This window comes from Nymphalis io, chromosome 30 (genome assembly GCF_905147045.1).
Source record: "Nymphalis io chromosome 30, ilAglIoxx1.1, whole genome shotgun sequence".
NCBI lineage: Eukaryota > Metazoa > Arthropoda > Insecta > Lepidoptera > Nymphalidae > Nymphalis > Nymphalis io.
This window is the reverse complement of record NC_065917.1, coordinates 7030976-7319333: the sequence shown is the minus strand read 5'-3', so window position 1 is coordinate 7319333 and position 288358 is coordinate 7030976. Positions and strand designations below refer to the sequence as shown.

General features: G+C 38.4%; 8 protein-coding genes, 2 long non-coding RNA genes and 2 pseudogenes across 14 annotated transcripts; 5 read left to right on the top strand and 7 right to left on the bottom strand.

Moving 5' to 3' along the window:
- The first annotated feature begins 40203 nt into the window (after nucleotides 1–40203).
- Nucleotides 40204–53942, top strand: LOC126779968 (GTP-binding protein 2-like; annotated as a pseudogene).
- A 28523-nt stretch (nucleotides 53943–82465) lies between these two features.
- On the top strand, nucleotides 82466–96390 carry LOC126779974 (GTP-binding protein 2-like; annotated as a pseudogene).
- Nucleotides 96391–125761: 29371 nt separating this feature from the next.
- On the bottom strand, nucleotides 125762–126703 carry LOC126780150 (uncharacterized). Its single transcript, XM_050504422.1, has 2 exons — nucleotides 126336–126703; nucleotides 125762–125930 (listed from the first exon to the last, which is right to left on the bottom strand). Exons 1-2 carry the CDS (start codon nucleotides 126562–126564, stop codon nucleotides 125806–125808), a joined length of 354 nt encoding a protein of 117 aa, XP_050360379.1. The 5' UTR covers nucleotides 126565–126703; the 3' UTR covers nucleotides 125762–125805.
- Nucleotides 126704–144936: 18233 nt separating this feature from the next.
- Nucleotides 144937–148306, bottom strand: LOC126779869 (uncharacterized). The gene is made up of 3 exons (XM_050503988.1): nucleotides 147778–148306; nucleotides 145492–146892; nucleotides 144937–145357 (listed from the first exon to the last, which is right to left on the bottom strand). The coding sequence occupies exons 1-3, from the start codon at nucleotides 148304–148306 to the stop codon at nucleotides 145323–145325; spliced, it is 1965 nt and encodes a 654-aa protein (XP_050359945.1). The 3' UTR covers nucleotides 144937–145322.
- Nucleotides 148307–157283: 8977 nt separating this feature from the next.
- LOC126780169 (uncharacterized) lies at nucleotides 157284–160306 on the bottom strand. The gene is made up of 3 exons (XR_007670451.1): nucleotides 160224–160306; nucleotides 159655–159868; nucleotides 157284–157584 (listed from the first exon to the last, which is right to left on the bottom strand). It is a non-coding gene; the product is annotated as an uncharacterized LOC126780169 (long non-coding RNA).
- A 4387-nt stretch (nucleotides 160307–164693) lies between these two features.
- LOC126780162 (uncharacterized) lies at nucleotides 164694–166238 on the top strand. The gene is made up of 4 exons (XR_007670445.1): nucleotides 164694–164799; nucleotides 164879–164961; nucleotides 165045–165116; nucleotides 165975–166238. It is a non-coding gene; the product is annotated as an uncharacterized LOC126780162 (long non-coding RNA).
- Nucleotides 166239–176626: 10388 nt separating this feature from the next.
- On the bottom strand, nucleotides 176627–203675 carry LOC126779890 (protein toll-like). Of its 4 annotated transcripts, XM_050504045.1 has the most exons (10): nucleotides 203527–203675; nucleotides 190830–190914; nucleotides 190225–190387; nucleotides 189503–189767; nucleotides 187765–188019; nucleotides 186432–186595; nucleotides 185401–185798; nucleotides 184286–184388; nucleotides 183697–183930; nucleotides 176627–179966 (listed from the first exon to the last, which is right to left on the bottom strand). In XM_050504045.1, the coding sequence occupies exons 2-10, from the start codon at nucleotides 190883–190885 to the stop codon at nucleotides 178527–178529; spliced, it is 3078 nt and encodes a 1025-aa protein (XP_050360002.1). In that variant the 5' UTR covers nucleotides 190886–190914; nucleotides 203527–203675; the 3' UTR covers nucleotides 176627–178526. The 4 variants fall into 4 exon arrangements, with proteins under 4 accessions (XP_050360002.1, XP_050360003.1, XP_050360005.1 ...); XM_050504046.1 differs by lacking the exons at nucleotides 189503–189767; nucleotides 190225–190387; nucleotides 190830–190914; nucleotides 203527–203675 and adding an exon at nucleotides 188291–188346; XM_050504048.1 differs by lacking the exons at nucleotides 189503–189767; nucleotides 190225–190387; nucleotides 190830–190914; nucleotides 203527–203675 and adding an exon at nucleotides 188100–188282.
- A 24701-nt stretch (nucleotides 203676–228376) lies between these two features.
- LOC126779867 (ETV5-related protein Ets96B-like) lies at nucleotides 228377–231966 on the top strand. Its single transcript, XM_050503987.1, has 8 exons — nucleotides 228377–228420; nucleotides 229011–229139; nucleotides 229304–229351; nucleotides 230208–230305; nucleotides 230451–230531; nucleotides 230748–230875; nucleotides 231230–231338; nucleotides 231770–231966. Exons 1-8 carry the CDS (start codon nucleotides 228377–228379, stop codon nucleotides 231964–231966), a joined length of 834 nt encoding a protein of 277 aa, XP_050359944.1.
- A 1947-nt stretch (nucleotides 231967–233913) lies between these two features.
- On the bottom strand, nucleotides 233914–248532 carry LOC126780064 (mitochondrial coenzyme A transporter SLC25A42). 2 transcript variants are annotated; one of them, XM_050504323.1, is made up of 8 exons: nucleotides 248299–248532; nucleotides 244623–244715; nucleotides 241166–241301; nucleotides 239150–239338; nucleotides 238890–239060; nucleotides 238008–238093; nucleotides 237093–237276; nucleotides 233914–236477 (listed from the first exon to the last, which is right to left on the bottom strand). In XM_050504323.1, the coding sequence occupies exons 2-8, from the start codon at nucleotides 244684–244686 to the stop codon at nucleotides 236342–236344; spliced, it is 966 nt and encodes a 321-aa protein (XP_050360280.1). In that variant the 5' UTR covers nucleotides 244687–244715; nucleotides 248299–248532; the 3' UTR covers nucleotides 233914–236341. The 2 variants fall into 2 exon arrangements, with proteins under 2 accessions (XP_050360280.1, XP_050360281.1); XM_050504324.1 differs by having other exon boundaries at nucleotides 248321–248532.
- A 2494-nt stretch (nucleotides 248533–251026) lies between these two features.
- On the bottom strand, nucleotides 251027–255034 carry LOC126780112 (thioredoxin domain-containing protein 9). The gene is made up of 6 exons (XM_050504377.1): nucleotides 254861–255034; nucleotides 253641–253721; nucleotides 253008–253107; nucleotides 252404–252605; nucleotides 252035–252170; nucleotides 251027–251335 (listed from the first exon to the last, which is right to left on the bottom strand). Exons 2-6 carry the CDS (start codon nucleotides 253703–253705, stop codon nucleotides 251197–251199), a joined length of 642 nt encoding a protein of 213 aa, XP_050360334.1. The 5' UTR covers nucleotides 253706–253721; nucleotides 254861–255034; the 3' UTR covers nucleotides 251027–251196.
- Nucleotides 255035–258910: 3876 nt separating this feature from the next.
- Nucleotides 258911–263525, bottom strand: LOC126779934 (E3 ubiquitin-protein ligase RFWD3-like). The gene is made up of 2 exons (XM_050504140.1): nucleotides 263375–263525; nucleotides 258911–261503 (listed from the first exon to the last, which is right to left on the bottom strand). Exon 2 carries the CDS (start codon nucleotides 261484–261486, stop codon nucleotides 259552–259554), a length of 1935 nt encoding a protein of 644 aa, XP_050360097.1. The 5' UTR covers nucleotides 261487–261503; nucleotides 263375–263525; the 3' UTR covers nucleotides 258911–259551.
- A 384-nt stretch (nucleotides 263526–263909) lies between these two features.
- Nucleotides 263910–287489, top strand: LOC126779888 (BTB/POZ domain-containing protein 7). The gene is made up of 32 exons (XM_050504038.1): nucleotides 263910–264195; nucleotides 267176–267289; nucleotides 268620–268681; nucleotides 269305–269402; nucleotides 271311–271491; nucleotides 272224–272334; nucleotides 272497–272618; nucleotides 273004–273066; nucleotides 273673–273795; nucleotides 273953–274085; nucleotides 274573–274690; nucleotides 275096–275167; nucleotides 275883–275956; nucleotides 276226–276351; nucleotides 276556–276752; nucleotides 277009–277160; nucleotides 277543–277665; nucleotides 277737–277860; nucleotides 277966–278117; nucleotides 278682–278767; nucleotides 279482–279556; nucleotides 280160–280218; nucleotides 280805–280868; nucleotides 281553–281722; nucleotides 282049–282108; nucleotides 282208–282254; nucleotides 282635–282698; nucleotides 283609–283674; nucleotides 284001–284084; nucleotides 284346–284559; nucleotides 285233–285309; nucleotides 286059–287489. The coding sequence occupies exons 2-31, from the start codon at nucleotides 267221–267223 to the stop codon at nucleotides 285291–285293; spliced, it is 3150 nt and encodes a 1049-aa protein (XP_050359995.1). The 5' UTR covers nucleotides 263910–264195; nucleotides 267176–267220; the 3' UTR covers nucleotides 285294–285309; nucleotides 286059–287489.
- Nucleotides 287490–288358: the final 869 nt, after the last annotated feature.

Sequence of the window (288358 nt, the reverse complement as noted above, 5' to 3'; positions counted from 1 at the left end):
TGTTCCACCTTGGCTTGGGTTGTATCTCTCTTGGTCTGTCTTCTCATCTTAGGCCAATCCAACATGAGTAGATCTATTGGCATAGCCCTAAGAATCATTGAAGCGCACAAGCCCCACCACGTCGGCAATGTAAAGATACGTCTTTTTTTTTTTTTTTTATAGAATAGGAAGGTGGACGAGCATATGGGCCACCTGATGGTAAGTGGTCACCAAACGCCCTTAGACATTGGCATTGTAAGAAATGTCAACCATCGCTTATAGCCAATGCGCCACCAACCTTGGGAACTAAGATTTTATGTCCCTTGTGCCTGTAATTACACTGGCTCACTCACCCTTCAAACCGGAACACAACAATAACAAGTACTGCTGTTTGGCGGTAGAATATCTGATGAGTGGGTGGTACCTACCCAGACGAGCTCGCACAAAGCCCTACCACCAGTAAGTCGGTGGGGTTATCATTTTTATTATTATATTATTATTGCTTTCTCAAGATATGTAATGTAGTAGGCCCAGTAACAACACTATTATTAATGAAGTTTTATTAAATCGTTACTATCGAATGAATACCTATGGATTGCTGTTATCAATAGTATTAATAATAATAATGTCCTCCAGACCGATTTCGGCCACGGCGGCCAATCTCAAGAGAGATTAGCCAACTACGCAGGAGATATTATAGTGCACAAGTGTGTGCGCAAACACAGGTGCACTCTCTACTCCCTAACTCTCATAATCCGATGGGACGGCGACCAGACACGACCGGAAAGAGTTCAGGCGCAGGACCAACGGCTTTACGTGCTTTCCGAGGCACGGGAGTGTACACACTTCCAACTTCCAGACTCCGGGCTGCTACTGAAAATTTTCTGACAGAAAAACCCAATAACTTTTTATTGGCCCGACCTGGGAATTGAAACCAGGACCTCCGGGGTCTGCGGTCTTATATTAAGCCACTAGACCAACGAGGCAGGCAAACGAGTTATCAATAGTATTGTGAACAGAGAGCTATAGTAACTATCGATAATATCGACAATATTGACACAAGACGATACTTTCGGAAGTACTGTCGATAATAGTTTTCGAGGTCAAACTATCGATAGTTCTGCAACACTGATACCTGGGATTAGGTAAATGAAACTACAATTTATTAGATTACAAAAACAATCACTTCTACACTATATATACTCCGTAGCGAATATCTAGACAGCGCGATTCAGGAATGTGACAATTCGAATGAGCGCCATCTATCGTTAACGGGGTGTAACATACGCCACCATACAACTGGATAATAGAATAACGGAAGCTTTTACAAAGATTAATATAATTGAAAAATGAGTATGAAAACTAGATAAAGATGTTTAAACAACTTGTAGCCGAAATGGCCCAGTGGTAAGAACGCCTGAATCTTAACCAATGATCGTGAGTTCAAACCCGGGCAAGCACCACTGAATTTTCATGTGCTTAATTTGTGATTATAATTCATCTCTGCTTGACGGTGAAGGAAAACATCGTGAGGAAACCTGCATGTGTCTAATTTCACTGAAATTCTGCCACATGTGTATTCCACCAACCCGCCTTTAGCCCAGCAGTGGGACATTCACAGGCTGTTACGGATACGAACGGTTTAGACAACTGCACGGGACTAATAATGGTACTTGTGTGTGCGTGCAAGCACAGACAGTCTCTATTCCCACACACTCTTAATCCTATTGAGAACCGAGATGGTAGTGAATAGAATGTGTAAATCGTTACCAATGATAGCGTGTTAAAACCCAGATTAGCACCACTAAATTGGAACAGCGTATTGGAATAAGCTCCTCATCAAAGGGAGAAGAGGGATTAGCCAAGCAGTGGGACATAGACATTTACATAATCCCAGGGTGAAAATTAGAGAGTTCAGGCGCAAACAATGTCTTTACACGCTTCCAAATCTCACTTTTAGTGTACAACTTACTTTTACTTTTTTTTTTTCTATTTACTTATTATAAAAAAATAACACCTCTGCTGGGCTAAGACCTCCCCTCCACTTGTGATTTGGAGCTCTAACTTGCAGCTTCAATGCGGGTTGATGGATATACATAGCAATACTTCATCCCATAAAAGCAGATCTCCTGACAATGTGCCCATTAATTAAGCACATCAAAGTGCAGTGGTGTTTGCCCGGGCCTTGCAAGTGGGTGGGGGATTGTTCTTAATTTAAATAAACGTCAAAATAATCATTAGCGCACCTGAGCATCGAAGCCGAGTATCTCGTGGCTGAGCGAGGACGTCCTACCACTTTTCACTTCGTGCAAATGCCTGAACATGTTCAGGCGAGCGCTCCCTCTACCGTTATCGAGTTCACCTGTAGAAAAGAAAAACTATTGTATTGCGCACTACAAACAGCTCACATACCATCAACCAATGACGTCATTACAATTTCAAGATCAAATTTTATACTGCCATTGTAATTACAACTAAGTTTCTTGACCATAAAATATTTATCTGAGGATAAAATAAATGATATTACAATATAATATTAACAAAGTCGGTTTTTGTCCCGACTGAGTAGGTATCATTTAATTTGTTTAAAAATGTAACAGCATTTTTACCCACAGCTGGGATAAGGCGTCATCTCCTTATTACGAGTACACACGTATAGGATCTCTACATGATAATGGAATCAAAAACTTCTGGATACGAAGCCTTATAAATATTTTTTTTTATAGAATAGGAAGGCGGACGAGCATATGGGCCACCTGATGGTAAGTGGTCACCAACGCCCATAGACATTGGCATTGCAAGAAATGTTAACCATCGCTTACATCGCCAATGCGCCACCAACCTTGGGAACTAAGATGTTATGTCCCTTGTGCCTGTAATTAAATACTCAATATTTAATTTAGTTACTAGAACTCACGACTTCAACAAGATATTAACGAACGTACCTTGAGTGAGAACGCCTATGAGCGTCGACTTGCCCGCCTCGTTCGCCCCCATCACCGCGACCCGCAGCTCGACGCTCTGCTGCGTGTCCGCCAGCTGCGAACCGAGTACGTACTGTAGCGTAGACAGGTTTAGACAGAGATAGAATTATCAAATCTTTTGACCCTTATCGTGTAACCAGTTTTGGTGTTTGTTGAAACTTGACAGTTGGTGCGTTCATTGTGTTTGTTCGGTTAAGTTAGTTATGCTATTTGTCGGTAGATGGCGTTAACCAAAAGAGTCTCAATTCTGAATCGCGCTGGCCAGAACCCAAAATAAAACCATAAAGTGTTTAAAAATGTTATATTTTTTTGTCTTTCAATACATTATATATTTCCAGGTGTGTTTTAATTTATCGTGTTAAGTAGTAAATTATATTTCAATTGTGTTAAGTGAACAGTTTGGTCCTTCGAGCCGGTTTTAAAAAGCGTACGTAAGTTTTAATTAACAGATGTGAACTTAGAAAATATTTGAAGTGTCAGGACTTAGAATAAAATTTTGTAAAGTGGACTTCAATATAGACTTAGAAAATTCCGTTTAATAAAACTAAACACTTAGAAAAAACAAGTAAATGGGACAGCAAAATTCGATCAATAAAACACTTAGAAAAATTTAGTGAATTTCGGACTTGTAAAATTTGTGTATCTGTTTTGTACTTACTACTTTGGAACTTTAATTTAATATTAACAATGGAAGACATAAATCAAATAATTAGTGTTCAGGAAGAGAAATTTGATCAAATATTGAAAGGAAAACGAAATTACAATAAATCACCAAAACAAAGGATTACTTTAAGTTATCTAGAGACACGTTTGGAGACGTTAGAAAACACATGGCAAACATTTAAATCTGGTCATGATCAAGTTATAGCACATATCAAGAAGGAAAATAGAAAAGATTTTAAGTATTTTTCTAATGATATATGTAATCAATGTGAGGAGTCATATATAGAATACAAAAGTGAATTGAAAAATCAACTTCAAGAAACGAGGCTCCGGGGGTAGACTCCCGTAGCAGTCGTCGGAATCGTCGGCGTCGGATGATCTGAGGGCCAAATCGAATATATTTAACATTGATCTTATTTCGATTAATGCCATCCGCGTTCGGTGAGACCGACTCACTGTTTATGATCTCCTGGTACATTAACACTGTAATCCTAACTGGAACTAATTGACTCTTTTAATCTAATCGTTCGGTGAGACCGACTCACTGTTTATGATCTCCTGCTACATTAACACTGTAATCCTAACTGAAACTAATTGACTCTTTTAATCTAATCGTTCGGTGAGACCGACTCACTGTTTATGATCTCCTGCTACATTAACACTGTAATCCTAACTGAAACTAATTGACTCTTTTAATCTAATCGTTCGGTGAGACCGTCTCACTGTTTATGTTCTCCTGGTACATTAACATCGTAATCCTAATTCTAAATCTTTGAAACTAATAATAATAATATCCTGGGACATTTTCACACACGGCCATCTGATCCCAAATTAAGCTCTTACAAAACTCGTGCTTTGGAAACCTGACAACTGATATACTACATATACTACTTTTCTTTTGTAAATACATACTTATACAGAAAATGTAACCAGAAAATATAACCTAACCTGTCCTAACCTAACCTAACAGTGTGTCGGTCTCACCGAACGATTAGATTAAAAGAGTTAATTTTGACGAGACGTTTGGCGCGGTTGGTAGATACTTGCCTTTTCACGCCGAAGGTTGTGGGTTCGATTCCCACCCAGGACAGACATTTGTGTGCATGAAAATGTCTGTTTGTCCTGAGTCTGAGTGTAATTTTCTGTATAAGTATATATTTACAAAAGAAAAGTAGTATATGTAGTATATCAGTTGTCATGTTTCCATAGCAGGAGTTTTGTACGAGCTTAATTTGGGATCAGATGGCCGTGTGTGAAAAATGTCCCAGGATATTATTATTATTAGTTTCAAACATTTAGAATTATGATTACGTTGTTAATGTACCAGGAGAATATAAACAGTGAGACAGTTTCACCAAACAATTAGATTAAAAGAGTCAATTAGTTTCAATTATAATCAATGCTGTTTCTCACGGAGACGCAAATACTCCACCCTGCCGACACCAGCTACCTTAACTATCCCGGCTACATGCTAAAAGAATCTTTTAAAGCGAAAGCCGGAGTATGCTTGTTCGTCAGGGCGGGTGTTTGTTATCACCGATTGCGCTGTTTGGAGGACCCCTCCTTCTCCATGTTGGTGGTACGTGTGGACCTGGTTCGTCAGAGTCGAGTCTACGTGTGCCTCTACAGATCCCACAATGGTGACTTGGAGACAAGCCGATTATTTGACCATCTTAGTCGGGTGGCAGATGCTGCGCAAGAACAGTTTCCTAACGCGGAATTGGTGTTTTTTGGGGGATTTTAATGCTCACCATGAATCATGGTTGAAATCCCTCAAAACTGACCATGCTGGAGAACTGCTCATGCTTTTGCTCTCAAACACGACTTTACCCAACTGGTTGATCAGCCCACCAGGATCCCAGACATTGATGGGCAAGCGCCTTCTCTACTGGATCTTCTGCTGACTTCTCACCCGGTGGAATATCAGGTTGTGGTTCAAGCTCCACTTGGTTCTTCGGATCACAGCCTTATATCTACCAAAGTGCCACAGGCCAAGCTGCCGCCATCAGCGGTATGCAAACGTCGCGTTTGGCACTATAAGTCGGCAGATTGGGACGGTATGCGCGATTACTATGCGTCAGTCCCTTGGAAGGAACGTTGCTTCAGTGGGAATGACCCGACAGCTAGTGCCGCTGCTGTTGCTGATGAGATCATGTTAGGAATGGAATACTACATTCCTAGCTCAGATCTCATCAATAGGGGTACGCGTAACCGTTGGTTCACTCGTGAATGTGCCGACGCTGTATCATCTAAGCAGGCGGCATATCGCACGTGGATCAACGGCTGCATTAGCGGGGCATCTAACATTGACTCACTGAAAGCAAACTACAATAAAAATTCCAAGTCCTGTAGGAAGGCATACACGAGAGCGGATGCACAGCGCATTGTACAGATTGGTCATGACCTTATTTCGCATCCTAGGGGCTCCCGTAGCTTCTGGCGTCTGACCAAGTCTGTGCAAAACAATTTCTGCCAACCTTCGCTGCCACCGCTCAGAAATCCGGACGGATCGCTAGCTCACAGTGCGCAGGAGAAAGCCGACCTCCTGGCTATACTCTTTGCCGACAACTCTGTGATCGATGATTGTAGTGCGCAGCCACCAACAATACCTTCATGTGGCCACACGATGCCTGACATCAAAATCAGGCAACGTGATGTGCGTGCGGAGCTGCAATCACTTGATGTACGGAAAGCTAGCGGTCCCGATGGAATACCAGCCATAGTGCTGAAGAAGTGCGCAGCGGAGCTGTCTCCTGTGTTAACGCGCCTGTTCCAACTTTCTCTCTCTTCGGGAAGTGTGCCGGGGGCTTGGAGAAGAGCTAATGTGCAAGCGGTTCCCAAAAAAGGGGATCGGTCTGACCCGGCAAATTATCGACCAATAGCTATCACCTCAGTACTTTGTAAGGTGATGGAACGGATTTTAAACAACCAACTGATCCAATACCTAGAAGATCACTGTCTCATTAATGATCGTCAGTACGGGTTTCGACCAAAACGGTCCACAGGTGATCTTCTAGCGTACGTAACACACCTCTGGGGTGAAGCTATCGACAAGCATGGAGAATCGTTGGCTGTCAGCCTCGATATCTCCAAGGCTTTCGACAGGGTCTGGCACAGAAGTCTTCTCTCCAAGCTGCCGGCATATGGTCTGCCTGCTCAGCTATGCACCTGGATTGCCAGCTTCTTACACAAGCGTAGCCTTCGTGTTTTAGTTGATGGTTGCGCTTCACAATTCTATGTAGTGAATGCTGGGGTCCCCCAGGGATCTGTGCTATCTCCCACACTCTTTCTTCTGCATGATCAATGATATGCTCTCTCTTGGGAACATACATTGCTATGCAGACGATAGTACAGTGCATGGTGGATACCACGGACGCGCAGTGGCTGGGCGGGCGGAAACTGAGGAGAGGCGGGAGAATCTTGTCATTGAACTCGATAGGACGTTAGAGCTCATTGCCAAATGGGGTTCTGATAATCTTGTTGAGTTTAATGCCAAGAAAACACAGGTATGCGCTCTCACAGCGAAAAAGTCACCATTTTATCCTCATCCCTCCCTCTGTGGCATACCGCTGATGATACAAAGCAAAATCGCCATGCTGGGGATAGACGTTCGCTGCGACCTTAGTCCAAGGGCATATAATTACATCGAGGCTATTATAAAAACAGCTTCACGTAAACTCGAAGTTCTGAACAAGGTGCGGCGTTTTTTCACGCCACAACAACTGTGCCTGTTATACAAAACACAGGTACGATCTTGCTTTGAATATTGCTCACACCTTTGGGATGGCTCCGCTAAGTACCTACTGGAGACCTTGGACCGGTTGCAGCGACGTGCAGTACGCATTATTGGCGACGTAAAGGTCACAAACACCCTTGAACCTTTACAATTGCGTCGCGAGATAGCAGCACTGAGCGCTTTCTATCGACTGTATCACGGCGAGTGCTCTGAGGAATTATTCTCTCTAATTCCTGCTTCCCCCTTCCTTCTTAAGTCCACGCGAGCTGGTTCTCGATGTCACCGCCTAACTGTGACATCAATTCCATCGCGCACAAAGAAATTTGGCAACTCCTTTCTTTGTCGCACTACCAAAAAATGGAATTCCTTACCAGCTCACGTGTTCCCCTCCTCTTACAACCCGGGTTCCTTCAAACGAGGCGTGAAGAGGCATCTTGCGGGCCGGCAAGGCGAAGGCGGCTAGTGCAGAACGTTTTTCCCGACTGTACTGGCCGTCGTCGCGTTTGGACTCTACTACCACTTACCATCAGGTGGACTAGAGTCATTTGCCATCCCGGACATATATATATAAAAAAAAAGTTAGGATTACAGTGTTAATGTACCAGGAGATCATAAACAGTGTGTCGGTCTCATCGAACGATTAGATTAAAAGAGTCAATTAGTTCCAGTTAGGATTACAGTGTTAATGTACCAGAAGATCATAAACAGTGAGTCGGTCTCACCGAACGATTAGATTAAAAGATCATAAACAGTAAGTCGGTCTCACCGAACGATTTGATTAAAAGAGTCAATTAGTTTCAGTTAGGATTACAGTGTTAATGTACCAGGAGATCATAAGCAGTGAGTCGGTCTCACCGAACGATTAGTTTAAAAGAGTCAATTAGTTTCAGTTAGGATTACAGTGTTAATGTACCAGGAGATCATAAACAGTGAGACGGTGTCACCGAACGATTTGATTAAAAGAGTTAATTTTGACGAGACGTTTGGCGCGGTTGGTAGATACTTGCCTTTTCACGCCGAAGGCTGAGGGTTCGATTCCCACCCAGGCCAGACATTTGTGTGCATGAACATGTCTGTTTGTCCTGATCAATCAATCAATCAACAGCCAATCGTTGTCCACTGCTGAACATAGGCCTCTCCCAAGGTGCGCCAAAGCTCCCTGTCCTCCGCCTTCCGCATCCAGTTGGTGCCCGCCACCTTCTTAAGGTCGTCGGTCCACCTGGCTGGAGGGCGCCCTACGCTGCGCTTGCCGATTCGCGGTCTCCACTCTAGGACTCGTCTGCTCCAACGGCCATCGGTCCTACGACATACGTGACCAGCCCACTGCCACTTCAGCCTGCTAATTTTGCAAGCTATGTCGGTGACTCCGGTTCTTTTCCGGATAATCTCATTTCTGATCTTATCCTTCAAAGATACTCCGAGCATAGCTCGCTCCATAGCACGCTGAGCGACTTTGAATTTGTGGACAAGTCCCGCAGTTAGTGTCCACGTTTCGGCACCGTATGTCATGGCAGGTAAGACGCATTGGTTGAAGACTTTCGTCTTCAAACATTGCGGTATAGACGACTTGAGGACTTGACGAAGGTTGCCAAATGCTGCCCATCCCAAGCGAATTCTTCGATCGGCTTCCTTCTCGAAGTTGTTCCTACCGACTTGTATTATCTGTCCTAGGTAGGTATATTCACTAACAACTTCGAGAGGTTTCCCCTCGACGTATATCGGTCCCGGCACGACATGCCTATTGAACATGACCTTGGTCTTGTCCAAGTTTATACCGAGACCGACACACCGGGAAGACTCGCCTAGGCTACGCAGCATTTCGGTGAGTTGTTCCAGCGACTCTGCTATGATGACGATATCGTCGGCAAATCGAAGGTGTGAGATGTACTCGCCGTTTACATTGACTCCATACCTAGTCCAATCCAGCGTTTTGAAAACGTCTTCCAACGCGTTGGTGAACAGTTTCGGGGATATTACATCCCCCTGTCTCACCCCTCTGCGCAATTGGATCGCCTTCGTCTTACAGTCCTGGATGTGGACAGTCATTGTAGCGGCGTTGTACAGACATCTCAGTACCTCGATATATCTCCAATCGATATGACATCTCTGCAATGAGTCGAGCACTGCCCAGGTTTCGATGGAGTCGAAGGCTTTCTCGTAGTCCACAAATGCCATACACAGCGGCTGATTGTACTCTTCGGTCTTCTGCACAATCTGCCGAACAGTATGGATGTGGTCCACGGTGCTGTAGCCTGATCAAAAGCCGGCTTGCTCTGGGGGCTGGAACTCGTCAAGTCGTCTGGCGAGACGGTTCGTGACGACTCTTGAGAACAGCTTATACACGTGACTCAGGAGGGAGATTGGTCTGTAGTTTTTCAAGAGGGTTTTATCACCTTTCTTGAAAAACAGTACCACCTCACTCCCGCTCCACGTTTCCGGGGTCTTGCCATGTTGGATGACGGAATTAAAGAGGCTTGCTAGCTCTTTCAGGACCGGAGTCCCGCCTGCCTTAAGCAACTCTGTTGTGATTCCGTCATCTCCCGGAGCTTTGTTGTTTTTAAGCTGTTCTAGAGCCGCCCTAATCTCTCCTTGGTCAACGACCGGGAGCTCCTCGGAGTAATGGCGCATAAGAGGGGCGCGCTGGTCATCAATACTGATTCCCATGGGTTTATCCGATCTTGAAGAGAACAACTGCCCATAAAACCTCTCTACTTCTCCGATAATCTCAGGCCTAGAGGTAACGACCCCACCATTTTCAGTTTTAAGTTTTGTCAGACGCGGCCTCCCAAACTTGCGAGCGAACACTTTCGATCCCCGATTTTGCTCAATCGCAGCCTTGATGGCACGGGTATTGGAGCGTCGGAGATCGCGTCGCGTCAGCGTTTTTATTATTACGAATTAGTATTACGTGGTTAATGTACCAGGAGAACATAAACAGTAAGACGGTTTCACCGAACGATTAGATTAAAAGAGTCAATTAGTTTCAGTTAAGATTACAGTGTTAATGTATCAGGAGATCATAAACAGTGTGTCGGTCTCACCGAACGAATAGATTAAAAGAGTCAATTAGTTCCAGTTAGGATTACGTTGTTAATGTACCTGGAGAACATAAACAGTGAGACGGTCTCACCGAACGCGGATGGCATTAATCGAAATAAGATCAATGTTAAATATATTCGATTTGGCCCTCAGAACATCCGACACCGACGATTCCGGCGACGAGTGCTACGGGAGTCTACCCCCGGAGCCTCGTTTCGGGAACGTCGAGTACAAACTGCAGCTGGTCTCGCCGTGCGAGCGACGCTTCCAGCACCTGGTGACGCAAGTGAATAATAAATAATATTACATATATAATATTATATATCACTTAGGTAGCTAACTGTGTAGGTATCATCCACTCATCAGATATTCTACCGCAAAATAGCAGTACTTGGTATTGTTGTGTTCCGGTTTGAAGGATGAGTGAGACAGTATAATTACAGGCACAAGGGACATAACGTCTCAGTTCCCAAGGTTGGTGGCGCATTTGCGATGTAAGCGATGGTTAACATTTCTTACAATGCCTATGTCTATGGGCGTTAGTGACCACTTACCATCAGGTGGCCCATATGCTCGTCCGCTTTCCTATTCTATAAGAAAAAAATTATCTTGCTGAATGTCAATCCAGCCAAAATATTATTACAGAAACCGCTGTTAATAACTGACGAGAATATGGCAAGGAACTGCGTTGCGCCGCAAAAGTCGATACTGGACACCATAGACAATGTAGACGAGGAAATCAAAAAGGATGAGGAGTGAATAGCTTCACAAGCCTTTATTTAACCCGAAGTGTTTCTGAGTTAACTCTTATATATGACTTTAAAACGAGTTCCATACTATTGGTAATGGTAATAATATTGTCTATAGCTACGTCAACCACCCTTGCTAGATACTTGCCTTTCACGCCAAAGGTTGTGGGTTCGATTCCCACTCAGGACAGACAATTGTGTGCATTAACACATTTTCCACGTAGGGGACTCGACGGGGCCCGTCGTGGGGGGACTGCTCGCGCGAGGGCGACTCTACCCAGGACCTCTGGAGTCCGGCGAGTTCGCGGAGATATCCGTGCGCACGATATACCGCAACCGCGTCCCGTGCGGCAGCGTGCGCGCGGGACAATCGGCGTCGCTGGGCCTGGGGCGCTTCCCGCCGGGACTGCGGCAGGGCATGGTGCTGCTGGCGCGGCCAGGGGGCTACGCCGCGGGACACGAGCGGCCCACCTTCGGAGGCTGTCCGCCCGGGACTTGCAGAGGACGACGGGTGGGTCGCTAATTCAAACCTTATTACTAAATAAAAACTTACAAGTATTTAAGACAGAATATATATACGCGGCCAGTATTCTAGAATTTTAGATTCATCACTCTCCGGTGAAATGTTGACATGATGATGATGATGATGAGTGAGAGAATGTTCTTACAGAGTAGCCATATTGGTTGTAGCTTTATATTTAAAATTATATTATACAAACGATTTAAAAATGCTTTTTTGAATAACGTTTCTACCGCCAAATAGCAATACTTAGTATTATTGTGTGCTAGTTTGAAAGATGAGTTAGACAGTGTAACTATAGGCACAAGAGACTTAATATCTTAGTTCCCAAGGTTGACGGCGCATTTCGATGTTAGGGGTGGTTAATAGACTGTGACAAAGTCTATGGGAAGTGACGACCACTTACCATAAGGTGGTCATTTGCCAGCGTACCTATACGAAATTAAAAAAGTGATATATTTTTTTATTTTCAAAATTCATTGTTACAGATATCAGAACTAGTCCACTCGTCGCAAGCTTCCGAGAAGAATCGAAAGAACGCAAGGAGACAGAACAAGAATATCCTCCAGGACATCGCCAACGTGAAGACCAGCCTCACGAAGACATCGGACACGAAGTGCACGAACGTGTACGTGTCGGACGACGGGAGCAAGTACAGCGACGCGCACGTGTCGAGCGACACGCAGGACAAGTGCGTGTGTGACGACCTGGTGTTCCTCGAAGACCCAAACGACCCTAGACGCTGTATATACTTTCAGGTGAGCAGAAAACTCTACTCGTTTTTAAAAGATTAGCAAACCTTAGATATGCGATTCCACGCGATTCGCTACCAGCTCTGCTGTATTGTACACCACAAACACTTCTCGATCAATATATCTCTATATATAACACGACACTGTTACACTTAACTACTTATATACACTTTAGTTTTACTTACAAAGTTCCGATAACAACTTCACAGATAACCAAAACGGTAAATTTTTCGCGAATCCATAGTCAATACCACAGAATATTAAGATTTCGACCAAATTTCAAGGTCAAAGTTGCTTATATACTCTACTTGCTATTGGAATCGACTATAGACTTGTATATGTTTGCACAGCACATTGTGTGTGTGTTTTTTTTTATCCGTAACAGCACGTGAATGTCCTACTGCTGGGCTAAAGGCCTCCTCTCCCTTTTTTGAGGAGAAGGTTTGGAGTTTATTCCACCACGCTGCTCCAGTGCGGTTTGGTAAATACACATGTGGCAGAATTTCAGTGAAATTAGACACATGCAGGTTTCCTCACGATGTTTTCCTTCATCGTAAAGTACGAGATGAATTATAATCACAAATTAAGTACATGAAAATTCAGTGGTGCCTGAACCATCTTGGCTGTTTTTTTTATATGCTAGCAATATTAGCACAGACTGTGCAATATAATATGTAATGCGGTCATGAATTAAATTTGATTGAATGTAACAGGCATCCGTGCATGTCCTGAGACATTCCACGGCCATCTACCCAGGGTTCCAGTACTCTGTGCATGTCGGGAACGTGCGTTAGACGGCCATTATCGAGGTAACGAATACATACATCAAACTCACTTTGCGGAATGGAATTAAATAGTTTAATTTTGGTATAATTTGTGGTGTTGCGTAAAATACTTAAGTATGATAATGATATTTAATTTTTATGTTATATTCCTGTTTAGCGGTAGAATATCTGATGAGTGGGTGGTACCTACCCAGGCGGGTTTGCACAATGCCCTTACCACCAGTTACCACACACTCATAATATATTCTGCCGCCAAACAGCAATAGCATTGTTGTTGGTGAGTAAAACAGTGTTACTACAGGCACGAGGGACATAACATCTTAGTTCCCAAGGTTGGTGACGCATTGTTGATGTAAGCGATGATTAATATTTATTGTGGTGTCAATGTCTATGGGCGGTGGTGACCACTTACCATCGGGTTGCTCATCTCATCGCTGACCACGGATATATTTTTCGCTTTAGGGTATAATGTCTCCGAACAACGTGCTGAGGGCGGGTGAGGGGGCCTCCGTGCTTTTCAGGTTCGCACGCTGTCCGGAGTACCTCGTGCGGGGCCGCCGGCTGCTGTTCACGGCGGGGCTGGGGACCAGGTACCGCTCAACGAACCCAACGATAACTTCTAATTACAGTTGAATTGTTGAGCCAATAAAGTATATCGTCAACTCAGTGTTGGTATCCGAGATCGCTAGCTCCACTGACTTTCACATATTTAATTTATAAGTGTTCGGTGAAGGAAATCCATACATCGAAGCAGGTTGTGGAATAAGCTCAAACCTTCTCCTGAGAAGGAGAGGTTTTAGCCCAGCTGTGGGACATTTATAGACTGTTACTGTTTTGAATCATATTGGAATAAGTTTTGTACTTAAGAAGAAATGTCTTGGACCAGCTGACACTTTTATACTATAATAGCAAAACCTGGTAGGCGGCCGGTGATGTGGTACAGCGCCATCTAGCGGCGTTACAACGAACTGGATATTATAAAATCATCCATGAGACATACATCTAAATTTCAACTATAATGGTGATTCAAACGGTCCGAACTCTATTAATCACAAACAGATACACAAACAGCCATTTTTATATATTAACGAAATTGTTTTGTTACAGAGCCATTGGCCGGGTCACGCAAACCTTCCCGTACATACCATGAATTCTATAGAACACGGCTCCATTGTAAAATTCGAGATCTCTCTAGAATATTCTTGATAAATTAAATATATTAATTGTATCTGTAACCAGTTTTCTTGTCGTGTTCACTTCATGATTGCGTGGGGGACGTTTCGCCTTGCGGATTTAATTACAAAAAACGACAAACGATGATGGTATTTTTATGTTACATAAAAACAGTGTTGCCAACCTCTTAGAAGCATCCTCCCCTAGCACCATCTCGTAAGTCCCCCGTTTCCTCCTGACGGATGAATTAAAACAAATACAAAATACATTTATAATATGATGTTAAAAAAAAGCAAATCAAGTACTGCAAGTAGCATTAGTAAACTTGAAATATACTCAACTAAATGAAGCTGAAGAGTTAATGCCCGGAGAGAATTTCTTTAAAAAAATGTTCCTCCTAAAAATGTCTGACCTGAAAATATCCTATTTGATTTCATCTGACATAGCCCTATTTAGGGGGAAAACCCCCAAGTCGGCAACACTGTATAAAAAAAATGCGGACCATCCATATAAACTTTCATATATTTAACACTAGCGGACAAATTTTTAATAAACCATCATATGTGATCGAGCAAATTTTCACTCATAACTCATTTTTATTCAGTCAGTTAATTAATCAGTGTCAGAGTTTTTAGTACGTATATAACATACATGCAAAACGTCTATGCTTATGTATAAATAATATTGCAATATATAAAGGCTTATATATATATATATATATATATATATATATATATATATATATATATATATATATATATATATATATGAAAATATAATATGGAACTAATGGCTTCTTATGTATGTACACACATACATCCAATTTCTAGTTAATATTAAATAATTATATGACTAGATTTATGGAATAACGTACATACACAATGGATATTACATCTTGGTTCCCAATGTTGGTGGCACATTGACAATATAAATGATGGTTAATATTTCTTAAAACGCCAATGACGCGGTGGAGAATTACCACCAAAATTACATTAGCCTTCCTATTCGAAATTAAAAAAGAAAAACAGAAATCGCAACAGTAAAAGGTTATAAGTCTTTATATTTGAAAATATGTACGTTCAATAACATTAAATTCTTAGTTATACCATGTTTGCCTATCTACCCTTCCGTGACGCCACGGTGACAGGACTATGATAATCTTATCGTATGTTAAATTGTTACAATAATAACTTATTTAGAAGTTAGTTGACTTAAAATTTCAAATAAACTGAGATTTAAATTAAATATTCTTATTTAAAATCAAAATAGCACTATGTACGTGTTAATATTGTATTTAATACACCTTTTACAATTAGTTGAAATGTATATTTAGTATATTCCAATCGTAGGAGTAAATATAAACTAACTTTATATTTCCATATCCCGTGATATTCGCTAACAGTTCAGCTTAACTACTTTCCCGAATAAAACGCAATTTTTTCGCAAAAATCACAGATAATTCAAAATCTCGACCAATGATATCGCGCCAATTCAATGTCGGTTGTTAATTTGCCTTTGTCTACTCTTGTGGCTTTAATACACTAGTTATTTTCTATTTAAATGAAATAACATATTTATATGCATACATATATAACGTAACATTTTTAAAATGATAATCACGCCCCAAGGAACAAATCTTTAGGTTTGTATTTTTTTTTTTTTTTGTTAATGGTAGCTCTTACAATGCCGATGTTACTTTTGCATTAAGCCGCGCTGATATGTAAGACTCCAATAACAATTGATTATAAATTTAAAACAATAATGTTGTACGGTAAAATAATTTTTGTATTTATTTAAAAAAAAAAAACATGCTTGGCATTTTAAAAACACAAACGTCATGACGCCATTTTGAATTACAATTTTGGCGCCATTAATATAATAACTACCTCAAGAGGTAAACCAAAATTAGCTTTCATATTGTTAGTATTTAAACTTTGTACATTAAATGATATATCCAGTTCCTGTTTATAAATTGCAATTTTAAGTTAATGATACATATTTATATAACATTACGATATCTAACTATCAATGATCGGATTATTTAATGCCGATTTTACTTTAGACGATATGACATTGACTTTTTATGATTTGTATTAATTAATATTTTTATAGCTATCTGTGGCATCGATATTAATTAAACTACAATAATATTAAACATAATTTAATAAAAGCAATTAATGGTTGAATAAGATTTTTTTAAACAAAGATAATTAGTATCATTAACGTTTTTGGTCTAAGAAAACGTGTCGCGTTAAAAGTTATTTTTTTAAATAAAAAAACATATTCAAACCTTTACTAACCTGATTATTATATTACACATAACAAATTTAAAAAAATTGCAGCATAAAATAATGTTAATTATATATAAATTAAAAAATAAACATCCAGGTATTTAGGTATAAGTTGTAATAACTCGGTCATATTTTTTTGAGAACTTCAGGCATTATAAGCACGAACTATTCCCGTCAATCATATTCTGATCAGTTATAAATATAAATGAAATTTCGTCTATTACCTAACTTATGCAATACTAAATTTGAATATGTACCAAACCAAAATTATATATTACTATTTTGGTAATTTTTTACAAAATTCAAGCGATTCATCACTGCTTGAAAATTATATTATATTCTTATTAGGCGCCATTTTGAATATATAAGGAATGGCCTGTGCTTAAGACTCTGCGGCAACATGAATGGAAAAAAATACCGCTAAGCTAAATAACAATAATTATTAAAAGAATAGCAGACCTAACATCAGAAATAGCATTTGTGTGATAACCATCCTCAAGAATATTAAAAAATGCTCTGTTATGTCATATTCTGTTATTTTGAAAAGACCCCATTTTCAAATTCGTATTGTGTTATTTAAATTTATTAAAATATTAAATATTTTTAAACATAATCATGACACCATTTTAAATTTCAATTTTGGCGCGATTCATATTATTGTATTGTTGTATACATATCTTTTGTCGAAGTATTTAAATTTTGTACGTTAAATCTAAATGATTTTTCTAGTTCCTGTAAGCTGATATAACTTGCTATTTTAAGTTAAATGTACGTATTTATGTAACGGCAAAACGTAAGACATTTTTAAGTGACGCCATTTTGAAATTCAGAAATATTTATGGGAACAAAATTAATTAAATAATTTGCTGTTTCGTTTTTCATCTGTAAAAACAATTGTAAGTAAATATTTTAATTTATAATTTGTATGAACTAAAAATACCTAAAAAGTAATCCTACTAAAAAAATGTATATTTATAAGTGTATTTTTTACATTTACTCTATATTTATCATCAAATTTGTATTTTATATATATTCCACTAAGATTCATTTTAACTTTTATCTTCTTCTTAACGACTTTAAAATTTTCTTACATATCTTATTGTTTATACAATAATAGTCCTTATTGCATAAATTTTAAGTGCGTATTTTATTAGATCTCTTTGCCTCAAAGTATCAATTAATCCGAATTAATTTAATTTGATAAAGTAATGGTAAGCGATGAAATGATGGTGTTAAATAATTAATTGTGTATTATCTGTGGCAGTTCGCTTAGATTATTAATTTTAAACGTGTGTTTCTTTAATTTTTTAATTTTGTTAGAGTAAACGGCCAGTTTTAATAAAAGTTAGCTTCGTGTCATCGATTTATGAAAATTTTAGGGTGTTATTAGACTAAATTAATCTTTTTATTTAATTATGCTTTAAATAAAACGTGTGATTGTGACTTAAAAAATAAAACAATGTTTTTTACTGACTTAGAAAATGTTATATATTAGCAAAGATTAAAAAAAAATTTAAATCAGTCATTCAATATTAAAAAAAAATTAAAACATTTTTTAGCACATCATTAGACTATAATAAAAATAATTAAAGTATGTTGGATTTTTTATTTAAAATCTTTATAATTTAAGCTACACTTTGTAAAAAATAAATTGGCAATTATTGTGTCACCCCGCGTTCATAAGAAAGTTTCACGACAATGCGCGCTTGCTGAGTTGGTAATAATTAATCAAGTAGACTTATAAGTACATTCGAATTATTTCACAAAGGTTTAAAGCTACTAGTTGTGGATATATGCAGATTCTACCAAGAAGAACTGAACCGAAGAAAGAAACTCAATAGTAAATCTTGTAGCGTTAATCGAATTCCATCATTAGTGGTTTTCCATGACTCATTTAGTCATTTTTTTGTTTATTTCCATAATTTATGTTTGTTTATCCTTATCCAGATCCTAGGTCATCTTTTATTTAAATTTTATTATGAATTAACAAACACACTAGGTTCACATAAACAATATTAATATCAAAATACTTTATTCAACATTGAAGCATTACACTTGCTTATTGATAGTCAAACTAGAAACTTCCACCGGTTAAAAGTAACACCCAGCCCTGTGTCGAACCAGTGAAAGAAACTCAGACTATTAGTCTATAAAGTAAATAGTATTCTTTTTGTAATAAGCAACAAATATATTTTTATCAAGGCAGAATGTTTTGTACACAACTAGCATAGATACTGGTAAAAAAATCAAATTAAGAAATAAATTCGAATGAAGTCTCTGGATCATTTCTTCTTCTTCTTCGAGTGCCACTCCGACTAGCGAAGGTTGGCAGTCAGCTTTAAATACTCCTTCTTGTTCTTCGCGAGGCGAAAGATGTTGCACAGCCAAGACTTTTTTCTGCGCCCAACAGCTCTCCTTCCGGCAACTTTTCCCATCATAATCTGTTGCATAAGTTCATATCTTTCATGCTTAAGCACGTGTCCGATATATGCAACTTTTCTCTTCTTGACAGTCTCCAAAAGTCGCCGTTTTTGGTTGACGCGTCGCAGAACTTCCACGTTCGAGACCTTTTGAGTCCAACTAATGGCCAACATACTCTATAAGCCCACACCTCGAAAGCTTCTATACGTTTTTTGAGATCTTCTTTAATTGTTCACGCCTCGCATCCGTAAAGAAGTATAGGCCAGATGTAACAATGTAGGAGTCGTATGCGCACAGGGATCTTAAGTCTGCGATTGCAGAGTACTTTTTTCAACGTGCAGAAGGCACTTCGAGCCATTTCGATGCGAGTCTTTATCTCCTGTTCACAGCTCCAGGTGTCATTAAGCCATGTCCCCAGATATTTGTACTTGCGCACCCTCTCAATTTTTTGGCCTGCTACAATGATAGCAATGTCATCGAAGCTATGTTTAGATAACACCATGATCTTCGTTTTTGATAGGTTCATCCTCAGACCAGCGTTTTCACTGCACTCATTAACACGGCTCATAATTATTTGCAGCTCTTCAGGAGATGATGCTATTAGGACTGTATCGTCAGCGTATCTGATGTTGTTAATATACCGGCCATTTATTTTGACTCCACATTCTTGGCCTTCAATTGCTTCTGCTATTATTTGTTCCGAGTACAAATTAAATAGCGTGGGTGATAATATACAGCCCTGTCGGACTCCTCTCTTTATTTCTACCTCATCAGTCTCCTCATTGTCAACTCGTACAGTAGCCTTCTGGTTCCAATACAGATTCTGGATAATACGTACATCTTTGTCATCTAAGCCGATATCATGTAATATTGCAATTAGACGGTCATGCAGTACTCTGTCAAAGGCTTTTTCGTAATCGATGAAACAAAGGAAAACGTCTTGTTGCATGTCTCTGCATTTTTGTACTCTCTCGTGCCCACTCCTATTCGAAAACCAAACTGACTATCTGCGAGATGTTCGTCGCATTTAGCTCTTATTCGCTCGTGGATGATATTCAGAAATAGTTTCAATACTTGGCTCATAAGGCTAATCGTTCGAAACTCTTCGCACCTTCTTGCGTTGGTCTTCTTAGGAAGCGTAATAAAAGTTGAGGTTAGCCAGTCTTTGGGTAAGTGGCCAGAGTCGTATACCAAGTTAAAGAATTTAACCAGGAAGTTAATATTTTCGTCTTCAATAAGTTTGAGTATCTCTATGGGAACATTATCCGGTCCAGTTGATTTTCCCGTTTTAGCTTTTTTAAGAGCGTTTGTGACTTCATTTTTCAGGATAGGATATCCCTCATTTGGATCACAATTTACCGCTATGCTTCGGAAATCGTCGGTATATTGATGAAATATATTGTTCCCATAGGTGTTTTTTTCCTGATATATCTAATATGGGAATATTATTTTCATCCGTAAGTTGGTGAGTCGTTATTTTGTGTCCTACCAAAGATTTTATTTCCTTATGCAGGTTAAATGCATCATGTTTAGCATAAAGGTCCTCCACAAAATCACACTTGCACTGATACCAAGCATCTCTAGCATAACGAACTTCACGCCGAATTTTCTTATCAATCTCAGTATACTTGCTATTGTCGGAATTCTTGTAGATTCTCCTTTCTTCGATAAGATCATATATTTTTTCTGTCATCCCACTCTGCTTAGGAATCCAATCTCTTTTCAAGTGTGTCTTATTGATGTTTAATATTTTGTTCTTCATTGAACACCACTCTTCCTCCACCGTACGCATTATCCCAGGTTTCTCATCTGCTGCCCACTCGTTTATTTCTTTCGCCACTTTATCTTGGATGTTAAGTTCTTTAAGTTTCCTCACGTCTATTGCGTGGTACTGTGTTCTCTTCTTTAGTTGTTTGAGTCTACATGATATTAACATGGTTCGGTTTGATTTTGGTACTAAGTTAACAGGTGCATTAATGTATTTTGTGTTTATGATTACTCCCACTCCCTACTTGTTGGAGCTATCCTCGGAACCAGAGTAATACATGGTGTAATTATTATCTATTTGGTGTTTACTGTATCAGATTATATAGACTTTAGATAAAACAGTTCAGTGCCTTCTTCTCCTTTGTTAAAGGATTCTTTTTTTTGAGCTTTAGTGTTATTCATAAAAAAAAATTAAAGAGTAGAAAAAATTACGGTCGAAATATGCAAATTCATATATGTCTACAGAACTTGTACCTGTGTAAGTATGTTTATAGATGTAGTAAGGGCTAGCTAATGTCGATAATATTAGTATATATGTTATTTTAAAGTTGCCGTCATGATTTTTCTTTAATACAATGATTATAAGAAAAAACTATGACAGATTTTTTTTTTGACGTCAAAGAAAATGACACCCTGAATTCGAGCATTTTACAAGATACAAAAAAAGACAAGTATCTACTGCTGCTTTAAGCTTTAAGGTCTTATATCCCTCTATGAAGGTTAGGAGCTGTCTCAGGTTACTGCATTACCCTCGTGGTTAGAAGCGCGTTATTATATAGATTACTAACTCCGTAATATTTTAAGGGCTTAAATAAAATGTTTTTACGGAAGGGCAGACAAAAAAGAATTACTTATTTTTGAGTCAGAAATCTTCGCAGTTTTACACAGAACACCACACCAAAACTCATACACATTCGAATGATTAGTTCAAGAACGTTTACATAACGACAAACATACTTACAAACATTCCTTTTCATTTATTAATATGCTTAATGTTATTATGTATATTAGTAGTTTTATTCAAAACATAGAGCCGACATGGCCCAGTGGTAACAACGCGTGAATCTTAACCGATGATAGTGGGTTCAAAGCCGGCCAAGCACCACTGAATTTTCATGTGCTTAATTTGTGATTATAATTCATCTCTTGCTTTACGGTGAAGGAAAACATCGTGAGGAAATCTGCATGTGTCTGATTACACTGAAATTCTGCCACATGTGTATTCCACCAACCGGCATCGGAGCAGCGTTGTGGAATAAGCTGCAAACCTTCTCCTCAAAAAGAGGAGAGGAGGACTTTAGCCCAGCAGTGGGACATTCACAGGCTGTTACGGATTCAAAGCATGCTAATTTTATTTTTATCGTGTCAGTGAACTCTATTTAAATTTATTTATAATAAGAAAATTCACGATTGTCACGTTAAGAGTCTAAATTTAAAGAGGGTGACACTGCGAAGTACATCTATTTATATAATAATAGTTTTCGCCCGCAGCTTGACCCATGTTTGAGGGACTGAGACAGATGTATGTCCTTTGTCCTTTTCTGTTACAATGTCAACATTTTTTCGGTCCTGATAATCGGTCGAGAAGTTAAAACGTAAAAGCGTAACAAAGAAACAAACACACTTTCACATTCGTAATATTAGTAAGGATTCTTTTGACCCTGTTGGTCTAGAAGCGATATATAAGGCCGCTGATCTCGAGGTCCTCAGTTCAATCCCCGGGTGGGGCTGATAGAAATTTATTGGGTTATTCTTTTGAAAATTCTCAATAGCAGCTCGGAGTTTGGATGTTAGATGTGTGTTCATACCCGTGCCTCGGAAAGCACGAAAAGCCGTTGGTCAAGCGCTTGGACTCCCTTCGGTTGTTGTTGTATTGTTGAAACGTAAGCAATGAAGTTCTGAACAAAAATATCATCTATACTTAATATTATAAATGCGAAAGTAACTGTATGTCTGTTACGCTTTCACGGCTTAACCACCCCCCTATAACACGCGTGCGAAACTGCGAGTGTTAACTAGTATTCTAAAAGCAAAACAAAAATAAGCTTAATAAACATAACTAAATCTAAAAGTATAAGTAAGACATTCTAAAATAATTGTCTAACCATAAATCAATAAAATAACAAATAAAAAGCAAAAATCCACGCGAGTCTTGGTTCCAAAATGTCTTATACCATTCTAATCGCGCGCGGATTATACATATTTCTTCCATTTGTTTAATATTTAAATTTCATTATTGACGGGCCGGTTGGCGTGGTTGGTAGACACTTACCTTTCACGCCGAAGGTTGTTGGTTCGATTCCCACCAGGACAGATATTCGTGTGCATGAACATGTCTGTTTGTCCCTAGTCTGGGTAAAAGAAAAGTAGTATATGTAGTATATCAGTTGTCTGATTTCCGTAGTACGAGCTCTGCTTAGTTTGGGATCAGATGGCCGTGTGGGAATAATGTCCCAGGATATTATTATTATTCGAACAATAATGGGTAATCTAATTTTTCAGACAAAAATGGACTCGTTCTTCAGCCTCTTCGATCCGTCAGATGGCAATACGAACAGACAGAATAATAAGAAAAAACATAAAAACGATCAAGAGAACGGCAGGAAGAACCCAGACGCACCCAAGGGTATGTACAAACCTTTGTATATATGTAATAAGTTTATTTATTGAAATAAAAACTAAAGTCGTTGCTCTGTTAAGCGAAATTAATTCTTTTTTATATCATATCACAAATTACTTCTGCAAACAAAGTATGAGTACAAATTATAATTATTTACTAACCCGTAAAAAGAAACAACATTAAAAGCTATTGCTTCAAATATTTTTTTACAATCTGAATTGTTTCTTTTTTTAAAAAACGTCGTTAACTTTTTATTATATTAAGCCAGTGTGAATTTCTCTAATTATAGAATGACACATGACATAATGCAAAGTGTTGCCACAATAGATAATACTTGGACGTATTAAGTCGAAGTTAATGCACGTGCAATTTAAATTTAATGAAGCGCCCAAAGAGCTTCATTTACATATATATAACATACTGGAATATAAACGCACAGCCCAAACTACTGCGACATGAAAATTTGCATACGGGTTCCTTTTACGCAATAGGTTAGCACTTAGGAAGGATTTTTGAAAATTTAACGCTGCAGAAGGAACTCGGGCAGGAAGAACAGAAGGAAGAAGAACAAAGTATCGCCAGCGAAGGACGTCCTAACAACAGCATGGCAGAGTTCATCACAAGAAGTACCGGAACCGTTGAATAATCAATCGTCGATACCAAAGGTCTGTGACGAGAAAATCGGAAAGAACGTCAACGATTTGAAATCGGAAGACGATTTTAAGAAGACGAAGAGGAAACCGACCAATGATGATGAGGATGCAACGAGAAGTGGGACAAAGTTTGCCGATAGAGTGTACAATGTCATCGATAAGTTGGAGAAGGTCAGGATAAAGGACGATATGTATTTAGCTGGTGATTTCAATTCCGAGGACTTGGAGAGTGACGTCTTCTACAGCTCTGATGATATGGAAGACTTCTGCGATGATACGTAAGTGATGTTTTTTGTTAATTAAAAAAAAGTATTATAATTTATGTGTTGTAAAGTAGTAAAGTAAAGTAACAGCCTGTGTATGTCCCACTGCTGGGCTAAGATCTCCTCTCCCTTTTTGAAGAGAAGGTATGGAGCTTGTTCCACCACGCTGCTCCAATGCGGGTTGGTGGAATACACATGTGGCAAAATTTCAGTGAAATTAGACACATGCAGGTTTCCTCACGATGTTTTCCTTCACCGTAAAGCACGAGATGAATTATAATGACAAATTAAGTACATGAAAATTCAGTGGTGCTTGCCCGGGCTTGAACTCACGATCATCGTTCAAGATTCATGCGTTCTTACCACTAGACCATCTCATCTCTTATGTGTTGTAATTTTGGGTAATTATACGTTTTTTCTTAAGGCTTTGCTTGCTTTCCACGGTATGGAAGAGCAAGAAACAATAACATATCTATTCGCTTCACCCGGTATTTCAATCAAGGCTTTATATTAAAGCTCATTAACTAAGATCTAGATTAAAAGAGTCAATTAGTTTCAGAGATGTAGAATTAGGATTACAGTGTTAATGTACCAGGAGATCATAAACAGTGAGTCGGTCTCACCGAACGATTACATTAAAAGAGTCAATTCGTTTCAGTTAGGTTTACAGTGTTAATGTACCAGGAGATCATAAACAGTGAGTCGGTCTCACCGAACGATTAGATTAAAAGAGTCAATTAGTTTCAGTTAGGATTACAGTGTTAATGTACCAGGAGATCATAAACAGTGAGTCGGTCTCACCGAACGATTAGATTAAAAGAGTCAATAAGTTTCAGTTAGGATTACAGTGTTAATGTACCAGGAGATCATAAACAGTGAGTCGGTCTCACCGAACGATTAGATTAAAAGAGTCAATTAGTTTCAGTTAGGATTACAGTGTTAATGTACCAGGAGATCATAAACAGTGAGACGGTCTCACCGAACGATTAGATTAAAAGAGTCAATTAGTTTCAGTTAGGATTACAGTGTTAATGTAGCAGGAGATCATAAACAGTGAGTCGGTCTCACCGAACGATTAGATTAAAAGAGTCAATTAGTTTCAGTTAGGATTACAGTGTTAATGTAGCAGGAGATCATAAACAGTGAGACGGTTTCACCGAACGATTAGATTAAAAGAGTCAATTAGTTTCAGTTAGGATTACGGTGTTAATGTACCAGGAGATCATAAACAGTGAGACGGTCTCACCGAACGATTAGATTAAAAAAGCCTGACAACTTATATACTACTGTAGGGGCTATTGCTGCCCTAACTATTTCGGAGGTTTCTTGAGTATCGTAATAAACTTGTTGATGCTTCAGGTGGAATGATTTATTTGAAATTTACACAGATATATATACAAAAATGACAATTATTAATAACCAATAAACAATATTTACAGAAATTCGTCTCCAATAAAAAGTTTCACATTATAACCAATGAAATTGGTTATAATGTGGCGTTGTGTAGCACTCATTGCTTTTGAGAAGTATGCGAGCGGTTTCCATTCGTTGTTTACTTTCTGTTGTAGTATGGTGCCGAGACTGTGATCTGAAGCGTCAGTCATGATGCTGAGTTGTGTACCGGGTAGCGGATGAGTCAAAGTTGTAGCTTTTAAAATGCTTTGACGGCAATTTTCAAAGGCTATGTCGGCTTCCGGTGTCCACTCGATCGGGGTTTTGTCGTTTTTCTTACGGTTGTGCAAATATTTGTTGAGTTCGTGTTGAAGTTCGGCTTGATGTGGTAGGCAGTCTCGATAGAAATTCAACATGCCTAGGAAGCGACGTAACTCGACGATGGTTTTCGGTTTCGGATATTTTGAAATGGCTTCGATGCGATCTTCAGTCGGTTTGATTCCGTCCGCTGAGACTTCGTAACCGAGAAAATTAATTTTGCTTTTTCCGAATTCGCATTTTTCTATTTTCAGTGTGACGCCAAATTTTTCTAATCGCTGTAATACTTGATGTAATAATTCAATGTGTTTTTCTTCGTTTTCGGAATATAATAAGATGTCATCGACGAAACAGAAGCAGTTTTCGACGCCTCGGAGTACTTCGTGCATAAATCGCTGGAATGTCTGGCTCGCGTTACGTAGTCCAAAGGTCATGCAGTTGAATTCAAACAAACCGAATGGAGTTATAATCGCGGTTTTCTGTGCGTCTTCCTCAGCAATTGGTATCCAGTAGTAAGCCATTTTTAAGTCGATCTTAGAGAATATTGTCTTGTTATGAAGTTGATATGTGAAGTCTTGTATGCAAGGTATCGGATAGCGGTCGGGTAGTGTGATCGCATTTAGACGTCTGTAGTCACCGCAAACTCGTAAGCCGCCGTCCTTCTTCTTCACAACGTGTAGCGGGCTCGCCCAGGGACTGTTTGACGGTTTGCAGATGCCCATTTCCAGCATATTCTCGAACTCAGTCTTTGCAGCTTTATACTTATCCGGTGGAAGCGGACGCGGACGGGCGTAGAGTGGCGGGCCAGTTGTCTCGATATGGTGGACGACGTTATGCTTCGAAGGTTGTTTGAGTGACATGGGTCGAAGTACATCTGGATATTGCTTCAGTACGTGGTAATAGGCTTGGTTTGTGCCGATTACGTGTACCTTTTCTGTTTCTGTTTCAGCGCCTGTAGAAATTTCAATAGCATCGACGGAAAGTTCGGTGACTTTATCTATTAGTTTCTTCTTATGCAGGTCTACTAATAGTTTGAAGTGTCGTAGAAAGTCAGCTCCCAAGATCGATGTTTTGACGTCAGCGATGATGAATGTCCAAAGAAAGTTTCGTCGTAAACCAAAATCCAATCTTAACGTTTTTTCGCCATACGTCTTGATAGGTGTGTTGTTTGCGGCAAATAATCTGCAGGCGTTTTCGATTTTTGTATTGCTTCTATAATTTGATGCTGATAATACGGATATATCGGCGCCGGTATCCACGAGGAAACGTTCTCGAGTGTTGCGATCGTAGATACATAGGCGGTTGCTGGCAGTAGGGACATCGAGGTCCGCCGTAGTCGATGTCGGAGCTAGTTTAAAGCTTTGTTTCTTCAGCAACACGGCGACTCGCAACGCTTCGCTTTATCGCCGAATCGGTAATGGTATTTACATTCCCACGTGGCATCGCCGGGCTTCACAGATGATTTGTTTCTTGTTGAGTTTGAATTGGATCGTGGCCTTGACTGGGAGCCGCCGGCCGCCGGCCGCGTATTTCGTTGATTTCTAGCGACAATTTTTCTAGCTGCTTCGATAACATTGCTATTTGTGTTGATACGGCGTCGTTCGTAGTTGTTGTTGCGGTCGATACAGCGGCGATCATCGCGAGCTCGGAGTATTCCGCCATCTTGTCGGCCATGGCGGCGAGTGTGTCGAGTGATGACTCGGTATTTACGGATAGAACAACGCGTATCTGAGTAGGTAAATGGTTAAGCCACTCGATACGGAGCCCTGCGTTCGTAATCATACCGGCGCTTAGTTCTCGCATCTTGCGAAGTAATTGAGAGAGTTTCTGGTCACCCAGCTGTAGACCGCTGACGAGCTTCTGGAAGTTCTTTACGTCTGATTTTTCATATACGGCGAGTAGTCGGTTCTTCAATGTGATGTATTTATCAGTAGCCGGCGTGTCGTATAGAATGTCGGTGACGTGTTGCAGGTCCGTGGCTTGCAGCTGTTGCAGGACGTAACGGAACTTCTGATCATCGGACGTCTTCAAGGGGTCGACGACAGCTTCAAATTGTATGAACCAGGCTCGTGGAAGGTCCCTCCAGAATGGTAGTATCCGTGACTGTACGGAGATGGCTGCCAGGTCTACCTCGGCCAGAGGTTTGGGGTCTTGAGCAGCAGTATCTTGATCCATTTTCTCAACGTCGGTAGGTCACCACTGTAGGGGCTCTTGCTTCCCTAACTATTTCGGAGGTTTCTTGAGTATCGTAATAAACTTGTTTATGCTTCAGGTGGAATGATTTATTTGAAATTTACACAGATATATATACAAAAATGACAATTATTAATAACCAATAAACAATATTTACAGAAATTCGTCTCCAATAAAAAGTTTCACATTATAACCAACGAAATTGGATTATAATGTGAGTTACAATTTAATTACCGGTTTACCAATCGGAAGGGCTATAACAAGAATAAAATTCTTTAAGAAAATTATGTACAAATAAAAACATTGGCTTTTCTACCAATAGCGAGTGAGTATGTAAGAACAATAATTATTTCTTACGAATTGTATGAGAGGTGAGGGGCGCACCGTCGCCGCGGGGGGCACCATATAAATACGCGCCTATCTGTGTCCATACAAAACTCGGCGTATGTGCTCCTACGTTTTAGTAACCGCGCGCCTTCGGCTCGCGGCGGTCATATGCTTGATGTTTTGTATGGACGCTGCGTGTGGTAGGTAATGTAGGCCCCACACTACATATACTACTTTTCTTTTGTAAATACATACTTATACAGAAAATTACACTCAGACTCAGGACAAACAGACATGTTCATGCACACAAATGTCTGTCCTGGGTGGGAATCGAAACCACAACCTTCGGCGTGAAAAGGCAAGTATCTACCAACCGCGCCAAACGTCTAGTCAAAATTAAATCTTTTAATATAATCGTTCGGTAAGACCGACTCACTGTATATGATCTCCTAGTACATTAACACTGTAATCCTATCTGAAACTAATTGACTCTTTTAATCTAATCGTTCGGTGAGACCGACTCACTGTTTATGATCTCCTGGTACATTAACACTGTAATCATAACTGGAACTAATTGACTTTTTTAATCTAATCGTTCGGTGAGACCGTCTCACTGTTTATGATCTCCTGGTACATTAACACTGTAATCCTAACTGAAACTAATTGACTCTTTTAATCTAATCGTTCGGTGAGACCGACTCACTGTTTATGATCTCCTGGTACATTAACACTGTAATCCTAACTGAAACTAATTGATTCTTTTAATCTAATCGTTCGGTGAGACCGACTCACTGTTTATGATCTCCTGGTACATTAACAATGTAATCCTAACTGGAACTAATTGACTCTTGTAATTTAATCGTTGGGTGAGACCGACTCACTGTTTATGATCTCCTGGTACATTAACACTGTAATCATAACTGGAACTAATTGACTCTTTTAATCTAATCGTTCGGTGAGACCGACACACTGTTTATGATCTCCTGGTACATTAACACTGTAATCCTAACTGAAACTAATTGACTCTTTTAATCTAATCGTTCGGTGAGACCGACTCACTGTTTATGATCTCCTGGTACATTAACACTGTAATCCTAACTGGAACTAATTGACTCTTTTAATTTAATCGTTCGGTGAGACCGACTCACTGTTTATGATCTCCTGGTACATTAACACTGTAATTATAACTGGAACTAATTGACTCTTTTAATCATTGGCATTGTAAGAAATGTTAATCATCGCTCACATCATCAATGCGCCACCAACCTCGGGAACTAAGATGCTATGTCCCCCGTGCCTGTATTTACACTGGCTCACTCACCCTTCAAACCGGAACACAACAATACCGAGTACCGCTGGTCTGCGGTAGAATATCTGACGAGGGGGTGGGACCTACCCGGACGGGCTCGCACAAAGCTCTCCCACCAGTAAAAATATATCGTATTGTCACCCCGACACCTCAACACGTGCCCCCCCCCCACCGCAGCTGAAGTGGTGGCTGCGCTCGGGCGGTGGCGCGGCGGTGTACGTGGTGGGTGTGCGCGACTGAGGCGCGCTGCGCGGGCTGCGGGCGGGCGCGCTGCGGGACATGGCGCACGCGCTCGCCGCCGCGCTCGTGGGCGCGCGGGCCCGCCGCGTGGCGCCCGCGCGCGCCGTCGCCGAGGTGTACATCCGCAAGGTGGGCACGCCTGGAACTGGTACACCGAGGGGCCGCGAGGCCGCGATCGAGACGGAGATGGTTTGTCGATGTGTGCTTATAACGTTGCCATAGTACCCGCGTTCCCTGTTTTGGGAGATTTTCGGGACTTAATTAAAACTAAATAGGGTTATTAAATTTTACTTTTTAATGTTTATTATACATTTTTTTAATTATAATATTTTTTTGTTATCCTCCTACACCCGAAAACCGTTGCATTGTTTGTTTTTGTTTCCGTTATCAATAGTACTTCGGCATCTTTATATGGTACTGGATTAGCGTTCTCCTCATAAAGAATGGTTGCCACATATATTTCTATGTTACCCTCTTGACTCGGAATCTAATAATATTATAAATTCATAAAGAATGTTAAATCATGTTGTCGTTAGAAAACTATAAATAGGATAACGAATAAATTAAAATAACATATATACATATAACGAAGCACTTTAGTTTATTAATGGACTCCGTATTTATTTGTTTCATTGTCGACGAGTCGATATTTTTTATCGAATATCGGGACTTTTTTTAGCCGATGCTTTCAGCACTTACATGATAAATAATTATAGGTTATGAATAATAAAAACTGGAAAATCATATTATCTTTAGGATTTTAATGCGATATAAGGTTCCGTCATGCTATGGCATAAATAAACATCACTGAGAAACTATATTTTGAGACAAAATAGTCGTACTTACGCGTGAAAACACACGCCGGCAATTTTCTTCTTGCTGTCGCTTTAACATGAAATAATACGACACTGCACCACTGTATAACCATCGATATGATATAAAGATTGTTTCTCGGCCTTTACACTAGACTAGAATCGTTTTCTAACATAAATATAAGCGAAAAATGAACATAAAACACAATGAACGCACCAACTGTCAAGTTTGTTTCGCTACTTAAGTAACGAAACAAACACCAACACTGGTTACACGATAAGGGTCAAAAGATTTGATAATTCTATCTCTGTCTAAACCTGTCTACGCTACAGTACGTACTCGGTTCGCAGCTGGCGGACACGCAGCAGAGCGTCGTGCTGCGGGTTGCAGTGATGGGGGCGAACGAGGCGGGCAAGTCGACGCTCATAGGCGTTCTCACTCAAGGTACGTTCGTTATTATCTTGTTGAAGTCGTGAGTTCTAGTAACTAAATTAAATATTGTAATGGGCTGGTGTCTGGTGGAGGATACTCTTTGGAAAAACAAGACTAATTGCTCTTACAAATGCGGTTTATTTTCCATCATGCGGGTGGTTACACTTAACAAATAGGCGAATGCACCTCTAAGTACGGAGCCAGCAGACTATCCCACCAGGTGGAAGTAGCCGGTAGCACTCGTATCTAGAAGCGAGTATTTTCTTAGAAAGCCTTCAAATAATGTCCCAGCAGGTGTGGAAGCACTATCTTGCAGCTATCAAGATCCCTAAGACTCGATACAAATATTTAAACACACCGAGCAGGTCATTATTCGTGAGCGAATCTTGCCAGCGCGTTTCAGCTTTGGTCGCGTATCGTAAAGCACCATCTAGTGATGAAAGGTTTAACTAAGTTCTATGGTTGGGTTTGAGATGGCGCTAGTTTCTTTGTTATAATATTGAGTATTTAATTACAGGCACAAGGGACATAACATCTTAGTTCCCAAGGTTGGTGGCGCATTGGCGATGTAAGCGATGGTTAACATTTCTTGCAATGCCAATGTCTATGGGCGTTGGCTATGGCCATACACTACGGGAGCCCCTAGGATGCGAAATAAGGTCATGACCAATCTGTACAATGCGCTGTGCATCCGCTCTCGTGTATGCCTTCCTACATGACTTGGAATTTTTATTGTAGTTTGCATTCAGTGAGTCAATGTTAGATGCCCCGCTAATGCAGCTGTTGATCCACGTGCGATATGCCGCCTGCTTAGATGATACAGCGTCGGCACATTCACGAGTGAACCAACGGTTACGCGTACCCCTATTGATGAGATCTGAGGTAGGAATGTAGTATTCCATTCCTAACATGATCTCATCTCAGCAGCGGCACTAGCTGTCGGGTCATTCCCACTGAAGCGACGTTCCTTCCAAGGGACTGACGCATAGTAATCGCGCATACCGTCCCAATCTGCCGACTTATAGTGCTTTGGCACTATAAGTCGGCAGCAGCTACAAGTCGCGGCAGCAAACGCGACGTTTGCATACCGCTGTTGGCGGCAGCTTGGCCTGTGGCACTTTGGTAGATATAAGGCTGTGATCCGAAGAACTAAGTGGAGCTTGAACCACAACCTGATATTCCACCGGGTGAGAAGTCAGCAGAAGATCCAGTAGAGAAGGCGCTTGCCCATCAATGTCTGGGATCCTGGTGGGCTGATCAACCAGTTGGGTCAAGTCGTGTGTGAGAGCAAAAGCATGAGCAGTTCTTCCAGCATGGTCAGTTTTGAGGGATTTCAACTATGATTCATGGTGAGCATTAAAATCCCCCAAAAACACCAATTCCGCGTTAGGAAACTGCTCTTGCGCAGCATCTGTCACCCGACTAAGATGGTCAAATAATCGGCTTGTCTCCAAGTCACCATTGTGAGATCTGTAGAGGCACACGTAGACTCGACTCTGACGAACCAGGTCCACACGTACCACCAACATGGAGAAGGAGGGGTCCTCCAAGCAGCGCAATCGGTGATAACAAACACCCGCCCTGACGAACAAGCATACTCCGGCTTTCCCTTTAAAAGATTCTTCTAGCATGTAGCCGGGATTGTTAAGGTAGCTGGTGTCGGCAGGGCGGAGTATTTGCGTCTCCGTGAGAAACAGCATTGATTATAATTGAAACTAATTGACTCTTTTAATCTAACTGTTCGGTGAAACCGTCTCACTGTTTATGTTCTCCTGGTACATTAACAACGTAATCCTAATTCTAAATGTTTGAAACTAATAATAATAATATCCTGGGACATTTTTCACACACGGCCATCTGATCCCAAATTAAGCTTGTACAAAACTCGTGCTATGGAAACCTGACAACTGATATACTACATATACAACTTTTCTTTTGTAAATACATACTTATAGGTTACATTTTCTGTATAAAGGAATCGGAATTGATCTCTATCTGATAAGGAAAAGGAATTGATCTCCAGATCGTCGTCGTCCTCTTCACCGATGCCCGCATCGGCGCTGATGGTCGGCGACAGTAGGGACTCACGAGGTAACGGACGCCCCTCAGGTGGTCTGGCATGCAGCGGTGCTATACCGTGGACGTGTACGCTCGCACTGCTATATCTGCCTTAGCAAATAGCGAGCGAGCGAGCTTGTGGACGAACTCCTCCACGGTGGGTGTCCTGGTGTCTCTATGAATGACATCATTTCTGACGTACTTTGGAGCTCCTACAATCAAGCGTAGGCATCGGTTCTGTTGGATCTGAATCCTCCGCTTCTGGTACGCTGAGCAGAGTGCGTACCAGGCGGGGGCCGCATACGTCAGGCGCGAGCGGACGTAGGCACCGTAGACCCTCAGTCTGGTCTTCAACGGAAGCCGCGACGTGAAGAGGGTGTGCAGCTTAGACCGGGCAGCCGCGGCATGACTCACCACCTTGTTAACGGTGGGTATCATGCGCAGCCTGCGGTCCAAGTGACACCCCAAGTAGCAGACTGAGGTCTGCCATCCCACTTCCTGGCCTCGGAAGGTGAGCCGACGCATCGGCTTATCAGCACCGACAAGCAGAGCGGCCGTCTTACCAACGTTGACAGCCATCCTCCACTTGTCTAGCCAATCCGGTATCAGATCCAACACGCGTTGCATCCTGTTTATGGCGACGATCTGGTGGTAGGACGTTCCCCTCTGGCGCATGCTTACACAAACTCCATCGAGTGCCGCTACGTGGCGCTGGCGTTCCGGAAACGATTCCATAACGTAGTCTCGAACGTATACCACTAGATGGCGTTGACCGAAATAATTCACCCGGTTGCGACACGGCCATCCTGCTTGCACACGCCCACGTGTGATTGTTAACCTGCCGACAAAACATACCACAGGAAAACCTTGTTCTGCTCGGCCACTTCTGACATTACATACACATCGGATAAATAAAGAAACTCTTAGATCACTACAGTTTAATTTCTATTAACAACTCAACTTCAACTCTACTTTAAAACAATATCGAACAATAGGAATTCAAAATAATCAAAATTACAATTACAGTCAAGATCACCACGCCAGGCCAGATACCACATTCATTTTATTCCAGATTAACACTATACTGCAACATTATCTTTAAAGTTTACAAAACTCTACGAGTAAAAACCTCTAGCGCCACGGCTCTAGCCGACTGGCAATCACATTGCCCTGCCGCATCCACCGCGTGGATCGAAAACTTGCATGTGTCCATGTGTATCACCCCGTGACTACACACCATTGTGGTCTCTCTTAGACCCCGACCTCCGCCTGAGTTAAACGCGCACCGCGCACCCACGGTCTACTTGAGTTGCCTCAAGAGTTACCGACTTCTACCGGGCTACGACTACGTAATAACTACAGGTACGGTCGAACGCAATACGGCCGCTAGCACCCCTTACTCGTCTACACACATTAAGCTTACTCGTCAATACCGTTACAGCTGTCATCAACATCAACATCAACTGGTAAATGACCTGCTGGCATTTTTCTTAATCGTCTAAATCGAAATCGTCGGTATATTGATGAAATGTATTGTTCCCATAGATGTTTTTTTCCTGATATATCTAATATGGGAATATTATTTTCATCCGTAAGTTGGTGAGTCGTCTTTTTGTGTCCTACCAAAGATTTTATTTCCTTATGCAGGTTAAATGCATCATGTTTAGCATAAAGGTCCTCCACAAAATCACACTTGCACTGATACCAAGCATCTCTAGCATAACGAACTTCACACCGAATTATCTTATCAATCTCAGTATACTTGCTATTGTCGGAATTCTTGTAGATTCTCCTTTCTTCGATAAGATCATATATTTTTTCTGTCATCCCACTCTGCTTAGGAATCCAATCTCTTTTCAAGTGTGTCTTATTGATGTTTAATATTTTGTTCTTCATTGAACACCACTCTTCCTCCACCGTACGCATTATCCCAGGTTTCTCATCTGCTGCCCACTCGTTTATTTCTTTCGCCACTTTATCTTGGATGTTAAGTTCTTTAAGTTTCCTCACGTCTATTGCGTGGTACTGTGTTCTCTTCTTTAGTTGTTTGAGTCTACATGATATTAACATGGTTCGGTTTGATTTTGGTACTAAGTTAACAGGTGCATTAATGTATTTTGTGTTTATGATTACTCCCACTCCATACTTGTTGGAGCTATCCTCGGAACCAGAGTAATACATGGTGTAATTATTATCTATTTGGTGTTTACCTTTGCCTATCCATCTAATCTCACTTAGTCCCATGATGTTAATCTTCATTCGTTGCATTTCTTTGCAGACATTATAGACTTTTTCAGGACTCTTCAAGCTTCTGACGTTCCACGTTCCTATCTTCATTTGTTGTTTTTTCCACCTGGAGATTCTTATCACCCCTGTCCCATCTAAGGGACGCCAGGAACTCGGGGCCATTTCTTTCTTAGACGTTTCCATAAAGCTGACGATAACTAGGGAATAATAGTGCAGTGGTTTCCCCTTGCCTTCTGCACCAGACATTTTAGAGGTTACTCAACCTCAAAGTTACCTCAAGGTCGCTGTTTCCCTTTTTCCAATCATGGTGCGTATGGTTATACCGCCATTGATCGGTCGCCAGAGCCTCGTCTGTAATCTAGCAGGGAGCACCACGTGCAGGTGAGGTTGGCAATTGGGTCGGTTTAGATGGTAGTTCCGTTCCCCCCTTACCCCCCTTTCTTATAAAATAATATAACATTTATAAACATATTTTATAGTAAACATACAAAAAGATTTTTTTTAATTTAACTTTTTCTAATCTGTTATGACTAATAAAAACATTAAAATGCCTTATCGGTTATCTGTTGTGATTATTTTGATAATGAAATTTGTCATTCATGTTATGTTATTGTATTCAAAAGGAATGTTACTTATCTGTTCCCAAGTCACTTTCTGTGTGTTTTTTTTTAAATATATATATCGAGCAGGCATAGTGAAATACATATAACACTACCTTAAACAATAATGACTGTTTCAAACCTAAACAAGCACCAGTGAATTTTCATGTGATTAGTTTGCGTTTAAAAATATCGTGAGACAGCCTGCATTTATAATTATCAAATTTCACTGAAATTCTGCTAAACAATCCACGGTGTATTATCCAAAATGGTAGAACAGACCTTAACCAGCCAGCTTACTCGTACTTCCTAAAAATAACATAAAATAATTTTGAATTACATTGCTTGTTCGACTCTGTTACATATAATGACATTTTCGGAACATCCAGAATAAATACAGAAATTGGCAATATACCACTTCAATAAAAAAAAATAACCAATGTCAGAAATGAAAATATGGTGTGTTGCCAAAACAATTTATAAAGCTTTTATTTTACAATAATACTATAATTATGAAATCGATTTTCAATATTTATTTGTTAAAATAAAACTTCAAAATATACAAGCGCTGTCCCGCAGTTTTATTCGCATTCTATCCAATTGAAGTTAAACAAAATGACGCCCTGAATTCGAGCCTTTTACGAGACCAATTTGTTTATAAAAAAAGGAATGTGAATAAAACCTCGGGCGGAACTAATTTGAAGCCTAGCAGTAGTATTTATATTATATGACGAGCCGTTTGGCGTGGTTGGTAGGTACCTGCCTTACACGCCGAAGGTTGTGGGTTCGATTCCCACCCAGGACAGACATTTGTGTGCATGAACATGTCTGTTTGTCCTGAGTCTGGGTGTAATTATCTATATAAGTATGTATTTACAAAAGAAAAGTAGTATACATATGTAGTATATCAGTTGTCTGGTTTCCTTGGCCCAAGCTCTGCTTAATTTGGGATCAGATGGCCGTGTGTGAATAAAGTCCCAGGATATTATTATTATTATTATACATAGAGCTATACAATAATTATTAGTTGGCGGTTCTGTGGTCGCGTTATCGTATGTCTATTGTATGAGCAAATAAATATTCGCTTTCAAATTGAGTTCCAATTTTAAATTAAGGCTTAGTTTGTTTTAATTTTTGTTATTTTCAACGTTAGGTAGTAATTATTAATATAAAACAATATACTTATATTTAATTTCGTGTCGTATCGTCTAGGTAGAATCCACACGTGAGTCCGATGAAATTATGCCACTTCACTGTATCAGATTATATAGACTTTAGATAAAACAGTTCAGTGCCTTCTTCTCCTCTGTTAAAGGATTCTTTTTTTTGAGCTTTAGTGTTATTCATAAAAAAAAAATTAAAGAGTAGAAAAAATTACGGTCGAAATATGCAAATTCATATATGTCTACAGAACTTGTACCTATGTAAGTATGTTTATAGATGTAGTAAGGGCTAGCTAATGTCGATAATATTAGTATACATATATGTTATTTTAAAGTTGCCGTCATGATTTTTCTTTAATACAATGATTATAAGAAAAAACTATGACAGGTTTTTTTTTTGACGTCAAAGAAAATGACGCCCTGAATTCGAGCATTTTACAAGATACAAAAAAAAGACAAGTATCTACTGCTGCTTTAAGCTTTAAGGTCTTATATCCCTCTATGAAGGTTAGGAGCTGTCTCAGGTTACTGCATTACCCTCGTGGTTAGAAGCGCGTTATTATATAGATTACTAACTCCGTAATATTTTAAGGGCTTAAATAAAATGTTTTTACGGAAGGACAGACAAAAAAAAATTACTTATTTTTGAGTCAGAAATCTTCGCAGTTTTACACAGAACACCTCACCAAAACTCATACACAATCGAATGATTAGTTCAAGAAGGTTTACATAACGACAAACATACTTACAAACATTCCTTTTCATTTATTAATAAATTACGTAGGGCTGCCGTTGAGGATGCAGAATGAAACCGAACGAATTTAACTTATACGTTTATTTAAGTAATTAAATTTAACAATTAATTATTTCTAATTTCTAATACGTGACAGTCCGTTCGATATTAGAACAAAAAGTGAAGATCTGTAGTCTGAATTACATATTTATAACGAAATCGGTGAATCACTGAATGGTCCCCACGGTATGGTAATTCTTGGTAGCACTCGATGTTCGGGAGGTCTTGCGAAACAAAGCAGCGACGCTGGCAACAGGTGCTAGCTTCAAGGAATGCATGGTGTGATTATTTCTCACGGTATGGTATTTCTTGGTAGCGCTCGATGTTCGGGGAGGTCTTGCGATTATTTCTTAACAAATATGCTTAATGTTATTATGTATATTAGTAGTTTTATTCAAAACATAGAGCCGAGATGGCCCAGTGGTAACAACGCGTGAATCTTAACCGATGATCGTGGGTTCAAAACCGGCCAAGCACCACTGAATTTTCATGTGCTTAATTTGTGATTATAATTCATCTCTTGCTTTACGGTGAAGGAAAACATCGTGAGGAAATCTGCATGTGTCTGATTACACTGAAATTCTGCCACATGTGTATTCCACCAACCGGCATCGGAGCAGCGTTGTGGAATAAGCTGCAAACCTTCTCCTCAAAAAGAGGAGAGGAGGACTTTAGCCCAGCAGTGGGACATTCACAGGCTGTTACGGATTCAAAGCATGCTAATTTTATTTTTATCGTGTCAGTGAACTCTATTTAAATTTATTTATAATAAGAAAATTCACGATTGTCACGTTAAGAGTCTAAATTTAAAGAGGGTGACACTGCGAAGTACATCTATTTATATAATAATAGTTTTCGCCCGCAGCTTGACCCATGTTTGAGGGACTGAGACAGATGTATGTCCTTTGTCCTTTTCTGTTACAATGTCAACATTTTTTCGGTCATGATAATCGGTCGAGAAGTTAAAACGTAAAAGCGTAACAAAGAAACAAACACACTTTCACATTCGTAATATTAGTAAGGATTCTTTTGACCCTGTTGGTCTAGAAGCGATATATAAGGCCGCTGATCTCGAGGTCCTCAGTTCAATCCCCGGGTGGGGCTGATAGAAAGTTATTGGGTTATTCTTTTGAAAATTCTCAATAGCAGCTCGGAGTTTGGATGTTAGATGTGTGTTCATACCCGTGCCTCGGAAAGCACGAAAAGCCGTTGGTCAAGCGCTTGGACTCCCTTCGGTTGTTGTTGTATTGTTGAAACGTAAGCAATGAAGTTCTGAACAAAAATATCATCTATACTTAATATTATAAATGCGAAAGTAACTGTATGTCTGTTACGCTTTCTCGGCTTAACCACCCCCCTATAACACGCGTGCGAAACTGCGAGTGTTAACTAGTATTCTAAAAGCAAAACAAAAATAAGCCTAATAAACATAACTAAATCTAAAAGTATAAGTAAGACATTCTAAAATAATTGTCTAACCATAAATCAATAAAATAACAAATAAAAAGCAAAAATCCACGCGAGTCTTGGTTCCAAAATGTCTTATACCATTCTAATCGCGCGCGGATTATACATATTTCTTCCATTTGTTTAATATTTAAATTTCATTATTGACGGGCCGGTTGGCGTGGTTGGTAGACACTTACCTTTCACGCCGAAGGTTGTTGGTTCGATTCCCACCAGGACAGATATTCGTGTGCATGAACATGTCTGTTTGTCCCTAGTCTGGGTAAAAGAAAAGTAGTATATGTAGTATATCAGTTGTCTGATTTCCGTAGTACGAGCTCTGCTTAGTTTGGGATCAGATGGCCGTGTGGGAATAATGTCCCAGGATATTATTATTATTCGAACAATAATGGGTAATCTAATTTTTCAGACAAAAATGTACTCGTTCTTCAGCCTCTTCGATCCGTCAGATGGCAATACGAACAGACAGAATAATAAGAAAAAACATAAAAACGATCAAGAGAACGGCAGGAAGAACCCAGACGCACCCAAGGGTATGTACAAACCTTTGTATATATGTAATAAGTTTATTTATTGAAATAAAAACTAAAGTCGTTGCTCTGTTAAGCGAAATTAATTCTTTTTTATATCATATCACAAATTACTTCTGCAAACAAAGTATGAGTACAAATTATAATTATTTACTAACCCGTAAAAAGAAACAACATTAAAAGCTATTGCTTCAAATATTTTTTTACAATCTGAATTGTTTCTTTTTTTAAAAAACGTCGTTAACTTTTTATTATATTAAGCCAGTGTGAATTTCTCTAATTATAGAATGACACATGACATAATGCAAAGTGTTGCCACAATAGATAATACTTGGACGTATTAAGTCGAAGTTAATGCACGTGCAATTTAAATTTAATGAAGCGCCCAAAGAGCTTCATTTACATATATATAACATACTGGCATATAAACGCACAGCCCAAACTACTGCGACATGAAAATTTGCATACGGGTTCCTTTTACGCAATAGGTTAGCACTTAGGAAGGATTTTTGAAAATTTAACGCTGCAGAAGGAACTCGGGCAGGAAGAACAGAAGGAAGAAGAACAAAGTATCGCCAGCGAAGGACGTCCTAACAACAGCATGGCAGAGTTCATCACAAGAAGTACCGGAACCGTTGAATAATCAATCGTCGATACCAAAGGTCTGTGACGAGAAAATCGGAAAGAACGTCAACGATTTGAAATCGGAAGACGATTTTAAGAAGACGAAGAGGAAACCGACCAATGATGATGAGGATGCAACGAGAAGTGGGACAAAGTTTGCCGATAGAGTGTACAATGTCATCGATAAGTTGGAGAAGGTCAGGATAAAGGACGATATGTATTTAGCTGGTGATTTCAATTCCGAGGACTTGGAGAGTGACGTCTTCTACAGCTCTGATGATATGGAAGACTTCTGCGATGATACGTAAGTGATGTTTTTTGTTAATTAAAAAAAAGTATTATAATTTATGTGTTGTAAAGTAGTAAAGTAAAGTAACAGCCTGTGTATGTCCCACTGCTGGGCTAAGATCTCCTCTCCCTTTTTGAAGAGAAGGTATGGAGCTTGTTCCACCACGCTGCTCCAATGCGGGTTGGTGGAATACACATGTGGCAAAATTTCAGTGAAATTAGACACATGCAGGTTTCCTCACGATGTTTTCCTTCACCGTAAAGCACGAGATGAATTATAATGACAAATTAAGTACATGAAAATTCAGTGGTGCTTGCCCGGGCTTGAACTCACGATCATCGTTCAAGATTCATGCGTTCTTACCACTAGACCATCTCATCTCTTATGTGTTGTAATTTTGGGTAATTATACGTTTTTTCTTAAGGATTTGCTTGCTTTCCACGGTATGGAAGAGCAAGAAACAATAACATATCTATTCGCTTCACCCGGTATTTCAATCAAGGCTTTATATTTAAGCTCATTAACTAACATCTAGATTAAAAGAGTCAATTAGTTTCAGAGATGTAGAATTAGGATTACAGTGTTAATGTACCAGGAGATCATAAACAGTGAGTCGGACTCACCGAACGATTAGATTAAAAGAGTCAATTAGTTTCAGTTAGGATTACAGTGTTAATGTACCAGGAGATCATAAACAGTGAGTCGGTCTCACCGAAGGATTAGATTAAAAGAGTCAATTAGTTTCAGTTAGGATTACAGTGTTAATGTACCAGGAGATCATAAACAGTGAGTCGGTCTCACCGAACGATTAGATTAAAAGAGTCAATTAGTTTCAGTTAGGATTACAGTGTTAATGTACCAGGAGATCATAAACAGTAAGTCGGTCTCACCAAACGATTAGATTAAAAGAGTCAATTAGTTTCAGTAAGGATTACAGTGTTTGCATTTGTGTGCATGAACATGTCTGTTTGTCCTGAGTCTGGGTGTAATTTTCTGTATAAATATGTATTTACATAAGAAAAGTAGTATATGTAGTATATCAGTTGTCTGGTTTCCATAGCACGAGTTTTGTACAAGCTTAATTTGGGATCAGATGGCCGTGTGTGAAAAATGTCCCAGGATATTATTATTATTAGTTTCAAAGATTTAGAATTAGGATTACGATGTTAATGTACCAGGAGATCATAAACAGTGAGTCGGTCTCACCGAACAATTAGATTAAAAGAGTCAATTAGTTTCAGTTAGGATTACAGTGTTAATGTACCAGGAGATCATAAACAGTGAGTCGGTCTCACCAAACGATTAGATTAAAAGAGTTAATTTTGACGAGACGTTTGGCGCGGTTGGTAGATACTTGCCTTTTCACGCCGAAGGTTGTGGGTTCGATTCCCACCCAGGACAGACATTTGTGTGCATGAACATGTCTGTTTGTCCTGAGTCTGGGTGTAATTTTCTGTATAAGTATGTATTTACAAAAGAAAAGTAGTATATGTAGTATATCAGTTGTCTGGTTTTCATAGCACGAGTTTTGTACGAGCTTAATTTGGGATCAGATGGCCGTGTGTGAAAAATGTCCCAGGATATTATTATTATTAGTTTCAAAGATTTAGAATTAGGATCACGATGTTAATGTACCAGGAGATCATAAACAGTGAGTCGGTCTCACCGAACGCGGATGGCATTAATCGAAATAAGATCAATGTTAAATAAATTCGATTTGGCCCTCAGAACATCCGACGCCGACGATTCCGGTGACGAGTGCTACGGGAGTCTACCCCCGGAGCCTCGTTTCGGGAACGTCGAGTACAAACTGCAGCTGGTCTCGCCATGCGAGCGACGCTCCCAGCACCTGGTGACGCAAGTGAATAATAAATAATATTAAATATATAACATTATATATAACTTAGGTAGCTAACTGGGTAGGTATCACCCACTCATCAGATATTCTACCGCAAAACAGCAGTACTTGGTATTGTTGTGTTCCGGTTTGAAGGGTGAGTGAGACAGTATAATTACAGGCACAAGGGACATAACGTCTCAGTTCCCAAGGTTGGTGGCGCATTTGCGATGTAAGCGATGGTTAACATTTCTTACAATGCCTATGTCTATGGGCGTTAGTGACCACTTACCATCAGGTGTCCCATATGCTCGTCCGCTTTCCTATTTTATAAAAAAAAAATACCTTTGATATCACACAACGGTTATTAATTGATATAAAACAAACAATTTATTAGGAAAACATTTTACTTGCTCGAAATATTTTATTAAATCACGAAGGTTTTAAAAATATGCTAATTTTGACTGTTAACGCTGATAAAACGCAACCACGAGCTACAGTGTGTGCTTTCATACAGACCCTGTGGTCTTGACAGCTCAACGCCACGAGGTTATTCATTTTATAACACGGATTAAGAAAAAACAATAGCGTTTTTATGTGTCGTTTAAGCAATATATATGTATATTCAATTTGAGCGTATAATACAAACAATTTTATTGAGGTTGTGCTCGTGAAATATATCGATGCGATGCTCGTAGTTCCACTCGGGGCCGATAGGTGGCGCCGTTTCGAGTGACGTACAACGTTAAGCGGCATGTCAAAAGCATAATAATGCCCCGGATACACACGTGTGGAGCTGTTAGTTAGCGAATCGTTTAATTAAAATGAATTTTGATAGGCGGTTGACATTCAGCGAGATATTTTTTTTTTATAGAATAGGAAGGCGGACGAGCATATGGGCTACCCGATGGGAAGTGGTCATCGACGTCCATAGACATTGGCATTGTAAGAAATGTTAATCATCGCTCACATCATCAATGCGCCACCAACCTCGAGAACTAAGATGCTATGTCCCCCGTGCCTGTATTTACACTGGCTCACTCACCCTTCAAACAGGAACACAACAATACCGAGTACCGCTGGTCTGCGGTAGAATATCTGACGAGGGGGTGGGACCTACCCGGACGGGCTCGCACAAAGCTCTCCCACCAGTAAAAATATATCGTATTGTCACCCCGACACCTCAACACTTGCCCCCCCCCCCCCCGCAGCTGAAGTGGCAGCTGCGCTCGGGCGGCGGCGCGGCGGTGTACGTGGTGGGCGTGCACGACTGCGGCGCGCTGCGCGGGCTGCGGGCGTCGCTGCGCGCGCTGCGGGACTTGGCGCGCGCGCTCGGCGCCGCGCTCGTGGGCGCGCGGGCCCGCCGCGTGGCGCCCGCGCGCGCCGTCACCGAGGTGTACATCCGCAAGGTGGGCCCCCGTTCCCTGTTTTGGGAGATTTTCGGGACTTAATTAAAACTAAATAGAGTTATTAAATTTTACTTTTTAATGTTTATTATACATTTTTTTTAATTATAATATTTTTTGTTTTCCTCCTACACCCGAAAACCGTTGCATTGTTTGTTTTTGTTTCCGTTATCAATAGTACTTCGGCATCTTTATATGGTACTGGATTAGCGTTCTCCTCATAAAGAATGGTTGCCACATATATTTCTATGTTACCCTCTTGACTCGGAATCTAATAATATTATAAATTCATGAAGAATGTTAAATAATGTTGTCGTTAGAAATTTATAAATAGGATAACGAATAAATTAAAATAACATATATACATATAACGAAGCACTTAGTTTATTAATGGACTCCGTATTTATTTGTTTCATTGTCGACGAGTCGATATTTTTTATCGAATATCGGGACTTTTTTTAGCCGATGCTGGCAGCACTCACATGATAAATAATTATAGGTTATGAATAATAAAAACTGGAAAATCATATTATCTTTAGGATTTTAATGCGATATAAGGTTCCCTCATGCTATGGCATAAATAAACATCACTGAGAAACTATATTATCTGTCGCTTTAACATGAAATAATACGACACTGCACCACTGTATAACCATCGATATGATGTAAGGATTGTTTCTCGGCCTTTACACTGGATTAGAATCGTTTTCTAACATAAATATAAGCGAAAATTGAACATAAAACACAATGAACGCACCAACTGTCAAGTTTCAACAAACACCAACACTGGTTACAAGATAAGGGTCAAAAGATTTGATAATTCTATCTCTGTCTAAACCTGTCTACGCTACAGTACGTACTCGGTTCGCAGCTGGCGGACACGCAGCAGAGCGTCGAGCTGCGGGGCGCGGTGATGGGGGCGAACGAGGCGGGCAAGTCGACGCTCATAGGCGTTCTCACTCAAGGTACGTTCGTTATTATCTTGTTGAAGTCGTGAGTTCTAGTAACTAAATTAAATATTGAGTATTTAATTACAGGCACAAGGGACATAACATCTTAGTTCCCAAGGTTGGTGGCGCATTGGCGATGTAAGCGATGGTTAACATTTCTTGCAATGCCAATGTCTATGGGCGTTGGTGACCACTTACCATCAGGTGGCCCATATGCTCGTCCGCCTTCCTATTCTATAAAAAAAAAATATTTATAAGGCTTCGTATCCAGAAGTTTTTGATTCGATTATCATGTAGAGATCCTATACGTGTGTACTCGTAATAAGGAGATGACGCCTTGTCCCAGCTGTGGGTAAAAATGCTGTTACATTTTTAAACAAATTAAATGATACCTACTCAGTCGGGACAAAAATCGACTTTGTTAATATTATATTGTAATATCATTTATTTTATCCTCAGATAAATATTTTATGGTCAAGAAACTGAGTTGTAATTACAATGGCAGTATAAAATTTGATCTTGAAATTGTAATGACGTCATTGGTTGATGGTATGTGAGCTGTTTGTAGTGCGCAATACAATAGTTTTTCTTTTCTACAGGTGAACTCGATAACGGTAGAGGGAGCGCTCGCCTGAACATGTTCAGGCATTTGCACGAAGTGAAAAGTGGTAGGACGTCCTCGCTCAGCCACGAGATACTCGGCTTCGATGCTCAGGTGCGCTAATGATTATTTTGACGTTTATTTAAATTAAGAATAATCCCCCACCCACTTGGAAAGCCCGGGCAAACACCACTGCACTTTGATGTGCTTAATTAATGGGCACATTGTCAGGAGATCTGCTTTTATGGGATGAAGTATTGCTATGTATATCCATCAACCCGCATTGAAGCTGCAAGTTAGAGCTCCAAATCACAAGTGGAGGGGAGGCCTTAGCCCAGCAGAGGTGTTATTTTTTTTATAATAAATAAATAGAAAAAAAAAGTAAAAGTAAGTTGTACACTAGAAGTGAGATTTGGAAGCGTGTAGACATTGTTTGCGCCTGAACTAATTTTCACCCTGGGATTATGTAAATGTCTATGTCCCACTGCTGAGCTAATCCCTCCCTCTTCTCCCTTTGATGAGGAGCTTATTCCAATACGCTGTTCCAATTTAGTGGTGCTAATCTGGGTTTTAACACGCTATCATTGGTAACGATTTACACATTCTATTCACTACAATCTCGGTTCTCAATAGGATTAAGAGTGTGTGGGAATAGAGACTATCTGTGCTTCCACGCACACACAAGTACCATTATTAGTCCCGTGCAGTTGTCTAAACCGTTCGTATTCGTAACAGCCTGTGAATGTCCCACTGCTGGGCTAAAGGCGGGTTGGTGGAATACACATGTGGCAGAATTTCAGTGAAATTAGACACATGCAGGTTTCCTCACGGTGTTTTCCTTCACCGTCAAGCAGAGATGAATTATAATCACAAATTAAGCACATGAAAATTCAGTGGTGCTTGCCCGGGTTTGAACTCACGATCATCGGTTAAGATTCACGCGTTCTTACCACTGGGCCATCTCGGCTACTTGTCTAAACATTATCTAGTTTTCATACTCATTTTTCAATTATATTAATCTTTGTAAAAGCTTCCGTTATTCTATTATCCAGTTGTATGATGGCGTATGTTACACCCAGTTAACGATAGATGGCGCTCAATCGAAATGTCACATTCCTGAATCGCGCTGTCAAGATATTCGCTACGGAGTGTATATAGTGTAGAAGTGATTGTTTTTGTAATCTAATAAATTGTAGTTTCATTTACCTAATCCCAGGTATCAGTCTTGCAGAACTATCGATAGTTTGACCTCGAAAACTATTATCGACAGTACTTCCGAAAGTATCGTCTTGTGTCAATATTGTCGATATTATCGATAGTTACTATAGCTCTCTGTTCACAATACTATTGATAACTCGTTTGCCTGCCTCGTTGGTCTAGTGGCTTGATATAAGACCGCAGACCCCGGAGGTCCTGGGTTCAATTCCCAGGTCGGGCCAATAAAACACACACTAACAGGAAAACGTATGAAATGGACAAATGAATGCAATGAAGCAATTATTAGGATTTATTTCAAAATAACACAATTAGAGACTAATAAGACCGCTTATAGAAAACGTTTGTATGAAGAGTTTATAAACTTATACCCAGAGTTTACACACATTACAGAGCAAAGATTAGCGGATCAACGAAGGGCAATAATAAATAATAAATATATTAAACAAGATAGATTAACACTGATTAAACAACAAGTAGCAGATGAATTACATTATACACACACACTAACGGAAGACACATATAATGAACATTTACAAACAACAGAACAAAGTAATATTACACAACGATGCATTCAAATCTAATTCAGAAACAAACTCACAAGCTAGGAAAATGCAAAACACTACAGTTACATGCACTGATTCCGTTACATCAACCCCTATCGATGAACAAAACATAGAAAGTATCACCCACGATCATAATGTGACCTTAGAAGTAAACACTGAAATAGAGAACACATTCGTTCATGCTCTAGAACATTTTTGTGATACTGAACCAACTAGCAGACCATACATTCCTAAACAAAGGACTTCTAAAAAGTTTTCATTAATAATGAAATACATAGATACGATGATACTGACAAAATTTGTAAACATTGATACTGATTTTATCACTCTACAGAAAATAATTTACTGTGCAGCATGGACAGCAGCTAAATGTAATAGGGCAAGAATGACATTCTTAACCCAAAACAACCACCAAAACAAATCATACAGAAAACCTAGTTGGCAAAGAAGATTAGAAAATAAAATAAGGAAGTTGCGAGCCAATATAGGCAGGTTAACACAATTTATTAGAGGAAATAGAAACCCAAAAGTAGTAGCTGCAGTAGATCTCATAAAGACACAATATCAATCACACGCACAATATGAAAATACCAACACGCATATAGAACACTTCTTAGATACCTTAAAACAGAAACTCAATGCAGCAGCTAGTAGACTTAAGAGATATTTGACGTGTACTGCCCGTAAAATAGAAAACAAAACATTTGCTAACAATGAAAAAATCTTCTATAGAAATTTATCATCTAACTGCAAAGATAATGAGCAAAATCTAGAAATACCTCCCCCTGAAATATTTCGACAATTCTGGGCTAAGACATGGGAAAACCCCATAGAACATAATGAACATGCAGACTGGGTTAACGATATAACTACACATATTCCAGAGATGGAGTTCAACTTCCTACCAATAGAAACATTTATAGATGTCATCAAACGAATGCACAATTGGAAATCCCCAGGCTCAGACAATATTCACAACTATTGGTAAAAGAAATTTAGTAGCACACACTCATACATACATAAGTACTTAAATACATTCATTCAATCACCACATTTACTACCGAAATATATAACACATGGAATCACATACTTAGTATCTAAAGATAAACATGATACCACAAATCCAGATAAATACCGACCAATAACTTGCTTACAAACCATATATAAAATTTTATCAGCTTGCATAAGTGAAGAAATATACAAACATTTAACTAAACATAATATATTAGCCGAACAGCAAAAGGGGTGTAGAAAAAATAGCCAAGGTTGTAAGGAGCAGCTTACTTTTGATGCAATCATTTTAAATAGTGCGGTAAAATCAAAAACAGATATCCATACTATGTTTATTGATTATCAAAAAGCCTTTGATTCAGTCCCGCATAGCTGGTTATTGCATGTCTTAAAATTGTATAAAATAAACCCTACCCTCATATCGTTTCTTAAAAATTCGATGCAAAACTGGCAAACTGTATTAAAAATAAAACAATCATCTATGAAATCTCTAACTACTGAACCAATCCGTATCCAACGAGGAATTTTTCAAGGAGACGCTCTGAGCCCCCTCTGGTTTTGCTTGGCCTTAAATCCTCTTTCACTCTTGTTAAATAAAACCAATACAGGATTCACACTTTAGGGTAATAACACCCAATATAACTTATCACACCTCATGTACATGGACGATATAAAACTCTACTCTACTGACAAAAACACGCTGCTTGAGTTAGCAAGCATTACGGGACAGTTCTCAAAAGATATTCACATGAAATTCGGAGTTGACAAGTGCAAAATTCTGTCAATCTTGAAAGGAAAAATCCTTAATAATAGCTACACACTTGAAACTGGTGAACAAATTGAACCAATGGATGAACAAAGCACATATAAATACCTTGGTTTTAAACAATCTAGGCAAATACTACAAACTACGACAAAACAAGAACTGCTTACAAAATTCTCGCACCGATTAAATCTCGTATTAAAGACACACCTTAACTCTAAAAACACAATAAAAGCTATTAACACATTTGCCATACCCTTACTTACGTACTCTTTCGGAATAATACAAATTCAAAAAGTGACATAAAAAAATTGCAGCGAACTATAAGCACTCACTTCACTAAATATAGGAAACATCATTCAAAATCTTGTATTCAAAGGCTCACACTACCACGCAAAGAAGGAGGAAGGGGAATAATAGACATACACAATTTACACAATAAGCAGATACTCTCACTCAGACCATACTTCTATGATAAATCCGAACACTCACCTCTACATAGACACGCAACAGAAATAGACAAAAAGCTTACACCATTAAACCTACATGACAAAACACTCAAGTAAACGAACATATCATAAGTAAACAACAACAAATGTTGGCATGGGCTGAAAAAATACTGCATGGGAGGCCTATTTGAACCAACCCCACGTCGACAAAGAGAAGTCGAACGAATGGCTCAATCGAGGTGAACTGTTCCCTGAGACCGAAGGTTTTATGCTCGCCATTCAAGACCAAATAATAGAAACTCGTAACTATAGGAAGTACATAATGAAGGATAATAATCAACCTACTGACTTATGTAGACAATGTAACGCAGCCTCTGAAACTATTCAGCACATAACGGGGGCTTGCAAATCTCTCGCACAGACCGATTATAAGCATCGACATGATCAAGTTGCTGCAATCATACACCAACATTTAGCATACAAATATAAACTTATAACAGAAATGAATCCATATTACAAATGTAAACCGGAAAGTGTATTAGACACTAGAAACCACAAAATCTACTGGGATAGAACAATAATAACTGACAAAACTATCTGTTATAATAGACCAAATATTACCGTTCATGATAAAATCAATAGAATCGTTTATCTTATCGATATAGCCATTCCTAATTCACATAACATACAAACCACAATATCTGAAAAGTTAAGTAAATATCAAGATCTCGCCATAGAAATTAAAACGCAATGGAAAGCACAAACAGTACACATAGTCCCAATAGTCCTATCATCCACAGGTATCGTGCTAAAATCCTTGACACAAAGTCTGAACACCTTACAAATGCCAGCGTATATCCTCCATATACTTCAAAAAGCCATAATCCTTAACACCTGCCGTATCACCCGAAAGTTTATATCATCATCCACTTTATCATCAACGATTTTAATATAAGGAACACTCCTTAACGCTTGGCTGCAGCCCGCGTTTTAACTCTTCGAAAGAAGAGAAACATTAAAAGTTAAATAGAAATAATAATAATAATATTGGACATTATTCACACACGGTCATCTGATCCCAAATTAAGCAGAGCTTGTGTTATGGAAACCAGACAACTGATATACTACATAAACTACTTTTCTTTTGTAAATACATACTTATATAGATAATTACACCCAGACTCAGGACAAACAGACATGTTCATGCACACAAATGTCTGTCCTGGGTGGGAATCGAACCCACGACCTTTGGCATGAAAGGCAAGTAACTACCAACCACGCCAACCGGCTCGTCAAAAAATCAATACGTCAATACTATCGAAAAATCATTGATTATCGATAGTCCAAAACTATCGATTTTATCGATAATGGACTATAGACATGCAACACTACCCGGTATTACTTATACCTAAAATGAAAGTCATATAATGTATTACATTCATATAATCAGGGTAATGTCGTCAACTACGGTTGTTCCGAGCTGATGACAGCGGAGCGCATCGGAGAGAGGAGCGCCAAGCTGGTGTCTTTCCTGGACCTGGCGGGCCACAGCAAGTACCAACGCACCACGCTCCACGGGCTCATGGGCTAGTCCCCGCACTACGCCATGCTCGTTGTAAGTATGTTTATTTATTACTAGTTCCCATAAGTGTGGGGGGGGGCTCAGATTTTAGGTATCCTAAGTCTTTTTCTATAGCCCTGATAACGTGTTTTCAAATTATTATTAGGTAAGGATTTTTTTGGAGTCCTGACATATCAAACCAAAAGTTAATTTTCATTTTATTGAATAAATATCTTATCTTAATAATACATTTTTACAAACAGCTCAAAATCAAAATAATTTATTCAGGTAATAATATATAAACCTAACACCGGCTCAAACTGTAGATCCTACTAAAAATAATCGGCAAAAAACTAAACTCTTTTGCTACAATTAAACTATGTAAGAGTTTAAACACAATTTTTTATCATATTTATAAACCCTTATCGAGCAATACGTCTTATTAATGAAAGTTTTTTAAGAGAGAGAGTTGGTTCCTCCTAACTGGCCTTGGCCAGTCTGGGTACGGGCCGCAGGGTTGCCCCCTAACCTGTCGTGTCTTTAATTTTTTGCCCGAGGGGCCAGGGTAACAGCGACCCAGTGGCTGTAAGTTTTTTAAATCAGCTACAAGATAATATTATAGATGGCACTGTAGTCATATTATCAACTTGTACTATAAAGTTTTTTTTTATTTCTAGATTTCGGCAACAGCCGGTATAACTCGCATCACAGAAGAACACATCGGTCTTCTGCTGGCTTTGGACATGCCATTCTTCGCAGTCATCAACAAGTGTGAACTGGTTAGCAACATCAATGCTGTTGTAGCGAGGCTGGCTCAATTGTTGGAACCCGCTAATAAGGTCAGTAATTTTATTTTAAATAGCATCTATAAAGACTAGCTTATAAACTAGGTTATTATTTCTTACATCAATGCTTTTGGGTGATGGTGACCACTTACCATCAGGTGGCCCAATTGCCCGTCCACACACATATAACATAAAGAGAAGCCGGGGGGGGGGGGGGAAAGTTTAACAGATAAATAGATATATTTACTTTCCCATTTATAATATTAGTTTATATTGTAATTCGAAACATGCAGGTTTCCTCGCGATGTTCTTCAAGGAGCACGAGATGATAAATCAGGGATGCTGTATAATATATAGATTTATTTAAATTTAAAGTAATGGTATATATTGGTATTATTACAGAAACCGCTGTTAATAACTGACGAGAATATGGCAAGGAACTGCGTTGCGCCGCAAAAGTCGATACTGGACACCATAGACAATGTAGACGAGGAAATCAAAAAGGATCAGGAGTGAGTAGCTTCACAAGCCTTTATTTAACCCGAAGTGTTTCTGGGTGAACTCTTATATATGACTTTAAAACGAGTTCCATACTATTGGTAATGGTAATAATATTGTCTATAGCTACGCCAACCACCCTTGCTAGATACTTGCCTTGCTAGATACTGAGTCTGTGTGTAATTGTCTATACAATAGTATATCAGTTGTCTGGTTGCCATAGTACAAGCTCTGCTTAGTTTCGGATCAGATATATATATATATATATAGTTGAACGCAAATCACAGTAGTGTCGGCCGGCAGGGTGGCCGTGTTCCCGGTGAGCTGCGTGTGCGGCGCCGGCCTCAACGCGCTGCACGCGTGCCTGCTGGCGCTGGCGCCGCGCCGCGTCCTGCAGCGCCCCGAGGACGTGAGTGAACCATATGTTGCGCAGTTGACTAGTATCCTTTTTATTAAATTATAAATGTTATAATTTATGTCACTTTACAGGAGGCGTGCGAGTTTCAAATAGACGAAATTTTCCACGTAGGGGACTCGACGGGGCCCGTTGTGGGGGACTGCTCGCGCGAGGGCGACTCTACGAGGGCGACGAACTTATCATAGGTGCGTTGCGTTCTGTTAGTTGTGAGATGAATAGAGCGACGTATATTTTACACCCCCTCCCCCAGGACCTCTGGAGTCCGGCGAGTTCGCGGAGATATCCGTGCGCACGATATACCGCAACCGCGTCACTTGCGGCAGCGTGCGCGCGGGACAGTCGGCGTCGCTGGGCCTGGGTCGCTTCCCGCCGGGACTGCGGCAGGGCATGGTGCTGCTAGCGCGGCCGGGGGGCTACGACGCGGGACTATCAGAACTAGTCCACTCGTCGCAAGCTTCGGAGAAGAATCGAAAGAACGCGAGGAGACAGAACAAGAATATCCTCCAGGACATCGCCAACGTGAAGAACAGCCTCACGAAGACATCGGACACGAAGTGCACGAACGTGTACGTGTCGGACGACGGGAGCAAGTACAGCGACGCGCACGTGTCGTCGAGCGACACGCAGGACAAGTGCGTGTGTGACGACCTGGTGTTCCTCGAAGACCCAAACGACCCTAGACGCTGTATATACTTTCAGGTGAGCAGACAACTCTACTCGTTTTTAAAAGATTAGCAAACCTTAGATATGCGATTCCACGCGATTCGCTACCAACTCTGCTGTATTGTACACCACAAACACTTCTCGATCAATATATCTCTATATATAACACGACACTGTTACACTTAACTACTTATATACACTTTAGTTTTACTTACAAAGTTCCGATAACAACTTCACAGATAACCAAAACGGTAAATTTTTCGCGAATCCATAGTCAATACCACAGAATATTAAGATTTCGACCAAATTTCAAGGTCAAAGTTGCTTATATACTCTACTTGCTATTGGAATCGACTATAGACTTGTATATGTTTGCACAGCACATTGTGTGTGTGTGTTTTTTTATCCGTAACAGCACGTGAATGTCCTACTGCTGGGCTAAAGGCCTCCTCTCCCTTTTTTGAGGAGAAGGTTTGGAGCTTATTCCACCACGCTGCTCCAGTGCGGTTTGGTAAATACACATGTGGCAGAATTTCAGTGAAATTAGACACATGCAGGTTTCCTCACGATGTTTTCCTTCATCGTAAAGTACGAGATGAATTATAATCACAAATTAAGTACATGAAAATTCAGTGGTGCCTGAACCATCTTGGCTGTTTTTTTTATATGCTAGCAATATTTATTTATTTTAAGGACCACTAGTAGCTACTACATGTTTTAATGACAAATGTAAAACAATTTAGTGAAAATAGCTAACATGTGAAGCTTTTTAAAGTAGCCACAACAATTACAATATTTGTTTTAAAAATACATTAACACATAATTATAGCAACATGAGTAGAAAGATTAAAAAAAAAAAAAAAGCAGTCCAAATTGGTACAAATTAAAGATCATAAAAAAATAAACATGCACTTAATAAAATTAAAATTAATAACACAAATAGTTTGAAATTGATATAGGTACAAATTAAAATTAAATAATTCATTAAATTCATGCAAAGTTTCCGTTACAAAAAAATTACTAAAAATATACTAATTAATACAAAATAAAATTAAGATAACATTATTTATTATTTATTTATTTATTTATTATTTATTTGCATCTCTCAACAATTCTAGCGCCCGTTTACGATAAATCATGGCAGAGTCATTAAAAATATTTAGATCTTGACAAAAACCATTGTACAACCGTGATGATCTAGGCATTGGTGCATTACATCCTAATTTCGTTTTTGATATTCTGACATCAAAAGTGCCCAGAAAACTACGAACATTGCGCCTTGGAATACGATAGTATATCTTTTCAAGTAAGTAAGTACAGTCGATCTCGTTACGAATTATCTTAAATAGGAAAGAGAGATCTAATAATTGTCTGCGTACAGAGAGACTATCCATATTAAAGTCTTTCAAGAGATTGCTGTAATTTTTATTAGATTTATTGTATGAGGTTTTTTTGTTTCTGGATAGATGATATACAAATCGCTTCTGTATTCTCTCTATACGCGGACGATGTACATTGTAACAAGGATTCCACACAACACTACCGTACTCCAGTACACTACGCACGTAAGCGTTATAGATTATTTTTTTCGTGTTATTCGTGAAGTGTTTACCATTTCTAATTAAAAATCCTAACGTTTTGGAACTTTTCGTAATTATTTTATTGAAGTGCGGGACAAAAGTAAGCTTGTCATCAAAAATGACACCCAAATCACTTATTTCAAAAACTTCCTCCAACTTGATGTTATCAATGCTATATATTGTTTTGATTATATTGAGCTTTCGCGTAAATTTTATATGCTTGCACTTACTGACGTTTAATTCCATTTTATTATTTTTACACCAATTATATATAGCATTAATATCCGCCTGTAAGAGCTCTGAGTCAGCTAAGTTGTTTATTACTTTTGTTAATTTTAAATCGTCCGCAAATAAAAATACTCTACTATAATGTACCGTATCACAAATATCATTAATGAAGATATTAAAGAGCCAAGGTCCTAAGTGTGACCCTTGAGGAACCCCGGAGCAGGCTTTATATAGACTCGAGCTAAAACCTTTTAAGACAACAAATTGTTGTCTATTGTATAAATATGATTTGAACCACTCAAGCATATTACCATTGAATCCGTACTTGCTTAGTTTTAAGAGTAAAATATCGTGCGAAACTTTGTCGAAAGCCTTGGTTAAATCGGTATAAATTGCGTCAAATTGCTTGTGGTAATCAATAGCTGGCACAATGAATTCACTGTACGAAACAAGATTTGATGTTGTAGATCGACCCTTTATAAAGCCGTGCTGGTTATTATTAATCATTTGCTTAACATGACATTCTAGATATGGGTAAACTATTGCTTCAAATACTTTGGCAAAAGTGGAAAGTATGGAAATCGGTCTATAATTCTCAATGCACTCACTACCCTTGGACTTATATACCGGTACGATCCTAGCTATTTTCCACTTATCGGGAAAAACACCTGAGCGAAGTGATTCGTTGTATAATAAATATAAAGGGAAACTTAGTACCCATGCACATTTAGAAATAAATATAGGAGGGATATTATCATAACCTGTCCCTTTAGTTGTATCAAGTCTTTTTGAGTATTGATAAATCTGTCTTCGCGATATTACAAAATTAGTGAACGCTCCAAAGTCATGTTTACATTGATTATTATAAGATGGTAATGTATATGAACTTTGAGATTATGTGTAAACAGAAGCGAAATACGAGGCAAATTCGTTACAAATTTCTGATCCCGATTTCATTACTTTTTGTTTGTAAGTCATTATGCCTGGGAGTGCGGTACTATTATCTTGTTTGCCCTTAAGGTATGACCAAAAATATTTAGGATTTCTACTAATATTTTCTTCAACAATCTTAATGTAATTATTGTAGCAAATTTTCGATAAATCTGCACAACGTTTGCTCAAAAGACGTAATGAAATTTCATCAAGTGGGTTTTTATATATTTTGTATTTATTTAAAAAAACTTGTTTCTCGTTATATAAATTTATCATTTCCTTAGTGAACCATGGAGGATATTGTTTACCTTTTTGTTTCTTCTTTGGTACATATTTTTCGATCAATTTGTTCCAAATTTTATAAAATTTATCGATCATTAAGTTTATTGACTTACAATTACAAAATTCGCTTAACCAATTGATATTATCTAATTCTGAAATTATACTTACATAGTCAGCTTTAAAATAGTTCTTCTTTTCACCAATAACATTACTTTTTAAAGAAGTTCTTGATGAATAAGAAAATAATATATCTAAGGGAGGATGGTGGTGATCTGGAGGCACTATTGGCAAAATAGACTTACTAATTTTTATGTTATTATGATTACTGAATATTAAGTCTTATATTTTATTATTGTTATTACAAATGTTATTATGTTGAACTAAATTATTGAGAGATGCAAAATCAACTAGCAAATTTCCTAAGGAACTATTAGAAATAACATTATCATCAGTAGCGAACCAATTGATATTACTTAAATTAAAATCACCCACGAGCATAACATTTTGTCTATTCTCTGCAATTCTACTATTAAAATTATTGATAAAATTAGATAGCATATTACGGCTAACGGGAGGAGGCAAATAAACTGCACATAATGCAATTGAGTTACACTCATCGTGACAATTTTCTCGTTCAATATTTATCCAAAGATCTTCACACTGACTTTCACAAAAACTGAGTCGCATTGATTTCAGTTTATTTGAGACCGCCACTAAAACTCCACCACCATCTTTTTTACAATGTAAAAGTGAACTATCACGATCTCTTCTGTATACTGTATAACGGTTGTCGAATACTTCATGGTTCTCTATTTTATTATTATTATTAATAATAATAATAATAATACTTTATTTCAGATTAAACAATCCATATTAAATTAAAATTAACATTAAATTCAAATAAAATTAAAAAAATAATAACAAATAAATTAAAATAAATAATTAAAATTAAAATTAAATAGATTAGTAACGAATGCTTAAACTATGTTAGTACTTAATCCTAGAATTAGACCCGCTTCACATGTACACCATTCCAGTGTTCGCAGAAGTGACTGTCCAATTTACAAGCCAATGTGCTGAGGAGGGTGTTGGTACTTTTCGAAGTTCTGCTCATAATGGAGGCGACACGCTTGCGTATTATAGAGAAAAAATCGTCCACGCGAGCATCAGCGAACATTGCCGACGCACTACAGTGTCGAGGTTTCCTCAACACCGCCCTCAACACATTGTTGTATTGGACGCGTAGGGCACTGTAGGCCCTCAGCGTATAGTTCGTCCACAGACTGCACGTGTAAAATGATTGGCAATATGCTCGAAACAGGGCCAGCTTTACAGGTGTCGTACACCGTGCAAATCTGCGAGCCAACATATTACCTCGGACCGACAGAGCCCTACGCTCACGTTCAATGTCACTGTTATCACTGAGGTTTTCATTAACTATGTGACCAAGGTATCTGAAATCAGTTACCTATTTCAGGGGTGTGCCATATAGTCTTATGTCAGGATTACAATTTATCGGCTTGTTCCTACCCCTGAAAATTATAAATTCACTTTTCTTCGCATTGTAACTGAGTCCATTCACCCTGGCATAGTCCTCACAGATCTTTAGCAATTTTTTGAGACCACTGACTGAAGGGCTCAGCAGAACCAACTCCGGCTCCACTCAGCCTCCGAATCAGTTGGTTCACATACAAATTGAAAAGCCTGGGCGATGTGAGGCCACCCTGTCTTACTCCGCACTTCAATTTGTATGAATCGCTTAGTGACTGTCCCCATCTCACCACGTTCGTTTGGTTTTCATACCAGTACTTAGGCAATGAGATTTGATTGGATCTTAAGCTAGTTTCGGTTTTGAGCTTTTGCCAAAGAATTTTATATGACACTCGATCAAAAGCTTTAGACTGGTCCAAAAAACAAGCGTATACCGGCGATTTCCTGTCAGTGTAGTACCTCACAGTCTGCTTGAGGCACAGTATTGCGGTCTCAGTTGATAATTCAGGCTTAAAGCCAAACTGCGCGTCGTGAATTTTGACTGAATTATTTAACTGTGCATCAAGAAGACTGTCCAGGACCTTTGCTGTGATTGTCGCCAGTGATATCGGCCTGTAATTTGACCCGTCTGCCATATCCCCTGTTCTGTTTTTAACTATGGGCACCACAACAGTCATCATCATTGCATCTGGTAGATAAACATGGCTACAACAAAGATTATAGAGTAACCTGAGAACTCTGGAAAGGTGAATACCGGCATACTTTAAATGATCGATGCTCGTCGAGGCCGTCGTGACCCGGCGATTTCCCACGTTTCATGCTGTTTAACGCTTTCATTATGTCATTTCTTGTGAAACAGACCGGACCCTCACCAGCGACACTAACACCCCCAGCATCGCTCTCATCCCCACAGTCACAAATTTCACATGGGTCCACGCTAAACTGGGCTTTAAACATATTAGCAATATTTTTAGAGCCACTGGTACCTCCTACCTCAGCCGGAAGGCTCGCCTTTGCATTCAGCCTGTTAGTTTGTTCCCAAAATTTACTGAAATGTTTAGCCTCATACGACGAGGCGAGGATATCCATTTTTATTGTTTCGGCATTGTCTTGGCACCACTTTAATTTGCTCTTAAAAACCTTACGTGATTCTCGCATCTCGTCGTATGTCCTCCACATGTCGGCCTTCCAGCTAATATCCACGACTGAAAGCAATTACGAGTTTTCAAATGAGCCATCCTAACGTGCTTATTCCATCCCATAACATATTCTTTCTTACTACGCTTTACAGTTTTGTGGCTGGATAATATTGCAGCCTCCTGCAATATACCTATAATATCACTATACAGTTTATCTATAATTACTTTATGCTCGGACTTATTACATACGTTATTGCAACAATCGATCATTTCTATTGGAAAATTAACTAAACTTAACCTATTGTTACATAATTCAGTATATAGTTTAATCTGGTCACTATCCCTATGACCCCATATTATTTTGTTAGTAGAGAGCGGGGTCGATTCTAGTTTTTTATGATTGGCTTGTGCATTATAGTTAAAACTACAATGGACTTCCAGAGGATAGTGATCAGACCATGACACATTATTTATAACATTGATACTTTGTATATGCCTTCTAGCTAGTTCCGTTACAATGCAGTGATCTAACCACCGCGAGGACCCATGACTGTCACTAACATATGTGTAAACATTGTTCTTATTAGCAAGCATTTCATAGTCAGCACATACATAAGACTGATCAGTACAAAATTGCATCATTTCATTAAAAAATAACTCTTTAGGATGCGCATTAAAGTCTCCTAATACAAAAACTATACTAATTCCACAATCCTCAACAATTGCATTAATTTCACTCAGGCACTCTGTGTATTCTATTAAATTATCTGCACAGTCTGTAGGCATGTAAACAGAAAAATATAGTATATTATACTCACGAAGTTTACATTTGATCGCGCACAGCCTCACGTTATTACATTTAACCACTGACACAGAAGAAAAAACACCCTTTCGCCATAAGAGCGCGACGCCACCATAGGGTCTGCCTAGCAGAATGCTGGCACTGGTGTCCACAGCCGACGTACCAGTAGATTCAAACTCGTCGTGAACAGTGCCGAGGTAGGTAAGGTCATGAGGTAGTAACCAAGTCTCCTGTAGTGCCACTACGTCGGCACTCAAGCAAAGTCTTCTCACACTGTCTATTGAACGCTTAAGAAATTTACAATTAAAGCTCACCACCTTTATTTTATGACTTTTTAAGTTATTCTTATCCATTTTGTTTGTTTAAATTTACTGAAGCCTTTTTTCCATGTCTAAAATATATATACTTTCTGAAATAAATATCTTCCGGCCATAAATTAGCGTTAGTAAATACGGCCAATTTACTTCGTGGTATATAAAATTTGAAAGATAGATAATTTCTTGAACCTTTCGTATGTACTTTCTCTGGCAATATTTTTATCTGTGTCTTTTCATATATATAATCCGCTATATCTTGCTCCGTGTTTTCTTTTGAAATATTGTAAATATATAACGGAATTTGAATGTCTGCCGCTTTTAATTTTGTAGTTGAACTCGAGACGGCAGTACCTCGCATCCCTTTAAAACGCAACGATTTACGCTTTGTAACTCGAATCCATTCGCCTTCACCGCCACTGTGAGTGTCCGCCACTCCGTCTTGCTCGCACATTATTACATCGTGTGACGTCACTAAACCATCTGCCGCTATCGGCACCGGTAACGGTGCCTCACGCACGTCGTTCCGTCGATGCGAATTATTGCCGCGGTGAGCCTCCACGTGTTGCATCGGCGGGGTGACACAGATAGCTGTATCATTTACTATTGCCGGAGTGCATGCGTGCGTCGGCGATGGACGATCCGGAACCTGTTTTTGCACAGTCATTCTCTTTGTTGCAATATTCTCTAGTTCGTTCGTTGACCCCATCGATTCGCTAGCGTAATCGGGGACTATCCCGCATGCAGAAACCACCTCTCTTTGTATTTACATACTGACCATTGTCCCTTGATACAACTTCTGATGCTTGTTTCTTTTCTTTTTCACTAAAATATTTTTCAAATACACTTTTTGTGATATATTCTTCCTTTTGATTTTCTATGGCCTGGACTTGACTTTGAAGCTTAACAATATCCTTTAGTAGTCGCGTTACATCTATATGATCAAACGTAACTGGCGGTAACTTTTGCAAGTCTTTTGCCACAAATATGGGGATATTTTCGGGATCTATACTCCTTAACACCCCAATTATATCATCAATATTTTTCTGTCTTCGGTCTTCACCTTTCCTTTTAACTAGCCGTTGCGGAATCGATTGAAACAATAAACACTTGGCTTTAAGAATTTCCTGTTCATCAAAGGATTGGCGGCATATAAGGGCCAAGCTTACATTGTTCATAACATCTAATTTGTTTTGAATGAAACTAAGCACCTCGTTTATCACAATGTTACAATTATTACACTTTAACGTATCCATACCGACGGAGGTCACTGACCCGTGACCGACCGCACGCGACCGCACTATACAATTCTTAAGCCACGTTTCTGTTAATATAATAACATCATAATTTGTACACGATAAATTGCAGATGAAGTCATGTGTTTTAGTACGGAGACCTCGGACGTTCTGGTAGTATATATTAAGACCGTTGAATTTTATAACATGAAACACTAAAATGATCTATGAGTTTAGAGAGCAAAGCAATTTACTGGATATTATTCAAAACAGTATGATTTTTTACATAAATACATTCTGAATGTTCTGTCTTTCTCATAAATACCTTGCCCTGTCTAACCCACACAAATCTGTATTTTTTTTCTTTAGATTTTATTCGAGCTGCTGCATGTAAAGACTTAATAGCCGGTGACAAGTGTTCCATAACATATATTGGCTGCTTATCTGCTGCAATACCTATGTGACTTGTGTTCAGTTTATCGTCAGGATGCGATTTATTGTAATTGATGACACATGCTAGCATCGTGTCTCTCATTCGTGGTGTGGATAGCTTTACAATCACAGATCTGGGTCTTTTGTCGCTGTTGTTCAATTTTGCAACTCTAGTACAGTGATGTATATCAGACTCCTTTAGATCACATGATATTGCTTTACTCAGTTGCATTACTGCACTAATTAAATTTTCATTTTTATGCTCAGGAATCATTTGTATTTCAATGTTATTTGATCGATTATACTGCTCCATAGTATGTATTCGTTTTTGCAAATCAGATGTTACATTTTTTAGTGCATTTTTCTCTCTTTCCATTTCCGCAAATTTATCGTCGTAACTTGCAATTATTTTTTTAGTAGATTCGTATTCTTCGCTCAAAAAAGTCATCGAGTTTTCAATAGTAGATATTTGCTCTTTTATAGGTTTAAGATTTTCTTGAATCATTTTGTTTAACATGTTAGTGATATCTTCCAATAGTAAATTTTTTTAAAGGCCTGAAACTAATTACGAATGATTTGTTCAACGTCTTGTTTAGTAAGTTGTTCTGATGCAGGCGACCACTTTTCAGACTGTTTGCTTTTTTGCCGATTTGTCACATTGTAAGATTCTGGAGAAGTATTATTTCTTGTTGTTATTATTTTTTTCTGTGGAATCATTCTTACTTAGTAACGACTATAACAGCAACTTCTTAACAGAAAAATAAATAAATTGAAATAGGTCACTGTATATTTTTTAAAGTATTTCTTTGTTTTAAAATAAATTACTAGAACTTTAAGTGTTTCTTAAAATCGTTTTATAAAGCATTTATTTTTATTAATATACTACTTTCTTAACTTATTTTGCTCGTAAAATAAGTCACTGCCCTTAGTAAAAGTACCTATATTATATTAATTACTTATTCAAACAATAATGTTTTTATATAGATCACACACTGTCTTTGTTATTTACACATATCTACGTTTTATGATTTCAAAACACAGTCCTTATATTTTTAAAACAATTTTTTTTTTACGGAGCTATATAGTTCCGTGCGCTTACGCCGCCTTTTTGGGTCTGGCACAGAAGTCTTCTCTCCAAGCTACTGGCATATGGTACACAAGCGTAGCCTTCGTGTTTTAGTAGATGGTTGCGCTTCACAATTCTATGTAGTGAATGCTGGGGTCCCCCAGGGATCTGTGCTATCTCCCACACTCTTTCTTTTGCATATCAATGATATGCTCTCCCTTGGGAACATACATTGCTATGCAGATGATAGTACAGTGCATGGTGGATACCACGGACGCGCAGTGGCTGGGCGGGCGGAAACTGAGGAGAGGCGGGAGAATCTTGTCATTGAACTCGATAGGACGTTAGAGCTCATTGCCAAATGGGGTTCTGATAATCTTGTTGAATTTAATGCCAAGAAAACACAGGTATGCGCTCTCACAGCGAAAAAGTCACCATTTTACCCTCATCCCTCACTCTGTGGCATACCGCTGATGATACAAAGCAAAATCGCCATGCTGGGGATGGACGTTCGCTGCGACCTTAGTCCAAGGGCATATAATTACATCGAGGCTATGATAAAAAAAGCTTCACGAAAACTCGGAGTTCTGAACAAGGTGCGGCGTTTTTTCACGCCGAAACAACTGTGCCTGTTATACAAAACACAGGTACGATCTTCCGTTGAATATTGCTCGCACCTTTGGGATGGCTCCGCTAAGTACCTACTGGAGGCCTTGGACCGGTTGCAGTGACATGCAGTACGCATTATTGGCGACGTAAAGGTAACAAACACCCTTGAACCTTTACAATTGCGTCGCGAGATAGCAGCACTGAGCGCTTTCTATCGACTGTATCACGGCGAGTGCTCTGAGGAATTATTCTCTCTAATTCCTGCTTCCTCCTTCCTTCTTAAGTCCACGCGAGCTGGTTCTCGATGTCACCGCCTAACTGTGACATCAATTCCTAAGTGTGACAATCAATGTATTTACATAAGAAAAGTAGTATATGTAGTATATCAGTTGTCTTGTTTCCATAGCACGAGTTTTGTACAAGCTTAATTTGGGATCAGATGGCCGTGTGTGAAAAATGTCCCAGGATGTTTTTATTATTAGTTTCAAGGATTTAGAATTAGGATTACGTTGTTAATGTACCAGGAGAACATAAACAGTGAGTCGGTCTCACCGAACGATTAGATTAAAAGACTCAATTAGTTTCAGTTAGGATGACAGTGTTAATGTACCAGGAGATCATAAACAGTGAGTCGGTCTCACCGAACGAATAGATTAAAAGAGTCAATTAGTTCCAGTTAGGATTACAGTGTTAATGTACCAGGAGATCATAAACAGTGAGTCGGTCTCACCGAATGATTAGATTAAAAGAGTCAATTAGTTTCAGTTAGGCTTAGAGTGTTAATGTACCAGGAGATCATAAACAGTGTGTCGGTCTCACCGAACGATTAGATTAAAAGAGTCAATTAGTTCCAGTTAGGATTACAGTGTTAATGTACCAGGAGATCATAAACAGTGAGTCGGTCTCACCGAACGATTAGATTAAAAGAGTCAATTAGTTTCAGTTAGGATTACAGTGTTAATGTACCACGAGATCATAAACAGTGAGTCGGTCTCACCGAACGATTAGATTAAAAGAGTCAATTAGTTTCAGTTAGGATTACAGTGTTAATGTACCAGGAGATCATAAACAGTGAGTCGGTCTCACCGAACGCGGATGGCATTAATCGAAATAAGATCAATGTTAAATATATTTGATTTGGCCCTCAGAACATCCGACGCCGACTATTCCGGCGACAAGTGCTACGGGAGTCTACCCCCGCAGCCTCGTTTCGGGAACGTCGAGTACAAACTGCAGCTGGTCTCGCCGTGCGAGCAACGCTTCCAGCACCTGGTGACGCAAGTGAATAATAAATAATATTAAATATATAACATTATATATAACTTAGGTAGCTAACTGGGTAGGTATCACCCACTCATCAGATATTCTACCGCAAAACAGCAGTACTTGGTATTGTTGTGTTCCGGTTTGAAGGGTGAGTGAGACAGTATAATTACAGGCACAAGGGACATAACGTCTCAGTTCCCAAGGTTGGTGGCGCATTTGCGATGTAAGCGATGGTTAACATTTCTTACAATGCCTATGTCTATGGGCGTTAGTGACCACTCACCATCAGGTGGCCCATATGCTCGTCCGCCTTCCTATTCTATAAAAAAATATATTTATAAGGCTTCGTATCCAGAAGTTTTTGATTCGATTATCATGTAGAGATCCTATACGTGTGTACTCGTAATAAGGAGATGACGCCTTATCCCAGCTGTGGGTAAAAATGCTGTTTCATTTTTAAACAAATTAAATGATACCTACTCAGTCGCGACAAAAACCGACTTTGTTAATATTATATTGTAATATCATTTATTTTATCCTCAGATAAATATTTTATGGTCAAGAAACTTAGTTGTAATTACAATGGCAGTATAAAATTTGATCTTGAAATTGTAATGACTTCATTGGTTGATGGTATGTTAGCTGTTTGTAGTGCGCAATACAATAATTTTTCTTTTCTACAGTTGAACTCGATAACGGTAGAGGGTTCGCTCGCCTGAACATGTTCAGGCATTTGCACGAAGTGAAAAGTGGTAGGACGTCCTTGCTCAGCCACGAGATACTCGGCTTCGATGCTCAGGTGCGCTAATGATTATTTTGACATTTATTTAAATTAAGAACAATCCCCCACCCACTTGCAAAGCCCGGGCAAACACCACTGCTTAATTAATGGGCACATTGTCAGGAGATCTGCTTTTATGGGATGAAGTATTGCTATGTATATCCATCAACCCGCATTGAAGCAGCAAGCTAGAGCTCCAAATCACAAGTGGAGGGGAGGCCTTAGCCCAGCAGAGGCGTTATTTTTTTTATAATAAGTAAATAGAAAAGAAAAGTTAAAGTAAGTTGTACACTAGAAGTGAGATTTGGAAGCATGTAAAGACATTGTTTGCGCCTGAACTCTCTCTAATTTTCACCCTGGGATTATGTAAATGTCTAAGTCCCACTGCTGGGCTAATCCCTCTTCTCCCTTTGATGAGGAGCTTATTCCAATACGCTGTTCCAATTTAGAGGTTCTAATCTGGGTTTTAACACGCTATCATTAGTAACGATTTACACATTCTATTCACTACCATCTCGGTTCTCAATTGGATTAAGAGTGTGTGGGAATAGAGACTGTCTGTGCTTGCACGCACACACAAGTACCATTATTAGTCCCGTGCAGTTGTCTAAACCGTTCGTATCCGTAACAGCCTGTGAATGTCCCACTGCTGGGCTAAGGCCTCCTCTCCCTTTTTTTAAGAAGGTTTGGAGCTTATTCCAGCACGCTGCACCAATGCGGGTTGGTGGAATACACCTACTACTTGTGTATTCCTAAAACCTGTATGTGTCTAATTTCAGTGAAATTAGAAAACTCAGGACCTCCGGGGTCTGCGGTCTTATATGAAGCCACTAGACTAACGAGGCAGGCAAATGAGTTGCATTCATGATGCTGAGTTGTGTACCGGGTAGCGGATGAGTCAAAGTTGTAGCTTTTAAAATGCTTTGACGGCAATTTTCAAAGGCTATGTCGGCTTCCGGTGTCCACTCGATCGGGGTTTTGTCGTTTTTCTTACGGTTGTGCAAATATTTGTTGAGTTCGTGTTGAAGTTCGGCTTGATGTGGTAGGCAGTCTCGATAGAAATTCAACATGCCTAGGAAGCGACGTAACTCGACGATGGTTTTCGGTTTCGGATATTTTGAAATGGCTTCGATGCGATCTTCAGTCGGTTTGATTCCGTCCGCTGAGACTTCGTAACCGAGAAAATTAATTTTGCTTTTTCCGAATTCGCATTTTTCTATTTTCAGTGTGACGCCAAATTTTTCTAATCGCTGTAATACTTGATGTAATAATTCAATGTGTTTTTCTTCGTTTTCGGAATATAATAAGATGTCATCGACGAAACAGAAGCAGTTTTCGACGCCTCGGAGTACTTCGTGCATAAATCGCTGGAATGTCTGGCTCGCGTTACGTAGTCCAAAGGTCATGCAGTTGAATTCAAACAAACCGAATGGAGTTATAATCGCGGTTTTCTGTGCGTCTTCCTCAGCAATTGGTATCCAGTAGTAAGCCATTTTTAAGTCGATCTTCGAGAATATTGTCTTGTTATGAAGTTGATATGTGAAGTCTTGTATGCAAGGTATCGGATAGCGGTCGGGTAGTGTGATCGCATTTAGACGTCTGTAGTCACCGCAAACTCGTAAGCCGCCGTCCTTCTTCTTCACAACGTGTAGCGGGCTCGCCCAGGGACTGTTTGACGGTTTGCAGATGCCCATTTCCAGCATATTCTCGAACTCAGTCTTTGCAGCTTTATACTTATCCGGTGGAAGCGGACGCGGACGGGCGTAGAGTGGCGGGCCAGTTGTCTCGATATGGTGGACGACGTTATGCTTCGAAGGTTGTTTGAGTGACATGGGTCGAAGTACATCTGGATATTGCTTCAGTACGTGGTAATAGGCTTGGTTTGTGCCGATTACGTGTACCTTTTCTGTTTCTGTTTCAGCGCCTGTAGAAATTTCAATAGCATCGACGGAAAGTTCGGTGACTTTATCTATTAGTTTCTTCTTATGCAGGTCTACTAATAGTTTGAAGTGTCGTAGAAAGTCAGCTCCCAAGATCGATGTTTTGACGTCAGCGATGATGAATGTCCATAGAAAGTTTCGTCGTAAACCAAAATCCAATCTTAACGTTTTTTCGCCATACGTCTTGATAGGTGTGTTGTTTGCGGCAAATAATCTGCAGGCGTTTTCGATTTTTGTATTGCTTCTATAATTTGATGCTGATAATACGGATATATCGGCGCCGGTATCCACGAGGAAACGTTCTCGAGTGTTGCGATCGTAGATACATAGGCGGTTGCTGGCAGTAGGGACATCGAGGTCCGCCGTAGTCGATGTCGGAGCTAGTTTAAAGCTTTGTTTCTTCGGCAACACGGCGACTCGCAACGCTTCGCTTTATCGCCGAATCGGTAATGGTATTTACATTCCCACGTGGCATCGCCGGGCTTCACAGATGATTTGTTTCTTGTTGAGTTTGAATTGGATCGTGGCCTTGACTGGGAGCGATAGTGACGGTATTGACGATGTGTGGAGCGGCCGCGTATTTCGTTGATTTCTAGCGACAATTTTTCTAGCTGCTTCGATAACATTGCTATTTGTGTTGATACGGCGTCGTTCGTAGTTGTTGTTGCGGTCGATACAGCGGCGATCATCGCGAGCTCGGAGTATTCCGCCATCTTGTCGGCCATGGCGGCGAGTGTGTCGAGTGATGACTCGGTATTTACGGATAGAACAACGCGTATCTGAGTAGGTAAATGGTTAAGCCACTCGATACGGAGCCCTTCGTTCGTAATCATACCGGCGCTTAGTTCTCGCATCTTGCGAAGTAATTGAGAGAGTTTCTGGTCACCCAGCTGTAGACCGCTGACGAGCTTCTGGAAGTTCTTTACGTCTGATTTTTCATATACGGCGAGTAGTCGGTTCTTCAATGTGATGTATTTATCAGTAGCCGGCGTGTCGTATAGAATGTCGGTGACGTGTTGCAGGTCCGTGGCTTGCAGCTGTTGCAGGACGTAACGGAACTTCTGATCATCGGACGTCTTCAAGGGGTCGACGACAGCTTCAAATTGTATGAACCAGGCTCGTGGAAGGTCCCTCCAGAATGGTAGTATCCGTGACTGTACGGAGATGGCTGCCAGGTCTACCTCGGCCAGAGGTTTGGGGTCTTGAGCAGCAGTATCTTGATCCATTTTCTCAACGTCGGTAGGTCACCACTGTAGGGGCTATTGCTTCCCTAACTATTTCGGAGGTTTCTTGAGTATCGTAATAAACTTGTTTATGCTTCAGGTGGAATGATTTATTTGAAATTTACACAGATATATATACAAAAATGACAATTATTAATAACCAATAAACAATATTTACAGAAATTCGTCTCCAATAAAAAGTTTCACATTATAACCAACGAAATTGGATTATAATGTGAGTTACAATTTAATTACCGGTTTACCAATCGGAAGGGCTATAACAAGAATAAAATTCTTTAAGAAAATTATGTACAAATAAAAACATTGGCTTTTCTACCAATAGCGAGTGAGTATGTAAGAACAATAATTATTTCTTACGAATTGTATGAGAGGTGAGGGGCGCACCGTCGCCGCGGGGGGCACCATATAAATACGCGCCTATCTGTGTCCATACAAAACTCGGCGTATGTGCTCCTACGTTTTAGTAACCGCGCGCCTTCGGCTCGCGGCGGTCATATGCTTGATGTTTTGTATGGACGCTGCGTGTGGTAGGTAATGTAGGCCCCACACTACATATACTACTTTTCTTTTGTAAATACATACTTATACAGAAAATTACACTCAGACTCAGGACAAACAGACATGTTCATGCACACAAATGTCTGTCCTGGGTGGGAATCGAAACCACAACCTTCGGCGTGAAAAGGCAAGTATCTACCAACCGCGCCAAACGTCTAGTCAAAATTAAATCTTTTAATATAATCGTTCGGTAAGACCGACTCACTGTTTATGATCTCCTAGTACATTAACACTGTAATCCTATCTGAAACTAATTGACTCTTTTAATCTAATCGTTCGGTGAGACCGACTCACTGTTTATGATCTCCTGGTACATTAACACTGTAATCATAACTGGAACTAATTGACTTTTTTAATCTAATCGTTCGGTGAGACCGTCTCACTGTTTATGATCTCCTGGTACATTAACACTGTAATCCTAACTGAAACTAATTGACTCTTTTAATCTAATCGTTCGGTGAGACCGACTCACTGTTTATGATCTCCTGGTACATTAACACTGTAATCCTAACTGAAACTAATTGATTCTTTTAATCTAATCGTTCGGTGAGACCGACTCACTGTTTATGATCTCCTGGTACATTAACAATGTAATCCTAACTGGAACTAATTGACTCTTGTAATTTAATCGTTGGGTGAGACCGACTCACTGTTTATGATCTCCTGGTACATTAACACTGTAATCATAACTGGAACTAATTGACTCTTTTAATCTAATCGTTCGGTGAGACCGACACACTGTTTATGATCTCCTGGTACATTAACACTGTAATCCTAACTGAAACTAATTGACTCTTTTAATCTAATCGTTCGGTGAGACCGACTCACTGTTTATGATCTCCTGGTACATTAACACTGTAATCCTAACTGGAACTAATTGACTCTTTTAATTTAATCGTTCGGTGAGACCGACTCACTGTTTATGATCTCCTGGTACATTAACACTGTAATTATAACTGGAACTAATTGACTCTTTTAATCATTGGCATTGTAAGAAATGTTAATCATCGCTCACATCATCAATGCGCCACCAACCTCGGGAACTAAGATGCTATGTCCCCCGTGCCTGTATTTACACTGGCTCACTCACCCTTCAAACCGGAACACAACAATACCGAGTACCGCTGGTCTGCGGTAGAATATCTGACGAGGGGGTGGGACCTACCCGGACGGGCTCGCACAAAGCTCTCCCACCAGTAAAAATATATCGTATTGTCACCCCGACACCTCAACACGTGCCCCCCCCCCACCGCAGCTGAAGTGGTGGCTGCGCTCGGGCGGTGGCGCGGCGGTGTACGTGGTGGGTGTGCGCGACTGAGGCGCGCTGCGCGGGCTGCGGGCGGGCGCGCTGCGGGACATGGCGCACGCGCTCGCCGCCGCGCTCGTGGGCGCGCGGGCCCGCCGCGTGGCGCCCGCGCGCGCCGTCGCCGAGGTGTACATCCGCAAGGTGGGCACGCCTGGAACTGGTACACCGAGGGGCCGCGAGGCCGCGATCGAGACGGAGATGGTTTGTCGATGTGTGCTTATAACGTTGCCATAGTACCCGCGTTCCCTGTTTTGGGAGATTTTCGGGACTTAATTAAAACTAAATAGGGTTATTAAATTTTACTTTTTAATGTTTATTATACATTTTTTTAATTATAATATTTTTTTGTTATCCTCCTACACCCGAAAACCGTTGCATTGTTTGTTTTTGTTTCCGTTATCAATAGTACTTCGGCATCTTTATATGGTACTGGATTAGCGTTCTCCTCATAAAGAATGGTTGCCACATATATTTCTATGTTACCCTCTTGACTCGGAATCTAATAATATTATAAATTCATAAAGAATGTTAAATCATGTTGTCGTTAGAAAACTATAAATAGGATAACGAATAAATTAAAATAACATATATACATATAACGAAGCACTTTAGTTTATTAATGGACTCCGTATTTATTTGTTTCATTGTCGACGAGTCGATATTTTTTATCGAATATCGGGACTTTTTTTAGCCGATGCTTTCAGCACTTACATGATAAATAATTATAGGTTATGAATAATAAAAACTGGAAAATCATATTATCTTTAGGATTTTAATGCGATATAAGGTTCCGTCATGCTATGGCATAAATAAACATCACTGAGAAACTATATTTTGAGACAAAATAGTCGTACTTACGCGTGAAAACACACGCCGGCAATTTTCTTCTTGCTGTCGCTTTAACATGAAATAATACGACACTGCACCACTGTATAACCATCGATATGATATAAAGATTGTTTCTCGGCCTTTACACTAGACTAGAATCGTTTTCTAACATAAATATAAGCGAAAAATGAACATAAAACACAATGAACGCACCAACTGTCAAGTTTGTTTCGCTACTTAAGTAACGAAACAAACACCAACACTGGTTACACGATAAGGGTCAAAAGATTTGATAATTCTATCTCTGTCTAAACCTGTCTACGCTACAGTACGTACTCGGTTCGCAGCTGGCGGACACGCAGCAGAGCGTCGTGCTGCGGGTTGCAGTGATGGGGGCGAACGAGGCGGGCAAGTCGACGCTCATAGGCGTTCTCACTCAAGGTACGTTCGTTATTATCTTGTTGAAGTCGTGAGTTCTAGTAACTAAATTAAATATTGTAATGGGCTGGTGTCTGGTGGAGGATACTCTTTGGAAAAACAAGACTAATTGCTCTTACAAATGCGGTTTATTTTCCATCATGCGGGTGGTTACACTTAACAAATAGGCGAATGCACCTCTAAGTACGGAGCCAGCAGACTATCCCACCAGGTGGAAGTAGCCGGTAGCACTCGTATCTAGAAGCGAGTATTTTCTTAGAAAGCCTTCAAATAATGTCCCAGCAGGTGTGGAAGCACTATCTTGCAGCTATCAAGATCCCTAAGACTCGATACAAATATTTAAACACACCGAGCAGGTCATTATTCGTGAGCGAATCTTGCCAGCGCGTTTCAGCTTTGGTCGCGTATCGTAAAGCACCATCTAGTGATGAAAGGTTTAACTAAGTTCTATGGTTGGGTTTGAGATGGCGCTAGTTTCTTTGTTATAATATTGAGTATTTAATTACAGGCACAAGGGACATAACATCTTAGTTCCCAAGGTTGGTGGCGCATTGGCGATGTAAGCGATGGTTAACATTTCTTGCAATGCCAATGTCTATGGGCGTTGGCTATGGCCATACACTACGGGAGCCCCTAGGATGCGAAATAAGGTCATGACCAATCTGTACAATGCGCTGTGCATCCGCTCTCGTGTATGCCTTCCTACATGACTTGGAATTTTTATTGTAGTTTGCATTCAGTGAGTCAATGTTAGATGCCCCGCTAATGCAGCTGTTGATCCACGTGCGATATGCCGCCTGCTTAGATGATACAGCGTCGGCACATTCACGAGTGAACCAACGGTTACGCGTACCCCTATTGATGAGATCTGAGGTAGGAATGTAGTATTCCATTCCTAACATGATCTCATCTCAGCAGCGGCACTAGCTGTCGGGTCATTCCCACTGAAGCGACGTTCCTTCCAAGGGACTGACGCATAGTAATCGCGCATACCGTCCCAATCTGCCGACTTATAGTGCTTTGGCACTATAAGTCGGCAGCAGCTACAAGTCGCGGCAGCAAACGCGACGTTTGCATACCGCTGATGGCGGCAGCTTGGCCTGTGGCACTTTGGTAGATATAAGGCTGTGATCCGAAGAACCAAGTGGAGCTTGAACCACAACCTGATATTCCACCGGGTGAGAAGTCAGCAGAAGATCCAGTAGAGAAGGCGCTTGCCCATCAATGTCTGGGATCCTGGTGGGCTGATCAACCAGTTGGGTCAAGTCGTGTGTGAGAGCAAAAGCATGAGCAGTTCTTCCAGCATGGTCAGTTTTGAGGGATTTCAACCATGATTCATGGTGAGCATTAAAATCCCCCAAAAACACCAATTCCGCGTTAGGAAACTGCTCTTGCGCAGCATCTGTCACCCGACTAAGATGGTCAAATAATCGGCTTGTCTCCAAGTCACCATTGTGAGATCTGTAGAGGCACACGTAGACTCGACTCTGACGAACCAGGTCCACACGTACCACCAACATGGAGAAGGAGGGGTCCTCCAAGCAGCGCAATCGGTGATAACAAACACCCGCCCTGACGAACAAGCATACTCCGGCTTTCCCTTTAAAAGATTCTTCTAGCATGTAGCCGGGATTGTTAAGGTAGCTGGTGTCGGCAGGGCGGAGTATTTGCGTCTCCGTGAGAAACAGCATTGATTATAATTGAAACTAATTGACTCTTTTAATCTAACTGTTCGGTGAAACCGTCTCACTGTTTATGTTCTCCTGGTACATTAACAACGTAATCCTAATTCTAAATGTTTGAAACTAATAATAATAATATCCTGGGACATTTTTCACACACGGCCATCTGATCCCAAATTAAGCTTGTACAAAACTCGTGCTATGGAAACCTGACAACTGATATACTACATATACAACTTTTCTTTTGTAAATACATACTTATAGGTTACATTTTCTGTATAAAGGAATCGGAATTGATCTCTATCTGATAAGGAAAAGGAATTGATCTCCAGATCGTCGTCGTCCTCTTCACCGATGCCCGCATCGGCGCTGATGGTCGGCGACAGTAGGGACTCACGAGGTAACGGACGCCCCTCAGGTGGTCTGGCATGCAGCGGTGCTATACCGTGGAGGTGTACGCTCGCACTGCTATATCTGCCTTAGCAAATAGCGAGCGAGCGAGCTTGTGGACGAACTCCTCCACGGTGGGTGTCCTGGTGTCTCTATGGATGACATCATTTCTGACGTACTTTGGAGCTCCTACAATCAAGCGTAGGCATCGGTTCTGTTGGATCTGAATCCTCCGCTTCTGGTACGCTGAGCAGAGTGCGTACCTGGCGGGGGCCGCATACGTCAGGCGCGAGCGTACGTAGGCACCGTAGACCCTCAGTCTGGTCTTCAACGGAAGCCGCGACGTGAAGAGGGTGTGCAGCTTAGACCGGGCAGCCGCGGCATGACTCACCACCTTGTTAACGGTGGGTATCATGCGCAGCCTGCGGTCCAAGTGACACCCCAAGTAGCAGACTGAGGTCTGCCATCCCACTTCCTGGCCTCGGAAGGTGAGCCGACGCATCGGCTTATCAGCACCGACAAGCAGAGCGGCCGTCTTACCAACGTTGACAGCCATCCTCCACTTGTCTAGCCAATCCGGTATCAGATCCAACACGCGTTGCATCCTGTTTATGGCGACGATCTGGTGGTAGGACGTTCCCCTCTGGCGCATGCTTACACAAACTCCATCGAGTGCCGCTACGTGGCGCTGGCGTCCCGGAAACGATTCCATAACGTAGTCTCGAACGTATACCACTAGATGGCGTTGACCGAAATAATTCACCCGGTTGCGACACGGCCATCCTGCTTGCACACGCCCACGTGTGATTGTTAACCTGCCGACAAAACATACCACAGGAAAACCTTGTTCTGCTCGGCCACTTCTGACATTACATACACATCGGATAAATAAAGAAACTCTTAGATCACTACAGTTTAATTTCTATTAACAACTCAACTTCAACTCTACTTTAAAACAATATCGAACAATAGGAATTCAAAATAATCAAAATTACAATTACAGTCAAGATCACCACGCCAGGCCAGATACCACATTCATTTTATTCCACATTAACACTATACTGCAACATTATCTTTAAAGTTTACAAAACTCTACGAGTAAAAACCTCTAGCGCCACGGCTCTAGCCGACTGGCAATCACATTGCCCTGCCGCATCCACCGCGTGGATCGAAAACTTGCATGTGTCCATGTGTATCACCCCGTGACTACACACCATTGTGGTCTCTCTTAGACCCCGACCTCCGCCTGAGTTAAACGCGCACCGCGCACCCACGGTCTACTTGAGTTGCCTCAAGAGTTACCGACTTCTACCGGGCTACGACTACGTAATAACTACAGGTACGATCGAACGCAATACGGCCGCTAGCACCCCTTACTCGTCTACACACATTAAGCTTACTCGTCAATACCGTTACAGCTGTCATCAACATCAACATCAACTGGTAAATGACCTGCTGTCATTTTTCTTAATCGTCTAAATCGAAATCGTCGGTATATTGATGAAATGTATTGTTCCCATAGATGTTTTTTTCCTGATATATCTAATATGGGAATATTATTTTCATCCGTAAGTTGGTGAGTCGTCTTTTTGTGTCCTACCAAAGATTTTATTTCCTTATGCAGGTTAAATGCATCATGTTTAGCATAAAGGTCCTCCACAAAATCACACTTGCACTGATACCAAGCATCTCTAGCATAACGAACTTCACGCCGAATTATCTTATCAATCTCAGTATACTTGCTATTGTCGGAATTCTTGTAGATTCTCCTTTCTTCGATAAGATCATATATTTTTTCTGTCATCCCACTCTGCTTAGGAATCCAATCTCTTTTCAAGTGTGTCTTATTGATGTTTAATATTTTGTTCTTCATTGAACACCACTCTTCCTCCACCGTACGCATTATCCCAGGTTTCTCATCTGCTGCCCACTCGTTTATTTCTTTCGCCACTTTATCTTGGATGTTAAGTTCTTTAAGTTTCCTCACGTCTATTGCGTGGTACTGTGTTCTCTTCTTTAGTTGTTTGAGTCTACATGATATTAACATGGTTCGGTTTGATTTTGGTACTAAGTTAACAGGTGCATTAATGTATTTTGTGTTTATGATTACTCCCACTCCATACTTGTTGGAGCTATCCTCGGAACCAGAGTAATACATGGTGTAATTATTATCTACTAGCTGGTGCCCGCGACTTCGTCTACGCAGGATTAGTATTTGGAGTAGCTTATATTAGCGTGGCGTAGAAAAGAACTAACATTATGACATAAATATTTTTTGAGTCGCATTTGAAAAATATAACTGCTTGACAATATTTTAACATAAGAAAATTGGCAATATAATAAATATACGGTAATTAGGCACTGCAGAACCCTGATCATAGGCCTATAGTTATCTAGCTACTGCAGTATGCTCTTATAAACTATATTTAACGATTTTTTTCCTTCAGCATAAACATGCAGATTTTTTTGCTTTGGAAACACGTGAGCAAGCCACATAGAGCTGACCGTGAGAAAAACATGGCGTGCCTAAATGTATGCCTGCTACCTTTAAGGTTTGCTCCTGCGATTTGTTGATCGTCATTGAAAATTCGACTTTTAACGGGAACTGCAGGCGTTTAAAATTGAATGGCAAGTTATTGGGTATGATTGGGATGCGCGGTATAAGAACACTGTCTCCCTTGGCTTCTCCAGTTAAAATTGTGGCCTTCACAATGTGCCTTCCTAGTTCAGTAACTCGCATTGATATACATCACGTTATTTACAATATTATAAATCAACCAAAAAAGGACCAATTACTAACCTACCTACAACCTCTGTAATTTACAAAAAAAAGAAGGAATTCGGTATAATGAACAGGTAAGTAACCTATATCTATTAATTTAAATAAAAATAAAGTATCTTATTTAAGTGTAACTCCTAACCAAAAAAAAAACTGCCAATACCTAATCTTGGGCCTATATTACTTGAAGCACAATCCGTTTTTAAAAAATCGCTATAACCATGAAAATTCGCAAAACGGAGACAACAGTCAACGATGTCTGCCCTCGCGCTTCTGCCCGCGTTCGGGTCGCGCACTCAGCGATGAGCGCCTTCTTCCCCCACACAAGTGCGTCGCACCGCCCGCCACCGCCGCCGGAGGCGAACCGCGCCGTACCGCTCGCTACACCGCACCCGTAGTATCGCGCATTTAAACTAAATGATGTCTATCATACATTACATAATTATGTGTAACTAACGTTTATGGCAGCGCACGCCAGAATAGCTCGCAGGAAGGTAGGTTTTTTCCTAGTTACTTGACATTTAATGTCATATTTTGGACAGCTCACACAATATCTTTATAAATTGTAGCCTATGTGTTATTCTGATGTATAAGCTATATTATTGGAAAGTTTAATTGAAATCCATTCAGTAGTTTTTGCGTGAAAGAGTAACAAACATCCATCCACACATACAAACTTTCACGTTTATAATAGTAGTAGGATTTGGTGTTTACCTTTGCCTATCCATCTAATCTCACTTAGTCCCATGATGTTAATCGTCATTCGTTGCATTTCTTTGCAGACATTGTAGACTTTTTCAGGACTCTTCAAGCTTCTGACGTTCCACGTTCCTATCTTCATTTGTTGTTTTTTCCACCTGGAGATTCTTAGCACCCCTGTCCCATCTAAGGGACGCCAGGAACTCGGGGCCATTTCTTTCTTAGACGTTTCCATAAAGCTGACGATAACTAGGGAATAATAGTGCAGTGGTTTTCCCTTGCCTTCTGCACCAGACATTTTAGAGGTTACTCAACCTCAAAGTTACCTCAAGGTCGCTGTTTCCCTTTTTCCAATCATGGTGCGTATGGTTATACCGCCATTGATCGGTCGCCAGAGCCTCGTCTGTTATCTAGCAGGGAGCACCACGTGCAGGTGAGGTTGGCAATTGGGTCGGTTTAGATGGTAGCTCCGTTCCCCCCTTACCCCCCTTTCTAATAAAATAATATAACATTTATAAACATATTTTATAGTAAACATACAAAAAGATTTTTTTTAATTTAACTTTTTCTAATCTGTTATGACTAATAAAAACATTAAAATGCCTTATCGGTTATCTGTTGTGATTATTTTGATAATGAAATTTGTCATTCATGTTATGTTATTGTATTCAAAAGGAATGTTACTTATCTGTTCCCAAGTCACTTTCTGTGTGTTTTTTTTTAAATATATATATCGAGCAGGCATAGTGAAATACATATAACACTACCTTAAACAATAATGACTGTTTCAAACCTAAACAAGCACCAGTGAATTTTCATGTGATTAGTTTGCGTTTAAAAATATCGTGAGACAGCCTGCATTTATAATTATCAAATTTCACTGAAATTCTGCTAAACAATCCACGGTGTATTATCCAAAATGGTAGAACAGACCTTAACCAGCCAGCTTACTCGTACTTCCTAAAAATAACATAAAATAATTTTGAATTACATTGCTTGTTCGACTCTGTTACATATAATGACATTTTCGGAACATCCAGAATAAATACAGAAATTGGCAATATACCACTTCAATAAAAAAAAATAACCAATGTCAGAAATGAAAATATGGTGTGTTGCCAAAACAATTTATAAAGCTTTTATTTTACAATAATACTATAATTATGAAATCGATTTTCAATATTTATTTGTTAAAATAAAACTTCAAAATATACAAGCGCTGTCCCGCAGTTTTATTCGCATTCTATCCAATTGAAGTTAAACAAAATGACGCCCTGAATTCGAGCCTTTTATGAGACCAATTTGTTTATAAAAAAAGGAATGTGAATAAAACCTCGGGCGGAACTAATTTGAAGCCTAGCAGTAGTATTTATATTATATGACGAGCCGTTTGGCGTGGTTGGTAGGTACCTGCCTTACACGCCGAAGGTTGTGGGTTCGATTCCCACCCAGGACAGACATTTGTGTGCATGAACATGTCTGTTTGTCCTGAGTCTGGGTGTAATTATCTATATAAGTATGTATTTACAAAAGAAAAGTAGTATACATATGTAGTATATCAGTTGTCTGGTTTCCATGGCCCAAGCTCTGCTTAATTTGGGATCAGATGGCCGTGTGTGAATAAAGTCCCAGGATATTATTATTATTATTATACATAGAGCTATACAATAAATATTAGTTGGCGGTTCTGTGGTCGCGTTATCGTATGTCTATTGTATGAGCAAATAAATATTCGCTTTCAAATTGAGTTCCAATTTTAAATTAAGGCTTAGTTTGTTTTAATTTTTGTTATTTTCAACGTTAGGTAGTAATTATTAATATAAAACAATATACTTATATTTAATTTCGTGTCGTATCGTCTCGGTAGAATCCACACGTGAGTCCGATGAAATTATGCCACTTCACTGTATCAGATTATATAGACTTTAGATAAAACAGTTCAGTGCCTTCTTCTCCTTTGTTAAAGGATTCTTTTTTTTGAGCTTTAGTGTTATTCATAAAAAAAAATTAAAGAGTAGAAAAAATTACGGTCGAAATATGCAAATTCATATATGTCTACAGAACTTGTACCTATGTAAGTATGTTTATAGATGTAGTAAGGGCTAGCTAATGTCGATAATATTAGTATACATATATGTTATTTTAAAGTTGCCGTCATGATTTTTCTTTAATACAATGATTATAAGAAAAAACTATGACAGGTTTTTTTTTTGACGTCAAAGAAAATGACGCCCTGAATTCGAGCATTTTACAAGATACAAAAAAAAGACAAGTATCTACTGCTGCTTTAAGCTTTAAGGTCTTATATCCCTCTATGAAGGTTAGGAGCTGTCTCAGGTTACTGCATTACCCTCGTGGTTAGAAGCGCGTTATTATATAGATTACTAACTCCGTAATATTTTAAGGGCTTAAATAAAATGTTTTTACGGAAGGACAGACAAAAAAAAATTACTTATTTTTGAGTCAGAAATCTTCGCAGTTTTACACAGAACACCTCACCAAAACTCATACACAATCGAATGATTAGTTCAAGAAGGTTTACATAACGACAAACATACTTACAAACATTCCTTTTCATTTATTAATAAATTACGTAGGGCTGCCGTTGAGGATGCAGAATGAAACCGAACGAATTTAACTTATACGTTTATTTAAGTAATTAAATTTAACAATTAATTATTTCTAATTTCTAATACGTGACAGTCTGTTCGATATTAGAACAAAAAGTGAAGATCTGTAGTCTGAATTACATATTTATAACGAAATGATTCACCGATCACTGAATGGTCCCCACGGTATGGTAATTCTTGGTAGCACTCGATGTTCGGGAGGTCTTGCGAAACAAAGCAGCGACGCTGGCAACAGGTGCTAGCTTCAAGGAATGCATGGTGTGATTATTTCTCACGGTATGGTATTTCTTGGTAGCGCTCGATGTTCGGGGAGGTCTTGCGATTATTTCTTAACAAATATGCTTAATGTTATTATGTATATTAGTAGTTTTATTCAAAACATAGAGCCGAGATGGCCCAGTGGTAACAACGCGTGAATCTTAACCGATGATCGTGGGTTCAAACCCGGCCAAGCACCACTGAATTTTCATGTGCTTAATTTGTGATTATAATTCATCTCTTGCTTTACGGTGAAGGAAAACATCGTGAGGAAATCTGCATGTGTCTGATTACACTGAAATTCTGCCACATGTGTATTCCACCAACCGGCATCGGAGCAGCGTTGTGGAATAAGCTGCAAACCTTCTCCTCAAAAAGAGGAGAGGAGGACTTTAGCCCAGCAGTGGGACATTCACAGGCTGTTACGGATTCAAAGCATGCTAATTTTATTTTTATCGTGTCAGTGAACTCTATTTAAATTTATTTATAATAAGAAAATTCACGATTGTCACGTTAAGAGTCTAAATTTAAAGAGGGTGACACTGCGAAGTACATCTATTTATATAATAATAGTTTTCGCCCGCAGCTTGACCCATGTTTGAGGGACTGAGACAGATGTATGTCCTTTGTCCTTTTCTGTTACAATGTCAACATTTTTTCGGTCCTGATAATCGGTCGAGAAGTTAAAACGTAAAAGCGTAACAAAGAAACAAACACACTCACATTCGTAATATTAGTAAGGATTCTTTTGACCCTGTTGGTCTAGAAGCGATATATAAGGCCGCTGATCTCAAGGTCCTCAGTTCAATCCCCGGGTGGGGCTGATAGAAAGTTATTGGGTTATTCTTTTGAAAATTCTCAATAGCAGCTCGGAGTTTGGATGTTAGATGTGTGTTCATACCCGTGCCTCGGAAAGCACGAAAAGCCGTTGGTCAAGCGCTTGGACTCCCTTCGGTTGTTGTTGTATTGTTGAAACGTAAGCAATGAAGTTCTGAACAAAAATATCATCTATACTTAATATTATAAATGCGAAAGTAACTGTATGTCTGTTACGCTTTCACGGCTTAACCACCCCCCTATAACACGCGTGCGAAACTGCGAGTGTTAACTAGTATTCTAAAAGCAAAACAAAAATAAGCTTAATAAACATAACTAAATCTAAAAGTATAAGTAAGACATTCTAAAATAATTGTCTAACCATAAATCAATAAAATAACAAATAAAAAGCAAAAATCCACGCGAGTCTTGGTTCCAAAATGTCTTATACCATTCTAATCGCGCGCGGATTATACATATTTCTTCCATTTGTTTAATATTTAAATTTCATTATTGACGGGCCGGTTGGCGTGGTTGGTAGACACTTACCTTTCACGCCGAAGGTTGTTGGTTCGATTCCCACCAGGACAGATATTCGTGTGCATGAACATGTCTGTTTGTCCCTAGTCTGGGTAAAAGAAAAGTAGTATATGTAGTATATCAGTTGTCTGATTTCCGTAGTACGAGCTCTGCTTAGTTTGGGATCAGATGGCCGTGTGGGAATAATGTCCCAGGATATTATTATTATTCGAACAATAATGGGTAATCTAATTTTTCAGACAAAAATGGACTCGTTCTTCAGCCTCTTCGATCCGTCAGATGGCAATACGAACAGACAGAATAATAAGAAAAAACATAAAAACGATCAAGAGAACGGCAGGAAGAACCCAGACGCACCCAAGGGTATGTACAAACCTTTGTATATATGTAATAAGTTTATTTATTGAAATAAAAACTAAAGTCGTTGCTCTGTTAAGCGAAATTAATTCTTTTTTATATCATATCACAAATTACTTCTGCAAACAAAGTATGAGTACAAATTATAATTATTTACTAACCCGTAAAAAGAAACAACATTAAAAGCTATTGCTTCAAATATTTTTTTACAATCTGAATTGTTTCTTTTTTAAAAAAACGTCGTTAACTTTTTATTATATTAAGCCAGTGTGAATTTCTCTAATTATAGAATGACACATGACATAATGCAAAGTGTTGCCACAATAGATAATACTTGGACGTATTAAGTCGAAGTTAATGCACGTGCAATTTAAATTTAATGAAGCGCCCAAAGAGCTTCATTTACATATATATAACATACTGGCATATAAACGCACAGCCCAAACTACTGCGACATGAAAATTTGCATACGGGTTCCTTTTACGCAATAGGTTAGCACTTAGGAAGGATTTTTGAAAATTTAACGCTGCAGAAGGAACTCGGGCAGGAAGAACAGAAGGAAGAAGAACAAAGTATCGCCAGCGAAGGACGTCCTAACAACAGCATGGCAGAGTTCATCACAAGAAGTACCGGAACCGTTGAATAATCAATCGTCGATACCAAAGGTCTGTGACGAGAAAATCGGAAAGAACGTCAACGATTTGAAATCGGAAGACGATTTTAAGAAGACGAAGAGGAAACCGACCAATGATGATGAGGATGCAACGAGAAGTGGGACAAAGTTTGCCGATAGAGTGTACAATGTCATCGATAAGTTGGAGAAGGTCAGGATAAAGGACGATATGTATTTAGCTGGTGATTTCAATTCCGAGGACTTGGAGAGTGACGTCTTCTACAGCTCTGATGATATGGAAGACTTCTGCGATGATACGTAAGTGATGTTTTTTGTTAATTAAAAAAAAGTATTATAATTTATGTGTTGTAAAGTAGTAAAGTAAAGTAACAGCCTGTGTATGTCCCACTGCTGGGCTAAGATCTCCTCTCCCTTTTTGAAGAGAAGGTATGGAGCTTGTTCCACCACGCTGCTCCAATGCGGGTTGGTGGAATACACATGTGGCAAAATTTCAGTGAAATTAGACACATGCAGGTTTCCTCACGATGTTTTCCTTCACCGTAAAGCACGAGATGAATTATAATGACAAATTAAGTACATGAAAATTCAGTGGTGCTTGCCCGGGCTTGAACTCACGATCATCGTTCAAGATTCATGCGTTCTTACCACTAGACCATCTCATCTCTTATGTGTTGTAATTTTGGGTAATTATACGTTTTTTCTTAAGGCTTTGCTTGCTTTCCACGGTATGGAAGAGCAAGAAACAATAACATATCTATTCGCTTCACCCGGTATTTCAATCAAGGCTTTATATTTAAGCTCATTAACTAACATCTAGATTAAAAGAGTCAATTAGTTTCAGAGATGTAGAATTAGGATTACAGTGTTAATGTACCAGGAGATCATAAACAGTGAGTCGGTCTCACCGAACGATTACATTAAAAGAGTCAATTCGTTTCAGTTAGGTTTACAGTGTTAATGTACCAGGAGATCATAAACAGTGAGTCGGTCTCACCGAACGATTAGATTAAAAGAGTCAATTAGTTTCAGTTAGGATTACAGTGTTAATGTACCAGGAGATCATAAACAGTGAGTCGGTCTCACCGAACGATTAGATTAAAAGAGTCAATAAGTTTCAGTTAGGATTACAGTGTTAATGTACCAGGAGATCATAAACAGTGAGTCGGTCTCACCGAACGATTAGATTAAAAGAGTCAATTAGTTTCAGTTAGGATTACAGTGTTAATGTACCAGGAGATCATAAACAGTGAGTCGGTCTCACCAAACGATTAGATTAAAAGAGTCAATTAGTTTCAGTAAGGATTACAGTGTTTGCATTTGTGTGCATGAACATGTCTGTTTGTCCTGAGTCTGGGTGTAATTTTCTGTATAAATATGTATTTACATAAGAAAAGTAGTATATGTAGTATATCAGTTGTCTGGTTTCCATAGCACGAGTTTTGTACAAGCTTAATTTGGGATCAGATGGCCGTGTGTGAAAAATGTCCCAGGATATTATTATTATTAGTTTCAAAGATTTAGAATTAGGATTACGATGTTAATGTACCAGGAGAACATAAACAGTGAGACGGTTTCACCGAACGATTAGATTAAAAGAGTCAATTAGTTTCAGTTAGGATTACAGTGTTAATGTACCAGGAGATCATAAACAGTGAGTCGGTCTCACCGAACAATTAGATTAAAAGAGTCAATTAGTTTCAGTTAGGATTACAGTGTTAATGTACCAGGAGATCATAAACAGTGAGTCGGTCTCACCAAACGATTAGATTAAAAGAGTTAATTTTGACGAGACGTTTGGCGCGGTTGGTAGATACTTGCCTTTTCACGCCGAAGGTTGTGGGTTCGATTCCCACCCAGGACAGACATTTGTGTGCATGAACATGTCTGTTTGTCCTGAGTCTGGGTGTAATTTTCTGTATAAGTATGTATTTACAAAAGAAAAGTAGTATATGTAGTATATCAGTTGTCTGGTTTTCATAGCACGAGTTTTGTACGAGCTTAATTTGGGATCAGATGGCCGTGTGTGAAAAATGTCCCAGGATATTATTATTATTAGTTTCAAAGATTTAGAATTAGGATCACGATGTTAATGTACCAGGAGATCATAAACAGTGAGTCGGTCTCACCGAACGCGGATGGCATTAATCGAAATAAGATCAATGTTAAATAAATTCGATTTGGCCCTCAGAACATCCGACGCCGACGATTCCGGTGACGAGTGCTACGGGAGTCTACCCCCGGAGCCTCGTTTCGGGAACGTCGAGTACAAACTGCAGCTGGTCTCGCCATGCGAGCGACGCTCCCAGCACCTGGTGACGCAAGTGAATAATAAATAATATTAAATATATAACATTATATATAACTTAGGTAGCTAACTGGGTAGGTATCACCCACTCATCAGATATTCTACCGCAAAACAGCAGTACTTGGTATTGTTGTGTTCCGGTTTGAAGGGTGAGTGAGACAGTATAATTACAGGCACAAGGGACATAACGTCTCAGTTCCCAAGGTTGGTGGCGCATTTGCGATGTAAGCGATGGTTAACATTTCTTACAATGCCTATGTCTATGGGCGTTAGTGACCACTTACCATCAGGTGTCCCATATGCTCGTCCGCTTTCCTATTTTATAAAAAAAAAATACCTTTGATATCACACAACGGTTATTAATTGATATAAAACAAACAATTTATTAGGAAAACATTTTACTTGCTCGAAATATTTTATTAAATCACGAAGGTTTTAAAAATATGCTAATTTTGACTGTTAACGCTGATAAAACGCAACCACGAGCTACAGTGTGTGCTTTCATACAGACCCTGTGGTCTTGACAGCTCAACGCCACGAGGTTATTCATTTTATAACACGGATTAAGAAAAAACAATAGCGTTTTTATGTGTCGTTTAAGCAATATATATGTATATTCAATTTGAGCGTATAATACAAACAATTTTATTGAGGTTGTGCTCGTGAAATATATCGATGCGATGCTCGTAGTTCCACTCGGGGCCGATAGGTGGCGCCGTTTCGAGTGACGTACAACGTTAAGCGGCATGTCAAAAGCATAATAATGCCCCGGATACACACGTGTGGAGCTGTTAGTTAGCGAATCGTTTAATTAAAATGAATTTTGATAGGCGGTTGACATTCAGCGAGATATTTTTTTTTTATAGAATAGGAAGGCGGATGAGCATATGGGCTACCCGATGGGAAGTGGTCATCGACGTCCATAGACATTGGCATTGTAAGAAATGTTAATCATCGCTCACATCATCAATGCGCCACCAACCTCGGGAACTAAGATGCTATGTCCCCCGTGCCTGTATTTACACTGGCTCACTCACCCTTCAAACAGGAACACAACAATACCGAGTACCGCTGGTCTGCGGTAGAATATCTGACGAGGGGGTGGGACCTACCCGGACGGGCTCGCACAAAGCTCTCCCACCAGTAAAAATATATCGTATTGTCACCCCGACACCTCAACACTTGCCCCCCCCCCCCCCCCCCAGCTGAAGTGGCAGCTGCGCTCGGGCGGCGGCGCGGCGGTGTACGTGGTGGGCGTGCACGACTGCGGCGCGCTGCGCGGGCTGCGGGCGTCGCTGCGCGCGCTGCGGGACTTGGCGCGCGCGCTCGGCGCCGCGCTCGTGGGCGCGCGGGCCCGCCGCGTGGCGCCCGCGCGCGCCGTCACCGAGGTGTACATCCGCAAGGTGGGCCCCCGTTCCCTGTTTTGGGAGATTTTCGGGACTTAATTAAAACTAAATAGAGTTATTAAATTTTACTTTTTAATGTTTATTATACATTTTTTTTAATTATAATATTTTTTGTTTTCCTCCTACACCCGAAAACCGTTGCATTGTTTGTTTTTGTTTCCGTTATCAATAGTACTTCGGCATCTTTATATGGTACTGGATTAGCGTTCTCCTCATAAAGAATGGTTGCCACATATATTTCTATGTTACCCTCTTGACTCGGAATCTAATAATATTATAAATTCATGAAGAATGTTAAATAATGTTGTCGTTAGAAATTTATAAATAGGATAACGAATAAATTAAAATAACATATATACATATAACGAAGCACTTAGTTTATTAATGGACTCCGTATTTATTTGTTTCATTGTCGACGAGTCGATATTTTTTATCGAATATCGGGACTTTTTTTAGCCGATGCTGGCAGCACTCACATGATAAATAATTATAGGTTATGAATAATAAAAACTGGAAAATCATATTATCTTTAGGATTTTAATGCGATATAAGGTTCCCTCATGCTATGGCATAAATAAACATCACTGAGAAACTATATTATCTGTCGCTTTAACATGAAATAATACGACACTGCACCACTGTATAACCATCGATATGATGTAAGGATTGTTTCTCGGCCTTTACACTGGATTAGAATCGTTTTCTAACATAAATATAAGCGAAAATTGAACATAAAACACAATGAACGCACCAACTGTCAAGTTTCAACAAACACCAACACTGGTTACAAGATAAGGGTCAAAAGATTTGATAATTCTATCTCTGTCTAAACCTGTCTACGCTACAGTACGTACTCGGTTCGCAGCTGGCGGACACGCAGCAGAGCGTCGAGCTGCGGGGCGCGGTGATGGGGGCGAACGAGGCGGGCAAGTCGACGCTCATAGGCGTTCTCACTCAAGGTACGTTCGTTATTATCTTGTTGAAGTCGTGAGTTCTAGTAACTAAATTAAATATTGAGTATTTAATTACAGGCACAAGGGACATAACATCTTAGTTCCCAAGGTTGGTGGCGCATTGGCGATGTAAGCGATGGTTAACATTTCTTGCAATGCCAATGTCTATGGGCGTTGGTGACCACTTACCATCAGGTGGCCCATATGCTCGTCCGCCTTCCTATTCTATAAAAAAAAAATATTTATAAGGCTTCGTATCCAGAAGTTTTTGATTCGATTATCATGTAGAGATCCTATACGTGTGTACTCGTAATAAGGAGATGACGCCTTGTCCCAGCTGTGGGTAAAAATGCTGTTACATTTTTAAACAAATTAAATGATACCTACTCAGTCGGGACAAAAATCGACTTTGTTAATATTATATTGTAATATCATTTATTTTATCCTCAGATAAATATTTTATGGTCAAGAAACTGAGTTGTAATTACAATGGCAGTATAAAATTTGATCTTGAAATTGTAATGACGTCATTGGTTGATGGTATGTGAGCTGTTTGTAGTGCGCAATACAATAGTTTTTCTTTTCTACAGGTGAACTCGATAACGGTAGAGGGAGCGCTCGCCTGAACATGTTCAGGCATTTGCACGAAGTGAAAAGTGGTAGGACGTCCTCGCTCAGCCACGAGATACTCGGCTTCGATGCTCAGGTGCGCTAATGATTATTTTGACGTTTATTTAAATTAAGAATAATCCCCCACCCACTTGGAAAGCCCGGGCAAACACCACTGCACTTTGATGTGCTTAATTAATGGGCACATTGTCAGGAGATCTGCTTTTATGGGATGAAGTATTGCTATGTATATCCATCAACCCGCATTGAAGCTGCAAGTTAGAGCTCCAAATCACAAGTGGAGGGGAGGCCTTAGCCCAGCAGAGGTGTTATTTTTTTTATAATAAATAAATAGAAAAAAAAAGTAAAAGTAAGTTGTACACTAGAAGTGAGATTTGGAAGCGTGTAGACATTGTTTGCGCCTGAACTAATTTTCACCCTGGGATTATGTAAATGTCTATGTCCCACTGCTGAGCTAATCCCTCCCTCTTCTCCCTTTGATGAGGAGCTTATTCCAATACGCTGTTCCAATTTAGTGGTGCTAATCTGGGTTTTAACACGCTATCATTGGTAACGATTTACACATTCTATTCACTACAATCTCGGTTCTCAATAGGATTAAGAGTGTGTGGGAATAGAGACTATCTGTGCTTCCACGCACACACAAGTACCATTATTAGTCCCGTGCAGTTGTCTAAACCGTTCGTATTCGTAACAGCCTGTGAATGTCCCACTGCTGGGCTAAAGGCGGGTTGGTGGAATACACATGTGGCAGAATTTCAGTGAAATTAGACACATGCAGGTTTCCTCACGGTGTTTTCCTTCACCGTCAAGCAGAGATGAATTATAATCACAAATTAAGCACATGAAAATTCAGTGGTGCTTGCCCGGGTTTGAACTCACGATCATCGGTTAAGATTCACGCGTTCTTACCACTGGGCCATCTCGGCTACTTGTCTAAACATTATCTAGTTTTCATACTCATTTTTCAATTATATTAATCTTTGTAAAAGCTTCCGTTATTCTATTATCCAGTTGTATGATGGCGTATGTTACACCCAGTTAACGATAGATGGCGCTCAATCGAAATGTCACATTCCTGAATCGCGCTGTCAAGATATTCGCTACGGAGTGTATATAGTGTAGAAGTGATTGTTTTTGTAATCTAATAAATTGTAGTTTCATTTACCTAATCCCAGGTATCAGTGTTGCAGAACTATCGATAGTTTGACCTCGAAAACTATTATCGACAGTACTTCCGAAAGTATCGTCTTGTGTCAATATTGTCGATATTATCGATAGTTACTATAGCTCTCTGTTCACAATACTATTGATAACTCGTTTGCCTGCCTCGTTGGTCTAGTGGCTTGATATAAGACCGCAGACCCCGGAGGTCCTGGGTTCAATTCCCAGGTCGGGCCAATAAAACACACACTAACAGGAAAACGTATGAAATGGACAAATGAATGCAATGAAGCAATTATTAGGATTTATTTCAAAATAACACAATTAGAGACTAATAAGACCGCTTATAGAAAACGTTTGTATGAAGAGTTTATAAACTTATACCCAGAGTTTACACACATTACAGAGCAAAGATTAGCGGATCAACGAAGGGCAATAATAAATAATAAATATATTAAACAAGATAGATTAACACTGATTAAACAACAAGTAGCAGATGAATTACATTATACACACACACTAACGGAAGACACATATAATGAACATTTACAAACAACAGAACAAAGTAATATTACACAACGATGCATTCAAATCTAATTCAGAAACAAACTCACAAGCTAGGAAAATGCAAAACACTACAGTTACATGCACTGATTCCGTTACATCAACCCCTATCGATGAACAAAACATAGAAAGTATCACCCACGATCATAATGTGACCTTAGAAGTAAACACTGAAATAGAGAACACATTCGTTCATGCTCTAGAACATTTTTGTGATACTGAACCAACTAGCAGACCATACATTCCTAAACAAAGGACTTCTAAAAAGTTTTCATTAATAATGAAATACATAGATACGATGATACTGACAAAATTTGTAAACATTGATACTGATTTTATCACTCTACAGAAAATAATTTACTGTGCAGCATGGACAGCAGCTAAATGTAATAGGGCAAGAATGACATTCTTAACCCAAAACAACCACCAAAACAAATCATACAGAAAACCTAGTTGGCAAAGAAGATTAGAAAATAAAATAAGGAAGTTGCGAGCCAATATAGGCAGGTTAACACAATTTATTAGAGGAAATAGAAACCCAAAAGTAGTAGCTGCAGTAGATCTCATAAAGACACAATATCAATCACACGCACAATATGAAAATACCAACACGCATATAGAACACTTCTTAGATACCTTAAAACAGAAACTCAATGCAGCAGCTAGTAGACTTAAGAGATATTTGACGTGTACTGCCCGTAAAATAGAAAACAAAACATTTGCTAACAATGAAAAAATCTTCTATAGAAATTTATCATCTAACTGCAAAGATAATGAGCAAAATCTAGAAATACCTCCCCCTGAAATATTTCGACAATTCTGGGCTAAGACATGGGAAAACCCCATAGAACATAATGAACATGCAGACTGGGTTAACGATATAACTACACATATTCCAGAGATGGAGTTGAACTTCCTACCAATAGAAACATTTATAGATGTCATCAAACGAATGCACAATTGGAAATCCCCAGGCTCAGACAATATTCACAACTATTGGTAAAAGAAATTTAGTAGCACACACTCATACATACATAAGTACTTAAATACATTCATTCAATCACCACATTTACTACCGAAATATATAACACATGGAATCACATACTTAGTATCTAAAGATAAACATGATACCACAAATCCAGATAAATACCGACCAATAACTTGCTTACAAACCATATATAAAATTTTATCAGCTTGCATAAGTGAAGAAATATACAAACATTTAACTAAACATAATATATTAGCCGAACAGCAAAAGGGGTGTAGAAAAAATAGCCAAGGTTGTAAGGAGCAGCTTACTTTTGATGCAATCATTTTAAATAGTGCGGTAAAATCAAAAACAGATATCCATACTATGTTTATTGATTATCAAAAAGCCTTTGATTCAGTCCCGCATAGCTGGTTATTGCATGTCTTAAAATTGTATAAAATAAACCCTACCCTCATATCGTTTCTTAAAAATTCGATGCAAAACTGGCAAACTGTATTAAAAATAAAACAATCATCTATGAAATCTCTAACTACTGAACCAATCCGTATCCAACGAGGAATTTTTCAAGGAGACGCTCTGAGCCCCCTCTGGTTTTGCTTGGCCTTAAATCCTCTTTCACTCTTGTTAAATAAAACCAATACAGGATTCACACTTTACGGTAATAACACCCAATATAACTTATCACACCTCATGTACATGGACGATATAAAACTTTACTCCACTGACAAAAACACGCTGCTTGAGTTAGCAAGCATTACGGAACAGTTCTCCAAAGATATTCATATGAAATTCGGTGTCGACAAGTGCAAAATTCTGTCAATCTCGAAAGGAAAAATCCTTTATAATAGCTACACACTCGAAACTGGTGAACAAATTGAACCAATGGATGAACTAAGCACATATAAATACCTTGGTTTTAAACAATCTAGGCAAATACTACAAACTACGACAAAACAAGAACTGCTTACAAAATTCTCGCACCGATTAAATCTCGTATTAAAGACACACCTTAACTCTAAAAACACAATAAAAGCTATTAACACATATGCCATACCCTTACTTACGTACTCTTTCGGAATAATACAAATTTAAAAAGTGACATAAAAAAATTGCAGCGAACTATAAGCACTCACTTCACTAAATATAGGAAACATCATTCAAAATCTTGTATTCAAAGGCTCACACTACCACGCAAAGAAGGAGGAAGGGGAATAATAGACATACACAATTTACACAATAAGCAGATACTCTCACTCAGACCATACTTCCATGATAAATCCGAACACTCACCTCTACATAGACACGCAACAGAAATAGACAAAAAGCTTACACCATTAAACCTACATGACAAAACACTCAAGTAAACGAACATATCATAAGTAAACAACAACAAATGTTGGCATGGGCTGAAAAAATACTGCATGGGAGGCCTATTTGAACCAACCCCACGTCGACAAAGAGAAGTCGAACGAATGGCTCAATCGAGGTGAACTGTTCCCTGAGACCGAAGGTTTTATGCTCGCCATTCAAGACCAAATAATAGAAACTCGTAACTATAGGAAGTACATAATGAAGGATAATAATCAACCTACTGACTTATGACAATGTAACGCAGCCTCTGAAACTATTCAGCACATAACGGGGGCTTGCAAATCTCTCGCACAGACCGATTATAAGCATCGACATGATCAAGTTGCTGCAATCATACACCAACATTTAGCATACAAATATAAACTTATAACAGAAATGAATCCATATTACAAATATAAACCGGAAAGTGTATTAGACACTAGAAACCACAAAATCTACTGGGATAGAACAATAATAACTGACAAAACTATCTGTTATAATAGACCAGATATTACCGTTCATGATAAAATCAATAGAATCGTTTATCTTATCGATATAGCCGTTCCTAATTCACATAACATACAAACCACAATATCTGAAAAGTTAAGTAAATATCAAGATCTCGCCATAGAAATTAAAACGCAATGGAAAGCACAAACAGTACACATAGTCCTAATAGTCCTATCATCCACAGGTATCGTACTAAAATCCTTGACACAAAGTCTGAACACCTTACAAATGCCAGCGTATATCCTCCATATACTTCAAAAAGCCATAATCCTTAACACCTGCCGTATCACCCGAAAGTTTATATCATCATCCACTTTATCATCAACGTTTTTAATATAAGCAACACTCCTTAACGCTTGGCTGCAGCCCGCGTTTTCGGTTTAAACTCTTCGAAAGAAGAGAAACTTTAAAAGTTAAATAGAAATAATAATAATAATAATATTGGACATTATTCACACACGGTCATCTGATCCCAAATTAAGCAGAGCTTGTGTTATGGAAACCAGACAACTGATATACTACATAAACTACTTTTCTTTTGTAAATACATACTTATATAGATAATTACACCCAGACTCAGGACAAACAGACATGTTCATGCACACAAATGTCTGTCCTGGGTGGGAATCGAACCCACGACCTTTGGCATGAAAGGCAAGTAACTACCAACCACGCCAACCGGCTCGTCAAAAAATCAATACGTCAATACTATCGAAAAATCATTGATTATCGATAGTCCAAAACTATCGATTTTATCGATAATGGACTATAGACATGCAACACTACCCGGTATTACTTATACCTAAAATGAAAGTCATATAATGTATTACATTCATATAATCAGGGTAATGTCGTCAACTACGGTTGTTCCGAGCTGATGACAGCGGAGCGCATCGGAGAGAGGAGCGCCAAGCTGGTGTCTTTCCTGGACCTGGCGGGCCACAGCAAGTACCAACGCACCACGCTCCACGGGCTCATGGGCTAGTCCCCGCACTACGCCATGCTCGTTGTAAGTATGTTTATTTATTACTAGTTCCCATAAGTGTGGGGGGGGGCTCAGATTTTAGGTATCCTAAGTCTTTTTCTATAGCCCTGATAACGTGTTTTCAAATTATTATTAGGTAAGGATTTTTTTGGAGTCCTGACATATCAAACCAAAAGTTAATTTTCATTTTATTGAATAAATATCTTATCTTAATAATACATTTTTACAAACAGCTCAAAATCAAAATAATTTATTCAGGTAATAATATATAAACCTAACACCGGCTCAAACTGTAGATCCTACTAAAAATAATCGGCAAAAAACTAAACTCTTTTGCTACAATTAAACTATGTAAGAGTTTAAACACAATTTTTTATCATATTTATAAACCCTTATCGAGCAATACGTCTTATTAATGAAAGTTTTTTAAGAGAGAGAGTTGGTTCCTCCTAACTGGCCTTGGCCAGTCTGGGTACGGGCCGCAGGGTTGCCCCCTAACCTGTCGTGTCTTTAATTTTTTGCCCGAGGGGCCAGGGTAACAGCGACCCAGTGGCTGTAAGTTTTTTAAATCAGCTACAAGATAATATTATAGATGGCCCTGTAGTCATATTATCAACTTGTACTATAAAGTTTTTTTTTATTTCTAGATTTCGGCAACAGCCGGTATAACTCGCATCACAGAAGAACACATCGGTCTTCTGCTGGCTTTGGACATGCCATTCTTCGCAGTCATCAACAAGTGTGAACTGGTTAGCAACATCAATGCTGTTGTAGCGAGGCTGGCTCAATTGTTGGAACCCGCTAATAAGGTCAGTAATTTTATTTTAAATAGCATCTATAAAGACTAGCTTATAAACTAGGTTATTATTTCTTACATCAATGCTTTTGGGTGATGGTGACCACTTACCATCAGGTGGCCCAATTGCCCGTCCACACACATATAACATAAAGAGAAGCCGGGGGGGGGGGGAAAGTTTAACAGATAAATAGATATATTTACTTTCCCATTTATAATATTAGTTTATATTGTAATTCGAAACATGCAGGTTTCCTCGCGATGTTCTTCAAGGAGCACGAGATGATAAATCAGGGATGCTGTATAATATATAGATTTATTTAAATTTAAAGTAATGGTATATATTGGTATTATTACAGAAACCGCTGTTAATAACTGACGAGAATATGGCAAGGAACTGCGTTGCGCCGCAAAAGTCGATACTGGACACCATAGACAATGTAGACGAGGAAATCAAAAAGGATCAGGAGTGAGTAGCTTCACAAGCCTTTATTTAACCCGAAGTGTTTCTGGGTGAACTCTTATATATGACTTTAAAACGAGTTCCATACTATTGGTAATGGTAATAATATTGTCTATAGCTACGCCAACCACCCTTGCTAGATACTTGCCTTGCTAGATACTGAGTCTGTGTGTAATTGTCTATACAATAGTATATCAGTTGTCTGGTTGCCATAGTACAAGCTCTGCTTAGTTTCGGATCAGATATATATATATATATATATATAGTTGAACGCAAATCACAGTAGTGTCGGCCGGCAGGGTGGCCGTGTTCCCGGTGAGCTGCGTGTGCGGCGCCGGCCTCAACGCGCTGCACGCGTGCCTGCTGGCGCTGGCGCCGCGCCGCGTCCTGCAGCGCCCCGAGGACGTGAGTGAACCATATGTTGCGCAGTTGACTAGTATCCTTTTTATTAAATTATAAATGTTATAATTTATGTCACTTTACAGGAGGCGTGCGAGTTTCAAATAGACGAAATTTTCCACGTAGGGGACTCGACGGGGCCCGTTGTGGGGGACTGCTCGCGCGAGGGCGACTCTACGAGGGCGACGAACTTATCATAGGTGCGTTGCGTTCTGTTAGTTGTGAGATGAATAGAGCGACGTATATTTTACACCCCCTCCCCCAGGACCTCTGGAGTCCGGCGAGTTCGCGGAGATATCCGTGCGCACGATATACCGCAACCGCGTCACTTGCGGCAGCGTGCGCGCGGGACAGTCGGCGTCGCTGGGCCTGGGTCGCTTCCCGCCGCGACTGCGGCAGGGCATGGTGCTGCTAGCGCGGCCGGGGGGCTACGACGCGGGACTATCAGAACTAGTCCACTCGTCGCAAGCTTCGGAGAAGAATCGAAAGAACGCGAGGAGACAGAACAAGAATATCCTCCAGGACATCGCCAACGTGAAGAACAGCCTCACGAAGACATCGGACACGAAGTGCACGAACGTGTACGTGTCGGACGACGGGAGCAAGTACAGCGACGCGCACGTGACGAGCGACACGCAGGGCAAGTGCGTGTGTGACGACCTGGTGTTCCTCGAAGACCCAAACGACCCTAGACGCTGTATATACTTTGAGGTGAGCAGAAAACTCTACTCGTTTTTAAAAGATTAGCAAACCTTAGATATGCGATTCCACGCGATTCGCTACCAGCTCTGCTGTATTGTACACCACAAACACTTCTCGATCAATATATCTCTATATATAACACGACACTGTTACACTTAACTACTTATATACACTTTAGTTTTACTTACAAAGTTCCGATAACAACTTCACAGATAACCAAAACGGTAAATTTTTCGCGAATCCATAGTCAATACCACAGAATATTAAGATTTCGACCAAATTTCAAGGTCAAAGTTGCTTATATACTCTACTTGCTATTGGAATCGACTATAGACTTGTATATGTTTGCACAGCACATTGTGTGTGTGTGTGTTTTTTTATCCGTAACAGCACGTGAATGTCCTACTGCTGGGCTAAAGGCCTCCTCTCCCTTTTTTGAGGAGAAGGTTTGGAGCTTATTCCACCACGCTGCTCCAGTGCGGTTTGGTAAATACACATGTGGCAGAATTTCAGTGAAATTAGACACATGCAGGTTTCCTCACGATGTTTTCCTTCATCGTAAAGTACGAGATGAATTAATCACAAATTAAGTACATGAAAATTCAGTGGTGCCTGAACCATCTTGGCTGTTTTTTTTATATGCTAGCAATATTTATTTATTTTAAGGACCACTAGTAGCTACTACATGTTTTAATGACAAATGTAAAACAATTTAGTGAAAATAGCTAACATGTGAAGCTTTTTAAAGTAGCCACAACAATTACAATATTTGTTTTAAAAATACATTAACACATAATTATAGCAACATGAGTAGAAAGATTAAAAAAAAAAAAAAAAAAGTCCAAATTGGTACAAATTAAAGATCATAAAAAAATAAACATGCACTTAATAAAATTAAAATTAATAACACAAATAGTTTGAAATTGATATAGGTACAAATTAAAATTAAATAATTCATTAAATTCATGCAAAGTTTACGTTACAAAAAAATTACTAAAAATATACTAATTAATACAAAATAAAATTAAGATAACATTATTTATTATTTATTTATTTATTTATTATTTATTTGCATCTCTCAACAATTCTAGCGCCCGTTTACGATAAATCATGGCAGAGTCATTAAAAATATCTAGATCTTGACAAAAACCATTGTACAACCGTGATGATCTAGGCATTGGTGCATTACATCCTAATTTCGTTTTTGATATTCTGACATCAAAAGTGCCCAGAAAACTACGAACATTGCGCCTTGGAATACGATAGTATATCTTTTCAAGTAAGTAAGTACAGTCGATCTCGTTACGAATTATCTTAAATAGGAAAGAGAGATCTAATAATTGTCTGCGTACAGAGAGACTATCCATATTAAAGTCTTTCAAGAGATTGCTGTAATTTTTATTAGATTTATTGTATGAGGTTTTTTTGTTTCTGGATAGATGATATACAAATCGCTTCTGTATTCTCTCTATACGCGGACGATTTACATTGTAACAAGGATTCCACACAACACTACCGTACTCCAGTACACTACGCACGTAAGCGTTATAGATTATTTTTTTCGTGTTATTCGTGAAGTGTTTACCATTTCTAATTAAAAATCCTAACGTTTTGGAACTTTTCGTAATTATTTTATTGAAGTGCGGGACAAAAGTAAGCTTGTCATCAAAAATAACACCCAAATCACTTATTTCAAAAACTTCCTCCAACTTGATGTTATCAATGCTATATATTGTTTTGATTATATTGAGCTTTCGCGTAAATTTTATATGCTTGCACTTACTGACGTTTAATTCCATTTTATTATTTTTACACCAATTATATATAGCATTAATATCCGCCTGTAAGAGCTCTGAGTCAGCTAAGTTGTTTATTACTTTTGTTAATTTTAAATCGTCCGCAAATAAAAATACTCTACTATAATGTACCGTATCACAAATATCATTAATGAAGATATTAAAGAGCCAAGGTCCTAAGTGTGACCCTTGAGGAACCCCGGAGCAGGCTTTATATAGACTCGAGCTAAAACCTTTTAAGACAACAAATTGTTGTCTATTGTATAAATATGATTTGAACCACTCAAGCATATTACCATTGAATCCGTACTTGCTTAGTTTTAAGAGTAAAATATCGTGCGAAACTTTGTCGAAAGCCTTGGTTAAATCGGTATAAATTGCGTCAAATTGCTTGTGGTAATCAATAGCTGGCACAATGAATTCACTGTACGAAACAAGATTTGATGTTGTAGATCGACCCTTTATAAAGCCGTGCTGGTTATTATTAATCATTTGCTTAACATGACATTCTAGATATGGGTAAACTATTGCTTCAAATACTTTGGCAAAAGTGGAAAGTATGGAAATCGGTCTATAATTCTCAATGCACTCACTACCCTTGGACTTATATACCGGTACGATCCTAGCTATTTTCCACTTATCGGGAAAAACACCTGAGCGAAGTGATTCGTTGTATAATAAATATAAAGGGAAACTTAGTACCCATGCACATTTAGAAATAAATATAGGAGGGACATTATCATAACCTGTCCCTTTAGTTGTATCAAGTCTTTTTGAGTATTGATAAATCTGTCTTCGCGATATTACAAAATCAGTGAACGCTCCAAAGTCATGTTTACATTGATTATTATAAGATGGTAATGTATATGAACTTTAAGATTGTGTGTAAACAGAAGCGAAATACAAGGCAAATTCGTTACAAATTTCTGATCCCGATTTCATTACTTTTTGTTTGTAAGTCATTATGCCTGGGAGTGCGGTACTATTATCTTGTTTGCCCTTAAGGTATGACCAAAAATATTTAGGATTTCTACTAATATTTTCTTCAACAATCTTAATGTAATTATTGTAGCAAATTTTCGATAAATCTGCACAACGTTTGCTCAAAAGACGTAATGAAATTTCATCAAGTGGGTTTTTATATATTTTGTATTTATTTTAAAAAACTTGTTTCTCGTTATATAAATTTATCATTTACTTAGTGAACCATGGAGGATATTGTTTACCTTTTTGTTTCTTCTTTGGTACATATTTTTCGATCAATTTGTTCCAAATTTTATAAAATTTATCGATCATTAAGTTTATTGACTTACAATTACAAAATTCGCTTAACCAATTGATATTATCTAATTCTGAAATTATACTTACATAGTCAGCTTTAAAATAGTTCTTCTTTTCACCAATAACATTACTTTTTAAAGAAGTTCTTGATGAATAAGAAACTAATATATCTAAGGGAGGATGGTGGTGATCTGGAGGCACTATTGGCAAAATAGACTTACTAATTTTTATGTTATTATGATTACTGAATATTAAGTCTTATATTTTATTATTGTTATTACAAATGTTATTATGTTGAACTAAATTATTGAGAGATGCAAAATCAACTAGCAAATTTCCTAAGGAACTATTAGAAATAACATTATCATCAGTAGCGAACCAATTGATATTACTTAAATTAAAATCACCCACGAGCATAACATTTTGTCTATTCTCTGCAATTCTACTATTAAAATTATTGATAAAATTAGATAGCATATTACGGCTAACGGGAGGAGGCAAATAAACTGCACATAATGCAATTGAGTTACACTCATCGTGACAATTTTCTCGTTCAATATTTATCCAAAGATCTTCACACTGACTTTCACAAAAACTGAGTCGCATTGATTTCAGTTTATTTGAGACCGCCACTAAAACTCCACCACCATCTTTTTTACAATGTAAAAGTGAACTATCACGATCTCTTCTGTATACTGTATAACGGTTGTCGAATACTTCATGGTTCTCTATTTTATTATTATTAATAATAATAATAATAATAATACTTTATTTCAGATTAAACAATCCATATTAAATTAAAATTAACATTAAATTCAAATAAAATTAAAAAAATAATAACAAATAAATTAAAATAAATAATTAAAATTAAAATTAAATAGATTAGTAACGAATGCTTAAACTATGTTAGTACTTAATCCTAGAATTAGACCCGCTTCACATGTACACCATTCCAGTGTTCCCAGAAGTGACTGTCCAATTTACAAGCCAATGTGCTGAGGAGGGTGTTGGTACTTTTCGAAGTTCTGCTCATAATGGAGGCGACACGCTTGCGTATTATAGAGAAAAAATCGTCCACGCGAGCATCAGCGAACATTGCCGACGCACTACAGTGTCGAGGTTTCCTCAACACCGCCCTCAACACATTGTTGTATTGGACGCGTAGGGCACTGTAGGCCCTCAGCGTATAGTTCGTCCACAGACTGCACGTGTAAAATGATTGGCAATATGCTCGAAACAGGGCCAGCTTTACAGGTGTCGTACACCGTGCAAATCTGCGAGCCAACATATTACCTCGGACCGACAGAGCCCTACGCTCACGTTCAATGTCACTGTTATCACTGAGGTTTTCATTAACTATGTGACCAAGGTATCTGAAATCATTTACCTATTTCAGGGGTGTGCCATATAGTCTTATGTCAGGATTACAATTTATCGGCTTGTTCCTACCCCCGAAAATTATAAATTCACTTTTCTTCACATTGTAACTGAGTCCATTCACCCTGGCATAGTCCTCACAGATCTTTAGCAATTTTTTGAGACCACTGACTGAAGGGCTCAGCAGAACCATGTCGTCCGCGTAGCTGAAATTGTTCATAGCCACGCCATCGATGGAACATCCAACTCCGGCTCCACTCAGCCTCCGAATCAGTTGGTTCACATACAAATTGAAAAGCCTGGGCGATGTGAGGCCACCCTGTCTTACTCCGCACTTCAATTTGTATGAATCGCTTAGTGACTGTCCCCATCTCACCACGTTCGTTTGGTTTTCATACCAGTACTTAGGCAATGAGATTTGATTGGATCTTAAGCTAGTTTCGGTTTTGAGCTTTTGCCAAAGAATTTTATATGACACTCGATCAAAAGCTTTAGACAGGTCCAAAAAACAAGCGTATACCGGCGATTTCCTGTCAGTGTAGTACCTCACAGTCTGCTTGAGGCACAGTATTGCGGTCTCAGTTGATAATTCAGGCTTAAAGCCAAACTGCGCGTTGTGAATTTTGACTGAATTATTTAACTGTGCATCAAGAAGACTGTCCAGGACCTTTGCTGTGATTGTCGCCAGTGATATCGGCCTGTAATTTGACCCGTCTGCCATATCCCCTGTTCTGTTTTTAACTATGGGCACCACAACAGTCATCATCATTGCATCTGGTAGATAAACATGGCTACAACAAAGATTATAGAGTAACCTGAGAACTCTGGAAAGGTGAATACCGGCATACTTTAAATGATCGATGCTGAGGCCGTCGTGACCCGGCGATTTCCCACGTTTCATGCTGTTTAACGCTTTCATTATGTCATTTCTTGTGAAACAGACCGGACCCTCACCAGCGACACTAACACCCCCAGCATCGCTCTCATCCCCACAGTCACAAATTTCACATGGGTCCACGCTAAACTGGGCTTTAAACATATTAGCAATATTTTTAGAGCCACTCCTACCTCAGCCGGAAGGCTCGCCTTTGCATTCAGCCTGTTAGTTTGTTCCCAAAATTTACTGAAATGTTTAGCCTCATACGACGAGGCGAGGATATCCATTTTTATTGTTTCGGCATTGTCTTGGCACCACTTTAATTTGCTCTTAAAAACCTTACGTGATTCTCGCATCTCGTCGTATGTCCTCCACATGTCGGCCTTCCAGCTAATATCCACGACTGAAAGCAATTACGAGTTTTCAAATGAGCCATCCTAACGTGCTTATTCCATCCCATAACATATTCTTTCTTACTACGCTTTACAGTTTTGTGGCTGGATAATATTGCAGCCTCCTGCAATATACCTATAATATCACTATACAGTTTATCTATAATTACTTTATGCTCGGACTTATTACATACGTTATTGCAACAATCGATCATTTCTATTGGAAAATTAACTAAACTTAACCTATTGTTACATAATTCAGTATATAGTTTAATCTGGTCACTATCCCTATGACCCCATATTATTTTGTTAGTAGAGAGCGGGGTCGATTCTAGTTTTTTATGATTGGCTTGTGCATTATAGTTAAAACTACAATGGACTTCCAGAGGATAGTGATCAGACCATGACACATTATTTATAACATTGATACTTTGTATATGCCTTCTAGCTAGTTCCGTTACAATGCAGTGATCTAACCACCGCGAGGACCCATGACTGTCACTAACATATGTGTAAACATTGTTCTTATTAGCAAGCATTTCATAGTCAGCACATACATAAGACTGATCAGTACAAAATTGCATCATTTCATTAAAAAATAACTCTTTAGGATGCGCATTAAAGTCTCCTAATACAAAAACTATACTAATTCCACAATCCTCAACAATTGCATTAATTTCACTCAGGCACTCTGTGTATTCTATTAAATTATCTGCACAGTCTGTAGGCATGTAAACAGAAAAATATAGTATATTATACTCACGAAGTTTACATTTGATCGCGCACAGCCTCACGTTATTACATTTAACCACTGACACAGAAGAAAAAACACCCTTTCGCCATAAGAGCGCGACGCCACCATAGGGTCTGCCTAGCAGAATGCTGGCACTGGTGTCCACAGCCGACGTACCAGTAGATTCAAACTCGTCGTGAACAGTGCCGAGGTAGGTAAGGTCATGAGGTAGTAACCAAGTCTCCTGTAGTGCCACTACGTCGGCACTCAAGCAAAGTCTTCTCACACTGTCTATTGAACGCTTAAGAAATTTACAATTAAAGCTCACCACCTTTATTTTATGACTTTTTAAGTTATTCTTATCCATTTTGTTTGTTTAAATTTACTGAAGCCTTTTTTCCATGTCTAAAATATATATACTTTCTGAAATAAATATCTTCCGGCCATAAATTAGCGTTAGTAAATACGGCCAATTTACTTCGTGGTATATAAAATTTGAAAGATAGATAATTTCTTGAACCTTTCGTATGTACTTTCTCTGGCAATATTTTTATCTGTGTCTTTTCATATATATAATCCGCTATATCTTGCTCCGTGTTTTCTTTTGAAATATTGTAAATATATAACGGAATTTGAATGTCTGCCGCTTTTAATTTTGTAGTTGAACTCGAGACGGCAGTACCTCGCATCCCTTTAAAACGCAACGATTTACGCTTTGTAACTCGAATCCATTCGCCTTCACCGCCACTGTGAGTGTCCGCCACTCCGTCTTGCTCGCACATTATTACATCGTGTGACGTCACTAAACCATCTGCCGCTATCGGCACCGGTAACGGTGCCTCACGCACGTCGTTCCGTCGATGCGAATTATTGCCGCGGTGAGCCTCCACGTGTTGCATCAGCGGGGTGACAGAGATAGCTGTATCATTTACTATTGCCGGAGTGCATGCGTGCGTCGGCGATGGATGATCCGGAACCTGTTTTTGCACAGTCATTCTCTTTGTTGCAATATTCTCTAGTTCGTTCGTTGACCCCATCGATTCGCTAGCGTAATCGGGACTATCCCGCATGCAGAAACCACCTCTCTTTGTATTTACATACTGACCATTGTCCCTTGATACAACTTCTGATGCTTGTTTCTTTTCTTTTTCACTAAAATATTTTTCAAATACACTTTTTGTGATATATTCTTCCTTTTGATTTTCTATGGCCTGGACTTGACTTTGAAGCTTAACAATATCCTTTAGTAGTCGCGTTACATCTATATGATCAAACGTAACAGGCGGTAACTTTTGCAAGTCTTTTGCCACAAATATGGGGATATTTTCGGGATCTATACTCCTTAACACCCCAATTATATCATCAATATTTTTCTGTCTTCGGTCTTCACCTTTCCTTTTAACTAGCCGTTGCGGAATCGATTGAAACAATAAACACTTGGCTTTAAGAATTTCCTGTTCATCAAAGGATTGGCGGCATATAAGGGCCAAGCTTACATTGTTCATAACATCTAATTTGTTTTGAATGAAACTAAGCACCTCGTTTATCACAATGTTACAATTATTACACTTTAACGTATCCATACCGACGGAGGTCACTGACCCGTGACCGACCGCACGCGACCGCACTATACAATTCTTAAGCCACGTTTCTGTTAATATAATAACATCATAATTTGTACACGATAAATTGCAGATGAAGTCATGTGTTTTAGTACGGAGACCTCGGACGTTTTGGTAGTATATATTAAGACCGTTGAATTTTATAACATGAAACACTAAAATGATCTATGAGTTTAGAGAGCAAAGCAATTTACTGGATATTATTCAAAACAGTATGATTTTTTACATAAATACATTCTGAATGTTCTGTCTTTCTCATAAATACCTTGCCCTGTCTAACCCACACAAATCTGTATTTTTTTTCTTTAGATTTTATTCGAGCTGCTGCATGTAAAGACTTAATAGCCGGTGACAAGTGTTCCATAACATATATTGGCTGCTTATCTGCTGCAATACCTATGTGACTTGTGTTCAGTTTATCGTCAGAATGCGATTTATTGTAATTGATGACACATGCTAGCATCGTGTCTCTCATTCGTGGTGTGGATAGCTTTACAATCACAGATCTGGGTCTTTTGTCGCTGTTGTTCAATTTTGCAACTCTAGTACAGTGATGTATATCAGACTCCTTTAGATCACATGATATTGCTTTACTCAGTTGCATTACTGCACTAATTAAATTTTCATTTTTATGCTCAGGAATCATTTGTATTTCAATGTTATTTGATCGATTATACTGCTCCATAGTATGTATTCGTTTTTGCAAATCAGATGTTACATTTTTTAGTGCATTTTTCTCTCTTTCCATTTCCGCAAATTTATCGTCGTAACTTGCAATTATTTTTTTAGTAGATTCGTATTCTTCGCTCAAAAAAGTCATCGAGTTTTCAATAGTAGATATTTGCTCTTTTATAGGTTTAAGATTTTCTTGAATCATTTTGTTTAACATGTTAGTGATATCTTCCAATAGTAAATTTTTTTAAAGGCCTGAAACTAATTACGAATGATTTGTTCAACGTCTTGTTTAGTAAGTTGTTCTGATGCAGGCGACCACTTTTCATACTGTTTGCTTTTTTGCCGATTTGTCACATTGTAAGATTCTGGAGAAGTATTATTTCTTGTTGTTATTATTTTTTTCTGTGGAATCATTCTTACTTAGTAACGACTATAACAGCAACTTCTTAACAGAAAAATAAATAAATTGAAATAGGTCACTGTATATTTTTTAAAGTATTTCTTTGTTTTAAAATAAATTACTAGAACTTTAAGTGTTTCTTAAAATCGTTTTATAAAGCATTTATTTTTATTAATACACTACTTTCTTAACTTATTTTAATGTTTTAATAGTTTTATTATAATGTTTTTATATAGATCACACACTGTCTTTGTTATTTACACATATCTACGTTTTATGATTTCAAAACACAGTCCTTATATTTTTAAAACAATTTTTTTTTACGGAGCTATATAGTTCCGTGCGCTTACGCCGCCTTTTTGGGTCTGGCACAGAAGTCTTCTCTCCAAGCTACTGGCATATGGTCTGCCTGCTCAGCTATGCACCTGGATTGCCAGCTTCCTACACAAGCGTAGCCTTCGTGTTTTAGTAGATGGTTGCGCTTCACAATTCTATGTAGTGAATGCTGGGGTCCCCCAGGGATCTGTGCTATCTCCCACACTCTTTCTTTTGCATATCAATGATATGCTCTCCCTTGGGAACATACATTGCTATGCAGATGATAGTACAGTGCATGGTGAATACCACGGACGCGCAGTGGCTGGGCGGGCGGAAACTGAGGAGAGGCGGGAGAATCTTGTCATTGAACTCGATAGGACGTTAGAGCTCATTGCCAAATGGGGTTCTGATAATCTTGTTGAATTTAATGCCAAGAAAACACAGGTATGCGCTCTCACAGCGAAAAAGTCACCATTTTACCCTCATCCCTCACTCTGTGGCATACCGCTGATGATACAAAGCAAAATCGCCATGCTGGGGATGGACGTTCGCTGCGACCTTAGTCCAAGGGCATATAATTACATCGAGGCTATGATAAAAAAAGCTTCACGAAAACTCGGAGTTCTGAACAAGGTGCGGCGTTTTTTCACGCCAAAACAACTGTGCCTGTTATACAAAACACAGGTACGATCTTCCGTTGAATATTGCTCGCACCTTTGGTATGGCTCCGCTAAGTACCTACTGGAGGCCTTGGACCGGTTGCAGTGACATGCAGTACGCATTATTGGCGACGTAAAGGTAACAAACACCCTTGAACCTTTACAATTGCGTCGCGAGATAGCAGCACTGAGCGCTTTCTATCGACTGTATCACGGCGAGTGCTCTGAGGAATTATTCTCTCTAATTCCTGCTTCCCCCTTCCTTCTTAAGTCCACGCGAGCTGGTTCTCGATGTCACCGCCTAACTGTGACATCAATTCCTAACTGTGACAATCAATGTATTTACATAAGAAAAGTAGTATATGTAGTATATCAGTTGTCTTGTTTCCATAGCACGAGTTTTGTACAAGCTTAATTTGGGATCAGATGGCCGTGTGTGAAAAATGTCCCAGGATGTTTTTATTATTAGTTTCAAAGATTTAGAATTAGGATTACGTTGTTAATGTACCAGGAGAACATAAACAGTGAGTCGGTCTCACCGAACGATTAGATTAAAAGAGTCAATTAGTTTCAGTTAGGATTACAGTATTAATGTACCAGGAGATCATAAACAGTGAGTCGGTCTCACCGAGCGATTAGATTAAAAGAGTCAATTAGTTTCAGTTAGGATTACAGTGTTAATGTACCAGGAGATCATAAACAGTGAGTCGGTCTCACCGAACGATTAGATTAAAAGAGTCAATTAGTTCCAGTTAGGATTACAGTGTTAATGTACAAGGAGATCATAAACAGTGAGTCGGTCTCACCGAACGATTAGATTAAAAGAGTCAATTAGTTTCAGTTAGGATTAGAGTGTTAATGTACCAGGAGATCATAAACAGTGAGTCGGTCTCACCGAACGATTAGATTAAAAGAGTCAATTAGTTCCAGTTAGGATTACAGTGTTAATGTACAAGGAGATCATAAGCAGTGAGTCGGTCTCACCGAACGATTAGATTAAAAGAGTCAATTAGTTTCAGTTAGGATTACAGTGTTAATGTACCAGGAGATCATAAACAGTGCGTCGGTCTTACCGAACGATTAGATTAAAAGAGTCAATTAGTTTCAGTTAGGATTACAGTGTTTGCATTTGTTTGCATGAACATGTCTGTTTGTCCTGAGTCTGGGTGTAATTTTCTGTATAAATATGTATTTACATAAGAAAAGTAGTATATGTAGTATATCAGTTGTCTGGTTTCCATAGCACGAGTTTTGTACAAGCTAATTTGGGATCAGATGGCCGTGTGTGAAAAATGTCCCAGGATGTTTTTATTATTAGTTTCAAGGATTTATTTATTTATTTATTTATTTAGTGTACAGGAAACAAACAGTGAAATAATTACAATAAAATAAAAAATATAAAACAATTCATAAACCAAAACAGTTTCCATTTATAAATTAATCATAAGTAATTACAAAACAAGACATTTTTTATATTTAATAGGTACATGAAATTATATAATTCATTTATATAATTTAATTTAATATAAATTTAATTTTTAAATCAAGAAAACATAATTTAATAATAAATAATCAATTTATAATTAATTAATTAAAAATGCATGAGTAAATTAAGGTTCTTGAGAGTATAATATTTCTTTTACTTGCAGTTTGAATTTTTTAAGGGAGAGATGAAATATATCACATTCAATAAATGTTTTATTGTACTGTTTAGATGATCTATTAATAAATGCATTTGCTGCATATTTAGTCTTTGTCAATGGAAAATCAAAAATAGATTTATTGCGACTACCAGGGCGAGGACACTTGATATTTATTTTAGAAAGGAGATAAGGGGAATCAAATATGTTGTGGATCAATTTATATAAAAACACCATATCACGTTCAAGTCGTCTCTGTTCAGTTGTCGGTATCTTTTCTATTTGATTCAAATTATTTATAGACGAAAATTTTAAATATTTTAAAAACTTTTCCTGAATATTTTCGATGAATTCTATATATTTACTATACCGTGGATTCCAGACAGTGCAAGCGTATTCTAGAATAGGTCTCACAAATGATTTATATAAAAGAGCAAAAGTTGAAACACGCTTAAACTCTCTGGAAATCCTCAGCACAAATCCTAGCATACGAAACGCTTTAGAAGTTATGGAATTTATGTGTTCATCGAAAAGAAGTTTAGAATCGAGTGTTATTCCAAGATCTTTGACCACTGATACACGTTTTATATCATCTTCCTTAAATCGGTAGTTGTAAATGATCACTTTTCTTTTTCTGGTATATGTTATACAATTACATTTCTTTATATTCAAAAACAGCGAATTGGTAGTACAATAATCGCTAAGTAAGTTCAAATCTTTTTGCAGACTAATACAATCATCAACACTCTTAATAATTTTATAAGTTTTTGTATCATCAGCATATAATAGAAATTTAGAAGATGCAAATACCGAAACAACATCATTTATATATATATTAAAAAACAGTGGTCCAAGATGTGAGCCTTGAGGGACTCCAGATGGAACGGGTAGAAAAGATGAGCAATATCCTTTCACAGTAACGGCTTGACTTCTATTCCATAAATATGACTTGATCCATCTAAGGAGGTCACCATGTACACCGATGAACTCCATTTTTGCTATTAAGATAGAATGAGAGATTTTGTCAAACGCTTTGGAGTAATCGGTGTACACAACGTCCACCTGATATCCTTTGTCCATTGCAGTCAAAACATAGTCAGTGAATTCACACAAATTAGTTTCAGTTGATTTCTTGTTAATAAATCCATGCTGCTGGTCAATAATTATGGGACGTATGCTTGGAAAGATTTTGTCATAAATTATACGTTCAAAAAGTTTTGGAATTGAACTTAATTTCGAAATAGGACGATAATTTTTGATATCATGTCTATCTCCATTTTTAAAAATAGGCACAACATAAGACTGTTTCCAAATTGAAGGCATAGTACATGTATGAAGGGAAATACAAAACAATAAATGTAAAGGAATAGATATAGTCATATAGCATTTACTTAGAAAAAGAGGTGGTATACCGTCGGGTCCGCTACCTTTTTTAATATTTAAGGTTTTCAAATACTTACGAACATCAGCAAGTGAAATATCAACAGATGACAAATTAATTGTATTAGCATATCCACTATTATTTTGACTGTTACAGGAAAAATTGTTAAGATGTGTACTATGTTCAAAGGATGTATAGAAATATTCATTAAATAGATTGCTTATTTGCTGACCGTCACTTGTTGAGATATCGTTATAATATAGCCGCTCAGGTATGTCATTTGTATTCTGTTTGGTCTTGACAAATGTCCAAAAACACTTAGAGTTTCTCAAAATATTATTTTCCGCAAAATCAAGATAGTTATCGTAGCATGTCTTTTCAACCCTTTTTTGTCTATCACGAAGTAATTTAAAAGTACTGTAATCACTGTAATTATCATACATTTTCCATTTTTTGTGATATTTTAGTTTTTCTTTAATAATTTTAATAAGTGCAGGAGAATACCACGCTGGATACTTACTAAGATCAACAACCACTTTAGAAGGAATATTCTTTGTAATTATATCATTGATTATGTAATAGAATTTCTCAACGGATGTGTCAATATCATAGTAATCAGAAATAACCGACCAATCAATGTTAGCCAATAATTCATTAATTATTTTATAGTCAGCTTTATGAAAAAGTTTAACAATACGAGGAGGGCTAAGAAAGCTACTAATGTTAATATCTATTAACATAATATCCAACGTGGGATGGTGTAAATCTTCCTTTACTAAAGGTGTTTCACAGCGCATAACCCTACAATTTGAGTTACTGAAGACAAGGTCTAATTGGCGATTATTGATGTTTGAGACTAAGTTATATTGGGAAAAGTTATTTAAGGACATGAAGGAAGACATTGCATTGACCATTGAGTTTCCAATATTCTCACAGAGCTCAGCGGATGTGGACGAAGGAGACCAAATAGCACTGGGAACATTAAAATCACCAACTATTAAAAATATATCTTTCGGATTCAATATCACTAATTCAGAGATACGTTCATAAAAGTTCAACTGATCTTGAAATTGTGAACCCGACTGAGGAAAATAACAACAAAAAAATCTACAATTAACGGGCTTACCTTTTGTCCTTAAAGCTACGCATAATGAAAAAACGTCACAGGAAACAATATCGTTTGACGGCAAAAAGACAGGGTCTTTAACAACGAGTCCGTTACGCACCGCAATCAGGACACCGCCTCCCATTTTATCGTTACGTTCATTGTAGTTACGATCACATCTATAGACCGAGTAGCGACTATCAAAAATTCCAGGTAATAACCACGTTTCAGTTAGACAAATTATGTCATGTTCACAATTTAATATATTCGAAAAAAACTCAGAAGTTTTTGTTCTAAGACCTCGCACGTTTTGGTACAAAATCGCTATTTTGGATACCATTGCGAAATAAGTAATTTATAAATCATATAAGACTTAAGAATTATACTAAATACATTTAAACTGACCATTTCATCTAAATTAATTATAATAATTCTCCTTTCTAAAATTATACAAATAGAATAAACCTTAAACAGATTTAGCAGTTTCATCTCTCTCTCAAAGCCTAATAAAATTACAATCAAATAGAAAAGCCAACATAATTTTAGTAAATTTATAAAGAAGCCACCAAACGTACTTATATATAATATGTTGGATAAATTAATTGCGCGTATTACAATTTTTTTAAATCACATTCGTTAAGTATATGAATAACTGGGCTAGTGTCAGTTTTTCTAGCCATAATAGAACAGTTTTTTACCCAAATATACGTATATTTTTTATCGCGAGCTATTTCTTTTGTTTTACGAAGAAGCGCCTTATTAGCACTTGTTAGATGATCGTTAAAGTAAACACGATTAGTATTTCCCACGTAGCCAAGGTCGCAAGCCCTGATATTCTTCTTTGCTCGTAATCTAGCAAGGAAATCATCCTTCTTCCATCTAGACAAAAATCGAATAATTACGGGTCTTGGTTTTTTAGAATCATTGTTTTTAGGGGCCACGCGGGTTATAAAATCGATGTCCGAATGACTGTAAGCTGAGTGATCCACCAGTTCCGATAACTTATTCATTGTTGTCATTAAATTTTCGTTTTTGGATTCGGGAAGGCCAATAATCTCAACATTAGAACGCCTGGACCATTGTTCCTTATTATTAATTTCATTTTGGAGGTTTATCATAGATAATTGGCAGTTTTTTATATCGGAATATAATGCACCACACTTTTTTATCCCATTCTCGGCTGTTTCTAGTCTCTTAAGAATCGCATCATGAGTATCACTTAAAAATTTCACAGAGTTTTGGAGTGACAAAATTTCCTTTTTAACATCCTCAAGGATATTTTGAAATCCAGAAAAAGCCTCTTTAAACTCAGATTTAATAATATTTCGAATTTCATCTCTTGATATTTGTAGCGCAGTGAGATTTACCTTATGTGTATTTTTTTCAGAAGACGTACTCTTATCAGTTTTTTGCTTGGACCGCTTTGTGACATTGCGAATTGGGGTATCAGATTTGTTGTCCCGAGAATTATTTGAGGTACACGATGAACACCGCCAGGAGAGTCTAAGATCATCGTCCGGTTTTAGTTCTTGATCTTTTAGCTGTAGCATACAAGCTACATGGAATTCCCTATCGCAAGATGTACATACAATAGGATCTTCAGCATCTTTTATTGATTTGCTACAGCAGGCGAACTCCATATTATTACTTCGTAACCAAAAAAAAAAAAAAAGTAACGATGCGCACAAGTGAGATTTGAACCTGTATCGACTGCGTATGCGATGCGTTCGAAACCTCTGTTCCAACAACTGTTTAAGTTGACCGGGCAAAAATAGTTATCAGTTTTGTACGTTGTTTATGTGTGGTCAATGACCTATCGGTTGCGGTATGTTTTTTCAATATGAAGCTCATTAACGTCTTGACGCACGAAGTAGATCACGATGCACTTGTCCAACGTTAAACATATGTAAATCACTTTTATATTTGCAAAGTTATTGTTGAAAACTATTATATTTTGGCACTGAAATTGTTATAAGTTTACTTATTCTTTTAAACGAAGATATACTACGTATTTATATCTTAATTTTCGAGAAAACTGTTAGCAAAATCACTGATTTTTACAACAATATTAAAGCACCAATAGTCAATACGTCTTGTCGCTATGTAACAAACAGTGCAAATTTAGAATTAGGATTACGTTGTTAATGTACCAGGAGAACATAAACAGTGAGTCGGTCTCACCGAACGATTAGATTAAAAGAGTCAATTAGTTTCAGTTAGGATGACAGTGTTAATGTACCAGGAGATCATAAACAGTGAGTCGGTCTCACCGAACGATTAGATTAAAAGAGTCAATTAGTTCCAGTTAGGATTACAGTGTTAATGTACCAGGAGATCATAAACAGTGAGTCGGTCTCACCGAATGATTAGATTAAAAGAGTCAATTAGTTTCAGTTAGGATTACAGTGTTAATGTACCAGGAGATCATAAACAGTGAGTCGGTCTCACCGAACGATTAGATTAAAAGAGTCAATTAGTTTCAGTTAGGATTACAGTGTTAATGTACCACGAGATCATAAACAGTGAGTCGGTCTCACCGAACGATTAGATTAAAAGAGTCAATTAGTTTCAGTTAGGATTACAGTGTTAATGTACCAGGAGATCATAAACAGTGAGTCGGTCTCACCGAACGCGGATGGCATTAATCGAAATAAGATCAATGTTAAATATATTCGATTTGGCCCTCAGAACATCCGACGCCGACTATTCCGGCGACGAGTGCTACGGGAGTCTACCCCCGCAGCCTCGTTTCGGGAACGTCGAGTACAAACTGCAACTGGTCTCGCCGTGCGAGCAACGCTTCCAGCACCTGGTGACGCAAGTGAATAATAAATAATATTAAATATATAACATTATATATAACTTAGGTAGCTAACTGGGTAGGTATCACCCACTCATCAGATATTCTACCGCAAAACAGCAGTACTTGGTATTGTTGTGTTCCGGTTTGAAGGGTGAGTGAGACAGTATAATTACAGGCACAAGGGACATAACGTCTCAGTTCCCAAGGTTGGTGGCGCATTTGCGATGTAAGCGATGGTTAACATTTCTTACAATGCCTATGTCTATGGGCGTTAGTGACCACTCACCATCAGGTGGCCCATATGCTCGTCCGCCTTCCTATTCTATAAAAAAATATATTTATAAGGCTTCGTATCCAGAAGTTTTTGATTCGATTATCATGTAGAGATCCTATACGTGTGTACTCGTAATAAGGAGATGACGCCTTATCCCAGCTGTGGGTAAAAATGCTGTTTCATTTTTAAACAAATTAAATGATACCTACTCAGTCGCGACAAAAACCGACTTTGTTAATATTATATTGTAATATCATTTATTTTATCCTCAGATAAATATTTTATGGTCAAGAAACTTAGTTGTAATTACAATGGCAGTATAAAATTTGATCTTGAAATTGTAATGACTTCATTGGTTGATGGTATGTTAGCTGTTTGTAGTGCGCAATACAATAATTTTTCTTTTCTACAGTTGAACTCGATAACGGTAGAGGGTTCGCTCGCCTGAACATGTTCAGGCATTTGCACGAAGTAAAAAGTGGTAGGACGTCCTTGCTCAGCCACGAGATACTCGGCTTCGATGCTCAGGTGCGCTAATGATTATTTTGACATTTATTTAAATTAAGAACAATCCCCCACCCACTTGCAAAGCCCGGGCAAACACCACTGCACTTTGATGTGCTTAATTAATGGGCACATTGTCAGGAGATCTGCTTTTATGGGATGAAGTATTGCTATGTATATCCATCAACCCGCATTGAAGCAGCAAGCTAGAGCTCCAAATCACAAGTGGAGGGGAGGCCTTAGCCCAGCAGAGGCGTTATTTTTTTTATAATAAGTAAATAGAAAAGAAAAGTAAAAGTAAGTTGTACACTAGAAGTGAGATTTGGAAGCATGTAAAGACATTGTTTGCGCCTGAACTCTCTCTAATTTTCACCCTGGGATTATGTAAATGTCTAAGTCCCACTGCTGGGCTAATCCCTCTTCTCCCTTTGATGAGGAGCTTATTCCAATACGCTGTTCCAATTTAGAGGTGCTAATCTGGGTTTTAACACGCTATCATTGGTAACGATTTACACATTCTATTCACTACCATCTCGGTTCTCAATAGGATTAAGAGTGTGTGGGAATAGAAACTGTCTGTGCTTGCACGCACACACAAGTACCATTATTAGTCCCGTGCAGTTGTCTAAACCGTTCGTATCCGTAACAGCCTGTGAATGTCCCACTGCTGGGCTAAAGCCTCCTCTCCCTTTTTTTAAGAAGGTTTGGAGCTTATTCCAGCACGCTGCACCAATGCGGGTTGGTGGAATACACCTACTACTTGTGTATTCCTAAAACCTGTATGTGTCTAATTTCAGTGAAATTAGACACATACAGGTTTCCTCACGATGTTTTCCTTCACCGTCAAGCAGAGATGAATTATAATCACAAATTAAGCACATGAAAATTCAGTGGTGCTTGCCCGGGTTTGAACTCACGATCATCGGTTAAGATTCACGCGTTCTTACCACTGGGCCATCTCGGCTACAAGTTGTCTAAACATGTGTATCTAGTTTTCATACTCATTTTTCAATTATATTAATCTTTGTAAAAGCTTCCGTTATTTTATTATCCAGTTGTATGATGGCGTATGTTACACCCCGTTAACGATAGATGGCGCTCATTCGAAATGTCACATTCCTGAATCGCGCTGTCTAGATATTCGCTTTTTTTTTTTTATATATTCTCCGGGAGGGCAAATGACTCTACTCCACCTGTTGGTAAGTGGTAGTAGAGTCCAAACGCGACGACGGCCAGTACAGACGGGAAAAACGTTCTGCACTAGCCGCCTTCGCCTTCGGCCCGCAAGATGCCTCTTCACGCCTCGTTTGAAGGAACCCGGGTTGTAAGAGGAGGGGAACACGTGAGCTGGTAAGGAATTCCATTTTTTGGAAGTGCGACAAAGAAAGGAGTTGCCCAATTTCTTTGTTCGCGATGGAATTGATGTTACAGTTAGGCGGTGACATCGAGAACCAGCTCGCGTGGACTTAAGAAGGAAGGGGGAAGCAGGAATTAGAGAGAATAATTCCTCAGAGCACTCGCCGTGATACAGTCGATAGAAAGCGCTACGGAGTATATATAGTGTAGAAGTGATTGTTTTTGTAATCTAATAAATTGTAGTTTCATTTACCTAATCCCAGGTATCAGTGTTGCAGAACTATCGATAGTTTGACCTCGAAAACTATTATCGACAGTACTTCCGAAAGTATCGTCTTGTGTCAATATTGTCGATATTATCGATAGTTACTATAGCTCTCTGTTCACAATACTATTGGTAACTCATTTGCCTGCCTCGTTAGTCTAGTGGCTTCATATAAGACCGCAGACCCCGGAGGTCCTGAGTTCAATTCCCAGATCGGGACAATAAAAATTTATTGGGTTTTTCTGTTAGAAAATTCTCAGTAGCAGCCCGGAGTCTGGAAGTTGGAAGTGTGTACACTCCCGTGCCTCGGAAAGCACGTAAAACCGTTGGTCCTGCGCCTGAACTCTTTCCGGTCGTGTCGGGTCGCCGTCCCATCGGATTATGAGAGTTTGGGAGTAGAGAGTGCACCTGTGTTTGCGCACACACTTGTGCACTATAATATCTCCTGCGTAGTTGGCTAATCTCTCTTCAGATTGGCCGCCGTCGTTGAAATCGGTCTGGAGGACATTATTATTATTAATACTATTGATAACAGCAATCCATAGAAATTCATTCGATAGTAACGATTTAATAAAACTTCATTAATAATAGTGTTGTTACTGGGCCTACTACATTACTTATCTTGAGAAAGCAATAATATAATAATAATAATAATAATAATAATAATAATAATAATAATAATAATAATAATAATAATAATAATAATAATAATAATAATATTGGACATTATTCACACGCGGTCATCTGATCCCAAATTAAGCAGAGCTTGTGTTATGGAAACCAGACAACTGATATAATACATATACTACTTTTCTTTTGTAAATACATACTTATATAGATAATTACACCCAGACTCAGGACAAACAGACATGTTCATGCACACAAATGTCTGTCCTGGGTGGGAATCGAACCCACGACCTTTGGCATGAAAGGCAAGTATCTAGCAAGGGTGGTTGGCGTAGCTATAGACAATACTATTACCATTACCAATAGTATGGAACTCGTTTTAAGGTCATACATAAGAGTTCACCCAGAAACACTTCGGGTTAAATAAAGGCTTGTGAAGCTACTCACTCCTCATCCTTTTTGATTTCCTTGTCTACATTGTCTATGGTGTCCAGTATCGACTTTTGCGGCGCGACGCAGTTCCTTGCCATATTCTCGTCAGTTATTAACAGCGGTTTCTGTAATAATACCAATATATATCATGCATTAACATGTCTGTTTTACCTGAGTCTGTGTGTAATTGTCTATACAATAGTATATCAGTTGTCTGGTTGCCATAGTACAAGCTCTGCTTAGTTTCGGATCAGATATATATATGTATATATAGTTGAACGCAAATCACGGTAGTGTCGGCCGGCAGGGTGGCCGTGTTCCCGGTGAGCTGCGCGCGCGGCGCAGGCCTCAACGCGCTGCACGCGTGCCTGCTGGCGCTGGCGCCGCGCCGTGACCTGCAGCGCTCCGAGGACGTGAGTGAACCATATGTTGCGCAGTTGACTAGTATCCTTTTTATTAAATTATAAATGTTAATATAAATATTAATAAATAAAATAATAATTTATGTCACTTTACAGGAGGCGTGCGAGTTTCAAATAGACGAAATTTTCCACGTAGGGGACTCGACGGGGCCCGTCGTGGGGGGACTGCTCGCGCGAGGGCGACTCTACGAGGGCGACGAACTTGTCATAGGTGCGTTGCGTTCTGTTAGTTGTGAGATGAATAGAGCGACGTACATTTAACACCCCCCCCCCCCCCGCAGAACCTCTGGAGTCCGGCGAGTTCTCGGAGATATCCGTGCTCACGATATACCGCAACCGGGTCCCGTGCGGCAGCGTGCGCGCGGGACAGTCGGCGTCGCTGGGCCTGGGTCGCTTCCCGCCGGGACTGCGGCAGGGCATGGTGCTGCTAGCGCGGCCGGGGGGCTACGCCGCGGGACACGAGCGGCCCACCTTCGGAGGCTGTCCGTGCGGGACTTGCAGAGGACGACAGGTGGGTCGCTAATTCAAACCTTATTACTAAATAAAAACTTACATGTATTTAAGACAGAATATATATACGCGGCCAGTAGTGCTATTCTAGAATCTTAGATTCATCACTCTCCGTTGAAATGTTGACATGATGATGATGAGTGAGAGAATGTTCTTACAGAGTAGCCATACTGGTTGTAGCTTTATATTTAAAATTATATTATACAAACGATTTAAAAATGCTTTTTTGAATAACGTTTCTACCGCCATGGCAATACTTAGTATTATTGTGTGCTAGTTTGAAAGATGAGTTAGACAGTGTAACTATAGGCACAAGATACGTAATATCTTAGTTCCCAAGGTTGATGGCGCATTACGATGTTAGGGGTGGTTAATAGACTGTGACAAAGTCTATGGGTAGTGACGACCACTTACCATAAGGTGGTCATTTGTCAGCGTACCTATACGAAATTAAAAAAGTGATATATTTTTTTATTTTCAAAATTCATTGTTGCAGATATCAGAACTAGTCCACTCGTCGCAAGCTTCGGAAAAGAATCGAAAGAACGCGAGGAGACAGAACAAAAATATCCTCCAGGACATCGCCAACGTGAAGAACAGCCTCACGAAGACATCGGACACGAAGTGCACGAACGTGTACGTGTCGGACGACGGGAGCAAGTACAGCGACGCGCACGTGTCGTCGAGCGACACGCAGGACAAGTGCGTGTGTGACGACCTGGTGTTCCTCGAAGACCCAAACGACCCTAGACGCTGTATATACTTTCAGGTGAGCAGAAAACTCTACTCGTTTTTAAAAGATTAGCAAACCTTAGATATGTGATTCCACGCGATTCGCTACCAGCTCTGCTGTATTGTACACCACAAACACTTCTCGATCAATATATCTCTATATATAACACGACACTGTTACACTTAACCACTTATATACACTTTAGTTTTACTTACAAAGTTCCGATAACAACTTCACAGATAACCAAAAGGCTAAATTTTTCGCGAATCCATAGTCAATACCACAGATTATTTAGATTTCGACCAAATTTCAAGGTCAAAGTTGCTTATATACTCTACTTGCTATTGGAATCGACTATAGACTTGTATATGTTTGCGCAGCACATTGTGTGTGTGTGTTTTTTTTATCCGTAACAGCACGTGATGTCCTACTGTCCGCCCGCTGTCCGGAGTACCTCGTGCGGGGCCGCCGGCTGCTGTTCACGGCGGGGCTGGGGACCAGGTACCGCTCAACGAACCCAACGATAACTTCTAATTACTGTTGAATTGTTGAGCCAATAAAGTATATCGTCAGCTCAGTGTTGGTATACGAGATCGCTAGCTCCACCGACTTTCACATATTTAATTTATAAGTGTTCGGTGAAGGAAATCCATGCATCGAAGCAGGTTGTGGAATAAGCTCAAACCTTCTCCTGAGAAGGAGAGGTTTTAGCCCAGCTGTGGGACATTTATATACTGTAACTGTTTTGAATCATGTTGGAATAAGTTTTGTTCTTAAGAAGAGATATCTTCGACCAACAGACACTTTTGTACTTTACTAGCAAAACCCGGTAGGTGGCTGTTAATGTGGTACAGCGCCATCTAGCGGCGTTACAACGAAGTGGATATTATAAAATCTTCCATGAGACATACATCTAAATTTCAACTATGATGGTGATTCAAACGGTCCGAACTCTATTAATCACAAACAGATACACAAACAGCCATTTTTATATATTAACGAAATTGTTTTGTTACAGAGCCATCGGCCGGGTCACGCAAACCTTCCCGTACATACCATGAATTCTATAGAACACGGCTCCAATGTAAAATTCGAGATCTCTCTAGAATATTCTAGATAAATTAAATATATTAATTGTATCTGTAACCAGTTTTCTTGTCGTGTTCACTTCATCATTGCGTGGGAGGCGTTTCGCCTTGCGGATTAAATTACAAAAAACGACAAACGATGATGGTATTTTTATGTTACATAAAAACAGTGTTGCCAACCTCTTAGAAGCATCCTCCTGACGGATGAATTGAAACAAATACAAAATACATTTATAATATGATGTTAAAAAAAAGCAAATCAAGTACTGCAAGTAGCATTAGTAAACTTGAAATATACTCAATTAAATGAAGCTGAAGAGTTAATCCCCGGAGAGAAATTCTTTAAAAAAATGTTCCTCCTTAAAAATGTCTGACCTGAAAATATCCTATTTGATTTCATCTGACATAGCCCTATTTAGGGGGAAAACCCCCAAGTTGGCAACACTGTATAAAAAAAATGTGGACCATCCATATAAACTTTCATATATTTAACACTAGCGGACAAATTTTTAATAAACCATCATATGTGATCGAGCAAATTTTCACTCTTAACTCATTTTTATTCAGTCAGTTAATTAATCAGTGTCAGAGTTTTTATTACGTATATAACATACATGCAAAACGTCTATGCTTATGTATAAATAATATTGCAATATATAAAGGCTTATATAAAATATAATACATCCAATTTCTAGTTAATATTAAATAATTATATAACTAGGTTTATGAACTAACGTACATACACAATGGATATTACATCTTGGTTCCCAATGTTGGTGGCACATTGACAATATAAATGATGGTTAATATTTCTTAAAACGCCAATGACGCGGTGGAGAATTACCACCAAAATTTCATTTGAAATTAAAAAAGAGAAACAGAAATCGCAACAGTAAAAGGTTATGTCTTTATATTTGAAAATATGTACATTCAAAAACATTAAATTCTTAGTTATACCATGTTTGCCTATCTACCCTTCCGTGACGCCACGGTGACACGAATATGATAATCTTATCGTATGTTAAATTGTTATAATAATAACTTATTTAGAAGTTAGTTGACTTAAAATTTCAAATAAACTGAAATTTAAATTAAATATTCTTATTTAAAATCAATCAAAATAGCACTATGTACGTGTTAATATTGTATTTAATACACCTTTTACAATTAGTTGAAATGTATATTTGTCTTCTTTGCAAATATTGATATTTGAGTATCAAGTAGATGGTTAATATTTGTCTCTGGTCAGACACTCTCTGTCCAATAAAAAATAATTTATTATAATAGAAATGGTAAATGGGGTGGTTGAGATGCTAATCTATTCTCTTCAAAGTCCTCGTATAATTATGACTGCCTCGTTGGTCTAGTGGCTTGATGTAAGGCAGACCCCTTCCGGGTCAATTCCCAGGTCGGGCAAATAAAAAAAGCTATTGGGTTTGTCTGTCAGAAAATTCTGAGTAGCAGCCCGGAGTCTGCAAGTTGGAAATGTGTACACTCCCGTGCCTCGGAAAGCACTTAAAGCTGATGGTCCTGCGCCTGAACTCTTTCCGGTCGTATTGGATTGCCATCCCATCGGATTATGAGAGATAGGGAATAGGGAGTGCACCTGTGTTTGCGCACACACTTGTGCACTATAATATCTCCTGCGTATTTGGCTAATCAACCTTGAGATTGGCCGCCGTAGCCAAATCGGTCTGGAGGACATTATTATTATAATTCAATTATAGATTAAAAGAGTCAATTAGTTTCAGTTAGGATTACAGTGTTAATGTACCAGGAGATCATAAACAGTGTGTCGGTCTCACCGAACGGTGAGATTAAAACTGTAAAACTCCTGGTACATTAACACTGTAATCATAACTGAAACTAATTGACTCTTTTAATCTAATCGTTCGGTGAAACCGTCTCACTGTTTATGATCTCCTGGAACATTAACACTGTAATCCTAACTGGAACTAATTGACTCTATTAATCTAATCGTTCGGTGAAACCGTCTCACTGTTTATGTTCTCCTGGTACATTTACAACGTAATCCTAATTCTAAATCTTTGAAACTAATAGTAATAATATCCTGGGACATTTTTCACACACGGCCATCTGATCCCAAATTAAGCTTGTACAAAACTCGTGCTATGGAAACCTGACAACTGATATACTACATATACTACTTTTCTTTTGTAAATACATACTTATACAGAAAATTACAGTCAGACTCAGGACAAACAGACATGTTCATGCACACAAATGTCTGTCCTGGGTGGGAATCGAAACCACAACCTTCGGCGTGAAAAGGCAAGTATCTACCAACCGCGCCAAACGTCTAGTCAAAATTAACTCTTTTAATCTAATCGTTCGGTAAGACCGACTCACTGTTTATGATCTCCTAGTACATTAACACTGTAATCCAATCTGAAACTAATTGACTCTTTTAATCTAATCGTTCGGTGAGACCGACACACTGTTTATGATCTCCTGGTACATTAACACTGTAATCCTAACTGAAACTAATTGACTCTTTTAATCTAATCGTTCGGTGAGACCGACTCACTGTTTATGATCTCCTGGTACATTAACACTGTAATCCTAACCGGAACTAATTAACTCTTTTAATTTAATCGTTCGGTGAGACCGACTCACTGTTTATGATCTCCTGGTACATTAACACTGTAATCATAACTGGAACTAATTGACTCTTTTAATCTAATCGTTCGGTGAGACCGTCTCACTGTTTATGATCTCCTGGTACATTAACACTGTAATCCTAACTGAAACTAATTGACTCTTTTAATCTAATCGTTCGGTGAGACCGACTCACTGTTTATGATCTCCTGGTACATTAACACTGTAATCCTAACTGGAACTAATTGACTCTTGTAATATAATCGTTCGGTGAGACCGACACACTGTTTATTATCTCCTGGTACATTAACACTGTAATCATAACTGGAACTAATTAACTCTTTTAATCTAATCATTCGGTGAGACCGACACACTATTTATGATCTCCTGGTACACTAACACTGTAATTCTAACTGAAACTAATTGACTCTTTTAATCTAATCGTTCGGTGAGACCGACTCACTGTTTATGATCTCCTGGTACATTAACACTGTAATCCTAACTGGAACTAATTGACTCTTTTAATTTAATCGTCCGGTGAGACCGACTCACTGTTTATGATCTCCTGGTACATTAACACTGTAAACCTAACTGAAACTAATTGGCTCTTTTAATCTAATCGTTCGGTGAGACCGACTCACTGTTTATGATCTCCTGGTACATTAACACTGTAATCCTAACTGGAACTAATTGACTCTTTTAATGTAATCGTTCGGTGAGACCGACTCACTGTTTATGATCTCTTGGTACATTAACACTGTAATCATAACTGGAACTAATTGACTCTTTTAATCTATTCGTTCGGTGAGACCGTCTCACTGTTTATGATCTCCTGGTACATTAACACTGTAATCCTAACTGAAACTAATTGACTCTTTTAATCTAATCAATCGGTGAGACCGACTCACTGTTTATGATCTCCTGGTACATTAACACTGTAATCCTAACTGAAACTAATTGACTCTTTTAATCTAATCGTTCGGTGAGACCGACTCACTGTTTATGATCTCCTGGTACATTAACACTGTAATCCTAACTGAATCTTATTGACTCTTTTAATCTAATCGTTCGGTGAGACCGACTCACTGTTTATGATCTCCTGGTACATTAACACTGTAATCCTAACTGAAACTAATTGACTCTTTTAATCTAATCGTTCGGTGAGACCGACTCACTGTTTATGATCTCCTGGTACATTAACACTGTAATCCTAACTGAAACTAATTGACTCTTTTAATTTAATCGTTCGGTGAGACCGACTCACTGTTTATGATCTCCTGGAACATTAACACTGTAATCCTAACTGGAACTAATTGACTCTATTAATCTAATCGTTCGGTGAAACCGTCTCACTGTTTATGTTCTCCTGGTACATTTACAACGTAATCCTAATTCTAAATCTTTGAAACTAATAGTAATAATATCCTGGGACATTTTTCACACACGGCCATCTGATCCCAAATTAAGCTTGTACAAAACTCGTGCTATGGAAACCTGACAACTGAAATACTACATATACTACTTTTCTTTTGTAAATACATACTTATACAGAAAATTACAGTCAGACTCAGGACAAACAGACATGTTCATGCACACAAATGTCTGTCCTGGGTGGGAATCGAAACCACAACCTTCGGCGTGAAAAGGCAAGTATCTACCAACCGCGCCAAACGTCTAGTCAAAATTAACTCTTTTAATCTAATCGTTCGGTAAGACCGACTCACTGTTTATGATCTCCTAGTACATTAACACTGTAATCCTATCTGAAACTAATTGACTCTTTTAATCTAATCGTTCGGTGACACCGACACACTGTTTATGATCTCCTGGTACATTAACACTGTAATCCTAACTGAAACTAATTGACTCTTTTAATCTAATCGTTCGGTGAGACCGACTCACTGTTTATGATCTGGTACATTAACACTGTAATCCTAACTGGAACTAATTGACTCTTTTAATTTAATCGTTCGGTGAGACCGACTCACTGTTTATGATCTCCTGGTACATTAACACTGTAATCATAACTGGAACTAATTGACTCTTTTAATCTAATCGTTCGGTGAGACCGTCTCACTGTTTATGATCTCCTGGTACATTAACACTGTAATCCTAACTGAAACTAATTGACTCTTTTAATCTAATCGTTCGGTGAGACCGACTCACTGTTTATGATCTCCTGGTACATTAACACTGTAATCCTAACTGGAACTAATTGACTCTTGTAATATAATCGTTCGGTGAGACCGACTCACTGTTTATGATCTCCTGGTACATTAACACTGTAATCCTAACTGGAACTAATTGACTCTTTTAATTTAATCGTCCGGTGAGACCGACTCACTGTTTATGATCTCCTGGTACATTAACACTAATCATAACTGGAACTAATTGACTCTTTTAATCTAATCGTTCGGTGAGACCGTCTCACTGTTTATGATCTCCTGGTACATTAACACTGTAATCCTAACTGAAACTAATTGGCTCTTTTAATCTAATCGTTCGGTGAGACCGACTCACTGTTTATGATCTCCTGGTACATTAACACTGTAATCCTAACTGGAACTAATTGACTCTTTTAATGTAATCGTTCGGTGAGACCGACTCACTGTTTATGATCTCTTGGTACATTAACACTGTAATCATAACTGGAACTAATTGACTCTTTTAATCTATTCGTTCGGTGAGACCGTCTCACTGTTTATGATCTCCTGGTACATTAACACTGTAATCCTAACTGAAACTAATTGACTCTTTTAATCTAATCAATCGGTGAGACCGACTCACTGTTTATGATCTCCTGGTACATTAACACTGTAATCCTAACTGAAACTAATTGACTCTTTTAATCTAATCGTTCGGTGAGACCGACTCACTGTTTATGATCTCCTGGTACATTAACACTGTAATCCTAACTGAATCTTATTGACTCTTTTAATCTAATCGTTCGGTGAGACCGACTCACTGTTTATGATCTCCTGGTACATTAACACTGTAATCCTAACTGAAACTAATTGACTCTTTTAATCTAATCGTTCGGTGAGACCGACGCACTGTTTATGATCTCCTGGTACATTAACACTGTAATCCTAACTGAAACTAATTGACTCTTTTAATCTAATCGTTCGGTGAGACCGTCTCACTGTTTATGTTCTCCTGGTACATTAACAACGTAATCCTAATTCTAAATATTTGAAACCAATAATAATAATATCCTGGGACATTTTTCACACACGGCCATCTGATCCCAAATTAAGCTTGTACAAAACTCGTGCTATGGAAACCAGACAACTGATATACTACTGTTATAAATCAAACAATTATTAAAATAAAAAAAGATTTATTTGGCCTTCGGCCTCAAGTACATACACAATTTATGACTTTAAACAAACATAAAATAATTAGTAATATAATTAAATCGGTAATTATTCCGGCAGAGCTTCCGCACACTTCAAAAGTTAACGTAATGAGCTCTTATCGCCAACATCTCGTCTTATATAGGCAGGTGTGGTGTTGCTGAATTAAAATATTAGTCTTCCTCCAACACGGCCTCTCCTGACGGGGCTGCGTCCCTGAAGCCCTCAGATGAACTTGTGGATGGACCGGTAACACCCACAACATCCGATAACTGCTCAGCATTGTCATCATTGGTTTCTGAGGAAATAAACACACAAAAATCCATCATTAGTCACGTCTGTTCTATTACTCAACAAGGCATATATTTGTATATTTGTCAACTACACAAGTCAGTTTGAATAGACTACATAGGTTTTACACAGGTCTGGTCCCACGCAACCGAATACCTCGCACAAACTCGTGTGTACGAACAGGTTTTATATCAGTCTATAGTAGGTCACCCCAGATACCTATACATCATGGATTTACACAGGTCTGTTGTCAGCTGCGCAACCGACTCACCCCAGAAACCATTGTGGTCAACCCAATACCGCGCGCACAGGTTTTACATGGGTCTTTTCCACTAGCACGTCTCACATTTACATGCTACAATAAATAAATAAAGTCAAGACAAATAACAACTCATGCACAACAAGTAAATACCTTCAAAAAATGCAGCACAAGTTTCAGGTGTCCATTCACCCTTCCATAAAACCATATATGTTGCAGCTACCCGAGTAGTTTTGCCATAGGCACCAGCCAACAATTGGACTTCGTATCTATCATTAGGGAGCGCCTTCGTTACTTTATAAGGGCCTCTCATACCAATATCAAGTTTCCCGGTGCTTTGAGAATTCTTGATCACGTAAACCAAGTCATTTACTTGATACATTTTAGGAGGTTTTCTATTTTTATTAACATAAGCATCTTGTTTGTTTCTATTATCGCGAATAAGCTCTTCAGCTCGTTGCCTTTTTAATTCGCGAGTCGCGTCGCGATTTGGATTTGAACCTTCGTAGGTTATGTCTTTAATCAAGCTATTTATTAACAGAGTAGTCGAATCGCTGCCAATGAGAAGATTAAGTGCCGGGTATTGGGTTGTCTTATGTTTAGTGATATTTAATACTAGTTGTAATTTCCACAATACTTTTGACCAATCATTTTTATTATAATTTACTTCAACCCTTATCATATTAAGTACTGTGCGGCAGTAACGTTCAACTTGGCCGTTTTCTTGGTGCATTTCGGGAGTAATAAAATGCACTTCGACACCGTAACCAGATATCCAGTTAATAAATTCGTAATTATCAAACATACGACTTCTATAGCACACTAGCTTTTTAAAAGTACCGAACAGCGATATAATTCGAGTTATTACACGCTTTACCTCACTACTATCTTGGCGTGTTAACGCGAACAGTAAACAATATTTTGTATATGCGTCAATTATAATGAGTACGTGTTTATGACCATCGCTATCTCTCAGCGGCCCGAGTACGTCGGCGTGTATCACGTCAAATGGTACCGAATCTTTTTGCCACGAAGATATAGGTTGTAAAGGTGCTCGGGGAGTTTGTTTATGAGAAATACAAATAACGCAGTTAGTGACATATTTCGCGACAAATCGTCTTAGACCGGGGAACCAAAAGTGCCGTAGGATCAGATCAATCGTCTTGTCTATACCGATGTGTTCATGCTCATCGTGGAAAACGCGTAACAAGCTTAATCTAAATGCTTTTGGTACATAACACAAGAATCGCGCTTGCTCACCCGTGACGTCGTATTTATAATACAAGAGGTCATTACGTTTTACATAACGCGTGTTATCTAATTCACCGTTATTTAATTTCTCTAACAAAGAAATGGTTTCCTCGTCACCTGCTTGTGCCACTTGAGCCCAATTTTGGGGCTTTCGAATGATATCGACAACATTGACCGGGTTTCTGCTTAAATAATCGACATGTGACATAAGTGTGCCCTTACGATATTCTAGCGAGAAATCAAAATTCTGCATATACATCCACCACCTTGCAACTCTGGGTTGGAGATCCTTTTTGCGTTGCGTCATTTTTAGCGCATTACAATCTGTGATTATTTTAAAAGTTTTGCCAATTAAATATTGTCTAAAATGTTGCAATGATTTTACTACGGCAAGGGTCTCCAACTCATAGCTGTGGTATTTGGACTCCGCGCTGGCAGTTAATTTACTAAAATATACGACTACCCGCCTACAACCGTCTTTATGTATTTGCATAAGAATACCGCCATAGCCAATTGAACTGGCATCAGTATGTAATTCGGTCTTTAGTCAGGGTCGAATATAGCTAGAATTGGTTCATTTGTTAAATAAGAAATTATTTCCTGACGTGCGTTTTCATGTTCGTCGGTCCAGTCAAAAATTATTCCCTTCCTAGTTAGGGCTGCAATGCGCGCGGTCTTAATCGCGTGATTATATATGTATCTACGAAAATACCCAGCGAGGCCTAGGAATTGCCGCACCTGTTTGACATTATTCGGGGGTGGTGATTTAACTAACGCGTCAATTTTATAAGTGCTCGGCCTAACCTGACCATCGCGTATAATCCTACCGAGATATTCGATTTCATTGGTTAGAAAAGTGCATTTCTTCAAGTTGATAGAAAATCCTGCCTCTGTCAAAGTTTTAATTACCGAATCTAATAAAATAAGGTTTTCGTTAATGCTTTGTGTCAATATAAGTACGTCATCGATATAGACTACAACCTGTCCGGCCTCAATAAAGGATTTTAGCGTCTTAGCAATAGTTTTCTGATAAAAAATCGGTGCATTTGCTAATCCGTAGGGGACCTTACAATATTCGTAGTGGCCTTCCGGGGTAACAAATGCCGTCTTATGAATAGACTCCTCAGCAACTCTAAGTCGGTGAAACCCAGATACCATATCTAAGGAACTAAACCAGCGAGATTTACCTAATCGGTCTATGTAGTCATTAATCAACGGTAGGGGATGTCTAGTTTTATCAGTAATCCGATTCAGTGCACGGTAGTCCACCACCATTCTATCAGAACCATCTTTCTTTTTCACCAATAGAATTGGGCTAGCGTACTCCGAGTCAGATTCACGAATTATACTTTTATTAAGCAAATCTTTAACTATTTCGCGAACTTTTAATTTTTCATCGTGTGATAATTTATAGGGTCTATAATACACGGGTACATTAGTTGTCAGTTTAATATGCATTTCACTATCCTTTACAGTTGTGATCGCGGTACCACTTAAAAAGAATTTTGAATACTTGGCTAGAATCTCTAATAATCGTTCCCTATCTTTTCCAGACACAGACGTATTTACTTGTTCGGATAAACAAATTGAATTTACTGGCAAAATATTGCTTTCAATAGGTTCACTACGAATTATACGCTGACAATCACCGGTCCTAACATAAGTTATGCCTTTTCTATTTAACACGTCGGTGCCAATAATTACAGGTACATTTAAATTATTATCATCGACGATATAAAAATCAATTTCTATTGTTAAGTCACTGAATTCAACGGGCAACGTTACATATGATTCTGATTTCACTTCCATATCACCTAAGCCACGTAATAATTGATTTGTAGGTCTTAATTGACATGAAAAATGTTTAACAATATTTTTCGACATTAGAGAGACTCATGAACTACTATCGATCAAAACATCTAACGGAATTCCCGAGATAACAGCAGTTGTTACGTCACGATTTTTATAACTACCCACAAGTTCGCGACAAAAATTAACACCATTATTGTTTCGTGAACTCGACCGTTCTTTGGCAAAACACATATTCTCGGAATGACCTACTTTTTTACAAAATGTACACTTCAACACATCAACACGAGACGTTGCCGGTAGCGCGATTGCTCTTTCGTTGTTATTATTATTTGTAGTTGTATTCAATCGTTTACTACAATCTACACTTTTATGGCCAAATTGCTTACAATTATAACATTTAATTGATTTTGAATCGTTTGAACTGTATTTGCGTTTTAAAAGGTTGCGATTTAAATTATTATTATTAGAGAATTTATCAAACCGACTATAGTTAGTAGATATTTTTCTATTTGAATTGTTAGAAGGTTTAACAAAGCTAGACAAAAACTCCACTATAGAATCGGGCGATAATTTAGCGTTAATAGCCATAGCGCGGATTTGTGGGTCTACGATTCCACGTATAATAATGGCAGTAAGTAGCTCGTTGCTTAGACCTTTAACTATGCGTAACCTTAAAAGCGATCTACGAGCATATTCGGCGTATGTGGGGTATTTGTCGGACTCTGTTCGCATAACGTCATAAAGAATATTCGCGACATCGACAGAGCGTGGGCATAAGGCTTTTAATTCTTGTTTGAAATTGGACCATGTGCGAATATCACTTGTCCATTGGCTAAGCCAGGTACGAGATTCCCCTTTCAGACAATGTCCGATGCGAGCAAGGCATTCTTTGTCGCCCCATTGGTTCAAAATACGCGCTCTTTCTACCTCATCACACCACGTGTCGAAGTCATGAACACTCGGATCAAAATCAGAGACAAAATATCGATTGGATCTGACCTGAGCACAGCTGATAGCGGTCAAGAGCCGCTCGGCAGCATTCGTCACCACATCTTCGGACTGCGATAACCCCGTCTGGCTGGTTTGCGGAGTCGTGGCGGCGTAACCACGTGGTCGCGTGGCGGAGTCGGCGCCCCAGGCATCGATGCGGCTGCTGGTGTGGCGCTTTGCAGCGCGACAGCGCGTCTAGTGCCAGCACTGACTGATGCACTGGCTTGCGTCTCCACAGACGCACGAGACTGCTCCTCCAAAGCGCGCAGTCTGGTCAGGATCTCTTCCATTGAGTTGGGAGGAGTTTGTCCTCGACGTCTTCGTTTGTTACGTTTATCGTTGTTCAACATTACACTGATGGAAGCATTGCCCGAATATTTAAATTACTAAACCGCGTGGGAGGGTAGAATTAAGTTTCATCTATAGCACCAGAAATGTGTTTGCGGCTATAACAGCCTTCGAATCCCACTTCTGATTTTATAAATCAAACAATTATTAAAATAAAAAAAAGATTTATTTGGTCTTCGGCCTCAAGTACATACACAATTTATGACTTTAAACAAACATAAAATAAATAGTAATTTAATTAAATCGGTAATTATTCGGGCAGAGCTTCCGCACACTTCAAAAGTTAACGTAATAATGAGCTCTTATCGCCAACATCTCGTCTTATATAGGCAGGTGTGGTGTTGCTGAATTAAAATATTAGTCTTCCTCCAACAATATACATATATATATATACCTAGTTATATACTGTCACAACTTTGGAGGGTAGATAATTAAAAAGAACGCGCGACTGAGTTGAAAATGTTACTTAAACAAATTGTTTACGTTACAATTACGACGATATATTTGTAACGGTTTCGGTGCTTTCCATTTTATCAAGATGTGTATTTATAAACAAAATCTATTTAAATATACATTAATCTGTACCAGCTTCTTAATGAAATTCACATGGTCTTGACGTAAATCTAGAAAACTATGTATGAACTTTGCAGTAGTTTTATGGATAAGTTTATACTTACATTATAATTGATATTAAATTGTAGTAGGCGTTTATTTATGACAACAGTAGATATTTTGATGATGAAATGTTCCCAGGTAGGTAACCACTTAACAACAACATTATAGCCTCTTTATTTGTACCAGGCCAAACAAAGGGAATGCATTGAAGGAGATATTAATATGTATACCTACCTACCCATCCTCACAACTTTGCTTTAATTTCCATTGATATATATTATTGGTGGAGGTGGATAGTTAGATACATTATTACAATAAAGATCGCGGCCGCCACATTGCTGACCGCTGAACATAAATATCTCCAGATGGATAAGTACATAAAATAAGGAAACATACCTGTGGGTATCCTCGAACGTTCATCCCACTTCTGATGTTGAAAGTCACTAGCAGGAACAGATATTTAATGGGTGAATCCGAACTTTCCAAATGAATTGTAGGAAAACACAATCAAATCTATTAACAGTTTTTATTTTAAAATGTCACAGACACAATTCACACGGGACACACTCTCATTCGCTGTCGCCCCCGATCGAATGACTCTTAGCAACACGACACTAACAAACTTAATCGCAATGGATTACAAAAATAACACAGTATGACACCAATCGACCGAACACACGATAGCAAAAAGAGACCTGTCTACCGTCCACCCTCCTTTAAATACACTTCCTCCCACTATTACCCTCCTATATTCCTACAAACGCTAACAGACGGCCATTCTGCTATTGGAATGTCCCCATTCCAAATAATGCTCGGCCATTCGAATTAGAGTATGACCACATACGACAAATTTTAGAGTACATGTATATTTTATATATTAAGTTTTAAGATAAGATATTTAATTAAATAAATTTAGGTAGAAAACCCGAGTTACATTGAATGAAAAGTAAATCACTACATAGTATAAAACAAAGTCGCTTTCTCTGTCCCTATGTCCCTTTGTATGCTTAAATCTTTGAAACTACGCAACGGATTTTGATGCGGTTTTTTTTAATAGATAGAGTGATTCAAGAGAAAGGTTTATATGTATAATAACATCCATTAAATAGTGGAGAAGTACTGTTATTTTTGAGGTTTCTAATGTGATGTCGTAAATAATTACATTTTTTCCGCTTACATTGCAAACGCAGGCTGAACCCTACGAGTTTTATCAAAATAATGTACTAAGTATTGTACACATTGAAAAGGTCTACAGAAAAGTCCGTGATGGTATATGTCTATCTCTTATGGATAACCCACAATAACTTTTTTTTGTCATTTACTTTTTACGACAAATAATGGCTAATTTTCGAAGCGATTTTAACCAATACAGCATTAATCCTTAACCAATTAAATACCTTGAATACATTGTTCATTTAATATAGATCTATATGGCCCTTTACACTGTATGATTTAAGTGAATATTTTCGAAGATATTACAGATTTAAAAATTGCGGGACGTAGCGTTTGCGGCGGTACCGGCCGGCCGCCCGGTGCGGCAAGAGCGAGCCTATAAATAGCGCGTCTGAGGCCGCGGTTTTCCCTGTAGCACTTTGAATTTAGCAGCGATCGGACGCGTTTATTATAAAAACGTGCTTTTCAGCGCGACAACGTATCAGTAATTATAAGTAAGTTACGATAAATAATTGTATGATAGTAGTTTTAAAATATAAATTATATTCTATTCTAAGGTTAATTTTTAAATCGCACTTATAGTAATTATAAGTACCTACATAAGGTGAGGTAAGATTAGATTAAATAAAACCATAAATAATGGATTGCAATTTTCTATTAAGATCTTGATTAAAACATACAGTTAGATCAATTTAATATTAGGGAAATTATTTTCAAAAATCGTGATTTAAGGTGAGATATGTAAGTTCAGAAAAAGTACTTAATAGAATAGGTATCTTTTGTTGTTGATGATTGTTGATTATCATTTGTTTTTAGTCGCACGAATAGCAAATTATTTTTTAAGTACTTTTAATTTAATTAAAATCCTTGTTTAAGTTGAGGTATTTCAGTAAAAAAAAAAGAACTGAATAGAATAGGTATCTTTTGTTTTTTATGATTGTTGATTATCTTTTGTTTCTAAATGGTAAGAATTTAGATATTTTTTACTGCGGCACATACTAATAATATGGCAATTTGTGCATAGGTAATCATATATAGAACTGAGTAAATTTTGTACAGAAATTATAAAGTCATGTCTGGAAGACGTCGTCGTTCGAACATAGGTCGTAGTACAGTGAATGCCAGAAGAGTACGTTCAGCAAGAGATGAAGAATCGTCAACGGAACGTGAGGCTCGCCTCAGTCAGGCTCGGGATAGATATAGAGCTGAGAGAGAGAGAGAATCTTCAGTAGAGCGTGAGGTTCACCGCAGCCGAGATAGGGAAAGACATCGAATACAGAGAGCCAGAGAATCATCAGCACGAGTTACTAATTCATGGGTGAATAAAGAAAATTCTGCCATGAATTACGATCCTTCGATTTCTTACAAGGACGATCGTATAGTATCAATAGGTACTATGTCAGTAGTGTGTGAACATTGCTTGGCATTGAAATTCAAGGACGAATCGAAAGGTATGTTGCTTACAAGGAAAAGTCAAATTAGAAGAAGTTTTCCCTCCACCTGAACCACTTCACTCTCTTCTTACGGGTGATCATCAGAAATCCAAGCAATTCATGCGCAATATACGCCGTTATAATAACGCATTTCAAATGATCTCTTTTAAAAGTAAGCAAGTCGTTGAGCGTGGGTTCATGCCTACATTTAAAATTCAAGGGCAAGTGTACCACTTAGCTGGGAGCTTGCTACCACTTCGACCCGATGATCACAAATTTCTGCAAATATATTTTATTGCAGATCCAGATAGACAAGCATCTACGCGGTGTACAAGTGTTGCACAGCCAATTGATAGAGATTTGATTAGATCTCTCCAAGATATGTTACATTCTCATAATTGCTACATACAGTCTTTCAAAACTGCGATTGAGAGTGTTCCAGCAGATACTCCTGACTTTAATGTCGTAATCCATGCAAACAAAGTTCCTGTTGGAGAACACAGAGGACGATACAATGCGCCTTCCACGAATGAAGTAGCAGTGGTGATAGCTGGACAGCAATTTGACAAAAGAGATATTGTATTGCATAGTCGTGATAGTCGTGATGATAATTTGCAAAAAATTTCAGAGTTACGCAGATATTATGACAGCTTACAATATCCTTTGATGCTATGTCGTGGAGAAAATGGTTATGCAATTAATATTTCTCAAGTTGACCCAATCGGTGGTACACCTCTGCGTAAAACAGTGTCATGTATGAACTACTATTGCTACCGTATAATGACAAGACGTAACAATTTCAATACTTTGCTTAGATATGGAATGTTAACAAACCAATACTTGGTAGATCAATATGCGAAAATTGAATCTCAGAGATTGGCCTACATCCGTAATAATCAAACTAAATTGAGAGCTGAAAATTACGTTCATCTTCAGGATGCTTTACAGGCGAATGAACACCGCAACGGCATTGGGCAGTTGGTTATACTACCTTCATCATTCACAGGTGGACCTCGATATTTACACGAAAAATCGCAAGACGCCATGACTTACGTAAGAAATTACGGCAAACCTGATTTATTTATAACTGCAACATGTAACCCAAATTGGCCGGAAATCAAAGAAAATATTAACACCAATTTAACTCCACAAGACAAATACGATATAGTTAACAGAGTCTTCCATTTAAAAGTACAGAAACTCCTGCACCTCATTAACAAGTCTCATATGAATATATGGTCCGCCGCGCTGTCATATGTACACAATAGAATGGCAGAAACGTGGCTTGCCACATGTACACCTGTTGGTGTGGTTAGTGAACAAAATTAGACCAAACCAAATTGACAGGGTTATTTCAGCTGAATTACCGGATAAAGATGAAGATCCTATCCTGTACGAAATCGTAAAGAAACATATGGTACACGGCCCTTGCGGGACTTTAAACCCGAATTCTCCATGTATGCGAGTCGAAGTCGTTCCAAACTCAAACAAGTACTAGCGATGACGGATATCCCAAATATCGTCGACGATCGCCAGAACAGGGTGGGCAAAATGCTACCGTCCGAAACCATGATATTGATAACCGATGGATCGTTCCCTATAATCCGCTCCTTTTGAAAATTTTCGATGCCCACATCAACGTAGAGTTGTGCAATTCAATAAAGTCAATTCAATATGTTACTAAGTACATTAATAAAGGCAGTGATCATGCCACTTTCAGCATACAATCACCAAATGAAGTGGAAAAATATCAGTCTGGACGTTACATCTGCAGCTCTGAAGCTGTATTATCATTCGAAGTGCACGACCGGGCTCCCACAATTGTCCACCTTGCAGTTAATTTAGAAAATGGACAAAGAGTATATTTCACAGAGAACAATATACAAGAAGTTGTTAATAACCCGCGGAATACAACATTGACAGCATTCTTCAAGTTATGTGCTCAAGATGATTTCGCGAAAACACTGACATATGACAGAGTTCTAGGTTACTATACATGAAACCAGAGTTCTAAAACTTTTCAACGGCGAAAACAAGGTACTGCGGTTGATGGTTTCCCCGGAAAGTAAAAAAAACGGATGCTCTTGGCAGAGTCTACGTGGTTCATCCCAACAACAGCGAATGCTTTTATCTGAGAATGTTACTGCATATTGTAAAAGGCCCGACATCCTTTGCACACCTAAGAACTGTACAAGGTGTTGTTTACAATACTTATCAAGCAGCATGCAAAGCTATGGGGCTCTTGGAAGACGATTCTCACTGGGAAAACACATTATCAGAAGCAGCTGTTTGTAGTTCAGCTACATCACTAAAATATTTATTTGCCGTCATAGTAGTCTTTTGTCAAGTAACTGATTCTGTTAATCTATGGAATAAATTTCAAGAAAATATGGCCAGTGATATTCTGATTCATCAAACGAGACTTTGACAAAATAAAGCTCAAGATGAGCCACGATTAAACATCGATCAGAAAAAAGTATTCACTGCATTACTATCAACAATTGATAACAATGAAGGGAAATTGTTTTTCCTTGATGCCCCAGGAGGTACAGGAAAAACATTTTTAATCAATCTGCTTTTAAAAAAAGTGAGATCTATCGGAAAAATTGCGTTAGCTGTTGCGTCATCCGGCATTGCCGCTACGCTTTTGGAAGGAGGCCGAACCGCACACTCCACATTCAAGCTCCCGCTGAAAATCGCTACCGATGATAATAACAGCATCTGTAGTGTTTCTAAACAGAGAAATACAGGAAAATTGATGCGTGACTGCTCATTAATAGTCTGGGACGAAGCTACCATATCAAACAAGACGTCTGTGGAAGCACTGGGTAGGACAATGCGCGATTTGCGCAACAAAAATTCACCTATGGATGGATGTACAATTCTGTTCTCAGGAGATTTCCGTCAAATCCTACCAGTTGTGACTCGAGGAACACGTGCTGACGAAATAAATGCTTGCCTAAAAAGATCCAACCTTTGGCCGCATGTCAATAAATTAGAGCTTAAAACTAATAAGAGGGTTTCGTCATCTTCACGTGAGAACAGGCTATTTCCAGAGATGCTGCAAAAAGTTGGCAATGGAGAGTTAACAAAAAGTGAGGGAAGGATTGACCTAGAAAACCTTTGTGTTTTGATAGACAACAATGTCTATCCTGACATTGATAACATAAGTTATAAGACAATATCTTGGTTTAAAGAAAGAGCGATTCTGTCACCAACTAACGAACAAGTAGATAAAGTAAATAACTTGATTCTTTCAAAGATTGATGCGCCGACGAAAATATACTACTCGGTCGATACTGTTCTCGATTTGGAAGCTGTTCATTTTCCTACAGAATTTCTAAATTCTTTGAACCCGTCTGGACTCCCTCCTCACAAAATGGTGTTGAAAGTAGGTTGTCCTGTTATTTTATTAAGAAACCTGAATCCACCTAAACTTTGCAATTGCACGCGTTTGCTGGTAAAATCATTGAAAACTTTCATAATAGAGTGCACAATACTCACAGGATGTGGTACCGGAGAAGATGTATTGATTCCCCGAATCTCTCTGATACCATCGGATTTACCCTTCCAATTTAAACGTTTACAGTTTCCGGTAAAGACATCTTTTGCAATGACCATTAATAAATCGCAGGGTCAAACCTTCAACGTTGTAGGCTTAGATTTGAGCGTTGACTGTTTTTCACATGGACAACTGTATGTCGCTCTTTCAAGAGTGACCTCCAGAGAAAACATGTTTGTATTGTCTAATGACAAGAAAGCTGTGAACGTTGTTTATAAAGACATTCTGTAATAAGTTGTAAAAATAAAATAAATAGTTAAAAATGTAAAAAGTAAATAAGTAAAAATGTAGTGTATGAATTTAGATATTCCAAAGATAGCAGGAAATCTTCATGGTATAGGGAAAGGGGGATTGTTTTACTCCAAATTTAACGCGTGCGGGCCACGGGCAGTAATGAATAAATCAAAACTACTTGATCGATTTTAATCACATATTTTATACCCGTGCGAAGCCGGAGCGGGCCGCTATGTTTTTATATACAACGTTCACAGTTTTTCTGTAGTGTATTTAGTATCAGCATTGCACCCGTGCGAAGCCGGGGCGGGTCGCTAGTTATATAATAAAAAAAATAATAAAAATCAAAAGTAAATATTACAGTAAATACCTAGTACACCGTACTTGAGTTTTTACACATTTATTTAAATGATAATCATAGAATATAGTTAATTTCTGAGACTATCAAATAGTTACGTTTACACATTTATTTAAATAACAATCTTGATAGGTGGGTTGATAATTTCAAGTTTTGATCAAACATTAAGAAACATTTAAAATGATACAATCACTTAATTAATCAATAGTTATTCCGTTTATGTCATAAACACTAATAACGCACTTCACTGGTAATCACTACACTAATAAACTAGATATCACTTCATTCTTATTTGGACGTACATTGTGTCAAGCTTAATGAACTTGAGCTACCGTTTGCCGCCCTCGGGATACGGCCTGCTCATTAACAGCACATAGTCGAGATAAGCTACCGTTTGTAACCATCGGAACACGGCCTGCTCATACGTCACATAACGAAGCTACCGTTTATCACCATCGGAGCACGGCCTGCTTATACGTCGCATAATGAAGCTACCGTTTGTCACCATCGGAGCACGGCCTGCTTATACGTCGCATAATGAAGCTACCATTTGTCACCATCGGAGCACGGCCTGCTTATACGTCGCATAATGAAGCTACCGTTTGCCGCCATCGGGACACGGCCTGCTATTCGATTTTACTCTTCATTTCATGGGATTGAAATGATTTATTTATTCAAATAATCTTAACATGAGCAAATCACATATACTATACATACATAGCAATAAACTAAATAGGAACTAAAAAAACAAAATTAGCACAAATAAATGAAATCAGAATTAGCGATCACCAATATTACGAATAGCACTTGAGAGCACAACCACACAACCGTCTCGCCCCGGCGCCGATGCAAAAAGTGAAGCGCCGCACGGTATTTTTCCTGGACCAATTACGATGATGCCCATTAAAATCTCCTGCAATTATAGTCTTGTTATTAAACTTAGAAAAAAAACCATTTCAGTCTCGAAAAGAGGTGTTTGAACTGTTGGGGGCAATGTATAGATACTATATTTTCAATGTCACCGCACTTAAATATTTTAACATATGTATATTCAATTCCTGAGTTCGAATTATTCAAATATTTTTGTTGAGCTTTTATAGACCAATGTGTTATTATAGCTACTCCTCCAAATCCGTCTCTGCGATCTGATCTAGAAATATTATACCCACTTAAATGACAATAGCTATCCGGATCTAACCAAATCTCACTGATTAAGGCAATATGGATTTTTTTCTGATTTAATATTAGTTCGAATTCTGGTATCTTTGGTCGTAGACTTTGAGCATTCCATTGGAGTATGTTTATAGATTGTGAAATATTGTTCCTATCCATATTGGCTATTAATCTCACTATAGCCGATAATACAGCTTCATAAATTATACTTAAGCATTTTTTAATCTTTTCTTCCCACGTCAAACCACTATTTAATATTTTATCTTTTAGCATTTTTAGTACTGATTTCCATTCAACAAATCCTCGCTCATCTTTGTATGTATTCCCTTTTTTTCCATACCATAATTGTTAAAATCCATTATTTCAATATTATCATCGTTTTCGACGTTTGCTATTCCGGCCTTCCTTAGTTTTTTCTTTTTTGATTCTTTTAATTTTGTTTTTGGTGACTTCAGCGTATGATCTTGTGAGGTTTTTTATCTACGGTAGATTCTTTTAAACCGTTAACTGTAGACGAATCGTTAGCTTTATTAATTGTTGGAAATGCTTGACATCTTGACATTTAACATCCGCCTGGCTTGTTACCACCGTAAGCATGGTGAAAAACTCGTGAAGTGGCTTGCAGCCACGTTTCGAGGTCAGCCAGCGTACAGCCAGTGCCCGAGCGAGTATTGCCGCGATGGGTGTTGGTCCAGTGGAGACGGCTGTTGAACCAATGCCGGGGGAAACTGTATTGACCTGCTGGACAGGGATACCTGAAGAAACGGCTGTTCCGCTGGCCGCCCGTGGCAAAGTACAGGGGCCCGAGCGTGCCTAACCAGCTCGCGAGGCTGCCCCACCAGGCCACGCATAATCTCGGGGTGGACCGTCGTGCCGGTTGGTGATCGGAAGGTGGGGTCCAGGGGCCACTTCCGGGGGGGTTCGGGGGCCCTTCCGTCCGGTGGATCAGTATATTTTCCCTTTTGGCAACCATTTGGGGAAACACGCCTCCATACTTTGCCCGACCCTATCGTGGCAACACGTCGTACGCTTCACGTCTCTTTTCCTTATTTTCCGAAATGGTAGCGCAACTAAGAAATAACGGTCGTTCAGCGGTGCACACCCTCACCATACCCACGCTGTTTGAGGTCGAGTTCTCTAACATCCGAGGACTCCACGCTAACCTCAACGCTGTCCACCACCATCTCGAGACAGCACGGCCAGCAATGTTGTTTCTCACGGAGACGAAAATACTCCGCCCTGCCGACACCAGCTACCTTAACTATCCCAGCTACATGCTTGAAGAATCTTTCAAAGCGAAAGCCGGAGTATGCTTGTTCGTCAGGGTGGATGTTTGTTGTCACCAATTGCGCTGCTTGGAGGACCCCTCCTTCTCCATGTTGGTGGTACGTGTGGGCCTGGTTCGTCAGAGTCGAGTCTACGTGTGCCTCTACAGATCCCACAATGGTGACTTGGAGACAAGCCGATTATTTGACCATCTTAGTCGGGTGGCAGATGCTGCGCAAGAGCAGTTTCTTAACGCGGAATTGGTGTTTTTGGGGGATTTTAATGCTCACCATGAATCATGGTTGAAATCCCTCAAAACTGACCATGCTGGAAGAACTGCTCATGCTTTTACTCTCACACACGACTTGACCCAACTGGTTGATCAGTCCACCAGGATCCCAGACATTGATGGGCAAGCGCCTTCTCTACTGGATCTTCTGCTGACTTCTCACCCGGTGGAATATCAGGTTGTGGTTCAAGCTCCACTTGGTTCTTCGGATCACGGCCTTATATCTACCAAAGTGCCACAGGCCAAGCTGCCGCCATCAGCGGTATGCAAACGTCGCGTTTGGCACTATAAGTCGGCAGATTGGGACATTATGCGCGATTACTATGCGTCAGTCCCTTGGAAGGAACGTTGCTTCAGTGGGAATGACCCGACAGCTAGTGCCGCTGCTGTTGCTGATGAGATCATGTTAGGAATGGAATACTACATTCCTACCTCAGATCTCATCAATAGGGGTACGCGTAACCGTTGGTTCACTCGTGAATGTGCCGACGCTGTATCATCTAAGCAGGCGGCATATCGCGCGTGGATCAACGGCTGCGTTAGCGGGGCATCTAACATTGACTCACTGAAAGCAAACTACAATAAAAATTCCAAGTCTTGTAGGAAGGCATGCACGAGAGCGGATGCACAGCGCATTGTACAGATTGGTCATGACCTTATTTCGCATCCTAGGGGCTCCCGTAGCTTCTGGCGTCTGACCAAGTCTGTGCAAAACAATTTCTGCCAACCATCGCTGCCACCGCTCAGAAATCCGGACGGATCGCTAGCTCACAGTCCGCAGGAGAAAGCCGATCTCCTGGCTAAACTCTTTGCCGACAACTCCGTGATCGATAATTGTAGTGCGCTGCCACCAACAATACCTTCATGTGGCCACACGATGCCTGACATCAAAATCATCAGATATTCTACCGCAAAACAGCAATACTTGATATTGTTGTGTTCCGGTTTGAAGGGTGAGTGAGCCAGTGTAATTACAGGCACAAGGGACATAAAATCTTAGTTCCCAAGGTTGGTGGCGCATTGGATATGTAAGCGATGGTTGACATTTCTTACAATGCCAATGTCTAAGAGCGTTGGTGACCACTTACCATCAGGTGGCCCATATGCTCGTCCGCCTTCCTATTCTATAAAAAAAAAAAAAAAAAAAAAAATCAGGCAACGTGATGTGCGTGCGGAGCTGCAATCACTTGATATACGGAAAGCTAGCGGTCCTGATGGAATACCAGCCATAGTGCTGAATCCTAAAATAGAGCTGTCTCCTGTGTTAACGCGCTTGTTCGAACTTTCTCTCTCTTCGGGATGTGTGCCGGAGGCTTGGAGAAGAGCTAATGTGCAAGCGGTTCCCAAAAAAGGGGATCGGTCTGACCCGGCAAATTATCGGCCAATAGCTATCACCTCAGTACTTTGTAAGGTGATGGAACGGATTTTAAACAACCAACTGATCCATTACCTAGAAGATCACTGTCTAATTAATGATCGTCAGTACGGGTTTCGACCAAAACGGTCCACAGGTGATCTTCTAGCGTACGTAACACACCTCTGGGGTGAAGCTATCGACAAGCATGGAGAATCGTTGGCTGTCAGCCTCGATATCTCCAAGGCTTTCGACAGGGTCTGGCACAGAAGTCTTCTCTCCAAGCTGCCGGCATATGGTCTGCCTGCTCAGCTATGCACCTGGATTGCCAGCTTCCTACACAAGCGTAGCCTTCGTGTTTTAGTTGATGGTTGCGCTTCACAATTCTATGTAGTGAATGCTGGGGTCCCCCAGGGATCTGTGCTATCTCCGACACTCTTTCTTTTGCATATCAATGATATGCTCTCTCTTGGGAACACACATTGCTATGCAGACGATAGTACAGTGCATGGTGGATACCACGGACGCGCAGTGGCTGGGCGGGCGGAAATTGAGGAGAGGCGGAAGGATCTTGTCATTGAACTCGATAGGACGTTAGAGCTCATTGCCAAATGGGGTTCTGATAATCTTGTTGAGTTTAATGCCAAGAAAACACAGGTATGCGCTCTCACAGCGAAAAAGTCACCATTTTCCCCTCTTCCCTCCCTCTGTGGCACACCGCTGATGATACAAAGCAAAATCGCCATGCTGGGGATGAACGTTCGCTGCGACCTTAGTCCAAGGGATTACATCGAGGCTATTATAAACACAGCTTCACGGAAACTCGGAGTTCTGAACAAGGTGCGGCGTTTTTTCACGCCACAACAACTGTGCCTGTTATACAAAACACAGGTACGGTCTTGCGTTGAATATTGCTCGCACCTTTGGGATGGCTCCGCTAAGTACCTACTTGAGGCCTTGGACCGGTTGCAGCGACGTGCCGTACGCATTATTGGCGACGTAAAGGTCACAAACACCCTTGAACCTTTACAATTGCGTCGTGAGATAGCAGCACTGAGCGCTTTCTATCGACTGTATCACGGCGAGTGCTCTGAGGAATTATTCTCTCTAATTCCTGCTTCCCCCTTCCTTCTTAAGTCCACGCGAGCTGGTTCTCGATGTCACCGCCTAACTGTGACATCAATTCCATCGCGAACAAAGAAATTTGGCAACTCCTTTCTTTGTCGCACTTCCAAAAAATGGAATTCCTTACCAGCTCACGTGTTCCCCTCCTCTTACAACCCGGGTTCTTTCAAACGAGGCGTGAAGAGGCAACTAGCGGGCCGGCAAGGCGGGGACGGCTAGTACAGAACATTCTTCCCAACTGTACTGACCGTCGTCGCGTTTGGACTCTACTACCACTTACCATCAGGTGGAATAGTCATTTGCCATCCCGGCGCACATAAAAAAAAAACCAATAAATGGAAGTATATTTTTAGTCATTATCGATTCGACTACGAAATGGATTGAAATTTTTAGAATGACAAAAATGAACGCATCAGTTTTAATAAAAGTTTTAACCTCAACCTTTGCAAGATTCGGTTTACCAAAGGAGTTAGTTTCAGATCAGGGTCCTACTTTTACTAGTTTAAGAGTTTAAACAATTTTTAATTCAAAATGGTATTAAGCAATTTTTAATAATAATAATAATAATAATAATAAAAATTTATTGCTTCAGATAGGTCGTACATTACAAAGTAACTCTTAAGAAAAAACGTACATATTTTTATGAGATACAAATTATTCATACTGGACACATTTTTCTAATTTACCACTCTTTTTCATTGACGACCGTATCGCAATTGGTTGCAAGCTCAGCTATGTGCTGTGCTATGCCCAGCGCTGATTTTCAGCTTGCTCCTTCTATATTCAGTTGATTTAGTTGAGAGCGCCGCACCGTTCCGTATCATATTAAAATATAATGAAATCAAAAAAAACAAAAACTGATATAAAAGCAAGTAAAAGAAAAACCAGTGACATAATTATATAGCACAAAAAGAAGTAAATAAGCAATTTCTCCAGGTCAATAACTACATTTTAAAGCTGAACATTAATAGAACAACCAAAAACTTAATACACGCACGCACATCTTCGCATCATAACAACCATAACTCTATGTGTACGTCATGGCTAGGACAATTGAAACTATGACTAAATAAAAATAAAGAGAAGTCCAAGTTTTTAGGATTCTATTCTTTCATATTTTGCTTCATTCGCATTAATTTGTAAAGTTTTTGTTACGTAGCCACTTCTACTTGTAGACGAAGGTAATATTCTTTAAGGCATTTTTTTAAAATTACAATTGAAAAATGACATTCACGTAAGGGAGGTGGTAGGTTATTCCAAATTTTTGCTGCAGCATATTTGAAAGAACCTTTAAATCCTACTGTCTTATGTTTAGGAATTAATAGTTTAATCTTCTCATTTTCTCGGACACTCCTATCTCTTCTATTCTCTAGCCAGTCAAGCTTTTGATATAAGTAATTTGGCTTTTTGCTCCGTACAATTTTATGTAAAGATACTGCTAGATGAAGCTTCCTACGTGATTTCATGTTTAAAATATTGTGACAATTAATGAAAGGAGCTACATGTGATCTCTTAGGAACGTCAAAACAAAACCTAGTGCAAGCATTTTGAACTCTTTGTACAGCTTTTTCGGTCTCCTTCAATAATCTGGGACCATACACTGTGTCACAGTAATTAAAAATCGATAAAATAAGTGACTCAACCAGGGTAACTCTCACTTTCTCCGACATGAAAGGTCTCAAACTATATAGAACTTTTAATTTATAAAAAGCATTTTTTATTTTCAGATTTAGATGTTCTATAAATCTGAGATTTTCGTCAACGTATAGACCAAGATTTTTAGCAACTTTTACTTGTTCTAAAGATTCATTGCCTATTTTGATCTGTAAGTTGTGTCCCTTAATGCATTCACGTTGATGTTTGCTGCCCAGTACCATATATTTTGATTTATTCGCATTAAGAACTAAATTATTTTTTTCCGACCACTGAGATATATGTTCTAAATCATTATTTATAAAATTTACTGAAATGTTTGTATTTTTTGGATCAAAGTGTAGATATACCTGAGTATCATCTGCGTACTGATGTATCTTACAGCTATTTAACTCGCGACTTAAATCCACTGTATATATGATAAAAAGGATTGGGCTTAGACTTGATCCTTGGGGGGTTCCACGTGTGTTAGATTTAATGTGCGAAATCAGCGGTTCCTTTTGTTCAGAACTTTCTATAGAAACATACTGTTTTCTTCCCTTTAAAAAAGACATGAACCATTTACAGGCATTGTGTGATATTCCATAGTAATATAATTTTGCCAACATAAGTTCAATATTTATACAATCAAAAGCTCTTGAAAAATCTAATAAAACGAGTATACTTCCGTTACCATTATCTGATGCCGAAAGAATATCATCTGTTACTGCTGATAACGCAGCGGCCGTTCCATGAGCTTTTCTAAAGCCAGATTGATGTTCTGGAAGTATGTTATGTGTTTCCAAGTAGGTTGTTAGTTGCATACATACGATTTTTTCTATAATTTTTGACATAACCGGAAGAATGCTGATGGGTCTTAGATCTTTATAGTTTTCTACTGATGTGATTTTTGGTAAAGGTATTACTTTTGCTATTTTCCATGAGTCTGGAAACGTGTGTGTTTTGATAGATTGATTAATGATATAGGTAATAATATCAAGCGTAACAGGCAAGGTTAATTTTATCATAGTTATTGAAATGTTATCATGCCCAATTGCATTTGAAGAGATGTTGTTTATTATGTTAAGTACTTGCTCTTTCGAGCATTCTTTTATGAAAAATTCGGTGTTCGAGTCTCGATTCGTTGTGAATTGAGCTAGTGTCTTTAAATCTGTGATTTCATTGCCTGGCAATGTCATAAAAAAATCGTTAATTTTGTCTGGTTCTTGCAAATGAGGTGGTATACAACCTGAATTGCCCTTGCCTAAGGGAGAAATTTTCTTAAAATGTTGCCACATTAGAACTGGTCTATTGGCATTTTTATTCACATAGAAATTTATATAAGCTTTTTTTTCTCTTTTTATACTTGCATTGGTAAAATTTTTGAACATTTTATAATATGACCAACTTGCATCATTTTTACTATTATGGGCTTTTTTTAGCGCCTCATCCCTTTTTTCCATCATTATTTTAATAACCTCGGTAATCCATGGATAAGAATTGTTTTTTATTTTTATGACTTTAACCGGTGCGTGTTTATCAAATAAATTTAATATTTCACAATTAAACTTTGCTACCATCTCATTGATGCTTTCAGATTCTTTGATTTTATTCCATGAAATATTTTTCAAATCTTCCCCAAATTCTTCCTCGTCTATATCATTAAAACATCTTTTGGTAATTGATTTTACCCCATCTTTTTGTTTTTTTATGTCAAAGTCTGCTAGTATTAAGGCATGGTCACTTAAGCAAGGATTGTGAATTACTTCAATTTTTGTACACAGCATTGGGGTGTCTATTATTATTAAATCTAAAAGTGTTGCTGATGTCATAGTTATTCTCGTAGGCTCCTGAACTAACTGTGTGTAATTTTGTTGATCTAAGGACCTTAAAAATTCTTTTGTGTCGTTTGAACTACTATTTAAAAGGTCAATATTAAAATCAGTTAAGAGACATTGAAAACTGTACGCTGACAGGGAGCTCAAAGTTTCACTTAATTCTTCTATAGAGTTTCCAATATTTTGTGTTTCCGGCCTATAGACAGTCCCGATGGCTAAGCGAAGCCCTTTGTGTTGTAACTCAATCCACATTTGTTCTAGAGACGTTTTCGGATGTTGTATGATGTGAGTCCTGATTTTTTTTTTAATATAAAAACCAACACCACCTCCTCTTTTCCCTGTAGATCTGGGTATATGTTTAAAAATATACCCTGGTATTTGCAGCAGAGATATGTCGTCTCCTTCTCTAATCCAGGTTTCGTTTATGGCCAATACATCAGGCGAATGCTTTTCTATAGAAACTAAGAGTTCATCTCGTCCCGTGTTGAGTGATCTAACATTGAGCAAACTAAGTCTTAAATATTCCGTCATGTGATTGCTGCCTTGCTACCTGTTCCCCAAACATAAATATATAAGAATTTAAATTTGTTTATAATTTGAGTAGTTAACATGCCCTTGTTCATACAATAATTCAATAACTTAGATCTTCTTGATATAATAATTGTGGGTATAATAATATAAATAAGCATATTTGTCGTCTTTCCTATTGTTATGGTTATTATGATTACACGAGTATAGTGCAGTTTTAAATATACATAGAGTGAATGTGCATTTATTAATAATAATAATAAAAGTAAACATAAGACAAATAAAAACACGAAAAGTAAAAGTATGAAAAGAGTTATCGATAAAAACGAAGTTAATATGTAATTTAAACGCAACATCGGATCAAACTTGATCAATCCTAAAAATACGAAGTATATCTGATTCGGATTTGATTCTGATACTCGGTTTACCTTCGTTTTGTCTTGTATATATTCTTCCTTCTCGTGTCCAGATAAATTTCCACTTAGACGTTTTAGCCGCAATTCGCGTCTTTTTGAATAATTGCCTGTTAGTTTTTGTCAGGCGTTCATTGACGTAAAATTTTCTAGGATTGCCTGGAATATTCATATCTGCTGTGTCTGCACCACGCCGGATACGTGCCGCTCGTAGTATGTCATCTCGTAGAGTCTTCCTCGATAATCTCACTACAATTGGGCGCGTTGCGTTTTCTCCTTCTTTTGAACCGTGTATAGGTCCTATACGCTCTGCCCGCGTGATATCTTGTTCATCGATTTTAACGCTGAGTTTTGCGGCTATGAGCATCACAATATGATAAGGATTTTCACCTTTGCTTTCCGGAATGCCGGTGATATCGATGTCATTAAGTAATAAATCTTGTTCCCTCTCATTAAAGTCTGCTTTGAGCTGGTCTACTGTTGCTTTCAGGGATTCATCGTTGTTGATACTATGAGTTTCGAGTCGTTTTTCTAAGCATTCCAATCTGTTCTCGATCCCATCTATTCTTTCATTACATACTATTATACTAGACGATATACATGCCATTTCATTCCTAAATTCTTTCAGCTCATTACGAGTAGCATACAACTCTTCTTTAATACTTTTCAATTCGCTTATAATAGTTGATTGCTCTGACACTGTATTACTGGGAGACATAAAAACGTCCATGTTCGAAGCTGGCTGCCTAACGTCTCGTAAGGTATTACATTTTGCGGGGGTATCGTCGCTATTTCTCCTTGAAGTTTTTGACTTACAATCCATACATGTCCAATTAATAGGTACTTTTGATTTCTCTGATAACCCAATACAAGCAAGATGGTTTAAAGCCCTGCATTTGCAGCAAGAAGCGCCATCTCCTACAGCCATAAATTTTCCACACGTAACACATTTAGGCATCTTTTTTGTTATTATTGACTCCGTAGGTATAATTACAATGTCTTAGCAAACATTCAATCGTTGCGCTTTAGCACAGCGCGCGGTCAATGACCTTTGCCGGCGATGACACACTCACGCGTCCTGCACTGATTGCACTTATTAACTACACGTTATATTTTAAATTTTTGTTAATAGTTTATATCACTTTCAATTGTACTGTTTTTGTTCACTATGGTTTAATTCTTGCTTTATATTTCTCAAACTAATAGTTAAACATAATTTTTTAATGTAATATATTACTTTACTGATTATTTTAAATAAAAAACTAGGAGGCAATTCGTATACACATGTTACGCTCGGCGCTTCCTCGACTCGACTCAATCGACTTCGACTTCGACTCAATCGACTTTAAGGTGCAATTTTTTCACCGATTTATCACCCATCTTCGAACGGAGCTGCGGAAAGTGCTGCTAAATTGAAAAAATGTGAAAAAAAGCACAACGAGATAAGGTTGATGTAGATTTAGCATTACAAACCTTTTTATTAGCGTATCGGAATAGTATTCACAGTACTACAAGTGAGAGTCCGGCTATTCTTTTACAAAGACGCTCGTTACGATCTAGGCTAGATTTAATGCGTAGCGATGGATTATGTAAGAATAAAGTTCGGATAGAACAGGGTAATCAGGTAAAGCTAACTGGTAGAACTTCACGTAAATTTAAAGATGGGGAGGCAGTATGGATGAGGATGTATAGCGGTCCTGATAAATGGTGTAAAGCTACTATAATCCGTAGTGAAGAATCGCAGAAATATATAGTTGACTATGGAAAGGTCAGATATCAAAAAGACACGATGACCAGATCAAAAAAAGAACACCAAATTTTTATTTTCCTAGCCCAAACAAAGAGTGTAATGTGGTTAAGGGTGAGAATGCTGTCACGATATCACGACCAGTAGGAGATGGCGGGTTAGATTTAATTGGTGGTAGTAGTAACGACAGTTCAGCACCCTGTCCAAATATAGCTAGCTCCACAGGTAGACCAAAACGGAAATGTGTACCAATTGTAAGATACCCAAATTAGTTATTTAATATGTTATAGAAGATTTTTCTTTGTGTTATGTTTTTGAAGTCATGTGATGTGTTGTTATTTGTTTTCTTAATATATATATAATATATAATTAAGGCTAAGCAAGATTAATTGCACTTTTAATTATATGTAATTACAGCGTGCATTTTATTAATTTTGTATTAACTGAATGACCAATATATTACATTAATTACATTTTATAATCATTAATAAATAACATATTATGATAACAATAAATTAAATTGAATTAAATTAGAAATTTGTTGTACTTAGTATTCATAATAATTTTAGAAATTAGTTAAATGTTAATTTGAACATTATTGAAATATAATCTAGGAGAAAAAAAGTATATTTTTATGGTCAAGAATGTCAAACATAATAGAGAAAATCCACAACAATTTAACAACAAAACAGTTTAAAAAATACATATTTATAAAAAAATAGAATTAATTGGAACTAACTAAATTAAATTAAATTAGAATAATGTCAAATCATATTTTATTTTAAAAAGCATTGATTTTTCAAATACATAATATAAATATCTCAATAGAATTTATTATAATTTCGGCAGCTATGGCTATCGCAAGGATGAATAACGACCACAATATCTTTCTTGAGTGGAGTGAATCTTTAGGTCTTAATGTCAAACCCTAGCTAACCTCAAGCCATCATTATTAGCAGCCGGAAACAAATATCAAAAGTCGAGTGGTCTTCCTTGCCATCCATAATGTTTGACAATATTTATTAAATTTGTGAAAATTCTTAGCTGGACTGTTTGCAGCTCTGAGGTCTTTGCGTTGTCTTCAACATTTTCTTTTAAATAATGCTCGCACAGATCTACTTCTTCCTATTCTTGATTATGCTGATGCAAGCTTTGTAGCATTAACCGAAGACGAATTCAATAAAACTGAGACTTCAAAATACTTTTATTCAATTTATATATCGATTAGGCAAATATGACCATGCTTCACAATTTCGTTTTCATCCAAATTGGTTATCTATCTGATTATCCTTGCTAGTAAATGCACATCCTCTATATTCTGTACTGTGTATTGTTTCACTCTTTTACTCCTCCTTCATCACTTGATATTTATTAGAAGATGACAACGACAACTCAGTGTTTTTATTTATGTGTTCTGTGTTTTGTTGCGCGATGACCGTTGTAATAATCTTTGACGTATGTGCGAGCTACTCGAGCACATATTTGCTATATTTGGTCCGTGATGGACCGATGACTCTTTTAATTCAACAAAATCACATTTTAAGCTGACGATGCGATTTTCTAGATTCGTAATAGTTGTTTATATCTTCGTGTTCGCGTTGTTTTCTTATGAAAAATGCATGTCTGTCCATAGTTGTTAAATTTATTAATGAGATCTTCTGGTGATTTTTGTTTTTTCAATGTTGAATTAATTGAATATTTCTATACCTTTTCCACCAATCGAGTGTAATAAAATTGCGATTTTTTTTCTTTTCACACTCCTTATGTGGCTAATAAATATAGGAAATGTAGTAGACACTTCTCTAAATTTGATTGTTATTTATTTCGTGGTTTATAAGCAACTTCGGTAGGAAAAACGTTGAATTTTTAACCGCCATTTTAAAACTTTTGACAGGAGCCGAAACGAAATTTAAAGTTTTAACATATTAAATAAAAAGTTAATGTTCACAGCACGCATTTATAAGACCGTGTATTATTATTATAATTGATCTTTTAGGCTTTGCTAGGCACGCAGTCTCGAGGTGGACTGTCATGAAAGATATAATATGAGATCATAAAGATACACTCAATACGTATGCAATATTAGTTTTATGTAAAAACTGAACAAAAAAACACTGAAAACTCGAAATTGTTAACAAAACTTTTTGATTGTGACAGTTGTCACTTTTACGCAGTTGCGTTTGACAGTGCGCGTGCAGTTCCTACAGATAATAATTTATTGATTTTTAGTTGTGACCCAAAACTTTTAATAAATAATTAGAGAAATGGCAAAATAAATATATTATAACGCACAAATATCTATTAGACAAATTATAAAAGCAAAAGAGTATATTAGTATTTGTAAATGATTTAATATTAATCTCATTACAGTGTGACCAAAGACTATTTAGGAGGTTAACGTTGTAGCAGTAAAATAAAACTTCTTGAGAACGGTAGAACTGGTGGATTATGGTGGAATGATTTATTAAAAAACGGTACGAGTATATATAGAAAATGTGAAGTAAAAATTAACCAATCAAAATAGAAAGAAAAATATAAGTTGTAAAAATAATATCAAATGCGCGCGTCTACATTAAAAGTAGGGATTTTGATTGGCGCGTAAAAACCTGTTTTGCGTCTTACTCCCGCTTCTAAAAATACTCGTTTTACCGCGGCGTCGCGTTCAGTCAGTTCGAGCGGCGCGTGGAGTGAAGACGTGTTTCAAGAAGTCAGCAAGTTGAGTCGTTTTCATTGAAGAAGTGAAACCAATTGAAGCGAAGATTATTATGTGAAGATTATAACTATAAAAACAGCTCTTTTAAGAGCTTGACATTACGTCATACTACGTTGTTTCAAATAAACAGTTCTTTTCAGAGCTATTCATTGTTTCAAACGATGACGTCATATAATGCGGCATGCGTGGCGTGTGTTCTTGTTACTATGTGCGTATCGACGTACTGCTACAATTATAAACATTTCAAATGCGTAATTGCGTATGTGTGTGTTGCAGTGTGTGTAATGTTTTATTTTATTAATTTAAGGTATTTCTAAAGCATATTTCACAGAAATTTTAACTTTCTGTACACACGGTACACGATACTACACTATACTAGACTAACTCGACCGTTTCTACACTAAGAAATACATATATATATATATATACGATGACGTCGTATAATAATCATTATATATATATATATATATAATGTGTTGTCAGCATAGCTAACCTCACCCTCCTTATCCATAATGAATTCAATAAAATGTGAACATAATAAAATAATTAATGAAAACCACGGACAATGTATAACAATTTTTAATGCACAAAACACTTTCTTTATTCTTAATAAACTCTGAGTTGTACTCACACAGTGAATCCTCACCTTACCTCGACGATGGTTGCCCAGAAAGTAAATCCTCGAATTCCCGTTCACCACTCTAGCAACCATCGCCTGCGGCGCTCAGCGACGGCTATCCTCTCAAGAAGGCCGTCACTCAGTTAATACACTCACTTTTACATAATGAATTTAAGTTAACATTTTTATCGCAACATCATTTTGACTTATTAAATTATAAAAACATTTTTTAAGAATTATTTAAGCAGTACTTCTAAAAATAAAACATTTAAAAAACTGCAGTCAATTAATACACTCACTCTAAAATAATGAAATTAAAGTTAACAATTTTATTGCAACACAATTTTAATTTATTACATTATGAAACAATTTTTAGGAATTATTTAAACACTGCTTAGAATTTTCGAATATAAAACTTATAATAAAAACAGAGTTAAGTTTAAAGTAAAAATGAAAACTACTTCTTTTGATGTTACAGAAATTCATAAACAAAAATAACCGTTGTTACTTATAAAGTGTAACTTTAATTTTAGCAATTATTTTGTTATTTTAGAACGTAAAATTAATAAGCAAAACATCTTTAAAAACAACTAACGGTTTTAATGGTATTTGCCGTTTTATGATATCTCAATATATTATAATAGTTTTACAATTGAAATTTTAATTTAAAGATTAACTTTTTAACAAATAAGGAGTAATTGTTCGTCTCCTAAAAGACTACTCAACCATTACACCTTCTTTTTAATATAACTTAGTAAAATCATACATTTTAATCATAACATTACTTAGTAAAATAAACTTGTAAATTAATTTAGTAATATTAACATAATTACGATTTAGGAAAGAGTTTTATTATTTTACGTCGACATATATATCCATAGACTGAATTTGAAAGAGTAATAGCGTGTGTACGCGCGTATAATATATAAGAGATACAATAATGTCCTCCAGACGGCGGCGAATCTCAAGAGAGATTGGCCGCCTCGTTATATGTATAAGAGATACACATATAATGCATATGTATTATGTATATAATTATTATTATATCTCTCGATTATGAAGTGGCACGTACACTCTCCGCTCCGGATAGCCCTAGTTTATCAGCCACCAACTGGACTAGCTCAGCGTGTTTCTCGTACTTACTACGTTTCGCACGATGAGCGTCGTCCAGCGGTCTCTGACCCGAGACTATCTGAGTGTCTATGATCACTCCAGCCCCGTTCCTAGCAGCGATTATGTCGGGCTTACGACACCCTATTGAGGTCACGAACCTCGGCTCCACCACCACGGTCTATCCTTTTTTTGCCAACGCCTCGGCGATGACACTTGTGATGCAATTGTGGCGTTCGATTCGGCCGCCGTGCGATCTGAAGCACTGCTGAATGGTGTGAGCCGTCGTCTCCCTGAGCATGCATCCGGCACGACAGTTCAACGTCGACTCTCCCATACATCTACGCCCTCGCGATGCCCGGACTCGGGAAGGGAGGGCGTTACTGTGGCAGTGCACAAATTGCACGTATTCTCAGCCACTATATTGCATTCATCGCTCCCTTATCCACTTAGTGGAGGCCGGATTCCGGAACGACTCTCGACGTTCGAGGCATACAAATTCTCCCGCCAATATTGCTCCACAGACATCTGTGGAGCAATATTGGCGTGGTGAACCTCTTCTCGCATTGGGCTCAACTTCCGAGAGCGCCAATTTCTCCAGACATGTTTTCACAAGTCGTTTGTATTTGAAAGCCCGGCATTGGCCCTAAACTGCTTCTAACGTCCTACGGAGTTGGGGCAGCTTGGCGGGAAGGTCTACGTTCGCACATTCCCGGTTTCCCTCGTAAATTGCGCCTCGACTCGAGCATTGAGAAGCAACTCTTCCTCACTCCACCTGCGCTTCACCAGCGCTGGATCAGCCTCCACATTGGCCTCGACGTGGTGGGCTCTACGTTTGTGGACAGCCCCATCTTGGTTCCAAAAACACGTCCACAAACTGGACAGGTCCATCCAAGTGTCCGCCCAACATTCCCGCTGGGAACGCCAAGTTGAACCACCGGGGAGGAATTGACCGTGCTCCCCGACTCCTGTGGAAGATCGGGGCGGCCCAATACTTTCTTTCTTAGACTTTTTGAAACAGGTAAATTCCCCCTTGTGGTCGGGTCGCAAACCCAACCACGGGGCTCGCCCACGGGTTTTGCAAGGATCGGTACTACTGCGAGGAATCTCACCTCGCAGTCACCACCAGGATTACAACCATAAAGATGGAAGGCTGTCGCACCACTCAAAGAGAATATTATTATATATTATAATAATCAGGGTCAAGCCTGATTCCGGTCTCCATCACCACAGACGTATCCGTAAGGACCGTATCAGCGATGGTGGAGACCGCAATGGAACAGCGCTTGTGGCCTCGTCGAAGAATGGATTAGGATATTTGCACCAACCAGGCACGCAGCACCGCAACGGCTATTATCGGGCTGCCTAATTTAGGTGCGGATCCCCCCCTCCCACATCAGCGGCGCCACGAGCAGGCTGTGGATAGGAGTTGGGCGTCGTGACAAGTCACTCTTCCCCATTGCTGACCTGGTCGCGCATTCTTCGCATCCCCGAAGAAAGTTAGCGGGCTCGGAAATTCGTATTACGACCAACCCGTGAGTATCTACGCACGCACGCCTTGCGCAGCCAACGGAGCTCCGGACGCCACCAGTACACCCGCCGACATGGCGGGTGCGGTTTAGCCCTCGGCATCACCGCGTCGCACACCCGAGATAGGGCGCCGTTGATCCGGTCGGCCTCCTGATCGATCGGGAAGGCCGGGTCGAAACCGGCCCCCCAGGCTTCGACGATGGCCGCCTCCTTCGCCAACTGTCCGTCGAGGCGACCCAGGCACCAACGCGGACGACCTTCCATTCTTCCAACAGTGGGCCGAACATCCGAACGAGCCGACGCAGAGACATCGAACCGAATATATCGGTGATCCGACAGTGTCTTCACGCCAGTCTCAACCCTCCAATTTTGAGTACGGCGGGCCAGGGCGTTGGACGCGAACGTAACGTCCACGATCGATTTGCCCTGCTGCCGCACGCACGTGCTCTCTGACCCACTGTTGAGGACCGCCAGTCCCAACGAGATCGTCCACTCCTCCAGCAACTCACCCCGGGCATTAGCCACAGGAGAACCCCAATCCGTTGATTTGGCGTTGAAGTCCGCCGCGACCAACACCGGTGCGGGCGTTGCTTGCCCGATCAGAGTCCCGACCTCCACCAGCATCTGCTCAAATTCGGCGAGACTCCAACTGGGCGACGCGTTGACGGCGACGACCGTTACACCGCCGACGACGGCCAGCACACACCCCCTGCCCCTGGCCACACCCTCGATGGCTGGAGCGCCAGCGACCTCAGGGGCGACGATGGCCACGACCTGTTCGTGGTCGGAGACCCAGTCGTCCCGCGAGGGAACGAAGTAGGGCTCTGATACCACCGCCACGTTGATCTGCCACTCTGCCATGCACACGCACATTACCTTGTCCAGCTGTTGGTAATTTCTCACGAAACCGTGCCGACGCTTGTCGGTTGGGCAGCAGGCGAGCAGTCTTCTCGTCAGGATGCTGTGCAGGTGCCGAAATGGTACCGACGCAATTGAAATTGACCAGTAGTCACCAGGACCTTTTGGAGCATCTCTCTTCAGAATGAAGACCTGGACTTGGCGCAGTCCTTATGTCGAAGCGGGACGCTTTCACTTCATCGACGGTTATCAGCGCCCACAGCTCCGAGTATTTGTACACACTTCCGTACAGGGGACACTGTCCGAAGATTTGAAAGGCCTCCTTCGAAGGTCCCGGGGCACTCGATACTGCTTCGAGGATTGGTCGCCAGTAAATTTCTAGCGTCCTTAGGCTGTGCTTAACGGCCCAAGTGCATCAGTTGATTACCTCCGCTACTGCACGACTAGGACACTTTTGGAATAGTTCCTATATGCGTATGCACTTCTGTGTCTCAACCTCCCGAAAGAGAACTTCGAGTACATGCGCCGGGTTTGACACGATTGAGGTTTCGACTCAACGGCGTGATTCAACGGCAGGTTGGTCTTCGGGAGCGCTCTTCGGCTCGATCGTGGTCTGCACTTCTGAGGTCCGCTCAGTACTCGAACCCCCTCTCGCGTTGGACTCAACTACCAAGAACGCCAATACCTCCAGACAGGTTTTCATCAGTCATTTGTATTTGCAAGGTCCCAACCGAATAAATTTTCTCTCTTGCTCTTCGTAGTGACCAACCATCGACGAACCAGCGTCGACGAGACCCAGCACCGATGCATCCGCTTCCCATCCGCGACCCATGTCTTACGACGAACCCACGACGGGACTTGTGAAACATCGAGGCGTGGGCCATCGTATGGCGATGAATCTCCCCGTTCGTTATATTTTTTATATCAAAAATTGCCCCAACCGTGCACAGTATATTATGTTTGCCGATGGTAAAATAGTATTCCATAAAATACATTTCATAAAAGACTGTCGCATACTATGAGCAGATTTAAATCTAAAAGAATATTATTTAATAAATAGAATTATAGTTAACCTCAAACTATGTCATAACATTCACTCCAAAAAAAAAACCTAATATTTGATCATAAACAACGACTAGAGTGAATCAAAAGTAAATATCATTAGCGACTAGGTTATCAAAATAGATAGGTAATTATGTTCATGGCCTTATTAACAAAAATAATATTAAAATATGGGTAGTAAAATAGAAATTGATAATGAACAAACGAACAAACAATAAACATGATGAACTGCCACGTACTGATCCGACAAGATGCTGATCCTGATTTTCTACATCTGGCTGCAAATATTATCGCCGTAAGGGTTAGTCAAAGCGCCACTATTGCATTTTAACTTTGACAACACTGCATTAACTAAAGAGCAAGTACAATCTGAAATTAAAACAATCTAATATTAATAACTGTTAATAAACTAACTTCCTTTTCTTCGTTGTTTACCTAATTCCGCTTGGTATTGGGCGGATCGTAAAAAAATATATTTTTGTAATGATACTTTAAAAGCTTTAAAATTTTTAAGACTATAAAAATCATTTAAAATCGATTAGAACAAACTTGGAAAATTTTGAGTACACAAATTTTCATCAATTTATACGACCAATAATATTGCTATTCAGATGACACTATTATAATATTATTCATGCAGGAATCAACCAAGCCAAAGTTATTTTATCACAGAAAACCTTTAAAAAAATAACAAATATTTTCTTCATCATCATTTCAAGTTAAACATGGATTTTCAAATTATTCAAGATAAGTATATCTATGATATGATTTGTAAAAAAAAAGCCTTTCATTATTCATTTTTAGCTGTCAAAGTTTAAAATATTACACTTTAATAAATATAATAGTTTGGACTATTTTTGGCATGCATTTCAGTTGATTAGGCTGTGTGGATCTATCTTCTTAGGAACGAATGGTAAAAAACGAAAATAATATTACTGACGTACGTAATTGTCATTTATCATTTAATCTTCTGTATGTGGTAGCTTCTTGATTGTCTATACTAATATTATAAAGAGGTAAAGTTTGTGAGGTTGTAGGGGTAACCCCTGGATCTATTGAACCGATTTTGAAAATTCTTTTACCGATAGAAAGCCATATCATTTGTGAGTACTGTATATAGATTTGCAAAGTAAGTCGGAGGAAAAACGGTCCAACGAAAACGATGGGAGATATACGATTGAGTTCTAGAGAAAAATTGTAGTTTGATAATGCCTACAAGAAAATCAGTTTTACAAGTTTATATTTAAGTAACAAAAAGCTATTTTTTATATTAAGAAAATAAATCATTAGGTTGTTCGTTGGTCAAATTATCAAAAATTATGAATTCTTATCAAAATAAGTAAACTTATCGTTTAAGCACTTGGCTTAAAACAAAAAACTTTTCCCTTCTACTGCATATAATTTGGACGAATGGTTGAAGAGATAGCTATGGTATAATCTATTCAGTGATGAGTAGATTACAAAGGATCCAGAGATACAATACTGCATTGCAAAGATGGCCAGCTAAAAAGAGTGTCTGAATTACATCGCGCTTACGATCCCCTGCAGTATTATTTGACTTATACAATTAGCGAGTTTATAGATGATAGAACACCTTGGTTATGAAACGATCGTCTTCCGACTATATTTTTACTATTTTTATTATACTTTTTTTATAAAATTTGTAAACAATTTCAAGGCATGATAATAAAAATATAAAAAAAACCGTTGAGTTTCTTTTGCCGATTCTTCTCTGGGCAGATTATAATAAAATATAATACTTTAATAACTCTTTTTAAATTTTAATTTAGAATAAATTACTAAAATATTAAATGTAATTTATTAATTTAAATTGGTACTTAACATTTTTGCATTGAAAGAAAGGACGGCTGTGCTTTTTGGTTTAACAATAATACAGTTAAACACTAAAATTTTAAAACATGTTTTGAGTTGAAAATTACAAAGAACTTTGTTCCTGACGGCACAATTTTTATTAAATCATGTTCATGCAATAATCTATGAAGTTAAGTACACTTATAATTGACGAGCCGGTTGGCATGTTTAGTAGAGACTTGCCTTTCACGCCTATGGCTGTGGGTTCGATTCCCACGCAGGACAGACTTTTGTGTGCACGAACATGTCTGTTTGTCCTGAGTTTTTGTGTAATTTTCTATATAAGTATGTATTTACAAAAGAAAAGTAGTATATGTAGTATATCAGTTGTCTGGTTTCCATAGAACGAGCTCTGTACAAGCTTAATCTGGAATCAGTGTGAATAATGTCCCAGGATATTTATTATTATTATTAATTAATATTCATATCAGAAACTGTTTATATGTGTGTGTGACTGTGTGATACATGTATATTGCTAGTGTGCTTATTAAATAACTAAATAATTATTAGTATTGGTTTTAAATTGGACGTATAATAGTTAATTGAAATAAGCAAGAAAGTGCAAACCATTAATGCAGCATCCAGAACAGAAAACGGAACTGTCGATTCAGAACAGAAAAAGCAGTGCAAAGTGGCATGCAACAAGCTGCAGCATCAACAGCAGCAACAGAAGCAACAGTCGCAGTTGTCTAGACAAACAGCAGCAAGACTTCAAAACAGCAGAGCCTCCAAAAACTCCATCTCAGCAAGCACTCTTCAGTTGACTTCACCAAGTCAAGTGCTGTGAAAAAAAAATACTTATAACAGGTATTGCATAAATACTTAAAAAAAGCCGAGATGGCCTAATGGTTAGAACGTGTAAATCTTAATTAAATTCGGTCGATTACGAACGCATACAGTTTGAGATAGTGTTAGGAGTTACAAGTTTATTAGGAAGCCGAGATAGCCCAGTGGTAAGAGTGTGTGAATCTTACCCGATGATCGTGGGTTCAAACCCGGGCAAGCACCACTGAATTTTTATGTGCTTAATTTGTGTTTATAATTCATCTCATGTTTGATAGTGACGAATAACATTGTGAGGAAATGTGCATGTGTCTAATTTCATTAAAATTCTGCCTCATTTGTATTCTACCAACCCGCATTGGAGCACTGTGGTGGAATAAGTCCCATGCCTTCTCTTCAAAAGGCAGAGGAGGCCTTAGACCAGCACTGGGATATTAACAGGCTGTTTCTGCACTGTACTGTAAATTTCAAATAATTATTTATGTGATTAAAGTTATTAAATTGGTCATTTTAAAAATTCAAAAATATGGAAACTAATTTCTTAATTAGTAATAAAAAAAGAATGATAAAGTTATTTATACCTATTTATAATAAAATGAAGCATTTAAAAAATACAAGCATATTAGAATTAAACCATGGCATTCAGTATATTGTCGAAAGCAAAGTTTATTTATTGTTTAAAATATTAACAAATTTATTAAAATAATGAAACATGTACCAGATATAGTACGAGGTTCTAAAGGCTGTCTGCATCCATAGGACCGCCAAGCCAAGCATGTAAATACGGCACGTTTTGTGGCAGCCTCAACGACTTTCTCACTGTGTCCCGAATCTATTCATCCGATATCCTTTCTAGCATCAGACCGCCATATACCTCGGGATCAGTTAGCCTCCTGCCTTGGAGATGTTATCCTTGATGATTGAGATGGTTCCTTTCTAGCCCAAAATTTTCTTCTTTGGATTTTTTGCAACAATACCCAGACTGCCATCCGCAGACTGAACCACAAGGTCCCAATGGAAAAAAAACCGCTAGACTAGAAGGACTCCGTAGAGACCAATCATCGAGACTGTTGCGAGGAATCTCATTCCGAAGTTACCACCGCATTACTCAGAGAATCCCGAGTCAAGCCTCACGGCGTGTCAGTCAGAAATAAAAAAATGTACTAACGCGTCTAATGCCTAAACGCGGGCGGCAACCTCACAGTTGCTAATAATTACAAAATAATTGTGTTTTATTACACCAATATTTCCAATCATCAATATAAAAATTAGACGACATTTGAACTTCAAGTAGAACAAGAACGTCTTACCACACTGAACCCAAAAAGGTAAATAGGGAGCGACATGTTATCCGCATCTTATCTCATATATAACTATCTCTAATTATTCGAAAATAGAAAGCAACTCCCTTATACGCGAATAATTCTGCAGTACACTAAGATAAATATCAATCTCCTCATCAAAGTTAAATATTAAGTCATCAATAAATGATAAAGGAAATAAGCAGGATAGCATAAACCCAGAATTCAGCATCAAGAAGAGAAAATGAAAATGTTGATTCAGTATGATAATAAAGCAGAGCAATGTGGCAAGCAGTTGCAGGCGAGCAAACAGCAATTTAGTTTTCAACAAAACAGAGCCCCCAACAGCTGCATCCCAGCAAGAACTTTTCAACTGATATATTACTACTGTAATATCATAAAGTCTTGTCCTGTAAACAAAACAATTTATTACCTGCCCTGCATATACTAGATCAAATACTATGTCTTGAGAATGAAACAAACACAGGTACAAATAAAAATAAAGAATTAAAATGTTACTAATAACTTATATGATAAGAAGTAATTAATGTTCTCATTTGAAATGCCACAATATGCTTTTTTTGTTTAAATAGCAATTAAAGAGTATAAGAGAACGAGAACAATAATAATATTAATGAAATTAGGTCTTTAAGTATTCCAAACACATTAGGATTCAACCTAAGTCATCTAGTAGCTTTGCTTTTAATAATGTATGTGTTTTGTTTAAAATATCAAGATATTAATTGAAATAAATAGTGAAACATATTGGATATTAACTAATAATGTAATTAATGCATCAACTCACCTGAAGAATGCTTAAATGTATCAAAATTGGGCAATATGTAAGATATTCCAAGTGGCCGCTTTTATTATCAAGAATGTAATTAAACGAAGAATTTATTAAATATCACAATCGATATACCTCCATTAAACGAATACAATTTAGTTTTACTTACAATGTAACAACGTAACCAAAAACTTCTTATATATTTAAAATGAAATAGATGACATAGTAATAATCCGATATACGTAATCTGAAACAAAAAAAAAAGAAACGAAAAAATCACATATTAAATATAAGCACATAGTTAAATATACTAAATACTGATAATATACGATATTCATTGATACTACTTACAAATTAAATAATATTTATTGTCGTTTTGTAATGGAAACGTTTAAGATATAAAGTGAAAGTGAAAGAATGCATTTAAGGAATTATGAGGAACTAACACTAAACGTAATGTTGAAATTCAAATGTCCAAACGGGCTTAACGGGTCTAACAATTCATTGCCAACCGCAAGAAACTAACGCTAACTGCTTATTTTACCAACATGAGATATGAAATTAACGTGTGATTTAAAACATTTTACTTTATCTGTGTCGAATCGATATTCGTTTTAAATTAATAATCGTAAAATCAGGCGTTCTTTTAAATTTCACTGTGATCCTAGTTTTATTATAAAGGCGACGGGCGAGTAAAATAGTAATCTTTGAAATTTTCTTTTTTTTTATTAAATTAATATAAATGTTTAATAAATAAACAATCGTTTTTTAAAAAGAATTTGTATATTATGCCATATTTATTTCTTTTTATAAACTATCTTCGTAACGTGCAATTATTTGATCTTTCCTTCTAGGCATAGTAATAACAGTATTTGTTTATATTTTTGTTGATTCATTCGGAAATATATTTAACTAGCGTTTCGCCCACGTCATAATCGAAACTCCAGTTAAATAGGATAAGAATAAATATGTTAATTTATCATATTTTAGCTGTGGTAAAGCGTGCAGAAGTAACATATATTCACAAAAGACACAACCTTTATTTATTGTATTCTATGTGTCTAACTTTTAAGTAAACATCTATAAAATTAAAAACAAAATATTAACTTAGAAAGAATAGAACAAAATTACAACCGAATTAATAATTGCAACCTAAAGCCACAAAGTATTTATTCTTTCAGTCAGTGTAATAATTAAATGAATGAAAAAAACAATCAGACGAAACGAACAAGGACACGACAATTTAGAATTTGGCGTATTTAGCACACCGCCATCTATTGGCTGATATTAGCAACATATATTATAACAACAAAAATATGTATATGAACATTACATTTTTATAACTTTTGATAGACAACCGATTTTGATGAAGTAACGATTAGCGCTCACGCGACGTGTATATAATTAAGACGTAATTTTACTAATTATACACGTTTCCGTAAACATCCTTTTATTAAAATTTTGACAGATTTGTTTGTACATTTTTATCTCTTATTTCATCCCCATGTGGGTCGAAATTTAATAAATGCAGGAAGTAATGTTTATTTACTTTTTATCAAGTGCGTAAATACAAAGTTCCGTGGTTTTATCTTCGATAATGACGAATTTCCATACAAAATTGCATCCTATTTAAACCCTGTCAAGCCTTTTTTCGCAATAAAAAATAGCTTATGTTCTTTTCCAAGATCTAGTCTATCTCTGTACCAAATTTTATCAAAATTTGTTCAGTGGTTTAACCATGAAAGCATGTTAGCCGGACAGACATAGGCACTTTCGCATTTTTAATATTAGTAGAGATAAGTAAGATATACTGATTAAAAAAAAATCTACAATCGCAAACTTAAGATCCCTGTGCGCATACGACTTTTACATTGTTACATCTGGCCTATACTTTTTTACGGGTGCGAAGCATGGACAATTAAAAAACCAACAACCAACGACGCGTCAACCAGACATGGCAACTTTTGGAGACTGTCAAGAAAAGAAAAGTTGCATATCTCGGATACGTGCTTAGGTATGAAAGATAATAACTTTTGCAACTCATTATGATGGGAAAGGTTGCCGGAAGGAGAGCTTTTGGTCGCAGAATAAAGTGCTGGCTGTGCAACAACCGAGAATGGACGGGAATCGCGAATGCGGTCGAACACTTTCGCCTCGCGAAGAACAAGAATGAGTATTCAAAGCCGACTGCCAACCTTCGCTAGTCGGAGTGGCACTCGAAGCAGTCCCACTGCTGGGCTAAGGCCTCCTCTCCCTTTTTTGAGGAGAAGGTTTGGAGCTTATTCTACCACGCTGCTCCAGTGCGGGTTGGTAGAATACACATGTGGCAGAATTTCGATGAAATTAGACACATGCAGGTTTCCTCACGATGTTTTCCTTCACCGAAAAGCACGAGATGAATTATAAACAGAAATTAAGCACATGTAAATTCAGAGGTGCTCGCCCGGGTTTGAACCCACGTTCATCGGTTAAGATTCACGCGTTCTTACCACTGGGCCATCTCGACTTCGAATATTCTTATATACAAGTGTTATTCAATATTTATTAACGATGAACCTCTCCTAATGAAATTAATTTTAATCGTTTTATTAAATAAAGTTCGAGTAGTAAATCGATATTTGTTCCATCAACTAAAATCGATTTTATAAAGTTTGATGGTTGGCAGCACTGCATCGTTCGTCGTTTTCGACTGGTCACTGGAGGTGTTCTCTTTCGTGACCTCTTTGTAGGTTCATTTCCTTTTTACCTCAGATTAGGAGTGGTCGGTTGGTTATCGTTACCACTATTCATTACCAGTAACCGGCGCTTTGTAATTTATAACGGTAAAATGTCATTAAATTTGTAAGTATTACCAGTTAATATCGTTTATTATTAGCATTCATTATATTATACGTTATATATATCCTTCTATTCGTTTCAGATTATATCCAGATAACATAACGGAGGATTATCTACGTCATCAATTTTATTTCAAATATTTAACGGGTTTCCGGATGCCGAACCGTAAGTAAAACAATTGTATTCGCCTAATGAATGCATCCGATTTATTTATCGTGGCATATAAAATAGTTTTGTTTTAATTTCAGTCAATGTACTAAAACCGGCCACGTGGTTATGTCACATACTACCCAATTTTGATATCTTCATACACCCCACAGGTGAGTTGGTGCATTAGTTACATTATTAATCAAAATGCTACACGGTTCAGTATTAATTTTAATTATTTTTTTTGATATTTAAAACAAAAATTGAACTTGGCTTTTGACAGCATACTATACCATAATCCAATCGGAGTAAAGGTACACAATGCATGCGATTTTCTCATTGTTCTGCTGTATTATGCGCCATAAACAGTTCTTGATTAATTTACCTTTAATTATAATACAAAACTATTTCACCTAACTAATTATAACCACATTAATTTAACTTTCGAATTTCCGATTACAACTTCGCGGACATTGAAAAAGCCAATTTTTCACGAATCCATATAGAATTACAATATAAAAAAAAGTAATTATAGATTTTACATGATATCGACCAATGATGTCGGTATCAAAGTTGTTTATTTGGGTTTACTCCTCTTGTATTGAGTCTTAAAGTGTTTAAAAAAATTTAAAGGTTTCATTTTATTTATTTTAATATTGTTCTTGTTTTCTTATACTGTTGTATTGCTAATTAAGTAAAAATATTTCCTATATTGGTGCCTAAAATGTTAACTTCAATCATAAGTTGACTAGCGCTTTACCTGAGGCTTCGCTCAGGTCATAGTTAGGATAAGGAATACACATATGCAGAATCAGTGAAATTAGACACATGCAGGTTTCTTCATGATGTTTTTCTTCTCCACCAAGTGTGAGATAAATCATAAACATAAATTAAGCACATTGAAATTCAGTGGTGCTTGTGCAGTTTTATATATATGTATTAAATTTTAATAATTTATTTTCTTCTTGTCTCTATTTTACTCTTAAGAACTAATATTTATCTAAGAAATTAATAAGATGTTTTGTTTTCAGGGTGAGAGATTTTTATTATGTTACAATAGTAATATAATAACATTAATGAGCCGAAGAGTTCTTGCTGAGATGGAGCTGTTGCTGTGCTGTTTTGTTGAAGATTAAACTGCTGCATGTCCAATAAGCTGCTGCTGCTAGCCACTTTGCACTGCTTTTATTTCTATGCTGAATGATCAGTTTCATTTTCTATACTGGACGCTGCATTCATGGATTGCTCTAATCCTGCTTATTTATTTTATCTTATATTATTACAATTATGTCTAAGTTTAAAACCAACACTCATGTTACATCAAACTACATATTTGACATATAAATTGATCAATAGTAAGATAGAAGTCAGTTAACTTTTAACTTTTTGAGGAGAATGGCTGACATATTGTAACGTGAATGAAAGCCATTTGCTTAATATCTTCACGACACTAGGAAGCGTCAACGACGGAGGTATTATAAATATTTGCAACGGCCACTGTACTAGGTTAACATCTGTGTTACTGAGTACCCCACTCCGACACAGACAAACAAAAGTTACCAATAAGCAATTTATTTTAGAATACATTCTATACCAATTCATGCGAGTATGTAATATCGATATTTTATATGTAATTTTATGAAACGTCATAATTTTAATATATATTTTTTGTGTATATTATAATAATTATGTTATGTATTATGTATTATTTTAAACTTATAAACGTTCTCCAATATTTACCTTAAATATTCAGTACGGACATAGGTTATATATAGTTCGGTAACAATAAAATGTTAGTCTTGGAGATTTTGCAACATAACTTGATTAGCGAACGGCTTTACGAACGCTGCTTAAACTATAACACAGCTATATGATTACTTTCCATAAAAAGTTTTTTAGCTTAAAGATGAAACAGTAAAAATTCAACGATAGCGTTTGTGTGCATGTTACGTTTAATTAACAAATTCATTAAATATGATTCAAGAATATATGAAGAATGTATTGTAGTGTAAAGTTAGTTATATTATGAACTAAATGTTTGACTCTGGTGATATCACATTTCAAAAAATTATCTCTATGTAGGGGAATTAGGGCAAATGTGTATTTTAAATTAAAATAAAATAACATTTTTTATATTAATGTTAACAACCGCTATATCATTATGAATGCTACTTACATATTTACTCAGGTTACGTTACGCCCCAAGATTTTAATTTTTTTGTCTGATCCATGCCCTTGAGTGATGAGAGGCGAAGTTAGTAGAAGACTAGGGGCAGCAGGAATCTCATTCATCCATTCATACGTGTCTAGATGTTGTTTGTCGACTAATTAGATGTCGTTTTGGGTATTTTTCCGCATGCCTTCGTTCACCCAATGTCGTGCTGAGCGCCCAACTAGCTGGGAGTCGTCGGCCCCGGGAGTAACCATGCTGTTTCCTACTCCCGTCTAGTGACCGCGGCCGTGGCTGCATTGTACAGGTTGGTGTTGCAAGCGGTTGAGCGCAGTTGATACTGGAGAGGATACCTGCATAGCGGATCTACCCATACTGTAAGAATGTGGGTCCGGTACCGTGAAGGTCCTGTAGAAACCCAACTCAACCGACGCCGTTGAGATTGCGGTCATCTGGTTGAACCTGGTCCAGTTAATGTGTGAACCTCTCAGAACGAGGCCTGGTATTTGCTCGAATATGGATTTTTCAAGCCCGAGGAGTTCGTGCATCTCCCTTGCAGAAGCGCCGCTCCAAACACCGCGCCAGGAGGCGGTACATGAGGTGGCACGTACACTCTCCGCTCCAGATAGCCCTAGTCTATCAGCCACCAACTGGACTAGCTCAGCGTGTTTCCTGTATTTGCTACGTTTCGCACGATGAGCGTCGTCCTGCGGTCTCTGACCCGAGACTATCTGAATGTTTATGATCACTCCAGCCCCGCCCCTAGCAGCGATTATATCGGGCTTTCGATACCCTATTGAGGTCACGAACCTCGGCTCCACCACCACGGTCCATCCTTTTTCTACCAACGCCTCGGCGATGACTTTTGTGACGCAATTATGGCGTTCGATTCGGCCGCCGTGCGTTCTGAAGCACTGCTGTATGGTATGAGCCATCGTCTCCCTGAGCATGCACCCGGCACGACAGTTTAATTTCGACTCTCCCATACATCGAGATTATCCGAAAAAGAACCGGAGTCACCGACATAGCTTGCAAAATTAGCAGGCTGAAGTGGCAGTGGGCTGGTCACGTATGTCGTAGGACCGATTGTGGATAGTGGACAACGATTGGCTGTTGATTGATTGATACATCGACGCCCTCGTGATGCCCGGAATCGGGAAGGGAGGGTGTTAATGTGGCAGTGCACAAATTGCACGTAGTCTCGACCACTATACTGCATGCATCGCTCCCTTATCCACTTAGTGGAGGCCTGATTCCGGAACGACTCTCGAAGTTCGAGGCCGTCCGTCGACGCATACAGACTCCCGCCAATACTGCTCCACAGATGTTAGTTGGGTTTTCGGATTTTCCCTGGTGAATTTCCTTATCTGCTTTTTGGCCCAGCTGAGTTTTTTACGGATCCTCTCGGATCTGGCGGCAGCGTTGGCAGCAGACCATCGCGACGAAGCCAGCCGTCCGTACCTCCGTAAGATGAGGTTTGGAACGATTGTCCGTAGCGATGGGATCGCCAAGCCACCGGCCTTAACTTCGGCGTGGAAATAGGCCTTAGGCACATCATGTGGAAGCCTTAGCCACTTCCTCACTGCGCCCCGGATCTCAATGTCGAGCATTCTGAGTCGATCATCCGATATCGTTCCTAGCACTAGACCGTGCATGAACCTCGGAATCAGGTGACCTCTCACAACTTCGAGCCGCTGTTGCGGTTTGAGAGGTGCCTTGGAGATGTTGTCCAAAGCCTTGCGCACCTCCTGCTCGAGCATTGAAGCCCCGGACGATTCGAAGTCTATGCCAAGGTATCTCCAGCGTTCCACGCAAGACACCTGCCGAAGCTTTTTCTTCCCAACAGAGAACACCCTCTCCGTCAGGTAGTGGTGTTTCTTGCGTTTCCCGACTAGCACCATTGACAGAACGGAACTTTTACTGTGGTTGATACCAAGACCCACCATTTCGCCGACCTGCACCACACGATCGATGGCTTCCTGCATCCCTACCTTCGAGCCTGCAAGCAGGACTAAATCATCGGCGTAGGCTAGAGCCGAGATCTGCTCATTTTCTAGCCTATATCCGACTCCTTTTGGTAGTGACGCAAGGACTAGGTCCATCGCCATGTTGAATAGTATCGGTGAAAGGGGTCTCCCTGTCGCATCCCTCGACCCACTTTAACAGGATGGCTACGTTCGTTTCCGACAGCTAAGGTGGTACTTGCCGTCTCGTATATGGTAGTCATGTAACTGCAGAACCCATCCGGCAGCCCTCTCGCCCTAAGCAGCTCAACTAGTGCCGCGTGCGACACTGTGTCGAATGCCTTAGAGAAATCGAGCACCGCCACGTGGCATTCTCGCAGTTTTTTCCTGCTATCCCCCAACACAGCGTCAAGCACGGCGGTGTTTTCGAGAGTACCATCGGCACTCACGAAACCGCGCTGACGCCCGACAGGTGGGCAGCAGGCGAGCAACCTCCTCGCCAGGATGCTGTGTAGGTGCCGAAGTGGTACCGACGCAATTGAAATTGGCCGATAGTCACCCGGACCTTTCGGAGCATCACTTTTCGGGATGAAGATTGTTCGACACTGTCTCAGTGTTTCGGGGATACTCCCTTGTACCATCCATCCGTTGAACATTTCCACTTTTAATGATGCTGGAATTGCCGGCCAGTCATCCGCACGGATTCCGTCCGGACCTGGCGCAGTCCTCATGTCGATGCGGGACTTCCGACACAATTCTTGCATCTGTGCGTACTCTGCTCGTCTCCGTCTGCGGCTAGACCAAAAATCTGACGCAATCGGTTAGTCATTTCCATAATTCTTACGGCGGTGGCGTCTCCTAGCCTTCGCCCCAGGCTCGCAGCGCCGCTTCCGTCTCTCAAGATCTTCGAGAACTTGCGCCGCGTTCGAGCCGACTGGGGTTTGGGCTGTACGGCGTGGCTCATCGTCAGGTAGGTCTTCGGAGGCGCTCTCTGGCTCTCTCGTAGGCAGCACTTCCAAGGTCAATTCGATGCGCGAACCCCTTCTCGCGTTGGGCTCAACTTCCGAGAGTACCAACTCCTCCAGACATGTTCTCACAAGTCCTTTGTATTTGGCACTCCGGCGTTGGCCCTTAACTGCTTCCAACGTCCTACGGAGTTGGGGCAGTTTCGCGAGAAGGTCTGCGTTCGGACACTACCCGGTTTCCCTGGTAAGTTGCGCCTCGACTCGAGCCATGAGAAGCAATTCCTCCTCACTTCACCTGCGCTTCACCAACGCTGGAGCAGCCTCCGCATTGGCCTCGACGGGGTGGGCTCTACGTTTGTGGACACCCAACCCCGTCTTGGTTCCAAAAGTACGTCCACACACTGGACAGGTCCATCCAAGTGGCCGCCCAACATTCCCGCCGGGAACGCAAGATCGAACCACCGGGGAGGAATTGACCGTGCTTCCCGACTCCTGTGGAAGATCGAGGCGGCCCAATATTCTTTTAATCGGACTTTTTGCAACGGAAAATTCTCAAGGGGATAGTCCCTTGTACCATCCATCCGTTGAACATTTCCGTTTTAAATGCTGCAGGAATTGCCCGCCAGTCTGGAAACCTACTGGTTTCCAACTTTCTTAGGTTGTGCTTTACGGCCCGAGAGTGTCCGACGATCACTTCAGCTGCTGCACGACTGGGACTCTTCCAGAATAGTTTCTGCATCTTTGCGTACTCTATTCTCCTCCGTCAGCGGCTAGACAGAGTCTGACGCAGTTTGGTTGTCACCTCCATACTTCTTACGGCGTTGGCGATTCCTAGTCTTCGCCCCCGGCTCGCTGCGCCTCTTCCGTCTCTCAGCCTCCCGAAGGAGACCTTAGAGTACATGCGCCGCGCTTGACCCAATGGGTTTCGACTGGACGCACTTTGGTTGTCATATCCATGTTTCTTGCGGCGGTGGCATCTCCTAGTCTTCGCCCCCGGCTCGCGGCGCCGCTTACGTCTCTTTACCTCCCGAAGGAGATCCTCGAGTACTTGCGCCGCGTTCGAGCCGATTGGGGTTTGGACTGTACGGCGTGGTTTATTGCCAGGTGGGTCTTCGGGAGCGCTCTCCGGTTCAATCGTAGGCTGCACTTCAGAGGTCCGCTCAGCGCACGACCCCTTCTCGCTTTGAACTCAACTTCCGAGAGCGCTAGACAAGACTCTCCGGTGATGGCCCTTAACTGCTTATTTCGTTCTACGCAGTTGGGTCAGTTTGCCGAAAAGGCCTGCGTTCACACACTTCCCGGTCTCCTTCGTCAGTTGCGCCTCGACTTGCGCCATGAGAAGCAACTCATCCTCATTCCACCTGCGCTTCACCAGCGCTAGGGTATCGTCCGCATTGACCTTGACGGGGTGGGCTCTACGTTTCTGGACGGCCAGCCCCGTCTTGGTTCCAAAAATTACGTTTACAAGCTGGACAGGTCCATCCAACATTCCCGCCGGGAACGCCAGGTTGAACCACCGAGGAGGAATTGACCGTGCTCCCCGACTCCTGTGGAAGATCGGGGCGGAACAATATACTTTTTATCGGACTTTTTGCAACGGTTAATTCTCCCTTGTGGTCGATCCGCAAACCCAACCACGGGGCTCGCCCACGTTTTTTGCAAGGTCCTAGCCGAAGAAAACCGCTAGGCTTGAAGGACCAACCATCGAAACTACCGCCACCTGGATTATATCATTAAAGATGACACCGCTCGAAGATAATCCAAGATCAAAAATCTGTAAGAGAGTAAAGTTCGCTTGAATCAAGTTAACTAAGCCCGCGCGGTGCTTTTTATCTAAATTGGTATTAGTCGTTCTTTATAATCGCAAAACCCGTTCTCTTTGTACTTGTGTATACACCCAACAAGCTCGTGTGTTTTTGTTTGCGAGCGTGCGTGCGTGCTTTTCTTGGTGGTAGCACTGAATAAGCTTGTTCGGATGGTTACAAACTGAGTCTATCGCCAAACGGCAATACAGAGTACTGTTGTGTTTGGTTGTTAGGGAAACTGAGCCAGTGTAATTATGGACACGAGGGACGTAACGTGTTAGTTCCCAAGGTTTTTGGCTAACAGCTTCAATGTCTATGGGCGGCAGCGAATACATTAGGCGACCTATTTTATTTATTTATTTATTAGGGAAACATACAGCATATCGTATATTACAACTTAATATAATAATCATATTTTAACACTTATGCCAGTTAAGTTTCCACTACTGTTTTAACAGGGAAGTGGACTAATTTTGATGTTACGTAAAATATAACTATTTATGACAAAGTAAAATTTTAACGTAAATATGGTTATGGTTAATTACTAATAAGTATTTTTCACAAGATTATAAAATTTACTTAAACTATTTTTAAACAGATCAATGTGGTTGTATTTTCTATTATGACTATTACAAGATCTTAGATCTTAGATATAAACTATGTATTTTGGTAAGGATTCATACTTTGGGACAGAGAAACTAAACTAGTTGTACTACCTTATTCCTTTTTAAATGTGAGTTATCTTTAAAAGATAGATACATGTTGTTGCTGATATTTTACATTTTGTGTACATACAAATCTCTCATGTGAAGTATTTTTTTGTATCAATTTTGGCGGCCTTCGGTTCAAACGCTTCTGGACCTGTTATTTTCTCTCGGACTGTCAGCGCGCTATGCTATGTCTTTAAAGGTGCTTCATATGACCTTACTGTATATGCCTATGTCCGATCTGAAACATTAAATGAAATAATGTGAAACTTCGGTACTAATCGAATTGGAAGAGAATCGAGTACGTGATATAGGTGTAACTGAAAAAAAAAAGATCTTTTTATAACATTAGTATTATTATTGTGTTGATATTTAAAAAAATATATATAGAAAAAACGTAAATGACAAAAATTGGGTTTGCAGGATGCAATTCTCTTTCAAATTGCCACTAGCAGTTGGTGACTGGTTTAAACCAAAACTTAACAGCTCCAGTAAGTTTCGTATAACTGTATTAATAAGTGGTCGCCCGATTTTCGATCGTGATTCACCGATAATAAAAATGAGACGACATTCATAGAATTATACACATTAGTGCATTAGTTTTTGAAATATAAACGGTGAAACCTGGTACTGGCATAAACAAAGCCAAGGAATTTCAAACGAGTCGTTATGTTTTGTAATGTTTGACGCAATAAACTTCTCACTATTGAAGGTAAACTCTATTCAAATCTATTAGCGGGGTGTTGTTAGGTCTTTGCGGTTTGGCTACATTTGAGATATAATATATATAAAAACAGTGTTCATAATTATAATTTATGTAATTTAATTTCTGATACAACAATTAATTTGTAAAAACACCTACATATCATTGTCTGTTTTTAATTCATGTAATATTTACGAGCGTCTGATTAAATCACTCGGCGTATGTAAAATAAACTACCCGTACTTATAAATGAGCAATATGTATTATAATTTGTGTTAATTTATTTAAAACATTAGCTCGTACAGATGTTTATTTCGTTTTGTTTAATTTTAGAAAGCTTTGTGTCTAACAAATGTTATTATATAATTATTTCATAATATTCAGTGGTCAAAAGTTAAATTTCCTCGAAGTGTTTAAAATATCGTTTTATGAACTCGGTTTTGTAATTGTCTTCATTGTAATTTAATTTTTTCTTGAAGTTTTAATAAAAATGTACTCAAAAGTATATTTTGGATTTTTATTTGTCAAAATATTTAATTTTATTTTTGTTTCAATGTCTGAATGCTTAACAATGAAAGGTCATTATGAGTCCTTCAATGAGCGGTATGTTAGGTTGTTATTTTTTAAAGTGCGTAAGGTATAAGGGTGACAGTGTATTGTGTGTGAGAGATACGTAAATAATTTCCTTCAGCGATAACATATCTTGTTTCTTTATGTAAAACTACAAACAAAATTGAACCTTATTGCTAGAACACTATTATATATATAACGTATATCTTCTATTTATTTAAATCTAACGAATGGGATATTAATAAAAAGGTTGTTTTTTAATTTACCCTCAAGTAAAATTAAAAACGAAGCTTTGTGTGCGAGTCAGGTTATTTAATATTAAAGTTAAAAACTGTTTGAATGGGTGGGCCTATTGAGCCTTTTGAGAAAAGCTACAAAAATAGGGTTTTGTTGCTTACATACCAATTTATCTTGTACTTATGTTTATTTGTAATAAACTAGTTTCATTTAATTCTACATTAAAATGATAACGTTAAGGCGAGCTTGCTCCTCCGTCGCCTGTGTTTTGGTGGTTATTTTTTGGTGTGTTTTGGAAATTAAGTGGGACATTTCGTGTGTAATTTTAAGTTTAGTTGATGGATCAGTCAGTCTGAACAAGTAATTATATTTCTATAAACTGTTTTTCTTTTCATGTTTCTAGATTTGCCGACGATTGAAATTTTTGTCTTAATATGACATTACATAGACTTGTGATTTGTGAATAAATTCGTTGTATTCATGTAAATCAGTAATAATATATGTCGCCTGAATGAATGTGGAAATTATAATTATTATCATAATAAATAAAAAAGTAAAGCACTAATCTCTGTTTTATTAGACAACTATAGACTATTTTTAGTTTTTCGATTGTGACTTTGTTTAGATGTCTATGACTGCTGAGCGAAAATTAGCCATTTTGTAGAAAACTATCGAGAAACTCACCTTACTTGTGCTTAAAATGCAATACAAATATCTATAAATTGCACTGTGGTTCGAAATTCCCGTCCTAACTTCTACCCTCTATTTTTAATGGGCGGTACATAAATGGCGCAGGACGCTTTGGAATATTTTCCTCAAAACTTTTGTATGAAGTCATTATTCTTCTCTCCGAGTTAGTGTTCTGTGCTCATAATGCCTTCACAAATCTTTCGTGTAACAGACAAATTTAATTACTACAAAATAATTATTGACATATGGTTAAATATTTAAAATGAATATTTTATTGAATTTTATATAACTTGGAAATTATTTATTTTCCACGAATTATATAAAAAAGTAAAATAAAAATAATATAAACAACGCATTTTTCAAACAGACTGTTTACAGGTGGCACTGCTAGTCTAAATAAGTTTTATTTATTGCATAAAATAATTAATGTTACTTAGAATAATTATACCAGGTTTATTTTGAATATGGTCACAGTAAATTAAATATTTTAACGATGAATTAAACATCAAATGTGTTCATCCAATTCCAATAACTATTTGAATATGAATTTCGTGTGTTTTAGACATTAAAAAAAATATAATCATTTAAAACATAACTTAAAACAAAAAGATCAATATTTGTCAATATACGCCGCTAGATGGCGATATGAAACTTGCAAGTCATTTGCCCTCCCGGCGAATATAAAAGAAAAAAATATATATATACTATTGTGTCTCATTTTCCGTTTATTTGGAACATAAATTTTCATGAATAGTAATAATTGTTAGAATATGTGAATATGTATATAGAATAGAATATGCTCTATTGTACACCGGAAAGCGTTACAGAAACACAGTTATAAACATAAAAGAAACTCTTAATGGTATGTACGTATGGCGGTCTTGTCAACATATATAATAATATACAACTTTACTCTAGAACTCGATCATATATCTCTCATCGTTAAGGCCGTGTTCGTAAGAAATGTTTTCGTTCGACCGTTTCTTTGCAAATCCCGCTACTACGAAAAAGTCTTTTCATTTTTCGGGTTAATATATAGCCTATGACACTCACAACTGATGTGGCTTTCTATTGGTAAAAGAATCTTCAAAATCGGTTCAGTAGATCCAGAGGTTACCCCCTACAACCTCACAAACTTTACCTCTTTATAATATTAATATAGATGAGTTGCGTTTGTCATTTTTATGGTTTCAAGCAAAAACTAGTAATCCTATTAATATGCAACATCATAGATTATATGCTGTTTATATGTATCATATTTTTTTATTTATTTTTATTTTAGAGGGAACAAGCGAGCAGGAGGCTGACCTAACCTGATGGAATGTGACTTCTATCGCCCATGGACATCTGCAACACCCGAGGGCTTGTAGGTACGTTGCAGGTTTTTGGGGAATGAGTACGCTCTTTTCTTGAAGGTTTTATATTTTTAGAGATATAGCTACATATGTCAACGAACTCGGCCAAAGCTGTAACAGATACCAAAAAACTTTGACTTTAAGAAGGTAGCGGGTACCGACTGGATGCGGAAGGCGGAAGACCGGGAGCTTTGACGCACCTTGGGAGAAACTTAGGATGTTCAGCAGTGGACAACGATTGGCTGTTGATTGATTGAATAACTTTGTAAGAGATTTGAATGTCCCCAAAATATCTACTAAAAAGCCAGACTCTTTCTAATGCATATATTTATACATAACTCTTATATTTGAGCGTTCATATGTTTATCATAGGATTTAAAATTATACTATCTTAAATCGACTAGATGGCGCTGTTATTTTTTTTTTAATAAATGCAAAGCTAAGAACCAGTAAGTTCAAGACCTAGATTATCAGTTTTCAATTAGAAAACAGTTTCAGGTATAATAAAAAGCAAGCATTTATCAAAATAAATTTTATTATTTTCCATGTAAAGATTATAAAATCGATTGGCACGGCATACATATATACCAATACACATAAAATCGACTTTGAGTCGACAAAGTTTTAAAAACATAATTCTGTGACTACGTGCACCGTGTATAGTCTGTAGTTGTATTATAGATTTTATAAATTTCATCGAAATTGACAATCGCGTGTGCGTTATCGTGAGATTGAGTAGCTGGTTTATGACAAATCTGGAGAAATTCTAAGCTGTCGAAAAATTGTGAACAAAGTTTTTGCTACTAAACGAGAAATTTTATATAATAAAGCGTGATAATTTCTCGTTTACATTCCGGCTAGATTTGTTATAAGCTAGTTCCATTTACATTCACACATTTAGTAAAATCACCAATATAGTAAAGATTCGTAAATCAATTTACAATAAAAAAAATTATTGCACGTGTATTGCTGTTCACGTGCTACGAGTGAAACTTCTTCAGATATACAGCTCTCTTTCTCTTTACGTTGTCACTTTATATCTTTCTTCTCTTTCTTGTGACGAAATTTACTTGACATTTAAAAATTGTATTATTTTATTAACTGACCCTGGGCCGGAGCCTTGTAGGGCTAATCGACGACTAAGGAGTTTGACTTCATATACATAAAAGCTGTAAGAACAGCTATAAAGTAAGTATTTGTATATCAGTTATTTGAGGCGAAGGTTTGGAGCTTATTCCACCACGCTGCTCCAATGCGGGTTGGTGGAATTTCACTTAACACATGTGGCAGAATTTCGATGAAATTAGACACATGCAGGTTTCCTCACGATGTTTTCCTTCACCGAAAAGCACGAGATGAATTATAAATAGAAATTAAGCACATGAAAATTCAGAGGTGCTTGCCCGGGTTCGAACCCACGTTCATCGGTTAAGATTAACGCGTTCGTACCACTGGGCCATCTCGACTTATATGAAATTCGATATTGAGATAATGGAATTGATATTCCAGTTTTAAAACCAGCGCGTGTCGGATAGAAATCCCATGTGTATCCACCACCTTACATAAGATTCTCCTTGAAGGCAAAAGATAACTTCAATTAAAAAAAATAATCTCGTTTTAAAATCCAACTCATAATCACCTATTTATAATCGCGGTCATCATTAATGTAGGAAAGTACAACGATGGTGAAAGTCCGATTTACTAATTACAAAAAAACGCTAAAAGCTTATCGTTTTTCCGTCAGAAAATTCTCAGTAGCAGCCCGGAGTCTGGTAGTTGGAAGTGTGTACACTCCCGTGCCTCGGAAAGCACGTAAAGCCGCTGGTCTTTCCGGTCATGTCGGATTGCCGTCCCATCGGATTATGAGAGTCAGGGAATAGAGAGTGCATTGGTGTTTGCGCACACACTTGTGCACTATAATATCTCCTGCGCAGTTGGCTAATCTCTTGAGCCGCCGTGGCCGCAATCGGTCCGGAGGACTATATAAGTGGAAGAATGTATTGCAAATATATATGAATCAAGAACTGCTTGCAGTGCATAAAATATCAGGGCTACTTAGTAAAGTACTAGATATTTTAAATAACATAGCAGCTAACACCAAAATTAAGAAACTTATTGACTAAAGCGATCGCAATCGATCTATAAATCGAGCATCGCTTGCAGCTGTCTGTATAATAAAATGTTATTATATTTAATATAAATCTTACAGCTGAGCATTCGTCATTCGAGACAGTCATTAAAGCTATATAATATTGTAATATCTATTAGAAACAGATCATTCTTATTGCTTATCGTAAAAAATACCCATAAGAGGATATTTCTAAGGCACATTGAAACAGAACGAAACAAACGCATCGTCATCACACGATCAAAATATTCTCTTAAAATTTCAGCGGCGGGATCGTTCGCAACTTCGGTCAGACGGAGGGCACCGTGAGCGCTTTATTTACCAATTTTCCGTTTTCGAGCTGCACGTCGAGTCCTTTGGGCACTAACTTGCTCAGCTTGGACGAATCCTCGCCGATCCGCTTCCGTCTATTGAGGACGGCGTCTTTCAAGCGATCCCAGACCAGCGGGTCGTCGGCGCGCACGTACGTGTTCATGGTCACGTAGGCGCGCAGCTCCGGGTCGAGCGAGCGGTCGTCCGCCAGGTCGCCCAGCAGCAGCACGATGGCGCGCTGCCGCCCGTGCGCCGCGCGGAACTCCATCCGCGCCCACACGGAGCGCGCGAAGTGCCGCGACAGCACGATGATCGTGTAGCGCGACTGCTCGACCGACCGCGCGATCTGCGCCGGTATCCAGTCGCCGACGACCCAGTCCCTGGAGTGCACGCAGAGACGCAGCGCCGGCCGACCGCTCTCCAGCTTCGGCAGGAGTCGTTTCATGACGAAATCTTCATCCTGGTGTGCGAACGAGACGAACGCGTCGTAAAGTTCGCCGTCCGTCTCTTTCGCGCAGTAGAGCCCGTACTTCCTTAGCAGGATCCGGATTTCCGTCGAGTACCTATAGGCGATCGCCGTGCAGACGGCCAGCAACAGTCCTCCGACCGCCAGCGAGCAGCCCACGACGGTCGCGTCCCTCGCGGCGCACAGCTGTTCGACGACTATATTCCTTACGAGAACTTTGTTCGAACAAGTTACAAACTCATAATCGGGAATCCGCGCCTTGTACATATTCAATACGACGACGTTGCTTTTCTCCTCGCAGGAACAATCGAAGGGATTATCCTTCAGGTGCAGAGTACAATTACGTTCGAGCAGATCGATCGGCGCCGCGGTCAACTCGTTGTCGGTCAGATTTAGTTCGACCGACGTCGCTGTCGGCGGTCGGCTGAGACTCAGGGACGACAGATCGATCGTCGTCACACGTTGCGGCAGCATCGGTATATCTGTTACACGTTTCAGTTTTATGTACGTAGAATTCGTCCCGGGTGGGAGTGGGGGGTAGACATCCGGCAGCCCATTGCAGGACATTTCGAGGCGAGATTTGTCCGGACGTATCGTGCACGAGTCACAGTTGGCGCTTGAATTAGTTGGACGATTAGTTCGTGTTATGAAATAACCGGTGGAGCAATCCACTTCGCACGTTAAGACTTCCGGCTTCAAATCCGTCAACTTAACCCCCTCTAGCGCCGTCGGTCGAGAGCACTGCGACTTGTTAATTTTTATATTCATTTTTCGTCCGCTTTTATAGTTTCTTATAAAATCGTATAGCTTGCAATCGCATCGGAAAGGATTGTAGTCCATCAGAAATGTCGGCACGGCCGTGTTCGGTATATCGACATTCGGCTGGAAATGTTGTATGTTGTTGTGTCTGAAGTCAACGGTCACGTTTGTTGAGAAATCCATATCCACGTCCTGAAATTCAAATATGTATATATATTAAGCTATACTAATAAATGAGGAGATGTTTTCTTGTAATGCCTAAATGATGCCACTGGTGGTAGAGCTTTGTGCAAGCTCGTCTGGGTGGGTACCACCCACTCATCAGATATTCTACCGCAAAACAGCACTACTTGGTATTGTTGTGTTCCGGTTTGAAGGGTGAGTGAGCCAGTGTAATTACAAGGGACGTAACATCTTAGTTCCCAAGGTTGGTGGCGCATTGGCAATGTAAGCGATGGTTGACATTTCTAACAATGCCAATGTCTATGGGCGTTGCTGACCACTTAGCATCAGGTGGCTCATATGCTCGTCCGCCTTCCTATTCTATAAAAAAAAAATAAAAAAATAAACAAAGAATCGACAAAACCAATATACATAAAACTTATACTAAAGGATGCAGCGCGTTTTGGAGATTTCAGTATTTAGTATTTAGTAGAGATTTCAGTATTTCAGCTGTTTGAGGTCGAGTTCTCTAACATCCGAGGACTCCGCGCTAACCTCAACGCTGTCCACCACCATCTCGAGACAGCACAACCATCAATGTTGTTTCTCACGGAGACGCAAATACTCCGCCCTGCCGACACCAGCTACCTTAACTATCCCGGCTACGTGCTTGAAGAATCTTTCAAAGCGAAAGCCGGAGTATGCTTGTTCATCAGTCAGTCAGTTCGTCGATCCCATAATGGTGACTTGGAGACAAGCCGATTATTTGACCATCTTAGTCGGGTGGCAGATGCTGCGCAAGAGCAGTTTCCTAACGCGGAATTGATGTTTTGGGGGATTTTAATGCTCACCATGAATCATGGTTGAAATCCCTCAAAACTGATCATGCTAGAAGAACTGCTCATGCTTTTGCTCTCACACACGACTTGACCCAACTGGTTGATCAGTCCACCAGGATCCCAGACATTGATGGGCAAGCGCCTTCTCTACTGGATCTTCTGCTGACTTCTCACCCGGTGGAATATCAGGTTGTGGTTCAAGCTCCACTTGGTTCTTCGGATCACGGCCTTATATCTACCAAAGTGCCACAGGCCAAGCTGCCGCCACCAGCGGTATGCAAACGTCTCGTTTGGCACTATAAGTCGGCGGATTGGGACGGTATGCGCGATTACTGTGCGTCGGTCCCTTGGAAGGAACGTTGCTTCAGTGGGAATGACCCGACAGCTAGTGCCGCTGCTGTTGCTGGAGAGATCATGTTAGGAATGGAATACTACATTCCTAGCTCAGATCTCATCAGTAGGGGTACACGTAACCGTTGGTTCACTCGTGAATGTACCGATGCTGTATCATCTAAGTAGGCGGCATATCGCGCGTGGATCAACGGCTGCGTTAGCGGGGTATCTAACATTGACTTACTGAAAGCAAACTACAATAAAGATTCCAAGTCCTGTAGGAAGGCATAAACGAGAGCGGATGCACAGCGCATTGTACAGATTGGTCATGACCTTATTTCGCATCCTAGGGGCTCCCGTAGCTTCTGGCATCTGACCAAGTCTGTACAAAACAATTTCTGCCAACCTTCGCTGCCACCGCTCAGAAATCCGGAAGGATCGCTAGCTCACAGTCCGCAGGAGAAAGCCGACCTCCTGACTCTTTGCCGATAACTCCGTAATCGATGATTGTAGTGCGCTGCCACCTAAAATACCTTCATGTGGCCACACGATGCCTGACATCAAAATCACGCAACGTGATGTGTGTGCGGAGCTGCAATCACTTGATATACGGAAAGCTAGCGGTCCCGATGGAATACCAGCCATAGTGCTGAAGAAGTGCGCGGCGGAGCTGTCTCCTGTGTTAACGCGCCTGTTCCAACTTTCTCTCTCTTCGGGATGTGTGCCGGAGGCTTGGAGAAGAGCTAATGTGCAAGCGGTTCCCAAAAAAGGGGATCAGTTTGACCCGGCAAATTATCGACCAATAGCTATCACCTCAGTACTTTGTAAGGTGATTGAAGGGATTCTAAACAACCAACTGATCCATTACCTAGAAGATCGCTGTCTAATTAATGATCGTCAGTACGGGTTTCGACCAAAACGGTCCACAGGTGATCTTCTAGCGTACGTAACACACCTCTGGGGTGAAGCTATCGACAAGCATGGAGAATCGTTGGCTGTCAGCCTCGATATCTCCAAGGCATTCGACAGGGTCTGGCACAGAAGTCTTCTCTCCAAGCTGCCGGCATATGGTCTGCCTGCTCAGCTATGCACCTGGATTGCCAGCTTCCTACACAAGCGTAGCCTTCGTGTTTTAGTAGATGGTTGCGCTTCACAATTCTATGTAGTGAATGCTGGGGTCCCCCAGGGATCTGTGCTATCTCCCACACTCTTTCTTTTGCATATCAATGATATGCTCTCTCTTGGGAACATACATTGCTATGCAGACGATAGTACAGTGCATGGTGGATACCACGGACGCGCAGTGGCTGGGCGAGCGGAAATTGAGGAGAGGCGGAAGGATCTTGTCATTGAACTCGATAGGACGTTAGAGCTCATCGCCAAATGGGGTTCTGATAATCTTGTTGAGTTTAATGCCAAGAAAACACAGGTATGCGCTCTCACAGCGAAAAAGTCACCATTTTCCCCTCTTCCCTCCCTCTGTGGCACACCGCTGATGACACAAAGTAAAATCGCCATGCTGGGGATGGACGTTCGCTGCGACCTTAGTCCAAGGGATTACATCGAGGCTATTATAAAAACAGCTTCACGGAATTATTCTCTCTAATTCCTGCTTCCCCCTTCCTTCTTAAGTCCACGTGAGCTGGTTCTCGATGTCACCGCCTAACTGTGACATCAATTCCATCGCGCACAAAGAATTTTGATCTTTGTCGCACTTCCAAAAAATGGAATTCCTTACCAGCTCACGTGTTCCCCTCCTCTTACAACCCGGGTTCCTTCAAACGAGGCGTGAAGAGGCATCTTGCGGGCCGGCAAGGCGAAGGCGGCTAGTGCGGAACATTCTTCCCGACTGTACTGGCCGTCGTCGCGTTTGGACTCTACTACCACTTACCATCAGGTGGAGTAGAGTCATTTGCCCTCCCGGCGAATATATAAAAAAAAAGTATATAATATTATTTTATAACTAGCTGCGCTTTACGGTTTCACCCGCTTTAACCATTCATACTATTGACGTCATGTGACTCATGAATCACTCCATGCATTGTTAAAAACCTTATGAAGAACCGTTCAGTAATTTTTATAGTTTATCACAGTGATGTATCCATCTACCCACAGTAAAGCAGCGTGGTGAAATGCTCCACAAACACTCTTACGGGCCTTTGCTCGACAGTGTGACATTTATTTACTTGAATATATCTCAATTAATAACAAAATATGAACATGTGTTCCCAGCTTCAAAAATTTGAAAAGCATTGACTTAAATTTAACTTTTTTGTTATATTTAAAATGGGTAGGTTGTATGTGTCCACCACCGCCAATAGACATCGGCTGTGTGACAAATATTAACCATCCCTTATAATATAATTCATCTCGTGTTTGACGGTGAAGGGAAACATCGTGAGAAAACCTGCACGTGTCTAATTTCACTGAAATTCTGCCAAGTGTGTACTCCACCAATTCGCATTGGAGCAGCGTGGTGGAATAAGCTCCAAAAACTTTAAACTCCTCAAAAAGGGAGTGGAGGCCTCGGCCCAGCAGCTGGACACTCACGGGCTGTCACTATACTACCGTAGATGTTACATACAGACCGTCAGCGAAGCGAAGTTGTTATAAGAGAGGTCCAGCTCGACCAAGTTGAACATCCGGAGCCAGTCGTCGCACACGAGCGCCACGCGGTTGCGGCTCAGGTCGAGGCGCCGCAGCAGCGCGAGGTGGCGGAACGGGGAGTCGAACACCGCGAGCGCGTACGCCGACTGCGAGAACAGCGCCAGGCTGTTCTCCTCTTTCGATATCGTTATATTGTTGCGCGCGAACGATAGCGTCTGAAACCGGAAACGATTTCGTTAAAAATAAAAATTAAATCAATAAGTCACACACTCACGCAACGATACTGAGTACTGCTGTTTAGCGGTAGAATATCTGATGAGTGGGTGGTACCCCCCCCAGACGGGCTTGCACGAGGCCCTCCCACCTAGTATGTATTTTATATGGAGTATTTCTTATGGCTTATTATTATTTATTAATAAAACATACCACACGAGCAAATAATTTAGAAATATTACTCGTCAGCTCACGAGCATTTATACTTTGTCAATTTTATCAACCGATCGCCATTTCATTTAGAATATATATATATATACATATAGATACTTATGAATATATTTATATAAGACTCACCTCTAGAGAGAGTGTAAATTCAAACACAGCGTGATTTAAGTACTCGATTCGATTCCCGGCTAGAGACAGCTCCGTCAGGCTGGTCAGCCCATGGAACACAGACCTGGAAAATATGAGTTATTCATTTATATATAATTCCTTTCATGCACAACAAAATTAAGTAACAAAAACATATAAAACTAGCGTTTTTCCCGTGACTTCGCGTCATAATAAATAAAGGATTCTCATACAAAATTTCATCCCCTCTATCACTTTTTTTTTGACGCCCACGGGAACAGTGGGGGGTGATTGTGGGGTTCACCGATGTCCAAGACGCCGAGTGCGCCCCGAACATCGGAATACCCACTAAAAAACCAGCGGTACCCTTTCTGCCTTAACGATGAGCGCCACGGGATCGATCTCGCATGCTACCGTGACGCTCTGACGATCCCCTCTACCACTTACCTTAGGGGTTATATTTTCAAAAGTCCTTCCTTAGTGCTAAACTACGGTGTAAGAGGAATCCGTGTGCAAATATTCATGGCGCCAGCCCCAGTCGTTTGGGCGGTGTGTTGGTAAGTCAGTAAGTCAGTTAATCTTTTATATATATAGATATTTTCAAGGACCGTATCTCGTTTACAATACAAACTCAAAATGCAGGCAAAACCGCGGATTTTAGCTAGATATAAATAAATATATATTAATCGCGAACTCCTTGTAGTACATAATAGAGCAGAGCTATTAGCCAATCGCATGGAATATAAGGTTCGTTTATCTTTATTCCTATACAAAAAAGCCGAGATGGCCCAGTGGTTAGAACGCGTGAATCTTATCCGATGATCGTGGGTTCAAACCCGGGCAAGCACCATTGTATTTTCATGTGCTTAATTTGTGATTATAATTCATCTCGTGCTTGACGGTGAAGGAAAACATCGTGAGGAAACCTGCATGTGTCTAATTTCATTGAAATTCTGCCACATGTGTATTCCACCAACCCGCATTGGAGCAGCGTGGTGGAATAAGCTCCACCTTCTCCTCAAAAGGGAGAGGAGGCCTTAGCCCAGCAGTGGGACATTAACGGGCTATTACTGCTACTGTTACTGTATACATAATAAATGCTGATGTTAAAAACTCACTTGGACAAATTCTTCAGAGAATTATCGGCGAGATCCAACTTTTTCAAGCTTTTAAGATTAGAGAATAGCCCATCGGGCAAACTTTCTAAGACATTCCGCTGCAACTCCAAGTTCACCAACGAATCTTGCTCATCGAAAACATCCACCGGAAGTTCGCTGATAGAATTATTACTCAAGTTCAACAAATTCAACTTTTGCTTCGAGAATATTCCATTCGGCAACACTTTGATTTTATTCCCTTTCAAAGATATTTTTTTTAGATTCGTCGTGTTTAGGAACAGGTCGGCTGGTACCGTTTCGATGGAACTCTTCTCGAGTTTCAAGTTATAGAGGGAGGGAAGATTGGAAAACGTCCGGTTTTCTAGTTTCAGTGTTGCATTGTTGTCGAATATTAAAATCTGAAATTATAGAATAAATAAATATGAAGTTTAGGCAATTGGGCAACTTGATGGTAATCCATCAAACCTTGTCAAGTTACAATGTTACGTCATTTTGCCTGTAGTTTTCCTGGCTCACTCACCCTTCAAACCGGAACACGACAATAATAAGTATCGCTGTTTGGTGCTAGAAAATGTGATGAGTGGCTGGTACCGACCCAGAACGTAACTACCACCAAGTAAGAAGTACTCTTTGCTTTAACCCAGAGCTATATATAGTTCGTGGTTCATTCAAATGTAAATCAAAATATACTTTTAATCGAGTAGACTTCGGAGTGTAGATTCTACTGAGAAGAACCGGCAAGAAACTACCTAGTTACTATTTTCAACAAATTAACTAACATAGGTATGTCAATTAAATACAATTAAATTTATATAAAAGACAAAGTAAGTCTTTTCGGTATGTTTGTCTGTTACGCTTTCACGGCTAAACTACTGAACCGATTTTAATGAAGTACGATGCAATTTCGAACTCAAAGGATTTGACCTAATTTTCATACCTAACACTTTGGATTAGGGGGCTTCCCCGTCCAAGATTTTAACCAAATGGGTTTGAGGTTATGATGCCTATCTTTTTACGAACAACAAAAATACCTCTTTTAATTCCTGCAGGCCGCTGAACAGTCCCTCCGACAAGCCGAGCAACCTGTTCACGTACAAGTCGATTCGGCCGATGTGCGGCGAGTGCCGGAACAGCCCCCCCGGGAGGTGGGATATGAGATTCACGTTCAAACTGAGATTCACTAGTTGAGTGAGACCTGAAAGTCAACGTTACACATATATTTTTGGTGTGTTTGGCCGGCCACTCAACGGCCACCCAAATTAAGCAGAGCTCGTACTATGGAATCCAGACAACTGATTTACTACATATACTATTTTTCTTTTATAAATACATACTTATATAGATAATTACACCCAGACTCAGGACAAACAGATACGTTCATGCACACAAATATCTGTCCTGGGTGAGAGTCGAACCCACAACCTTCGGCGTGAAAGGCAAGCATCCACCAGCCACGCCAACCGGCTTGTCAATATATATTTGTATTATTTTTGCGCTGTGTTCAATATATGTGTAAGTTCGTATTCATTAAATTAAATTTATATTATTTTATAAATGCCAATGTACAGTCAGCAGATAAATAAAAAAAAACCAATACAATTTATATTTAATTTAATAATTACTTAATTTTCAAACGTAATTTTTAATCACGACTTTCGGCTCCAGACATCGCAAAGTCCTCATTCTCGCTCTCGTCCCATAAGATATCTTAACGAGAGTTCGTTCTCACATTTTATCGAACGTCTCAACCATGAAACTACTTTTTTCTCTTCAATAGAATGAGTGTTTAAGCAAAAATGTCTTCATTTCCCTACAGTTATGGCATTAAATTCGAAAAAAAAGCACATAAACATTTCTCTTCACAGAGGTTGCCTGGAAGAGATCACTATAAATGATGAGGCCGCCTTTGCATACTTAATGTTTTACTTGCTATTATATTTTACTAAATGTTTGTAAAGTGTGTGCGATAAAGGATTAATAAATATAAATAAATAAAAAAATTCGTTCAGTACACAGTAGGGCCTAATAAGAGTCCACACACAACTGCAGATGACGTCAGCGTAAGATTTATTATTATAAGTGCGTTAATGTGTGCGTGAGATCGGTACACGAGCACACACGTTAACACATCAATTCTCGCGAGTACCTTGGCTCACTTAATTTTTGTAAGTATAAACTAATTAGTAGGAAAATAAAAATACAAAATGGTACTTCTGACGCTACTTATGCGAGAATTCATGCTAGTCAAGTTTAAATTTAAGTTAAATAGAAATATTTTTTTCCATATATTTTATTTGACTTAAATTTATTGTTATGCAGTATTAATTATCACAAATGTTATAATGATGCTCGAAGCCATCTTACCCTCGAAAGCACCCACATCGACAGCTTCAATTTTGTTACCCCACAGCAAGAGCGTTTGAACGCTCGGCGTGTTTTTAAACGCTCCCTTCGGTAAGAACCTTAGATTCCCATCGGCTAGTTCCAAGACCACCAATTCTGGTAGAACATCTTCTTCTTGATCCGGTTTGAGTATCAGCGATCCCCCCTTCATAGAGAAACTCCTAAGCGTCGGTAGAAGTGATAAGGCCTTGTATGGAACTTCTGTTATGTTTTTGTCTGTAAGAAAAAATGTATGAATTAATAATTACACTAATTGGTGGTAGGGTTTTGTGCAGCCCGTCTGGGTAGGTACCAACAGCTCCTCACATATTCCTTCGCCAAACAGCAATATTAAGCTCTGTTGTGTGCCGGTTCGAAGAGTGAGAAAGCCAGTGTTACTAACTACAGGCACAAGGGACACAACATCTTAGTTCCCAAGGTTGGTGGCGCATTGGTGATGTAAGCGATGATTAATTGCGTACAATATCTATCGGCGGGGGCCACTTACCATCAGATACCATCACTAGCCGCTCACAAAGACAAATTAAACCACGTAGTTCTCTAACGATTTATTTATTCAATTTGTTTCGAAATGATAAATTAATCGTGTAAATGATAATACATGACATCGTCACCGGGTCAGATAATGCCAGAGTTCTAATTTCATAATCATTTCAATGATTAATATAGAATAGGGAATTCCAATGTTTTCGGTGTTATTTTCTCTAATACTAAAATCAATTGTTTTTTTCCGGTTTCACGCAATATCTCTTGATCCTGATTTTTACGGCTGAACCGATTTTTGTGACATTTTTTTTGACGCAAACTTAAATCCCAAAGAAAGGATATAGTCTTTTTTAACTTCACAGAGGAAGTTGATGTAATGGGGCGGATTTTGTGAATACCCAATTTTTGCATATCTCCACGTTTTAAGGTCACCAGAATCCATACCCAACGTTTTTATAAAGATGTCTGTATGTGTGTACGTACGAATGTATGTATGTATGTGTATATCTCGCGAACCGAAAATGATTTTGACATGACAGCGCTCGTTCGACACGTAATTAAATAATTTTTTTTTCAGCCGTTTGTCGTCCACTGCTGGACGAAAGCCTCCCCCATAGAACGCCAACCCTCCCGATCTTGGGCAGTCCGCATCCATCCCGAACCTGCCACCTTTTTTAAATTATCGGCCTATCTTGTCACAGGGCGTCCTACACTACGTTTGCCTAAGCGTGGTCTCCACTCTAACACGTGTCGGCTCCATCGGCCATCAATGCGCCTGGAGACATGACCAGCCCACTTCCACTTCAGCGAGCTAATTCTACGCGCGATATCGGTGACTTTAGTTCTCTGGCGAATGTCCTCATTTCGGATTCTATCTGCCAGAGAAACCCCAAGCATCGCGCGTTCCATTGCTCGCTGAGCGACCCTAAAATTAGTGGACCAGTCCTACGGTAAGTGTCCACGTTTCGGCACCGTAAGTCATTTAATTAAATAATTAGGAACTGAAAAAGTTTTCACCAAAATCGGTCCAGCTGTTGTTTAGTAAAATAATAAACTTGTTTGAAATCGATTTGATACTGTAATTAATGATTATTTATTCCACTCTTCTGGGAAGTTAGTCGAGTGGACCTCACGGGTCGCACCCAGCATCTATTATACTTAACATCTTCCACCTAAAACGCGGGCGAAAGCTATAATGAAATAAACTACTCACCGACGCCGTACATCCTGAACTTGACCGACTTCAAGCCCTCCACATGGATCGGTTCCAACTCCTCCCCAACGTCTTGGAGCTTTATCAGCGACGTACCACTAGCGCCGACTACACTCAGAGGACACGCGAGACTCTCGGGGGACAGACCACACGCCTCTATGCTCATAAAGCTGAGCTGCCTGTCCCTGTCCTTTACATTATTCACTATATACTTGTCTATGTATTGTTTCGCTTCTTGTACTTCGTCGCAAACGAGCGTGCTGGCCTGGAATGTTATACTCTATATGTCTTTTACAGATTATAATTTCGTCTCTATGGATGCTAGGCGTAGACTATTAAAGAAGACTACAGAAAACGCATATAAGCTTTCGAAATATAGACGCATTGGCTCTCATCGAATATTATTCCGATAAAAAGCTTAGTATCGTGCGTCTCGTTTTGAAGGAGTTAGCCAGTGTAATTGCAGGCACAAGGGTTTAACAGACGTGACTTCTCCGTTCCCAAGGACGGTGGCGCATTGGCGATGTAAGGAACGATAAAAATTTCTTACATCACCAATGTCTATATGTGGTGAACACTTATCATCAGGTGACCCATTTCCCCGTCTGTCAACCTACAACATAAAAAAAAAAGAAAATTTAAAATTGCAGATTTTATATGATTTTATTCACAAACTGAATTCAAAGTTGGCGCGTGAATTGCTAGTGTAACATGAACCCAACCTTTTCGCAGATAATCTTTAACGTGGCCGCTGATCTGTCCACGTACACCGTCAGGTTGCCGCTCGGCAAAGTACAGCTGAGGATTATCTGACCCGCGCCCTCCTCGACGTTGCAGCCTCGCTCCGGACCGCTCCAGTAATTATTTCCGAAGTCGAAAAGGCTCCTGTGGGAAAAGATCGGGATCAAATCGTTATCCAAAATTTTTATTTGCAGAGCAAATTGTGCCAATCAATGTATTTGAAAGATCGATTCTTTCCCCCTTCCTTCATAAGTCTACGCGTGCTGGCTCTCGATGTCACCGCGACATGTGACATCAATTCCATCGCGCACAAAGAAATTTGGCAACTCCTTTCTTTATCGCACTTCCAAAAAATGGAATTTCTTACCAGCTCACGTGTTCCCCTCCTCTTACAACCCGGGTCCTTCAAACGAGGCGTGAAGAGGCATCTTGCGGGCCGGCAAGGCGAAGGCGGCTAGTGCGGAACATTCTTCCCGACTGTACTGGCCGTCGTCGCGTTTGGACTCTACTACCACTTACCATCAGGTGGAGTAGAGTCACATGCCCTCCCGGCGAATATATATAAAAAAAAAATCAGTGTACTCACATCTGTTGGTCGGCCGCCACCACCGCGGCGATGAGCAGTAACAGCCATGCCACCATCTCGCATCACCCTCTATTTATTAGCATTTCTGTAACAAAATAAAATATTTATTAGCATAGGACGCGTTATGTCAAAACGATCGTAAGCCCTTCTGATGTACGCACTCACATCAACACAGACTACGAGATTTTAATGAACAATGACCGGAAACTTAATCCATATGTGTTATAGAACTTACATAAAAAGCTTGTTTTTATTTTAAAAAAATATATAATCCTCGCCTATTTTTCATCTCGTGCTTGACGGTGAAGGAAAACATCGTGAGGAAACCTGCATGTGTCTAATTTCATTGAAATTATGTCACATGTGTATTCTACCAACCCGCATTAGAGCAGCGTGGTGGAATAAGCTCTAAACCTTCTCCTCAAAAAGGGAGAGGAGGCCTTAGCCCAGCAGTGGGACATTAACAGGCTGTTACTGTATTTTATGTTTTGAACATTAATGCGTTGTAGTTTTTTTTTTTGTGACTTAATTTTGTTTATATATTAAATAACTTTCTGAATCGCGGCTAAATATATTTGGATAACATTCCATTAAAAAATACTGGCCGACTGATGTGAGGCGACAATCGTTGGTTATGAATTTAATTTCTAATTAGAGATAACAAGCAAGTAAATACGAGATAAAATAAATAGCATGGTTCCGTTATTAAATCTATATATATATATATATATAATAAATCTGCAATTGATCGCTGTCTGTACATGGAAGATTCAAGAGTAAAACTATCACCTGCTTTAACAACGCCATAGAACCCAAAACAATGATTGGTGGAATTTTCGTTTGTTTTTCTGTGCGTTTTTGCGCGCTAATCTTAGAAACGGCTTACCGGATTTGTGTGCGGTTTTCATTAATGTATTGTGGCTAACTTCACTTAAAATTTGTTTTATTTTAATCGGTTCATAAATAACTAGCTGACCCGTGCCCACTTCGTCGGGCGGTAAACAGTTTTACTTGAGATGAAAGTATGATTGTGGATCGGTTAATGCTGAGTGCTATGATTTATGTCCTGAATGCCGAAAATGGTGTAAGCCAAACTTTCATAAAATTGTCTTGCGTATTTGGTATTATAAATTATATATTAATAGCACCACTGAATTTTTCATGTGCTCAATTTGTGTTCGACGGTGAAGGAAAACTTCGTGAGGAAATCCGCGTTTGTCTAATTTCAGTGAAATTCTACCATATGTGTATTCCACCAATCCGTATTGGAGCAGCGAGGTGGAATAAGTTCTAAACCTTATCCTCAAAAAAAGGAGAGGAGGCTTTAGCCCAGCAGTGGGACATTCACAGACTGTTACTGTACTGTACTGTACTGATAACACGCATCATATACGCTGCCACAAATGTAAACAATACTTGTATGTTGGAAAATATTTTTATGTTTAATCATAAATACCTACTGGCTGGGTTATACCCGACGTTAAAATTATCTATACATGTAATAAAATTTTATATCTTCTATCTTAATATACGTGTATACTACTAGCGCTTCACCCGCGACTCCGCTCGCGTTGTAATTCAGACTTGATAAATACTAATTCCTGTAACTTTTCAAAAATGACGGATTTCCATACAAGTTTTCATCCCCTTTATCACAACCTTAAGGGTTACATTTTTAAAAATCCTACCTTAGTGCTAGCCTTCTGTGTATAAGGAACCCGTAGGTAAATTTTCATGGTGCTAGCCTCAGTAGTTTGGGCTGTGCGTTGATATATCAACCAGTCTATTTATTCTTCCGAAAATTTGGCTTGCTGGTAGATACTAGCCATTGAACATAGGGCTCTTCCATGACTGTTTTTTAGGTACTTAACAATAATTCCTATATGATAACTAGCCAACTCAGACCTTAGGCTTCAATACATTATCCTGAGTTATAAGGAGAAATGATATATTACGGTGTTATAACATATTTTATGTTGTTATAAATAAATTTCAGGACTGACCATTGAACTTGGCACCCATTTAGATCTCACTTCTTTTGTCGTTGAAGTCAACAACCAAGGCGTATATCATAGTATTGAACTTGGCTCTCGTTTCACATTTATGTTTTTGATGGGATATTATTTACTAGCTACTCATTCCGGCTTTGCAAAGGTAGAATAAGGGTACATAGAACGTTTATGTCGACGCACGTCAGTAAAGCCCTTAGTTTTTTCGAAATCTCCAACAATCATCGTCATATTTCACTCTTTTTTTTTTAGCCTTTTGCCGTCCACGGCTGGACGAAAGCCTCCCCCATAGAACGCCAACCCTCCCGATCTTGGGCAGTCCGCATCCATCCCGAACCTGCCACCTTTTTTAAATCGTCCGCCCATCTTGTCACAGGGCGTCCTACACTACGTTTGCCTAAGCGTGGTCTCCACTCCAAGACGTGTCGGCTCCATCGGCCATCAATGCGCCTGGAGACATGACCAGCCCACTTCCACTTCAGCTAATTCTAAGCGCGATGTCGGTGACTTTAGTTCTCTGGCGAATGTCCTCATTTCGGATTCTATCTGCCAGAGAAACCCCAAGCATCGCACGTTCCATTGCTCGCTGAGCGACACTAAAATTGTGGACCAGTCCTACGGTAAGTGTCCACGTTTCGACACCGTAAGTCATTACAGGTAGGACGCACTGATTGAAGACCCTGGTCTTAAGCGACTGTGGGATCGACGATTCAAAAATATGACGGAACCTCCCGAATGCCGCCCAGCCCAAACATATTCTTCTTTTAGCCTCCTTCTCAAAGTTGTGCCGGTCAAGTTGTATAGTTTGGCCCAGGTAGATATATTCCTGCACAACTTCAAGTGGAGAGCCATTTACGACCACTGGTCTCGGGGATACAGGACGGTTTGCCATAATTTTGATCTTTTCAATGTTCATCCCGAGACCTACTTGTCTTGAAGAATCGCTCAGGCTGTTTAGCATCTCTTCCAAACCCTGCAGAGTCTCCGCCAAGATGACAATGTCGTCGGCAAATCGCAGATGTGTAATGTGTTGGCCATTTATATTAATGCCGCGTCCGTTCCAATCGAGCGTCTTGAAGACGTCCTCCAATGCATTGGTAAAGATTTTCGGTGATATTACATCTCTCTGTCTTACCCCGCGATGCAATTGGATTGGTCTTGTGCTCTGATCTTGTACTTGGACGGTCATGGTTGCGGCTTCGTACAAACACTTCACCACCTGGACATACCAACAGTCAATTAGGCATCCCTGCATGGATTCCAGAACAGCCCAGGTCTCGATGGTATCGAAGGCTTTTTCGTAGTCCACAAACGCTAGGCATAGAGGCTGATAATATTCCTCGGTCTTCTGTATTATTTGCCTTAGTGTGTGTATGTGGTCTACGGTACTGAGGCCTTTTCGAAACCAAGCCTGTTCCACGGGTTGGAAGTCATCGAATTTTCGGGCAAGACGATTCGTGATTACCCTCGAAAACAATTTGTAAACATGGCTTAAAAGTGAAATGGGGCGGTAGCTTTTCAGAAGAGCTTTATCGCCCTTCTTGAAAAACAGCACCACCACACTTCTGCTCCATGTCTTCGGTGTTATACCATTGTGGAGGACGGAATCAAAGATAGCCAGCTCTCTCAGAACTGGTGTGCCTCCTGCTTTGAGAAGCTCTGAGGTAATTCTGTCATCTCCTGGAGCCTTGTTGTTTCCAAGTTGCCCGAGAGCAATCCTAATCTCGCCCAAATCGATGTCGGGAAGATCGTCTGATAGGTGGCGTGTTAGTCTGGCTCGTGGGTCATCCGCATTGTGGGACTCAGGTGGAGGTACTCGTGATGAGTATAAATCGCCATAGTACTTTCGACTTCAGCTAGAATCTCTGGTTTTGAGGTGACGGTTGTGCCTTGTATGGTTCTGAGTTTTGTCAGGTGACAACAGGAGGTATGTGACTTTGCAAGCCTTTGAGCCCCTATTGAGTGCTATAGCATCTTCAATATTCCGGGTATTCGCTCGTCTTGTGTCACGCCTTTTTAGTTTTTTAACCTTCCTGTTAAGTGCCTGACACTCAGATGGCGTCATGTTCTGCTGTTCTCGTCTCCTCGTCATCTCGTTCAGAGTTTCGCCTGAGAGCTTCGACCGGCATCTAGTGTCATCGTGTCCTCGCCCTGTCTTCAGATTTCTGATAGACCTACTATATCCCAGTTAATACGACTTAACTCTACTTCCAATTGAGAAGCATACGCAGAGAGCGTCCATTATACGTGGCCAGAAACAGTCGCCGTTTGTGGTCTCCTGCCGTAGCCCGGGGATTCTTAGCACCCTCCATCGCACCGTTACCATGGCCGGTACCGTGGCCAGAAATAGTGTGATTACCGGGAATTGGGGGTCGTGAATTTTTGTCGTCGCTCATAGGGGGGTTTTTGCCTTAGTCACCACGCTTGGCAGGCGGGTTGGTGACCGCAATGGCTGGAAATTTTTCACTAATAGCGCTGCTGCCCGCTATCAGGATTTGCATTTTCGGATTCCAGCATTTGTGTGGTTATACCGCCACGATTTCGGTCGCCAGAGCCTCGTTCGCTAATTAGCTGGATGTACCACGAGCAGGTGAGGTTGACAATAGAGAGCCTAGGTTGTTATTGGCTCCCCTTATATTTCACTCAATTTACACAAAACCATTAAACGCCTAAATCATCAGGAATCACTCCGTCCATTGGTGAAAACCGTACCTAAATCCGTTCGGTATCTTTTTATCCTTTATACAGACAGACGCGGCGAAGGGATTATGTTTTATAATATATAGTCATAGTTACTTTGAGGCGTACATCTTTATCAGTGACGGTCAACGCGCCCACCACGTGGTAGCAGCTCCACGCATGTATTGCGCCTTGCGATTTCATACTTATCTTTTGTGGGACAATGTATACGCTTTAAGGTCAGGTATTTTTAAATAATAATATAATTTAATCATTGTATAATTAAAAAATATCCCGCTGTTTCTTTCGCGCGTTTTTCTCAGGTCTTAGGTGTTTATCTCCGTACCGGTGTTAGATTTATTTAAACCAATAAGCAACGTGTAAAATTTTTACTACTTCACCGAGGATTAGTATCTAGAAAAACCGACCAAACTTTATAATAACAATGTGGCTGTTACGACGCACAAAGACATTCTATAGAGAGTTCTGATCTCAAAAATACAAAGAGATAGAACGAAAACAACATAAGCAAACTCAAGTATCTTAGTTAGGGTTACTGACGCTTCTGACTACAGAAAACGACCGGTTGTTTTACGATTATTACATTCCTCTTCAGATTTATCTTAAAACTAGCAAAACTCGCGACTACGCCAGCGCGGAATTCAGTTCGTGATAAAAACCCATCACGATCTGTCATTTTAACATAATACCTATTTGAATTATTCACAAATTAAATTGAAGTGTTTTTCTGTGATTTCGAAACAACCGCCACTTTTTAACTTAATAATAGTTATTAGCGAGTTACCAAAACCAAAACAAACATTTATTATTTTGGACTACGACTGCTACGTAATAATTTTTTTTAAATATTGTTTAATTCACATAGGCTGTAAATGGTGGGCTAAGGCCTCCTGTTCCTTTTGAGAAAAAAGTTAGGAGCTTATTCCACCACGCTGCTCCAATGCGGGTTGGTAGAATATACATGTCGCAGAATTTCAGTGAAATTAGACACATGCACGTTTCCTCGCGATGTTTTCCTTCACCGTCAAGCACGAGATAAACACAAATTAAGCACATGAAAATTCTGTGGTGCTTGGACGGGTTTGAACCCACGATCATCGGTTAAGATTCACGCGTTCTAACCACTAGGCCATCTCTGCTATCATAAAAACTTAATTTGTCAGTCAAAAACACTACATCCAGACGTTCAACGCGTCACGACCTTCGAATAAGAAGTGTGATCCAATCACGGAGCCAACTCTGCTGATACGAACTCGTTTATATATCACGATCAATATTCATATGCCGTTCTTATATTCGTAAATTACAATAAAAGCTTTTATTTATATCAGAGAAATGCCACATACCAACCGACTACGTGGATATTTTGAGGGTTGTGCACTTTAGTAACTTTGAACTTTCCTTATTCTACAGAGCTTTATAGGCTATGCACATATCACAGTCGCTTACAATTTTTTTTACTAGGAGGGGTTTGTGAAAGCCTGGGTAAATACCACTTACTCACCGGATATTCTACCGCAAAACTTAGTATTTTTACGTTCCGTTTTAAGGGATGAGTGAACCAGTGTAACTACAGGCAAAAGCGACATAACTTCTCAGTTCAAATTGACGATGAATGCGTTAATATACCGGTTCTTTCCTCTTCACACCTACTTGTAAGTCTGTACCAATAAAAATATATCGATTTGATTTGATTAATATCGCCACTGTCTATGGGCGGTGGTGGCCCGCTTGCCCATCCGCCTACCTATAACATAAAAACCCACAAGGCTGGATACAGCTCTGTCATAAACTATCTATTTAATACTCGTCGAAGCAAACGCTTTGGATTTTTCGTAATCATGCTAAACGAAGATGGCGCCGTCGCAATTGTTTCGCCATTAAAATTAATCTCAATTAATTCATTCGTTAATTTCATCATAACAATTGGTATTTTGGATGACTTAATAATTTGATTTAATCAGGATAATATTATAAATGGGAGAATGTATGTCTGTTGGATACCGAGTCATGATCAACTGAACGGTATGAAATTGATATTGAGGGTTGCCCGGGGCCTGGATCAGAACAATGACAGTTACATGTTTCGTATCAAAAATATGACTACCATGCCAATTGTCAAATTGCTGCAGCGCCATCTAGCGGCTAGTTACAATTTACTTGGTGATAGAGCTTTGTGCAATTTTTTTTTTTTTATAGAATAGGAAGGCGGACGAGCATATGGGCCACCTGATGGTAAGTGGTCACCAAACGCCCTTAGACATTGGCATTCTAAGAAATGTCAACCATCGCTTATAGCCAATGCGCCACCAACCTTGGGAACTAAGATTTTATGTCCCTTGTGCCTGTAATTACACTGGCTCACTCACCCTTCAAACCGGAACACAACAATATCAAGTATTGCTGTTTTGCGGTAGAATATCTGATGAGTGGGTGGTACCTACCCAGACGAGCTTGCACAAAGCCCTACCACCAGTAAAGTAGTACCCGCCTGGGCAGGTAATACGGCAATACTTATTGTTGAATTCCAGGTTGAAATGTGAGTGAGCCAGTGTAGCTACAGGCTAGCGCAGACAAGGGACATATATGGTAAATATTTCTTACAGTATAAATGACTATGGGCCGCAGTGACCACTTACCCTCAGGTAAATAACTGAATAATAAAAAATCCTTTTCCATGGAAAATTACATATGTGCCAACTTTCATGGTAATCAACCTAACGGTGTGCGAGTCTATTAATGTTGTTTTTTATGGTGTTAGGTAGGCAGACTGACAAGTAAGCCTTTCACATTCCCTTCAAACCAGAACTAAATATCACTGCTCGGCGGTGGAATATATGAATGAGTGGTATGTATCAAGGCGAACATGCACTGAGCCCAACCACCAAGTAAAAATCATCAATACTAACATCCGCTTATATAGTATATATATACATACATGTACGTACGGATGTCTGTTATAGACATAAGCCGACCGCTATTTTTTATCAACAAACAAACATTGAGTCGAACTACGTAACAACGCATACCATATATCGAAGCATCTGTGTTTGCTAAGGTGACCATCAACGGAATAGAAACGGGGACAAGAAGAATCGTTTACTCCTACTGCCATCGATCCACATTCGTGGAATGATCGTCATAGACAAGCCCATTGGTCATAAAATCAGCATCGTAAGGCCTTCCAGACAGATTAGCAGACAATAATCAGTAACAGCCTGTAAATGTCCCACTGCTGGGCTGAGGCCTCCTCTCCCTTTTTTGAGAAAGTTTTGGAGCTTATTCCACCACGCGGCTCCAATGCGGGTTGGTGGAATACACATGTGGCAGAATTTCAGTGAAATTAGACACTTGCAGGTTTCCTCACGATGTTTTCCTTCACAATCAAGCACGAGATGAATTATAATCACAAACTAAGCACATGAAATTTCAGTGGTGCGCCCGGGTTTGAACCCACGGTCATCGGTTAAGATTCACGCGCCCTTACCACTAGGCCATCTCGGCTCAAACAATAACGATTGTAATAAATTAAAAATGGACATTAATAACGTGTCCTGTGAACGTCGAATATGGTAACACTAGTAATAAGTCAAGATGGTTTCGCACAAAATCATAACTTTTTAATCTTTATGTATTCACGTAAACACTTCTCTTATTGAAATTCACGTTGTAGTCATAGTTTACTCAATGCGTTTAATGTTTCATGAGCTATCGGACATTGTAATGATACACATACATACAATTATACGACAACACGATTTCATGCCACCATTTCACGCGGTCACAATTTGTACAGCTATTTTTAATACTTATTTATTACTTTACTACATATTTACTATATATATATATAGTAAATATATATATATACAGGATATTAAAATTCAACTTTAAAATTTAGTATACAAGATTTAAAAAAAAGCTTTTATTTGAGATTCTTTACTTGGTGTTATGGTTTAGTTACCTTTTTTTATAGAATTGGTAGGCGAACGGGAAATGTGGCCTGGTTTGTGGTCACCATTATCGTCCCGTACCATCGCCAGTAAAATGTTACTTGTGCCTGTAGTTATACCGGCATACCTCGCTCGCTGTTCTACTTCGAAATGTGCCAATATTTATGGATGGTCGGTTAAAACGGTGTCGAAGACTATTTATCTCAAAACTGATATTCCAATATACATGTATATGTGTGTGTAGTAAATAAATAAAATAAACAAATATAAGTTAACAACGAGTATCTCTGACAGCGTCGAATGGGAAGTTGATTCTGCGAATAGGTCACCTTGTTTTATTATCATTTATTTACTCAACAAAACCGATTGCAATTATACAATCAAACTTAAAAAAATATATATATACAGTTTAGTTGTGTTTGTAACGCTTTCACGGCTGTAACACTGAAACGATTTTGATGAAATTTAGTATGAAGCTTGAACCCATAGGACATAAGCTACGTTTTTATAATACCCCATCTCCAACACCAACCCACTCCCCTCTCCCATACCGAAAATGCTTTAAAAATATTTTTTATCAACACGGTTAAGATACTATTCTTAACATAAAAATAGTTTTTTTTTTAAATGTATAGGCTAAGTGAGATACAGTCTAAGGTGGAGCGCGCTTGCCTAGAAGATGCCTATTCACTCTAGACTTGAAGGTACCCACATTGAAGGTGGTGAGGGTATTCCAGATCTTGGCGGTGCGTATCAGAAATGAGGAAGCAAATCGTTTCGTACGTGTCTTAAATACGTCAACTACGTACGGATGCAGATCTTTTCGATGCCTCGCTGTTCTATGGTAAAAAGGTGACGGGGGAACCAAATTAAATAGTTCCTGAGCACACCATTACATTAGATACCGTAAGATAGCTATAAAAGATAGATAAAATTATCCTAACGCCGATTTATTTCGGTGTACAGTCGATCTTACTCGCTAGACGCGCGATACGCCAATAAAAGTTTTACATAAAAAACAACATCAAAATAACTTTTGTTCAACGAATGCTCGTCATGTTTGTTGTATACTTCTAATCATTGCAAAGCTCCGAAAACACGCCGCCCACTCGATAACATCTATCGACATATAACATGAATAAAGCCGGTATATTAATAATATCTAACGGTCGCTTATGTGTCGAAATTCTACGGCATTTCATCTCACTAAAAGATTTGCTATGTATGTTTGTCTATACGTTGAAAACCTGGCTAACCAGCTTCAAGTCTCGTATAGCCATTAATTTACTAGGTGAACCATCATATATTCTACCAGCAAATATTTAGTATAATTGCGTTCCGGAAGGGTGAGTAAGTGATAATTGCTTTCAATTATTTACGGTATTTATGTAATTATCAGGGAAAAACACATTGATAATATTGCACTACGCATCATCATAAAAGTGTTTATCAAAACTATTAGTCCTAATCATGGAATGTATGCAGCATCATTGTGAAATGACGTGCCGGTTGGTTGGTGGATGCTTGCCTTTCACGCCGAAGGTCGTGGGTTCGACTCTCACCCAGGACAGATATTTGTGTGCATGAACATGTCTGTTTGTCCTGAGTCTGGGTGTAATTATCTATATAAGTATGTATTTACAAAAGAAAAGTAGTATATCAGTTGTCTGGTTTCCATAAAACGAGCTCTGTACAAGCTTAATTTGTGTGTCCCAGGATATTATTGAGAAATACTTTTTTTTTTATTTGAAATTATAACATATTACAAAACAAAATCATGTCGCGTTTGTCTGTTACGCGATAAACTCAAAAGTAACCAAACCGATTCTCAAACGGTTTTCATCAGTAGACGAATTGATGCATGAAAAAGAAAAAGAAAAGGTTTCGGTAGTATGTGTATGCCAATTGTAGTTAAGGCGCGAAAGTGTAGCGAACGAACAAATAATGAAACTGACTTTCGTATTTATAATCAAAAAAATTTGGATTACGATAACCTTAACCGTGTAAGTGCTGGTAGATTTATAGCATTTAACTTGGGAATCAAACGATCGTGTCGTGGCTATTTCTTTTTATATTCAAATTTCGTAAACAATTACAAAATTTGACAAAAAATAAACTGCTCAATTTATTGAAAATCTTCCTATAACAATCTATTTATTTATTTTACTATGCAGATAAACTCAAACATGCTGCATAATGGCACGTGTTACTACTCGGTAGCGATAGATGGCGCTAATAAAATTTGTCAGTTTCCTGAATCGCGCTGTCTAGATTCGCTAGTGAATATATATAATGTAAAAATATATTTTTAAATATAATTAAACAAAATAAATTATAGTGTGAACAGCGGAAGCTCTTTAAGCTCTTCCTTAAATTCATTTACTGTTTGATCCCCCGATATTAGTCAGGCATAGACACATACATACACAGAAACATAAAAATAAATGTTGTATCTACTTTGGTGACTTTCAAATAGCCATATTAATTTCAATAAAGAGGTCATTTCATGTTAGATGAAAAATAATATTTAACATTCAGATAAATGTATTGTTTCCCGCCAAAACCCTTAGTCCAAGTATCACATGAACTATGAAATTTCATAGTTTATACAAAACAAATTTAAAATCTCAGATAATATATCTCTCTGAGAAATATTCCTCCAGCCCCTTTTTACTACCGAACGGCCAGGCAAACGCGACCAAAGCCCCATAGGTACACAGTGGAAATTCCCCGCCTACGTACGAAACGCTTTGAGTCTACATTCATCATTCGCACTGCGAAACTATGGAATGCTTTGCCTGAGTCCATATTTCCTGATAGGTACAATGTTGGTGTCTTCAAATCCAGAGTAAACAGGTTTCTTATACGCAAGCGTGCTACATCCTAGACCGTGTCGATGCTTAACATCAGGCAAGTCAACGGTCAAACGCTGGCCTATTAATTGTAAAAAAAAATAATTTAATCTACTGTATTATCTACTGTACTAAATAATATTACAGCTCACGTCTCAATAATTTTCTTAATTTGTCTACTTTTATTAAAGTAAGAGAAAATTAAAGTCCATATACATAAATTAATGTCAATGTATGTTTCTTTCATCTGTCTAGCTACCTATATTAAAAAAAAAAAAATGATTTAGCAGAGGTCTCTTTTTGAGGTTTTGAGCTTAATTACACTACTGCTCTAATGCAAGTCTGTGGATTTGTGATTCAACACATACATACAAGTTTCATCACAATGCTTTCCTTCAAACATTCGACATAAGGTGAATTGATTTATCATAAAAATATATAGAAATATGGCATATGATATACTAATACAGTTTGCCAGGGTTTGCTCTCAATCTTTCGTTTCACAGCCTAAGGATGTGGTCATTACTTATTTTTAAATATAAAACATGAACTATTCAAAATGAAATAATTATATATTGAAACACATTTCTGTGTTGATAATATTATTTAATATTTTTTTTATAGAGTAGGACGAGCATATGGGCCACCTGATGGTAGGTAGTCACCAACGCCCATAGACATTGGCATTGTAAGAAATGTTAACCATCGCTTACATCACCAATACGCCACCAACCTTGGGAACTAAGATGTTATGTTCCTTGTGCCTGTAATTACACTGGCTCACTCACCCTTCAAACTGAATACAACAATACCAAGTATTGCTGTTTTACAGTAGAATATCTGATGAATGGGTAGGTATGAGTGGGTGGTACCTACCCAGACGAGCTTGCACAAAGCCCTACCACTAGTTTATTTAATGTATAAATTTTTAGGCATAACAACGATAGAAATGATAATATATTTTTATTTTATAATATTTACATCTTGCAAGATACCACAACAAAGATGTTTGGCTCTTTTTTTTAAATTTAAATATAACATTAAATGCGGCAAGCGTACGTTGAACATCCAGATGAATACAATACATTTCTGAACGATGCCACTATAGTCTAAGGTCAATTTCTTATGAATAAAGTTTAAAATAAACAGTTACTAAGCTATTGTAACAATTGAAGTTACCGCATACCTTTAGTTCATATGATAAATCCAATATTGTATACACACAAACACTTTTATTGAATCACACTTCGCTTTAAGAACAAACACGTAAACAAATGAACAAAAATGACACCAAATAGTCCTACGACTAAAATACGTCTAGCATTATGGCCGATAATTTTGACACTCGGCGGTGTAGCCAGGTACTGCTTTTATATTTGCCTAAAATAAGTAATTTTAATTTTTTTTTTTTTAAATGAAATATGACTCGAATTGAGAGAAAAAATTTAAAGACAAGAAACGAGGGAAAAGAAAGATCAGACGTTTCATATGAACAAGTACCACACATACTTTGGGTATCATTTTGTCAATTTATCAAACTAAATATTTTTTAATTTAGCGCCCATAACACATTGTCTTCGAAATGTTATGTTATTATAATGACGTCACAAAAAATATTTGCGCATTTTGTAGTCTGTAACTTGATATTTTTTGTACAATTTAATAAATTATACCGACAATTAGTTTAAAAAATAAACAAATTTGTTATTCGATTTGAATTACAGTTAAATTTAAAATTAATATTAAAAAAAAAACGATAAAGTATTTTTGTAATATAAAAATTTATTTATAATTTGAATTTTTTTATTAATAGACAATAACAATTTTTCATTAATTTTGCTTTTATGACAATCAATCGTAAAATAGTCATATTATTTGATTTAATCGTTACGCCACTAAATACCATTAAAATAAAAATAAAATAAGAATTTGGCAATATATAAAAAAACGTATGTGTAATGTATTAAATACGTTGTTTTTAAAATAAAGTAATAATTTTTTTGAAAAAACAGTTTTTTTATTTTTAAAATTAAACTAACTCAATTAATTGAAGCTAAATCCTTTAGTCTGGCAACACATTAATTCACGACATATTACGTAGTATTCCAATTCACACGGATGTGAGAAAGAGTGAGTATACATCTATCCCGCTCTATAGTAATCCGTAACGGTCTATCCCGCATTCTATATTTGTATGATACCTATGAAAAATAATTCGACAGTTAAGGATAGGCCTTAATAATATTATAAATACGAAATTGACGTTGTTGATTACACTTTCAAGTCTGAATTACTCAACCGATCATAAAATTGTGCATAGGCTACTATCTAAAATTAAACATTAATATTATAACTTGCTACAACGACAACAATTATGAAACAAATATACAATGATATTTGACGAGCCGGTTGGCGTGGTTGGTAGAACACTTGCCTTTCACGCCAAGGTTGTGGGTTTGATTCCCACCCAGGACAGATATTTGTGTGCATGAACATGTCTGTTTGTCCTGAGTCTGGGTGTAATTATCTATATAAGTATGTATTTACAAAAGAAAAGTAGTATGTATAGTATATCAGTTGTCTGGTTTCCATAGTACGAGCTCTGTACAAGCTTAATTTGGGATCAGATGGCCGTGTGTGAAAAATGTCCCAAGATATTATTATTATTATAATGATAGCTGTGCCCGCGGTTTCACCCGCGTATCCGTAACAGCCTGTAAATGTCCCACTGCTGGGCTAAAGGCCTCCTCTCCTCTTTTTGAGGACAAGATTTGGAGCTTATTCCACCACGCTGCTCCAATGCGGGTTGATGGAATACACATGTGGCAGAATTTCAGTGAAATTCGACACATGCAGGTTTCCCTCACGATGTTTTCCTTCACAATTAAGCACGAGATGTGAATTATAATCACAAATTAAGCACATAAAAATACAGTGCTGCTTGCCCGGATTTGAATCCACGATCATCGGTTAAGATTCACGCGTTCTTACCACTGGGCCGTCTCACCACTCTCACCCGCGTATAACTTAAAAAAAGTCACTAAGAGCAGACTTATAATGTTTCAGTAAATACAATATTTTTAGTTTTTATTTTCGTGGGATATTAGTATTTATTAGGCTTTTGCTTTCTGGATCTAACGCAATTTTTTTATCGCAATATATTTTATAATATCGGTTAGCTTACATATATATGCCCGAAGGTATATAAACATACGTACAGTGTATCTCTTTATAGCTACACTGAAGGGAATGCGCAAAAAGAGAGAAGAATTATCAATGTTATTTTACTTTTAAAATATTATTTATTAACAACATACATTAATATTAATAAAAATAACAAAGCTTATTGCGTAAAGTCTGTTATCTTCGTCTGACATTTCTTGTTGCACCTGTATTTTTCGCCCGCGTGTTAGTTAAAGAAGGGTGTAAGGTAAAATACAATACCCTACGTCCGTCCTTGGGGCTCCATACAAAATATTATCAATTATCATGTCACAGGCAGAGTAACTTTCGAATTTATATTAGCACAGATATAGTGTGTACAGCCTTACCTTTAACTGTATAATTGGATAATCTGTGGAAAATACGCATTGGACAAGTGTAACGTAACACGACCTCAATTAAAGTTATTTCCTACCGCAAGTTCTTGAATGTTTGCGTTGAGAAATTGGTTAAACCTGACGAGAAATTGAAATGTCAATGCTCTTATTTATTTGATAATTTTTGCCTGCCTCGTATGTATGTTTAGGTTATAAGATCCCGAAGTCCTATTTTTAAGCCCCAGGCGGCAGTAAAAAGTTATTTTGACAAAAATTCTCAGTAAATGCCCGTAGTCCGGAGGTTAGAAGTGAGCACACTTCCAACCTCCGTGCTTCGGAAAGTACGTAAAGTTCTAGTTTGGTGAGTGTTGCCTGAACTCTTTCCAGTCGTGTTGGATTACCGTCCCATCGGATTATGAGTGTCAGGGAATAAAGGGTGTCTATGTTTGCGCACACACTTGTGCTCTACAATGTTTGCAATTTAATATGTCTTGCGCAGTTGGCAATTGTGTAATTGTGATTGTGACAACCAAATTTCAACATTTAAATCGCTTTATATTTTATTTATATTTATTTGAGGAGAACCACGTTATATCAATGCGTTGTAGTCGGTTCGTTAGTACAATTTGGCAATTTAAATGATTGGATAATGACTTACGTAAGTGAAGCCGAAACGAATGCTAATGTATAATTAAAAATTAGTACTTCTCTGTTTACTTAATTAAACGAATTTCTGGGAATGCATGCATATAAATAATTAGTTTTCGCTTACGTGACAGGTTAGCCTGTCCTAATTTCCGGTTTCATGGGATTCTGCTTCAATACCAAAATACATCAAAATCGGCTTAGTGGCTTAGGGCTTAGCTGTGAAAGCGTAACAGACATAAAGAGTTGCTCTGTCAGTTACGCTTACACGGTTAAATGACTGAAGCGGTTTTAAAGAAATTTGGTAGCTTTGGTACCCCCCTAAGAAGGTCATATAGGTACTACGTTATTATACCTAATGCCTCCCCCTCCCAAATACCGAAACGGCGAAACGACACGGGCGGAAACCGGTTATACTTATACATAATAAGTACTATCGGTCTTTGATCAATGAACATAGGTACATATATATGTATATATTTAGCTCTGTTTCGCAACTAAGTTTATAGAATCATTTTCTGACGTAATTTCCGCTTCGGTGTAAAATTTCAACGCGCCTAAAGAAGTATTACTTCAAATTCTTAAAACCTAAAAACGAATAATATTGACGGAAGTGAAACAAGGTTTTTTTTATCGAATCGTATAGTTTTAGCAATTATAGCTATACAAATATCTACTTATATGTCTGAAAGCATAAACAAATATTTGCTGAAAACTTACGTTATTATAACTTTTATAAAGCTCAACCGAACGACTGACAGACACACAAGTAAACCGAGTTTAAAAATAAAAGAAAATACACTAATAAAAAATATATGGGTTTGTATTAAGACATTTTTCATTTAATACAAAACTGTTTGAAGTGAAAAATATTGGTAAATGGAAATAAGATTAAACGTTAGACGCCATTTTGAAAAACGATTCAATCGTTTTGTTTTTACAAGTCATAAAACGCCGAAAGCCACTTTTTAAGTATTTAAAATAATAAAATTTTAAGTAGGTATGTATTGTACTATGAAATACTAGAAATGAAACTCGTTTACCATTTACCTAGATTATGAATTTAAACCACCCCTTTCCCCGTTTCCAGCTTTTAAATAATTCAAATTTCAGCCCCCAAAGGGCGTGGTTATATTCACGCCCACACCAAGCCCCGCCCCCGTAGACCAACCCCTATCCTCAGTACACGATTGCAAGCGATAAGAAACGCAAGTTTTTCCGTGATCTGTGTTTGTGTGTTCTTGTGTTCTGTGATATCTCAACAAGGATTTAGATATATTAATGTGAGTATCTATTTGTCTTACAAATATCAAAATTACGTTTTCCTATGAGATACTTGTTATTTCCTAACAATTTTTATATTTTTGAAGTGTTTTTTTATCAATTTTTATAGTCAGTTGAACTTAAATATCGAAGGGGGTGGATAAATGAGATAAGGATTAGTCATTTTTGAAGTGAGAAACAAGGAAATTATGTATAGGCTTCTATTTGTAAATATATAAATAATAATATTTTAAGGAAGTGAAATATAAAAAAAAAACATTGAATAAAATGAGCTGTCTACAAAAATAATGGCCCTGTGGTTAGAACGCGAGAATTTCTAACGATGATCGTCGGTTCCAATCCGTTTCCAAGCACCACTGAGTTTTCATGTGCTTAATTTGTGTTTATAATTCATATCGTGCTTGACAGTTAAGGAATACATCGTTAAAAAACTCCATGTGTCTAATTTCACTGAAATTCAGCCACATGTGTATTCCATCAACCCGCATTGGGGCAGCGTGGCGGAATAAGCTCCATACCTTCTCCTCAAAAAAGGAAAGAAGGCCTTAGCCTAGCAGTGGGACATTCACAGGCTGGTACTGTAACTTCAAAAATGAATTAAATATGAATTCAACTTTTGAAGTCGTTACTAAGTTTTATGCAAAAGTTCTTTAATGGACACTAAACGCATATTCACTTATTTAAAATTATCGTTACTCTGTATAACAATGTAATTGCAGACCGAGATTCGTGTGTATTTAAATTATGCTATGAATTAATAAAAAATACGCATAAATTTATACGTCCATGTTGGTTGTTAAGGAGTTTCGTTGTATGCCCTCCTAAACCAGGTCCTGTCCAGTCGAGCACTCCACTTCAATCGTTACACATTTCCTATTTAACTCGGAGCTTAAGGTCCGATGCCTATGACATATTTATTTGACCATTTTGAAGCTACACTGAAGCCAAAGTAGAAAGAATATATCGATCTCATCAAAAATGTAAATGTGAAATGAGAGCCAAGTTCAATATTATGATATATGCCTTGGTTGTTGACTTCAACGACAAAATAATTGCGATCTAAATGGGTGCCAAGTTCAATGGTCAGTTCTAAAATTTATTTTTAACAACTTAAAATATTTTATACCATATTAAAATATCATTTCTTCTTATAACTTAGGATAATGTATTGAAGCCTAAAATCTGACTTTAGTCTCTGTTTACGCGTATATGTCACCTACAGGCTGCCCTTGGAGAATATCACACAAAATGTTCTAATAGGGTATTTTTGATGGCTCCGAAGCAACGTGCAAACCCGTGTGCAATCATATTATCCTTTACAGACAGAGCTCTTCACTTCCTCTCTATATCTTCATCGTCCTTTAGGTCTGACATATATACAGTCGAATTGAGAACCTCTATTTGAAGTCGTTTAATAACGTGCCTTTATAAAGCAATTGCGTCATTTTTAACCGACAGTGTAGCAGTATTTTTTACCGACAGACAAGGGATAGAACACCTTAGTTCTCAATGTTGCATTGTCGATGTACCTAACAGATAGATAATATTACACTGGTGGTAGGGCTTTGTGCAAGCTCGTCTGGGTAGGTACCACCCACTCATCAGATACTCAGATCTACCGCAAAACGGGAACACAACAATACCAAGTACTGCTGGTACTTGGTATTGTTGTTTCACATTTATGTTTTTGATGGGATTTCATGTACGAGTACTTGTGACACACACACAAGGCAGTAGGCAGCAACAAGGCGAGGTGACAACGGCATAAGCGAGCGTCATGCCGTTTGCCGCTCCGGCACACGAGTCGGTCTCACCCCCAAAACGCGCCAATAGACGTTTCACATCAAAACGTTATTAACCTTTTGAGTTTTCTTGATTTAGACACTTCTCTTGTCGTTTAACATCCAATAGATAATTTACTGCGATTGACAAGCACATCAAATACAAAATCAATTCAAGCAATTGTATACTTTACAGTCATTGAAAAAGGTTCGAAAATCGCTCGCATGATTTATTATTAAAATTATCATTGACTTCTTTAACCGCGACAAATTTTATTCGTCGTCGCGTACTATATTTTTAAAGGATAAACGACCTTAAGCGTTTACAATAAGTTGTATGCCATTTTGTTCAGAAGGTATGTGAGCTGTGTCAGGTGAGACAGGCAAATATGACATTTTTGATTCGCGCAGCGGGATATCGGAGTAGGGTGAGCGTGACGTCAGTCGTTCTGAAATCTCTTTCGGGGCTTAAGTCGCTTTCGGGGCTGTCGGTTTGCTTAAAATATATTTTAAACACACTTATAAATGAGCTACGGTGTATCAACTTCACCGTAAAGCACGAGATGAATTATAATCACAAATTAAGCACATGAAAATTCAGTGGTGCTTGCCCGGGTTCGAACCCACGATCATCGGTTAAGATTCACGCGTTCTTACCACACACACACTTACGGTGAAGGAAAACATCGTGAGGAAACCTGCATGTGTCTAATTTCACTGAAGTTCTGCCACATGTGAATTCTACCAACCCGCATTGGAGCAGCGTGGTGGAATAAGCTCCAAACCTTCTCCTCAAAATGAGGAGAGGAGGCCTTTAGCCCAGCAGTGGGACATTCACAGGCTGTTACGGTTACGGTATCAACTAGAAATTAGAATAGCTTTTGCTAAAAATAAAATTGTAACAATAATATAAAATCAAAAACAAACAAGATTAAAAACTAATTATACATTCTTTTATTGAAACAAGTTTTTTAAGCAGACTAAAAGGCTTCCTAGCAAATATTATTAATGCAAGTGCAAATTTTACTTATTTGTATATTAGGCCTACAGGTCTTAACTCAATCATTATGAAATCTTGCAGACAGTTGTCAAAAGAATAATAATTTCTCCTAGCGCCATATAAATTCTTCAGCCTTCAAAGATTGTTCTAAAAGTATGTACGTAAATCAAAATTGAAATAGCATTTGTTAAAATCATGACCGTTTTGGTAGCAAAATTGCTTGCAAGGTTGTACCATTTCTCCGCTGAATCGCATTTCCAATGAGATTTAATACATAAAAATCATAAAACATTCGTGATGATCGGCCAAACAAAGTATAATAATTTCAAACAGCTATACTAAAATCCATTTCTATATACAAGATTATATTAAAATTGCGCAAAGATCAATTCCACGGGACTGTCCCACGCTAACACAACTCACACTCCCCTCGAACTTGTAAACGACATCTGACTAGCAATCTTCGTACAAAGCAAGACGAGATGAAATTACAACATGCTCACTAAAACCATTTCATTATAACTCAGTGGATAAATAGAGTCAGTAATAGTTAGCGGGTTAGTTCAAATTCGAACAAGAAAAAATTAATTAATTTTATTAGGGAAACAATATGAATGAATAAAATGGTGTGTCTGTCTTTATTCAAATATGTATCACTTTCAATAATGTTTATATCCGAATTTCGATTTCTAGGCAAAAACTAATCCTCATAATTGTTCAAATTTTCTGATGCGACGTTTTTCAATGGTTTCTGCATTTTCAGCTATATGTATTTTCTTTGATTAATTTTATTCGTATACTAGCAGTTGCCCGCGGCTTCACTCGCGGACAACTGCTGCGGCCTCCTCTCCTCTATTTGAGGAGAAGATTTTGGAGCTTATTTCACCACGCTGCTCCAATGCGAGTTGGTGGAATACACACACGACAGAATTCCAATGAAATTAGACGCATACAGGTTTCCTCACGATGTTTTCCTTCACCGTCAAGCACGAGATGAATTATAAACATAAAATAAGCACATGAAAATTTCATGTTTGACCCCACGATCGTCGGTTAAGATTCACGCGTTCTTACCACTGGGCCATCTCGGCTTCGGCTCGCTCGCGCTTAAGTATAAATAAAAGATAAATGATTGTTTGGAATCTGGATTAGTCTGTGATTTTAAAGTAAGAAGCATGAAAGGAAGAACATGTCATTCTGGTATTAAGAGTTTTTTTTAATTTTAGATCGATGATTATTCTTTTGATAATCATCAGTGAACTTTGAATTCCTGTTGTTTGACTTATTATATTTTATAGTGACTTAAATGGGTTGAAGAAAAATTGATTTTATACATGTCTACGATATTATATGATTCTCTTGCTTAAATTCCCCGCCATCTATCCACGCCGTTGGATATAGTTAATACTGTAAATGAGCAAGCTTACGAATAAATTTGTTTATTCTATCGAACTCAGATTACAGAAAACTATTCAACTCAATGGAACCTTTTTTTTAATAATGAATAATCGAAGCACTTCTTTGTAATGGTGCAGGGCTTTGTGAAAGCTCGTCTGGGTAGGTACCATCCACTCATCAGATATTCTACCGCAATACAGCAATACTTGATATTGTTGTGTTCCGGTTTGAAGGGTGAGTGAGCCAGTGTAATAACAGGCACAAGGGACATAAAATCTTAGTTCCCAAGGTTGGTGGCGCATTGGATATGTAAGCGATGGTTGACATTTCTTACAATGCTAATGTCTAAGAGCGTTGGTGACCACTTACCATCAGGTGGCCCATATGCTCGTCCGCCTTCCTATTCTATAAACTACAGGCACGAGGGATATAACATCTTAGTACCCAAGGTTAGTATCACATTGGCGATGAAAAGTTATGGTTAACATTTCATACAATGTCTATGGGCGTTTGTGACTACTAACCATCAGATGGCCCTTATGTTCGTTGTTGGCTTCCTATTAAAATAAATAAACAATACATAGAAAGTACCTTCGTTCCAACGCTTTTTTAACAAACATTCAATTTTGATCACCCTAATTTTAAAACAAACAATTAAAACTTCAATAATATATGAAATCAACCCTTCTGTTTGTGCGTTAAACGGCTAATCCATTACTGGTAATGTTTCCACGCCCCTCGTTTAATATTCAGTGGTCATTTCATGCCGCGTCGGGTTTTGTTTGGTTAAACTGTTTTCTGAATTTTGATCTTGCGAATGGGTTTATTATCTGTGGTTTGTTACAATGGAGGTAGAAATGATAAATAATTGACATTGTATGTACATCACTTGTGAAATAAAGAGTTAACGGTAAATTAAGACTTCGTAATCATTAACCTATTTACATTTGTAAATTATAGTCGTTTTGAAGATTAATTCTGACAGACAGTGGTTGTGATTACTCGTAGAAAGTCATATTAACTTAAAAAGAAGCAGTTATTAAATCACAGGCAGACGCTTCAATTTTATTTATAGTATAGTAACAGCCTGTGAATATCCCACTGGGTTAAGGTTTTTTTTTCTTGAGAAGTCTTGGAGCTTATTCCACCAGAAAATTTGCGTAATTATTCAGAATGGTATTTGGCATGATTTCAATGAAATAAGACACATGCAGCTATCCTCACGATGTTTAGCTTCACCGTCAAGCACGAGATGAATTATAAACACAAATTAAGTACATGTTAAATACATGAAAATTTAGTGGTGCTTGCCGTATTGATACAGGTCTGGTTGACCTGAATCTATACAAAAGTGAAGTGCTTATATAGAATATGTACAAGATTAGTTTTGGCTGCGTTCGCGTGTTAGGGGAAGGGTAGGTTTCTTGGGTCTCAAGCTTGCTTTATACTAAATTCTTTCAAAATCGGTTCATTCATTTATCGATAGACAGATTAAGTTACTTTGGCATTTAAAATATTAGTGAATACATAACTTCTGCTTATGTTTGTATTTGTTAAATTATTTTTATTATCGTTTTCTCTGTATTGACGCGCATTAATAAAAAAAAAATTATTCTAAAAAAATCTTAATATTATGTTTTCATTCGATTCCCGTTAAATCATACATAACTTCATATTGTTAGTTTGACATAATCCAGCTCGCTCTTGCCAAATTTTCCGTAACACTGTTTCAATCACATAATTAGTGGAATGCCCTCAATCCTGACAATGGCGATGTCACCCCACACACGGAGGGGCGACGTGGTGACAGGCCAACGCAGACTTGACTTATAACTTACTCACGACTGTCAGACTGTCTCCAAGTAAATTTCTTAATCTTATTTTGTACACGATTAACCAAGATCGCTTCTCAAATCTATATTTCCAATAGACATTTTTTATTAATGGCGGCAGACAGGCAAGCAACCTGTCTAAATGCCTATAATGCAACATAATAGTAGGATTTTACTCCTACGAATAGCATTTATATATTTGCATGTTCTTGGAGAGTAAAAATAACAGGTTGGATCCAGACCTTCCCTTGGGCTGGTATTATCCCCACTGCTTACACAAGCTTTACACTGAATGGGAGAGTGAGTAGGACTATAAGTTATTTCTTAAACATACTGTCATTGCTAAAATTATAAAAAAAAGAAATAATAAATGAAGCTGAACCATTGCTTATAATATTATTTAACTTCCCAGAGGAAGTTGATGTAACGGGGCCGATTTTGTGAATCCCCAATTTTTGTGTTTATAATTCGTCTCGTGTTGTCAACATTGTGACGAAACCTACATCCTAAGAAGTTGAGTAATATTTATCTACTACTTTTAATTAATTAACAACCTTAATTTCTGATCAAGAAAATTGAAATCATTCATTGCAGTCGTAAAATATTGCGACACAAAAGTCTTTACCTAGTCATATGCGAAGAGTCTTGTGTTTAAGGCTTTTTTTAAAAATAAATAAATAAGGTAAAACTAATTTGTTGATTCAAAAGTTTTCTTTCCAATTTACCGTAATACCGTAATTATTTACATAATTTATTTGAAAGGAAACGCTGTATCATGGGTACATAATACGACATACATTACAATGGTGTAGACGTATGGCGTCAATGTATGGATGTAGCTTGATGTATTTGACTATGGCGTCAAATGTTCCATACATATGGCTTGATGTATCTTGATGATGATCATGAATTTGTACGTAGAAGTAAAACTCTTTTAACGTAACAAACTTATATGTATTGAAATAATATTACATTTGAATGGTGAATAGCGAACAATATAGAAAATAATATGGGGTAAGAAAAATTGTGAAAAATTGTGTGTGTTGACAGCAAACGGCGATGCAAAAGTGTCAATTTAAGGTTTTTCTTAATCTTAATGGCCTGAGCTCCGTGACATTACATCCTCCTTTGTAGCTGTCATTCTCGTACACTTAGTAGACTAACATTCTTAACAAATGGTTTTCACCACTTTCAAAGCCAGACAGTTATAATTTCAATAGACCTTTTGAAAAACTGTAATGTGGGACGAATGTACGATGCGTACACACACGGCAACCGTAGACAGAGCTCTAAGAGACCTAAAAAGCTCAGACATCGGTATGGGAGTGTTTGATGGTAACTTTTGTCGAACACATTCTGTAATGTTTCAAAATAAATAATTCCTACATATTACTACTAAAATACACAATTGTTCAACCCGGACGAAGTCGGGGCGGGCCTCTAGTACTTGATATTCACGGAGATGATAGCTGTGATGGCCCAGTGATTAAAAGAAGAGAATCTTAAGCGACAATTGCGGGTTCAAACCCGGGCAACCACTGAACTTTCATGTGCTTAATTTGTGTTTATAATTCATCTCGTGCTTTCCGGTGAAGGAAAACATCGTGAAAAAATTTGGATGTAGCATACTGACACGCGTATTTATCGACTCGGTTTGGAGCAGCGTGGTGTATTACGCTCAAAACATTCTCATAATGAGTAGAGGGCTAGCCTAGCAGTGTTTCATTTATGGGCTGTTTCTTTGCTTTATTTTAACTCGATATTTACGGGGGCATTAGGACAATGACGAACAATCGATTCGTTGTCTAACAGCGGGTGTTCGCCGCGGGACCTTATTAGTTAATGACATTGGTGTCTATATATACATAGTTATATATGTATATAACTAAAAGAAAACCCATAAACGTGGTCCTGTATAATATATGTAGTGAAATGACATTTCATTATTCCAAATTTGCTGCGCTCCGCGCGTTTTTAATCTGTAACTAAAAGTCAGTTTGCCGCGCATTTGATGGTTGAATGACAGAATGACGGATAATGTTTAGATTATTTTGAACTTTGATTTTGTAAGAAAATAAAAGAGATATAATAGAGGAGGCGATATTAGTGAACTTAAAATGTCGTTTCTTTGTATTTTCAGAGAAACAATTTGTGGTTCATTTTGAGCATCCTCAATAACCTATCTTATATATATCAAAATTACTCTGTACAAATGAATAAAATTAAAAACTACAACTAAGAGTGGAAAAAAGATGATTATTTTTGAGGGAGCAAAACTTTATAACAATTTACCTAAACAAGTAAAAACTCTAACAAATTTTTCTATTTTTAAATCTCGACTTTATAAACATATTCTTTGTAACGATTCTCTGTTAAAATAATTAATTGAAACTGTTATCTCATCTGTTTTGCTGATCCGAACGAATTGTTATATTTATAAGTTAGATAAATTATAAGAGATAATTATAAGAGAGATAAGTTCTCATGTAAATGGCGTTGTCGTAATGAGAATAAAGTTCTATACACCGAAAATTAAAGCGTCCGTCGGTCAAAATAACCGTCTCTTTTTAAGTTAATTTGACTATTTGCGAGTTACCAAAACCGAGGCAACCATTTTTTTTTTAATTATATTTTACCGATGCTAACTGAATAAACAAATATCATATATATAATTCAAATAACAGTATGTACGTTAAATGCCAGATTTTGAAATATATTCGTCTACGCTAGCGTAACCGTGGGTTTTGCTAGTTATTAGCTCAGTTAATTGCGATTTTAATTTGATATCAATAAACTGGACTACCTTTGGACTGGCTTTGGTTAGCAATGTATGTATTGAATAAATAAAATAATATATTAACAGCATTAATGTAAATAATTCTTATGTTAAAAACGAGTTGACGGGCCGGTTGGCGTGGTTGGTAGATACTTGCCTTTCCCGCCGAAGGTTATGGGTTCGATTCCCACCCAATTCAGACATTTGTGTGCATGAACATGTCTGTTTGTCCTGAGTCTGGGAGTAATTATCTATATAAGTATGTATTTAGAAAAGAAAAATAGTATATGTAGTATATCAGTTGTCTGGTTTCCATAGTACGAGCTCTGCTTAGTTTGGGATCAGATGGCCGTGGGTGAATAATGTCCCAGGATATTCTTATTATTATTAAAAAATAATACATATATGCTATGTTACTAAGTACAGAGTATTAATAAATGTTACAAATTATTCAAAATAATAACTTTTTTAGTAATATGCGTCAACAAATTGGTCTTATTATGATATTAATCTGCCGTGTGATTTTACTCGATATATCGCTTACATTGTATGCGATGCATCCCTCGAGCCCCGAGGGATGTAAAACATCAGCCGCGGGGACTTCAACATTGCATTAGTACTTAGGATTAAGGTTAGGGTTGCCACTGCACATCATATATTATTCTACAAGAAAATAATATTCACTTCAATAAAGCTGGCGAAACTGCGAATCGTATGTACTTATATAATAATATTATATACTAAAAAAATCTCGAAACTCGCTATATTAAATTTTATGTATATCCGTTAAGTAAATTTTTCAATTAAGCGTTACAGAAAACAATTTACCATCAATAAAACAATTTTAAATTTTCGTTTAATTGAAATTGTTGAAAAATAATCTCGAGCCTCGTTAAACCCCAACCCTTGCTCGCCGGCATTTCGGCATTTAATATTAATTCGCGCATTAGTTAAGCCATTATTAAGTTTAGTATAAATAATAGCAAGAGTCGATTATGTACTCGCCATTTTGGCTAAAACGATCTTTTGTTGTTTGTTACCATTAAAATTTCAAAAATACAATCAGCGAGGTATCGAATAAAATAAATATGTTCTATCATTTAAAATTGACAAGTAAATGGGCCACCTGATGGTAAGTGGTCACTGCGCATAGGCATTGGCGTAAGAAATGTCCCTTACACGGTTAATTCGCCACCAATCTTGGGAACTAATATGTTATGGCTATTTCATAGTAGTAGATGGGACTGTTTTCTTGTTTCAATATTTTTAAAGCGTCATTTTTCAACAGTCGCGTTTTAAACTTACTATTTTTAGCTCATATATTTTAATTCATATTTTTAATTAATGACTCCTGAGGACGCCATATTTAATTGAGCGTAACGTCACACAGCTTATAGCGAATGATCAAGCCGCCACCAATCATAACTCATTTGTCAAAAAACGTGAATAAACATACCGGTCAAAATCTTAACTCTCATTTTTGCTTCGCCGTAGTCGGGTAACAAAACGAGTTATGAATCCCTTTATTTTCAAATGAAATTGACATCGATTGAGTGAAGATGCTTAAACCGTTAACTTACCTAGTTAACGATTTAAGTTGTAACAAAATATAATAGAGAAACAATTGATCATACATATGTTTATCATCACGAACTTGTTTGCTTGAAAGATTAACAAATCTCCTATAGTCAATCCTCGTGTAATATTAAGCTAGGGGGATGAACCTTGGAGAGGGGAGGGGCGTGGCCGGAAGCGGAAGAGATCCGATATTGAATAGACGCGTGCTTTTGTTTGCTTTAAACTTTATCGAATTTGTTTTAACGTGAAATTGAAATTGTAGATCCATTGTCGAATTGTTGACTTATGTATATGTCATGTGAAAAGTTAAAATGCTCTAGTATGACAATAATTTGTTCATTTTTTGACCAGGAGTCCAATATCAATTAAAAAGTAATTAATCGTTACATTAAGAATTTAAGGACATTTTATCGAGACACCAACGGAACTAATCAAGTTGGTTAAATCGAAAGAAAAATCGATTTCACACTGACTGAGCGCAAAAGCAAAACAAAAGAAGCCGGTGAGAGATACGAGGTGTATGGTCAGGCCTATTTTGTCCACAGGTAATCGCTACAAGGCCGAGATGGCCCAGTGGTAGGAACGCGTGATTCTTAACCGATGATCGTGGGTTCAAGCCTGGGCAAGCACCATTGAATTTTCATATGTTTAATTTGTGTTTTAAATTCATCTCGTGCATGATGGTGAAATAATCAAATCAATCGTGAAGTAACCCACATGTGTCTAATTTTTCATTGAAATTCTGCCACATGTGTATTCTACTAACCCGCATTGGAGCAGCGTGGTGGAAAAAGCACCAAAAAAAAAGCCTTCTCCTGAAAAGAAAATCGCTAACAATATAACATTTACCAAAGGCCGAAAAGAGTAAATATTAAAGAACCTTAGATTTACATACTCCATGTGATTTGTAAATAACTATATTATGAACTACAGACAGTTCTCGACTAATATATCCCATCAATAACATAAATGTGAAATGAGAGCCAAGTTCAATATGTGCTTTGCTTGTTGACTTCAACGACAAAAGAAGTGATATCTAAATGGTTGCCGAGTTCCAATGGTCAGTCCTGAAATTTATTTATAGCAACATAAAATGTAATTTCTTCTTATAGCTTAGGAGAATATATTGAAGCCTAAGGTCTGACTTGAATAGTTTTCATTTACGAATTATATTTCTAAGTTCTGAAGCTGTAAATTGTTATTTTATTCTTCCGAAAATTAGGCTTGCTGGTAGAAACTAGCCATCGAACATCGGGCTCTCCCATGACTGTTTCAGTAGGCACTTTATAATAATTAAGAAACAACACTATTCCATTTAACGATTTATATCAAATTAAATTTGAAACGTTTCAATAAAAAAATACCTCTATTTGAAAGTCCGAATCACGAATCCATTTTGCAATTTTACTGGTTTTCATTTTACTGGTGGTAGGGCTTTGTGCAAGCTCGTCTGGGTAGGTACCACCCACTCATCAGATATTCTACCGCAAAACAGCAATACTTGATATTGTTGTGTTCCGGTTTGAAGGGTGAGTGAGCCAGTGTAATTACAGGCACAAGGGACATAAAATCTTAGTTCCCAAGGTTGGTGGCGCATTGGATATGTAAGCGATGGTTGACATTTCTTACAATGCTAATGTCTAAGAGCGTTGGTGACCACTTACCATCAGGTGGCCCATATGCTCGTCCGCCTTCCTTTTCTATAAAAAAAAAAAAGCAATGAAAGTAGCTGCCCGCCCCGACTCTGTGAACAGTGCGGGTGAACTGACAGTTTTATTTATTGTGATGTTGTTAAACCATCCAGATATCCACTCAAACACACCCAAAAAATATTTGAAAATCAGCCAAGTTGTTTAGAATGACTTCAATGATATACACACGTATAGCCGAATTATATGAGTGTGGATTTAAGAGGGGGATCAGGTGTTGAAGCAAAAAAGTGCCCTTGCTTGAGGCTCAAGCTTTATGCCACATTAAAATCGGTTCACTGGTTTAGCCGGAAAAGCGTAACAGACAGCCCCAGTTACATCCGTATTCATAATATTATATACCGTTATTTCATGTTTTCCATTGTGCGGTAATAAGCGACGCCAGAGAAAAAAAAAAAAATGAGAAAAACAAATGAATGACTGTTTTCAAAACTCAAATGTACCAGCTAAATGAATTTATAAATTTGAATTTGGAATTCTCAACCAAAGAGGCGATATTTCAGATCAAAGTGTTAGTGTTCAAACCTAATATTAGTATATAACAATACAGCAGTTCAGTTGCAATATGTGTACAGTCGAAATAAAACACAAGAATTACACACACAATGCTTGGTTTTATTCGATAAACAGATCACCGATCGACTTCAAAATCTCGTACCTTCCTTGTCTTTACAAAAATCACATAAAGTATCAAAGTACAATATTTATATTGTCAAATCAATTCATTAATCAGGAAAATATAATATTAGCTACATATAAAATGTAATTATTGTAAAATATAACAAATCGAAACACTTGTAAGCACAAAACGATACTTTTAATGTCTATGGGCGGTGGTGAGCAATTACCACAAGGTGATGCTTTTGCCCGGCCGCCTATATATATATATATATATTATAAAAAAAAACCAGATGTGTCGTAACGACCATTATCCTTACATTTTAGGCCTTCAAATTAGCGAAGTGAAATGTAACGTGCGATACGGAATTGGCCTTAAAAAATTTTAATTTCACTTTATAAAAGTAAACAAGTTTTACTTTGTTTAAATAATAATTCTCGAATAAAAAAGTCAAAGCCGCAGGCAAAGATCTGAGCCTCATGATACGATTTTCACCTTTACGTGGTACGATTTTGATGAGATTTTTAAAGTACACAATAGCTACAATTTCCCATTACATCACAATGCACGTCACGTCAGCGCGTCGTCACGGAATATATACAAATTTGTAAACCCCCACGCCTGTTGCAATTGATTGAATTTTATGACGAAACTAGCAATGCGCCTGCTTCCTTCGAACACATTACATTACACTTGAATAATATGTTTTATGAATAATTAAAAAAAAACACTTTAAAAGTATATCTGGGGGCATGTCGGTTAAAGGTTGTAGGAGTATAACATTATAGTGCGACCCACGGGTCCAAAGCTGTGACGTTCAATGTAACACTGCCTTCTGCCGCGCGCGGTTTTACCCGCATTAAATCGAGTAACTTTCAGTCGAACAAGTGCTAAATCGAAAGCGATTTGAATTGTCTGAACGGAATTTCAATCACATTGAACTAACGTCAAGTTACTCAATTAGATATTCGCCATTAATCTGAAAATTATACTGTTCAATATTATATTGACAGATAAAAGTTAATCAACAAAGCTTTGAGTGAACGCGATATAATCTAATTTAGTAATTTGAATTGAATTGATTTAAAATAAATACCATTGTTAAGAACAAGCGAGGCTTATGAAGTTTAAAATTCTGAACGCGTGGAGTGTCAGCGTATTGAACCGGCAAGTGACATCGAATATTTTGCTTCGATTAGATTTGCGTGACGTGCTTTACAGACGAATGAGCTGATTATATTATATGTATACGCCTGTTACACTTCCACGACTAACTATTGAACCGATTTTGATGTAATTTCGGATAAAGAAAACTTTGTAACCCAAGGAAGTAGCCTCCCACAGTCTCCTAACACGCAGGAAAGCTGCGACCGGAAACTAGTAATCTATATGTATAAGAGAATACCTGACTGAATTACATATCAACGCTCGGCCCAAACTGCTGGGGCTAGCTGCTAAGCACCCTGAAAATTTGTTACTGTTACACAGTAGGGTAGAACTAAGGAAGGATATTTGTAAATTTAACCCTTAAGGTAAGTGATGAAGATAATGTCTCACGGTAGCGGTAGCATGCACAAGAGATCCCGTGGCGCTCCTCGTTAAGGCGGAAAAGGTACCTGGTTTTTAATGGGTATTGCGATGTTCGGGGCGCACTCGGCGCCTTGGACACCGGCGAGTCCCACATATCCCCCAACTGTTCCCGTGCATTGCACTGTTCCTGTGGGGAAAATGATGAAAGTTTGTATGAAAATCCTTCATTTTTAAAGGATATTGGTTTTAAGCAATCCTGAATTATGACGCGAGGAGCGCTGGGTATTTATAAACGCGGATGTTTTAAGTTTTTTTTTTTAATACTTCATTATCTTTATTTTTGGCGACTTCAAAACGAATATCGGCTTTATTTTTTTTTTGTATGTTCCTCGACATCTTAGCTCATTGTAAATTAATAGAAATACTATTCTTAACTTTTTTTTAACTTACATGAAGGCTAATTTATTTTGTATCTTAAATAAAATCATGTAATAAAAATATGTAATAATAACACTGATTTTTCTAAATGTAGATCTTGGCATAACATCAAATATCACTCTCTAAAATATGAAAACAGAAAGTATGATTTTATAATTGAATAATGCTAATAAATCTCATCAGGTAACCGAGTTCCCGCGCTGAGCTCGTCGATCATTTCCGACGCCATATTGAATTTCTATCCACAGATAAATTAAGAAAATGAATTTTACAAACGTCAAAACGTCGAGAAATATTGGTAATTATGAGAAATATTATGAATGTTGTTTTACATTTTAATCACATGAATTAATTATTTGCGCACCCTTATATTAAATTTAATAGCTTCAGTAGATATGTATTTATTTGAGATGATATTGCCTATATATACTCCTAGAAAGTATAGTACTGTAGTTATAATGTATTGTAATACTATAAAAATATTTTTTATATAAGCAACCCTTAGCATAAGGTATGCGACCACGGCTAACCTTTGTACATAACCATGCGATGTATTAAATTAAACCGCATTACACCGTGGACCGTTCTTGATGGTAGGGCTATTGCAAGCCCGTCTGGGTACTTGCCACCGACTCTCACAACACAATCAACTGCATAAAAAAATGCATTAAATTCAATCAAGTTGATTGTTAAATATTTTTATCTAAATCTATACATATAATAAATCTGTGACTGTTCGCTGTCTGTACATGGAAGGTATATGAGTAAAACTATTACCGGGGTTCCTTGATCAACGCAATTGAACCCAAAACAATCATTGTTAGAATTTTTGTCTGTTTATCTATTTGTCTGTGCGTTTGTGCACGTTCTTATTATATATATAAAGTTTATAGATATATATTTGTTAATTGTTAGTTGCGGTTTAATAATATATATATATATATATGACGGCGGCAGCGGTGGCCGAGCGATAGAGCTGTCTTCTTCTAAATTCGGTGGTACGGGGTCCATCACGATATTGTATCAATAATAACTTAATGTTACTTACATACTATATAATGTTACCTAACAAGGATTTATTGTTACAGATCACAATACACAAGTATAATTAGGTACTAAATAGGTAAACCGACAGTTTCGCCTTGGAGGTGTGGACTGGTCGGTTTCTCCAACGCAACCCTTCATTTCTCAAATGCAAGTGTTTTTATAAACAGTCACCCCACTCCCCAACACGACTCTCTCCACGTGACTTCAACAACGAAAGAAGTCACCGCGTTTACCCGTTACTACTATAGTCAATTCGGCTACTTTTAATTAAAAATATTGTTTTTCCACGACATATATATAAATTTTAATACTATAAAACTAGCTGTGTCATGTATGATTCCAATTGCTTACCAAACCAATAAATACAAATATCCCACGAAATAATATTAAAAATTTTCTATATACAGAAATATTACTTGTCTGCTCTTAGCGATTTCTTTAAGTTACACGCGGATATAAACGCGGGCACAGCTAGCTACTTTAATAATATATGGCTTTGCTGGTAAGAAATATTAACCAACCTTTACATCGGCGATGCGCCACCAACCTTGGGAACTAAAATGTTATGTACCTCATGCCTGTAGTTACTGGCTTATTCACACTCCTAACCCGAAATAACAAAACTGCGTATTGCTATTTGGCGGTAGAATATTCGATGAGTGGTAACTACCCAGACCGGCTTAAGTAAGTATTAATTTGATTCGACAAGTCCGTACTTGAGTGTGACGTAGTCTGGTTAAATAAGAATGAAATCTCAAAAGATAAAGTTTCGTTACCCTCGAGTGACAAATTAATTCCGGATATTACGTTGACTGACAATCTTTTTCGTGCTTATTTTTGCTTCGATTGATTTTCTTTTGGTTCACTTCTACACCGACTTTAAAAAAGGAGAGGTTCTCAATTGTATTTGTATAATTGTTATTATTGGTCCTTATAATATATTATACAGTTTTTATTTATATAACTTATACATACGTATTAATTGTCACTGACTTAACTGACCTTACTCACACGCAGCCTTGAAGCAGATTGTCAATACTTATGAAAGATATCGAGATTAGATCATAGACAATTTTAGTACTTTTTATAGTTTTGACATACTCTTAACTTTTCAAATTAATTCGTTCGTATCATAATCTGGCATTGATAAAGAGCAATTTCCATAGCTCTTTTTGCACTTTTGACACCTTTATCACTTTAGGGGTTAAACTTTCAAAAATACTTCCTTGTTGCTGACGTGCTGTAAAAGGAACCCGTATGCTAATTTTCATGGTGTAGCCCCAGGAGTTTGGGCAGTGCGTTGATATGTCAGTAACTTAGTTATTCTTTTATATACGTACAATTACATCAGTTTTTGATTGTTTTATATATTCAGACTTCGAGTTTAACATTTTCGTTTATGAACCAATTTTAATAATTCTTTTCGCGTTGGTTTCAAAGCTCCAAGGTGTGCCCATCTCTGTCGTAAGTATTAGAGATTGTTAGATTTTATTTGAAGCGTATATATTTAAAGAAATTGAAGTTTTAACAAATACCTCATTATTATTTTAGTTTGAATGATACGTTTTCTTCTATAAAAGTATAACCACGGTGAGCCTGTAGATTGTGGTGAATGATAGACGCAGCGGGTGTCCGCCGTGATCGATACATCATTATGACTGAATTAGATAATGTACACGAAAACAAAACGTTGAACGCGAGTTTCAGCTTCGTCATATTTTGGGGTTATTTACTACAAACAAACGTTGATAATACCTATTTATTGTTGTCATGTATATGTACGAATTTGATAGTTATTTACTCGCGGTATTCTACCATACATATGTATATTATCTACTGTCACTTTTCAACAAGTGTATATAATATGTATATATTTAGCTCTTTCACAAATGACTTCGTAGTGTCATCTTTCGACGTCATTTCCTTTTCATCTTTTTGAAGTGAAAACTTCTTTAGGCGCGTTGCGCTGGCTTATCGTAGGGGATAGACTCGTGGCTTCGCGTCACCGACATGCTAATGTTGATATAATGACATCGTTGAAAGTACAAATAATTTAAGTATTAGGGAAAATTAATGAGGATAATAATGATTGAAATTTATGTAAATACTAACAGTAGGTACGTACAAAGAATATAAGTGTGTTTTAACTATTATTTATTTAAATTAAGCTGTATTATTATTTTGTACCAAGTTTGCGACGGATTGTATTTTGATGAATAAAAAGATATATGATAAAAAGGGATAGAATTATTACTTGGAGTGTCAATAGATGTGGAAATTGGATAAATATATTTTTTTTATTTTTATTATTTTTTTATAGAATAGGAAGGTGGACGAGCATATGGGCCACCTGATGGTAAGTGGTAACCAAACGCCCTTAGACATTGGCATTGTAAGAAATGTCAACCATCGCTTATAGCCAATGCGCCACCAACCTTGGGAACTAAGATTTTATGTCCCTTGTGCCTGTAATTACACTGGCTCACTCACCCTTCAAACCGGAACACAACAATATCAAGTATTGCTGTTTTGCGGTAGAATATCTGATGAGTGGGTGGTACCTACCCAGACGAGCTTGCATAAAGCCCTACCACCAGTATATATTTAACAGTTTCAAGTTTTCACTTCTATCGGAAGTCTACGACTGCCTGACATTTTTTAAGAATATTTGCAATGACCGTATTTCTAAGGAATTGCTAATATACCTATTTACATCACCTAATTAAGCGTACAGCTTCTGTAAAGAGTGGGGACGACAATAACCCAAGACGTCAAGATCGGACCTGCAATTTTTACATTGCTAAGCGGCCCGTAACCCATTGAGCTATTGACGCTGAATTCAATTGCCGCTTCAAAAACTTAGAAGGCGTTTCCTTCACAAAAACAACTAACCCCTTTAAATTTTAACTCAATGGGTTCTGTAACAGCTATATTGACTCACATCTCCCGTCGCGTCGCGGCGTCCCAGCATCCTGCGGGAGGAAATTGTGGAGAAATTGAATATCGCTCTGTAGATTTGTACGTTCGTAAGTTCATTTGAAGACGCGCAACTTACGTATTCTTATATGCGTTCTGTTCATATGAGCGAATCAAATGGCGATTGGCAAAGTACTGGGCTATCTTAATATAATTTTCTTATGTACGTGTGTTTGTTACCGAACACCTCCTAAACGGCTAGACCGATTTGAATGATGTGTATAGCAATGGGTTTCTGGATGTTTTGAAAACACTTGGACCCGGTAGTTGGCGCTGCTGTCGATATGTCACTAAATGAAAAAATGTCTATGGACGGTATCTGCAGGGTCTACGAGAAATTTGTATAAATTATTTTTATTTTATACTAGCTACCCGTCCCGGTCGGCAGAATAAGGCTCTACGTAAAACGTTTATATATTACATATCCCATCAAAACATAAATGTGAAATGGGTGCCAAGTTCAATGGTTAGTCCTGAAAATTATTTATAACAATTTAAAATAACATTTCCCTTATGACTTAGGATAATATATAGAAGCCTAAGGTCTGACTTGGCTAGTTTTCATTTCAATAAAATAAAAACTTACAGCTTGAGAACTTGTGATGGCTATAATATAATTCGTATATGAAAACTAGCCAAGTCAGACCTTAGGCTTCTATATAGTTAGGCTTCAATATAAGTTAAGTTATAAGAAAAAAAAAAATATTTTAAGTTGTTTTAAAATATTTTATGTTGTTATAAATAAATTTCAGGACTGACCATTGAACTCGGCACCCATTTAGATCTCACTTCTTTTGTCGTTGAAGTCAACAACCAAGGCATGTACCATAATATTGAACTTGACTCTCATTTATGTTTTTGATGGGATCATTACTTTTCGTGCAGAAATTATCTAGTATCTTTATCATATTATTATAATTTTTCAATTAATTGATTCTATTAGGAACACTTACTTATTATATTATTACCTGTAATGTAATAATCAACAATCAAACCTGAAGACAGCCGGTCTTTATGTGGAGTTAGTACTAGTCGACTATACTTTAGTAATAAGTACTAAAACTGATGTTTGGATTAACAAAATTAAGAGTGGTATTCCACTCGAGATGGCCCAGTGGTACGAACGCGTGAATCTTAACCGATAAACGTGGGTTCGAACCCGGGCAAGCACCTCTGAATTTTCATGTGCTTAATTTCTGTTTATAATTCATCTCGTGCTTTTCGGTGAAGGAAAACATCGTGAGGAAACTTGCATGTGTCTAATTTCATCGAAATTCTGCCACATGTGTATTCCACCAATCCGCATTGGAGCAGCGTGGTGGAATAAGCCCCAAACCTTCTCCTCAAATAGGGAGAGGAGGCCTTAGCCCAACAGTGGGACATTTACAAGCTGTTTTTTTTTTATAGAATAGGAAGGTGGACGAGCATATGGGCCACCTGATGGTAAGCGGTCACCAAACGCCCTTAGACATTGGCATTGTAAGAAATGTCAACCGTCGCTTATAACCAATGCGCCACCAACCTTGGGAACTAAGATTTTATGTCCCTTGTGCCTGTAATTACACTGGCTCACTCACCCTTCAAACCGGAACACAACAATATCAAGTATTGCTGTTTTGCGGTAGAATATCTGATGAGTGGGTGATACCTACCCAGACGAGCTTACACAAAGCCCTACCACCTGTTAATTTACTTTATTCCACTCGTTATATATTCACGTGAAGACCTTAAACTCCACATAAAGACCGGCTGTAAAAGTTACGAACAAGAACATTTTCTTGTTTCATACTTCTCGGTGCGTTAATTTTTTTCAATCTCATTTATAATACTTTTTCACAGTTCAGGAACATGGCCTCCGCTTGAGGCGACGGTGGCGGTGATGAGATGACTCAACCACCGTTCTTGCCTTGGGGTATTCCCTATCACAGGTAACATCGAATTTTATCATCAACTAGCTGCCTTCAGCATTTTGTAAATAAAAATACTTATTTTTTTAATACAGATTCACGTTTTAGTTTTAAAAGGACACGATTTCCTGTGAAGGTATCGTTTGTAGCCACAATAATTAAGGCACAGGGGAAGACATTTAAGTATGTCGGAATAGGTTTAAGGGAATGATGTTTTTCTTATTGTCAATTGTTTGTTGCCCTATCTAGATCCGGGTGCGACGAAAACCAGTAATACCCCACGAAAATAAAACAAATACAACATTTTAGATACTGAAATACTATAAGCCTGCTCATAGTTATTTCTTTAAGTTATACGCGGGTGAAAACGCGGGCACAGCTAGTCGTAATATACGCAGTGAGCCCGTAAAACACTCAGTCGCCATGTTTTTTTTTCGACAATCATCGTCATATGATTGATGACGTCACAACCTACACAAAACCATAAAGAATTTTACATCAAAACCTTTCTCAGCGCTGTGTCCGTTGGTAGGACGTGCCGTGTCAAAATTCATTTGGTAGTTTTTAAGTTGCCTGCGTAATAATAATAACAGAAAATATCTGAATTTCAGGGAGCCCCCTGTACCGCGCCGGGAGGGCTACGATCACGGACATCTACAAGCACACGCGCAAACTCATACGTCCGTGTACACACATCGGCACGCGCACGAACACACACATATAGACACGCATCAGACGCAGTAAGTATAACTTAGTTGCTGTTCCTGCTATATTACAGAGTAAGAGCTGAGCGTTTTCTATTCAGTTAATGTTGCTAAGAATATTCTAGAAGGAGAGATCCTTCTGGAGCATTTGAATCGAAAATCTGAAATAAAAATGAATAATGAAACCAAAACTCTTGCAGGTGTAAAGGCGAAGACGATACAACAGAATATAGAGACTACATGCAGAGGTAAGATAGGAATTATAATTTTAATAGCTCTTCGCTTGCGTCATAATTCGGAATTGTGAAATACCATTCCATAGTTTTTTTCCCTTCCTACATTTTTAACAATCCTTAGTGCAAAGCTACTGTTTAAAAGGCCCCAGTAGCTTGGGCTGTGCGTTGATATGTCAGTTATTATTTTATATACATATGACAGCCTTGCTTATAAACGCTGTTTAGTGAATCATTAGTTAAACAATGTCGTGTCTTTTTCTTTCAAATGTCAAATCAATAATGACAGAAAGAGAGAAATAAAATGATTAACCAATCAGTTCCAAAGCAACGTTCATAAGGAAGAGTTAAGTTTTATTTAATTTCATATTTAGTTCAAAGATTTAAAATATTTTTTTACATTTAAAGCACTTGGTGCTTGATGAAAGTCTAGATGGCCAAGTGGTTAGAACGCGTGAATCTTAACCGATGATCGTGGGTTCAAACCCGGGCAAGTATCACTGAATTTTCATGTGCTTAATTTGTTTTTATGATACGTCTCGTGCTTGACGGTGAAACATCGTAAGGAAATGCATGTGTCTAATTTGAAATAATAATAATTGAAATTCTGTCACATGTTTATTCCACCAACCCGCATTGGAGTAACGTGGTGGAATAAGCTCCAAATCTTTTCCTCAAAACAGGAGAAGAGGCCTAAGCCCAGCAGTTCATTCACAGGCTGTTACTGTACTAGGGACATGAATTTTAAACTCCCACAATTGTCTATGAACGTGCTTGAAGGATTAAAAATCTTTGAAATTTTGCAAAATATCAATATTGCTGAAAATATTTTTTTGTAAAATCAACAAGTCTCAATGAATCAAACTTCCAGATGCAGTAGTTATGGCAAGTGCTCCGAAGAACAAGAAACATCCGAGACTAGAGAGGAAGCTGTCACTAGCAGCGCTGAACCCTGGGGAGACAGACTGGGTACTGTCAAACAGCAAAATCTAAATATTTTTTATTTAATGGTCATTTCACGCACACTGGTTATACAGTGGAATTAACTCCAAACTTTCTGCTCAAAGCGAAAAGAGAGGATTTAGTCCAGCAAATATATATCCTGTCTTTCCAGTGAGCAGTTCCCATTGCAGCGTGGGTACGTCCCGTACTGATGCCGCATCGCCTCACCAACATGTATCCACGACGCATGCAGGTACGTAGCTATCGACTGTATAAAGACAGTAACTCAATGTTGCGGCTTTACCACCTCCTGAAAAAGGTACAAACTGCTTCTGTTACTAAAATAAAAAAAAAATTTGTAAAATAACGTTTGGATGCAAAAGCTTAACCCGAGACTTCGCGCGTGCGATATTAAATTTGTGACCAAAATACGTACTTGTGCGTACTTTATACTTATTTATAATATCAGGTTCATCTGGTGGGCGTAGAGGGGCTCTACAATTATGGCAGTTCCTCGTGTCGCTACTGGCTGAAGGAGCGCGATGTGTCGCTTGGACCGGCAGGGGCCTGGAGTTCAAATTGCATGAACCAGAAGAGGTTTGAGAAAATACAACAATCTAATACTATTACTTAGAAATGTCCACGTTTTTGTCGCGCTTTAAATTGTATAACTATGATTAAAGTATCTGGTTTTTAACTTTGCTTAAAATGAATTAGCCATTAAAGGAATAATAGGTTTTCCTAGTCAGGAATTAAACAAAAGTCTAAATTGAAATGGTAGAAAAGAGTAACTATATAGATTCTTGACGATTCTAATCGGTAGAATCTACATTCCGAACCGTTGGTAGTTTTACATTCAATAAAATCCTGTAAAATGACGCTTATTGTAACAGCCCTTAAACAAAGTATATAATTACATTTTGATTTTTGATTTTGTATACTATACAACAGGTTGCAAGACGATGGGGCGCGCAGAAGAACAGGCCAGCAATGAACTACGACAAACTCTCCCGTTCACTCCGATATTATTACGAGAAGGGCATCATGCAGAAAGTTGCAGGTAAAATGTTTCCTCCATTGACTTTGGTCACGACGGACCACAACGCTACAACAGAGTCTATCCAACGGAGATATTATAGCGCTCGAATGTTTGCGTAAACAGATATACTTGATAGAATCGCCCTCTATCGACCATTATCGGTCTCGACACGATTGGTTTCCCAGGCACGGGAGTGGAACACTACCAACTTCAAAACTTCGACGAGCTATAGAGCATTATTTCACAGCTAAGAACTTTTATTGACCTGACCCGGAGCTTAACTCAGTGCCTTGAAATCGGCAGCCTTATGCGCTAGAGTGAGCTCTAGCAATTTTACTATATTATTAACAATTTTTTAAAAGGTCTTTAGCTAACGTTTGTCACACAGCAATTAGGTATACCAAAAAAATATAACAAATATTGAATTAAACATGTAATGTTGTTTTTTTCAGGTGAACGCTACGTGTATAAATTCGTTTGCGACCCAGAAGCACTATTCAGTATGGCTCGCCCCCCAACTTATGATGTCATCTCTCAGCTTTACTACCCCCCCTACATTCCCGGTAGTGCACCACCAGCCAGCACCAGTATACCCACCACCAGTGACTACCAACGGCGGTTCTACCCGGACAGTCATTATGATCCGTAAAAGTATTAACTTAGATTATTGCAAAACATATCTTTAGAGTATGTATCATTTTATAATTAATAATAGAATACTTTTAATAATAAATAATAAACAAACATTTATATTTTCTCTTCTTGAACAGCTGATGTTAGGTATTTAAAAAAAAAACACTAAATTTCCGGTGCCGCACGCGCAATTTATTTTTTGTATACATAAATATCGATAATTTTTCAAATTATTAGATTTTAATATGAAGAATAGTATTTAATACAAAAACATGCAGTCATTACTGCCGATAGAAGTCAAAACTCGAAATTGTTAAATATATTTGTCCGATTTCTACATCTATTGGCACTCGAAGTAATAGTTCTGTCTCTTTTTATCACAAAGTTTTTTATTCATCCAAATACACAGTATGTCGCAAACTCGGTACAAAATATTAATACAGCTTAATTTAAATAAATAATAGTTAAAACACACTTATATTCTTTGTATGTACCTACTGTTAGTATTTACATAAATTTCATTCATTATTATCCTCATCAATTTCCACAATAATTAAATTATTTTTACTGTCGACCATTTCATTATGTCAACATTAGCATATCGGAGACGGACCCACAAGTCCATCCCCTACGATAAGCAAACGCAACGCGCCTAAAGAAGTTTTCACTTTAAAAAAAATAGAATGTTTTCATTACTCTAGCAGCCATACACTAGCGTTCCATACGGCTGTCACGTGTGTTGTTGAATTTCTAGCAGCACAATCATCAATGTTTGTTCCGCGCGCTCCATCTACCTCTAGGTATAATCTGAGATATCTGTGCTCTGTGTGTAAGTTACTCTAAGATTATTTTCTAAGTAAATCTAAGTTAAAATTAAATCATGCAAATTAACAATGTATGTAAGTAATGTGTTCGCGGTTCTTTTTTGACATTAGGTTTCAAAACAAACATGGCGACACTGACACGATCTAACGTCATTTTCCCGCTTAAATCTATTCGTTATATCTATTTACTTGAACTTATTTAATGTATAAAAAAGGAGTTTGAACTTTTGTGTAGAGGCGGCATTAGGCGACTTCTGCCTTTAACAAATACAACTTATACGCGTACAATTCAGATATCAATATTAATTTTGAATGTATTTGAACTCTGTGATGAGTGTATGACAGGTAATCTCTTTCGCCTGTGCCTATAATATAAGGAAGAAAAAAATTATTAATTGACATTTGACGTTATTCTTTTTCAATTAGACCTAAACCGAAAACTAATTTCTAAAATCTTGTTTATTTTTAAAAAGATGTTAATAATTTGTTTACATTGTGTATAAAACAGATTGGAAGAAGCCGTTTCTAGAATAAATTGTGCAATATTAAATTAAGTTCGAAATTAAGAAACGATTTTGTGAATAATAAAATAATTATGAATTCATTTTCTGTTTTATTTTCCATACGACTATGACTTTACTTCTTGAATTCGCGTGACAGACGACAGTTACAATAATAATGTCCTGCTCCTGATTAAATTGCGACTTACTAATCTTAAAGCCATATACATATAACTCTTTATATAACTTCTTTCCTATATACCACTAAGTAAAAATTTTTTTAAACTATTTTTACCTTATTAAATATAATTAAAATATTTTTAACTTGTTTTTTAACGTTATGTCAGCTTAAAAATTATCGCTTTTTAAATTTATGTTTGATGAAAGCTCATTAATATATAAAAAAAAATAAACCTTGTTTGTTGGCATAAAAATATTCATTACACAGGAAATAATATTATACTGCATAAACACTAATCCTTCTGATCCAATGGATCAGCAATCGCAGGAGCGATTAGATTTAAAATATTAACATACTTTCCGGCGCGGAAGTGTTACACTGCCTACTTATAATTGCATGTAATCTAGCAAATTGGCATCCTGCAATCCAGTGTTACCCAGCATTATAAAAAAAAACAATAACGATAAAAACATTTTATTCGTACAAACAACATTTACAACTTTAAAACACTTAATACTATATATTAACATACATAATAATTATATACCGGTATTGTTATTTTATTTTGGAAGTTAAACCGGGCAAGAGAGAATCGATTGGCGCGAAATGGTTTATCTAATGTGTTCAAGATCTTATGACATTATGCCAAATATTATTTTGAATTTTTCTTTTCGTTTATAGATGGCGCTAGTTGTCTTTTAAATCGCGCTATAACAATGTTTTTATTAAGTAACTACCTAATACGGCTTGGCCTATTTGAAATGAGAGATGAGGCACCAATTGTGTGACCAGCAGTAAATACTCAGTGGTTTTATATTAAAGTCTCGCAGCACCAGTAGTACCGAGTAGTATAACCATCTAACGGATGATACAAATAAGCATTTTATTTAATTTTCCATCAATTTAATCAAAAGTAAAATAAAATATGACTTTTTTTACTACAAAAATTTTATGTAGTTCAAATTGAGTCAAACATAAACAACATATGTATATTCTGTGGTATTTTTTTTAATATTAAATATTTATAATTTATAAAATACTTGAATTACATATTTAATATTTTAAAAGATCTATTACAATTATTTTTTGTTACAGATTACTAATGGTTTTTACAGTATTCTTCTTTTTTTTAAATTACGATTTTTTTACAATAAAGGCCGGACTACACTCATAATATGTTGTATGGTTATTCGATTATTTCTATGTGTATAGTTAACACTAATAATTTAAAAAATTGTGCTTTAATAAACCTAATATTGCAAGTACAATGTTTCTATTAAAAAATTCCTCTAAACTTGCTAGCATAACATTTTTTTTACTTTGCTCAAAAAATTGTTTATATAAAAAAAAAAACTTTACTAGTTTTTATCTTGAAATACAAATGTTTAACTGTCATCAATTTTCTATGAGATTGAAAACAATTATTAAAAAAAATTACTTAATATTTATTGTCGTTTGTTACAATCAGTCGCCATTTTATTATTTAAGAATATGAATAATTGATAATATATCAGAAACTGTTTCTATATACCTACCTAAGTAAAATACTTTTTTTATTATTTTTTCCAGTTATTTAATATAATTAACATCTTTTCGAACTTGAAATATATTCGTTATACTGTCAGCTTAAAAACTATCGCTTTTTAAATTTAAGTTTGAGCCTTCAATTCATTAATAAATAAAATGAAAACACTTTTTGTTGACATATTTTTTATAAATATTATATAATCTGTGCCACAAGTCATTTATTCTACACCTACTTAAAAAGTATTTATATAAATCAATGTAGCTTCCAAAAATCATTTACGTATATAAATTCATTAAAAAAAAATCACATAGAAATTATAGATATAATTCTCTTATATATTGCTTATTTTATAAGGCATAGATACTGCAATTCGGCAAATAAGTATTATAAATCAATGTGACATGAATCATAAACGTTTAGTTAAACAAATATGTCTTTCTTTCTGACATCATTGATGTGACAGATGAAGGAAAAAGACAGCGTTATTTAAGTGAACCGCTAATCAAAATTTATATTTAAAGCCAGACATAAGTTAATAATGAAATTGCACTTTGCCCTCTAATAAAATATACTTTTAAAAAACATAACATTTTTAACAATACTATATAATTAAACACTTTTTTTAAGTTTTGAGGTATATAAAGAAAATACTTGATGTATTTGTATACTTATAATGGTTAAGAATCAAAGTTAAATAAGAAGCACTTTAAAGATATGTATATAAGGTATGTATTACTTATTAAATAAATATACATGTATTAAAATGGTTTACTACAATACTGAGATTACCATTCAATCAAATTTTATTTAAAAAAATGAGGCAATTCTGTTACATATGGGTCAAATCAGTAATCAAAGAAGTAAGACAAAGGTCGTCCATCTCATTCTAAATAATCTTAGAAATATTACCAATGAGTATATCCGGTAATATTAGAGTACTGACATCACTATTTACGAATAGCATAACCATAGTTTATTGAAATAGCTTAGGTTGGATTGGCAGTAAGTGATATTCATTTTGTTTCATGGATATGTAATAAAATGTCGAAGAAGTAAGAAAAAAAAAAGTAAGAAATATTTCAGATAACTCAAATTATTTTGCCAACATTGTTGTTTTTTTTTTAATGTTTAAATATTAGCTTTTTTTATAATAAAGCATTTTTAATTGAATTTGCATAAAAATATTACAATATTTTTATATATGGTATATCTTTTTATGCATAATATTGACTATTTAATCCTGTTTATCCCACTGCATCTATATAATCTCTGTTTGAATAGACTCATATAGCTTTTTACACGTCACAAATTACTTAAGGGTGATATCGGTAACCAATTATTACTGGTCACATGGGAGATCAGTTCAGATTGAGTGCGATGTCACGGAGAGTTGATTTGATGGCGTCATAAGAAGCGAAGGATATGCCAACGGCTATGGGACCTTTAATCCAGTTCATACTTAGCCCTTTGAAGAAACCGCGCCAGCCTTCAGCCCTTTAAAATTAAACATAAATTATTAATTTTTTAACGCTAGGAAACATCTAATTTGACTTTTTTTTTATTTTGAATTCCAAATGAAAAAGTAAAGTATATAATAAAGTACATAGGCAACTTCTTGACGCTAGGTACTACAGCGAAATAAGAATTTAAACAAAATATATAAATACTAAAAAAATATTGCATAAATAATTTTAATTTAATTCCTGGCTTATTTTATTAATAGCGATGGCTTTTCCTTGTTTTTTATACGGTAAGTTTATATTATAACTGACCGACTCGGTAATCTAGTAATATAAGGGTCGAACCGGTAATTTTTTTTGAGTTTTTTCGTTTAGAAATTCAAATGTCAACCCGGAGCTTAAAGTTTTTTTTTTATAAAGTTAAGTAAATGTATATCAGATACTAAACTATAATCTATTTTTAATAAAATTCAATACAATAGTTTAGATATAAATATATAAATAATGCGATTGTTCTGATAGATAAATATTTTTTCAATAAATATATGTTTTGCTTACCCTACCTAACCGGTTTATATCGAGAGCTATGACGTCATAAATTGAGACGCCATTAAGTCGTTGTAATCGTTAATTGCGCGGAGTAGTGTACCTGTAGACGAAGGCGAGCGTGGCGGGCACGGTGGGGCAGGGGTAGGAGCGGTCGGCGCGGCGCGGCGCGGTCTGCATGCGGCGCCGCACGATGTCGAGCGGGTACGACGCGCTCTGCGCCAGCGCGCCCGCCGCGCCGCCGAACAGCACGCTCGTCATGCCGCTCGGGCCGGACCCCGTGTAGTCTGCGGACCAACGGAGCGACTATTCGTCACACACGCTATTCGGCACAATATCGCATAGTAGAAATAATATTTTTTAAGTTTTATAAGTTGAAATATCAAGGTCGAATTTGATTACGGAGTTATTTATGCTTCACTTTTCCTCGGGTTTCTTCAAACGAGGCGTGAAGAGGCATCTTGCGGGCCGGCAAGGCGGGGACGGCTAGTACAGAACATTCTTCCCGACTGTACTGGCCGTCGTCGCGTTTGGACTCTACTACCACTTACCATCAGGTGGAGTAGAGTCATTTGCCATCCCGGCGCATATAAAAAAAAAAGTGTGTGTGTGTATGAATATTACTGCAGTCAGAACACTGAAGCCGTTGAGCCTGCGCTTGAAATCTTCCCGGTCGTGTCGGGTTGCCATCCCACCGGATTATGAAAGTGCACTTGTGTTTCTCTACAAACTTGTACAATGTAAACTATAATATGTCCTGCACAGTTGCCGCCTTCGCCAGAATCGGAAGAAATCATTAGTTTGTTTGGAGTACCTAACCCTTCCTCTGACGCACGGAGGAAGCCACGGGCGAAAACACTAATTCATACCTCCCAAAATGTTCTAACGCAAAAATAGCAACTACAAGACAATTATGAAATCAAATTGAGCAACCGTTGCTATTAAATTTATTTATTTCAGATATTAAGTCGAAAAAACATTAAACCGACTTAAATTATTGTTCTGCTATCGTACTCACCTATGTACCAGTGTCTCAAGGAATCGTAAGTGAAGAACGAGACGCCGGCGTACGGTATGACGCCCATAACGGTTGCCGGGTAACCTCTGCGTAGGAAACAGTATGATTACAAAACGCCGATCAGCTCGACTTGTTATCTACCACTAATAAATTCTTCTACCAAAAAACAATGTTGTAAGACTGTCTAATATTAGAAGTGTGTGTTATCAAAGTTACTTTGTTAGGACTTTGTGCATACTCGTCCGGGTACCTCAGTCATAGCACATTCGACAGCCATGTAATAGTATTGTGAGCCTGACTATTTTGACTGCCTCGTTGGTCTAGTGGCTTGATGTCAGGCCGCAGACCCGGAGGTCCTGGGTTCAATTCCCAGGTCGGGCCAATAAAAAGTTATTGGGTTTTTCTGTCAGAAAATTCTCAGTAGCAGCCCGGAGTCTGGAAGTTGGAAGTGTGTACACTCCCGTGCCTCGGAAAGCACGTAAAGCCGTTGGGCCTGCGCCTGAACTCCTTCCGGTCGTGTCGGATTGCCGTCCCATCGGATTATGAGTTAGGGAATAGAGAGTGCACCTGTGTTTGCGCACACACTTGTGCACTATAATATCTCCAGCGCAGTTGGCTAATCTCCCTTGAGATTGGCCGCCGTGGCCGAAATCGGTCGGTCGGTGGAGGACATTTTTATTTATTATTGTGAGCCAGCACAACTACAGACACAGAGGACATGATCTTAGTTCCCGGGGTGGAAGCATCTTGACGATGTAAGGGATGGTTAATATTCTTACATCTCCATCTTATTTGGGCGGTGGTGATCTTTTACCACCAAGTGGCAAATTTCAGCGCCTGTCTTCTAATTAAATTAAATTACTAATAATAATAAAAAGCTACCTGTACAGAGTGACGAACCCCTCCTCCCGTATAACTCGCTTGAACATAGCGCGTAGCGAGCGGTAGTCCGCTACCGCCATGCGCGCACGCGCCAGGTCTAGCGGGTACGTGGCGCTCTGTGACGTCACGCCAGCCAGCGACCCCGCTACCAACAGGCGGAGGGGAGCCTCTCTAATGGGAAGGAAATAATAACATAAACAATAGCATAATATAAATTACAACCGATAATTATTTAAAATGTTATAATTTTCAAGACTCACTGAGCACTTTGCGGCGTGTCAACTCCCAATAATTTTTTCCACTGCTCGTGCGCAGTGAACTGTATCGCGGCGTAGGGCACTATACGCGCCATGGTCGCGCTGTTCCCTCGCCATAACGCCGTCCAGCCCTCCGTTTGCGCGCTATGAGTTAAGAAGCGGACAGCTGCTCGCCATGAGTACGGGATTTCGCTGAAAGTAATACAAATATATGTCTGTATATGTTACGTCTATCAGTGCGCTTTGGAGTAAGACAGACTTATACTGTGACGTCAAATGTCATAGCTCTAATCTATGCCACTTCTTCCTTGTTTATGCGTAGTGCTACTGTAATATGCGTAATATACGCACGCGTAATATACGTTATTATAATTTTTTTTTATATATTTGCCAGGAAGACAAATGACTCTATTCCACCTGATGTTAAGTTGTAGTAGAGTCCAAATGCGACGACGGCCAGTACAGTCAGGAAGAATGATCTGCACTAGCCGCCTTCGCCTTGCCGGCCCGCAAGATGCCTCTTCACGCCTCGTTTGAAGGAACCCGGTTTGTAAGAGGAGGGGAAAACGAGCTGGTAAGGAATTCCATTTTTTGGAAGTGCGACAAAGAAAGGAGTTGCCAAATTTCTTTGTGCGCGATGGAATTGATGTCACAGTTAGGCGGTGACATCGAGAGCCAGCTCGCGTGGACTTGTGAAGGAAGGAGGAAGAAGTTATATTTCAGAATAGCTCCATACAAATATCTATATCTCCTTCTTCGAAAATGAAGGATTTTCTTACAAACTTTCATTTCACTTATCACAACATTAGGGATTAAATTTTTAAAAATTCTACCTTATTGCTAACCTACTGCGTAAAAGGAACCGGTATGTAAATTTTCATGATCTTAGCGACAGTAGTTTCGTCTGTGCGTTTATATGTCAGTCAGTTATTATTTTATACATATAGATTACATACTTCGTTTCTATATATTTTGGGTTTATTTTAATAATTACTTTAGTAACGATTTCGATATTTCACATCGGGCGTTGAGTGATCGAACCGTTTTTTTTTAAATCGTCTTTGTGTCACGTACATGTCGAATGTACATGCGTACATGCACTGGTGGTAGAGCTTTGTGCAGGCTTACCTGGGTAGGTATCACCCACTCATCAGATATTCTACCGCAAAACAGCAGTACTTGGTATTGTTGTGTTCCGGTTTGAAGGGTGAGCGAGCCAGTGTAATTACAGGCACAAGACATGAACTATTAGTTCCCAATGTTGATGGCGCATTGATGATGTAAGCGATAGTAACATGTCTTACAATGCCAATGTCTATGGGCATTAGTGACCACATACCATCAGGTGGACCATATTCTCGTCCACCTTCCTATTCTATAAAAAAAAAGAATACACATTAAATTACATTTCTGCACACATATAATGAATGCAAATAAGATATGGAGCATCAAATTGTATACCCAGACTAAACATTCCATGCATGACATCTAAAAATAATCAAGGACTGAATGTAACGACCTCGAAGCATCGACCTACACCGAGGACAGATAAAAAAGGCATCGTAAAATACAGATAATAAATATAAAAAAATAAGTCATAAAAATGTCATTGAACCTTTATTAAGTGATCTGTGTGATCACGAACAGATAAGAAACATCACTAGATCGCATCGTTATAGTCGTGATATGAATTGACAGCAATTTTTTTTAATGCGTGTAAGTTCCAATTTCTGAAATGATAAAAGCCGAGACAGCCAAATGTTTCGGACACACGCGAATCTTCAGATTGCGGATTCAATTTTTCTATAGAGGGAGTGGGAGGGTGGCAATTTTCCATATGCCTAGGACCCTGTGATGGTCTTTCGCCTGAACTCTTTCCGGTCATTATTGCCGTCTAATCGTATAATGAGAATGAAGGAATAGAGAGTGCTTATGTTTTCGTGCGCAATTTTCACTTTAATATCTGCGTAGTTCGCTATTCAACGTTCATAGTCCTCAGCAAAAATAATGTATACTCACGATGTTTGAAAATTAATCTTAGCTCGGTCAAGTGGCGCGATCACCGTCTTCGCGATGGCGCCTGCGGAAGCCCCCGCCACCAGCGACGTGATGACCAGCGCGCTGCCGGACAGCTGGCGAGATCGGGGCGGGTCTCCTGAATGGTATAAAAAATTATAAACGACCGCTCGACTGCCACCATTTTTACCTGCTTACCATTTCATACTTATTCCAACTACTATTTTAAATTAACAAAAGCGAGATGTGTCGCGCCCTACTCACATAGGTACATAAGTATATATAGTACTTGTTGACGTTCGAGACTTCGCCTACGTGTCGGGAGTAATTTTACACCTAACACCTGCATCCCCTGATGCAGGTGTTAGGTGTAAAATTCTATTGGGGTTCAGGCTTGCTTCATACGAAATTTCATCAAATTCGGTTCACTGGTTTAGCCGTGAAAGCGTAACAGAGTTACTTTCGCATTTATAATATTAGTATGGTGAAGTAGCAGGCGCAAAGAAGTAAATGAAAACGTTCGAAAAAATATATTTATAATTTTTTGAATTATGATAATAAACATATTACAGTAACAGCCTGTGAATGTCCTACTGTGCTAAGGCCTCCTCTCCCTTATTGAGAAGGTTTTCTAGCTTATTCCATCATTCCATGGCAGAATTTCACTGAAATTAGACACGTGCAGGTTTTCTCACGACGTTTTCCTCCACCGTCAAGCACGAGATGAATTATAATCAAAAATTAAGTACATGAAATTTCAGTGGTGCGTGGCCCGGGTTTGAATCCACGGCCATCGGTTAAGATTCACGCGCTCTTACCACTGGGCCAGCTCGGCTTCCTAATAAACTTGTTACTGCTAACACTATCTCAAACTGTATGTGTTCGTAATCGACCGAATTAAAAAAAAAACCTGGCACATGACCGTTTAAAGAATAAACATTTTATTATTATAAAACACAAATACAGCTGACGACACAAATCTATAAAGCAATATTTATTTACCTCGAAACTAAATTCCAACGGAAATAGTAAAAATAAATAAATCTACGGTTTACATACGAGACTTGAGTTCTGGTATATTTACTTTTTCTTTTTTCTTTATATTCGCCGGGAGGGCAAATGACTCTACTCCACCTGATGGTAAGTGGTAGTAGAGTCCAAACGCGACGACGGCCAGCACAGACGGGAAAAACGTTCTGCACTAGCCGCCTTCGCCTTGCCGGCCCGCAAGATGCCTCTTCACGCCTCGTTTGAAGGAACCCGGGTTGTAAGAGGAGGGGAACACGTGAGCTGGTAAGGAATTCCATTTTTTGGAAGTGCGACAAAGAAAGGAGTTGCCAAATTTCTTTGTGCGCGATGGAATTGATGTCACAGTTAGGCGGTGACATCGAGAACCAGCTCGCGTGGACTTAAGAAGGACATACTATACATATATTTTTACTATACATATATTTCTATTTTCAAAGTAGCAACGTATGGAAATTGAGAGCTGAGGATCGAGCTCAGTGGAGAGACCTTTGTCCAGCAGTGGACGACGAAAGGCTGATGATGCTGATGATGATGATGATGTTTTGATTAATATATATTGATTGATTAATTTATAAAAAACATTTTAATTATTTACGAGTATATAAACTTTCATTAAACTTCCGATAACAACTTCGCTACATTCAAAGCGGTATTTGTGTTTTTTTCGGATTGCCGTCATATCGGATTTTGAGAGTAAGGGAATAACGAGTGCACTTGTGCACTATAAAATATGTCCTGCGCAGTTGGCTAATCTCTCTTGAAAGCGTGAACGAAATTGGTCAGGAGGAAATCATCATTTGTTTTTTATAAAATTCGTAAGGCGCAAATGGGCCACAAGACATTGGTATTGTAAGAAATGTTAACCATCGCTTACATCGCCAATGCGTAACCAACCTTGGGAACGAAGATGTTATGTCCCTTGTGTTGTTACACTGTCTCACTCGTCCTTCAAACCGGAACACAACAATACCATGTACTGCTGTTTTGTGGTAGAATATCTGATGAGTGGGTGATACCTACCCAGACGAGCTTGCACAAAGCCCTCCCAGCAGTAAAAGATAAAATATTTTATTAGTATTAGAAGATAAAATATTTAATAACCGACGATAATGTTACCGTTGAGTACTCTTGTTGAATGTTGATGATTATTTCAAAGTTACTGATAATACGTACGTAGTGATAACAGATCTATGTTTGATATCAAATAATAAATACTGTTGGATCACTTTAAATATCTACCGACTAAAAAAAAGTTATTTTGTGACAGTCACGAGACGGGTCCAACTGACCGGGTCACCAGCAAACGTGAAACGTAAATTAACTGTTATTGAAAGAGTTTGTAATGAAAAAATATCGAGTAAAATATATTAAAAATATAGAATAGAATTCCGTTAATAAAATCAATATATTTTTATAAAAAGTATATACATAACATACGAGGCAATGACACATAGGGAGTAGAGAGCGTCATGCCGTTTGTAGTCACGGCATACGAATCGCGACAATAGCATGGGGTACATCCCATCAAAAATTCAATCGAGTCATTTCTCGTAATTTATTATCTGTTATTAATCGCAGACATGACATTGGCAGAATATTTTGCGCTCTTAATCTTAGATAGACGCTATTAAAAAAACATTATAAACGTTTCAAATTTGTAAAACAATAAATAACACGGATACGATAATATTAACAGCTACTTGAACACGCGTCGGATTATCTGCGACAAGCGAATTACATGAAAACGTTGAAATTTATCGTAACAGAAATTTTTTTTGTTGTTAGATAACTACGATGTAACGAAAGTATTTTAAGAAAATGTTTCATGAAGAACTTTCTATTGCTTTGATCGTGGCCAGTTTATATGGTCTCAGATCCCGAGGCCCTAGCATCAAAGGCCGAATCAGGCCATGAAAACTTTTTGGTTTTTTCAGTCAAGAAATTCTTAATAACAGCCAAGACTCTGCACTCACCGCAGAAAACGATCGTGAAATATCAGAGTGATACGCGACACTCACCATAATAATGATAACATATCAAAAACCCACGCATCAAAATATCGCTCGTCATAATTTTTCGTATGAGTGAGCTTACATCGCCAATACGCCACCAACTTTGGGAACTAAGATTTTATGTTTCTTGTGTATTACACTGCCTGTAGGAACAAAACAATACCAAGTAATGCTGTTTTGAAATAGAATATCTGATGAGTGGGTGGTACCTACCCAGACGAGCTTGCTCAAAACGCTACCACCAGTAAAATTGTTATCACCATTATCTGTTAATCCCGGTTATAAGTTATCTATGTGCCAACTCTCATTGAGATCCGTTCAGCCGATATTGCGTGATTGAGTAATATATATCAGTAATATTCTATTCTATTCTAGGTCAATGATAAGTATGAAGCTAATGAATTTGATGTCTGTCTTACCCTTGCCGTGGTGCGCGTGTCTGTCATCGTGTAGGAGCGGCACGCGCGCCTCTCCCACCGCCATCTTGTGCGCGCTGTCACATCACGGGTTGTCTGTAATAAAACATTAAAATAGTACGACTATTGCTTAAATTAAACACTTAAAACTAGATAATTTATTTACATTTTTTTTACTTAAGCTATTCTATGAGCCGAAACGGCGCAGTGGTAAGAACGCGTGAATCTTAACCGATGACCGAGGGTTCAACCCGGGCAACCACCACTGAATTTTCATGTGCTTAATTTGTGGTTATAATTCATCTCGTGAGGAAACCTGTATGTGTCTAATTTCACTGAAATTCTGCCACATGTGTATTCCACCAACCCGCATTGGATCAGCGTGGTGGAGTAAACTCCAAACCTTCTCCTCAAAAGGGGAGAGGCGGCCTTAGCCCAGCAGTGGGACATTCACAGGCTGTTACGGTTACGGTAAGCACTTCTATATCTTCTTTCGAATGTTTAATATTAACAGAGATAAATTAGTTTTTAACTTAAAAGCCGCTAATCAACGTTACAAAATAAGGCCGGCGGTTTTTAGGTTCAATATGACAGCGCCGTTCAAAAATCGAACAGCACGTAACAATAACTTCAAAATGAGATGTTAATATACATAATTGTCGTATATCATTATAGCACTATTGATTTAATATAAAAAAATAACTGACTTGCATATCAAAGCACAGCAAAACTAAGCTGCTGGGGGTACTTTTTACGCAGTAGATTAGCACGGAGGAAGAATTTTTGAAAATTTACCCCCTAAGGTAGTGAAAAAAAGTAAGTTTGTTTGTTTGGAAAATTCTTTGACAAGGCTATGGAAACTAGTAATTGGCAGTTTTGAATTATAACGCGAGCGAAGCTGCAGGTAAAGCGCTAGTTACTTTAAAATGTGTTTAATAATATGTAATTAATATATTTCAGTTATAGACGGATTAATCTATATACCGCAAGAAAGTCATATTATATGACAACCACGCGTGGCACTTTCTAGGGAAGTGGGACATATTATTGTGCACTCGTGTGCTCACACACACACAACGAAGCGATTATATGTTAGATACCCTGAGTAAAATAACAGCCTGTGAATTCCCCATTGCTGGGCTAAGCCTTTTTGACGGGACGGTTATATCCACCACGCTGCTCATACTGGTTGATGGAATACACGTGTCGCTGAATTTCAATAAAATTAGTTACATGCAGGTTTCCTTCCAATATTTTCCTTCACCGTCAAGCACGAAATGAATTATAAACCCAAATTAAGCACATGAAAATTCAATGGTGCTTGCCCGGGTTTGAACCCACGATAGACTGCAAACAAATCAGAGATCAGTAAACTATCAAGGATTTTCATGTTTGTTTATATTTCGTTTCATTGGAGTTCGCGGCGATTATAGAGTTCGATGACCCAGTAACGGATATATAACGTAACTCTATACCAATACTTGTTAGTCCCACTGCTGGGCTAAGGCCTCCTCACCCTTTTGAGGAGAAGGTTGTGGAGCTTACTCCACCACGCTGCTCCAAGGCGGGTGGAATACACATGTGACAGAATTTCAGTGAAATTAGACACATACAGGTGCTCACGATGTTTTCCTTCACCGTCAAGCACGAGATGAATTATAATTACAAATTAACCACATGAAAATTCAGTGGCGCCTGCTCGGGTTTGAACCCACGATCATCGATTAAGACTCACGATTAAGATTCTTACCGCTGGACCATCTCGGCTTATTGTTTACACATCATCATTGAAATATAAAAAATCATAAAATTTTAAACTAGACATGAAACACAATACCGTAAGTCAACATATTACGAGTGAGTTCTTAAAGCAAAGCTGATTTAGAAAGTGGAATAAATTAAAACTGTTTATTTGTAAATATGTTTTTTTTTTCATTACCTATTCGTCACACATTCGCTTCAAGCGTGAGGTTGCACTTGTTCTTTGTTTTAGTTTACTAACTTATATCCACCGGCTTCGTCCGTGTACATATTTAAATTCCCGAGGTATTGTTTACATTCAAAATTCTGCATACTATATAATTATCCTCGTTAAATAATCCTAACTTATCATGATTAATGAAAAAGTGAGTTTTTTACGCTTTCTCGTCTTGAATACACGACCGATCGTCATGTTATTGCATTGCGTTCGTCGTCAGGGTTACAAATATAACATAGGGTAGCTAACACACACCCGCCCTGATAAGCATGCGAAGCCGCAGGCGAAAACGAGTTGGTAAAAAATGTAAAACGTTTTAATAAAAACAATGCACGAGATTTTTTTTCGTAATCTTTTATTATTTATTTTAAGTATGCAATACCCGTTTTTAAAGAATTACGAATATGCCTACTGGGTAAATAGGCATATTCGTAATCCCTTCGTAAAGTGTAAAGCACGTTATTTTTAAATTAATTTATGTAATATTTATTATTTAAACTGTAGTGACTCACTAACTAAGATAATATATTTTTAATGACTTGTTTTTATTGCATTACATGCATAAGTCATAAGCCATTTGACATTAAAAAAAAATAGGTCATTGAGCAAAACCCTTTCTTATTTCAAAGGTAATAAATTAAATCTTTTTTTGAGCTTTTTCTTGGTGTGCAGTCTTAAGGGATTGTATAGCCTTCAGACAAAGAATGAGTCAAGATAAACAAACCTTATGTGACTAAGAATTTTAACAAGCATATAATATTAAAGTAAGATCCTGTTAATGACCCACTTCTGGGCTAATCTATGGTATTGAGAATTCATGACTAGACATATACGTAGACAAAGTTGTTATTGGAACTGTTGTATTGTACTTTAAGATATTTGAATCAATAACAAATCGAGCAAATCATAAAATATGTAAATCCAAGGTTTGTATATTAATATTCTTTTGTTTGGAAAATTGTACATGTATAAACACAGATAGGACGACACAACCAGTGTGAGATCAGGCATGAGATCTAAAGCCACCTTTCTGATTTCAGACTGCTAGAAGAATATACAGAAATATTCAATCACTAATTGGAATGACCCAGGAATTGATCCTTAAATATACAGCCAAGCAAACTAGCATCAAAATAATCTGGCAATAACAAAAGAATATTTTTAATATACTATTGTAAAATTATATAATTGTTTTATATATATAAAAACTCTTGGAACATATCCAATAAATTTGAATATTTTAATTTGTACAGTCTAAAGTCTTAACAATGGTTTTCATTTTAAGTTACATAAAATATCTTATCTACAAATGGCACATATTGTTTATAATATGTAAAAGATAATGTATATTTGATGATGAATTTCATTTGTCTAAACTTGAAAGTCATTTTGTTTATAATAGTCATATACATAATATATATTACAATTTAATTTTAATAAAATTGTAATTAGGATATTTAATTTTTCAATTATATAGATTTTTTTTCGTTCTAATTAAAAACCCTTTTGAAATAAGATATGCTAATGCATTTTTTCATACACTACGATATTATTACGACAGTCAAGTTGTAAGTTAGACTACCAAAGTCCAAAGTTTAATATACCTAACCTTGAAATTATAAAACGAAAAGACCTAAAATAATTTTAGACCTATGTAAGCTATTTTTAGATTACAGATTGCCATAAATTATTTATACTTACTGTATTCCATAGAGTTACTCACTTATATTTCTAAACGCACTTTGTGATTATTTAGCGCAAAGAAAAACACATACAAATTAATCGAAAAAATCACTATTTACACATATTAAATAACAATTTTCATTTATTTATATTTCGTAGATGTATTAATTTACACACAACGTAAACTCTCTTTCAAAGTTGATTTGAAACTAAATCGTAATTTGCGTCACATTCACATTCGGTAGAGTTAAAATAAAAAAAAAAGTTCATAATCGAATGACTTATGACAGCTCGCTACTCGATATAATTTTTCGAGTTTTGACGTTTAGTAACAGCTGGCAAAAATGTTGCAAGCGTTTCCTTATTTACGTTTAAACACTAACATTAAAGTTGATAACAATGAACAATTAACATAACACCTATTAAACTATATAGATATTATTGTAGTCAGTAATTAATTAGCTATTTTTACAATAACTTTGTGTCAATTTACAACGATGAATTGAAGTATTTATTAATTACCCATAGGTATAAATTTTAATCTATAAAACTGTAACATTTAAATTTTAAAGTATTAGGGAGCAGCAATAGTCTGTCAATAATTGGGTCAGGACTGTGGTTTATTTATTTATTTATTTAACACTTTTTGCACAACATATACACAAAATGAGAGAAGTAGGAAACAATCAAAGAAAAAGAAAATAAAAAAAATGGTGCGCAAAGGCGGTCTTATCGCTTATAGCTATCTCTAACAGACAAAAGTGAAAGAATTTTGTAAGAGAACAGGTAAGTGCATTTACATATAAAAAGAAGATACTAAATATTTAATAAACTACACATATCTACATCCCACTAACCACATATAATAATACATACATACATACACATATATACACATATACATACATACAAATATACACATATACATATTATATAAAATTATATACAGATAAATTATAAACTACATAATATTTCATACATACCTTACTTGGAAATGGACAAATAATAGCTTTTCAAGCGGTATTTAAAAATACTCAATGAATTCGACTGCCGAATATCTGTAGGTAGTGCATTCCAAAGTTTGATGGTTTTTGCAGTAAAAGAGTTACTGTAGGTTTGTGTCCGGCTGCAGGGGGTAACTAGTTTATTATCATCCGAAGAACGCAGGCTGTGTGCGCTGTCGCAACCAAGAAATTTAAAGCGTTCTTTAAGGTAAGATGGTGTGTGATCGATATAAAGAATAGAGTAGAGAGAGATAAGGCGTGTAGATTTCTTCGTAGTCTGATTGGCAGCCACTTTAACTGAGACCGATACTCAGAGACATGATCAAACTTTCGCAGACCAAAAATAAATCTTATGGCTATATTTTGCAGCCGTTCTAATTTATTTAGGAGGTCTTCAGTTAAATCCATGTAGCAGACATCAGCATAGTCCAGTATTGGTATGAGGAACGTATTAGCTAACCTGATCTTTGCCTTGATAGGCAATAGCTTTTTCCATCGCCTTAAATAAATAATGATAGCGAAAATCTTACGACTCATTTCATCGATTTGAGGTACCCAGGAAAAGGAAGCATCGAGAAGTAGTCCAAGATTTCTAACAGTCTCTTGCATGTGTAATATTTTGCCCTCAAATAAGATTGGAGGTAGATGTTTATCTTGGACCCTCGTCAGAAGCTTATGACTGCCAAATATAGCCACTTGCGACTTGCTCGGGTTCACTTTGAGACCGTAAGATTTACACCATTCGGATATCTTTGCCAAATCATGATTCAAGGTTGCAGCTGCCTCATCGATACTGTCTAAAGGAGCGGTAACGTAAATTTGTAGATCATCAGCATATAGATGATAAGAGGAGGAAATAAGTGAAGAGAGAGTATTAATGAATATAGAAAAGAGAAGAGGAGAGAGCACACCACCCTGTGGGACACCGGAAGGAATATCTAGATAGGATGAATATTTATTATTAGCCATTATGCATTGCTGTCGGTTAAACAGATAAGAGCGGAACCATTCAATGACAGTGGAATCTATGCTTAGCGATCTTAGGACTCTCAGGTTTAACTGTTCTCATAAGCCCGTGCGCAGCCGTGAGCCAACTTATAAACAAGATTTTAATTTACTATTATTTATTGTTGCCATCAAGCATGGATTATTTGTTAGTGTAAGTCACCATTACGATAGTTTAAGCATCCGTCTTTAAAAACGAAGGAAAATATATACCAATTTATACCCCTAATTTAAACAATTTAGGATTGAAGTTTAAAAAACGGTTAAATTGGATTGTATTGTTTCTGCTTTGATATATGAATCTTAAAATTTCTGTCTTCTCTTCGGGGGCCGCATTGGGATACTACCATGACAAATAGCAACTAAATTTATAAATAAACTTTCCAACCATAGGAGTAAAAACACTTGACCATGAATCGACGCATTGAATGAATATCATTGGTCGAGATTTTGAATTATCTACATTCATTAAGGATAAATGATTTGAACGTGTATCGGGGAAATTGTTATCGAAGCTTTGGAAGAAGAAATAACGTCGTGATATAAGTAATTTTATGAAATAGTGTTGTATTATTAATACAGATATATTAACCAAGAACTGCTCGCTAGAACTGTTCATAGTGTAGCAGAACTATCATTAAATTAAATGGTATATATAAATCTGAGGTTGTTAACTCTTTCTCGAATGGAATATGTATTGCCAGTATAAAAAATGCATAATAAAAAAAAAACTAAAATAAATATTAAAGATAATACTTTATTTATTTTTATTTGACAAAATATTATTTTAGCTTCATAATTTTAAAAGTGTCAAAAACTGTCTGGAACTTTCGACAATATGATTATTAGCAAAGAAAAAGTTTGAATGCTATATTTAACATAAGGTAATTAATGGCAATATTTGTAACTAGTCACTAAAATCCAGATCTGAATCCGAGTCCGCTGGGCCTCGGATTGTCTTTTTGCTCTGTATGTGCAATGCGCGCTGTTTCTTAGCCTCAGTGGGGGGCACGAGCAGGTCACCAGAGTATTCTATTACATCGGCCCTGGGAAAGAAATTATAGTTAAAATTATAAAAATAGCCGATGATTTTTTTTTCTACCCTATGATTACTTTGTCAATTTTATTATAAGTTTGTTTAGGTCAAATATTGTAAGCTGATTTAGAACCAATTCATCTTTACCTATAGAGTTGAAATTGAATGTGTCTGTCCAGTTCTGATGACAATAACATTTTTTACTATTCATTTAATTTTAATTTCAAACTATGAGCCAAGACAAGCTAGAATGCGTAAATCTTAATTGAAGAATACCACTTTTCATTTTATTAATTTGTTTTAATAATACATCACAAGCTCAAAGGTGAAGAAAAACCTGCACGTGTAGGATGAAACCCTGCCACATGTGATGGAGCAGTGTGATGGAATAAGCTCAAAACCTCTTAAAAAGGAGGAGGTATTTACAGGAAGGTGCTCTTAACTATTTCATACCTACATCATCAACCCTTCGTCGTTCACTGCTGGACATAGGCCTCTCCAATGGCACGCCACTGAGCTTAACTATAACCAACTTTTTTTAATGTAAAAGGGGGGAGGTGGCTCACTTGATGGTATGTGACTACCACCGTCCATGGACGCCGGAGGGCTTGCAGGTGCATTGCCAAACCGACCTTTAAGGAATGAGTATGCTCCTTCCTTGAAGGTTTCTATGTCTTATTGGATCGAAAAGACTGCCGGCAAAACTCACCTGGCTATCCTCCACTCTAGCATCTCGGTGCTGAAGTCATCTCGTCCCCCGAGGTCTGTGAAGCCAACTATGAAGTCCTTTGTCTTATTGGTTTTAACAAGCCCTATTGTGGGGATCACGCGGATCTTTAGACGGCCTGCGGACAGATCATTATTATCAAATTATTATCAGTGTGAGTGAGCCAGTGTGACTGAAGGCACAAGGAACATAAAATCTTAGTGCACAAGATTGATGGCGCACTGACGATATAAAGAATGGTTTATATTTCATACAGCGCCAATGGCTGTGGGCGGTGATTACTTACCATCAGATACCTGATGCTTACCTATTTATGATTTAAAAAAAAAAAAAAAAACAATCTCAACTCACCGGCCAAAAAGGGCGCTCTCTCGGCATCGAGCTTGACAAATCGTGTCTCGATGTGTTTCTTAGCCAGCAGCTTGAGGTGCATGTCAACAATACGACAGCGCGGAGTGTCGTTGCGGTAGAAGTGGCACACAACATTGTCGCTCTTGTTGCAAACCGTGAAGAATTCTTTCTCATTTTCGATTTCCGTGTATTCGCCGTGACCCTTAATGCAAAATATATGTAAAGTAACTGTATGCATATACCTACGTGGGCGAAGGCTTCTTTTCCCCTTTAGAGGCTTCACAGCTGATTCCACCACTATTACTAGAATGCGGATTGGTGGATAAGCACGTGGCAGATTTTCAGCCGAAACATGCAGGTTTCCTCGAGAAGTTTTTTTTCAATGCAGAACACGAGATGAATTTTAAACCCCAATGTCTAGTAGTCCGGATACAGGGACTCTAAGCATTTGCCTGCCTAATGGATAATCCGGCCCAGGCTACCGGTTCTTTGTTGTAAACGTTTAGGGCGGTGGTAGCCACTTTCCCATGGGTGGTAGGCACTCTATCACATAACAAAGACAGGAAAATATGTACTGAGATTTACTAATTAAATGGCTACTTACAATAGCAAGCCACTCCTGCTTTTGTTTAGCGCGCTGTTTCATCTCGGCAATACGCTGTTGTCTTATCGCTTCCAAGTCACTGTTATCGAGAGCATCTAGCCTGTGAACAAAACGATAATCATGGAGAGGTCTTTTGGAACAAATTCAGTCGTGTATTCCTTTTAAAGGAATAGTTAATACATTTGTACTGTCTATTCCTTCACTGACATAATACGATGGGGAACCAATGAATGACAAAATTTTTTCTAGGCATGAGTTTTTTTTTTTTTTAAATTATTATATCATGATATGCTGTCATTCAATAGAAATAACTGACACTACTAACGGACCTAAAAAATAAAACTAGCAATTTGTTTCCAGGATTTGAAACTTTATAATACAGGGCAATAATAATAAAATAATTTAACATTGGGCGGCTTGTATATCTTTGTTCCTTTCTATTATGTATATATTAGGTGATGCCTAATGAGCTTTTCAAAGCGTGTTTAATTTTATTTGTAAGCAATTGTCCAAATTGGCTTGAGAACTACATGTTGTATATTGATTGATGATGGTAAGAAAACTAGCCAGAAGAATTTTATGATAAATTCTACTGAGTCATAGGAATTTCACATCACCGTGAATGGTTCTTACCTTTCAATCTCGCTGTCCAGCTGTTTCTCCATATTTTGCGCGACTTGGTGTATTATTTGCTCCATCTTGATGGATTTTTATCTGAAATACGTAAGAACACACTTTTAGTTCATGTATACTTATAGATATTTTTAACTAACTTAACTTAACTTTTAACTAACTTAACTGGTGGTAGGGCTTTGTGCAAGCTCGTCTGGGTAGGTACCACCCACTCATCAGATATTCTACCGCAAAACAGCAATACTTGATATTGTTTAGCAATAATTGTTTTATTTTTGTTTGTTTATTTACACTGGCTCACTCACCCTTAAAACTGGAACACAACAATAACAAGTACTGCTATTTTTTGGTAGAATATCTTAAATAATATTAATAATCCTAATGTCCTCTAGAATGATTTCGGCTACGGCGGCCATTCTCAAGAGAGATTAGCCAACTGCGCAGGAGGTATTATAGTGCACAAGTACGTGGGCAAACACAAGTGCACTTTATTCCCTAACTCTCATAATTGGATGGGAGAGCAATTCCACATGACCGGAAAGAGTTCAAGCGCAGGACCAACGGCTTTATGTGCTTTTCGAAGCACGGGAGTGTACACACTTCCAACTTCCAGACTCCGGGCTGCTACTGAGAATTTTCTGACAGAAAATCCAATAACTTTTTATTGGCCCGACCTGGTTATTGAACCCAGGACCTCCGGCTCTGCGGCCTTACTTCAAGCCACTAGACCAACGAGGCATTCATAGTGTATTAAAGAATATAGAATGAGAATATTATATGAGTGGGTGATACCTACCCAGATGAGTTTGCAAAAGGTTTACCATCAGTAAGTAAAGACATCTAAAACTACTTATTTTACTAAAATAAATATTGTTTGAGGAATACAATAATTTTAACGTTATTGTGGATTTCATGTAACTCTTTTGATTTAAAATGCTGTGTAAGTATTGTTTAAGTATATATAGCTCGTAGGCGGATAAATTTAGTACCATATATGGCGCATAATAGTGTCACAATACCGCTAAAATTGGACTAGCTCTATCAATACCAAAATATATATCACTATTTTACTTTCAATTACAATACATCCCCAACAATGTTTTTAAAATAATTTTCTTCTGTGTATTATCCTTTTGTTAACTGCGTACATAAACAAAATGCGGCCGATGACCTCATAGGCACACATGTTTTGAAAAAGTAAAAAAAACTCAAACACTTACTGGTTTCAAACGACAAAAATAAATCCACTCTGTTTCAAGCACGATATATATTTTATTGATAAGAGAAAACGAGTATTTGTTGTAGTATTTTACATTATTTTCATAAAACAAATGATGATTTCCGACACCCACTGTTTACAAGTTAAAAACAAATGACAGACGTATCACGGCAGACAGTTCGGTTCAGTGCTGCAACATTATTCATTGATTTACCTTACGAAATGTTTCAAAATTACCCCAAAATAAAACAATATATTTTTTTACAGGACTTACATCTTAGTAAGTATATTAAATTAGAGTGGTCATTTTTGTACATTAATCAACTTTATATTGTCAAATATTGACGATTTTTTTTAATTTAAAATTTCAATTTAATTCTAAGTAACGTCTTGTGTCAAGACGTATGTTTTATCGCGACAAGCTTTTGTATCGTTTAAACAATATTTTTTCCTTCTTGGACCCTTTAAAGATTTTTTTTTAAAATTTTTTATTATTACTTTATTTAAATAGTTAACGTAGAGACGCTCAAAATCTATGATATTATTATGTATTGATAATACAATTTGTAAGTACTTAATTTTAATTATTTCTATGACTAATAAGTTAAAATTTAATGTATTTAACTGTTAAATGAAACATAATTGTGCCTAAATTAGTTGTCATCGACTTAAGCAATGCCATTTTAGTTATATATCAAGTCTTCAACGTTTAAAGTATTGCTTATTTAGGGGTTCTAGACCTAAGCTTACTTGTAGTTAACTTTCTTGGTGGTAGAATGTGGGTTGGATCGGAATCAATTTAAAAAAAAATGCGTCAGTATTACATATACCTTTATATAGCATTATACAAAACCTTTTAATAGCATTTATTATATATAAATATTACATTAAATTATTTACAAATTGTTCATTAATAGAAAACATTTACAATTCGAACTATTAGAAATTAATTCGATATCTATTATAGTAACAAAGTGTGAATGTCCCATTTCTGGGCTAAGGCCTCGTCCTCGCACCACGCTGCCCCAATGCCGGTTGATGGAATACACGTGGCAGAATTTCAGTGAAATTAGACACGTAAAGGTTTCCTCACGATGCATTCTACCACCATTGAATTCACACACAAATTCACACGAGATGAATTATTAACACAAATTAAGCACATGATAATTCAGTGGTGCTTGCCCAGGTTTGACCCACACCCACGATCACGAACCTACCAAAATTATTGAAATTGCGGTTTTCTTTCATTTGATTCTGTTATGTTAAGAATAAATGAATTTATTTTTATGATGTTTTTTTTAATAAGTAAGCATACTGACAAGTTGGTCATCTGATTGTAAGTGCTCACCATCGCCCCTTGACATTTGCACTGTAAGAAACAGTATAAATCCCTTAGATCGGCAATGCCTAACCTTGGGAAGTAAGACTCTACGTACCTTGCGTCTAAAGTTCACTGACTCACTGAACCTTCAAACCGGAACACAAATTTATGTTATTGATATTTGGTGGTAGAAAATATTAAGAAGAATGGGTGGTCCCTAGTGCCTACCCAGAGAGGCTTGCAAATAGCCTTACATCTGAATACATTTTTTGTTATCTTCTTCGAAAATTGTAATTATTACAATAATTGACAATAATTACATTCATGACATTGTTTAATTTAAATTTATTTTTGATTTAATTTAATGGAATTTAATTTGATGGAATTTAATTTGATGGAATTAAATTTATTGGAATTTAATTTAATATGATTTAATCTAATTTTATTTTATATATTTGATTTAGTATAATTTAATATGATTGATTGTTTTAATTAGTGTGAATTTGAATTGATTTAATTTAATTCAGATTTTTATTATTGTAATTTTTGTCTTTTTACTATTTATTTGTATTCATGATCCCTGTTTGGTCGAAATAAATGATTTTATTATTATTACGCTTATAGTTATGAAGGTTCAAAATAATCATTGTATATCTTTTCAAAAAACGTATTTATTACAATAAAAATAAATTAAAAAATAATTAGGTACATCGTAGAAATTTACAAAACGACAATTTTCATTACATATTAACATTGCGAGGACTTTCAAATTTAAAACTATTACAATTTTTATTTATAATTAATGTATCGTACTTTCGCCTTAACGATTATCAGCGGGTATGTACATGCGACAAGGGCCTGGCCTGCTATCGGACTTGTAAGCAGAACATTTATTTAAGATGCGAGGTCCACATTAGCTCAGGCTGACCGTTTAATCGCCGACCGTCTCGCTGTCCGCACTAAATATCATACTTACTATGATAGATGGTAGACCAACTTGTTAGTGTAATAGTTAATTAGCATTAACGTTGCTGTTATAGGGTGAGGCGGTACACTGGAATCTCTTAAAGAGATTCCCTAGGGGCATTTTATTTCTATACTAAAAAAAAAAACAACTTTTTTTATATTTTGCGTTGTTGCAAAACAAGCAGAAAAAAAAATCATCTACATTATTTTTTTTTTTTTTAAATACCAAATTTTATTGTTACTGTATTAACCAAGGCAAAGCCACACGGGGGCTATTATCCGCTTAGCTACGCCACTGCTGGTAAGCGGCTAATAAAATCTGATCCAGAAGTAAACCGGGAAAGAATGTCTCGTAATGTATTGTGGCGTATTGTATACAAGATAATTACTAAACTAGCACAAAACAAACATTGCTGTTCTAGAAAACGATTATATTAACGTAATTTTTTTAATTAACATTGGACATGTCTCAAATTCGAAAATAGTACAATTTTATAGAAAATCTTTAAGTTGGTCAAATTTGAAGCATAATCGGACGTAAACAATAATATTAAGCATTGCTGTTTAGCGGTAGCATACAGCAGTTTGAAGGGTGAGGGCAGAGTATTCTCAGGCACGAGGGACATAACATCTGAATAAACAAGGTCGGTACCGACACAATCTCAATGGACGATGGTGCCCACTTACGATCCGGTGACCCATCTTTCAGTCCGCCAACCTACATTCAATTTATTATTTTTACTAATTGTATCCTTTTTTTGTAAATTTTGCTATATTTTGATTCATTTACGACTTCAGACCATGTTCGGACAGTTATGTCCTTAATTATTATATTATTTTATAGAACATGGCTATGCCAAGTTAAGAATAGCGGCCATTAAATATCAAAATGGATGTATGCTATTGTACGGCCGTTGCGAGAATGCGTTTCAGCCAGGCCAGTGACGACGTAACTTTGAAATGGCGTGAATAATTTACGATGAAAATATTTTTATTCTTTATTTGCTTTAATATTTTTAATAAATATGAAATCAATATTTATTTAATCCTGCGTTGTTACGAGGTTATGTCAACTGTTTGTTTATTTTTTTAGTAATGATCAACTGACAGGTGACAAGAACGAATTATCTCACAGCGGATGGACTTAGATACAAAATAAAAAATAATTGATTGCAATAACAATTTCATTTAAATTTTAACAGTATTGGAAATTTTAACAAAAAAAAAAAAACAATTTTTTTTCCCAAAACTGTGAAAATGTTTACCTATTTGTTAAATATTATATTGAAAATTTAACACGAGACCTTTAAACACCGAACGTTTATTTTATAAAATGAGTTAAAACGTTGTTGGCAACCAAACGATAAGTATCCAATCCACCGATTTCAAATTATTATTAGACTTTAAAAAAAAATAAAAAGATTCACAATTCGAGTGACATATGACATATTTAACTTTATCGCATTATTTCGTAGTAGAAAAAGTAGGGCTATGATTTTTGTAGTCTATGTTTGTATGTACATATATTCCAATATACCTACTAAGGTATTGGTGCCTTGAGTTCAGAGATTAAATATATGACTACAATATAACAAGAACGGTATCAAATTAATGATTGTAATCCACAGACTATAAAAAAAAATATATTAAATTAGATAAATGACTTTTTATGGTATACCATAGACAAGTACTTTTAAATTGTTAAGCTTGTATATTTTTGTTTTTAACTATTTGTTATCATATTAAAATTAACGACTGTCGTAAATGCATCATGGCACCGTTTTTTGGTATAATATAATAATGCCACAAACGAGACTGATCCTATAATTTTTGTCAACAATATTTATAACTCTATTTATATGGAGGAAGAAATATTTTTAGATAAAATTATCTGATAAATTAATTAAGAAATTGTGTCCAACAGAGCTAACCATCTCGACTCATTACTATTTAGCTATATCACCCAACCTTAACTGGTAGATTGGATTTTTCCGTCGAAAGAACTAACGAGAGAGAACGAACTAAACGAACGGTCGATGTTTAGCGGTTTAGTTTAACACTGATTTCTCTCTTTCTGTCACCATTGATTTGACATTCGAAAGAAGAAGACAAAACATTGTTTAACCAATAATATAAATCCCCTAAATAACATTTATGGGTACAGCCGTAATATATCATTATTATTCGATACCTTAAATTACATTTCAACAATATTAAAATTAAAATCACATATTTATTACAAAATGGCAGTACGATACAAAATATTTTATAACATTGTTTTTTTTTTTTTAACAAATACTAATAACCTACAATTTAAAGGCTAAACACGAAAAATATTTACAAAAAAAAAAAAAACCAAATTCAAAAGTCCATAAGCGACAGTGTAATTAATACGTTGTTCGTCAAGAATTTGTCGGTATTGCTTTGTATAGTCGTAATCTAGATTCGGAGAGAGCCGCGAGTATGGTATCGCCGTTTAAATGGGCAGAGCACACGTCTATTGCGGGCTCCGCTGCCGGCAGCGACATCGTCCTCGCACCGTCCAGCCCATGAAGATAAAGAGACGATTCACTTTCCGAATGAGCAGCTACCCAGGATGCCCCTGAAGCTCTTACAAAGGAACTTCTAGACATTAACGTAGAACGAACCGATCCAGCAAATGTCTGTTCGATATCAAACAATATCTCGCCGTTTGGTACACTTGCTTTTAACTTACACAAGCTCAGTCTTGATCTTTCGTTCGCACTAGCTCGAGACGACAACAACGCCCTGTGTGACTCATTGTCATAACACAGGGACATGAATGGCCCCTCAACTGGCAACGATCGAGGCTCCCACTGCCTCATGTTACTAACCCAAAGCCAGCATGAGTTCAATTGACACGATAATAAGCCATACTCCGTTGAACAAAGGGATACTACAGGGGATATGTCGGAGATCGCGTTTAATCTTTGAATGTATGACCCCGGGTTCCTGACGTCATATTGGTGTATCACACCACCGACTCCTCCGACATAGAATTCGTTGCTACGTAAGTAATCCCACGAGCAGGACCACAGAGGTACGCCGCACTGTATAGACGCACTCGGAATACCTCTTTCAACGATTCGAGCTTTGCTGTCCAGTCCCACACTGAGGAGTAGGTCTCTGGGCTGCGAGTATGTTATGTCTCTTATAGGCTTCGAGTGTAAGTTAACGAATTCACCTAATTTATTATCGGTGCAGCTAATTTTTCGAATCCCGAAACCGGGAAAAAGGTTGACGGTGCTCTTTTGAGAAACGTATAGTTCGTAAGTCCTACAATTATACGTGAGGACTCTACAGCCGCCATCTTTACTGATTTCTAAATTCTTTTCCAGAGCAAATCTCCATGATCTTCTGGGCGCTTGCTCTTTTGACACTTGATTTTTCATGAGCGTACTCCTAAGGACTTCCAGTTGTAACAGACAGGCTCGGTGAGCTATTCTTGACTTCTCGAGTTCCAGCTCTGTCCTACTTTTCTCTGCTTGTAATATATCAATTTGTTTTTGCAGCGATGTTATCTGTGACGTATCTGCCGCCACGAGTCTCCTCGCATAGATAAATCTCAAATCTTTCAATGTTGCTTTACTTTTACACGTGGGACAGGACCTGTCTTTGCTGTTCTGAGCTTTTAACCACCTTTCAACGCATTGAGCACCGAATAAATGGCCACATTTTAAAGCAACCAACCTATGATCACCCGAATTACCCCAAGAATCTAAACAAATTGGACAAGCCTCACCGTCGACCTCATCATTATGTTTTGGAGAGGACAACTTTCTAATTTTCGCGGGCGGTTCTTCAATTGTATCTTCTTTCTTAATGTCAGCGTCAGGAAACGATTGTAAGCTATTCGATTCTTGATTTATCATACCTGTGTTGCTATCTTCTGAATGTACGATTGGCGCTTGGGTATAATTAGAGGTATTATCAATTAAACCGAGACCAGGTCGCCACGGTTCAGCGCTATTGGGTCTAACAGATTCCTGTATTGCTTGATTGCTTTCTGGGTTAGGGAGTGATGAATTTGCTTGTGCCGAGTTAGAATTATCATTGTATACGCCCATATTCGGTTGCCAAATACCGTAATTATCTCTTGGAACGTTAATCGTTTCATTGTTACTCGAACTAGCACCTTCGTTGTAAATATTATCGTTAAATTGTGCGTTCTCATCTTGTACAGAATCAGGGTGAGTAGAAGGCTGTGAGTCTTGTCCTTGCCAATTGATTATCGGAGAGCGTAGAATGCTTGGGCTTTCAGGAGATTCTGGTACAATTATAATAGAATCGTTACTTACTTGTGCATCTTCATCCATAATTTAACATTAAGTACCTGTAAATACAGAAACATGTTTAGGTCTCGCTGTCACTTTAAATTGTTTTTTTTATTTACAACATAATAATCTTAACCTGATTAACCCTGCAGCAGTGCTATTCTGTAAGAACTGAAAACCCACCCGTGAAATGTTGACTACCAACTTATGGGGATATACTATTTTGAAGCGTGTACTCTTGTAATTATTATGGTTAATGTCACTTAACACTCTCTGACACTTCATGACTGTTTTATGCGGTGAGTTTCGAGTTTGTTCTTACAGAATAGACTTACAGGAACAATCATTATAAATACTAACCACATTGTTACTAACAGATTCTTACTAAGTTTTTTCGTTAATTTTTAATAATCATATATTATTAGTGTTTTCAAAAAAAGCTATTGCTTTCTAACAAAAAAAAAACACCGTTGACAAACATAAGAGAAAACTGTTTTATTTGCCTATTTAGATATATGTATAGATTTTGCCAAAAATAATATAGTAGCATATGGGCCACCTGATGGTAAGTGGTCACCAACACCCATAGATATTCACAATGTAAGAAATGTTAACCATCGCTTACATCGCCAATACGCCACCAATCTTGGGAACTAAGATGTTATGTCCCTTGTGCCTGTAGTTACCCTTCAAACCAGAACACAATAATAAGTACTGCTGTTTTGTAATATACCTGATGAGTGGGTGGTACCTACCCAGACGAGCTTTCACAAAGCCCTACCACTAATAAATATATATGTTGCAAAAATATCACTGCCCTGCTCTACGCCCACGAGGGCCAAAACTAATCACACATAAATTCATAAAAAATTAGTCTGAAAATTATATCCCGACTACCGAGAAACACATCACACTGTAAATTATGAAACAAGAAGATATTCTTGTCTTACATTTTTTTCTACAAACTATTCAACATTTATTTAATACCGAGGCATAGTGATATACAGTCTACGGATAGCAATGGTCTTACTCCACCTTACCCTAAAGGTTAAGGCCCTGTGCTGAGAATACATAATTCTTAATCAAATATTATAGGAATTCTAGACGAGCATCACTGAATAGTCTTGTACTTAGATTTGAATAAAGTTGATTATGTTCATACTAGCTTAAGTACTTCCTTAGTGCTAGTGTGCTGCACAAATAAGAACATGTATGCTAATTCTCATGGTGCTTGCCCTAGTGGTTTGGACTGTGCGTTGATGTGTTAGTCGGTCAGATTATTTAAGTATTTAAGCATTAAGGTCATATCTTTACATATTAGTTTGACGGGAAGACGGACTCCATCCCAAGGACCAATTAACTAAATGTTTTCTTCTATCATACTTCATGATTTGGCCTTGAAAACAAAAAAGCTCAGGAATTTTTTAATAAGCACCCCCTGAACAACATTTATAGCTAAAGCCTGAGTGTTTAATTTGTAATTACATTTCTTTTGAAGTGTGAAGAAAAATATTTATGATATAAGATCTAACTCATCTCTTTAAAACAATTGCATATGTTAACATAGCACCTATTGCTATCTACATGCTTCTACCAATTGGTATAAATATTTGGTGACATGTATGAATTATATTAAAAAAATAGAGTTAATTATTATCGCTAACAATTGCTAATATTAATTCTTAAATCATTCAAAAATCAAATATCGTAGCTTTTTAATTATTTCACAATTTTACATTTGCTTCATACTTTGTTTGATTAAAAATAAATCCAAATAATAAAAAAAAAAAATATTGTTACGGGGTCCAAAGTTCCGAGTATGAAAGAACTTTAACGAGCAATTTATACGAGTTTCATATATTAATAGTTTCAAATATTTCGTTCATTCATATTTTTAGTTAAATCTAAAAGAATACAAAACAATACTCACAACTATCCAAAAGAATTGTCAAATTTACAAATTATATCTGCACTTTCTAATGAAACTATTGTCTTATCTTGATGTGAAAATGGTTAAAAAGTATCATTTTTAAACATATTTCCGCCATAATATCACAAAACTTTTCCTTTTACAAAAATAATTTACCAGATTTATTTAAGCAAACATAACGACAATAAAAGTCGCTGAACTCTATATAAAATGTCAGTTTTTGTATTATCTGTATTTATTATGTCAAAAAAGGAATCGGATACGTATTTAAAGTTCTTGCTGCCAAGAAAGTAATTTAATCTAAAATTAAAGATTTTGTCGTAACTTTTAAAAGAAAATCTCACAAAAATCTGAATTTGTTTCATAAGTTTTCTTAAATTAACACACGATAGTGTTTTTTCGTAAATTATCAATGATCCTAATCTATTATCTTATTATCAATTGAAATTGATTATCCGAGTTTATGGTCGTATGTTGGTATGGTTCGTATTTATTTATTTGTTCCTTAGGTTGGTAGTAGTGTCAGAATCGCGAACGGGAAGACATAACGGGTTGTTCTCGTTCCTGTTTTTTTTATTTAAATTATTCGACCCGACGAGCTTTTATTCGTGACTTATTCATGTTTAAAATAATATAAGCCTAATCATAAGTGATTAAATATATTCGCAACATAATGATAATACCCTGTGGTTAAAAAATCGTTTAACAAGTTGGTGAATGTTCTTAATGGCGGCTGAGTGTCAGTGTACTAAATACAAAATGTTTGTGTAGTGTGTGCTCAAACCTATTGGATTATTACGGTGTGATGCCAGTTAGCACTGGTGAGTATCAAATAATGACATCTTAACTCATCAATACGTCTATACGTTTCCATAATAACATATCCAAGTTTAATATGTTTTAGTCGTATAGTTTACGAAACATTGCGTGTTTCCACATATAAATCGGTTTGTAGGCCAGCTTTAGTCAATACACAGCTCGAGGCTAGGCCTGTTGACATTTTAGAGTTATGTACTGTAACAAAATAATGTCGCAAGTTTATTTAGGTCAAATCTTGTTCGGATGCGCGCGCTGTATGTGACGTCACTCTTACCCTGGCCGCACCCCCTTAGAATTCACTTTCAGAATAAGCTATATGTAGCTACAGTTCAACCCCTAAATAGGGCACCTGGATTTTCAGTTATACAATATGTATTTACAAGAGTATTTGACGTCAGGTCAGTATAACTTGCACTGTACGTTACGATTTTAGAAACGATTTGAAATAATTTTTTTACCGCGTTTAATTAATTTTTTTTATTTTTAATCTTTCTTGTATGTTTAATCTTAAAACTTCTTGAAGAATAATATGAGTGTCAATCGTTTTTTTGCATTTAAATGTGATAAAAAATTAATGTTTTTTTTTTTAAATATCACATTAAAGTGTGTGGCAAGGGTAGAAGTACATACAGAAAATATAATACATTATGAATTATTTTTTATATGAACTTGGCCTACTTAACATGTTGCAATCTTTAGAATTTGTAAATAAACAATATAACTTATTACCAACTATACTTTAAATATATATATTTAATACAATTCATTAAAATTTTCTCATATATTTTTTGTATCTAATTTAATTTATGGAAACAATTTTTTTCAAAAATTAAAAAACTTTACATTATTTAAATGGATTTAAATTAAATAAAATTAACCAATATAACAAATAGTGTATTTGGCGTCTTAACTTCTGAACTGATACTTTATGACAGTGAATTACGTAAAAGTAAGTAAAATTAGTTACAAATTATAAATAAATGTTGTTTTGGGAGTAATTGCTTACAATCTTGGTGCCTTCTTATTTCTAATCTTATATAAATGATTATAAGTAAGCCCATAAAAAATAAAAAGGTATTTTTAGTTTTGGCAATTATGAGAACAGTAAGTAAAAGTATTGTTCTCTCTTCATTTGTCTTCCTCATTTATTCAAATGGTCTGCCGTATACTTGGGATGACAAGCACAAGATTTTTATTATTATTTGATGACATAATAGATAGATATTTATTATTATTTGATAACATATCAGACAATATCTAATAATGATAAATAATGCCCTTTCATAGATTAGCTGTGTCGATAAATTAGTGTTGAAATAGTGAAAAGACTAATATTAATCCAAATTTTAAATGATTAGAAACTGGTCTATTCCCTGGAAAGTGATAGACCTAATTGAAGTGCAAAATTTGCCAAAAAATTTATGGCCGTAGAGTAAACTGAGCTCAGCAGCTTATTTAATGTGTACACTATCCTTCCAAAGCATATGGTCTTATGCCATTCTCTTTATAAATTACTAGCTGCCTGTACCGACTTATTGTAAAATAAGGATTATTTATATATCGATATTTTTAATCAGGTTATATCAACATTTACTAATATATCTTTATACCTGTACTCGGTAATGCGTCGTACTACACACCTTGAGGATTTGGCACGCGCACCTCGGGGGTAAGATGCTCTCTCATCTGTCATGTCTATGTGCCACTCTCCACTCCAATGTGTGTGTATGCTAACGATGCTCTGTTTATATTTAAGTATTTTAAATCAAATGTATTTCTTCAAGTAAGTAAGTAAAACTTTACATTAAAGCGTTTTTTAATAGTTACCATTTCACAAAGCATTCTCTACCGAGAAGAAATGGTAAGAAACCGTGGTAACAATATGGTTAGTAATTACAATGATTGTTCCTGTAGGGCTAATCTGAAAGAACAAAACTCGAAACTCACCGCATAAAGCGATACTGTAGGCTATGTCAACTTGGCACCCGACTTTTGAAAATCGATTTTTTTCTTTTTGATTCTTATAGATATTCGTATGTAGTTGATTGTAGCAAAAAAATTTTCTTTTGTAGTAGCTCTAAAAAAAATTGGAGGACATCGAAAATAACTCATCCCCTGGTTTTGTTGACACTCAAAATAAATAGTTGATTCTTGAAGTGAATCGTTTGTAGTTGATTGTATTAAAAAAAATAGAGTATGTACCAATTATAACTTAACATGCAAAAAAAAATTGTTGCTCACTTAAGAATACGAATTATTGAAAAATATAAATAATAATTTATAACTTATACAACAGTGTGTTAAAAATAAAATAAAATACATCGTTTGTAGTAATGTTTATTTCCTTCGTAGTAGCGATCATTTCGTTTGTAGTAACGTCTTTTCGTTTGTAGTAGCGTTAATTTCGTTTGTAGTACCTTCTCTTCGTTTGTAGTAACTTGGCGTATATGACTATCGTTCGTATTTGTTTTGTGAAAGAAAAAAAACTTGTTTTTAAGTTAATTTTTTTTTTTATTTATAAAAAATATTTTTTTTTCGCTTTAACTACAAACGGTTTTTTTCACTACAATCAACTACAAACGATTTGCTTCAAGAATCAACTATTCATTTTGAGTGTCGACTAAATCGTGGGATGAGTTTTTTTCGATGTCCTCTAATTTTTTTTAGAGCTACTACAAACGAAAATAACATTTACTACAATCAACTACAATATTGGATATTGTTTTATAAGTTATCTATCTTAGTAAATATTTTATAGGAAAAAAATTCACACATTTATTGCTACTTTCTTAGCGATCTCTATTTTTTTTTTTGAAAATAAAACACAGCCTCTGTCACTCGCTGATAATGAAGCTTTCTGAAGGTGAAAGACTTTTTAAAATCATATAAGTAGTTTTTAAGTTTATTCATAACAAACAAACAAATTAATATTTTTTCTCTTGATAATATTAGTTTAGATATACAGTAGGATTGTTTTTACAGGGCGGGCGCGGCTCGGGCGCTCGGCGCGGTGATGTCGGGCTCCTGATGAGCCGGCTCCTCTGCTGCCTGCGCGCGCGCCGCCCCGACATGGGCGCCGCTCTCTCGCACCCCCAGGTAAATATCAGCCAGTTATATATTCATAATTCATAAGGGGTAAAGATAAAATAATCTTATATGATAATATAATAATACATATTCCATGCGATTTGCTATTAGCTCAGCTATATTATGCACTGAAAACAGTTGATAAAATGAATCATCGTCATCTCTGCCGTAAGACGTCCACTGCTGGACAAAGGCCTCCCCCAATTTCCACGTTGGCCCGCGACTCTTCCTATGAATAGCAGGGCTGCCGGGGACTAGGGGCCGTGGTTTAGTTGTAACAATCATTGGGTATCCCCCCAATCGCCACGCTTGGCAGACGGGTTGGCGATCGCAGTAACTTGGTCATAGTACATAGAGAGACGCTGCTGCCCGTTCTCTGGTGTATGTATCGAGTCGACTTCTACGTTCCCCACTTGATGAAATGCGGTGGTGATATTCGTCGCCGTCACCACACGGCTAAAATGAATATATCCTTTATTTAGAATATAACTCTAATCCATCTAACTACATATATCTCTTAAATTCTACTTCGAAAGTTCCTATAACAACTTCGCCGACATTCAAAACGCCATTTTGTTACTAATTCGTGATGAATATCGTAGTCTTACAAACGAGAAGTGAAAATGACTTTTTTAAAAAGAATATAAAAATTTACATTTGACTTTATTATAAGAAATACACAAATAACAAACAAAACAATCATTAATTACTTTAAATGCTAACAAAACCAACTAAAAATTATAATTCAAGTAATTGTATGTTCGAAGCACCCAAACTTCGCGCCAAAAGCGTTATCATATTTCTATGACGGGCGACGACGCACTTTTCTTTTTTTTTTTTAATATATTCCGGTACAAGGAACTGCTACATTCGGTCGAAGATTGTTAATGGTAGATTATAAAAGATCTCGACGAAAAATCTTATAATTCATTAGTGAGGAAGGATTAAATTAAAATATTGTCTAATATAGAGCAACCCAAGATGACCCATTGGCTAGAACACGCGAATCTAAACCGATGATCGCGGGTTGAAACCCGGGCGAGGACCATTGAATTTTCATGTACTTGGGTTCATCTCGTGCACAGCGGTGAAAAAAAACCTCGTTAGAAAAAGTGCACGTGTGGAATGAAAATCTTTACGTGTAACTACGGGTTAGTTATATATAGAGGAGCGTCCTGGAGTAAGCTAACCTTCTTCTCAAAAAGGAGACTCTCTTAACCATCTGTAACTTGGGAAATATAATACGAAAAAAAAAATTGAATCCGATATAAAAACTCACCTCTTTATGATATTGTTGTTTTTTTTTGTATTACATCAAACCTAAATATATAATTTGCAGGACGGCGACCCGTGTGACGGCGGAGCGCCCGCGTCTCCACCCACAATGGCCGATGTCATAAGGTTAGTAAACTCGTATTCTGTAACTAACAAAATATTCTTACTGATCGAGTGGATCGCACAAGTGCGTTAATTCGCGTGGGGAATTTTTGATGTTTTTAAGTTCTGTTTCCCACGAAGGAGAATACATAAAAATAAAGCCTAGGTTTATAAACCTTGCTAATGGCTCCCCTCTATTATTTTTATATAATTATATATAAAACGACTATAATACTTAAATACTTACACGTTCACTTTAATTTTACTTACGAAGTCCCGATAACAACTTCGCCGACAAACAAGACGCCATTATTTCAGGAATACATAATGAATGTCACCGATTATAGAAAATTTCGACTAATTACGTCATGTCGATTCGAGATAATTTGTCGTTTATTTATCTTTACTCCTGGACAGCATATAAATAAATAATGAGACCACATTACATTAGAGATGTAAGGGGTTGGAGTTTATTCCTTACAGTGTCAATGTAAGGACGGCGGTGAACGCTACCATCACGGGGCCGACATGCCAGTCAGTCTAACTTAAGAAAAATATTAATATTGTTCAATCACATTAGAAGACATAGTCTTATATAGAGTCCTATCATTGTCGTTAAAAATATTTCATAGTAGCTTTGTGCTCAGGGAGCGTAAGAAGAAGGCGGGCGGCGCGGGGCTGGGCACGCTGCGGAGACGGATCGCCGCCGCGGCGAGGCGGCCGAGGGACGCGCGACCCGACAGAGGTGAGGCGCGCCGGCCAACGACGCAGGCGATGCATGTACACTAGCACTGGCCGAGCCGAGCGGTACGAGCGGTACTCACACCTTCACGGCTAGACGTCACGGGCTGGGTGGTTACGCCCGCAGCAGGTGTTAGATAATCTATGTGTTAGGTCAGGGGATAAGCTATTTCGTCACGGTAGCATGCGAAAGCGATCCCGTATCGCTCCTCGTTAAGACCGTGGGTATTCCGATGTTCGGGGCACACTCGGCGCCTTGGACACCGGCGAGCCCCGCATACCCCTCCACTGTTTCCGTTGTGGAAACGCGTAACGAGTTTTTCCAGCGTTAAAAAAAGGGGATAAGCTATCGCCGCTGGTTTTTTAGTGGGTATTCCGGCATCCTCGGTGCCGACGAGTCCCACATACCTCCTCATGTGTGGGAGACACGAAAATGCGTTGGGCCAGCGATAAAAAAAGTTGATAAGCTATCACTATTTTTAATTTCATCCAAATCGATTCAGTAATTTCATCCACCCGTCCATACAAACTTTCGTGTTCATAGTATTATTTAATGAATGTGCGTTCACAGACACTCGAAATCAGCTTGACAAATTATTTCGTGTATGTTCTTGTAAAACGAAATATTTTCTATCAGTAACCGATCGAGTTACGTATAACGATCCTTTACTATTAACTTACGACCCGTTTTTATAAGGAAACTTTTGTAATTAAAAAATTCTATCATCCGTAAGTAAAACGAATCGTTTCTTTAATATAAAATATAAATAAAAAGTAGAATACTCTACTGAGATATGTAGGTCATTATTAACATAAATGTGTTTATTTGAATAGATTTTCTTTTGTTTTCATTTAAATACATCTTAGCGTTGAAATTTCTCTCGATTAACTTGAAAAAAATAAATAAAAAAACCCAAGAAATAACAATTTACAATTAAAACTAAAATTTGTGTATCCATTATATATCGGATAATGTATTGATTACATCCTCGTAATTAACTTGTTTCCTATCAACGGTACCAAAGTATTTCTGTATTATCGTCAGCAAACAATCACATAAATGCCCTTCGAATAGAATGGCAGATCATTTATGTACAAAAAATAAAAAAGGACCTAAAATTGTTACCCGTGGAACGCCCATTGTCATATTAATCCAGATACTGGTATCCATTAATGGAAACTTGTTAAGTTATTAAACGGATAAATATGAAGCAAGCTCATTGCTACATTTAAAATCGTAATAGCGTATAGAGAAATAATTCATGACGTTCTCAATCGAAAGCTTTCAAGAAATCGATAGCATTTTCTGTTTTCTCTCACACCCCATCCTTCCTACCCCATCCCTTTCTTGTAGTATATATATTTAGATGTATATATTATATTCTGTAAGCCGAGGTGGCCTAGTGGTTAGAACGCGTGAATCTTAACCGATGATCGTGGGTTCAAACCCGGGCAAGCACCACTGAATTTTCATGTGCTTAATTTGTGTTTATAATTCATCTCGTGCTTGACGGTGAAGGAAAACATCGTGAGAGCATAATTTCATTGAAATTATGCCACATGTGTATTCTACCAACCCGCATTGGAGCAGCGTGGTGGAACAAGCTCCATACCTTCTCCTCAAAAAGGGAGAGGAGATCTTAGCCCAGCAGTGGGACATTAACATGCTGTTACTGTATTATATTCTGTTAAATTAAATGGTATTTGATTGTTGTTTATAATGAACAGATAATAAATAAATGTGCTGTAGGATTGGAGGGCGTTAGTATGACGCAGTATGATACTATTGTATTTAATATAAAATATATTGTTTAAGATGTGTATAATTTGTTAAAAATAAATAAATACATAAACACGTTTACACGTTTCGCCATAGTATGTATACATATTGAATAAAACATTGAATGTGCAGGATGCGAGCACGCCCGCTTCATCCGCTCCGTGGTGAGCTCGTGGCGGCTGGCGGAGGTGTTCCTGCTGTGCGAGGAGCTGGAGGCGGGCGCGGCGCTGCGGGACCTCGCCACGCAGGCCGAGCTGGCGCGCGAGCCCGCGCCCGCGCTGCACGCCGACCTCGCGCGCCTCTACCGCGACCGGTCACTGTCGCTCTTTGTATACGCGTCCACACCCAGTGTCGGCGGAAATAGTCGATACGTTATCATAAGGAAAATAGTAAAATCAAAACGGTTGATAAACTGACGAGGAAAAGGTCCTGAACTGTTCTGTCTTTGCCTGTTTATATATAGATAACTAGGTGTGAAGTAAAAAACGCACGTACCCTTTGGGGTTCACGCTTCCTTCATACCAAATTTCATCAAAATCGATTTAGTGGTTAAGCCGAAAAAGCGTTAAAAACAGAGTTATATTTTAGGTAAAAACATAAATTTCTCATATAATAAATATTCAGCAATTTTGTGAATTGTTGCGTTTGTCATATTGTGAAAATTTATAAAACCTTATATTTGGAGACTAAGATGTACGTCACACGAGTAGTTCCTTAATGAATATAATGATCGTTTTGTCATCTGTTTTTGATCAAACATCAGGGAACCAGTATAAACCAATAATGTTCAGATCATTTTTATGACTAGCAATTTTTCGTCAGCGTGAATTTCCGTCCGTGTCGAATATCCTTCAGAATTAATGGACGTTTTAATGTTTATTTCAATTATAGCTACAATTGTTTTGGTAACGCGCACAATTATTTTGAGGCTGTTATTTTGAAATCATAGACAGATAACTCAATTCAATACTTTAACGAAAACAATCTTTTATATAAATTCGTGTACAAAGGCTTTTAGTTAAAGTTAAAACGGTCCCGTTTCCAGGTGGTGGTGCGACGTGGAGGTGGTGGGCGCGGGGTGGTCGCTGCCGGCTCACAGGGTGATACTCGCGGCGCGTTGCACCTACTTTCGGGACCTGCTGATGAGATACCCGAAGTATGTTATCATTCTAGTTATTTTAAATATTACTAAATGCGTAATACATGTGACACCCCCTGACAACGTGTAAGCAAAGTTTCATGACGATCGGTCGAGTGGCTCAAACGTGAAAGCGGAACAAACCAATTAAGAATTATGATAACCGGCGTGTTCCCGCAGCTCGTGCCGCGTCCCGCTGGAGGGCGTGGGCGGCGCGCTGGCCCGCGACGAGGTGGAGGCGTGCGTGCTGGCGCTGTACGCCGGGCCCGCCGCGCCCGCGCCGCGCTGCGACGCCTGCGCCAGTGAGTGCAGATCGCGGGAAGATCAGTAATAATTTCCTCCGGACCGATTTCGGCCACGGCGGCAATCTCAAGGGAGATGAGCCTACTACGCAGGAGATATTATAGTGTACTAGAGTGCGCTAACACAGACACTATTCCCTAACTCTCATAATCCGATATGACTGCTAACTACTGCACGATCGGAAAGAGTTCAGACGCAGGACGGCTTCACGTGCTTTCCGAGGCACGGGAGTATATACACTTCCCATTACCAGACTCCGGGCGGCTACTGAGAATTTTCTGATAGAAAAACTCAATAACTTTTTATTGGCCAACCTTGGGTCAAACCCAGGATAATTAGGCAGTATAAATATAACAATAGCTTTAACTGTTCATTATATTTCAGAGTGGGAGAGGGGGTTGAACTCGGAAGCTGAACTGGATATCATCAGTGTTGAAAACTCGACGCGTAAGTTCTTTTAATATTCGAAAAATGACGAAGACTCGAATTTATAAATCCTTTACGATGTATTATTTGGATTATAAACTGTTTTTGTGCTAAGTCAAATTTCAAAGTCGAACATGTTTTGATAAAACGTTTCTGATGTAAAAAAAAAAACAAACTAATTACATTATTATATCAAGTATTATGTAAAATGTAATTAAAACCAAAATAAGACTGCACATATATTGAATTTCTATGTGAGTAAATTAAAACTATTAAGACATATAAGGTAACAAGAGGTTACTGGTGGTAGGGCTTCGTGCAAGCTCGTCTGGGTAGGTACCACCCACTCATCAGATATTCTACCGCAAAACAGCAATACCTGATATTGTTGTGTTCCGGTTTGAAGGGTGAGTGAGCCAGTGTAATTACAGGCACAAGGGACATAAAATCTTAGTTCCCAAGGTTGGTGGCGCATTGGCTATGAGCGATGGTTGACATTTCTTACAATGCCAATGTCTAAGGGCGTTTGGTGACTTACCATCAGGTGGCCCATATGCTCGTCCACCTTTCTATTCTATAAAAAAAAAAAAAGGTTCGAACTTACTAACGTGTGTGACGTGTCGGCAGTGCGGCGCGGCTGCTCGTGCGGGCGCTCGCGCGTGGACGCGCCCCGCCTGCGCCGCCTCGCCGACCTGCTCGGGTTCGCGCCCGACGCGCTGCACCGCGACATGCGCTACCTGCTCGACTCGGGTACGGCGCGACACGCTCGCTCGTCGCGTGACACCACACGACGTGACGTGACGTGACGTGACGCGACATGACACACTATAACGATGATGACGCTACGTCACAGATTCGAACATAATATGAAAAAACTTTTGTTTATTTTTAAATTATTAATCTGCAGGTGAGCTCTGCGACGCTCGTTTGTCGTGGGTGGTGGAGGGCAGTGGTGGGGGTGGGAACTCCTATGGGTTCCGTAGTGCATTGGAGTTGCCATGCCATCGTCTGCTGCTGGCTGCTAGGTCGAGGTTCTTCAGGTAAGCTTTATATATGTATGTTACTTGCGTGGCTAAGTGTAAACTTTTAAAAGCTATACATTAATATATGTTTGTTGAATATTATGAAAATTTTTAATATGATCTATATTAGAGTATTGAAATAAATTTAAAGCTATCACCGGCTCGGAGTGTCGATTTTACCGATAAGAACCGGTAAGAAACACAGTAGTTAACCTTTTCAATTGTATCACAAAGGTTATGTTAATTATATAGAGTTAAATTACCTTTTTATAATATTACGATATGAGTACGATAGTGTGTTGAATGAAGTGAAACTTTAAAATAAATACTTCTCTTTCTTTTTCTCGCAACGTCATATCTTTCTTCTCTCTCTTGTAACGAAATGTGTCTAATCGAATTAAAATTTTCACTTAAAAACCTTTAAAGTAGTACTCTAAGGAGGTTCGGGGTTCGCTCGGGCTCCGCTACGGGCGGGGGACGGTACTGACCCGCGTGGTGTGTGCAGGAGCGTGATGTCGCGGCGGGGCGGCGCGGGGGGCGCGGGCGGCGCGGTGTGCGTGGATGAGAAGGTGCTGCCGCGCCGGTTCGCGCGCGCGCTGCTGCACGCCGCCTACACCGACCAGGTACCGCGACCGCTGCTCTACGCAAAAAAAAAAAAAAAATTTATCGTCTAATCGGATGCGTTGTCGAACTATATCGAAGCGTTCTCGAGTTCCAGTTTTTACGTATTCGATATGTATGGAATGAAAACAGCGCCATCTAGTGTCAGTAAACGGTATTTCCTACTAATCGCAATAAACGTCAACACTATTGGTTTTTTCTGTCAGAAAATTCTTAAGTAGCAGCCCAGAGTCTGGAAGTTGAAAGTGTGTTACATTCCCGTGCCTCAGAAAGCACGAATAGCCGTTGGTTGTTTTTTATGAACATTTAATATCAAAAGACGTGATAATATTGAATCAAGTATTTCGATTCAATTGTCCCAAATCGATGTATGTAATATTCGCTATGTAAAAATAATAAAATTCCAGGTGGATCTCACGCTGATCGGAAGGAACTCGTCGTCTCCGTCGTCCACCGGCAGCGGCACCAACGGCGGCACCGTGAGTTGGCGTCATCATTGACTCGCTGATTTGTTAAATACTAGTGTTCGCCCATTGGTCGAATTCCGCCTTAAACATTAATGAAAATTTGGGAAAAACGTTTGGGTTCACGTGTTTCTGATATTATTTTTTTTTTCTCTTATTTCCTATTTTTTTTTATTGATAACTAAAGCTCGTCAATCGTAAACATATAAAAAGAAACTCGATCGACGAACAGACAGAGAAAAAGATAGTGAATCGTTTTGTCTTTGTCTAATTACGAGTATGTATAGCTTAGTTTCGAGAGGTGGGGGGCTTAAGGTACGCTTTGTCCTTTTCTGTAATGTTTCTCCTCAAAGGGATAAGTCTTAGCCCAGCGTTTGGATTTTTTTATTATTAAAATAAAATTATATAGTTTTCAAAATATAGTCTGTTTTTCAAATGTGCTTTTTTTATATAAAAAAACACATTTGAAAAACAAACCGACCGGTTAATGGGCCAGCTGGTGGTAAGTGGTCACTATCGCCCATAGACATTGGCGCTGCAAGATATATTGATCGTTCCTTACATCGCCAAAGCGCCACCACCCTTGGGAACTAAGATGTTATGTCCCTTGTGCCTGCAGTTACACTTGCTCGCTTACCCTTCAAACCGGAAAACACTGATGAGTGAGTGGGACCCACCCAGGCGAGCTCGCCCAAATCTGTACCATCAAGTTATCTGTTTTCGTTTACAGCTCCGAGGAAACGGTCCGAGAGGGTCGTCTATACAGATGTTGGACGACGCGTTTCAACTGTACGAGATAGCGAGGTGAGGCGAACGTCCCCTTATAGAAACTAATTCATGTAATATTTTTTCTCCTTAGTAAAAAAGTTAATTGATTACATGTCTTTAAATTCTGAGATATTCAATCCCTTGTCGGATAAATGGAAGACATTGGGTTTTCTGTTAAGAAATTCTTCAGCGTCGGGAGGCTCGGAGCGGTATCGCACCCGCAGAGTACGTTAAAGCGCTGGTCCCCAGTGTGAACTATATCAGGGCGTGTAGCGTAACTGTGTTCCCGCACTCACTTTCCGCAGGTTCCTGGAGATGCCGATCGTGGCGCAGGGCTGCGAGGACGCGGCGGCGCGCGCGCTGTCGGCCGACACGCTGCCGCACGCGCTGCGCTGGGCCGCCGCGCCGCACGCGTCCGCCTGGCTGCACCGGTGCGGGCACGCCTCACTTATTACATTGTTTCGTAACGAGCAAGTACACTGATGCGCAGATAAAGTTAATATATATATTATATATATATTAATGTTACCGAAACAAAATACCGAAAATAAAATAACAGTGAAACGTTCCAAACGTATGAACTCGTCGGTACCGTTGACACGAAAAAATTGATTACATTTGTGGCGCGGTCGCAGTCAGGCGATGCGCTACCTGCGCGACGAGTTCCCGGCGGTGATGGCGGCGAGCGCGGCGGCGCGGCTGCCGCACGGCGCGCTGTGCGCGGCGCTGGCGTCGCCCTTCCTGCAGGCCAGCGAGGCGCAGGCGCTGCGGGCGCTGCTGCGCTGGGCCGAGCGCGCCGCGCAACCGCCCCGGCCCAGCCAGCTTACCAACGGTACGGGAGCCTTGTTCTATCATATATCATCAAACGTTGCCTATTAAATCGCCCATACGAGCATACGGCTTTTTTTCCCTGTTTAGAAAACCTTTGTTAGAAATATTTAAATCCCTAACTTCTAATCAAAATCTACATCCATCTTTGTTTTATTTATAAGTCAGTTAAGGTGGTTTGAACACGATACGCGTTTACATATGCGGATTTCGAGCGAGGAGAGGCTTCCGTTTCCCTAACATGTGAGTGGCACCCGCAGAGCCCAACCTGGTGTGGCATACGACGCACGCGCGTCGCGGCGCCCGCGGCCGGCGCGCCCCGCCCGACGCTGCGCTGCGCGAGGCGCTGCAGGACCTGCTGCCGCTGCTGCGCCTCGAGCACCTGCCGCCCGACTGCGACGTGCTGCAGCAGGTCGCCGACACCATCTGATTGTAGCACTAAATACCTGACATCTCCTTAAATGAAAATAAGATAATATACTAATCCTAATATTATAGATGTGAAAGTGAGTTTGTTTATCTGTAATAATAAGTATAAAAATGTTTGTGTTATTTATGACTAGATTTGTTGCTCGGGGGGGGGGGGGGGGGGGGGGTTACGTACCCTATCTCGTTTTCTGTACCCCGGACAACGTGTATGCAAAGTTTCATAACATGATCGGTTAAGTATCGGTATCGGTTGAAAGCGTAACAAACAAACCCACATTCGCAATCGCATTCACAATATTAAGTCGTTCCTTATTATTACGGATTACTTGCGGTCAATTTGTATTATGTATAAGTGCAATGCGCAGGCCATCCGTCGCGGCATCGTGTCGGCGCCGGCGGTGTCGGAGCGCGGCTCGGCGGACGCGTGGCTCGGTCGCGGCGCCTTCCGTCCGCCGCGCTGCTTCCTGCCCTACCTCGACGAGATCAAGGTAAATACACACCAGTTGGACGCAACGTTTCTGTGTGGAACGGTCTAGTTAAACGTTACTTCGGTCCGCAGGCCCTGCTCGAGGACCAGTCGCTGCCCGAGGCGGAGCTGGCGCGAGCTCGTCTGCGTCTCGCGCAGCGCATTCCGGACACGCTGTATATGGTGGCGGCGGCGCGACGGCAACATGACGCGGATGGTCAATATCGTTTCCTACTCTGTGACGTCATCGTATGCGCTCGCTAATGATTATTTATATTAGTCTACTGGAATATCAATATTGTAAGTGGGCGTGACCCCGCAGGCGCGCACGCGGTGTCGGACGGCGCGCGCGCGTGCGTGTCTGCGCGCACGCTGAGCGCGCTGCGCGCCCGCGCCGCCGAGCTGCGCGCCGCGCCGCCCGCGCTGCGCGCCCTGCGCCTGCACGCGCCCGACACGGCGCTCGTGCGCCGGCAGGTGAGCCGCACGCCGCGCACCCTTTAACGTTTGACGAACTCTCTTATGATATTAAATACATTGTAAAAAGTGTAGAATTCGACTTCGAAAATTTACGCTTTATTTGAAATTGGAATAGGAGAGCGTCATGCCGTTTGCCGTCACGGCACACGGATCGTTCTCGCCCCCCGAGGCGTCAGTAGATGTTTCACTTTGAAAAGTACTTACCGTACACTGTTGATATATTTTGTAATTATGTGAGTCCATTTGAAAGTCTATTGTATCAAATGTTAAACATTTTGACTTATTCGAGGCCTTTGATTGGGTAAAAATACTTATTTGACTCTGATTGAATATGAACGACTTAGGAGTTTTCTTGAATCTTTTAAAATTTTGGGAGTCTCACAGGGAACAATTTTTGGTTTATTTCTTTTCCTTATTTATACAATTCATATTCTTTACAATGTAAGTGGCAAATATGATAATATTGTTTGCTGATGAAATAATATATTTGTAACAGAAACGTTGCATTTGTTGCATACATATATATATATATATATATCGGAATTACGTATTCGTTTCCAGATAGCACTGCGTGCGGTCCGTGAGATGTCGCTACCGGACTCGTGCGCAGAGCTGCTGCTGAGTGAAAGCGACGCGCCCGAAGACAGGTACGCCAATAACACAGATTTGAAATTTTTAATTTTCTACGAAGGCAGTAAAGGCTAACGTTTCAGAATAAAAAGATTGTGAATCAATCTCACGTGGAATCTTGCGTACTATTATGTAAACCAGAAATATTAGCTTTTGCTATATCAGAGAAGCGTGTTCCCACCAACCAGAGTTGAATGGACGGGAGTCCGGATTAGAACAATTTGCAGAATAATAAGGAACACATACATGTTGATTTCGACTTACGAAATGAGACGGCCGATGAAATTGTGGAGAAATTTATACATATCTAGGGGGGGGGGGGGTGAACATTCTTGGCCCTACTTGGGTGTACCCAATACTGATTCAGATTAACGCGATCACTTTCACTGGTGGTAGGGCTTTGTGCAAGCTCGTCTGGGTAGGTACCACCCACTCATCAGATATTCTACCGCAAAACAGCAATACTTGATATTGTTGTGTTCCGGTTTGAAGGGTGAGTGAGCCAGTGTAATTACAGGCACAAGGGACATAAAATCTTAGTTCCCAAGGTTGGTGGCGCATTGGCTATAAGCGATGGTTGACATTTCTTACAATGCCAGTGTCTAAGGGCGTTTGGTGACCACTTACCATCAGGTGGCCCATATGCTCGTCCACCTTCCTATTCTATAAAAAAAAAAAAAGATCTATCATTGTTAGTGTTGTAACCTGTAACATAAGTGCTCGTGTCGCAGGGAGGGCGGCGCGGAGTGGGAGGGGCGAGCCAACACGTCCGCCTCGCGCAGCGACGTCGACGACGACTGCTGCAGGTCCTTTATCAAACCATGTCTTATATTATATTGACAAAGTGTGTCCCACTCGTAATCGTTGGGGCGGCGCACACCACACGACTGGAGAGTACAGGTTCAGGATTAACAAACGTAATAGTCTAGTAGCTTAAGGCAGCCTGCTGATTCCGAGGTTCTAGGTTCTAACCTCGAGTCGGACTAATAAAAACTTATTGGTTTTTTACATTAGGAATTTCTCAGAACACACATGTAAATCGGATTGCACGTAAAGCTTGCGCCTGAACTGTACTCTCATCGAATTCTCCATCCCATTTAATTATGGGAGTGTGGGTATTCGATGATACGACAATTTTTGAGTATTACCACACACACATACACACCGACCCTTTATTGATGAATTAATGTGCATTAAACACTCAATTTACCATTGTTAGTACTAGATGTCGCTACTTGCAGACACACATACACACACGCACACTTGTCTTTTGGCTAGTCGCTACAAACATTGGCTAGCCGATTTAGACATGGCTGATTAATCATAAAATCACAATTTTCCACCAGTCGCTCACTTAACATGTGTGTTAACATTTTTGTAGTATTGAATTGTTTAATTTCATTTCTCAGATCCGGTTCGGGATCGCTGCGCTGCGCTTCCGGTGGTGCCTCGACGAACGCTTCACTAGGTATGTTTAACTGAATCGAATACGTATATAGGTAGGTGGGACACTTGATGGTAAATGGACAACACTGCCCTTAGACGTTGACGCATTTCCATCACCAATGAATTTTCATGTGTAATTTGTTATTATAATTAATTCAAACCCTCTCCTCAAAATGAGAGAGGCCTTAGCTCAGATGAGGGTACTAAGAGTAACCTCTCTATTTTCTTTTTATTTATTTTTTATAGAATAGGAAGGTGGACGAGCATATGGGCCACCTGATGGTAAGTGGTCACCAAACGCCCTTAGACATTGGCATTGTAAGAAATGTCAACCATCGCTTATAGCCAATGCGCCACCAACCTTGGGAACTAAGATTTTATGTCCCTTGTGCCTGTAATTACACTGGCTCACTCACCCTTCAAACCGGAACACAACAATACCAAGTACTGCTGTTTTGCGGTAGAATATCTGATGAGTGGGTGGTACCTACCCAGACGAGCTTGCACAAAGGCCTACCACCAGTATTTTCTTTTACAGCATAAATAATAGTATATCTTCGTTTTTTCTGAAGTCGGTTAAAAACTGATATTAATTGTTTTGCTCGCAGATAACCAACGTGCTGGTACTTGTCGACGAGAACTTCCCGCCAGACCTTTGGAAACCCACCACAGGTAATCAATAATAATACTACTACTATACTAATAGAAATATGAGAGTAACTGTGTCTGTCTGTTACGCTTTTACGGCTAAACCACTGAACTGATTTCGATGAAATTTCATATGAAGCAAGCTTGAACCCCAAGAAAATAAAGTAGCCTAGTATGTCCTACTTTTTTCCTTGGGATAGTTTGGGCCGTGCGTTGATATGCCAGTCCGTAACAGCCTGTGAATGTCCCACTGCTGGGCTAAAGGCCTCCTCTCCCTTTTTGAGGAGAAGGTCTGGATCTTATTCGACCACGTTGCTCTAATGCGGGTTGGTGGAATACACATGTGGCGGAATTTCAGTGAAATTAGACACATGCAGGTTCCTCACGATGTTTTCCTTCACCGTAAAGCACGAGATGAATTATAATCACAATTTAAGCCCATGAATATTCAGTGGTGCTTGCCCGGGTTTGAACTCACGATCATCAGTTAAGATTCACACGTTCTTACCACTGGGCCATCTCGGCTTTATATATGATATGCCAGTCAGTCAGTTATTACATTTTAGAAATTTTCAACATTTTTTTTCATTCAAGATAAATTAGTTGTTCTATATTATATTTGACAACTATTGCCGATAGATGGCGTTATGCGCCCATATACATCTGATACTACAAGAGTCGAACCTAACCATTTGTGATAACCACCAGGAGCGGCAGCTGGTCTCGCGCGCGCCTGTCGGCCGCCGTGCCCGACGTGGCGATGGCGCCCAACGCGAACACGCACCTGCTCACCGCGCGGGACTACCCGCACCCCCACCCCCACCCGCACCCGCACCCCGCGCACCCGCACCCCGCACATCAGGCGCTGCATGGAGCAGGTCAGCTTTAAATACTAGTAATACAATTTTACAAGGTATTCCTAATATAATACCTCAATTTTCAAATACTAATAATGAAGCTTGACAAGCGAGTGGGTTATTTGATGGTGAGTGGTCGCCGTCACCCATAGACACTGGCTGAGGAAGCAAGAATTACTTTACTCTATTAATACGGGGACAATCTTGGAATTTAATTATACGCATAGTGCCGACCTGTCTTCTGTCTGACAAGAGCTCACTAATGTTTTGTTATATTATGTTTGTTGTTAATAGTTTCTAGCGGCATGCTACTAAAATGACTTAATAGCAATTTCCTTCCCCCGCAGAGCTGGTGGGTGTGTTGCAGCTGGACCTGGGCGACGGCGCTACGCACACGCCCCGACCTGGTCGGTGTCCCTACAAAAATCTTAAATAGAAATTTGATCGCTATAAAGTAGAAATTTTTTATAAGGATATTTTATAACGCACCCCCTTTAATGGTCCAGGTTCCCGCGCCCAGCGTGCCGCCAGACAGCACCGGGAGCACTCGCAGGTGAGGCGCACTCATGAGATACCACGTTATCGCAATCTCGTCACGATGTTTGTCTGTCTGCGTGGGTAACAGCCTTTGTTTCAGACAGTTTGTCTGTTATATGTATTATTATAATTATAGACTGGCTGTGAGCCGCGGTTTAATTCTCGTTCATTTTACATGATAAAATAATTTTGTAATTTTTACACGTTTTTAAGATTACCCCGGACAAACAGACAGACAGCAGGAATAAAAAAAAAATTGATTTTGTTCAATCAATTTAATAAGAGGCAGTAGTTTTGAAACTACACTGACTTCAGTTTTGTTTATTTGTATAGACACACTATTTTATATAATCCAATATAGAAGTTTTGTAAATAATGCAACGTGTGTCGTATCAGAGCGGCTGTGCGCGGCGAGACTCGGACGAGCTGCGCGCAGCCATCGAGCTGTCCGTCATGCGAGGTGAGCTGCGGTTGGCGGAACGAGAGCATTATGCCCGGTTTACATTATTCCAGTCCAGCGATCTAGTCCAGTACTGGATTGCTTACTGGAAAAATGTAAACCGGCACTGGAATGAACTGAATCCAATCCAGTACATTCCAGTGCCGGTTTACATTTTTCCAGTAAGCAATCCAGTACTGGACTAGATCGCTGGACTGGAATAATGTAAAACGGGCATTATTTACTGTTCGTTACGGTAGAATAAGCATGTTTTCAATAAATAAATAAAAAATAACAACCGACTTTCGAAATTTGTCTGAATGCTGCGAAGAAAAACTTAACAATGTCCAATACTAATGAAATATACATGACCACCATAGGTGGTAATATCACAAGGAGCTGTACTAAGCCAAACGTGAAATGAATCAACAAAAACAGTTCATTAAAAAAATTATAAAATATTTTTCTCTATGGCCCGGACATAGAGTAAGATTTTTTTTTATAGTCTGTTAAAAATATAATTACAATTGTCGTTGAAAAGTTTTGATGTGAATTTTAAATAATAACGCTTTAAAACAGTCCTGACTGGTGGTAGGGCTTTGTGCAAGCTCGTCTGGGTAGGTACCACCCACTCATCAGATGTTCTACCGCAAAACAGCTGTACTTGGTATTGTTGTGTTCCGGTTTGAAGGGTGAGTGAGCCAGTGTAACTACAGGCACAAGGGACATAACATCTTAGTTCCCAAGGTTGGTGGCGCATTGGCGATGTAAGCGATGGTTGACATTTCTTACGCCAAATCTATGGGTGTTGGTGACCACTTACCATCAGGTGGTCCATATGCTCGTCCGTCCTATTCTATAAAAAAAGTCTACAGTAGGATGATATCAGCTTTACTTTGTAATATATGTTCATACTATGTTAACATTGTAGCATACTCGTCGCTCCAAGTGGCGAGACGCGGGCCCTCCCATATCGCTGATCTCCTCCCGCCGCCAGGTGTGTATATATCTGTTTCACTCTAACACGAACGAAACTATAACTAGAAATGAAAATTTTATTGAGGCTGTTACTGAACGCACGGAAGAACGTCATGTCGTGTTGGCGGCCTTTTTTTTTTGTCCGGTGTCCAAGGTGCCGAGTGCGCCCCGAACATCGGAATACCCACTAAAAAACCAGCGGTACCGTTTCCGTCTTAACGAGGAGCGCCACGGGATCGCTTTGTGTTTTGTTCACGTGTGCGTACAAAAGAAAGGGTCCGCCCCGGGCCCGCGTCGGTCCGTGTCGCCGTTACCAGTCGTCCATACGCGCGTAACGTGTTGCAGACTTCGCGGCGGTCCGGAGCCGCGCCCCGCCGAGCCCGCCCGCGCCGCCCGCGCCGCCCGCGCCGCCCGCCGCGCGCGCCCGCGGTGAGTCTCGCCTCTCTTTCACACACGCGGCACTCCCGTATGTCATCATGTGCTTTTTCAGTCGCCGTTTCAATATTTCAAGTGCACGGAGAACTCAGTTCTACAGAGTTCTTCATCTGTGTATATGTATGTTCGTTTGTTCGTGAATATGTCTTTTTCCTGTTGGTGCGTTAATTAAACATTAAATAATAAAAAAAATATTAAATTCGATAAACGTTGCACTGAAGTTCGGTGATAATGTTTTGGTTCATTCGATTACAGTGACCGCTACGAGTAGCTCGGACGGTAGGCGCGGGTGCTCCGTCCCGGGACCGAGTGGGGTCGGGACTGGCTCGGGCGGGGCGAGCGGGACGGCCGGGACGATCGGCGGGTCTGGCGGGACGCTGAGCGCGGCACGGAGTAGTGCGAGTCGTAGTCCGAGCCCGAGACGGAGTCCGTATCCCTTGTACACGTTGTATGCACAGCGGGACTACAGGTAACGTTCGCTTTAAACTGTATAGAAATATTTATACTATATATTCTGGAGTGGAAACCAGCCTTGACAAACGTAGCGTAGGGCGCCCTCTAGCTAGATGGAGTGACGATATACGCAAAGTAGCTGGCAGCGGATGGAGATTGAGAGCTGAAGATCGAGCTCAGTGGCGCGCCATTGGACCTATGTGTCCAGCAGTGGACAACGAAGAGTTGATGATGATACTATTCAAATAGTAATTCAATCCTATTGGCTAACGACATTTATAGGTCCTGCTATGTCATTTTTAAACGGTAAATGTTGTCACTAGGTGGTAAGGCTTTGTGCAAGCCCGCTTAGGTAGGTACCACCCACTCATCGGAAATTCTACCGCAAAGCAGCAATACCGCCGGTTTGAAAGATGAGTGACCCAGTGTATCTACAGGCACAAGGGTCATAACGCCTTACTTCCCAAAGTTGATGGTCCATTGGTATAGCAAGGAATGGTTAATATTTCTTACATCGCCAATGTCTATGGGTGGTGGTCTCCGCTTACCATCAGGTGGCCTATTAACCCGTATATATCGGTAAATCACGATATAAACATTTCTCCTTCACCGATTACTGCTTTGGAGGATACCGTTCATAATGCTTATAATATTATTAGAACTATAATGGTGACCATTTTAAATTACAGCCGGTCGGAGAGCTACGGACGGTCGAGTCGGAGCCGCGGACACAGCCCTGCGTACGCGTGACCACCGACCTCGCACGGTGAGACAGACAAACATACGCCATTGTATATACATATAAAAAAGTATACACACAACCAGCCAGCTTAAATAATGTTGACTTAACCAAATTTAGGAATAATTTAGAAAGAAATACATTTGTAAATTACTTGTCTGTAAGTAGAGGAGAAGGTTTTGAGCTCATTCCACGTTCACGTTTCAAGTTACCTTACGATGTTGTTCTTAAAATACTGGTGGTAGGGCTTTGTGCAAGCTCGTCTGGGTAGGTACCACCCACTCATCAGATATTCTACCGCTAAACAGCAGTACTCGGTATTGTTGTGTTCCGGTTTGAAGGGTGAGTGTACCAGTGTAATTACAGGCACAAGGGACATAACATCTTAGCTCCCAAGATTGGTGGCACATTTGCTATACAAATACAAATTTCTATGACCCAGTCCAGTCAGTTGGTGACCACTTACCAACAGGTGTACCCATTTGCTCTATAAAAAAAATTAAATAGTCCAGTTTTGAAACACAATATTTTGGCTGTTAATAATAAATAATGGCTTTAATATAAAGTAGTTTAGCGGATGCTGTCTCCTTTCGAATGTCAAATCAATGATGAACAGAAAGGAAGAAATTATTCATTAACTAAACTGCTAAAACAACCTTTTTAACTAAGGCTTTGAGTGAAATTAACAGCTTGTATATGTCCCACTGCTGGGCTAAGTCCTCATCTACATTCGAACATAACGCCACAAGTAATTAATTATAATTTAATTTTAACAGATGGAGTCTAACAGGGCAGACTGACAAATCCGTGTAATGGAACGTCTCGTGTAGTTCGTAGTGTAATGTCTATGATCTCAGCCCGTCGCGTGTTGATGAACGGGACGCACAGCGCCGTCTGACAACAACAGCAACAACATCAACAACGACAACAACGAATACTCAATATTGTACACCAATTTCAATAGTTAAATAAACAATGCAATGTCTGGAACGGAGGCCTGTAAGCAGACCATGCCTTAATTGGTGCATCAGTGCTTTGTGCTGTCCATTGGATTGAAGGCTTCATCGCTAGAGACTTATCTAGGCCTTTGGGTTTATAATGAGATTAGACACTAAGCAATGTTTATATTTATAATATATTGGGGTAACCGTTTTGACTAATTTCCGCCCGTGTCTTCGCCCGCTTAGATGTTAGATTATGTTAGATCGTTTGTGTAATTAAGCCCTGAAAGCGCAACACATTTAATTTAGCATATTCTTTATAATAAATATATAATGAATGAAAATCGCTTAGGGATTTTCGAAATTTCCCCAATATTTTTTATTATTCAATGAAAAATACAAATTAAACTCCGGGGTGTACTTAGACTAGCTTTGACCTAGTCCTCTGGTATGTAGATTATACTGGGAAGAATCGGTAAGAAACTTAGTAATATTCAGTTGCCCCAATATTTATCATTTAGGAGACTATCAGATGCCGTTATTCTCTCTTCAAACCGTGTCTTATGTTTATAAAAACACAGGCCAGAATCGAACCTGCTACTTTCATATAATTATGTATAATCAAGCCAATAAATGAAAAAAGTGTATCATATACATTTTTTTAATGGATTTTGTTAAGAAAAAAACCGATTACAAATATTTACCATAATTTGCGTTTCAAATAAAAACTTAACAATGTGAAATTGTAACGGGACCACCTTGGAGCCACTGAACTTAACACAAAAATAATCCGAATTGGTTCATGAACTTAATTGATACAAACATACATACAAACGAACCTAGTACCTCATCCTTTTTTGAAGTCGGTTAAGAGTATAATTTGTATATCCATTACAATCCTGTAACTTTATTTTTTTTTATTTCTAAACAGTTCTCGACGTGAAACTTCGTACGTAACGTTTGCGTGCAACGTTTATGCCGAAAAATGGTTGCACTTATAAGATTTTCTATTTGTGAATATAAATTCTCTTACGTTTTAGTAAAAGCGAGAACACGGCGACGGATACGGTGTACGGCAATGTTAAACTATAAATATTGTAAATAAATTGTATAGTTATGAAATTGTATGATAATATTAATTAAGCGATTATAATCCTTAATTATATGTAATATAAGATTCATTATTGAATAATTGTTGACTTGTTTCGTTAATCAATTCAAGTATCATAAATAATTCCGCATTTAAAATTGTAATAAATACTTTTTTTACAAAATGATTTTTTTTTTTGGTTTTTGGTACTTTTAAAAGGTCTTAACTGCATATATTTGTTTTTTTTTTTCTTGTAACAAATAAAAAGAAATACAAGAAACAGTATTTACTGGGTTATACGAGCCAAAATTAATAAAATTAAGAAGACTCAACTGTCAACTGATCAGCTTATACTTTTATTATTTTCGTAACCAACAAAACATTTGCTTACACAAGTGACGTCATGACCACAGAACAATATGGCGTCCATTGCGTGTAGCGTTTTCGTTAAATTGCGCGCGAAATTTGAAATACTTTTCGATTCAATAAGGAACACTACAAAAACACTATAGAATATAATTGACACACTTTTCAAATTTATTATAATGATGTAAGAAGACCGCATATATTATTACTATTTTTTTTTATTTGGATGTTTGTTTTATATCTTTAAAAAATTTATGTTTTTTAAAAAAAATCGACTGGAATGTCAATTCTTAAACTAGAAATGTTGAAATATTTGTAATTACACACGACCGAAGAAGTTTTGGTCGGATCCGAGCTATAAGTGTAGTGCTCTCCCACTTTCAATTTAATGTCAAATTTGTTCATTTGTCGTTACTTCTCTGATGACTTTTATAACAACAATATAAGCTATAGTCTGTTCCACTAAAGCTTAGATTGTTGTTACAAAAGTCTTGAGTAATTCATTTTAAAGATTTAATTCAAAATAATTAGGCAGTTCATCGCATTCAATGTCGGCAAGAATGCTAACGTTTGCCCTTCGAAAATTGCTTTTTTATCGATGAACGTAAGACCAAGTTTTAAATCTTTAATTATGGTTATTACTTCAACTGCTTCGAAACGTTACGTTACGTCCATCTTG

Coding starts and splice junctions, on each gene's coding strand:
- LOC126779867 (XM_050503987.1), top strand. CDS start 228,377: ATGACTCAACCACCGTTCTTGCCTTGGGGTATTCCCTATCACAG. Junction 230,532..230,747: donor TGTATCCACGACGCATGCAG/GTACGTAGCTAT, acceptor TTATAATATCAG/GTTCATCTGGTGGGCGTAGA. Junction 230,876..231,229: donor AATTGCATGAACCAGAAGAG/GTTTGAGAAAAT, acceptor ACTATACAACAG/GTTGCAAGACGATGGGGCGC.
- LOC126780150 (XM_050504422.1), bottom strand. CDS start 126,564: ATGTATCAAGTAAATGACTTGGTTTACGTGATCAAGAATTCTCAAAGC. Junction 125,931..126,335: donor TTGTGCTGCATTTTTTGAAG/GTATTTACTTGT, acceptor TTATTTCCTCAG/AAACCAATGATGACAATGCT.
- LOC126779890 (XM_050504045.1), bottom strand. CDS start 190,885: ATGGTGGCATGGCTGTTACTGCTCATCGCCGCGGTGGTGGCGGCCGAC. Junction 190,388..190,829: donor GTGGCGGCCGACCAACAGAT/GTGAGTACACTG, acceptor CTTTTCCCACAG/GAGCCTTTTCGACTTCGGAA. Junction 179,967..183,696: donor ACAACTTCGCTTCGCTGACG/GTCTGTATGTAA, acceptor TTTGAATTTCAG/GACGTGGATATGGATTTCTC.
- LOC126779869 (XM_050503988.1), bottom strand. CDS start 148,306: ATGGACGTTTTTATGTCTCCCAGTAATACAGTGTCAGAGCAATCAACT. Junction 146,893..147,777: donor TGACATACTACGAGCGGCAC/GTATCCGGCGTG, acceptor AAACGTCTCTAG/AACAAATGTGGATTGAGTTA. Junction 145,358..145,491: donor TCTTTCGGCATCAGATAATG/GTAACGGAAGTA, acceptor TCTTTTTTAAAG/GGAAGAAAACAGTATGTTTC.
- LOC126779934 (XM_050504140.1), bottom strand. CDS start 261,486: ATGGATGAAGATGCACAAGTAAGTAACGATTCTATTATAATTGTACCA.
- LOC126780112 (XM_050504377.1), bottom strand. CDS start 253,705: ATGGAGCAAATAATACACCAAGTCGCGCAAAATATGGAGAAACAGCTG. Junction 253,108..253,640: donor CTGGACAGCGAGATTGAAAG/GTAAGAACCATT, acceptor TTTTGTTCACAG/GCTAGATGCTCTCGATAACA. Junction 252,171..252,403: donor GAGAGCGCCCTTTTTGGCCG/GTGAGTTGAGAT, acceptor ATCTGTCCGCAG/GCCGTCTAAAGATCCGCGTG.
- LOC126779888 (XM_050504038.1), top strand. CDS start 267,221: ATGAGCCGGCTCCTCTGCTGCCTGCGCGCGCGCCGCCCCGACATGGGC. Junction 277,861..277,965: donor ACGGCAACATGACGCGGATG/GTCAATATCGTT, acceptor GTGACCCCGCAG/GCGCGCACGCGGTGTCGGAC. Junction 282,109..282,207: donor TACGCACACGCCCCGACCTG/GTCGGTGTCCCT, acceptor TTAATGGTCCAG/GTTCCCGCGCCCAGCGTGCC.
- LOC126780064 (XM_050504323.1), bottom strand. CDS start 244,686: ATGGCGGTGGGAGAGGCGCGCGTGCCGCTCCTACACGATGACAGACAC. Junction 239,061..239,149: donor GACACGCCGCAAAGTGCTCA/GTGAGTCTTGAA, acceptor CCTTCCCATTAG/AGAGGCTCCCCTCCGCCTGT. Junction 238,094..238,889: donor GGGTTCGTCACTCTGTACAG/GTAGCTTTTTAT, acceptor TTTCCTACGCAG/AGGTTACCCGGCAACCGTTA.